The 286,169-nt window shown below is 38.5% G+C and overlaps 22 protein-coding genes and 1 long non-coding RNA gene across 45 annotated transcripts in view; 12 read left to right on the top strand and 11 right to left on the bottom strand.

Moving 5' to 3' along the window:
* eeig1b (estrogen-induced osteoclastogenesis regulator 1b) overlaps positions 1-33,699 on the bottom strand; it is a 44,747-nt gene extending 11,048 nt beyond the window's left edge. For both annotated transcript variants that reach the window (XM_057359997.1, XM_057360006.1), the window contains exons 1-3: positions 33,505-33,699; positions 33,256-33,312; positions 32,861-33,166 (exon numbers count right to left, since the gene is read on the bottom strand). In XM_057359997.1, coding sequence (XP_057215980.1) covers positions 32,861-33,006 — 146 coding nt within the window. In that variant the 5' untranslated portion in view covers positions 33,007-33,166; positions 33,256-33,312; positions 33,505-33,699. The remainder of the gene's footprint in view (positions 1-32,860; positions 33,167-33,255; positions 33,313-33,504) is intronic.
* Positions 18,566-26,331, top strand: LOC130569857 (sterile alpha motif domain-containing protein 3-like). Of its 2 annotated transcripts, XM_057359765.1 has the most exons (7): positions 18,566-18,984; positions 19,313-19,400; positions 19,641-19,698; positions 22,673-23,668; positions 23,843-23,995; positions 24,394-24,486; positions 24,862-26,331. In XM_057359765.1, exons 4-7 carry the CDS (start codon positions 22,691-22,693, stop codon positions 25,183-25,185), a joined length of 1,548 nt encoding a protein of 515 aa, XP_057215748.1. In that variant the 5' UTR covers positions 18,566-18,984; positions 19,313-19,400; positions 19,641-19,698; positions 22,673-22,690; the 3' UTR covers positions 25,186-26,331. The 2 variants fall into 2 exon arrangements, with proteins under 2 accessions (XP_057215748.1, XP_057215741.1); XM_057359758.1 differs by lacking the exon at positions 18,566-18,984 and having other exon boundaries at positions 19,116-19,400.
* Positions 33,700-40,668: 6,969 nt separating the features above from the next.
* LOC130569891 (uncharacterized) lies at positions 40,669-44,917 on the bottom strand. Of its 2 annotated transcripts, XM_057359790.1 has the most exons (9): positions 44,458-44,917; positions 44,021-44,099; positions 43,746-43,833; positions 43,492-43,645; positions 43,016-43,103; positions 42,744-42,831; positions 42,458-42,641; positions 41,770-41,845; positions 40,669-41,637 (listed from the first exon to the last, which is right to left on the bottom strand). In XM_057359790.1, exons 1-9 carry the CDS (start codon positions 44,579-44,581, stop codon positions 41,010-41,012), a joined length of 1,509 nt encoding a protein of 502 aa, XP_057215773.1. In that variant the 5' UTR covers positions 44,582-44,917; the 3' UTR covers positions 40,669-41,009. The 2 variants fall into 2 exon arrangements, with proteins under 2 accessions (XP_057215773.1, XP_057215781.1); XM_057359798.1 differs by lacking the exon at positions 40,669-41,637 and having other exon boundaries at positions 41,764-41,848.
* A 6,117-nt stretch (positions 44,918-51,034) lies between these two features.
* Positions 51,035-80,707, top strand: slc25a25b (solute carrier family 25 member 25b). The gene is given in 11 exon segments (XM_057359749.1): positions 51,035-51,672; positions 51,675-51,895; positions 73,161-73,287; positions 73,877-73,964; positions 74,913-75,024; positions 75,680-75,838; positions 76,297-76,449; positions 77,051-77,158; positions 77,406-77,573; positions 77,776-77,926; positions 78,148-80,707. Coding segments are annotated over 11 exon segments (1,566 nt in total). The 5' UTR covers positions 51,035-51,578; the 3' UTR covers positions 78,333-80,707.
* Positions 80,708-82,141: 1,434 nt separating this feature from the next.
* uap1l1 (UDP-N-acetylglucosamine pyrophosphorylase 1, like 1) lies at positions 82,142-86,450 on the top strand. 2 transcript variants are annotated; one of them, XM_057359775.1, is made up of 9 exons: positions 82,142-82,624; positions 82,693-82,897; positions 83,006-83,181; positions 84,387-84,559; positions 84,733-84,926; positions 85,094-85,234; positions 85,320-85,505; positions 85,768-85,834; positions 86,165-86,450. In XM_057359775.1, exons 1-9 carry the CDS (start codon positions 82,336-82,338, stop codon positions 86,252-86,254), a joined length of 1,521 nt encoding a protein of 506 aa, XP_057215758.1. In that variant the 5' UTR covers positions 82,142-82,335; the 3' UTR covers positions 86,255-86,450. The 2 variants fall into 2 exon arrangements, with proteins under 2 accessions (XP_057215758.1, XP_057215764.1); XM_057359781.1 differs by having other exon boundaries at positions 82,522-82,624; positions 82,704-82,897.
* A 181-nt stretch (positions 86,451-86,631) lies between these two features.
* zdhhc12b (zinc finger DHHC-type palmitoyltransferase 12b) lies at positions 86,632-90,307 on the top strand. The gene is made up of 5 exons (XM_057360045.1): positions 86,632-87,052; positions 87,326-87,465; positions 87,734-87,826; positions 87,916-88,082; positions 88,257-90,307. Exons 1-5 carry the CDS (start codon positions 86,956-86,958, stop codon positions 88,570-88,572), a joined length of 813 nt encoding a protein of 270 aa, XP_057216028.1. The 5' UTR covers positions 86,632-86,955; the 3' UTR covers positions 88,573-90,307.
* Positions 90,308-90,335: 28 nt separating this feature from the next.
* On the bottom strand, positions 90,336-105,430 carry pkn3 (protein kinase N3). 5 transcript variants are annotated; one of them, XR_008964892.1, is made up of 23 exons: positions 105,154-105,430; positions 103,437-103,713; positions 101,738-101,892; positions 100,216-100,345; positions 99,497-99,648; positions 97,995-98,211; positions 97,589-97,771; positions 97,316-97,425; positions 96,542-96,685; positions 95,254-95,329; positions 94,803-94,968; positions 94,511-94,604; positions 94,351-94,424; positions 93,807-93,876; positions 93,633-93,724; positions 93,263-93,439; positions 93,039-93,101; positions 92,868-92,944; positions 92,643-92,785; positions 92,341-92,448; positions 92,179-92,259; positions 91,315-91,809; positions 90,336-91,125 (listed from the first exon to the last, which is right to left on the bottom strand). XR_008964892.1 is itself a non-coding variant. In XM_057359648.1 (22 exons), the coding sequence occupies exons 1-22, from the start codon at positions 105,172-105,174 to the stop codon at positions 91,609-91,611; spliced, it is 2,811 nt and encodes a 936-aa protein (XP_057215631.1). In that variant the 5' UTR covers positions 105,175-105,430; the 3' UTR covers positions 90,336-91,608. The 5 variants fall into 5 exon arrangements, 3 of the variants coding, with proteins under 3 accessions (XP_057215631.1, XP_057215648.1, XP_057215656.1); XR_008964893.1 differs by having other exon boundaries at positions 90,336-91,054; XM_057359648.1 differs by having other exon boundaries at positions 90,336-91,809.
* A 1,443-nt stretch (positions 105,431-106,873) lies between these two features.
* iscub (iron-sulfur cluster assembly enzyme b) lies at positions 106,874-109,162 on the top strand. The gene is made up of 5 exons (XM_057360205.1): positions 106,874-107,007; positions 107,328-107,441; positions 107,881-107,991; positions 108,116-108,194; positions 108,312-109,162. Exons 1-5 carry the CDS (start codon positions 106,906-106,908, stop codon positions 108,404-108,406), a joined length of 501 nt encoding a protein of 166 aa, XP_057216188.1. The 5' UTR covers positions 106,874-106,905; the 3' UTR covers positions 108,407-109,162.
* tmem119b (transmembrane protein 119b) lies at positions 108,887-113,065 on the bottom strand. Its single transcript, XM_057360032.1, has 2 exons — positions 112,224-113,065; positions 108,887-111,114 (listed from the first exon to the last, which is right to left on the bottom strand). Exon 2 carries the CDS (start codon positions 111,097-111,099, stop codon positions 110,230-110,232), a length of 870 nt encoding a protein of 289 aa, XP_057216015.1. The 5' UTR covers positions 111,100-111,114; positions 112,224-113,065; the 3' UTR covers positions 108,887-110,229.
* Positions 113,066-123,244: 10,179 nt separating this feature from the next.
* coro1cb (coronin, actin binding protein, 1Cb) lies at positions 123,245-139,568 on the bottom strand. The gene is made up of 12 exons (XM_057359602.1): positions 138,421-139,568; positions 136,639-137,679; positions 130,288-130,487; positions 128,472-128,594; positions 128,257-128,386; positions 127,540-127,721; positions 127,331-127,450; positions 127,153-127,257; positions 126,902-127,047; positions 125,855-125,912; positions 125,084-125,326; positions 123,245-124,781 (listed from the first exon to the last, which is right to left on the bottom strand). Exons 1-12 carry the CDS (start codon positions 139,544-139,546, stop codon positions 124,662-124,664), a joined length of 3,594 nt encoding a protein of 1,197 aa, XP_057215585.1. The 5' UTR covers positions 139,547-139,568; the 3' UTR covers positions 123,245-124,661.
* A 2,579-nt stretch (positions 139,569-142,147) lies between these two features.
* ssh1b (slingshot protein phosphatase 1b) lies at positions 142,148-153,299 on the bottom strand. The gene is made up of 15 exons (XM_057359636.1): positions 152,216-153,299; positions 151,207-151,244; positions 151,012-151,112; positions 150,821-150,885; positions 150,596-150,717; positions 150,444-150,512; positions 149,654-149,719; positions 149,029-149,223; positions 148,484-148,577; positions 148,233-148,361; positions 147,877-147,923; positions 147,625-147,771; positions 147,245-147,445; positions 146,109-146,736; positions 142,148-145,933 (listed from the first exon to the last, which is right to left on the bottom strand). The coding sequence occupies exons 1-15, from the start codon at positions 152,285-152,287 to the stop codon at positions 144,941-144,943; spliced, it is 2,967 nt and encodes a 988-aa protein (XP_057215619.1). The 5' UTR covers positions 152,288-153,299; the 3' UTR covers positions 142,148-144,940.
* Positions 153,300-153,688: 389 nt separating this feature from the next.
* svopb (SV2 related protein b) lies at positions 153,689-162,394 on the bottom strand. Its single transcript, XM_057359740.1, has 16 exons — positions 162,248-162,394; positions 161,560-161,708; positions 159,381-159,466; positions 159,176-159,274; positions 158,537-158,608; positions 158,287-158,411; positions 157,637-157,700; positions 157,311-157,436; positions 157,044-157,172; positions 156,885-156,958; positions 156,714-156,790; positions 156,404-156,508; positions 156,164-156,275; positions 155,960-156,041; positions 155,782-155,871; positions 153,689-155,673 (listed from the first exon to the last, which is right to left on the bottom strand). The coding sequence occupies exons 1-16, from the start codon at positions 162,304-162,306 to the stop codon at positions 155,476-155,478; spliced, it is 1,647 nt and encodes a 548-aa protein (XP_057215723.1). The 5' UTR covers positions 162,307-162,394; the 3' UTR covers positions 153,689-155,475.
* Positions 162,395-162,424: 30 nt separating this feature from the next.
* ungb (uracil DNA glycosylase b) lies at positions 162,425-166,029 on the top strand. 5 transcript variants are annotated; one of them, XM_057360075.1, is made up of 7 exons: positions 162,425-162,494; positions 163,225-163,394; positions 163,489-163,584; positions 163,670-163,767; positions 164,176-164,264; positions 164,495-164,673; positions 164,772-165,120. In XM_057360075.1, exons 2-7 carry the CDS (start codon positions 163,245-163,247, stop codon positions 164,910-164,912), a joined length of 753 nt encoding a protein of 250 aa, XP_057216058.1. In that variant the 5' UTR covers positions 162,425-162,494; positions 163,225-163,244; the 3' UTR covers positions 164,913-165,120. The 5 variants fall into 5 exon arrangements, with proteins under 5 accessions (XP_057216058.1, XP_057216075.1, XP_057216049.1 ...); XM_057360066.1 differs by having other exon boundaries at positions 162,451-162,995; positions 164,772-165,121; XM_057360092.1 differs by having other exon boundaries at positions 162,450-163,394; positions 164,749-164,844.
* myo1hb (myosin IHb) lies at positions 165,986-181,986 on the top strand. 2 transcript variants are annotated; one of them, XM_057359622.1, is made up of 32 exons: positions 165,986-166,095; positions 171,780-171,941; positions 172,411-172,526; positions 172,673-172,871; positions 172,964-173,044; positions 173,133-173,312; positions 173,394-173,492; positions 173,563-173,676; positions 173,751-173,822; positions 174,261-174,380; positions 174,477-174,544; positions 174,906-175,011; positions 175,276-175,356; positions 175,449-175,540; positions 176,096-176,190; positions 176,275-176,321; positions 176,782-176,862; positions 177,102-177,207; positions 177,301-177,418; positions 177,685-177,798; positions 178,206-178,282; positions 178,419-178,487; positions 178,576-178,660; positions 178,941-179,103; positions 179,214-179,297; positions 179,394-179,487; positions 179,608-179,663; positions 179,963-180,098; positions 180,375-180,445; positions 180,585-180,682; positions 180,835-180,934; positions 181,093-181,986. In XM_057359622.1, the coding sequence occupies exons 1-32, from the start codon at positions 166,075-166,077 to the stop codon at positions 181,117-181,119; spliced, it is 3,132 nt and encodes a 1,043-aa protein (XP_057215605.1). In that variant the 5' UTR covers positions 165,986-166,074; the 3' UTR covers positions 181,120-181,986. The 2 variants fall into 2 exon arrangements, with proteins under 2 accessions (XP_057215605.1, XP_057215597.1); XM_057359614.1 differs by having other exon boundaries at positions 177,102-177,418.
* A 454-nt stretch (positions 181,987-182,440) lies between these two features.
* ppp6c (protein phosphatase 6, catalytic subunit) lies at positions 182,441-186,229 on the top strand. The gene is made up of 7 exons (XM_057360019.1): positions 182,441-182,554; positions 183,226-183,321; positions 183,438-183,503; positions 183,584-183,725; positions 183,860-183,939; positions 185,007-185,216; positions 185,411-186,229. The coding sequence occupies exons 1-7, from the start codon at positions 182,480-182,482 to the stop codon at positions 185,657-185,659; spliced, it is 918 nt and encodes a 305-aa protein (XP_057216002.1). The 5' UTR covers positions 182,441-182,479; the 3' UTR covers positions 185,660-186,229.
* Positions 186,230-186,448: 219 nt separating this feature from the next.
* Positions 186,449-217,109, top strand: scai (suppressor of cancer cell invasion). Of its 5 annotated transcripts, none has more exons than XM_057359703.1 (17): positions 186,449-186,708; positions 192,925-193,036; positions 204,590-204,685; positions 207,476-207,562; positions 207,661-207,759; positions 207,880-207,976; positions 208,280-208,378; positions 208,608-208,760; positions 209,889-210,029; positions 210,215-210,316; positions 212,089-212,167; positions 212,401-212,500; positions 212,635-212,716; positions 213,081-213,153; positions 213,405-213,578; positions 213,731-213,831; positions 214,218-217,109. In XM_057359703.1, exons 2-17 carry the CDS (start codon positions 192,930-192,932, stop codon positions 214,362-214,364), a joined length of 1,737 nt encoding a protein of 578 aa, XP_057215686.1. In that variant the 5' UTR covers positions 186,449-186,708; positions 192,925-192,929; the 3' UTR covers positions 214,365-217,109. The 5 variants fall into 5 exon arrangements, with proteins under 5 accessions (XP_057215686.1, XP_057215669.1, XP_057215703.1 ...); XM_057359686.1 differs by having other exon boundaries at positions 192,922-193,036; XM_057359720.1 differs by having other exon boundaries at positions 186,450-186,708; positions 192,922-193,036; positions 209,889-209,990.
* An 832-nt stretch (positions 217,110-217,941) lies between these two features.
* arpc5lb (actin related protein 2/3 complex, subunit 5-like, b) lies at positions 217,942-223,945 on the bottom strand. Its single transcript, XM_057360220.1, has 4 exons — positions 223,579-223,945; positions 219,122-219,194; positions 218,865-219,041; positions 217,942-218,610 (listed from the first exon to the last, which is right to left on the bottom strand). The coding sequence occupies exons 1-4, from the start codon at positions 223,716-223,718 to the stop codon at positions 218,548-218,550; spliced, it is 453 nt and encodes a 150-aa protein (XP_057216203.1). The 5' UTR covers positions 223,719-223,945; the 3' UTR covers positions 217,942-218,547.
* Positions 223,946-224,873: 928 nt separating this feature from the next.
* Positions 224,874-227,525, top strand: zmat5 (zinc finger, matrin-type 5). Its single transcript, XM_057360193.1, is given in 5 exon segments — positions 224,874-225,160; positions 225,245-225,307; positions 225,410-225,490; positions 225,645-225,756; positions 226,175-227,525. Coding segments are annotated over 5 exon segments (525 nt in total). The 5' UTR covers positions 224,874-225,033; the 3' UTR covers positions 226,317-227,525.
* Positions 227,526-227,688: 163 nt separating this feature from the next.
* cabp7b (calcium binding protein 7b) lies at positions 227,689-233,936 on the bottom strand. The gene is made up of 5 exons (XM_057360181.1): positions 232,866-233,936; positions 231,727-231,870; positions 231,470-231,582; positions 230,906-231,053; positions 227,689-230,438 (listed from the first exon to the last, which is right to left on the bottom strand). The coding sequence occupies exons 1-5, from the start codon at positions 232,972-232,974 to the stop codon at positions 230,311-230,313; spliced, it is 642 nt and encodes a 213-aa protein (XP_057216164.1). The 5' UTR covers positions 232,975-233,936; the 3' UTR covers positions 227,689-230,310.
* Positions 233,937-241,967: 8,031 nt separating this feature from the next.
* Positions 241,968-252,412, bottom strand: LOC130570108 (uncharacterized). 4 transcript variants are annotated; one of them, XR_008964926.1, is made up of 4 exons: positions 252,312-252,412; positions 248,398-248,695; positions 248,090-248,288; positions 241,968-242,513 (listed from the first exon to the last, which is right to left on the bottom strand). It is a non-coding gene; the product is annotated as an uncharacterized LOC130570108 (long non-coding RNA). The 4 variants fall into 4 exon arrangements; XR_008964924.1 differs by lacking the exon at positions 252,312-252,412 and having other exon boundaries at positions 248,398-248,464; positions 248,570-248,733; XR_008964923.1 differs by lacking the exon at positions 252,312-252,412 and having other exon boundaries at positions 248,398-248,733.
* A 1,003-nt stretch (positions 252,413-253,415) lies between these two features.
* tescb (tescalcin b) lies at positions 253,416-262,079 on the top strand. Of its 2 annotated transcripts, XM_057360165.1 has the most exons (9): positions 253,544-253,588; positions 254,154-254,223; positions 254,614-254,900; positions 255,263-255,343; positions 255,822-255,961; positions 256,319-256,384; positions 256,482-256,585; positions 258,275-258,322; positions 258,446-262,079. In XM_057360165.1, exons 3-9 carry the CDS (start codon positions 254,749-254,751, stop codon positions 258,521-258,523), a joined length of 669 nt encoding a protein of 222 aa, XP_057216148.1. In that variant the 5' UTR covers positions 253,544-253,588; positions 254,154-254,223; positions 254,614-254,748; the 3' UTR covers positions 258,524-262,079. The 2 variants fall into 2 exon arrangements, with proteins under 2 accessions (XP_057216156.1, XP_057216148.1); XM_057360173.1 differs by lacking the exon at positions 254,614-254,900 and having other exon boundaries at positions 253,416-253,588.
* A 983-nt stretch (positions 262,080-263,062) lies between these two features.
* Positions 263,063-267,126, bottom strand: m17 (IL-6 subfamily cytokine M17). Of its 2 annotated transcripts, none has more exons than XM_057360140.1 (3): positions 267,017-267,126; positions 264,639-264,796; positions 263,063-264,270 (listed from the first exon to the last, which is right to left on the bottom strand). In XM_057360140.1, exons 2-3 carry the CDS (start codon positions 264,741-264,743, stop codon positions 263,806-263,808), a joined length of 570 nt encoding a protein of 189 aa, XP_057216123.1. In that variant the 5' UTR covers positions 264,744-264,796; positions 267,017-267,126; the 3' UTR covers positions 263,063-263,805. The 2 variants fall into 2 exon arrangements, with proteins under 2 accessions (XP_057216123.1, XP_057216115.1); XM_057360132.1 differs by lacking the exon at positions 267,017-267,126 and adding an exon at positions 265,250-265,350.
* Positions 267,073-273,933, top strand: taok3b (TAO kinase 3b). Its single transcript, XM_057359949.1, has 8 exons — positions 267,073-267,480; positions 268,616-268,852; positions 269,322-269,450; positions 270,523-270,726; positions 270,990-271,229; positions 271,414-271,626; positions 271,846-272,028; positions 272,153-273,933. Exons 2-8 carry the CDS (start codon positions 268,667-268,669, stop codon positions 272,312-272,314), a joined length of 1,317 nt encoding a protein of 438 aa, XP_057215932.1. The 5' UTR covers positions 267,073-267,480; positions 268,616-268,666; the 3' UTR covers positions 272,315-273,933.
* Positions 273,934-286,169: the final 12,236 nt, after the last annotated feature.

Genomic DNA, 286,169 nt, shown 5'->3' with positions numbered 1-286,169 from the left:
TTTGATTTAGTAAAAATCATAAGCCAATTAATCTCAATACAGATGATGCTAATAAACCTGTATACGTGCTAACATCTTAAAATATGTTTTTAGGGATTTTAAGCATACAGTGTGTATGCACTAAAAATGACAAATATTGGATTGGATTGTATAACACAGCACCAGTAAAGGTATCGTCTGGTTAAACTGGATTGTCAGTTACTGGTTTCCAGAGAACAGTGACAATGTATTCAGTGAAATATTATGAAGAACAGACTCCCCCAAACAAATAACACAATGAATCTACAGATCAAATTAAGGCATGAACAAGAATAGTTCATCGGGTTGCACATTGTGAAAGTCCGGCCAGACCAATTTTGTGCAATCTACCGAACACAGAGACTAATCACATTTCAAAACAGGCCAGTGTTGCAAAGCAACGGGACTTTCAACAGAATGTTTAAGCCTACAGATCAGAATACAGACGTTGGTGAGCTTTAACTCCCAGACTGTGATCTGTCTCCTATTACTTTCTGTTTAACTTTCTATTGCCTCTCACTTTCACACACATTCTTAAGCATCTCATATTTAAAAAAAATATTCATAGTCTTTACTAGACCTATACCAGAAACATTCTGCATCCAGACTCTTAGACACATCTCTAGTCGTATCTATTCTGCCTCTAATATTAAGATTGTAATCACAGAACCAAACAGTGTTATGTCTGCCTTACTAGATATAAGCACTATAAGGTTTAATCGCCTCTTTCCACACTGTTATCCTTCATATCGCATGTTGTCCAAAGGCAGATTTGATGGCCTCCTCCTGTCCCTTATTTACCCTGGGCTTGTCGCCAAGGCATCTGTCCCTGATATCGGCCAGCATGCCAGGGAAATGAGTACGGATAACGGCACATCCATTACCAGAGCGTGACCCTGCTGCGTGAGCACCACACACACACCAACTGCCCAAGAGCCCACGCTAGACACAACTAGATATATTACGATAACAAAGACGGTTTTCAACACTTGCATCCCAGACTAAACTGCTAATGGTAAAAATTTTATCTGAACTTAAGTATATAAGGCATGTTGCATTTTTAACCCAAACTTTCCAAATTCACGGCACATAATAAATAGATCCATGTCGGAATCTATGGCCCTGGCTTGAAGTTCTAACAGAGCCTAATAAACATCCCAATGCTTTGTTCAACAGAGTGGGAAAGTGATTCCTTCCTGTTCTCCTAGCAACACCACTACTTCAACACCAAAGTTCTTCTGCAGCACCTGTCAGCTCACAGCTGGAGGATGAAGCATAAAGGTCCAGGCTATACTGGTGGTCTGAAGATCACAGGACATATTCATAAGTGTTTGAAGTAGATCTCTGTACTCTGTAATACAGCACGATGAATCAGAAACACTTTACTAGTTAAATGAATGTTTTACAGTCTTCATGATTGTAAAATATCCTGTTCCTCAAAGTTCTGTGCGTTGCCACAACAATTGCCACTGGCAGGCTACAAAACCGCAGTGACAAAGCACGACTGGAAAAACAACCCAGTTAAACCCGAGGCAGTATAATCCAGTTTCCGGGTAACCCTGGTAGGTATTTCTGTAGTTCAATTGATAGAGCGTTGCGCTAGCAACGCAAAGGTTGTGGGTTTGATTCCCAGGGAACACACATACTGTTAAAAAATGGATACCTTGAATGGACTTTGAATAAAAGCCTCCCCCAAAGTACTAGTAAAAATCCAAGTCCAAGAAATGGTTGCATGAAGAATGGCCAACAAAAAAAGGAATGGATAATGATAGCTATTGTATGTGTTATGGAGAAACTGACATATTCTCTAACACCGTGTCTACACCGGAAGTGACCGGCGCGACACGACAAAAGACATCAGAACCCACTATAAGTTTACATTTTGTCCACACTGGATGCGGCGCTGGTTGTCATGTCGCGTCGCACCTGTCGCGTCTGGTGTAGACACGGTGTAAGACTAAATATGGAAAAATGGTATTGTAAAGTAAAGTATTGGTCAAAATGGTTAAGAGACAGAAATAAGGATTTTACAAAGAAATAAACTACTGTGTAACAGTCCATCCATTGTTTCAGCTCATACAATTGTAATTGTCTATGAACTGCTAAACATTCACTTGGTGGTCTGGTCTCCCAAATGCATTAATGTAAATGACAGATTGGCTATGATGCTTACAACTGGTTATAGTGTCTTTAATATGCTTTCTTAAAAAAAATCAAAGAAATATTGATGGAAAAAACAATCAGTGTGCTTGTGTAAGAAGTCATAGGGTAGATAAGGTACAATATATTACAGTCAAATGAGTAAATGAAGACAGAACAAACAGACCCACACACAAACCCAGATATGCACTGTCTAAATGATGTTCTTAATACTTTCCAAAACACTGATAATCGACTGACGACGAATGACAAAGATCCACATTTATTAAAGTGATTGTTCACCCAAAAATGAAAATTATGTCATCATTTACCCACCCTCTTGTCATTTCAAACCTTTATGACTGTCTTTCTTCCGCAGAACACCAAAGAATATATTTTGAAGAAAGTTGGTAACCGAACAGCACTGGTCCCCATTCACTTCTATTTTATGGACACAGAACCAATGCAAGTGAATGTGGCCAGTTAACAACATTCTTCAAAATATCTTCTTTCGTGTTCTGCGGAAGAAAGAAAGTCATACAGGTTCATAATACAAGTCATAATTACCAAAAATCATAAATTACAAATTTGTTGTATAAATTGCAACTGTACAGTCAAGTCAACTTAATTGGAACTGACGCTCTGCTGTATTGAAACTGTATGTCACAAAGATCAGGTCTAGTACCTTTGAGACCCACAAGAGATGATCCCTGAGCTTTTACCACTGCTACTGCCTCTGAGGAAAACACTCAACCCTGTGTTAACACAGCAGCACAGTCCATGTCATGTCGATACTCTGCTACTTTCATCATCTGTATTTTCATATATGGGACATTACACTATGATTCGTTATTGATCTTATACTGTATTATCATGTTTGATAACCAACAGAATGTCATCATGAGACTTCATTTCACACCATGCCAAAACCATAACTGTAATCAAACGATAAGTTCATTACGGAGTAAACCCTCACAGACCTCATTACAGTGTAATAAAGAAAAGATCAGTCCTCTCTGGACTCACAGCTCAGTACCAAAACAATAATTACATCATCATCAGCTTGTTGTTGAAATCCCTGTTGTGACCATCAATGGTGTGTAATTGGTGGTGGCGGTCTGGTGTCACGTCTTTTGTTCGACTTCCTCTACAGACGTCGCTCTTTTAACCAACGCTTGTAATTCCTCTTTATTGTCTTCCTCTTTCTATAGGCTTACTTAAAGCAGATGAGGATGTTATGCTATCTTTAATATGAAATTACATTCAGAACGTCTGGATTGTGATCAATGGCATTAATAAGATATGAGATACACAGAATGCAGAGAAAGATATTTGAAAGAATGATTGTAACCAAACAGTTCTTGGCCACCATTGACTACCATAGTAGGAAAATTTGCATTATAAATTTCTTTGTTCTGTTGAACACAAAAGAAGATATTTTGAAGACTGTAGGAAAGAAAATAGTTCTGGGGCACTTTTGACTACCATTGTCGTTTTTCCTACCATGGTAGTCAATGGTGACCAAGAACTGTTAGGTTACAAGCACTCGTACAAAAATCTTTCTCGGTGTACAGCCGAACAAATACATTTATACAGATTTGGAACAACATGAGAGTGAGTAAATCATGACAGAATTTGTATTTTTGGGTGAACTGTCCCTTGAAGGCGCATGTGATTTGTAATAAGTGCAGAAAGAGCAAATGTGCATTATGTGATTGGAAAATACGTGAGCTGCAAAAGCAATGAAACCTTAAACTGATCTTTCAAATAAATGTCATTTCAAGATCCTGTTTCTTTTCATCTTGGTTTCTGTCTCTATTCCCTTTATGTATCACACACACTTTTTTTTACAGGTAGTGTTTTCACTGTTACGTAAGGCCCATCCCACAGGCGTAACTGTGAACATAGGTTTGTCGTGCCACTGCAGAGCCATTACAATAACAATGACCTCTGTTTCCTCTACATCTACCCATAAAGGAAACATGATTATACTAATACTCAATGACGTGGCATTCAATTCAAAGCCAACAATACACAAGAGCAAACACACCCTCTCTCCCCTTTTTCGTATCAATGTCAAACTTGTAAAAACTTCAAAGCATGCAAACAGGTGCAGGCAGGCTCTGAGTGAACGCTGGGTCACGACACGACGAGACAAGACTGAGGAAGTCCAAGACACCTGCATGTCAAGAGCAAGTGTTAATACAACACACTGTAAACAATAGCTCACAGCTTTTGTAGATACAGAGTTTATGCTGTTCAGAGGGTTTTTAAGAGACGATATGAATATTGAGTCCGGTTTTCCATTTGTCCCACCACACTTTCTCATCACAGACATCTGTGTAAAATCTGCAGTGAGTGAGTAGACATGCAGCAGATGCATTCTTCATCTGGTTTAAGGAGAACAGGAATGATGAAGGAGGGAATCAAGCTGAAAATATGAGTAATGTAGAAAACAAGGGTGCATGCACACGTACATCACATGTATTCATAAAAACATGCACACGCGCCTTCAGCGGGAAAGAAATAACAGAGCACATCACTGAAGGATGAGAACAATGTAACATGAACTGAAGGAAAACACTGGATGAAAACAACACGACCTACTTGAAGGAAATATAAATGTCAGGTGCGCTGAGGTAATGCAGTGGAGCCATATGCCTTTGGTATTCTTAGGGTGGGAACATGGCAAGGGAACAATGGATGTTATTTGGATTCACATGCAAGGTGTTGTGTAATGAAGCAACATTTGCGATTATTACCATAATTTCCTTTACATATTACAATTCTTTTCTGATTTAAATATTATAGAAACTAAATCTCAACAAATAGTTTTGCAGTTACATCATAAAACACAAGTCATTACAGTACCCTAATGGACTCCAAGTGACTGGTTAATGAGATTGAGATGCAATGAGCTGAAAAACGTTTTACAATCCCATGAAGGGTCAGTCTCCTTGTGTGCACGCAGGTCTCTTCATAAGCATCACCTTGCGTTCATTACCACCGCAACATTACCGCAACGTTCAAACAAGCATCTGTTTTAGTCAAGTGCCGCGTCTTGAAACGTGACCCTCTCAAGATCATCAACTCTAATGTATTGTTCACAGTTCTCTTTGACGTGTAGAAAAACGGAGAGAAATACATGTGGAAGCAGGAGCTGGAAATCTGTATTTCATCACTCTACAGAGTTCATTAACTCAGCGGCTCACATCTAGAGAATACTGATCTCCGAGTGTGAGGACAGTTATTGACACACTAATGTATCTAATTCATCAAGGTTCATTGTTTGAAATGAAGAAATGGAGAGATCTTATCAAAATACACTGTTTTGCATTAATTCTCAGGTTTAACACAAAGTTATCAATCTGTTTGTGAAAGATTATTGATTACTACAGAAATGAGTTTACTGTTCAATGGAAGTCTGTGGGGCAAGGCATTATTTTCTGTGGTAACTGGCTGCAAGTTTTGCCGATGCTTTCGATGAAAAGTTTTATTAAACCGTTTTTTTTAAAGCTGCAATACATAACTTTAGCTTCTAAATCCATCTAAAACCACCGCAGGTTACATTATTTGCGTAGGTTGACATCCGATGAGATTAAACTGATATCTCCTGCAAAACTGTGGCAAACCAACTTTTCAATCATTATTATAAGCTCACCATTGCATTTTTAATGTACTTGCTTAATAGCCGTTTTCGGTTTTTATCCAAAAAGTTACAGATTGCAGCTTTAAGAAAACAGTTTTTTGTGGTTGAAAAAGTTTTATTATGCTTTCAGCAGACACTCATATCTATACATTTTATCATTGTGTGTTTGACCTTTGCGCTGCTAACGCAATGCTCTATCAAATGAGATAGAGCTATCAAACCCAAACTTTTATACTTCCAAAGCATGTAGCAACATGTAAAATGTTAATTCCTTGGGGCCCTTTTTAAGGGTTTTTTGGGGCCCAATCCATCAATGCTTCGACATACAGAGTATCTCTGCTTGTTTATAACGGTGAGAGATGACAACCTCTTGGCGTGAACGCAGTACAAGCATTCCTGACGTTCCAACAAGGGCATCAATCTTCTCCTAGAGCAAATACTGCAATGCTAAGACCATTCCTCACAAAACACCGCTTGAGTGTTAGAACACACAGATGAAATGTTAACAAAAAGAGGTACTAATGATTTTTCAATGCATCTGATTAAAGTTCATTATTGATTCTGCCTTTTCTGCAGATTTGACTGCAGTCTAAATTCCAATAATCACTCTCAGGCCATCTGTTTACACAGACAGGTAATCCAGGTCTGTTATTAAGGTCATCCAGCAGTTCCACCCAAACATATGGATCTAAAACAGGGTCCCTATGTAGGATGTAGTGCATGACAGGGCTCGACATTAACGCTTGTCCGGGACAAGTGAATGTTTTGTATGGGCAAGTGAGAGAGAATTTTACTTGCTTGAAGTAACTTGAAAAAAAAAAAGAATAACAACAGTGCGACACACATGTAGAATATTAAGAATATGGGCATTAGACAGAGCTGTGTGTTTGTCGTGTTTGTGCTCGTTTGTGTGTGATAATAATCAATGACGCACCGCAATGAGTCCATGTAACTAGATGCGGACACGGAATCCTGTTATTTAAATATCATCTGGCTGTTCTGCGTGTCTGAGTGAATTATGTGCACAGTTTAACATTCAACACGGGTGATGGTCGAGGATTTATCTGCGTCTGCAATGTATGAGGATATGAACACATGAACTTCATCTCCAAAGTTGCTCCGAGAGTTTATTTTATTTTAAGTCAAAGTCATGAAATATATATACTTTTTATCTTTGGACAAGTAATTTTTGTACTCTGACAAGTGAATGACAAATTTACTTGTCCAAAGGACAACCCCATGACACTGCTTAATGTCAAGCTCTACATATCTACTAATTAAATCATATAAAGGTTTTCATTTCATTATGTAACAGTCAGAACGGATTAATTTGTCTAAACCAGTCAACAAATGAAGTGTTTCCTACACTGTGATTAGGTTTTACCGATAGTAAGGAAAAGAGGCCAAGATGAAGGTATTTGTTTAATGCAATCCATCCCTCAGAGACAGAACATCGTAATGACATCTTAGACCTCCTACAGGTCCAGGCAGTGGCACACAACTACCAGAAACTCCACTGTGAATGCTGTTGACATGCAATACAGTTTAAAGTGACAACCATAATTATAAACAATGTTAAACAAGTTCTAACTTCACATTTAAGCCCTTAGCCATACGAAAATGAGTATTAAAGGGATACTTCACCCAAAAACCTACTATGGGAGTCAATGGGGGGCAAGATCTGTTTGGATATAAGCATTCTTCCAAATATCTTTATCTGTGTTCATCAGAACAAAGATATTTATACAGATTTGGAAAAAATTCGAAGGTGAGTAAATGATGACAGAATGTTCATTTTTTGGGTGAAGTATCCCTTTAATCGAATTGCCTGAGGATACAAAGATTGAATAATACTAAGACTGACTGATGTGTCCTGAAAGCAAGGCGTAGGTGGAACTGAAATCCATCTCAAATTTGATAAATAATCCACATTCATCCATTCAAAGAGAAATCATTGAATGAATATTTGAGACTTAAGGAATTGTTTATCCAAAAAATAAACATTCCATTTATTTACTGTATATACCATTTATATATACTGTATGACTTTTTTCTTCTGCAGAACACAAAAGAAGATATTTTGAAGAACGCTGGTAACCAAACAACATTGGACACCATTGACTTCCACTGTATGGCACAAAACCACTGAAACATTTACATTTATTCATTTGGCAGACGCTTTAATCCAAAGCGATTTACAAGTAGGAGAGCATATAAACATTTTGTCAACACGCTAAACAGTACCGTTAGTTTACAAGGCCATGCTACTAGGAGGATTAAAGCTGGAGTAAGCAAAGGAGAGAATGAACAACAACAATTTTTTTTTAGACACAGTCAGACAGTTATTGGTTAGTCAAATAAATGCGGAACAGGTATGTTTTGAGCTGTTTTTTTGAAAGTTGTGAAGGATGCTGCAGTTCAGGAGGAGGCTGGTACTTCATTCCACCACCACCAGTGAGTAAAGGTTTTGCAAGCAATTTGGTGCCTTGCTGTGATGGAACAACCAGGCATCGCTCATTTTCAGACCAAAGATGACGGGAGGGGATGTAGACCTGGAGCAGTGAGTTAATGTAAATGGGCGAATTTGCCGTTATCGTTCTGAAGGCCAGTGTCAGAGATTTAAACTTGATGCGGGCGGCAACTGGCAGCCAGTGAAGTGAAATCAGGAGGGGTGTTACATGGGTTCTTTTAGGCTGATTGAAAACTAGACGTGCAGCTGCATTCTGGATCATTTGCAAGGGCTTGACTGCACTGGTTGGAAGGCCGGCCAGTAGAGAATTGCAGTAGTCCAGTCTTGATATGACCAGAGCTTGGACTAGCAGCTGAGAGGCATGCTCCGACAGGAACCTGATTTTCCTGATGTTGTAGAGCACATACTTGCAAGTTCGAGAGGTTGCTGCGATGTGGGAGGTGAATTTCAGCTGGTCGTCGAGCATCACCCCCAGGTTCCTCGCAGACTTGGTGGATGTTATAGTTGAGGATCTGAGCTGAATGGTAAGGTGGCGTTCAATTGATGGATACTGCCGGTATAACCAGGAGTTCGGTCTTGGAGAGGTTGAGTTGTAGGTGATGCTCTTTCATCCAAGAAGAGATGTCCAGAAGGCAGGCAGAGATACGGGCAGAGATGGTGGGGTCATCTTGTTGAAAAGAGAAATAAAGATGCGTGTCATCTGCATAAAAATGGTACGAGAACCTATGCGCCTTAATAATTGTACCTAGGGAGGTGGTATATATAGAAAAGAGGAGAGGAGCAAGAGCTGATCCCTGAGGAACTCCAGTTGTCAGCTGGTGAGATCTGGATGTCTCGCCTCTCCAGGATACCTTATAGGATCTGCCTGTGAGATAAGAGTCAAACCAGTTGAGTGCAGTTCCAGAGATGCCCAGTTTGGAGCAGTGTTAATTTCGTTGACGAAAACTATGACGAAAAGTATTCGTTAAAACGACATGTTTTCACTGACGAAAACGAGACGATAACTAAATAAAAATGAATGCATAATAACGAAAACTGTAATAAAAATATACTGACATTTTCGTCAACTAATAAAAACGAGACGAAAACATTGTTGTCCCACCTGGCGGACATCAATTTGCGCGCATGTGCTTATCTCATATAAACGGTAGAGAGAAGTCTCTGGGAGAAGGGGAAGCACAGACATACACTCACCTAAAGGATTATTAGGAACACCATACTAATACGGTGTTTGACCCCCTTTCGCCTTCAGAACTGCCTTAATTCTACGTGGCATTGATTCAACAAGGTGCTGAAAGCATTCTTTAGAAATGTTGGCCCATATTGATAGGATAGCATCTTGCAGTTGATGGAGATTTGTGGGATGCACATCCAGGGCACGAAGCTCCCGTTCCACCACATCCCAAAGATGTTCTATCGGGTTGAGATCTGGTGACTGTGGGGGCCATTCTAGTACAGTGAACTCATTGTCATGTTCAAGAAACCAATTTGAAATGATTCGAGCTTTGTGACATGGTGCATTATCCTGCTGGAAGTAGCCATTAGAGGATGGGTACATGGTGGTCATAAAGGGATGGACATGGTCAGAAACAATGCTCAGGTAGGCCGTGGCATTTAAACGATGCCCAATTGGCACTAAGGGGCCTAAAGTGTGCCAAGAAAACATCCCCCACACCATTACACCACCACCACCAGCCTGCACAGTGGTAACAAGGCATGATGGATCCATGTTCTCATTCTGTTTACGCCAAATTCTGACTCTACCATTTGAATGTCTCAACAGAAATCGAGACTCATCAGACCAGGCAACATTTTTCCAGTCTTCAACTGTCCAATTTTGGTGAGCTCGTGCAAATTGTAGCCTCTTTTTCCTATTTGTAGTGGAGATGAGTGGTACCCGGTGGGGTCTTCTGCTGTTGTAGCCCATCTGCCTCAAGGTTGTGCGTGTTGTGGCTTCACAAATGCTTTGCTGCATACCTCGGTTGTAACGAGTGGTTATTTCAGTCAAAGTTGCTCTTCTATCAGCTTGAATCAGTCGGCCCATTCTCCTCTGACCTCTAGCATCAACAAGGCATTTTCGCCCACAGGACTGCCGCATACTGGATGTTTTTCCCTTTTCACACCATTCTTTGTAAACCCTAGAAATGGTTGTGCGTGAAAATCCCAGTAACTGAGCAGATTGTGAAATACTCAGACCGGCCCGTCTGGCACCAACAACCATGCCACGCTCAAAATTGCTTAAATCACCTTTCTTTCCCATTCTGACATTCAGTTTGGAGTTCAGGAGATTGTCTTGACCAGGACCACACCCCTAAATGCATTGAAGCAACTGCCATGTGATTGGTTGATTAGATAATTGCATTAATGAGAAATTGAACAGGTGTTCCTAATAATCCTTTAGGTGAGTGTATATTCTGGGTCACCACGCGGTTTACAAGGCATCTTATTTTCCTTCACGATCGCCGGTAAAACGCCGCAAACTTGAAGCGCGACTGCAGGTGAGTCACCCCGAAACACATTACAAAGGAAGCTCAAATGTTTTTATATGCCTATGTTAACTTAACACGAGCTGCTGCATAACGTGAAATGCAACATAAAGTCAGCCAAAAGAAACCAGCGCTGTCCTCTACTGATTATAGAAGTGATGAAGTGAGTCAAACTGTACATTCGAACCAAATATGTAACATGTTTGCATGACTAAAGAAATGTAATACAATTTATATGAAAGCTATTTCTCATTCATTCCATTGCTGTCTCAAGCAAAGACAGTGCAGCTCTTTCTTAAAAGAGGCATGCCATGAGCCAATAGCCTTTGAGTGTGAGCCCTGTCAGAGCGTTTCATTGGTTGAATGAACTGAATGAACACGCCCTACTTAACGAGTAAATTGAGTCAAATGGGATTGAATGAACTGGAACATGTCGTTCATGGTCTAATATTCTGTGTTCCAACAATGCAAATCTAGTTACTGAACTTTTCTGAAAAATAAAGGTAATGACGTGGTTTAATTTCATTCTAAAGTGAAGTAAATTATGTCAAAACAGTTGAATCTTTGTATGGAACATTTAATTACACCAAGTAAATGATTTAAACCATTTAGATTTTAGTAGACTAAATATAATGTATATTTATTCAACTAAAATGTTTTTCATATTTCTAACTTCTAATTTTCATTTTTCATATATTACTAAAACTAGACTAAAACTACAATGATGGGGTTGACTAAAATGTGACTAAAACTAAATTGCATTTTCGTCAAAAGACTATGACTAAAACTAAATCAAAATTTGCTGTCAAAATTAACACTGGTTTGGAGAAAGAAGACAGCAGGATCTGGTGGTTCACAGTGTCAAATGCAACAGAGAGATCAAGCAGAATAAGGACAGATGACAAGGATTTAGCCCTTGCCTGCCGTAGGTTTTCGACGACAGACAGGAGAGCGGTCTCCGTAGAATGTTCTTTCTTGAAGCCGGATTGCTGACTGTCCAGAAGGTCGTACTAAGAGAGACAGGCAGAGAGTTGGTTAAATACTACCCTTTCGAGGGCCTTGGAAAGGAAAGGCAGGAGTGAGATTGGTCTGTTGTTGTTGACCCTTGAGGGGTCGAGTGTTGGTTTCTTGAGTAAAGGTGTTACCAGGGCTTGTTTAAATGAGGTGGGGACAGTACCAGTGGTGATGGAGGTGTTTATAATGTCTGTGAGTTGAGGCCGTAGAGACAGAAAGACCTGTAGGAGGTTGGAAGGGATCGGGTCGAGGGGACAGGTAGTAGGCCGGGTGCAAAGGAGAATTTTGGAGAATTTCCACCCGGAAAGTAATTTCCACCCATTTCTCAAAATATCTTAATTTGTGTTCCACAAATGAAAGGGTTATATACAGGTTTTGAATGAAGAAATTATGACAAAATTTTCATTTTTGCTTCTCGAGGATAAGACTGATATGAGTCACAATTGACCTAACATCTTGTTTAATGGTTGTGGTGACCATTTACTTTCACTACATGAAAAACAGCAGCTTAGAGAATCTACACAAATAACTTAATTTACATTCGACAGTAGGGCTGGGCGGAATGACGGAATATTCCGTTACCGCGGAATGAATTGTCAACCGTAAGAGATTTTTCTATTCCGTGTATTCCGCAGAATGTAAATAAGTAGGCGTGGTTAACTCGGCGCTCTGCAAATCGGGCGTCATGATGAAAAAAACATGTGAATTAATTCACCGATAACAAATTAACAAATCAAACATTTTTTTGACCTTCTTTCAGTCTGTAGTTTCGTGATCCGCTCCAGTCCGGCGATTCTCTCACCCGCAGTGCTCATGCAGTGGTGCAGCGATCTGCGCGTGCATAGAATAAAGCTCATTCTCAGGTATTTCAGAAGACAGGTTGCTTTGTAAAGCTGTTAATAGTTTTAATAAAGTTTAACTTTAGGCGAGCCAAGGCGAAACTTGCGTTATTACGCGCGATGATGCTCGCCACGTGAGCGCTGCCACTGGGAGACGCGTGTGGAGCTATGGTGTGGAGACACCAGACAGACACTCGCAGTGCGAAGACAAGCGCGAGAATAAACAAACCTAAAGACAGAGAGTTGCAACACACTAAAAGTTTGCATCTGATAAAGAGTGAAGCGCGATAAAGACCTACAGTACAAACTCCATGAACACCAGTTTATAACACCAGTCGTATACTGTGCTCTCATTGTTTGTGCATATATTCAAACTTCATTGTCATACTTGTTGGCTATCTTCCTACTGTATACATATGATATTGCTAGAAGATAAATTAATAATAAATCTCATTATCAGAACTTAATTTGATATCTTTATTACATTTTCACAACTTTTCTACATTTTAACTATATGGTGAGCATTTAAATGAACTGTAATATATAAATAAAGGAAATCAATCTAATACCTAATTTTTCTAAGATATAGAGTTAAAATAGTAGCTTGTTACCATGAAATATATCGTTACCGTGAAATAAAACTTTTCATTCCGTGAAATAGATTTTTGGTCATTCCGCCCACCCCTATTCCACAGCAAAGAAAAAGTCACAGAAGATTTAAAAAACATGCTGGTAGTCAGAGCTCTCTCATCCCTATTCTCCTGTCTGCTCTCCAGTGTCCTGTGTGCAAAAAGGATTTTTTTATTAACCCCAAAACCTAAAAACTTAAAGGCAGTTGACAGCTCTCATTAAAATCAGCCTTAGAGAAGATGATCGAGACAAGCACTCGCATGCTTCTTGCTTTCATCTTCTACATCTCTTTTAGAAGAATGACAGTCTTCTCTAAACAAGTTGAATATTTGATGCAGTGCCGCCCGCGGGATTGTGACGGTCCATTTTTGGTGTTACAAGAGCTGATTTTTGTCTGCACACCCACTCTACACAATGACCAGATACACAGAACAATGGAAGCAGATCTTCTGTATGTCTTCTAAACCTGACTGACCTTTTATATGAATATGCTCACATATACTTAACACTTACATAACCTGGTTCTTTTCCTCTCTGATAAGGTAGGCAAACAGCACCCCAAGGCCTCCTGACATTATCAGTGTTAGCTGATACGCTAGACTCCAACCGTACATGCATTTAACACATGTAAAATGACAAAATCATAACTACTGACTTGCATTTACTGTAAGTGCGTTTTGTGCTCTCAACTGCTCGTGTAGAGAATACAAAACACAAAGACAATATTAACAGACACATAGAGAGGACAACGCTGCGTGTACCAGTTGGCTTTAAAAAGCTTGACTAAAGAGTTCATCACAGCTATCAATAGCAAAACGATCTTAGTTCGAACAGAGTTGAAGTCCAAGATGGAAAGTCCTGGCCGTTTTATATTAATGTCAACAGCATTGCTCACTTCCCTGGCATGGATAAGATCCTCAGAGCAGAGCCATAAACACACAGAACAATTCTGATGAGAAAGCCAAATCATTCTTTATGAGCATGACATATTTCAAGAAACTGTTGCAAAAAAACATATGAACCACCAGACATTAAAAACAACAGCTTCACAAATATAAGACCAACTGAGGACATATTTTCAAAGACCAAGAGCTTAAAATTCATTTGATACGGCAGTCTTATAGGGCCAGATTTACTAAACAGAGCAAATTAGCATGGGAACAACATGCTTTTTTGGGTGTATATAATGGCACAAATACCAGTAAATTGATGAACGCAAACACATTACGTGATTTATTAAAATCCTCCCACAAATTTTGCGTCTGAAAGGGAAGACCCACGTCTTTACATAAATCCTGACAGTAATGCCAGAGGCGTTTGCAAATCTGGCCAATAATGTCTAGAAAAGCAGTTAATGTAAACCCAAGCAGTGTTAACCCCATAATATAGAAGCGCCAGTTGGGAGTTTTCTTCATTCAGCTGCTCCACCTTTGAATGTTAAGCATTCCTCATAAAGACGGGCAAGACCGGACTCTCCAATATTCGAAAAATAATATTTGTTATGTCGCCAGTGGTCTAATTACAGTAAATTACAAATCTGTTTACAAGAGTGCTGGGTATTCGAAAAGTAATACTTCAACCGAACCTGTAATCTATATACATAAATAAAGGTACATAATACTACGTCTTTGCAGACACATGTCTAACGCAGGACTTTTGGTGGGGGTTTGGAATAATGACTCAACGGTAAGGAGGATCTGAGCAGACCAACCCTGAAGACAAGCAGCCAATTTTATGCCTTAAAAAGAATTTGACCTTTGATCTCGAAAGCTTTCCAAGCCCGTTCCCGTGAATGTTCCTGGTGCAAAGACCAAACTGCGAGAGGCGCAGCAGATTTACCTCTCCCAGATCACAATCGAAGGGACGGACGTTGAATGTACCATCAAATGCATCTGACGTGGACAGCGACGGATTGAGGAACAAACAAGAGATAAAGCAAAACGATCTTAACGTGCAAAGGCAAAGACGCATCCATCTGTGGGGAAGAAAAAAGACAAGTCTAAACAGATGTAACAGAAACAGGGGGGGGGTCGCTTTAAAAAAGAAAAAAATGCTTTCTGATTGCAAAGTAGGGTGGAAAGTCACTCTTGTAATTCCTTCTCTTCAATGTTTAAATGAGCACTGAAAGCCAACCGAAACAGCAGTAATAAAGCACCGGCAGAACATTACAACCAGATTAATGTCAGTCATTATTCACCCGTGGTGGTTTCTCCTTTCCGTGGTAGGTACTCCACCATACAAATGCTTTGATTTGGGCTCAGTGCGAGTGATTTAGTATCCAGACGTGAACGCTGTTTTGACGGCGCAAGCATTCCAAAGTATGTGCTCATTTAAAATAACCCCGAACATTCATAAGACGCATGCACCAGCATTCCTCCCTAACTTCAAAAGCTATGTTGTGATCAAAAATTGGCTAAGCAGACTGATGTAAAGACACAAAACCAGTGAGGAATGCACAATAATAAAAATATAGCATCATTATCATGTATCATCCTGTTCTGGACTGTACATATTGTACGAGCTTTCCCTTAGGCTCAGAAAAACACAAAGCAGCTAGTTTGGTGTGGCTATATTTACATAATAGTAGGTTATACAATATCAAAGCTTGTAATTTAAATAAGCTTACTTTGTAAGAGGGGTGGACATACACCAGAGATAGTGTTCACTTGTGCTGATAGTATGGTTTTGTGTACACGGTTTTGAGTGTTTTCACAGAGGGTTTTAAAAGGAATGAAGATTTAAGAGCTGACGATAAAAATGAACTGGAGGGTCTTGAGAGATTGTTATTGTTTATTAAGCTGTCGTGAAGAATGGACAGTCTTGTGCACTACAGTTCCTGGATTATGATAAGAAAATAAGGAAAGGGAATGGAAGCAAGAGAGAGCGGGTACAACACACATTCCCGGCTATGCTCTGTCTGTGAAATCCTGAAACACATCCGACAGCTGAACTTTGACCCTCAGGAAACCTGCGTGTGCAAAAGCAATGAACACATGACACAGCTGTGAAAGAACAGAGAACATGTGACCACATACACTCAGAATGATCAGTAAAGATCTGTAACAATACATAATGGGGTCCAAAAGTCTAAAACCACTGTTATAAATTATATTATCAGCATAAAATAAAATAGTTGAATTAAAAAAATGACATTTTAGGGTTTTTTAATATTTGCAATGTCCCCCTTTTGCTTTAGCAGCCATGGTGTTTGTGCTAAACTCAATGATTCGCATTATGCTAGCATGCTTTGAGAGCACCTTGTACAGAAAGTAAGGAAATCTGACTCTGCTTACTCACTTTATGCATTTCCATTTCATTTTCAAATCCTTCTTTTTTGTTGGCTTTCATTTTATATTACATTTTAAATCCCAGACACCCCACAATAAAGTAGAGAAAATAAAAAGCGGTTTGCCTCAAAACAAACAATCTCCTCTGAAAAAAGGCGGCCATGTTTTCAAAAGTAAAGCATAAGATTTCTCTTTTCGTCTCTCCACCCGTTCTGTTCCCCCAGGACTTCATTTAACCTACTTGTGTGTGGAGCTCAATTCCAGATGGTGCTCATTTTTAATCGGCCTTCCCCTTTACGTCCCTGTTTCCCCACAATAAATTAATATACTGCACGAGAGAGATAGAACGAAAACATGAAAAGAGAAATAGGGATTTTTTGGATAGAGATTACAAGGACGATATCGGTCCTTGCATTCTGATCTATGTCCTACAGTAGACTTCTCACAGCGACCTTAAAGCAACATGTAAGGTTTAAGGGCATTGCTCAGGAGTATAACTGTGACAGATTCTGGACTCATGTCTTGCAGGGCTTGAACCAACAACCTTTTACTTTCTGCCTGCAAGGTTAACAACCACTTATTGAGAAGGAAGAATAATGATTTCAGTTCACTAGTGTAGGACATGCTAAAAGAAATCTGTGCTTATAGGGTTGAGCAGTATTAAAGTGTACACCAATGCAAAAAAAAGTCAAGCACAACAGATTTTCCTCTTTCACCACATGTGCTCACATGTGTGTGTGCATGTGACTTGTTTCTCCGTGAGCAATTCCATACAAATGTCAACATTCAGATGAAAAAAATCAAGTTTTTACTAAAGTTTGTTTCGTGTTTTAAAGGGTTTGTAGCCTGTTGCTATGTGGTTGGTAGTTGTTAGATGGCTATCTGGGTAGTTAGGTGGTTGCTTACGAACGAGCCCACCCCAACCTAAGCACGCACAAGAGTAAAACAAAATTAACCATCAGTTTATGTAATCCCTGTCAAACAGTAGCCGCCAAACAAAGCAAGGCAGACAAAGTCCAGTTGTGTGCCTTCAAGATGCCCCAATTGTTTACCTACATCTGTTTGGTTGACCGCAATCTGTTTCATGCAGTGTTCACAGGAGGCTGTTCAGTGTCTCAGTCCGTTCCTGCTGAGAGCAGGTGCACTCAAGTCTCAGCTGCTAATCTCATTGAGCAGTTGCAGCCCAATAATACAGTGACATGTGGAGGATGAGACCCTGGTCCCACTGTCTGTCTGTGCTGGATAAGCAGCAGGGCCACGGGCAGAGGCGGCAGCACATGCAAGGAACTCAACTAGCGACCTTATGGCTCACACACGGTCACCGAACTGCGCATGCCCTGTGCAACACCCTAGTGAATCTTTAAATCAATTGATATGCATGACTCAGTGTGTACATTCGAATATGTGTGATTCACCGTTCAAAGTCTATCAACGTGCATATTAGACCTACACACACAAACACAATCTGGATTAGAAAAGGTGTGGAAAAAACGTAGTGTTTGGCGATATTCTCTATAGTCAGATTGTTCTATCGCCGGCCTGTGGATCGCTGATACACGATAGTATCGAGGGGCAGGACAATTTACGCATTTATCTATGACAAGCTGGATTTTTGGACAAAAACCGAAGCTTACGTGGCTAGAAAATGCTCATGTGTGACTGAAATAGCCTTCTATCAGAGTTTAAGTTCAGTGCAGTTGGCAACATTGTTACTTCCCACCGCAACCTTTTAAACAAGAGAAAGTAAACTTGCTGTAAGTCAATATCATTCATCCAAATTCGTCATTGATGCCCACGTGCGCTGTTCTTACTTGATTGCCAAATGGGAACAACTCATGCGCTGGTTTTAAATCCTCATGCGCATTGCAATTCCTGCAAGGAAAAGCCCAAGCTGCACGCATCACAAGCTCTCTCACTGTAAACCCAGATTTTGATTCAACTCAAATGGATTGAGTTCATATTACTTAAATGTGTCTGATTTATTGACATTACTTGTTAATTCCGATTAAGATGAACTTTTTCATGTCCTTTCTTATTGTAATTGTGTTTTTAAGTCCAATCATTAGTTTCTACTCAAACAAACTGAGTTTGTATTACTTAACATGTGTCATTTCTTTACATTAATTATGAATTCAGAGTAAACTGTACTTTTTAAAGGCCTATCTTATTGTAATTATGTGTTTGAGCTCAAACAACTCAATATCATCAAGTTTTGCCTGTTACTAGTAGCAACGCATCGACGTCACCCATGCAACCGCCAAAAATCTAGTTTATACCAGTTTTGACAGAGTCGCATTGATGACTCTGTCTTTGTTCTGTTCCATCTCTGTTCTGTCTCAAAAGTTCAAAGAATTCAGCTGTTGAAATTTTCGACAACTGACGTTATAGCAAGCAAGTTGTTCGACCCAAGTTTGAAGCCTTCGGTGAATGAACTGAGTTCAGCCACAAAACGGTAAGTTGGAACCTGGCACTGGTTGCATGCCGTTTCAGTCCCGACTGCTAGCTGAGGTAACTTAGCTAGTATATCACGAAAGTGAGTACACCCCTCACATTTTTACAAATATTTTATTATATCTTTTGATGGGGACAACACTATAGAAATGAAACTTTGATATCTGTATATCAAAGTTTCATTTCTATAGTACTGTAGTTATTTAAAAAAAAAAACGAAAACGAAGGTTAGCAAGGTAGTTAACCAGCTCTGCCCCACACTCTCTAACGTATGTGTTCACTGGTAACGTTAGCTAGCGCCAGTAACGGAAATTGTATGTCGCTCCCAGACAGCTAACGTTAATGCAAGTTGAGCTGAGCCTGACACCTGAAGCAGCTACCTATCGTTAGCTCAGTCACGGACCAGCGAACGTCCGGGTAAGTTGTCGCAGATCTCAGATGCCTTGTAAAAGCGGATTATATTGTGTGACACCGAGTACGCGGAGTGTCCGGCGACCGTCCGCTTTGGGTACACTTCGAGTCCGCCGCGTTGCGGGTACGGTACTCGGTCACACAATAGACTGCTCGGAAGGCAATCTTCACGTCTACATGCTTTTAATGTGCCACCGAGCTGATATGTCCGCTCGACTCTGAACTATTTTACTCTGTTGCTTCCAGACAGCTAAAGTTGAGCTGAGACGGAGAAGCAGCTAGCCACACAACTGCAAACATCCTGGTAAGTTGGTGCACACTAGCTCACATTATTAGTTAGCTAATTAGCTTTAATTTCTTGATTTATTTATTTTTATTCTTTGTTAGTTGGCTATTTGTCCCACTCTTAGCTGTCATGCCTCTTCAAGTTTTTGTTATTTAAAGTTAGCCAATGTTAGCTTGTTGGCTATTGTGTTCAAGCCAATTTCAAATAGTTGTTTTCAGAAGCTTTACACTGTTAGCTAACGGTAATTTTTCCTTAGTTCATGTAACTTTAGCTAGCTGAAGATGGAGTGGAAGTGTAAATATTGTGGTTTTATTAGTGGGAAGAGGGCGCAGCTATTTAAACACTACAGGTTAAAACATGGAAGTTACACAAGGACAGTACCATTTCCTTGTTTGCACCAGGACTGTTTGTGCACATTCAAATCCTTAAACAGCCTTAAAGCACACATATCTCGTTTTCACTCTAAAACTCACGAGGAACAACTAGGAGAAAATGAAGCTGTCAAATTCTGCTGTCAGTTGTGTGAATTCATTGAGCCCTGCTCTGAAACTGAATTTTTCACCCACCTCCGAAGCAGACACTTGAAAGTTAACCAAAATGTTCAGTGTCCATATGCAGGCTGTAGATTTGAGAGCAGTGTGTATTCAACTTTCAATGCACATAAAAGTAAAGCACATAGAGATGACAACCTGAAGATGTTCAAGAAAGAAATAGTTACTGTTGATATAAGTGATGAAAACAAAGACAGTGATGTTGCAGATGAGCAAATGCCGACTGAAGACACAGGGGAGATAGATGATGTCAGTGAAGAAGCTTGTGAGATAGATCTTCATGATTTGGAAAAGCAGTTAGAGCACAACTTGGCTGCACTTTTTTTAAAGATGCAGACTATCCTCCACATACCTGAGCGCTCTGTACAGGAAGTTATCAAACAGCTTTGTGATATACATTATTTGTCAGAGCCACTTCTGCATCATAAGGTGAAGATGATTCTTAAGGAGTATGATTCCAAAATAGATGAGTCCATTGTGAAACAGGTGAGCAGTGCTGTTTCAGAGACCAACGTAATGACAACATTTTGCGGCAAAGTTGGTTCATTAGCAACCACAAAAAAGAGAGCATCGTATGTGTCTAAAAAATTTCCGCTGGTAATGCCTGTAGAGTATGTAGTTGACAAAGATAAGAAATCGGTTGTATATGTTCCCATACTACAAATGCTGCAGAAGTTGCTGAGCAGGACAGATGTGTTAGATAAAGCAATGTCTGAAGAAATACATGTTCCAAATGAATACAAAACTCATGTAGATGGTATATACTTCAGAGAAAATGGCCTTCTTACTAGTGATGAGTTCACAATTGCCATTGGGCTGTACATCGATGACTTTGAAGTCGCCAATCCGTTAGGAACATCGAAGAAGAAGCATAAGATGTGTGCTGTGTACTGGGTAATTGCCAATATGCCAGCAAAATATAGAGCATCACTCAACTCTATCCAACTTGCTCTTATGTGCAACACAACCACTGTAAAAGAATGCGGTTATGCTAAAGTGCTGGACCCACTTATACATGATCTGATGTCACTAGAAAATGATGGTGTTTACGTAGAGGCCTTAGGTGCAAGTGTGAAAGGAACTGTTTTGTATGTAGCTGCTGACAACCTAGGTGCTCATGCTCTGGCTGGATTCTACGAGAACTTTTCTGTTGATAAGTTCTGCAGATTCTGCATGGCAACTAGAAGTGACACTCAGGAACAAGAGGTGCGCTCTGGTGCCTTTGAGCTCAGAGACAAAGACAGGCATGACAGACAAGTGCAGGAAGTGATGGAAGACCCAGAACTGTGTAGAACATACGGTGTGAAAAAAGAGTGCCCTTTGACTGCAAAACTGGAGCACTTTCATGTTGTTAAAGGTTACCCTCCTGACCTCATGCATGATCTTCTGGAGGGCATAGTCCCCGTAGAGTTGTCTTTGTGCCTTTCAGATCTGATTTCCAAGGGATATTTTAATCTAGAAACACTGAATCAGGCTATCAGGTCCTTTACATACACCTTTACTGACAGAACTGACCAGCCACAGCCTATTACAAAAGGCTTCTCCACAAAAGGCACAATCGGGGGAAATGCACATGAGAACTGGTGCCTAATTAGGCTCCTTCCATTTCTTGTTGGTCAGTATGTTCCTCCGGCGGAAAAGGCATGGGAAGTTCTCATGCTTGTCAAAGACATTGTGGAGTTAGTAGTTGCCCCCAGGTTTACTGAAGAGACACTCTACTTCCTGGAGTGCAAGTTAGCAGAACACAGAGAACTACTGCAGTCTACATTCCCAGAGTTAAGATTACGACCAAAACACCACTACATTGAACATTACCCTCAACTTATTAAGGCATTTGGTCCACTGTGTGATGTCTGGACTATGCGCTTTGAGGGCAAGCACAAATTTTTCAAAAAGGTTATCCGTGATGCTCAGAACTACAGGAATGTAGCCCTTACACTTGCTGTGAAACACCAGAAAGCAGTCAGCTATCATTTGGACTCGAGCTCATTTTTCAAACCTTCAGTCGAGATGGAGAAGGTCACTACAGTCTCGGTATCATCTTTCCCTGATAACGTCCAGAGGGTACTCAGTCAGAAAATCCTCAAGCCAGCAGCAGTTCTTGTAGCATCATCCATATGTCTAGATGGAGTTACATACAAGGCAGATATGGTAGTCTCTGCTGGATCCTGCTCAGGTCTCCCTGAGTTTAGGCAGATCACACAGATTGTTGCAGTTCAAACAGAAATCATGTTTGTGTGCAGAGTAATGAGTGCATGGTACCATGAGCACCTTAGATCGTATGAAGTTTGCTACTCTGATGTAACCCCGCCCCTGTGTGTGGTTCCGCTGTCAGAGCTTAACGATGTTTACCCCCTTTCAGCATACAGAATAGGTGGGAAACTAATGGTGACTCTCAAACGTTATATTCTGTGCTGAACAATCTCTCTCTTTCTCCCCAGTTGGCGGTGCAACAGAGAATGCTTGTGAGAGTTATTTTCAGTGAAGCAGACATAAGGAAGGTGGAACTGACGACAAAGCCTGATACAGTTGACCTTTTAATTAGCTCCCTTAAAGATGTTTTTCAAATAAACTATGACTTCAGCTTACAGTTTAAAGATATCAACTTCGACAACGAACTGTGCAATCTAACAGAGATATCAGAGCTGCCTGAGCGACCAACCCTTAAAATTATTCCAGTGCTTTCTCTTGTGCCCGTCCCACGGTCAACATCAAGTGAAGAACTAAGCAACACACCCAGCCAGGCAGACACGGACATCCTCTCCAACTCCTCTGAGGAAAGAAAACGCCAGTGGCCAGAGGTATTTGATATGTATATACCGAAATTCTCTGTCGATGTGGAATATAGACTGCGTCAAGCAAACCTGCTCCATCTCAGGGATGGAACACACCTCATTCCATCAAAGGAGCTCAAGCACGACATCCTCGAGAGGCTGGCCGAGACCATATATGCCTTGAAAGCATATCCAACAAATGCAGAATTTGAAGCTGTTGCCTCAGCACTGGTGCGAGCACACCCATGTCTCAAAGAACAAGGATCAGTGTCCGGTTGGAGCGGTTGGAAAAACAGCTTGAAATTCAAGATGGGGAATTACCGAACAAAAATGCGTCAGCGGGGTCACCGTGATGTCACCGTGAACGGCGGTAAACATGGAAAGCAATCTTCTTGTGGAGACCCACCTAACAAGAGAATCAAGAAGCCAAAGAGAGGAGAAGTCAATTACTTACCAGATTATCCAGATGGACAGGATGACTCCAGCCTTGAAGATGCTCGACAGCTCATGGTGGACGAAATGAAAAAGAAAACCCCAAATGGAGCCCTCATCAAGCAGAAGATGGATCTGACATTCGCTCTTCGAAGGAATGAAGTTGTGAAGGACAAGCCTGCCATCACCCAGATATGTCAACGTTGGCCAGCTCTCTTTACTGAACACCAGGTAGGCCTATAGATTTGTCTCATATGCTGTATTCTATGAAGCCCCTTTGCTTCGTAGTATTCATCAAACTTGTATTAAAGAGTAATACATGCAGACTGGGTTGTTGCATAAAAAGATCACATCATGGTGTCAACTCATTTGAACATGAACATGTTTTGTTTTTACATGTTTCAGGTGTGTCTGGAGTTCAGCAGGGTGGTTGGTAAGAGCCTGAGACAGGAGTTCTACGAGGCCCTAGACCATCACAGTCCCAGGCTCATGGAAATCTTCAAGGCAAAGAGGGGCCTCACAGGGCAGGTCTTGGCTGACCTGATGCGACAAACAAAGGTTAATTGATTTTCAACTCTTGCTTGAAAGAACACACATGTGGTGTAAATAAATGTACTGGTAATGTGAGCTATCCTGTTGGTAGATGCTTTCTTCTCTTTAACTTTGAGTAGCCTATGTGTAATGGAGTTGAATTGGCCAAACTAACTCCTCAGAGTAATTACTTGCCACCCATTACATTAGTTTGCCAGGTTTTGCTAGTTGATCTGTAAATGAGGTATGAAAATAACTACCTGTATGCATAATGTCAAGAACACTGTGTGAGTTAACAGGTGAGGTCCAGTACGTAAATGGCTCTGCTGTGTATTATTGATTATGTGTGTGCACATAGAGTTCAGGGTAACATATGGACCCCATTTTAAGTGTGTGGTGTCCTCTTTGCTCCCTTAATCCACCAGGCTTCGGATGTGACAGAAGTCAGATGCCTTGTCCTCAGGGGGCTTCCTGTCATTCTTGGCGATGATCCATCCACCTTCGTCAAGGCCTGCTTTGTAAGCAACTTTGTTTTTTCTCTACCTCCCTTTACCTCCCCTCCCTTGCTCCCCCTGTTCTCTACCTCCCCTCCTCTCTCCCTACCATACATATTATTTTAAGGTGTGCATGTGTTAATAGTTTCTTTTTTATTGTTATTGTTGTTTGAAAAAACTTCTATGGAGGAGGCATACTCCAAAATTGTGACCTGTGTTCACCCCAGATCATTTGTGGATGCTTCTTGCACCTGTCCTGAGTGATTTTCTGTAGCGGTCGCTGCACTGGGAAGTGGGTGGACACTGGATAGGGCAGACATGAGGGCTGTGTACCTATAGAGGGTGTTTGTAGCACTATCTTGTCATGTTGATGTGATCGTGCCCTGTTCCTTTTTTCAGGACGTTGATGATGAGGAAGGTTTGTACAATGATGTGCCAGTGGGGATCCTCTGCCATGAACAGGAAAACATCACTCCACACACGCAGTCCCTTCACCACAATGCATCCTCAGTGGGAATCATCTTGGAGGGAAACATTGTGATGGATGTTGAGAGCCTGCCCCAGGCCATGTACATTGTCTTCGGACTTACCTATGCACTGCACCTCAACTACCCAAAGTACATGAAGAACACTTTTGATTTTTTTCAACAGGTACTTCTGAACTTAGGTAAGACAGATCTAAAACCTAAACTTCAAACACTCAAGAATCAACTTGCAATGTAAGATCCAGCATCTCCTCTTCCCAAGTCACAAATGGGTTTTTTTTATTAATTGGCAGTAAAAGTAAAGTAAAGTGAAGAGAGAGAGGGTAAGGAGAGAAGGACAGACTAAAAAAAATGTTACATGGGGATAGAGAAAGCATGGGGGGTCGTGAGGAGGGGAGACAGAGGGAGGAGGAGGGGGAAGTATGGGCTCTAGATGGGTATCTACTGTCAGTTTTATTTTTCACCCTTATTCTGTCTCACACATGCTTTATTATTTTATTATTTGAAGAGAAACATTTTTTGTTAATGATCGAGTTCACAATTGCCAAGATGGAGGAGTGGGGTAGAGAGAAGAGGGGTGGAAGAGAGAAAGGGAGGTAGAGGTGGAGGGGAGAGTATGGGCTCTCCATACAGGTATCTGCTCTGTTAATTTTTTCACCCTCCCGTTCTCTCTTCTTTCATTCTCACACACTTTTTTTCCCCCATGGACACATTTGTTATTTGTAAATGTTAAGATGCCAGTGTTCAGCAAGGCTGAGTTTTATCTTGCCAGTTTGTCAACCAAATTTGAAGAGTAAATGTTAAGTGTTGAAGTATAAATGTAAGATGCCAGTGTTCAGCAGGGCTGAGTTTTATCTTGCCAGTTTGTCAACCAAATTTGAAGAGGCGCAGTACAATATTGTAATGATTGGAGGTAAAGAGGAAGATATTTTTTTTCTTTTCATGCCATCACTGAGATAACGTCACACTAGAAGCCTATTAGGCCATGGCATTGTTTCCTTTGTTCCTGAAAAAAAGACATGTTCAATAAAAAAAATGGATCAGTGTAATGTTGCAGTTGTATGTATGTATTTTACACGGCTCTATTGATTGAAAGACATATTTTGAGTTTCAGTAACTAAAAAAGTTAAGTTGGGTCAGTTAGAATATACAATTTAGTCGAATTGGTAATGGAGTAATGCTTACTTAACAAGCTGAGTTAAATAAATGGGTGGGAATGATTGTTTAAACTAAGTATCTTCAGTTACTATAACTCGGTTATTAGTACATTCAACTTAAATGTTCTATTCCATTCCATTATGGGCTCAAGTACATTGAACGTAGTACACTTCACTTATTCAACTAATGCTTCATTACTTAAAAATTTTAAGGCAACGAGTTACCTTGATTTTTTTAAGTAGATTCAACTTATCCGGGTTTACAGTGCTCGTGCACGGAAAACTCAAACCCTGCACATTACAAACTCTCTGGTGCGAGGAAAAGCCAGAGCAGCGCGCATTACAAGCTCTCTTGTCCACGGAAAACTCAAACCCTGCACATTATAAACTCTCTCTGGCAGGAGGAAAAGCCTAAGCCACGTGCATTGCAAGAGCTCTCTTGCACGAAGAAATGCGCATTTGTAATATTAATGAAAAATTAACAAACTAAGGAATCAGCTATCACCGATATGTCTGAGTATCGTCGATACACGATAGTATCATCAATCGGAACAACCCTAAAACCACTCACTAGCCAATTGAGTTAAGCTTTTATCTTAACTAACTTACCCATTAAGGGTGTGCATGGGCGTAGGAATCTCTGAGGGTGTGTTTGTGTGTGCTGTAAACGTAATGCGCCACACAGGGTCTGTGTAAGGCGTATTAGTTGCCAGTTCCTTCAAAGGTTTAGTTTATTACTTAGTTGCTATGAAACCGAATGCAAACATGAATGCACATGCATGGGTTTCAACCAATGAAAAAAATTCATTTGTTTTCATATCATCACATTGTCCATTATAAAATTCTGCGTATCTGTTCCAGGGTGTAACGCTTCTAGTGGAATCTCAAGAATGAGGTTCTGCTCGATTTGCCAAAGCCAACATGGTCCCAATAAGACACAATGAGCAGTGAGAAACTAGATCAACTTTCTTTGTCTCATGTAATATAAGAAGGTCAATCAATCAGCATCAAGATCAAATACAAAACCAAGAAAAGGAACTTGATAAGGTTGTGCTTCAGCAAAATGGCCACTGTCAATAAATATAGAATTATGGATGTATAGACGGTTTCAAAGTGACAACATAATAAAACGTTACTGCGCATGCACACTTTCGTAGTCCGAACTTAATTTTTGGTACACATTAGGGCTGTGCGATTAATCGAAATCGAATCGCAATCGCGATGTGAGACATTGCGATTTGCTAATCGCAAGAAGCTGCGATGTGGACGCTATGTAAAAAAATGAAATGCGTCTGTTCCAAGCCCGCTTTGAGTGGCATTCTTGCTAACCAACTGAGTGAGCGCACCTCCGTTATGCCCAAATAGTACTGACCTTGCGAACTGCGTAAACGGTAGTCATAAAAACAGAAAGCGAGAGAGAGAGAGAGAGAGCGAGAGAGAGAGAGATTACTCGCGCGTCTCTGCCCTGCGTTGCACGTTTCCCACGTCTCGCGGAGGAACTGTTTAAACTTGACGCGCGGACACACAGGCTGTCATACTCGCGCGTCTCTGCCCCGTGCGGCGTGTCATCCGTGTCTCGCCGTTTAAATTTGACGCACATACAGCCTGTTATACTCGCGCGTCTCCATTATACTTGAGTCCGGCTCCACAATGTCTCCACAAGCGCATCTGGCAATATGGACGAGGCTTGACGCACGGGCGCACCCTGTGTCAACTCACGCCTGGCTCTGCATTTCAAACAAATGTAAATTCTATCTAACTGCTTTACTAATTTCACTTGGATTTCAGCAAATTTTCAACTTATTTTAAAAATCCCAAATAGGTCCAGGCCTACATAAAAATTAATAAATCAAACTGTGTAACCCATTTTAATAATTCACTGATACAATAAAACATTTTATGGATTTAAGGGTTATAATGGGCGTTGTATTTGTTTTAATGAAAACTCTAATAATGTACACTGGTATTTGGATTCTATTGGTGTGGTGTAATCTGGCAGTTGGCAACCTATAGAACAACAGTAATTCCTATATCAATAATACCCAAAACTGCAAATTGAATTTTGTAATGGTTTTAATGGAAACAATTAGAATTTCTCTAATGGTTTTGATTGTTTTTTTCAGCAGGGCAACCCATACTGTGCGGCACACTATTGACAATATAGAGTTGAAGCTTGATTTAGAAACATTAAATCGCAAATCAAATCGCAATCGCAATGTCTGTCAAAAAAAATCGCAATTAGATATTTTCCCCAAATCGCACAGCCCTAGTTTGAGGTTCTCTTTATTATTTAAAATAAAGTTGTTATCAAGAGGAAAACACTGAAGTTGGTTTATATTTTCAACCTGCTTTTCTCATAGAATTGAATACTGCGATAATACAGTTTACTGCGATGAAACCTTAATCAATTAATCGCAGCATGGAAATTTGATACCGGCACAAGCCTAAATGCAACAAATTGTTTATTTACCCAATTCATATACAATCAAATTCAACAAATAGTTTATTTAATACAATCATTATACAATTAAATATTAATATTGATATAAATTAATATTAATATAAATTGATGAAATATAAATAGTTATATAATTAGCCACTAGCTTGACCGATCAACAAACAGAGCGGAAGTTAACTTTGAGCCAGCCGCATACCTCCAATGCAATAACTAAATAAACAAAAAGAGTGTGAAACATGTATGTTGTTTGCATAATATTTGGTTTAAAAATATAATTTAACATAGTTGAAAAGGATTTTACAGACAAAACATTGTTGTATTGCATATCATACATCTAGTTATTTAGCAAGATCTTTGTATAGCGCATTTTTCTTCAATAGCGTGCAGTCCTACTTGCAACCCTCATCGGGTCACGACCCATGAGTTAAAAACCACAGCACCAGACTCACTCTCTAGAAAAGTATGCAGGTGCAGAAATAAACCTGCGTGAGCCAAAGGCAGGAGATCACGACACATGGCTGCTTGAGTATTTACTACCTGTCAAAAGCAGAGGAACAGAACAGGAACGCACAAATTAAATCCCTTTATTGTCACTCAACCATATACATAAGTGCAACAGTAGGTGAAAAACTTGGGTGCAGTTCCGACCAACATGGCAGTATGACAGAGAGCAGCATACCTACAAAATAGGGATGCACCGAATGTTCGGCCACCGAAAATGTTCGGCTGAAAATAGTAAAAAACGCAAGTTTGGTGTTCAGCCGAATTTGTGAAGTGGCCGAATAAATTTTAAATAAAGAGAGAGAGAGAGAGACGCGTGCGCTTTATTACTGCCGCAAACATTTTGGCATTGTGTGTGTGTGTGTGTGTGTGTGTGTGTGTGTGTGTGTGTGTGTGTGTGTGTGTGTGTGTGTGCGCGAGTGTGTGGAGCATTTTAAAGTGTCAGAGAAAGACACAGCACGGGACTTGCTGCACGGAAGTAAATTTCCGAATGAAAGCGTCTTTACCGGTCAGTAACTTTACTTCAGACAGAAGCGGGCTGTCTGACAGTAGCCCCGCTGCTCACGACATCCTTTGACAGTGGTCGAGTGCACACAGTTCCCCGTACTAAACAACTTGTCAAAGTATGTTCTGTGCACCTTCTGAGAGAACAGTCAGCTTTTGTGGGCGGAGTTTAGAGGAGAGACGTGAACTGAAATGGTTGTCAGTCAGCATCAGCCAGAATTGCTTGCATTGGATGGTTTTTTTCTCAAATCATTTTGCAATGTAGCCTATAATAATCCAACAGTTTTAGTTTATTCGTATTTTTAGCTTATAGGCCTAATGTGGAATGACACTTTTTAATGAAGTGTTTTGTTGTAGGGGTACAGAGTAACTTACATTACATTCTTTTAGCAGTCAGTTGTAGGCCTAATTAATATAGGGTATTCATGAAGGGAGAGGGCTCAATTTTTTGTTTGAATTTACTTTGTTTTGCTCAATTTTATATTAAGTTGTATTGTATTTTATTGAAAAGCAAGACAAATTAAAAAAACACATTTTGACTATTCAGTTTGTGCAATAGTGAAAAAAATGGCTTAATAAATAGAAGAAATGCAAAAGAGCATGTTCGGTGTTCGGTATTATTCGGCCTTCAGCCAAGTGTTTCACATCATGTTCGGCTTCGGCCAAGAATTTTCATTTCGGTGCATCCCTACTACAAAATGATCATTATTGTATCAATTTTAACACAAACAGACATCAACGACTTAGGGTCACATTCAGGTTTCCTTAGCAACCAGTGCATCCTCCACCACCATATACCACGATTAAAAACGACTCCAAAAAAAGAATGATTTGTTGCTTAGAAAACTAGAAAATAAGGTTTGGGTACTAGCTGAAAAACAATTTATAAAAATTAAACAAATTTATAGCAGCAATAATGGTTTAATGCATATCTTCATAGGGCAAGAATTTGATGTATTCCACACATTATGATTGTGAATGCCTAAATGGAATTTATAACTCCATGTGCCCGTCTCCTTGCAGGCCAACCATTAAAAAGCAGCCATATCAGCACTCCCCTCTCCCTTCAAGCTCCACTGCCCTCCGTTGTTCTCTCAACCCCATGAAAGCAATGAATTCTGTGTTCACGTCCTCGACCAACTCTGAGCTTTTATCACACTGCTGGATTTATTTCTTCCCGACCAGATGCAAATCTGCACCTTTGCAGAAAAAGCACCAGAACAAGTCTCAGTTCAGCTTAAAGATGCAAGATGTTCCTTTGTGATATTGATGCTCTACTGATGTTGGTAATAACACGGCTGATGTTGGTCTATCACCACTCATCTTACTCTTGTCAATCAAGCGCTCCATAAACTCGAGCTGCGCTGATAAAGAGCAGAGGAGAATGGAGAAACGTGAGAAAGAATTAGAGCGGGGAGGAGGGCAGAGGGAAACAGGACCAGGCTTAAGTCAGACAAACAGCTCTCTGTCTACACTATCACTGAAGCCTCTGTCCTGTTTTTCATTTTCTCCCTCACTCCTTCCATCCATTTGGCATTCCATTGCCAGTTTCTATATCACTTTATCTTGTTTTTTCATTTTCTCCAATGTATCCCACTTCCATCCAATCTGATCTCTCTCTCCGTTTCTATCAGTCCATCTGAGGAATAGTGATGTTGGGACATCATGCCATAACCCTGCTCTGCCTCCTCACAGTGCATACACAAGGCATTGTGCAGAATGAATGCAGAGGGCATCTCACTGCACCAGAGCGCTGAAACTCGCCGTGCCTGGCACCACCAGATATTCAGAGTGCCCACACAATATACCACCTCCAGTTATATGACACTAAAAACAACTTCAGAACACAAGTGATCTTCAAATAGACAGACATTTTTGGGCTCTGTGGGAGACATTGTATTGCCTTTTTTGTCCATTTACTGAGAGGGTAAAACCTTTATAGTTTCTTCGTTGTACTGAATCTGAAAACACTGGGTCGACGTGACGATTGATGATTTACTCAGTGTGCTTCTATGCACCGTCACTGTTCTAACTGAGTGTCTGTTGAGACACAGCCCACCTGTCTGTCTAACCTACAAAGGACTTAGGTATCTCTTTATAAACAGCTTTATGTTCGACATTGTTTATCTTCAACCACAGACTATGTGCAGACCAGTTTAGAACTACCCATGAATGAAAGATACTTTTCAATTTGACTCACAAAAATAAATCATTGTGGGATTTAAGCTTTACATGTTCTCATTAAAGGGATACTTCACCCAAAAATGAAAATTCTGTCATCATTTACTGTCAGATCTCATGCCCCACTGACTCCCATAGTATTTATTTTCCCTACTATGGCAGTAAATGGGGAATGAGATCTGATATTCTTCCAAATATTTCCCTGTGTGTTCAGCTGAACAAAGACATTTATACAGGTTTGGAACAATCTGAGGGTGAGTAAATGATGACAGAATTTTCATTTTTTTGGTGAAGTATCCCTTTAAAAGAGCAAACGCTTTACCTGGGTAAACAATGTAAGGAATGGCACAATGGTTTGACCCTGACCCTGAATAAATGTCTTTGCTTTTGAGGCGAGACCTGTTTAGGAGACCCCCCACCATGACCTGTGTGGTCTTCTAAGGTCATTTTTATGTACTCAAAATTGTTCAGAGCTGCAGGGTGGGCTGAGTAAAAAAGTGAATACTTAAAGTGATCATCCACAAATGAAATTCTGTCAAAAGAAAATATTTTGAAGAAAGTTGGTTACCGAACAGCACTGGCCCTCATTCATTTTTATTGTATAGACAAAAAACCAATGCAATTGAATGGGCGCCAGTTAAAAACATTCTTCAAAATATCTTCTTTTGTGTTCTGCGCAAGACAGAAAGTCATACAGGTTTGAATGATAAGAGGGTGAGTAAATGATTATAGAATTTTCATTTTTGGGTGAACTATCACTTTAAGCTTACTGCAAAGACATTCGGGGCAAGTCAGTACCGATATGGAACACATTACATCCTTAAATAAATAAGTCTGTTACTAGATAACAAGCCGGATAACAAGAGTTTATAACACACACATCATTTTTTCTATTCCACACATTGTAGGTGCTCTGCAGAGCATATTTTTGCAACCAATTGCAACTCCCTTGAAAGTAACCATGTTAACCACAGTTGCCAACAAAATAACGCTTAAACAAATGGTTATGGCTTATTACAAGTAACCAATTTCGCAGACCACACCATTTTGCACCATGATCATTTTTTCCACTGTAAATTTGATCAGTTACAACAACTACAAGTAAATCTTACCTGGATGAAGCAATGGAAAAGTCTCCACCATCCAATAATCTGATTTTGCAAAAGAGCATCCCGTTGACAAAGGGCACAGCCGTGAGCTCCTCCAGGGTAAAGTGTATCTGAAACTTGAACTTCTTCTTTTTCATTAAGAACGCCATTTTCTTTTGAGACTGGACTTTGGGTGTTTAAAGAAGACAGAGGTAGACAAATACAAGGAGATGGTTTCGTATTGTTTGTTAATCTGGTGCTTGGAAGTCCGTCTCGGTGTATGTGCTTTGGATCAGCATCTCTGAGAGGGCTGCCCTTGTCCAAAGGAACCTGCGGTATAAACAGTCACGAAAAATCAGACGTGGGGAGGCAGATCAGACTCAGGGCAAAGAAAACTTCAGAAAGATCGATAACTTTACCTTAAAACCAATGTGATGGCTCCCCAACGCAGCACCGTATGAAAGGTACAGTCTCTTCTGAAAGTAAACAGAGAGTTAGTTACCTCGAAGAAGTGCGCTATATCCAGGTGCGGGATGCAAGATGATATTTAATATGCTACAAGAGGTATTAATAATATGTATAACATGACGACCTTTTCTAAGCGAGCGTCATCTCCGTTGTCGAAACTGAATTCGTTTTGAATAGAGACAGTTGAATAGAGTACTTACGTCGATGAACAGTTTTCATGTGGCAGACAGGACTGAAATCAGTTAATAAAACGACTCCGATAATAACACATGAAACGAACATTAACTTAACCAGATGTTAATCCTATCGAAGTTACTAATGGAGTCGGACACAAACTGTTTGACGTTGAGTCAAAAGCAGACTGCAAGTGTCTCCCGTAACAGTTCTTCGGTGACCTGAACTCCAGTAAGCGCCGCCTCCACGGACGCGTGGATTTCGTAAGTAACTTACAGACAGCAAACTGCACGGAGCATTTTAATACGTGCCCTCGTCCACAAGAACAAAACAGTAATATTAAACTTTTTTCGGTTTAGACATATTGTTAAGTTTATCGTGATGCGGGCAAAGGTACCGCTTTAAAGTCATTTAAATCAAATGATTAAAACACATTTCCACGGGTGACTTAAAACGTGTTTCTTCCGAGAAAAATTAAAGCTGAATTTAGAAGTTGAAAGTTGATATTAACAAAACTTTGGTAAATCAGGGGCTGCTTGTTTGTAATCAAGTGATATAGCGCTATCTCGTGGCCATCATGCTAGTGGGCAGTGTGACGTATGTGGCCAGCCAATCACAAACTCACCGGACTGGCATAGTTGCCAAGTCCGCTTATAATACGCGACCTTGGGCTTCTTTTTCTGTCAAGTCGCGTTAAAAAATCAGTTGTTGCGGGTTTTTGGGCTTATTTTAAAAAATATGGTCGCTTGTTCTGAACCTGACAAGCAACTTTGTTTCTTTACATCTATGGTCGCTGTTTTGTTCAATCCATTAACACTGTCTGCTCGAAGGTAGGCTTTTTGTACTACATGCGGCAGAGCATAACATCACAGCACTGCGAGAGCTATTTGAAAGCATACAGAGACGTCTACTGTCGAATCACTCTCGCGGTACTATGATGTCACGCGCCGATTGGTCTGCGCGGCGCCGCAGGAGGTCACACACCTGATCGAAGCACGTACAACAACATAGAGAAGCCAAGAATGTTACAGTGGTCTCTTCACGTAATAATCGGCGCTCTTTGGGTAATCGGAGGTAAATATACTAAACAGATGAAATATTCACTTAAAGATAAAAAGCATTTTATAACCGGGCTACATCATTAAACATGTTAAAAGTGTAGATCTGCGCGTTTGGCTACACAGCGTTATTCAAGCCTAAGCACGTGTGAATAGCGTAATTTGTCCTCAAACACACCGTCTCCTTTCCCCTACCAACTAAACTAAATGTATTAAATCTGTCACGATTAGAATGAAATGTGAAAATGAACGAAACGTTAAGATCTGATCACGGTGCAGCAAAGGGGTAGGGTGGGATGACCCTATTTATTAGGCTATAAGGTAAACATCAAACATTTTTATTGTATTAAATAAATGTATTGATCATTGCGGAATATAATTTTAAAAAGTATACATCAAATGCATATAGTTCAGTTTTACTTTATTATAAATGTGTGGCTGTTACAGCTACGTTAAGTGGTCATTATATCTTCTCCTTTTCCATCTCTCCAGGCCTATACTGCTCACATCAGAGATTTGCAATTAATTTTTGTAAAATAATTTATGTTTGTGTTTTTCAAACAGGGTAGTGTCAGTTTAAAATGACCCAGGCTCGTTCATTAATAATAAATAATTGATAATAAATTACATTGATGATCATGAATAATGTTGGGCTTGTTTTGGGAGCTGCAGTTGCTTATTTGTCTTGCAAAAGTTGGCAACACTGCGGACTGGCTAGATGCTTTTAGGACCTGGGACGACCTGCATAGACTTGTTCTCATACTCATATGTGACAAACTTAATGCAACTGCAAGCTACATGCAACTTTACAGTCTGCAATAAATAAAGTCAGATTTGGGTTTGATACAAAATCCCAGCACTTGTGGCCGAACTGACTTTATCCGCTTGGAATGCAGTAGTAAACCCAAACATTCAAAGTCTTTTTAAAGCAACCATATCACCCTTTAGCCAAGACTGTTTGCCCACTGAAGCTAAACAGGGCCGAGCCTGATCAGTACCTGGATGGGAGACCTTCTGGGATTGCTAGGTTGCTGTTGATAGACGTGTTAGTCAGACCAGCAGAGTGCGCTCACCCTGTGGTCTGTATGGGTCCTAATCAGTAGCGAACCGTGACGTCTGAGCCTTGGCCCTCTGTGAACGCCCAATCCACACACTTAACCTTACTTTACCTTTCGGTGCTTTTCTATAGAAGTGCGCATACACCATTATATGGCGTTATTATAATGACAAATGTCGCGAGCGCATTATTACAAGGCGAGAGCGCATTCTTGTCATACGAGCGCGCGAATCTCTCCGCTCGCACGCCGATTTCCTTTGCTCGTGCACAAAACTGGACGCGCGCTTTCAATTATACGCTGCTCTCTTATGAATTTTCTCTCCTCTCGCTCAGTGAGCGTGTGCGCACTCAAAATGCGTGCCGTGCGTCCACGAATCCTTTGGTACTCTTGCTCTCGAGAGGTCCGCCTGTGTGTTCCAGGCATTATAGGCTGTCAAAAGTAGTCAACCAATCAGGGATAGGCTTCCACGGCGGGCCAATGAAAACGCGACCTCTTACATGGCATCTTATTGGTTGAAAGTGACTCGACGTTTTCAATGAAGCAAGATGGATCCACCACGTTCTCAGGTAACAATATTAATATATTTGATGCAACATTATTAGTCAAATGTGTATTAGAAATGAACGGGGCATTAGGATGCTTTGTAGGCTACATATAAACGTCAGTTTAACTACCATGTTATTCAGACAAAACAGGCCAACACCCTCAAGTTCATGTGGTCCTCATGCATGTCCTACACTAAACATAGTATTGTCAAAATAGTACTAAATTGATTACCGAACAATTTAGATTGGTGTCTTAAGTTAGCTTTATTCTAAAATAATATTTACTACAAGTAACGGTACATATCAAAACAATAATAGCACTGGAGCATTTGGAAATATCATATAATATTCTATACCTATTTGGTTATGCATTTAATGCATTTGCAGACAGACACTGTAAGTGCTCTGCATTCAGTGTTCCAGAAATTCAGGGCATAAAACTGAACTTCTATGCAATATACCAAACGCTCCCTTACCGTTCATTTATAATATACATTTGATTAATAATGTTGCATCAAATATATTAAAATTGTTACCTGAGAACGTGGTGGATCCAGAGGCGTATTAAGACCTCATGGTGCCCCCCCATCCACCCACCTACCCACACGCAAGAATCCACTCATTAAAAGATTTATATATTAAAAGATTTTATAAGAATGAAACTCAGCAATTTACAATATACTATTTTACAAGAATTACACATTAACATGACACTTTTGTAGAAAAGAACACGAAAAACAACTCTTCATCAAGTATTTTTAACAATTAGGCCTACTGTAGTTAAGAGGTCGCATTTTCATTGGCCCACCGTGGAAGCCTATCCCTGATTGGTTGACTACTTTTGACAGCCTATAATGCCTGGAACACACAGGAGGACCTCTCGAGAGCAAGAGTACCAAAGGATTCGTGGACGCACGGAACGCATTTTGAGTGCGCACACGGTCACTGAGCGAGAGGAGAGAAAATTCATAAGAGAGCAGCGTATAATTGAAAGCGCGCGTCCAGTTTTGTGCACGAGCAAAGGAAATCGGCGTGCGAGCGGACAGATTCGCGACCTCGTATTACAAGAATGCGCTCTCGCCTTGTAATAATGCGCTCGCGACATTTGTCATTATAATAACGCCATACCATTACACCATCACAATTACCACATGATACATTTTACAGTGCTAAAGTTATTTCAGACTTGGAACGCAACAAACCGAACAGCACAGCAAGACAGTTATCACCAAAATAACACGCAATACCAATACAAATCATCATTACACATATGCATTATGATCAGCGTGCCGCGTGTTCTCTTCAACGGAATAATGGACCGGGTTGCACACATGACAGACACTGCCTCCCAGTCTGATCATAAAACCAACACAGACTAACGTACACAATACCACTTTAAAAAGCGACTCCTCATGAGAGCGCTGTCAACGAAGAAAACCCACTCTAGCAAACAGTAAACAGAGATTCACCTGCAAATAAACTTTGATTATAATAAATCTTAATATTAAACTGGTAACGTTAAGTTAAAGTGAACTAAACGTATGAAACTGACCGAAGTAAATTTACAATTTACAGTATCTGATAAAATGTCACTGTTATGCAGAATAACAGCAAATATGCACGATATGTTAAATTTAAGACTTACCAGTCAAAAAACTCGTCTCAAATTAAGCTCACATCAGCAACCAGAATGAATTGAGGCACGGCGGCCTAATAAATCATAAATAACTTACAATTTGATTATCAAATTACTTGAGTCTTCCCCCTGTGTTTTGAACAACGTTTATCAGCTTTCCTCTTTTTTCCGAGACTTGATAACAAAGTTCATCCATTTTCAATAAGGTTTTCCGCGATTCTTCTTTTTGTTTGGCGCGCGGTTGGCGAACCTGCTCAAGTGGTACAAAACTTTACGAGATTACTGGTGAACAACCCCCCAAATGGCGGAAAGTTAGCAAAATATTTAGAAAGATGATATGATTGGTCAGTTTTACTGTCACTCAAAATTAATCTCTCCCATTGATTTACTGTAGTGTCAGCCTTGTATCGCAGGTCTCCACCGAGCTGCAGCATCCATCACAACTTTCTAAAAGCATTAACCAATTACTATCTGTTTTTATGTCTATTAAATAAAAATGATTTCATGTTGTTCATTTTCTCCCTTGCTTACTTCAGCTTTAATCCTCCTAGTAACATGGCCTGGTAAACTAGGCTATCAGCACTGTTTAGCATGTTGATACAATAATAAGTGTAGTTAAATGTGCTTTGGATAAAAAAGTTTGCTAAATGAATGAAAATGTAATGTAATGACAGGACAAGTCCTGTAACTGTTAGTCATGCAGCTGCGATCCTCTGGTAGGTAAATTGGGTTTGCTTTAGCCTATTAAGTTTTAAACGGATAAATACATATAAAAATGCTGACAGCTAAGTTTTGACTCATGCTAATATTAATATTATTATACCACTATTTGCATACCGTTTATTAAGTTGTGCTAAATACATTTTGTTAATATGTAATCTATGATATATAATAATAATATATGTCTACATTAAGTGTCACTCTCCCCATAAATGCCTGCCTTTAAACGATGTTTATTAGTTATTGTAGTCAAGAAGGTGAATTGTCCAGGAGAAAGGGCATCCAGTAGGCTAAAATAATGAATGATGGATGCAGATCATAAGGTGAGCGACATCCAGATTCTGCTCTGGTGCGAGGATTACGGTCAAAACAAATGTTTTGTAAACATTTTTTGCGTTTGTACCGGCTATTATGGCAACCTCTAACTGCACACATTAAGCGTGTACCTTTGGGTTCCATAATAAATATTAACTAGCCAGTCAAAAGACATTCGTCTCACTCGCAATACGACTGCCATTAGGTATAGTGGCTCACCGGAAGTCTAAATACAAACAGCTCAAAGATGGCGGCGCCCACATTTACACCAAAAATAAGGTGAATAGGCTATATTTACTTTTGTTAAACACCAAGCAGAGCAAAGGAAAACCAACTGAAATAAGACAATTAGACAATATTTATATATTAAATATAATGTTTATTTGAACTAGTTTAGCTTTAATATGAGCTACAGTATGTTGGCACTGATATTTCCATTTCTATATAGCATAAATGTTGTATGCTCCATTGATAAATACAGTGAAAAATAGTTATCTTTATCTATGTTTTATTATATAATAGAATGAATTGGAGATAAAATCATAGGCTTTTATCTAATTTATGATTATATAGGCTAAACATTACAAGATAAATGTCTGCAACAGAACTTCTCTTGTCTTTTAGTTGGTGATAATTAAAATCTCTTTGGTCGAAGAGTAACAGTATGCTTTAAATTTGTATTACTTTTATTACATTCTGAACTGGTTGATGTTTTGGTTGTTCTGAGGCATCCTAGTTATTTTGGCTTGAGAAAGCCCATTTATTTATTTAATTAAATGAACGATTGAGTAATTGACGTCTTCAAGAGTTTTAATGCTCTACCAAACTCGGCTCAGTCCTTCAAACCAGTCTGACATGCGTTGCACTGGTCAGAATTTTATACTCTATTAAATGAACATTGATTTACATTATCTGAGCAATAAATGCAGTAATACTTAATGCTGTCCACTAGAGGGGGCGACAGGATAATCTTATTCATTTTAAAATAGTAAATGCACACATTTTATTTGTACAGCCAGGAATAGGCTACATCTGTGTATGAAAACACTTCAAGCCGTACAACTACTTAAAAGTTCCCATTTGGGCTTTCTCAAGCCTACTTTAAAGTTTCTTCACAGAAAATAGTTTATATTCACAGGTTTATGTATTTAATGTTTGTCCAGCCTTATATTTAAACATATATCTGTCATGACCTCTATATTTTAAGCTGTACTAGGTATTGATAAATCACATTCTGTAGGAAAACATATTACATTAAAAAGGTAAGAATGAATGTGATGTGCGGATTAATTTGTTTTAAAAGCAGATAAAAAAATGAACATTTGCATTTGTGTCTAGTGCAGAGAATAAGGGTTACTTAAAAGGGCACGTGGTTAGTAATAACTACTTATGAACTAACATCAGCTTATGATCTGTTAATGCATCTTTATGTCATGACTTTTTACAGGTCCATGATTAGAAATGTACTATCCAATCCATTTCAAGTAAATAAAGGTAAAGATCAGGAACTGTGGTCTGTGTTTGGATGTAATGAAGCTATAGTAGTGTAGCTGAGGTTAGTCCTTTATTAGTTCTTGATTCCTCATCATTAGTTCATGTGGAAAGAGGAATTCATTCATATATTAGTACTTGATTACTTTATTAAGCCATGGGCCCTTATTGTGTTGTTAGCTATTTTTTATTTAATCTTGCATTCCTCTGTAACGGGTGCCTGTTTTCTATACATTTAATAAAATTACAATCCTCATTTTGGAGTTTTTAAAATGTTTACAATTTAATTAGTGGTTTTAAGTAGTATTCAATTTAGTAATTAATTAGTAGTCTTATACATTATTGTCCAATTTTTTTTGTTATAGAATAATACATACACGTACGTAAATGCCTAAACCTAACCCATACCCTTAAGAACCTAAACCTTACACTTAAGCTAACCTTAACCGTCTAAACCTTACCCTTAAGCTAACCTTAACCGTCTAAACCTTACTCTTAAGCTACTGTACCCTTAACCTCCAAGTACCTAAACCTTACCCATAAGCTAACCTTAACCCTTATGTGCCTAAATCTAACCCTTAAGAAAGTGAGAATCTAAAACTCTATATTACAGACTATTATATCTATATATGTAAAACGTGTATATATATTAAAAACGAGTATATATGTACTCTATAAATATATATTATATTTGTCTGATTATATTAATTAGACACTGGCACTATTAAGACTATCCGTTAGGTGTTTGGAGAGGATAGCAGTGCCTTCGCTGTTGGGATAATAACCATCTCCCCCAAACAGGTCAGGTCTCATTAAAAAATATTTCCAATTGTCAATAAATCCTAAATAATTTTGTGGGCACCACTTGCACATCCAATCATGCAGTGCCGATAATCTACTATATATTTCGTCACCCCAATAAGAGGGGAGGGGGCCAGAGCATATTACAGTGTCTGACATAGTTTTAGCGAGGTCACACACCTCTTTAATATTAATTTTGCTGATCTCCGACTGACGAAGTTGAACCTCATTAATGCCTAGTTGAATAATAATTCTGTTAAATCTACGCTTAGCATTAGCCAAGACAGTTAGTTTGTTTTTTATGTAAGACGCTCTGGCCCCCCGTATACAATTGACCAAGGTCCCTGGTGACTCTATTTGCACATGTTTCAAAGTAGAGTCACCTATTACCAGGGTGCTTACCACAGGCAATCCAACCTGTATATCGTTGACCGAGCTCGATCTGTCCGAAACTATTACAGGAACAGGAACAAAGCTCCTTTTTAACTTATGAGCATGTTCCTGTTCAGGTACGGGCTGGACTTCAGATGCAGATCTATAAATACATAAAATATTGTTAAGACCTGTGTCTACAAACATTCAAACACCAAGCAATTTGTCTGATAAATGACCACAGGTAAACATTACAAACATTTAAGCTAAAACCAAGAGGATTTGCAAAACTTACCGAGACTTATCTGAGGGAGAGACTTGTGGAGCACCTAAAGGAACTGAAGTTGATGGTTTTGGGGCGAGTGAAGAAGCTGCTGAGAACAAAGCACGGACAATAAATGTTGTTGCAGCCTTTAAGTACTTGTAAAAACACTCCTTAAAACAAATTGATACTTTAAAGGGATACTTCACCCAAAAATGAAATGTATGTCATCATTCACTCAGCGTCAAGTTGTTTCAAACCTGTATACTGTCTGGTTATAAGCATTCTTCCAAATATCTTTCTCTGTCCATCAGAACAAAGAAATTTATACATATTTGGAACAACTCGAAGGTGAGTAAATTACAGAATTTTCATTACTGGGTGAACTATCCCTTTAACGTCATTTTAAAGGAAGTAAAGCGTTAGGGTGTGTTAATAATTGGCATCAAAAAGTGCTGATTTCTCACATCGCCTAACTAGAAGCATCTCACACACATTTTCAGTCAATGTTTAAACTTCTAAACATAGAAAAAAAGTTCAGCCTTCATCCACCAATATTGTGATATTAAGACAGATGACCTGCATAGTGATGTAGCGAATAATCTATGAACGCTAACACGATAACAAATTTGCCAAAGAGTTGACAGTGAGTTCATTTCAAACACTAATCGGTAAGACAGTAAGACTAGATTTGAAGAACAACTGTAAATAACAAACTCACAGATTGTCTTCTCGTCAGAAGGCGGAGGAAAATAATCACTCCACTTAGGCACATCCAGCTTAAAATATTGCTGTGATGTTGAAGCGCTATCAAGCTTGATCTCAGTCCGCCTCGAAAAACGTGCAGACTGGACACGTAGCGGCCTTCTTGGTAGCCACATCTCAAATTTCTCTATACGCCTTTGCTGTAAATACAACCGACAGAGAATTAATACATGTGCCAAATTCAAGGTAAAAAATTAAGTTTCGTGTAGTGATTATGATGAGGGATCAGTTATAACTCTAACCTTTGAATTTTCACTAAAGCGATGTCTGCGAGGAGTATCAAGCAGAGGACGTGCACTTCGGGCAGAAGCAGGACCCTGAGATGAAGGTCTATAAATACAAAATATTGTAAAAACTGTATCTGCAATCATTAAAGGACAAAGCATAATGTTTATTTTAATAAACAAGACTAAACCTAAACAAATCTGTCTCCTAGCAGTTGTTTTTAAACCTAGTAACTGTTCATTAGACTTTCAACTGATTCTTTATGTTAACTGTGCATGTCATTTGTTACCCTGCAGTGATGGAGCTTGTGGTTTCCAGTGTTTGACAGCGAGGCTCAGAAGCTTTGCTGCCAGCTCTTCTGGTCATCCCATCTGGACCTGTAAATGAAAAGCACATCATAAGCATAACAGTACAACAAGAGTGAAGGAGCACAGCAGCATATTGTCAGATGTGTGAGAAAGACATGCCATGTCGACAACATTAAATAAATGAATGGGTACGTGACCTTAATAGGTTTACTCTACTATACAAGATACTGTAAGTGCAAATCATCATATTTATTCTACATTTGAGCAGATATGCTTACGTGAGCTTCTCAAGATATTTTTACAGGGTGCAGCCAAAGAGTTACAATAAAACAAAAACTTATTTGTAGGGCATTGTGTAATTGGGACGTTAAATTACTTCAGTGACAGACACTGTCCGATTAGCAACACAATCAAATAAATATATACACTTTATGGATGTAAATTGCTAATAACTTACAGACTTTCTTTACGATTTCCTGCACTGACTCGAGTGCAAGACCATCTTTGTTATTTGGGCGCATATAAGGATGGCCTGTTTTCCTCTGGCGCTTCAAACGGAGCTCAATCGAGCTCAACGCTTTTTGCCGAACAGAGAAAAGCTCAGTTGTTTCCTGTAAATACAACAGACAGAGAATTAATACATGTGCCAATTTCAATGTAAAAAGTAGTTTCATGTAGTGATTGTGAGGAGGGTTCAGTTATAACTCTAACCTTTGAAGTATCACTAATGTGACGCCTGCGAGGAGTATCAAGCAGAGGACGTGCACTCCGGGTGGATACAGGACCCTGAGATGAAGGTCTATAAATACATACAAAATATTGTTAAAACGGTTTCTGTAAGCATCCAAGGACAAAGCATTATTTATATTTTAATAAACAAGGCTAAACCTAAAAAATCTGTCTCTTAGGAGTTGTTTTTAAACCTAGTAACTGTTCATTAGACTTTCAACTGATTCTTTATGTTAACTGTGCATGTGTTTTGTTACCCTGTAGTGATGGAGCTGCTAGTCCCAGCCATAGGTTCAGAAGACTTGCGGTCAACTCTTCTGGTCATCCCAACTGGACCTTTAAGTGAAAAGCATAACAGTACAACAACACTGAAGGAGCACAGCAGCATATTGTCATATTTGTCAAAAATATGCAATGTCAACAACATTAAATAAATTAATGGCTATGTGAACTTAAAAAGGTTAACCTTAAATTACAAGATAAGCACAAACAATCATATTTACACTACATTTGAGCAGATATGCTTACGTGAGCTTCTCAAGATATTTTTACAGGGTGCAGCCAAAAACGTACGTTAGTTGTAGGGCTTTGTGTAATAGCGACATTAAATTACTTCAGTGACAGACACCATGCGATTAGCAACACAATCAAATAAATATATACACTTTGTGGATGTAAATTATAAATAACCTACAGATTTTCGTCGATGTCTCGAGCGCGGGATCCTTTCTGTCAGCCGCGCGCGCAAAATTATTGTTTGTTTTCCGTCCAGAGCGTCGCTGAACCGGTGAAGACGTTGTTGCAAGCAAGGATTGCATGAATGAACGCTTGGAAACAGCCAAAATACAAGACAAAACTCGATAAAGCACCTTGAGCTCTCGGTAGCAACAAACGACCAAACCGAGTGTGTTCACTAGCGTTGCACTCCAGCTTATGTAGCTCCGTTATGACGTAATAATTACGAATGTACGCGTCTTTAGATTTTATCTACTGCAAAAAAAGCTAAAAACACTATTTAAATGCTGTTTAAGCTTTGCATGAAATACCTTAATAAATCCTTTTCAATATATTTAAATGTTACACGTCCTGGCAGTATTTTTATATGCTGACATATTAAAAGTTTTACTTCACTCGTGTTAGATTTGTAGACTGTAGGCCTGAAAGAAACAAACAAGGTTGAGGCAATTTAACCCTTTCATGCATGAATTTATGACAGTCAGGATTGTGTGTGTTTATTGCTCTGAGCATTGGCGCCGATTTCTTTTTTCGCCAGTGGGTGCTCACGTCGCCAAAACCAAACCCCACCCCCACAGGCCCCAACCAAGCCATCTTTTACAAATGCCGCATATGATTCTTGCTCGTGTGTGGTAGATGGGAGTGGGGCACGCATGTCTTTTGCTTTACCACAGAGTTCGAAAAATACCTTGTTTTTGATAGCATTGTATGCTACCCAGGGAAATGTTTTTTTCCAGTTTTCTTGATATGTTCGAGACTGCTTCTGCCTCCTGCCTTTACTTCTGCTGCTGTCATTACTTGATGATGTCGTCGACGACAACGGCTGTTCACTTTAAGTATTAGCAACACTGCTACTTACTGAAGAGATAGGGTCAATTAAAGTTTTCCTTTTAATCACGAACCTGTCCATTTGATAATTGACATTATCCCAACGATTAACAATGCCCACTGCTGTTTGCAAGGCCAACCACTCCATCTGAATTACGACTCGTAAGATCAACCAATCAGAGAGACACCCTATTTTTAAAAGCATTTTGATTGGTTAAAATTGATTGAGAAACAAATGCCGTTTTTCCGTGGGTGCTCGGCAATTTCCGTGGGTGCTCGAGCCCCGGAGCACCCACAGGATCGGCGCCTATGGCTCTGAGGGAATGTAAAACAAGATTTGAGGAATTTTTGTTACTTTTAAAATGATTAAAATTCTATTTATTCAGTTAAAATGTATTTCTGCAGTGCTTTCTATGGTACTACAAAATAAATACATATTAGTGCATGATTAATACATTACAGAATAAATGTTTGTGTTTATATAATATATGTGTGTGTTGTGTATCTATATGTATACATACACACACGTGTATACATAACAAATATTTCCATAAATATATCTACATTTATATTTAAATATAATCTATATTTTGTAAAACTACAAAAAGTATTACATATATTTCTCAAATATATATTTGTATGTTACAGTATTTATATATATATATGCACACACACACACTAACTGAAAATGGGGGGAACGGAGTGCAGGAAATTAATTTCAAAGGGGGACTGAATCCACCTCAAAATGTAGAGGATTTACATATTTTTTTCCATTAAATTACTTCAGTGACAGACACCATGCGATTAGCAACACAATCAAATAAATATATACACTTTGTGGATGTAAATTATAAATAACCTACAGATTTTCGTCGATGTCTCGAGCGCGGGATCCTTTCTGTCAGCCGCGCGCGCAAAATTATTGTTTGTTTTCCGTCCAGAGCGTCGCTGAACCCGTGAAGACGTTGTTGCAAGCAAGGATTGCATGAATGAACGCTTGGAAACAGCCAAAATACAAGACAAAACTCGATAAAGCACCTTGAGCTCTCGGTAGCAACAAACGACCAAACCGAGTGTGTTCACTAGCGTTGCACTCCAGCTTATGTAGCTCCGTTATGACGTAATAATTACGAATGTACGCGTCTTTAGATTTTATCTACTGCAAAAAAAGCTAAAAACACTATTTAAATGCTGTTTAAGCTTTGCATGAAATACCTTAATAAATCCTTTTCAATATATTTAAATGTTACACGTCCTGGCAGTATTTTTATATGCTGACATATTAAAAGTTTTACTTCACTCGTGTTAGATTTGTAGACTGTAGGCCTGAAAGAAACAAAAAAGGTTGAGGCAATTTAACCCTTTCATGCATGAATTTATGACAGTCAGGATTGTGTGTGTTTATTGCTCTGAGGGAATGGATTTTTTTACTTTATTTTTTTTTTACTATTAAAATTCTATTTATTCAGTTAAAATGTATTTCTGCAGTGCTTTCTATGGTGCTACAAAATAAATACATATTAGTACACGATTAATAGATTACAAAATAAATGTTTGTGTTTATATAATATAAGTGTGTGTTGTGTATGTACATGTATACATACACACACGTGTATACATAACAAATATTTCCATAAATATATCTACATTTATATTTAAATATAATCTATATTTTGTAAAACTACAAAAAGTATTACATATATTTCTCAAATATACTGTATATTTGTATGTTGCAGTATTTATATATATGCACACACACACACACACTGAAAATGGGGGGAACGCAGGGGGACGGAGTGCAGGAAATTAATTTCAAAAGGGGACTGAATCCACCTCAAAATGTAGAGGTTTACATATTTTTTTCACAAAATAGCCCCTATTAGTGATGTCCCATTTCAGAGGTCGTATCCTTTAAAGGCTGTTGTCCAAGAGGGACAGCCTTAGGGCATGGGGAAGAGCCCTGAATGGAACGCTGGGTGTCACTTCTGTGTCCATTCAGACTGCAGTCGTGCCCTATGTGCTGACCTTGCACGTGAGTAACTTAAATCTTGACAGTTAACAATAGGATTATTCAGTTCAAAGTGTATATATACATACAGATGTGCTTCTTCGTTGTTAAGTGCTGATTTCGTTTAGCAACACCACATTTTTATAGCTCTTGGATCTGCACTATTCCCTATAAAGGAAACAAAATAAGAGTGCACCTTTATTTGTTGGTTGTGCTGGAGTTAGTCAGAAATGTGCATGTGGTGCACAATTGGTCCATATTTTATGATCATTTAGATTGGTGCAGGATGACCTACTTTTGTAGGCCAACCAGGAAGATGGTGCCACACTGGTTCCCTCGACCAAAAGCCTATAGATTTTTTCCCATAGACTTTTGGAAGATGGCAAAAAATAAGCTATTGTTTAAGATACCTACAAGTTTTGGCTACTAAAATAACTTTTACAAATTACACAACATTAATTATTTTTGAAGCCTAAATACAATCGCCAGCAGTAAAAAGCAAACATAAGGCTATACGGTTGCTCGACATAAACATCACCACCTCCTGATAAGTAATTACTCCATGAATGAATCTCCATCCACGTTTTTAGAGATTTGTGCCAAGGTTGCAAATGTGAGATTTTTACGTGTGATGGCGTTTAATGTCGCCGCCAAAAAATGAAGTCGCTTTTAACAACTTGTTAGCAATCGCCGTTTTTAAGACAAAATAAAGCTTTAAAGGGATACTTCACCCAAAAATGAAAATTCTGTCATCATTTACTCACCTTCGAGTTGTTCCAAATCTGTATAAATTTCTTTGTTCTGATGAAAACAGAGAAAGATATTTGTAAGAATGCTTATAACCAGACAGATTTTGCCCCCATTGACTACCATAGTAGGAAAAATGACTTTTTGTCAAAAGAAGACATTTTGAAGAATGTCGGACAGAGAACAGTTCTGGGGAACTTTTGACAACCGTTATATTTTTTCCTAAATGGCAAAATCTGTCTAGTTATAAGCCTTCTTCCAAATATCTTTCTCTGCTTAATAGCATTCAACGGAAATGACTTACAGCCACAAAACTTACTGTACTGTGGTCATGTGTGTGTACTCTATGAAGCACACCTTTTAGATTTTTGATATTTATTATAATAAACCGTCAAATTAAATGTAAATATTCCTATGTGTTTCACTACTGTATGGACTCATACACAAAAATACCATTTTTAAAGCTCAATAGCATTCAAAGGGAATGACTTACAGCCACAAAACTTACTGTACTGTGTTCATGTGTGTGTACTCTATGAAGCACACCTTTTAGATTTTTGATATTTATCATAATAAACCGTCAAATTATATGTAAATATTCCTATGTGTTTCACTACTGTATGGACTCATACACAAAAATACCATTTTTAAAGCTCAATAGCATTTAAAGGGAATGACTTACAGCCACAAAACTTACTGTACTGTGTTCATGTGTGTGTACTCTATGAAGCACACCTTTTAGATTTTTGATATTTATCATAATAAACCGTCAAATTATATGTAAATATTCCTATGTGTTTCACTACTGTATGGACTCATACACAAAAATACCATTTTTAAAGCTCAATAGCATTTAAAGGGAATGACTTACAGCCACAAAACTTACTGTACTGTGTTCATGTGTGTGTACTCTATGAAGCACACCTTTTAGATTTTTGATATTTATCATAATAAACCGTCAAATTATATGTAAATATTCCTATGTGTTTCACTACTGTATGGACTCATACACAAAAATACCATTTTTAAAGCTCAATAGCATTTAAAGGGAATGACTTACAGCCACAAAACTTACTGTACTGTGTTCATGTGTGTGTACTCTATGAAGCACACCTTTTAGATTTTTGATATTTATCATAATAAACCGTCAAATTATATGTAAATATTCCTATGTGTTTCACTACTGTATGGACTCATACACAAAAATACCATTTTTAAAGCTCAATAGCATTTAAAGGGAATGACTTACAGCCACAAAACTTACTGTACTGTGTTCATGTGTGTGTACTCTATGAAGCACACCTTTTAGATTTTTGATATTTATCATAATAAACCGTCAAATTATATGTAAATATTCCTATGTGTTTCACTACTGTATGGACTCATACACAAAAATACCATTTTTAAAGCTCAATAGCATTTAAAGGGAATGACTTACAGCCACAAAACTTACTGTACTGTGTTCATGTGTGTGTACTCTATGAAGCACACCTTTTAGATTTTTGATATTTATCATAATAAACCGTCAAATTATATGTAAATATTCCTATGTGTTTCACTACTGTATGGACTCATACACAAAAATACCATTTTTAAAGCTCAATAGCATTTAAAGGGAATGACTTACAGCCACAAAACTTACTGTACTGTGTTCATGTGTGTGTACTCTATGAAGCACACCTTTTAGATTTTTGATATTTATCATAATAAACCGTCAAATTATATGTAAATATTCCTATGTGTTTCACTACTGTATGGACTCATACACAAAAATACCATTTTTAAAGCTCAATAGCATTCAAAGGGAATGACTTACAGCCACAAAACTTACTGTATGAACACAGTACAGTAAGTTTTGTGGCTGTAAGTCATTCCCTTTGAATGCTATTATTGAATTATTGAATGCTATGCGTCCGAAATCGCCTACTTCCATACTATATAGTAGGCGAAAATGAGTAAGAGTCATGAATAGTATGTCCGAAACCTCAGTATGCAAAAAAATAGTAGGCGAAAAACAGTAGGCGAGAAATACCCGGATGGTCTACTACTTCCGCCGATATTCGTGAGTGTGGATCGGATGGACACTTTTCTATCCCATGATGCCACGGGAGCTGAGCAATGGTCAAATTTCAAAAGTAAATCAAATAAATATAGCGGAAAACTTCAAGGCGGACTTCCGTTTCTAATGTAAGTGCCAATAAATGAATTTCTCATGACTAAATTATGTTTTTATCAACACTCACGTGTAGGATGTTGTTAATACGTCATAGGTCAAAGAGCATACGGGTCACATGACCATAAAACATGGCGGACGCAGTATGTCCTAAACAAACGGTTTCTTTGTTTCTCCTATTCTCCTCAGCCAATTTGCTCGGTGTATTGCCACACAGGGGAGCGTGTCCCAGCGAGTGTCTCGACATGTGCACGTGGGAAAGTAACCTCAATGCATACCCTCTATTGGCGGCATTTTTTAATGGGGCTCGGAATGCATTACGAGTCTCATTATAGCACAGTCCAGTATTGTACTGTACAGAAGACCAATCAGATAAAAGGGGCGTTTCATCGCCGACCACATGAAGCCATATTTGTAAATGTCATTTTCTGTTTAGTAAACGGACAAAACAACAAGTCCTCTTATTTGTTTTTACAGTTGGCACTTTGGGTACAATTTTTTTTTCTCCACAAAATCAAAGGTTTTTAGTATTATGAGAAACATTTAGTAAATTGACCCTCAACTACAGTGTATGTTTAAACGTTTTCTCGATCTGGAGCAATGTTTTGTGTGGTGTCCCATTCCTCCCGAAGTGCCCTTTGGATGGCGATATATACCTTGTGCAACGCACCGTGTGTGTATTAAAAGGAGTAGGTCCGAAATATAATCCGGATTGGCCAGTGAATGTGTCCATCACACATTCTAAGACCCTCCCCTTTTCGTGGCTCCTCCTCTTTCATTCCAGTCAGTACTCACTTCCTGTGTAACACGAGGCTCCGCCCGGTCTACCGGCATTTTCGTTGCGTCAGCTGTCATTTAGACCGCCAATTCGAATCGGATTACCTTAAAACATCACACATTTCAAAGGATTTATTTTCACAACGCGAAAAGATCGATTTTTATATAGGATAACGGTGACTTTGTTGTGCTTTTTTGACACGAGAGAAACATAATGGCGCCGAGGCATCAGCGGGACAGCTCATCACTCTGACCCGGGAGCTCGCGATACCCGGCTTTTAGCGATCAGTTTTAAACCTTAATCCGCTACATATCACACATAAGTAAATAGGCTCGAGGGAAGAGTTAACTCCCTAATCATTTGGAGCTAGTTTATCGTAATACGCATCTGTCCAACATCTTGACTGAAATCGATAGTCGCCGAGTGGCATCGCGTGACAAACCCCGTCCAAGATCAGACTCTACGTAAGTTACGTTCCTTCAGACGATTGCGCAAATTCGCTCGCTTGACGCGTTTAGCTGTTTTCAGAAGTCTGGAGTGTGTGATATGCATCAGCGAGGGTCGCTTGTCTCTCCGTTGCTCAGTGGTGTTTTCTGTCAGTGCCGCTCTGAGTTTCAGGGCTCTGATCCTGGAGGTGGTGGCCGGACTCATCACATCCCGCAACATCGCACTCCGAGCACGCCCACGACGAGTCCTGCGACTCCCCGCATCAATGCACGGTCTGTGGGGGTCCCGATCAGGAGCACAGGCTGAAAGTGCTTTTCCAGATCCTGGATGTCAACGGAGACGGAGGCATCTGTGTCAACGACCTGACCATAGGGCTGAAAAAGCTGGGCGTTCATCGCACTGAACATGAACTCATGGCGAGTTTTTTCAATGTAACGTTATCCAATAAAACCATGCGGATGCCATCACATGCATCCTAATGGATTTAATGTTTAATGGAAATGATTTTAATGGAAACTATTAGCAAGTAGATCACAATAGATGGGTCACAATACAATATATTGCTATGTATTTCGATACAATACACATTTGCGATATATTGCAATACTTAAAATAGAAAATGTAAAAAGTAGAGCTAGAAATACAACATGCTGTACACCACCTGGGGTTTTCTGTAAGGATAAGTGTAAAAACATCCCTTACCTCTGCAGAGTGGCCATGATGTGCGATGCATGGACCTTTAGATCAGAAGTTTGGGTTCTCAAACTGTGGATTGCGCCCCTCAAGTGGGTAGCACAGGGGAATAAGGTGGGTCACGCAAGTCACTTGGCTGTTGTGGTGCATTACAGTTAAAACAATGAACATGGGCAGTATAAAACCCCTGGTTCATCCGTGCTGTAAATGTGCTGGTGTCACATCCTTGAAAGCACAATAAATGTCATTGTTACTTTTCTTAATAAACTTCTTGTCTAATGCACTGCAGTAGCCAAGTGACTTGTGTCATGACTTGCGAAGCCTACGAACAGCATTATTTTATATAACTCATTACTCCATGACTTATTTTGAAAACCAAAGCACACTCACACATCAGCTCTGAGAGCTCGAAGCGTTCTTATATTTTTCACCATGATCGCTTCCACTTACTTTTGGCCGTATGTATATGACATGATTTAAAAAAGAAACTAGAAACCTAGAAACTATAATGGGCTGTGGGACTGTAGGGTTCTATCGGTGTGTTGTTAGCTGGCAGATGGGAACCAACTGAACACCATTGAATCTTACTGGAATATGTTTAAAAACACTACATAAACACATTTTGTAGTGGTTTTACTGGTAAAACAGCTGATGGCTCATAATTGTATGTGTAATAGACACCAATAGCATTACATGTTTTTTTTTTCTCATGCATATAGGCACTAACAGGTCGTTATAATGAGATTATTGGTCAGACCCCACACAGAGTAGGAAGGTGCTTTTTCCAATGGTATGGGTTTACATAACAGAAAACCAAACTAACCAATTGTGTTTATTGTTAATAATAGAACTGCCTTATAAAACATAGTTAGGACGTAGTTAGAATTAATTCATATGGCTCTTACTTTCACAGCTGTTGCACTAGGTAAGGAAAACCTAAATACCTAACACCCTCACTGAACCAGCTGATTTGCGTGACATTTGCCTTAACACAATGCCACAAAAGACGTCTGTGCTTTCCTTTTATTCCCTTGTGTGAAAAGGATTGACATTTTCCTCAAAGAGATTACTATTGTATTCTCTAATGGGTACACACCACAATATTGTGATGCTTTTTCCTGTATAATGCCTATTGTTTTAAAGCAGATGTTTTTGTTTTTAATGAGATAAAGGCAGGTATGGTTAGACAGAGGAAAACTACTATTAACATGTGGAAAGTTTTGCATCATTAAAGGGGGGATTTAACGCTGTTTCATGCATTCTGACTTCTTTACAATGTTAAACGTGCTGGCTTCTCATGCTTAACATGGTCAACTTGTCAAAAAGCAAGTTGGACGTATTACTTAGTGTTTCTGTGCTCTATACACTCCCCCAAGGTTCTTATAGGTTTCGGGAAGTTTTTTTCGAACATGAAAAACCATTACGTAACAACTTTTCTTAGTCCCTTATTGGGCAATTCTACCGGAAAAGCACGCCCATGGCAAGACGAAAGAAATAGACCACCCGCGACGCGTCAACTGACGAGCGATAGGAAGACCCGCTTACCATCAAGATTGGCTGTGCTGTGGGCCTGCAGCTGCAGCTCGTTACTCTTGAGATAGTGAGAGAAGTTGAGGTGTGTTTGTTTGTTCAGGGCATTTGATGGATGTTAAAGGGATACTTTGCTACCACATCAAAATTTCCCCATGTTTTACTCACCCTCAAGGCATCCTAACTGAAAATGGTTTTCTTCTTGAAGAATAATGCAGTCGGAGTTATAATATCACTTATCATTTTACTTCCAAGCAGTAGAATGGGTGTGAATGGGTGTCGACTTTTTGAAGCTCCAAATAGTGCATCCATCGATCAAAGAACTGTCTTCTGAAGCGAATCGATGCGTTTGTTTAAGAGAAATATCCATATTGACAGAGATATTAACATTGATGTCTAGCTTCAGTCATCTCTCGAATGCGTGTGAACCAGAGGCTTGTTTTTCCGGCAAATGACGGTGACTAGGGTTGGGTATCAAAAATCAATTCCAATTTGGAATCGGAATCGAAAGGCTAGGAATCGGATTAAAATTTGAAATCTTCTCATCAATTCCTGTGTGCATATATTCAGAAAACAACACGCGTTGCGTGATCTGCTGATATCTCAATAAAAGCCCTTATGAAAATTAACTATATTTTTACTATAGTAAGCATAGTTTAACTATAGTATTTGCATTAAAAAGTACAGGAACCACAAATTGACCATAGTTTCATTATAGTTACAGTTTAACCATGATGTAGGTCAACTATGGTAATACAAATTGTAATAGATCAGAAAAATCATGGTTTTATGTGTATATATTCACAACACGGTGCTCATAAATATATGTATTGTTTGCAAACAAGTCAATAAGCAGGCTAAATGACCATACAGGTTGATATCTAAATGTTTTACTTCAACTGTGGAATCGAAACTGGTAATCGATAAGAATCGAAATCGATAAGCAGAATCGGAATCGATAAAATTCAAACGATTCCCAACCCTAACAGTGACGAAAGCTCCCGCCAGAGTAGACGCTATCCAATTGGAACAAAACGAAAAATGCAGCGTTCGCCACCTGAATTTACGACACGGACTAATCTAAATAATTTAACAGAATGACTCATTAGAGAATGTCGCATCATTGTTGAAGGTATGAATCTTAACTCTTAAGCAGATGAGACAACGACAGGAAAATGCTTAGACATACAAGAAGAGAATGCAGAGCGACAAATAAAATGGACAGATAAGAAGATGCTGTTAGGGAATTAACAAAGCAACAAGAAGCAGCATGTTAAGGAACATCGGTTGTGATCTGTGTGCACAGACAGTAATTAAAGCTCTGTATAGATTTTGAGTCTTGTGTTGTGAAAGTACACAGTATAGGTTAAACTTAATTTATACTTTTGTGAAGGGAGCCACTACTCATCTTTAATACGTTACTCCAGATAAATTTGTTGAGAGCAGCATGTTTAAAGAATGTCATGCATATCAGCGAATACCTCATTGGTTAACATGGAATGTGGCCTGCATCTGTAGCCAAATAATCACTAGACCTTCTGTCATTCATGAATTACCACACGATAGCTTTCAGTCCCCCTCTCTTTTTCTTTGAGAAGGGGAAGGTTGATTAAAGGACAACTTTTATTAGGGATGTAACGATTCATCGTGAGCCGGTTGAAATCGATTATAGTGTGTGACGATTCAAATCGGTTGAAGTGTGAACTGAATCACAATAAATCTTTTGAACAGCAGGGGCCGCTATTTTCACTGCAAACCTAAACGTGGACATGCTGATATTTCTTAAATGCAAAAAAATCCAAGAAAAGCGCAGACAGCAGAGATGGAAACTCGAGTCCGCGACTTGAGTCGCATAAACAGAGACTTGCGACTTGACTTGGACTCGTGGACAGCTGACTCGAGACTTGACTTGGACTAGTGACTCATGAGACTCGTAAAAAACGCAAGTCATTTTGGTAGAACATTTCATTAACATTCTTCCTTTACTTCCCCACATGACAGCATCATGTAACACATTTGTCTATTAATTCCCAATCCATTATGTTCTGCAGCAAATGTCACAACGATTCATCTCTAAACACACAAAGTCAGCATTATTATGTACACGCGCGACGCATCTGGAGGACGCGTGTTCATCGTATAGTTATATAAATGACAAAATGTAGCCAAGTCTTACTTTAGTAGCTTCTGTCCAGACCATTTAAGTACAGCAGATATTATAATGGATGATTAACTTTAAATAGTTTACATCAGTATTAATTTTGTTGACGAAAACTATAACGAAAATATTCGTTAACGACATGTTTTCACTGACGATAACAAAATAAAAATGAATGCGTGATACCGAAAACAGTATAAAAAAATACGGACATTTTCGTTAACTCGAAAATATTCTTGGCGGACATCAGCTTGCGCGCGCATGTGCTGCTTATCTCATATAAGCGGTAGAGAGAAGTCTCTGGGTGAAGAGAAAGCACTGACACGTGTATTCTGCGTCTCCACGCGGTTAACAGTGCGTCTTATTTTCCTTCACAATCGCCGGTAAAGCACCACAAACTTGAAGCGCGACTGCAGGCGAGTCACCCTGAAACTCATTACAAAGGCAAGCACGAACATTTTATATGCCAATGTTAACTTATCCGCTAATGCCAGCTGCTGCATAACGTGAAATGCAATATAAAGTAACAGTTAAGCCAAAAGAAGTGATGAAGTAAGTCGTATTGTACTTTGTATATTAAAAGATTGAATGACATGCTAAAGATCAAAGCAAGTATGAATTGATTGAAAAATGATTGATGAAATGTAAGACAGTTTCTGTAATATGTCTTTTTGAAAGATATTTCTCATTCAGTCTCAAGCAAAGAGTGCAGCTCTGTTCTTCAAAGAGGCATGCCATGAGCCAATAGCGCTTCAGTGTGAGCCCTGTCAGAGTGTTTCATTGGTTGAATGTACTTAATGAATACACCCTACTGAACGAGTCATTTAAGTCAAATGAGATTGAATGAACTAGTACATGTGTTCATGGTCTAATATTCTCTGTGTTGCAACAATGCATATCCAGTAGTTACTGAACTTTTCTGAAAAATAAAGGTAATGACGTGGTTTAATTTCATTCTAAGGTCAAGTAAATGATGTAAAAACAGTTCAATCTTTGTTTGGAACATTTAATTACACATCGTGCAATTCATTACATTACTTAATTTAGCCTAGATTACAGCAAAATGGTTCATATTAGTACATCATTCTTGCGCATAAAATGTATTTTGATTTTGCACCGGTAAATGTGGCGCAAAGACCTAGTCAAAAGAAGAAAACACAGGCTATCACACCAGCATCACCACTGGTTCGACGCACTGGTTTGAATACCCAAGACATTCTGTAGAGTTAATTAATATTTCAAAACTGATTTCGCTTCATACACTGTGAATTACAATAACTGAGAAAACTATTCCTAAAAATAGAACAGAGACTTGAGATGTGACTTGGACTCCACTTCAGAGACTTAAGACTTGACTTGGACTCCACTTTAAAGACTTGAGACTTGACATAGACTCGACCGCAATGACTTGAGACTTGACTTGGACCTCCGAGACTTGTGAACATGTCTGACAGACAGTATTAGTTTGTTTATATTAAAGAGACCTTTTCTATTATTAATTTGTTTTAAAATTGCAGTTTAGTTTTTGTTATATGAAATAAAACATAATTTTACTGTACAAAGAAACGTGAAGCATTTAAGAAATAATGCAAGGGAAGTTTGTAAAAATAAATTGCGAGTAAATCATGAAAAAATCGCATCGTGAGATCAGAATCGTGAATCGCATCGCATCGTGAGCTGAGTGAATCGTTACATCCCTAACTTTTATCCTTTTCAAGTAGCTTTATGGTAGTGCCTCACAGATTGAGCGGATGTTGATGGTTCATTCACCAGCTTATAATAAAAACAGGTTCTGCAGACCACACAAATTTGGTGTTAGTAGTCAGATGTTAGTAGCGCCTTGAATTTATAGTTACTAGGTTTCTTTACATTTTTTGGACAGTGGTTGTCTCGCTGGCTATACAAATTCTGCATGTCAAGAATTCCTTTGTTTGAAAACTAACAAAACCACTTCATAAAACAAAGTTCATCAGTAGTAGGCCAGCTGAGATTTGTTAGCAGTGCTCAGACAGCCCAGCATTGTAACAGACAGTGTTAATAAATGTTTAATCATGAAGGTAAAGACTTAACAGCGCAACCAGTGAACCATAACAACATTTGCTACTTGAGTTGCAGAGGGCAAAAATAACTTACTGGCACTTTAATGCACAAGGATGGATTACCCTGGTGGATACCTAAGATTTATTTGCAAACGCAAATACAGTGAAGGAAATAATTATTTGATCCCCTGCTGATTTTGTAAGTTTGCCTGCTTACAAAGTAATGAAAGGTGTATAATTTTTATGGTAGGTTTATTTTAACTGAGAGAAACTGAATATCAACCAAAAAAATCAGGGGGAAAAATGATATAAAGTTTATACATTGATTTGCATTTCAGTCAGTGAAATAAGTATTTGATCCCCTACCAACCAGCAATCATTCTGGCTCCACAGATTGGTTATGTGCCTATATGGACCACAGATTAGTTCTGTCACTTTAGGTACGTACTCCTAAATCAGCTTGTTATGTATATAAAAGATGCCTGCCAACAGAATCTGTATCTTCCATCTCAACCTCTCCACCACCATGGTCCAGACCAAATAGTAGGGATGCACCAAAACGAAAAATCTTGGCCGAAGCCGAACATGATGTGAAACACTTGGCCGAAGGCCGAATAATACCAAACATGGTTTTTTGCATTTCTTCTATTTATTAAGCCATTTTTTTCACTATTGCACAAACTGAATAGTCAAAATGTGCTTTTTATAATTTGTCTTGCTTTTCAATAAAATACAATACAACTTAATATAAAATTGAGCAAAACAAAGTAAATTCAAACAAAAAATTGAGCCCTCTCCCTTCATGAATAACCTATATTAATTAGGCCTATAACTGACTGCTAAAAGAATGTAATGTAAGTTACTCTGTACCCCTACAACAAAACAGTCTGTAATGTGTCATTCCACATTAGGCCTATAAGATAAAAATATGAATAAACTAAAACTGTTGGATTATTATACAGTGAGGGAAATAAGTATTTGATCCCCTGCTGATTTTGTAAGTTTGCCTACTTACAAACAAATGAAGGGTCTATAATTTTTATGGTGGGTTTATTTTAACTGATAGACACAGAATATTAAAAAAATCAGGGGAAAAAAATGTTATATAAAGGTTATAAATTGATTTGCATTTCAGTCAGTGAAATAAGTATTTGATCCCCAAGCAAAACATAACTTTGTACTTTGTGGAGAAACCCTTGTTGGCAAGCACAGAGGTCAGACATTTCTGATAGTTGGTCACCAGGTTTGCACATGTGTCCGGATACATTTAGTCCACTCCTCTGTCAATCTTTAAGGTTTCTTGGCTGTCGCTCAGCAAATTGGAGTTTTAGCCTCCTTCACAGAGGTTCTATAGGACTAGGGTCTAGAGACTGGCTAGGACATTTAATGTGCTTCTCCTTAAGCCACTATTTGGTTGTCTTGGCAATATGTTTTGCGTCTTTGTCATGTTAAAGGCTCATCCATGACCCATCTTCAGTGACCTAGTTAAGGGGAGGAGGTTCTCGTCCAAGATTTTACGGTACATGGGCCCGTCCCTCAGCCCCTCAATGCGGTGAAGTCATCCTGTATACCTGTAGCAGAGAAAAAGCCCTAAAGCAGAATGTTTCCAACACTGTGCTTCTCTGTAGACAATGATGTTCTTGGGCTCATAGTCAGCATTTCTCTCCCTCCAAACACAGGAGTCCATTTTGGTCTCACAGCAGTGCCAGCACTTTCGCCAAAGCCTTTTCTGAATCATTTTTATGTTCATTGTCAAACTTAAGACGAGCCAGGCGGGCCTTCTTGGGCAGGAGGACCTTGCGGGTGCTTCAGGATTTCAGTCTACTGTGGCATAGCGTGTTAACAATGTGTTACCAATGTTTTGCTTGCTAACTGTGTTCCCAACTGTCTTGAAATCATTAACAGGCTTCTTCCGTGTAGTTCTGGGCTGATCTTTAACATTTATCATGATCATCTTTACCCCATTGGGGAAATATTGCAGGGAGCTCCAGAACAAGGGCATTTGATAGTTATTTTGTATATCTTCTATTTCCAAATAATCACACCAACAGTTGTCTACTTCTCACCAAGCTTCTGTCTGTAGCCTATACAAGGTTTGTGCAGGTCTCCAATCTTGTCGCTGACATCCTTTAAAACCTATTTGGTCTGGACCATGATGTTGGAGAGGTTGAACTGGAAGATACAGATTCTGTTGGCAGGCATCTTTTATATACATAACAAGCTGATTTAGGAGTACTTTCTTAAAGTGACAGGACTAATCTGTGGTCCATATAGGCACATAACCAATCTGTGAAGCCAGAATTCTTGTTAGTTGGTAGGGGATCAAATACTTATTTCACTGACTGAAATGCAAATCAATTTATAACCTTTATATAACATTTTTTTCCCCTGATTTTTTTTATATTCTGTGTCTATCAGTTAAAATAAACCCACCATAAAAATTATAGACCCTTCATTTGTTTGTAAGTAGGCAAACTTACAAAATCAGCAGGGGATCAAATACTTATTTCCCTCACTGTAGGCTATATTGCAAAATGATTTGAGAAAAAAAAATTCTGACTGATGCTGACTGACAACCATTTCAGTTCACGTCTCTCCTCCAAACTCCGCCCACAAAAGCTGACCGTTCTCGTAGAAGGTGCACTCGTAGCCAGGATGCACAGAACATACTTTGACAAGTTGTTTAGTACAGGGAACTGTGTGCACTCGACCACTGTATGATGTCAAAGAATGTCGCGAGCGGCGGGGCTACTGTCAGACAGCCCGCTTCCGTCTGAAGTAAAGTTACCGACCAGTAAAGACGCTTTCATTCGGAAATTTACTTCCGTGCGGCAAGTCCCGTGCTGTGTCTTTCTCTGACACTTTAAAATGCTCCACACACACACGCACTGCCAAAATGTTTGCGGCAGTAATAAATCGCACGCGTCTCTCTATCTCTATCTGCGCTGGTTGCTGCTTGATCGTATCACGAGTCATGTTCGGTAAAATTTATTCGGCCACTTCACATATTCGGCCGAACACCGAACTTGCGTTTTTTGCTATATTCGGTCGAACATTTTCGGTGGCCGAACATTCGGTGCATCCATACCAAATAGGTTTTAAAGGATGTCAGGGACAAGATTGTAGACCTGCACAAACCTGGAATAGGCTACAGACAGAATCTTAGTGAGAAGGAGACAACTGTTGGTGTGATTATTTGGACATAGAAGAAATACAAAATAACTATCAATTGCCCTTGGTCTGGAGCTCCCTGCAGGATTTCCCCAATGGGGTAAAGATGATCATGAGAAAGGTTAAAGATCAGTCCAGAACTACAAGCTTGTTAATGATTTCAAGAAAGTTGGGACCACAGTTAGCAAGTAAACCATTGGTAACACGCTATGCCGCAATAAATTGAAATCCTGAAGAACCCGCAAGGTCCTCCTGCCCAATAAGACCCATCTGGCTCGTCTAAAGTTTGACAATGAACATCAAGATGATTCAGAAATGGTTTGGAGAAAGTGCCGTGAGACCAAAATTGACTCCTGTTTTTGGAGGGAGAGAAATGCTGACTATGACCCCAAGAAAAACCATCCCTACAGAGAAGCACAGTGTTGGAAACATTATGCTTTAGGGCTTTTCCTCTGCTACGGGTACAGGATGACTTCACCGCATTGAGGGGCTGAGGGACGGGCCCATGTACCCGTAAAATCTTAGACGAGAACCTTCTCCCCTTAACTAGATCACCGAAGATGGGTCGTGGATGTGCCTTTAACATGACAAAGATCCCAAACATATTGCCAAGACAACCAAAGAGTTGTTTAAGGAGAAGCACATTAAATGTCCAAGCCAGTCTCTACACCCTAGTCCTATAGAACATCTGTAGAGGAGGCAAAAACTCCAATTTGCTAAGCGACAGCCAAGAAACCTTAAAGATTGACAGAGGAATGGACTAAAATGCATCCTGACACATGTGCAAACCTGGTGACCAACTATCAGAAATGTCTAACCTCTGTGCTTGCCAACAATGGTTTCTCCACAAAGTACAAAGTTATGTTTTGCTTGGGGATCAAATACTTATTTCACTGACTGAAATGCAAATAAATTTATAACCTTTATATAACACCTTTTCCCCTGTTTTTTTTTATTCTGTCTCTCAGTTAAAATAAACCTACCATAAAAATGATAGACCCTTCATTTCTTTTTAAGCAGGCAAACTTACAAAATCAGCAGGGGATCAAATAATTATTTCCCTCACTGTACATGCATATAAAGCACTGGGACTAGCTTCTTACTGGTGCTGAGAGTGTCTACTGATACTGCATAGAGACAGAACAATCGGATGTTAAAGAGCTGCAGGTCTTCATGTATTGTTTTCGTTATCTTAAAGGGATAGTTCACCCCAAAATTAAAATTCTGTCATGATTTACTCGCCCTCAAGTTATGACGAACACAAAGATATTTGGAAGAATGTTAGCAACTGAGATTTCTGGGGCACCACTGACTACCATAGTAGAAATAATTCTATTTTTTGGTAATATTTTAAATAATTTAGGAAAACAAACCATTCTGGGCCACCTTTGACAACCGTTTTAATTGTAGTCAATGATGTCCCAGAAATCTCAGTTGCTAACATTCTTCCAAATATCTTATTTTGCTTTCAACAGAACAAAGAAATCTATACAGTTTTGAAACAGATTTCCATCTCTTTAACAAGAAGGTTTCCCAAGCGCAAGGAGATATTCGCATGTATCTTCACTAGGGATGCACCGATACCAGTATCGGTATCGGCCCCATACCAAGCTCATGTACTCGTACTCATACTCGTAATGACACACCGATACCAAAGACCGATACCTCACGTGACATACATAGAGCCCTAGGATTTCCGCAATGCGGAAAACGTGAACGGAATCGAGGAATCCAGGCATTTCCCAACAAGAAATTAGCGCTGAACAGCTAACGGCTAACGTAACAGTTAACGAAATATTCAGATAGGCTACTGTTTAAATATGTATTCTGCTTGTTTTGGGTTACCGTGTGTGAAAGAGTGGTGCGGTTGCGTGTACTGAACGCATTGCAGTTGTGGAGCTTTCAGCGCCAGCGTTTCACTGCACGAGGACACGAGCACATAAACAAACACCATTTGCGGCGATCCGTCAAAATAAAAGTCCGGTTAACTTAAACAAATGCTCTTTGCGGCGTCCCGTCAAAATAAAAGTCCGGTTGACTTGAACAAGTTATAATACACTCACATTTGACCACACCACCCCCCTTAATTTTTTTATAATTTGACCACAGAGTATATTGTTTACTTTAGTAAACTGAAGTAAATGTGCTAGTAAAATAGTGCTACTTATCATAAAAAATAGAACTTGATTAACAAATAGTACTTGAATTTAAGTACACCTAAAAACAAAAGAAAAAAAGAAAATGTACCTGTAAGATACTGGTTTATTAACATTATTGTACATTATACAGGCATCGGTTATAGGTATCGGCGAATACCAGAAAAAAATATCGGTACTCGTACTCGGTCTTGAAAAAATGGTATCGGTGCATCCCTAATTTTCACAATAAGGCGGATCAAAGTATTAGTGTTCTATTCTATCAGTATCTTGTTGCAAAGGACAGCTTTCCTAGGAATTCTTTCTCTTCTGTAATCACTTGATTCTTTGATAATTAGAAAAGAACAAACAGACTTGTTTACTTTCTCCTGTGCAATAGGAGATACTTAAAGTAGAAAACAGATACTTTGATCTTTCTCATCTGAATACATGGAATATTTCCTTGTGTGCTATAGTTTAGGAGTATGTAGGAAAGGTTTTTAAAATACTTAAAATAGAGCTTATGTGAATCTGTCTGTTACATTGAGTGGTTTCCTATCTAGTGACCAAAGGGTGTGTCTTCTCATGAAACTGACAAAGAACCCACTCGCAGACAGCAAATAACAAAAAACAAGATTTTATCAAAGCAGAAAACCCACGATGGGGAAAAACCTGACAACAGAATAACTCTTAACTGTTAAAACAAAAACTTACCACAAGGGGGCAAAAACAGGAGAAACAAAATAAAACTCACTATACTTTGCAGGTTCAGGACAAGAATGCACAGACCTAAACACCAGTGAGATATCAGAACGAACCATCACAGGACAGCAAACACAGGGGCATTAAATAGGGGAACAAACGAGGGATAATGACAATGTGCAGGTGTGGGGAACACTAATGGGAAGATAGACGGGAAACGAGGGGCAGGGCTGAGACTGTGACAGGAGAGCACATGGCACAAGGCAAACAAAGCAAAGACCATGTGCTTCCACACATAACACAACAAGCACAAATACGTTTATAGGAGTGGGTAAATAATTTGGGGACCTGTTTGTTTTCAAGAGTACAAGGGCCCCCTGGAGAACAGGGAAAGCATTGCTGTGTTTGGGCAATTTTTTATATTCTCTTATATGGATGAAATAGGAGTAATTCCTCAAATTAACCTCAAATTTCGGAGACTGGAGAATCTTAGAATTCCGGACGCGGAATCCTGTTATTTACATTAAATACGCCATCTAACGTTAACGTTAGCTGTTCTATGTGTCTGAGTGAATGAGGTGCACAGTTTAACATACTAAACGAGTGATGGTCGTGGTTTGTCTGTGTCTAAACTCTGAGGATATAAACACATGAACTTCATCTCCAGAATTGCTACAAGAGTTTATTTTACGAGCTTTTTACTGTTGAGTGAAGCTATCATCAAAACACTGAAAAAATACTGCAGTTTACTGTAGTATTTGCTAAAGGAAATTGTAGTACCCTTGTAGTAAATTTATAAAATGTAGTAAACACTGTAGTATACTATAGTAAGGTTCAAAAACACTTTAGTAACTTAGAAAAATAAAACAAATTTAAGTAAACTAAAAATTATATGGCCCTAATTTATCCATATGTATGTAACATTAATGTCATTTTAAGTTATCTACCGACACTAGGTAAAACGCTTATAAGCAAACTTGACCAATCAGGATCCGAAACAATTATATTGACACAAGTAATATTTGTACTCTGGCAAGTGAATGACAATGCTTAATGTCAAGCCCTGAAAGAAATCTTCTAGATTCTAGAAACTGACAGGGAGGATGAATATTATGGATGATTTGTACAAACTGTTATAAATGGAATTAAATGCATGGAAACACCCTTGAGACATTACCTGGGAGATCCTGATGATGACAGAACGTCCTATAAAAAACACAGAAATAATCAGTCAGCAGAATTTCCTCATTGCTGGGTGGGTTAGAGATCACTCCATCGAATGGCTGTATTTCATCCTCTGATTGGCCACCTGTATTTTCTGAAAGCAGGGGCAACCAGTGTGGAACGTTCTGATTGGCCGAGGCACAGCTGCAGTGAGGTTGCAGCTTTTTTCTGTGCATCACTTTTTCCCGGCTATGGATGTAGCTAACCTGCAGCAGCTTGTAGGCACCAACAACCAGGAACATTTAAACATCCCTGATTAATTCTAAGGATTCTGGAATTCAGTAGTTAAGTTGGCTTTTTGTCTTGATTTTGAGCTTCTGTGTAGCTACTTAAAAAGTGAATGACTTCGTTCTGAAGAGTGACTGCTGCATGTTTTTTTTATTTTCACTCTCATTGTGGTTTGAAGTTGGTAGAGGATGGCTTTGAAACTCTTGAGAGCAGGTTTACTGAGACTCTTTTTCTGATGGCGCTTCAAAGTTTTCACGTGATCACCGGTTACTGTGGGAACAGTGTCGGATATGCCTGAGAGCTGAGGAAACTGTGTGCTTGTGTCCTCATCTGCCCTCATCGTCCCAGGAATCCAGGCCTAAGCAGTTTCTCTCTTGCACACACAGAAACATTCTTATCATTTTTATGAATTTTAGTTCTTACGAAGATCAGCATAATACAGACACTTGCACACCAAAGCTAGAAGTTGCAATGATCAAAGACACAAACTCGTAAATTTACAAGCGCAAATAGCCTTGAAGCGTCTTGATGGAGTTGCTGACGAAAATGTGGTTCTCACTGTCCCAGTGGATTCTGGGAGTCACAACGTGTGAGCGTGGTACCACTATGCCGCCAGATGAACTTCAGGAACAACGTGTAGAAGGTACCGCAATAAAGGAAGGACAGAAGGAACAAGCTATACAAGTAGATTCAGCCGGTCAAGACGGAAGCAAAGGCACAGCATCCACAAAGAAAACAACGGTGCTGATTATGGTGGCGCCCCCTAAGGAACTCCAGCAGGTATTGCAGAGAGAATCAAATGCAAATCGAACAAAATTTAGAGGTTTTCTCATGCGTCTTGGAACATCAAAGTAAAGTGTCTAGACATAATTTTAACAGATCCTGATGTTGAAATGATTGAATTCAATTGAATTCAATTTTATTTATATAGCGCTTTTCACAATGTTCATTGTTCCAAAGCAGCTTTACAGGCTGTTAAATGCAGAGGTCACATTTCGGGTATGGGTCACCATATCTGACTAATAGGTCACTTCACTTTTTACTTTCACTTCACTTTCACTTTATAGAACAAGCAAGATTATTCTAGTAAATAATATCTAATAAATGCAGTCTCCCGGTGGTTTATTTAGCATATTTTGCATTAAGTGAATGCTTGGCTGAAAAGATGTATCTTTAATCTAGATTTAAATTGGGAGCATGTGTCTGACCCTCGAATAGTATCGGGAAGGCTATTCCAGAGTTTAGGTGCTACGTATGAGAAAGCTCTACCCCCTTTGGTGGATTTTTGGTGGAACCGTTTAAGGCTTTATAAGTGATTAAAAGAACTTTAAAGTCAATACGATACTTAATGGGTAACCAGTGAAGGGTTGATAACATTGGGGTTATGTGATCGTATTTTCTGGACCTGGTTAGAACTCTGGCAGCTGCATTCTGAACTAACTGTAGTTTGCTTGTTGATGATGCAGGACAACCACTAAGCAGTGCATTACAGTAGTCAAGTCTTGAGGTCACAAATGCATGAATAATCTTCTCTGCATCAGCAACACATAAAATATTTCGCAATTTGGCAACATTTCTAAGGTGGAAGTTAGGCTGTTTTTGTGACATTTGAGATGTGATTTTTAAATGACAGGTTGCTGTCTAATATAACGCCTAGGTCTTTAACTGTATTTGTTGAAGTAACAGTGCAGCCTTCAATTTGCAGGTTATAATCCGAAATATTCTGCTCACGTGTCTTTGGTCCGATAAGTAATATTTCAGTTTTATTAGAATTTAAAAGAAGGAAATTACAAGTCATCCAATGTTTTATATCTTCGATGCACTCTGCCAATTTGGATAGCTGGAAGGAATCATCTGGTCTTGATGAGATATATAGCTGAGTATCATCTGCATAACAGTGGAAGCTAATTCCATTTTTTCTAATAATGTTTCCAAGGGGCAGCATGTATATGGAGAATAGCAAGGGTCCTAAAACCTATCCCTGAGGTAATCCATAATTTACTTGCGTTAGATTTGATGATTCCTCATTTAAATGGACAAATCGATGTCTGTCTGATAAGTAAGATCTGAACCATTGTAGTGCCTGTCCCTGAATACTGTTATAATTGTGTAAGCGATCTAGAAGTATTTTATGGTCTACACTACAGTATCGAACGCAGCACTAAGGTCAAGCAGGACTAGGAGTGAGATGTTACCTTTATCTGATGCTATAAGCAAGTCATTTGTAATTTTAACGAGCGCAGTTTCAGTATTATGATGCGGTCTAAAGCCTAGTTTCCTAGTTCATTGGGGTCTAAGTTTGGTTTCTTGATAAGAGGCTTAATGACGGCCAGTTTAAAGGGTCCTGGGACATGGCCTAGATTAATTGAAGAGTTGATAATGTTACAAATGGGCTCAATTGCAACGGGTAATAACTCTTTTAATAATTTAGTTGGTATGGGGTCTAATAAGCAAGTTGTAGGTTTAGATGTTGCAATAAGTTTAATTAAATCTTACTGTTTTATAGGTGAGAAACACTGTAGCTTTTCTTTTGGGGTGATGGTTGGTACTAATTCATAGGACAGACTTGGAGGTTGAGTTTTTACTATTTTGTCCCGTATGTTTTTGATTGTCTCTGTAAACAATTTAATGAATTCATTGCTACCAAGTAGGGCTGGGCAGAATGACGGAATATTCCGTTACCGTGGAATAAAATGCCAACCGTAAGAGATTTTTCTATTCCGTGTATTCCGCGGAATGTAAATAAGTAGGCGTGGTTAACTCGGCGCACTGCAAATTAGGCGCTATTCTGAAAAAAACTAATGAATTAATCCACCCGTAACAAATGAACGTATCAAACATTCTTTTGACCTTCTTTCAGTCTGTAGTTTAGTGATCCGCTCCAGTCCGGCGCTTCTCTCAACCGCAGAGCTCGTGCAGGGATCTGAGCCAGCATTTAAAAAAGCTCATTCTCAACACGTATTTCAGAAGTCATGTTGTGTTGAAATGCGTGATGATGCCTGCGATCACTTTGATGTGACACGCTTCTACCTCCAGTTTTGGGAGATGCGTGAGGAGTCACCAGAGACTCGCAGCGAAAAATCAAGCCCGAGAATAAACAAACCTAAAGACAGAGAGTCACAACACACTAAAATTGCTCATCTAATAGAGAGTGAAGAGCGATAAAGACTTACAGTACAGATCCCATGAACACCAGTTTATAACACTAGTCATATACTGTACTCTCATTGTTTGTGCATATTCATACTTTATTGTTATATATGTTCTCTATCTTCCTACTGTATACATATGATATAGCCAGAAGATAAATATGAATAAATAATAGATCTGATTATAAGAAATTCATTTGATATCTTTAGTACATTTTCATAACTTGCCTACATTTTAACTATGGTGAGCATTTAAATGAACTGTAATAAATAAATTAGTTAAATAAATCTAAGAAAAATGAGGTATAAAATATTGAATTATAATGGGAGATTGTTTCATGAAATATATCGTTACCGTGAAATAAAATTACTGATTCCGTGAAATAGATTTTTGGCCATTCCGCCCACCTCTACTACCAAGGTGCGGCGGAATAACCAGGTCAGGTGATGTCTGTTTATTTGTTAATTTAGCAACTGTACTAAATAAAGACCTTGGATTGTTTTTGTTAGTTTCTATGAGGTTACGGAGGTGCTCAGCCTTTGCTGCTTTTAGTGCCTTTTTATAACAATTTGCACTCTCTTTCCAAGCAATTTTAAAGACCTCTAATTAAGTTTGTTTCCATTTGAGCTCCAGTTTACGTATTTCTCTTTTAAGGGAGCGAGTGGTGCTATTGTACCATGGTGCTAAGTTTATCTCATTAATCTTTTTTGACTTCATAGGTGCGACAGCTTCTAATGTATTAGAGAAAATAGTGCCCAATTTGCTGGTCGTGTCATCGAGCGATTCTGTATTTATTGGTATAGTTATTAAAGGAGTCAGATCTGGCAAGCTCTTTGTGAAACGATCTTTAGTGGTCGAGGTAATTGTTCTACCCTGTCGATAACGAGTTAAACGGCTGATTTCTGCAGTGCGCAGTGTACATGTTATAAGATGGTGATCGGTGACATCGTCGCTTTTAGGTATAATATCTATATTGGTTAGATCGGCTCCGTAAGATATAATCAAGTCTAGTGTATGATTAAATCAATGAATGGGTCCATTGATGTGTTGTGTTACTCCCAAAGAATGTAGTAGCTCTGTAAACGCCACTGCTAATGCATCGTTAGCACTATCTACATGGGTATTAAAATCTCTGACAATTAGTACTTTATCAACGTTAACCAATAGGTCCGATAAGAAGTCCGCAAACTCTTTCAGAAAATCAGTGTAGGGACCAGTGGGTCTATACACAGTAGCCAATGTAAAAGAAAGCAATGGTTTTTTACTTTCGTTTGGAACAATTATGTTCAACGCAAGCACTTCAAATGATTTAAATCTATGCTCTGTTCTCTGAGTTACAGTAAGAAAGTCTCTAAAGATTGTTGCGACACCACCACCTCGACCAACCGGACGTGGCTCATGCATATAACAGTAGCTTGGTGGGGTACAATCATTTAGACCGTAATAATCATTTGGTTTAAGCCAGGTTTCGGTAAGGCAAAGTATATCAAAACTGTTGTCTGTGATCATTTCATTTACAATAACTGCCTTTGAATTTAGTCATCTAATATTAAGTAGGCCGAACTTTATGAGTTGGTTTTGGTCGTTTATTACATTGTCCTCAGGTTTAATCACGATCAGATTTTTTCTCTGAGTTCTGCCTAAATTATTATTTTGTAGTATTATTCGGGGGACAGATACGGTCTCTATGCATTTGGAAGCAGTAATATTTATAACAGTTGAGTTGGAGGAACACAGACTATGGTTAACGTTTTGATTTACCGGTGGGAGACGTAGTCAAACGGTGCGTAGCGTCTTTGAGATGTTGTTAGACAGAAGATCCGCTCCGATGCTGCTGAGGTGCAGGACGTCGGGGCGGAAGAGCAGAACAGATCAAAATTATTAACAAAGAGCAGCTCCTGTTCAATTTTCATTCCCTCGTCGGTAGGTAGGAAGCGGCCCTGATACGATGATCCTCGCCATGGGCGATGCGTTGCGTACAGTCTCTATCAGACTCCTGAAGTCCCTCTTCAGGATCTCCGACAGCCGCATCCTGACATCGTTCACCCCCGCGTGCAGCACGACAGCTCCAACATTAGCGTCGTCCTTCAGGATTGCAGGTACCTGCGCAGAGACATCTAGAACACGGGCGCCAGGAAAACAACGAGTGCGCACCTTACCACCTTAGCACCTCACCTGAATCACGAGGTTTACTTTTTGTGGTAACCACTAAAAAAATTCTGCATTGTTTCATTTTATGATTCTAAAGGTACGTACAGACCGGGACGTTAATCGCACGCGCTTATTGCCAGCGTTTTTCGAGACGTTTTTCGGAGTTCATACCCAAACGATTTTTACTGGCGATGAGCCGAGGGAAAATGCAAATTCACTCCCTGACATAGATGGCGCTTAATGAAAAACAGAAACACCCTGGTACACAAGGTGGTGCTGCGCAACTTTATGCATTCTGACACTCACTTGTCACACAGAAGAAGAATTCATCTCGGTTCCTCTTCGTTCAATGTCATGGGAAGGCCAGTTTTTAACGCGCCGCGTCAAACCAAAAAACGTGCCCGAGGTGTTAAAAAAAAAGACGCTTTTACACCTGCTGTTTTCCGGTGTGCACATTCACATTGGCGCCCTTTGTTTAGTCACGACGTGTTAAAAGTCGACGATAAAAGTGCGCGATTATCGTCCCGGTGTGGACGGGCCCTAAATCTGGGGCGATTTAACACATTTTTTGAAAATCTGAGTTTATTTTATTGTTGTTTTTCTAGAGTACAAAACATTTTATACAAAGTATTTACTTTTTATTTATAGTGTTACAAGATCATAGTTTTAGTCTTATTGAACCAATAACTGCTGCTAGGCAATATGATGTGAACCTATGACACTGCAGTGTGCAGTACAAGCCTTGAAATAGGAGGGATTTATGTTCACTGTAATCCCATGTGTGAGAAACACCTGCATTACAATACGGAGAGCTTCATGAAGTGAGCTGCGTACACTTTGGATGTCTAATTCTTTGCGCATTGAGTTTTCTTTATTTTTGTATTATTAGTATTCAGTTTTGAACATGTTGTGCGTGTGTCTTTACATGCCAGTGCCTATTTTAGAACAGACAGAATTTGAGTATTTCGAGTCAGATAGTTTACCAGCGCAATTAAAGTCTCTTTTCAAGCTGAGTTTATTTCTTCCATCGAACGAGTTCACCTCATACAGAAAATGGCGAAAGGTATGTCATTTGTATTGTGTTTTACAATTAAAATATTTCCCGGCTTGCCTTCTGTTTGCTTTTGGTTGATTCTAAGCCAGTTTGGTGTCTATATAATACATTTAAATTTAGGCTTATTTTCAGATACAGATTTTTGCATGCGGTGAGGGGTTTTGCGTCCTCTCCGTTCATGTCCAGCCTTAATTCATAATGGAATAAATGAATTTAATCTAGATTGTATGACTACTGCTGGTGAACATCATACTCAATTTCATGACACAAGAGCTAACAATACTGTTTTAAAGCCAAGTTTGAAAGGAGAGTAGTTTACTGAAACCAACTGACTCTCTTTTACTTTCATTTGTCAGATCTTGGTAAGAAGATTCCTTATGTAATCTGGGTTTTTGCTTGTGTCTGACAGTCCTATAAACATCACTTGGGATTTGACATACAGCACAGCCAGTACAAAGCAGGTTAAAGATAGCCGTCTTATTTGCACTTAATCCGGACACTGTGAAGGCTCAACAGACAAGACAAGTTGGTCATGACAGTGGAAACAAAATTTTGGGTTCAAGGTCATTCTGTGTCATTGACAATAAAGTGTTTTATATTTTAGAATGAAAATATCAGAAGCAATCTGTTGTGTGATCACCGTTACGTGTAGTGAATGTTAAAGGTAGAGTTCACCCTAAAATGTATGCGTCATCATTTACTCACCCTCAAGTTGTTCCAACACTGTATGAAAATCTTTGTTCCGTTGAACACAAAAGAAGATATTTTGAAGAATGTGGAAACTAAAGAGTTCTGGGGCACCATTGACTACCATAGTATTTTTCCATACTGTGGGAATCAATAGTGCCCCAGAACTGTTTGCCTACATTCTTCCAAATATCTTTCTTTGTGTTCAGCAGAACAACGAAATTTACATGGGTTTGAAACGACTTGAGGATGGGTAAATGATTTTTGGGTAAACTGTCCATTTAAAAGTGGGTCATATTTTATACTCGCTTGTTATTGATTCATTATGTGGTAGGGTGTTCACTGTTTTTCAGATTGTGATTAAAAATAGTGTAGAGAACACCTTATGAGTTATGCACATCATGAGAACCTGGTTAAGCAGGTTTCAGGCCTATTTGCAATATCTAAACCAAAATATCCTTTGTTTCTCATCTGCAAGTTAATGATTAACTCTTCTTTTCCATCTCTATCCATTACCTACAGTGGTTCAGAGAGCTTGTATACTAATGTCAAACATGTTCAGAATGGGCCATATAAACTCTGATGCACACGAGAAGGTTCATTGTCCTTTCAATACTCTCTACTGCAAACAAAGAACATATGTCTGCCTATAGTGTCCATTAGCTCAACACCCTGAAAAACACATGCTCACTGACCTAAAACAAAACGATGTTTTGATGTGAATTCCTCTAATGTATTGTGCTTGTGTACGTGTTTTAGAAAATTGTCAAGGCTGGAGACAAGGACCTCGATGGTCAGTTAGACTTTGAGGAGTTTGTGCACTATCTGAGAGACCATGAGAAGAAACTGAGGCTGGTCTTCAAGAGTCTGGATAAAAAGAACGACGGTCAGAACTGTAGACTTTGTGACATATTACATATTTAAACTAAAATATAATTTTTTGTGTATTAAAAATACATTCTTATGCAGATTCAGTTTAAATAGCAGGTGAACTCAAAAATCGTCTTGCTTGTGATGAAACTATTTTACATCGTTTTATTATTCAGTTTTAACGTTGTATGGTTTTAAGGCGGCTTTACATAAAAAAGCAAAACAGAAAACCGGAAATAATCCAATTTATAGAATACATACTGATAAGACTACATACAGTGAAGAATTCAATACAATTCATGGTAGTATTGAAAGAATTTGAAACTTGAATATGAAAGGAATATGACATTTGATATATTGTATATTTATTATATATATTGGAATGTTATATATGATATACGAGGAATGTGATATTTGTCAGGTATATTTTTATCCATATGACGATGGGAATTCTGCAATTTGTTGCTGCGTCATCTGTTTTTGGCTATCAGCATGTCACTCACAAATAGTGATTAACAAGTTCAATAAAAGCGCATCTGCCACAAAAGTATGAATGTGCAGAGATTTTGTTCTTCAATGGATACTTAAATAGTTTTTCTCTGTAGGTCACATAGATTCCCAGGAGATCATGCAGTCATTAAGAGACCTTGGGGTACATATATCTGAAGAACAGGCTGAGAAGATCCTCAAGAGGTAAATTATCAATCACTTTGCCACTCAGAAATAATCCAGACTTGATCTGCACTGTTGAGGTGGCCTAGAGGCATGAGCACTTACCTTCAATAGGCCTTTACATTGAATTCACTGTATTGTCTGTATTCATCACACTTGCTCAGAGCCATTCTGTGGACATTTTTAACATTGTTCGATCAAAGTCAAATTATAAACGTCAACATTTTATACACTAACTTATGACATGTGTCAGGATCATTTGTTCAAAAGTGTGACTCAGGGTAATATGTCATAACTCCGTCTTAAAAGTCCTGTGCTCTGTGTGTGTTTGCAACTGTATGTGTGAATGTCTTTCGTTACACAGTTTCTATTTCTGCTCTTTATCACTCTTTCCTTCTTGTGATCCAACCCCCCACTCTCTCTCTCTCTCTCTCTCTGCTCATCTTATCAGAATAAGGAGGGGTCATATATGGGCCCCTATAATGTAGTAAGTAGTGGTCTCCTGCCTGCACGTTTGGCTTGCTTTGCATTTGGGTTTCATCTGCAGAGTCCTCCGTTCCGTTTTATTTTGCTTTGTGAAGGTTTTTCCTTTTGTTTAAAAGGAGATGCTGTTAAAATATGTCAATCAATTACATATTTAAAAAATATACATATTTTTACTTAAGAAAGAACAGAAAAATATTGAGGACAGTATAATTCGTTAAAAAACTTTTAAACTGTAATACATAGAACTGTAATGTTTTTTTGCATGTGAATTATCCTAAAAAAACATATTCTTAAAAGCTTGTCTGTGCAGTATTGTTAGAAGACTTGATGTGCAAGTCTTATATTGCAGTTTCTTATCTAAGTTTATAAAATTCAGAAACATGAGCTAGCCTTATCATTTTAAATAAGCAGCCTCTACCACAGTCAAAACATTGCCTGTAAGACATTTTATTTAGTTCTGGTGTCTGTTTTTTCTCTACTCAGTATGGATAAAAATGGCACAATGACGATTGACTGGAATGAATGGAGAGATTACCACCTTCTTCACCCTGCTGAAAACATTCCTGAAATCATCCTCTACTGGAAACACTCCACGGTAAAACAACACCTTACAGCTTTCCAGTTGAAAGTGTCAAAGGATCCAGACTTGTTGTCTTTGTAGGTGATTATGGTGCTTTGTATAGCTGTGCAATAAGTAAAAGGTTCTAACTCTGTATCTTAGAAAATCGTCTCTATTGACCTCATAGGAAGACAGGTTCTAAACATACTATATCTCTAAAGCTGGACAATCTATTTCCTTTTAAATGGTCTTTAGTTTCACTGTCATTCAGTTCCACTAAGTTAAATTTGTCTCCTCACACCTGAAATACCCTGGATGGGACAAAGAGTCATCCAGTCTGATCCTGTTAAACAGATCAACGGTTTGTTGACGTCATTGATGTAATGGCCTTTTAACATAGTTTCACAGGATCCTTCCTGAGACGTCTCATAGATTTTTCTGGTACCTGTATTTAGGTGAACAGACAAAGTCATTTGGGACAGGACTGCCTGTTTGGGGCACCTGCATGAAGATTTTATTTGCATATTTTTGCATATTCCAATTCCAAAAATTACACAATTCAGCTTTAACCAAACCTAGTCTTTATGTTTCTGCATTATACTGATGACAGGTATAACTCATTTTTTTTCAGGAATTGTGCTGGAGTTATTCGTGTATTCTAATACTGCATTATGTAATTTTCTCCATTTAGATATTTGACGTGGGTGAAAGTATGATAGTCCCTGATGAGTTTACGGCGGAGGAGAAGAAAACAGGCATGTGGTGGCGACACCTGGTAGCAGGAGGCGTGGCAGGAGCTGTCTCTCGGACCTGTACCGCACCTCTGGACCGCCTGAAAGTTCTCATGCAGGTATGAGACGGAGTTAACTGTATAGCACAGTAAAGAACACGGTATTTTGAGCATTTTTTAAAGCTAGCTTCACTGACATAGTGACGACCCACTGAGGTTTTCAACACCAGTTTCAAAGCACTGCATTGGTTACATAAGAACCATGAATTAATCATTGCGTAATGAGAATCGCATTGCCATAGAGGTCAACGGCCAGGTGGCCTGAGGTTTTAGGTTTAAACCCCAGTAGAGATGCTACATGAAGTGTTAGTGAGCTCCCCTGTCACCACTGCTGCTCTTGGGAGACTACAGGAGGCACTATAGTGCATGATGTTCCGGTCTTTGGATGACCTTGCAAGTTGCATTTAGATTTCATAAAATTCATGTGCTGAATGTGAAAACACCGATTGTTTGGGAAGAGGATACTAAAATCATTTATTGGAGAATGAAATGTATAACAGCTGAAATGGTGTTGGCAGGTTCATTCGTCACGGAGCAACACCATGGGAATCTTTGGAGGATTCACCCACATGATCCGTGAGGGTGGATTTCGATCGCTATGGAGAGGGAACGGTCTCAATGTATTGAAGATAGCACCCGAATCTGCAATCAAGTTCATGGCGTATGAGCAGGTAGCATGCTCTTATATTTACTTAAAGGGATAGTTCACCCAAAAATAATTTACTCACCTTCTAGTTGTTCCAAATCTGTATAAATGTATTTGTTCTGATGAACAAAGATATTTGGAAGAATGCTTATAACCAAACAGTTCTTGGACCCCAAAAATTACTTATAATTTCTTTGTTCTGTAAGAAAAGCAAACAGTTCTGGGCACTTTTGACCACCATTGTCATTTTTCCTACTATAGTAGTCAATGGGGGTCCAAGAACTGTTTGGTTACAAGCATTCATCCAAATATCTTTCTCTGTGTCAACCAAACAAAGAAATATATACATGTTTGGAACAACTAGAGAGTGAGTAATTCATGACAGAATTTTCATTTTTGGGTGAACTGTCCCTTAAAGCTTTTCCTATTTTAGAGATGTTTAGAACTTAATATACTGAGAGAAAAATGCCAAACAATATGCACAATTATTAGCATGCTAAATGCTGAACAGCCACGTTAACAGATAAACAGCAGAAGTAAGATGACTTTGGGTCAAGTACTGAAAATGAAATTGGTTGTGCTCCCTTTGACATCACCAACCTAAGACTCTGCTGTTTGTTTCTCAGATCAAACGTCTGATTGGCATTAATCAGGAGACATTGGGGATCTTGGAGAGGTTGGTTGCTGGGTCTCTGGCTGGAGCTATTGCTCAGAGTAGCATCTACCCAATGGAGGTAAAAACAAAACCTTTCATTCTGTGGTTTACATAATAATTATTCATCTCAAGCTTTCCCCAGACTACACTCACACTCTTTGTTATGTCTATAAGGTACAATTATTATTTATAAACTATATTCCAGACATGCTTAATAACCACCTGCCATTTCTGAAATTAAAGTAATATTAATAGGATTTTGATGATAGCTTTCTAGATCAAACCACGTTTTATTAAGATATTCATTTGTTTGTTTTTTCTTGAAGGTTTTAAAAACCCGACTTGCCCTGGGAAGGACGGGTCAGTACAATGGTATCGTGGACAGTGCTAAACACATATTTAAGAAGGAGGGCGTGGCAGCTTTCTACAAAGGTTATATTCCCAATATGCTGGGTATCATCCCGTATGCTGGAATAGACCTGGCAGTTTATGAGGTAAACTACTGCACAATAATACAAATGTAAATGTCATGCTAAACAAGACTACAAGTTTTTCATTTTCACTTGTCAAGACATGAAAAGTGTAAGAAACATATTACATTAGGCATCTGTCATTATTTAAGCAAAGTGAGGTTGTTTTTAGCCGTAAATATGCGTGTTGTTAAATTGAGTTAAATGTAACACTCTCTGTTTGTAGACGCTCAAGAACTCGTGGCTGCAGAAGTTTGCCACAGACAGTGCTGATCCGGGTGTGTTTGTGCTGCTAGCGTGTGGTACAATGTCTAGTACTTGTGGACAGTTAGCAAGCTACCCATTAGCCTTAGTGAGGACACGTATGCAAGCTCAAGGTAAGTCGCTAAACTCTCTCTGAAGTTGTTTGACCGCTTAGCTTCAGAAAATCTGGCAAGAGAAGATTACCTCACTGTTTACTGTACTGATTTTGCTTTGTTATGAAATATTATTAACTTGTTAAATTGGATTTATTTGTTACTACACGCTCAGATATTTACTCAATAAACTGTGATATTGGTCATTTTTCCCTTATGTTTTCTTACTTTGTATTTTACAGCGTCAGTGGAAGGCGGCCCTCAGATGACAATGAGCGGTCTCTTCAGACACATTGTACGGACAGAGGGCGCTATTGGACTCTATAGAGGCTTGGCACCAAACTTTATGAAGGTCATACCTGCCGTCAGTATAAGCTACGTGGTGTATGAGAACTTAAAAATCAACCTCGGTGTTCAGTCCCGGTGAGAGGAATCTAAGGACTGTTCATAATAGTTTTGGTTTTACTCTTTCATTTTCATTTGGACTAGAAAAATAAGTTGTCCAGAAGGGCCGGTTTGCACTCAGGAGGAAGTGAAACATCAGTTGGCCAAAAAAGAGCCTGCATGATGGAATAAGGAGACCCAAGGTTTTACTTTCATCTCATCAGTGAATAACTAGAATATTGAATAACAGAAACATATTAAAGGCATAGCTCATCTAAACATGAAAGTTATGCCATCACATACTCAACCTTACTTCATGTTGTTCCAATTCTGAATGACCTTTTGTCTTCAGTGGAACACCAGAGACCAAGAATATGCAAGACCTCTTTAAAATAAATTAGTTATAAAATTATTCAGAGATCTCATAAAAGCTTTAGAGTAAAGAAAACTGGAGATAAAATGGCTGCATCCATCAGTTAATTTATTTCAGTGACGTAACTGGAATTTCATGCACTAAAAAGGCTTGACCTGGTCTTAATAATCCAGATCTGATCTCTTTGGCTAATATAAATATCATTCCACTGGATGGCAGTGTTCAATATCAGCAGGATAAACTTCTGTTCAGACAGTTATAAGATCACACAAATTTAACATTTTGCTCACAGAATTAGATTTTTTATTAGCTGGAAAACCTAATGTCTCGCATATTGAAATAAGTAACGTGTGCATCAAAAGGAGGATGTAAGGGACAAATAACCTCATTTTAATCATCTATGTTTAAATAATCTAATGGTCCAAAAAGAACATTGTTTAGCTTTTTTAATTTTAATTTATTTTTCTATATTGTTTATTTATTTTCATTCATAAGGTTGCTGTATGTACATGTACGCAGTCCTCATGGTGATTGACAACTAATGTGGTGTTAACTCTTTACCATGATTGCCTAAAGTTAGGTTGTTTGGACAAGTTCAAATTAGATTTTCTTCTCATTTTAAGTTGCCTGGTTTTGCAAATTCATCACCAGACTACTACTGTGTAAATATCCCATATTTCCAACCAGTGTTAGTTTGCAATAATAACACTCTTATTTCAATTCACTTAGTCAAGGAATGTATTTAAGCACTTTATTTTAGTGAAATAAATAACCAGACTTGAATTTTCTTTAGCAGGATTTACAATGGAATGGTGGTGGAATGATTGTATTCAGTAGTTGTAGTGTTTGTGATTTAGGTTGACCATCTTTTTTAGCATTTGCGTTTCATTTTTGGATCACTTTAGTGCTAAAATGCTTCAGATTTAAAAACACTACAAATGCACTTGTTCTTGGCCTTGACAAGGCACCAAGATGCGCATTTACATCAACAAAGCAAAACTGCTTTTGCATGTCAAGACCTAAAACCCACTAGTTTGAGGGGTTGTCGCCCTTTGTAATTCTACAAGACCTTAGTATTAATATAGTTGCCTTATTTATGAATAAAGCTGCGTTTAGACTCTGAGGGAAAATGAAAAATGACGACTGAAATATTTTTCTAAAGATTTGATTCTCAGGGAGACTTTGTGGTCTCGGAAACTCCTGTGCAGTTTTGCATTAAAGATGAGCAAATGGCTGTTATTTTTTTCCGGTGAGCTCTGAAACGTGCTCCATAGTGTATTTAACTTGTGCGGACAGTTTCAGTTTGTGCACACATAAAAACAGTTTGCGTTGTCTCAGTTATTAGAAGAGAACAGTTTAAATCCATGAAAAATCGCTAGGGCAGTCACTTCGCTTCTGTGTGCTGATGGTGGTTGAACTAAACTCGGCTGTGGCTCTACTCCCTCTGAATCAATTCAGTCTTTGTACCGCATGTATGTGTTATGTCTAAATATGCACAGATTGCACTGCAGAGTCTTAATGGGGCTTTTAAAGCTGTGTTGCTTGCCCTAAAATGGATGGATGTAGCTTTTTGTCAATGTTGTGTTTTGCATTTTGCACATTTTCTCCACTTTTTCTCATAGGAGAAGTTTGTGTGGTCATCCTGAAACTAAAGGCTTTAGATTTGTATGCGATTGTGGCGTTTTACACAATCAATGAATGCCCCTCTCTGAGACTACCTGAATCTATAGCCTTGTTGTTCTGCTGTTCAGAAGCCACGTTGTGGCTTTCTGTGAGTTGAAATGCACAGCGTTTGCCACACATTTATCTTAATGTACTGTTCCTGGAGTTCCCTGAGTAAATATGTTGAAAATATATCTAAACATATCTAGATGTGATGACACATCGGCAACGTTTTAGTGGATGTTGAAAAGTGCAAAAACAATGCAAAAATGTTTACTGGACAATAAAAGAAACCGATATATGTTGTCGAATGGATACATTGAATGTAGAGTGAAAATATTTATGTTTGTAAGGTGACTTTAATAAAGTTATTCTTGATTCTGTTTTTGGGTGTTTTTTCTTCCAGTGTTGTGAATATTATTATTGACTAATTAATGTACCTGACAGGTCAAATTATGCTTTTATGAGGATATATATTGTACGTGTAAGTGTTGAATAAAGGTCAGCCATTGTTAGGAAGATTACAGTTTATATTACTTTAAGCACTTTGTAAGCACTTTAAAGTATAAATGCTTTAAGGGAGAGTTCACCCAAAAATAAACATATTGTCATTCACTCTCATGTCTTTCAAAATAATTTTCTTTAGTCTGTGGAACACAAAAGAAGATATTCTGCTAAAAATGTCTTTAGAGGTTTTGTGTCCTTACAATAGAAGTCAATGGAAGCCAATGTTCGATTACCAACGTCCAATAAAGTATCATTTGTGTTCTGCAGAAGAGTCATACAGGTTTGAAATGACATACGGGTGAGTAAATATTAGTTTTTTTATTTGTGAAGTAGATCTTTTTTAACCTTAAAATTATATAAAGAGCTTTAAGTGTACTTGCATGACACACTCAAAAACAACAGCAAGACAATAACATTACAGTGTAAAAATATATTTAAAATGTAAAGAATATAAAGAGATAATTGTGCAGAATAAATATATTCTGTGAATATACATATTTACAGATGTGCAAGGGTAATAGTTTTTCATAGATGTCATACATTTACAGCTATTCACCTTCATAAAAAGTGACTTAAAATTACAGTTAATGCAAAAATGAAAATTGGGTCATCATTTACTCACCCTCTTGTCATTTCAAACCTGTATGACTTTCTTTCTTTCACAGAACACAAAAGAAGACATTTTGATGAAAGTTGGTATTCGAACACCACTGGCCCCCATTTACTTCTATTGTTTGGATACAAAACCATTGCAAGTGAATTGGGGCCAGTTAACAGCATTCTTTAATCTTCTTTTGTGTTCTGCAGAAGAAAGAAAGTCATACAGGTTTGAAATGACAAGAGGGTGAGTAAATGATGACAGAAGTTTAATTTTGGGGTGAACTCTCACTTTAAGTTAATATACTAACCGATTATAAACCATAAATTAGAAATAGCTATAATCTAGTTTCAGTGGTAATTCATGAATCGATATGAATACTTTTTGAAGGACATTTATGACATGAGCTCATCGGGACTTTTTTTTACTTTAGAAGTCTGATCCAACATTTTCTGTTTGTAAAGAGGGAAAGAGAAGTACTCAGATGACCAGCGCGAGACTGATCACATGACAGCGGGTAACAGTGAGGAAGTCATTCATCCGCAGCTCTGCAGTAAATACGGGGCGTGTCTCAAAACCTAGTGAGATACCTACTGTAGACAGCTTTTTTGGCCTGGGATAATTTTACTCTGTATGCCAGCGTGTTCCAAATGCAGTCTAGGTAGACAGCTCACTAGGTTTGGAAACACAGCCACTGTGTGCCGAAGGGGAGTTCCGAAATGACTCCTGTAAACTAAATAACATTCATTGACAGTAGTTCTCTGTCATCTCACCCATTTCATTCCGCTGCAGCGGTACAATATGTGTATTTTACAATCTGTACTTTGAAAACACATCTAGATTGATCTGAGTCGTGTTGGGGTTTGTTATCACATCATTAATGTGTTACTGTTCCAGTAGAGAAAAATGATATCGTTCGAGGAAGCTAAAGCGAGGTTGGAAAGTGCAGGACAGAGTCATGTGTTACAGTTTTGGGCAGAAATTTCTGCAGATGACAGGAGTGCGCTACTGGAGGAAATATGTCAGCTCGAGCCGAAGGAGTTACTCGAGCACTGCCGAGCTGCTGTAGCGGCTGCGAGCCGACACTCGAGTGCTGATGTTCGGCTGGACGCGCGGATGGAGCCCGTTGCTCCGGAGTTCATTGGAAGTGTGCGTAAAAGTGACAAAGAAACACTGCAGATGTGGAATGACGAAGGTACAGCGGCAACAAATGATTTTTGCACATAGTCTAAAAGTACAAAGTACTTTTTATTTTATTTTCAGGGTTGTTGCAGATTTCACAGAACAGAGTGGCTGTTTTGCTGTTAGCTGGTGGTCAGGGGACGAGACTTGGGGTGTCATATCCCAAAGGAATGTACAATGTTGGGCTTCCTAGTGGAAAAACACTGTACCAGATCCAGGCTGAGCTTATTCAGAAGGTGCAAGAGCTGGCCAATGAGAAGCATGGCTGTTTGTGTACAGTTCCCTGGTAGGTCTTTTCATTTACAGTTCCTTCATCAACAACTTCTACGTTACAAAAAGAAAATGACAGAAACACATACACACATGTGCTCTTACTGTTTTCATGACGTAACAGGTACATAATGACCAGCGAGTTCACCCTGGGACCCACAGAGAAGTTCTTTAAAGATAATGCCTACTTTGGCCTTTGTCCATCCAACATGGTCATGTTTGAGCAGAGGATGATACCAGCCGTAGGTTTTGATGGGAAGATCATTCTGGAGAAGAAAAACAAAATAGCAATGGCACCAGGTTAGAAGTTATTAGGTTATAAGTTTAGACAGAACTAAATTAATTGTCACAGTTTTCAAATAATTAAAGTGATAGTTCGCCCAAATATGAAAACTGTGTCATCATTTACTCATCCTTTTGTCACTTCAAACCTGTACGATTGTTTCTTTAGCAAAACACAAAAGAAGATATTTTTAAGAATGTTGGTACCGGCACCCATTCACTTGCATTGGTTTTGCGTTCATACAATAGAAGTGAAAGGGTGCCTCAGCTGTTCGGTTACCAAATTTCTTCAATATACTGTATCTTCTTTTGTGTTCTGCAGAAGGAAGAAAGTCATACAGGTTTGAAATGACAAGAGTGTGAGTTAATGATGACAGCATTTTCATCTTTTGGGTGAACTATCACTTTTTATCGGCCCTTAATCATATTTGATAGGTGTAGTGCACTTAACAACAGCTGTAGCAAGGATGTTTTGCATAATTTATATTTTAAAGTCACCATGAAATGAAACAGGAAAATTCTAAGTGTTTTACACAGTGTTTCAATGATTATTATAAATGATTTATCCATGCACACCATTATTTTTTTTTAAATTAATTTGCACTTGTAATCTTTAACCAAAAGCATTAAGCTCCTCTCAACAACAACTCCACATGACGTCAGCAACAAAAAAGAGGTAGGACTATGCTGACTGTCCAGTGGCCAGGCATTTTGACCCCCCCTCCAGGCCCAACATACAACAAACCAATCAAAAAGGGAAGGGCAAAATTTCAGAAGCCGTTTCACTCGGATATACGTCACGATACGGAAAAGAAGTAAATCACAACTTCCGTTTCATGGTGACTTTAAGTAGGGCTGTCGCGATTCATTGCATCCAGAATAAAAGGTTGTGTTTACATAATATATGTCAGTGTATTGTGCATATTAATTTTGTATATATAAAAACATTCACATACATGCAAATATTGAAGAAAAATTGAAAATATAAAAATGTATAAACATTTACATATCATTTTTTAATTATTGGTAAATACTGTATAAATAAATACATCTAAATATTTCCTATGTTTTTGTGTTTATAGATACAAAATTATTATGCACAGCACACAGACATATATTATGTAAACACAAAATTAGGGCTGTCAAATGATTAATCGCCATTAATCGCATCCAGAATAAACGTTTAAGTAATAAGACTGACTTATTCTTCATGTGCTCTTCAGATGGAAATGGTGGCCTCTATCGCGCCCTAGTGGACAACAAGATTCTAGAGGACATGGAGAGAAGGGGGGTGGAGTATCTTCATGTGTACTGTGTGGACAACATCTTGGTGAAGCTGGCAGATCCGTTCTTTATAGGCTTCTGTGTAAATAAAAGAGCAGACTGTGGTGCCAAGGTGAAAAAATGCCCTCATCTTTATTTAAGCCCATTATTTTTAGGTCACTCAAAAGCTTATCCATACCCATAGTTTTACATCAAATAATACAGAAAGAGTTCATCCTTGAAATATGGATTAGATAGTGTTGTGTCTAGATTGAGTTGCTTTGTTTGTCTTTTTTTTCTTATCAGGTGGTGAATAAAGCTTATCCTGCAGAGCCTGTTGGAGTGGTGTGTCGTGTGGATGGTCTGTATCAGGTAATAGAGTACAGTGAGATCCAACCAGAGACTGCAGAGCTGCGAGACCCTAGAGGAGAGCTTCTGTTCAGTGCTGGAAACATCTGTAACCACTTCTTCACCAGAGGCTTCTTACAGGAAGTAACAACGTATGTCAGCAACATACTTTTTACACATTATACATAATATAGTACATTGGCTTTTTCTTCGTGAGTAAGGGCTGCTTTCTATTAAATTATAGTATTCATGTATTAACAATTACTGTTAGCACACAGTCATTTGGACCTTTACAATAATAATAATTTTTTTCTCTTAGAAATTTTGAGGGGCAGCTAAAGCAGCATGTGGCTATTAAGAAAGTGCCATTTGTGGATGGAGAGGGGAACCTGGTGAAACCCACCAAACCCAACGGCATCAAAATGGAGAAATTTGTCTTTGACGTCTTTCAGTTCTCAAAGTGAATTTTATAGCCATTTTCATTTCGGCGCTGAGACAAGTTTGGGTATTGCCATTGCTCTTACTGCTCTTCTCTTTTCATGCAGGAAATTTGTCGCATTTGAGGTGTTGAGAGAGGATGAATTTTCACCCCTGAAAAATGCTGATGGGGCACCTCTAGACACACCAACTACAGCCCGCCGGTCCTTGTTATCACAACACTACCGCTGGGTTTTGGCAGCTGGTGGGAACTTTACGGATGAGCAGGATAAATCCATCGCCTCAAAACACAGGTAGTGAAACACTATTAAAAGTCAGATAGGGTATGTTGCCTATTTCACAACAATAGCTAGATTTCTAGTTCACTACACAATATCTCTAGAAATTTGTAATATTCTTTACCTTTAGATTATGAATCTAATACTTTTCGACTGGTTAGCCTCAAAAGAAGATATCCTACCATGCAGAAAATGATACGTTGTGAGGAAGTTCTTAAGGATGGACAACAGGGGGCAGAGTTTGTGCTGACCGACTTATATTTCTGTTTTTTAACAGTATGGCACAGAACGAAGAGCCCCCAGCAATCTGTGAAATCTCTCCTCTGGTATCATACTTTGGTGAGGTAAGTAGTCGACACATGATGTTTTCTTGCCAATAATATTCAGAGTGTTTGCTTCTTATTGAATTTGATGATTAGAATAAAAGAGCCGGTTGCTCAGGTTTTTACACAAAAGCGTAATATCAAAGTTTTGGGGAGAATCATGCATAGAGAAATTGATTGAACAAAATAAGGCACAACTGTCCCCAAAACAGTTGGGACAGTTTAAAATGATAATAAATTGTTCCTGCTTCTGGAGACCCCCCCCTCTCTCTCTCTGACCATCTCTTGCTGTCCTTTGTCGTACCCTTACTGAGACATGGGGATATACTGTCACTCTTTCGTGTTTTACAGGGTCTGGAGAAGCTGCTGAAACAGAAAAACCTGAAGTCTCCATTTTATCTTGATGTGAATGAAGCCAAGAATCTTTTGCAGACCACGTAGTGTTTCACATAATCATGTTATGCTCCAGCATGTTAAAGGAAGTCAAAGGGATGTTTACAAATCTGTTGTTAATCCATCAAAAAACACACAAAATATTGTTTTTATATCTGAATTACTGTAACTCGTGATGAAAGAAATGACTTTTGTACCATTGTGGAAAATAATACATGCACAATAAATCACTTTTTGATTTCTATCACTTTTTGTACACGTCCTAAATTTTATCACACCTTACAATAGCAATAATATCAAATATGATCTTAAAATTCAAATAATGTGTGGCGTCTTACAGTGTTTGGCTTTACGTTTGCGTTCCAGAGGAGAGGTCACGTGACCGCAGCTGACCAATAGGAAACGTGACATGTATCCTACTCCTGTCTGACCAGCGAACGGAATCAACAAGCTTATTATTAGAGCGCAAGAAACGCCGCAAGTCCAGCGCTTGGCTTGCATAACACTGCTATACACTGGATGTGCAGCTTACGAATGTGCATGCTAGGCTAAAAAATAAAATTTCGTCAAAATGGTTCTTGTTGTGGAATTTGCTGTAGGATGCGTATCACTGACAGCTGGAATGTAACGGGGGTTCTTATGAGCTGGCTAACCTAGCTAGCTGCCTATAGAAATCCGCCAGCGTGAGAATAACATGCATTCGGGCAAACGGCAGATGCGCGCTTAGATGTTTATTGAAGTATGCTAGGATGTTTAAAAATGTGTTCGGATCAGGATTTCTGGTGAGGACAGCTCATGTCATCTTGACATGGATCATAACGTTGATTCTCTTCCTTCACGACACCGGTAAGTGCTCATATTACCTCCTGATCAGACCTGACTTCATGTAGACGTGTAACTGTATAGCGAGAGAGTAGCTGTAATGTACATAATACTGCCTCCCACCTGTACCATAACTGAGTGCTTTAATTTCAGTCCTACACCCACAGATTTGAACTATTTTAATCTGGTGCACACTCTTTTCTATTTGTGTATACTATAGTCTGTTATTCTTTACTATTTATGCTCTGTTATACTCCATCCCATTATATTTTATTGTCTTATGTTGCTTCCACGCAGACCTCCGCAAACAAGAGGAGACTGGGGAGCTCACACTGCCAGTTCTGTTTGTCCTGCTGGTCCTGGTGTCTGTGTTGCTGTACTTTGCAGTTTCACTCATGGATCCTGGTTTTGTACTGTCTGATGACTGTGATTTGCAGGTCAGTTCATAGAGACATCTATATGCTGTACATGCCATGCGCCCTGAAGGGTCATCATTTATTTGCCCTTTTGTCTTGGTTTTGTTTGGTTACCAACATTCTTCAAAATATCTTCTTTTGTGTTCCGCTTAAGAAAGAAAGTCACACAGGTTTAAAATGACATGAGGGTGAGTAAATGATGACAGAATTTTCATTTTTGGGTGAACTATTCCTTAAAGATGGCATCTATAAAGACTAAATAGACTCAATAAAAAATGCTGTATTTCAGTTCACACTTGGCATCACAGAGGAGACACAGGACATGATTCCTCAGGCCACTAAATCCTTACGACTGCGGCGCTGTGGACACTGCCTGGTACAGGTGCGTCATTCCTAATATGGTTGAGATGCACATTTATCATATATTTGTAAGAATAAACTTGAATTGATGAAATATGTTGATTGTTCTAGCAACCCATGAGATCTAAACACTGCCAGACCTGCCAGCACTGCGTGCGGCGTTATGATCATCACTGCCCCTGGATAGAGAACTGCATTGGGGAGAGAAACCATCGCTGGTTTGTGCTTTATCTGGCTGTCCAGCTTGTGGTCTTATTGTGGGGATTGTACATGGCCTGGTAAGTAAGGTTATATATTATGTAGATTTGCTTGGCAAGACTCATTAAGTATCTGCTTAAAGGGATAGTTCACCATAAAGGAAAAAATATGTCTCTCTCAGTGGTTATATGCAATGGAGTCCAATGTTGTTTGGTTAGCAACGGTCTTTAAATGGACTCTCTTCTGCTGTACAGGTCAGGCTTTAGTCATGCCCCCACCTGGCAGCTATGGTTAAGGACCAATGGTGTGCTTCTGGGAGCCGCAGCGGTAGTGGCCGTGCTGTCTTTGACCGTGCTTCTCCTCTTGGGGTCTCACCTGTACCTGGTATCTCTAAATACCACCACGTGGGAGTTCATGTCTCGTCATAGAATCTCTTACCTCAAGAATTGTGGCACAGACGAGAACCCTTTTGACCGCGGGACCCTGCGCAACCTGTGGGGCTTCTTCTGCGTGTGGAAACCTGTGGTTTGGGAGCATGTGTATTTCAAGCAAGGCAATGAACCCATTTAATTCACAATTCTACCTGGAAGTCATAGCTACAGTAACAGGTAACTTGTTCAGTGGTTCGGTGGAAACTGAATTTGCCGTACTCCTTCCTTTAAGTTCCATTTTGAAAGTGATATATTCTTCAAGTGCATGAACTTTGTAGTTGCAGTGTGTGATCAGTTTTTTTGTTAGGTACGTTGGAATGATGAGCGTTTTTATAACCAGTGTTTTTATGTGGATACTTTGCCCTGATACAGTAGTACTTTGAAAGTTTGTCTGTGCTGATTTTGCACATTTTAATAGCAAAAGAAGAACAAAAAGCACAAGATCACAGCAGCGTTTTAGAGCTGTAATGTGGTTTATTATTAATGCAATACGGTGAGATGACTTCAGCCAGTCGTTTTACAGAATTTTCTGCTCCATCTGATTATATTTTATTTACAAAGTTTTTCTCACTCATTAATGTTAGAATAAAGCTGTTGGACAAACTGAATATCAATATATAGTTTGTTAGCATACCTCTTTTATGATGCCTAACATGACATGAGCAGATGGTATCATAATTGTTACCGTAATTCAGCAATGATTGCGCAAACATTTCATGTTAAAGCTGCAATCTGTAACTTTTGAAACATAAAATTGTACCATGGCAAAATCACACCCAAAAGCTCAAATTAGAAATCATTATTATGTGCTTACTTTTGGGAATTGGGTTAAGGCAGAGCCATTGAGAGAGAGAGTTGCGTCAACTCCATTGACTCCAATGGAACAATTTTTTCACAGCAATGGCGGTTCATGGAGGCTCTCAATAGTTCCCGGAAGTTACTAGTAACGCATGGCGCTGCGGCTAAACAGACCGATTGTGACGAAATTGAACCCATTTAAAGACGCAAGTCATTTAATGAATAAAAAAATGTATGAAATTTAAAGAGAAAACGTAACAACACTGATTTTAGTATTTGATTAATAACAGATTTGTGTTTATTTTGAATAAAAAAACATTACAGATTGCAGCTTTAATGTACTAGAAATGCCTCTGGTGGTATACTGTATACATATTTTTACAGAACTTTCTATTATGCTAGATGCCCCCTTTGAAGATTTTAGACAGGGTAATGCGAAGTTGTTTATATAGCACTTTATATATTAGTGAACTTTCAATGTGCTAGTAATGTTATTTTATACAAAAGTATCTATTGTACAAATTTGCACAAAAAATTATTGTATAAAAACTATTGTAGTATCTCACTTGTACAAAGGACATCATCATCTCAATTTCACTCACTGAACAGATGACACTACACCCAGAGAAATCAACACATTAAACAAATATGGAACATAATCAGTGCAGTAATGTTCAACATTACATTTTTATAAACAGGGTCTTTCCTATTACACATGAGCCTCTTTAAGACGCAAGTGCATTTGAATTAACATTCCTACGACTGTTAGATTCCAGTTTGTATTGCCAGTGCATAAAGCTGTTTTGTTGGTTCAGTACAATACAGTCCATTCTTTTTGTTAAAATGTCCTCATTGCAATATATGAACACGAAAAGCAATAATTATTTTTTGCTTTGTAGTTTTCTCAATGTCTTTGAATCGCTTCCATAAATTTTGCACTTCAGTGTTGTACGTATCAGCATTATTGCTGAAATTTTATGGATGATTTGCGCCGTTTTTATCAATATTGTTATGCAATATTTTTTGAAGATGTAATATTTTGTAACTTCAGTACTCAATAAACTGAACAAATGTGGTCACATTGTATTTTATTTTTTAAAAATACATTCATAACCTTCATTTACATTGACTTATATTTATTTTGTCCTTCATACAATTCATAGAAATGGCAAGTTTATTTAAATATTTTAGTGTCATTTTTGTTCACAGTGTAACTTACCAGCAGTAAACCACATTGACATACTCAGTGAATCAATGATGGTCTGATGTAGTCAAAAGAAAATACAGACAAACATTAAAGAATGAACAACTTGAATATACAGCTCTGAATCACCTAGTATTCATGATTACCATTATGTTTATCTTAGCAAGTCAAAGTGCTAACTGTATCATGCCAAGAATATGATTAGCCTAATTCAATTGGTCTTGAACCGTATGTACATGTGTACAGAGGAGATATACAGAAATACAGGACAAGTTGCCATTTGCAGCTGACCAAGACATCTTTTAAGAACAATTAAGTGTTGGATTTGGGAAGAGACAAGCAACATTTATCTGGGGCACCAATCCTAAATCAAATCCCGATTAGGGACAACCAGAGATGAACATTTTCAGTCACATGAAACTGTGATGGTTTAACATGAACATACATGACATACACAAAGCATAGAAATGTTCGCTCCGATAGTTGCAGTGTAGAATTTAAGGAGCTTACGATTCTCCAGCTGCGTTGATTGCTCAGATCAGCACTACATCAGAAATCCTTAAAAACTGAGCTAGAAGAGTTTGTCCCCCGCTTGATCTCAGCCTGATGCATTCTTCATCTGTTCAGTAACAGTGCAAGTATATTTTGGCATTAAAGTTCAGTGTAACAGGAAGACTTTCTTTTGAACAGCTGGACAAACCACAAATAAACAACTGATGACTATAAACATCACAAAGAAAGTATCGCAGACGACAAACAGTACAAGTTCCAAAAAAGCAAAAACAACTTTTTGCACATTTAACTGTACTTATGAAAACACAGAAAACAGGGACAGCGATGGGCAGTTAAAAGCTTGTTAGCAGAACTGAGCTTACTCACAGTGGTGACTGAACCTTCTCGTTTACCGAGACGGTCGCAGTGCTCCGGTCGTGCGGTTTTCCTTCATTTTAAAGACCAGCTGGTCTCTGGACTGTCTTTGGAGCTCAAGCACACAACAGCAGCCATGTTACACGAAAAGCACACAGCAGCCTTTTAAGGGTGACATGGAGCCAGCTTTACTTGACTTGACTCCATAACTGTAGAGTGAAGGGAGGGAAATTGGATAGAGAAGGAACGAGGGGCGAGATTGAGATTTGATATGGCACGACTCCTTCAAGTGTGATCGAGCGGAAGTCAGTGCAGCGCGGAAAAGTCAAAGTCTGCGAAGAACTCCTGCTGCTCAGCGGTGAGGAAGAACGGAGTCTGTGGAGGAGTAAGGACTGGCTTCAGGCGTGTGAACTCTTCGTCGAAGTTACTGACGTCTCCTGGGCTTTTAATTGGCGGAAGGAAGGGAGGTTTGACTCTTTTGGCCAATAAAGCCTCCCAGTCTATGCCCTGGTGGATGCAAAAGAGAGCAGTGCTTATGAAAAGGGAAGTCTTTAAGTGTCGGTTCACCCAGATGAAAATTCTGTCATCGTGTTTTCAGCTTATTGTTCCAAACCTGTTTGACTGTCTGTCTTCGGGCTTGTCAGGCCCGGTTTGACATCAGTGATGTCAATCATGATTAATGCATTCTCTTTTTTTGTAACCAATCATGGTGCAGCACATTCAAATCAGACAAATGAGATTTGAAAGCCATTGTGGAAGGGAATCATTTAGACGACTATACATGTTCATTTACAGGAAACACGAGGATAAGCAAATGACGACACATTTTCGGGTGAACTATCCCTTTAAATACTTTGTGAAGTTAATCGTGGTTACCTGGAAGAATCTGTGTCTCTTCACTTCATTAGCATCTTGCTCTCCTGCCCCTATTCTTCTTTCAGGGTTCTTCTGCAGCAACTAGCGTGAGATGACACGATGTGTCAGATCTCATAAGAACCACAGTTTCGTTACATTTTACAGCGAGAGATGAGGTATTACCTTCTGGATAATGGAGACTGACTCAGGGGAAAGAAATCTCGGGTAGCGCACTTCATCATTCACGATGCTGTCAAACACCTCTTCTTCATCATCACCAGGGAATGGGGACTGGTGGAAACAAAGGAAGACAAATATAATGCATAAAAAAAATGCACTGATTAATCCAACAGTACGTTCTATTACACAATAATGAACAGTTACAGCGAGTTTATTCCCTCATTATAATTTGAAAACATGCAAACTGAGTGTACACTGTATAGTATGTTAGAGTCAGGTGTACTGTTTTAAGTTTCAATACTGACCTCTCCCACTAACATCTCATAGATAAGCACGCCCAGACCCCACCAGTCCACAGCACGGGTGTAGGTGCTGTCTGTCAAAACCTCTGGAGCCAAGAACTCTGGTGTGCCACAAAAGGTTGATGTACGATCGCCATGTCCCATACCTGAGTGGGGGAAAAACTCACTGCATAAATATCACAAAATGAGGTGAAATATGCTTACAAAATCAAAACAAAAATCATGTACCTTCTTTGCAAAGCCCAAAATCTGCGATTCTCACAAAGCCATCAGAATCCATCAACAGATTGTCTAGCTTTAGATCTCTAACAGGGAGGACAAAACTCATACATAAGATGACATGTATTATTTCTATAAAAAACAGGGATTTTAGTTGAAGTTGGGTAATCGTGTATGTACCGATATACAATTTTGTTCTGATGCAGAAACTCCAGGCCCAGTAATACACAAGCAGCATAAAACCTGAAAGTGAAAGCCTCAGTTTATTATAGTCACAGCCAGTGCAATGTGTTAATGCTAAAAATATACATTCAGTGGGTAAACATCTCATGTGAGTGAATGCTTATGTAATACTTATGTAAACACTCCAATTAAAGAGACAGTGGCTGTGTTTGTGTGTGTACCTGGCCTGTCGCTCAGAGAAGATGTTGTTATGTATGTGGGTCATCAGGTCTCCTCCAGATGAATACTCCATCACGAAGCACACATGGTCAGGTGTCTGGAAGCACCCATACAGGTTCACCAGGAATGGATGACGAGACACGTTGATGGTCTCGAAAATTCGCTTTTCACACATTAAACTGTAAAGAATGAAGTCAAAACACAGTACCCATTAAAGGATATCTATGTTAAACTGCTCAGTTCCGGCTGCTCAAAATCTACAGGTTTATTTCAGACTTAAAAAGTGGTTTAGGTCATATAATGCAAAAGAACGAAAACATCTCATCCTGCTACGTTCAACACACAGTAAGACATTGAAATGCAGAACATCACCTGTCCACTTCATCCCGGGTCACCACATCTCCTTTCTTCAGGGCTTTGATGGCATAAAGTTTGCCAGTCCTCTTGAACTCAGCCAGCAGGACCTTATATGAGATACAGCAATGACATTGAGACGACTGCACCATCCAGAATCTGATTACAGTAAAGGACAACTGCAGGACTTACCTTTCCAAAGTGCCCTCTTCCTAAAACGGAAATGCAGTTAAATTCCTCCATCTGCATCCCCTCTTTCCTCCTGTGAAACAGGATATAGGATATATACACAACAGACAGTGTGAAAAAGAGCAAAGAGAGGAGGGAGAGTTGCATCCTACCTACTGTATGATACAGGAATGTATGCAAATGACAAAGTAAAAAACACAAGATCAGAGTGATATTACTATGCAGTAAAATATATATATTTGAAGAGTTTGGTTCCAAAATGAGATAACTCCGTTTTTAGAATTTTTCAAAAATCATGTTTTTCTTATTGTGCATTCAAATTAATTTTAAACAAACTGCAGTTGGTTTGTTTTCATTTAAGCCATAACAACTCAAAAAATACAGCGAACTAACACAATAAAAACATAACATAATAAAAAACCTTATTTTTGAAAAAACATTTAAACAGAGTTATCTCATTTTGGAACCAAACTCTTCATTTTTTTTATCATTGATGCTTGTCTTAAAAAGCTCTACTGATACATGTCTAACCAACAGAATGACTTACCGAGGTGTCGGCTGGGGAGCAGGCCTGCCTTTGACAACATGGTGATCCTCTGAGAGGCTGCCTTTGGCAGGAGTCTAGTAAATACATTCAGAAACACATCATTACACCTTTAGCTTGACCAAAGCAATAGAAAAATACAGGATGCAAGATGTTTCTGTACCGCAGAAAGTGATGTGTCAGTGGTGGGCAAGTGGATGCGTGGTGGCTTGGCAGGACGCTCCTCACTGAAGTTGAGTTTAACCACTGCTGAGTCTCTGTGATGAACAGCCAAAACACTCAGATTTTAGATTTGAGAAATTCTTAGGCTTTTCATGTTATTACCGCTGCCAATTTTTTAAATGCACATTTACATATAAAAAGAGAATGACTTAATTTAACAAATCTGAAACTATTAAGCTATTATTAAAAATGTATCCAGACTAATATCTGTGGGACACGTGTATATGTCTCACCCAGAAGGAGGCGTGGATGCAGATGGAGGGGACATGGGCTCAGAGCCGGGCAGCGGCGGGCTCAAAGCGGTGACATTACTGTTGCAGGGGGGTAGCACGCTCATCATCAGACGTCCCCACGTGGCAAAGTTCATATTCATCTGAGCTGCCCGCAGAAAATTCTTCCCTGAGAACGACATTAAATCAGCTACAGTTAATTGTCATTACTCAGAAGCATCTTTGTTAAGAGCTGCACTTACAGTATAACACAGCATTGTCTAAACTCATTGTTAACTCCATTTTGTGGCAATTAAATGATTTGGTGTTACTGACTCAGGGCAACCACATATTTGAAAACAATCCAGTGATTAGAAGAACAATCAATCATATATAATTCATGAGTCAGGAATTACATCAGTCCTACAAACCCTTTAGAAAGAGAATACAGGAGAAAATGTGAGGTCAAGCACACCTTTTTCTTTGGGGAAAATTCGTTTCTGTCTCTGTAGTTTAGGATGCCGCTCGATGACGGGGTTGATGAATCTCACCTGCGATCAAACAGCACGATAAACAGCTGACTAGATTTAATACATCAGGTTTCTATGAAACAAAAACCAACACAACCTATACACCACTTTGCAAGCACATCCGGTTTCAGTTTTTATTCTTTTTTATCTTACATAATTGAATCTTAGAATTCTATACTTGTTTAACATTTTAAATCAGTTCTAAATATTCTGTTGGTTGTATTTTGTTCAAACGTGTAGTTAGGGCTGTCACGATTATGAAATTTGACTGACGATTAATTGTCTGATAAATCATTGCGATTATGACGATTAATTGTCTGTTTTAGGGCTTTGGCGATTATGACGATTAATTGTCTGTTTTTGAGCTTTGACATTTAATTCTCATACATTTTTGATTCAGCGATTGAAACGACCATATTGTTCTGAATACAAGACTATGTTTTTTTATTGGAAATACATCGAAAAAAATTGGGTCATCATATATTTAAGGTTTAGGCTTTTACCTGTCAATAATACAACCGCCAAATACTTGTAAATTAAGTAAATTGATCAGGTGTGAATTGAAGCCACCATTAAAATACTATCAGTCATAGAAAAGCTTCTAGTCTGTTTTTTTCTCACTTGCAAGACTACAATAAAAGTTCATTTCTATGTTAATGAAATTTTGGTAGACTGGTTTTCACACTGAGATTTGCTTAAATAATATTAAATTGTACTGCAGGTAATTTGTATGTTTTTTTTTTTTTTTAAGTGATTGTGTTGTGGTGGTACATTTTACAAGTATTACCATGCTTTAGTAACCATATATACACTAAAATATGCAATATGCAGATGCACTACAGCTCCCCCTAGTGTCTTCTATAGAGATGTGCGATAATTGCGATGATCTGAAACCATCGCGATGAGGTCAAACAATCGCGATGAGACAATTATTTAATAATCGTGACAGCCCTAGCGATGCGTCTGTACACCCCCATTCAACGGCATACAGAGCATATATAACGTTATCTCTGTTCCAGACATCTCAGTTAGCCTACTAATCATCATGAAGTTCTCTTTTGCGTCTTGTATATGTTTTTATACTGNATTATTTAATAATCGTGACAGCCCTACGTGTAGTGTTAAAGAACTGAAAGAGGAAGTTCTTCTGGACCAGCGTTGTTTACGTCATCCATGGTTCTGTGTTGTGACTTGCTTTGACTCAAGGATGAAGGTGTACAGGTGCTCTCTCACCTCTGTGAACAAAGTGCCCTGTGGCTCCAAGTAAAGGCACATGCCGTGCCGCTGGTTGTCTAGGAAATCTTCTAAACGCAGGAACTTCACGGCACACAGGGATCTCCAGTCTCGCCAGTACACCGCAATCTCCAGCTCTCGAGACTGCAGGGGCCAAAGATCATGTGAGGGGAGAAACATTCGTTTTAGTCCCCTAATACCTCAGAGTGGTCTTAACATTATTTTTACATTATATGGTGACTGACAAAGTAAAAACTGGCACACGCATTTCATGTTTATAGGCAGTCAAAAGAATCACGGGTGCAGAGCTACTCATACTAGAGAGCCAAAAGTTGACGATTACAGACAGAAAGCAACGGTAAACACTTTACTATTAAGAAAGAAGACTGTGACAAGTGCTGCCGTTATAAAAAACAAACTACTGGTCATGCTAAATCCACTGTGAGGGAGATGGAGACTGACTCGGCCAGTATTCAGGCCACATGCCCAAAGGGTGAGCAAAAGATTACAGTAATGTTGAGGGATTTAGATGTGGATTACTATGGAGGCGGCTGATTGAGCTCTGGAGAGTAAAGCCATGTTAATGAAGGTGGGGAAAAGCCTTTAGCCAAAGGCATTCATGGGCACTTTCTGTAAAACAGATGTGGTGGTTACTGTTGCTCGGGCTGATTGACAGCTACAAATGGCACATTTTAAAAGCTCTCCAGCTCCAACATGGAACTTGAAAACCTTAAATGACCAAATACGACTATGAAATAAGCAGAGGGTACTGACCCGCTCGAGTTCGATGCTGAAGCACTGATCCCAGGCCTCCTTACTCAGCAGCCGCCAATGTGTTCGACCAACTATCTTATTATCCACTTTTAATACGGCGCTGATCTCATCTGGGGGGAAAAAAAGAGTCAATCAAAAAGAACAATACATTAAATACTGTTCATTTTAGAAATAAAGCACCTATCAATCTCAGATGTTCAAATTATTTAAAAATGCATTTATATTTTACACTAAAATTCATTCATTCATGTATTATAAGACTGCAAGACTCACAGGAGAGCTCATCAGTCTTAGGGGTTTTGCCGTTGGTGCTGCGGGTGGAGAGGCCGGTCCTCATCCGAAGCGATTTGGACTCAGATGGACTCCCAGGGGCCGAAGCCATTCCGCTCACCCGACAGCGGCCCGGTACCGACTCCAGCAGGTCCTGACAACCCATCAGTCTGACCTCCAAACGCCCTAGAAACACAATACACACAGGTCATTCACAAACTAGTGGACATTTACAAAATAATTACATCTACAATCAGAATCACACACTACACATACACAAGCAGTATAAAACTGGCATCACTTCACTACTTATTTATAAATGTCTGAAGTGTCCATTGAGACTTTCCAATCACACATCTTAACATCAAAACATTTCTTGCAATCCTAATCATTTCAACGGTGTTAATACCAGTCAGGCTGGCCGGTTTAAAGAGCGAAGAAGATGCCGAAGACGAAGAGCGCAGGCGATCTCTTTGCAGCCCTACGACAGGCGAGGACCCCACTGTCAGCTCCTCTTTAATGGCAGCTCGCTTGGGATGGTCGTGTGAAAGTTCTCCGAGCCTCTGCTCCAGGGACAAGCGCAACAAGTCCAGTTTCTGAGAGGACTCCTGCAAACGGGCCTGAGCCTGAACACAAGAAGAGATGCACAAAACAATGATATCCAAATTCAATTGCATTCCATTCCGTTCTGTCTGTTAGCACTTAAAATTCAAAAACTGCACAAGATCTCTACCAGCCCACCACAACAAATAAACCCCCATCATAATAGACATCACATGCATTGTCTATACTACAACCTGCCCGCTTCATAATGAATTCATATATAATATTGACTCTCATTGTATTCTGATATGCCATAAGCAGCCATTGCAAACTAAGGCAGCGCTTTTAAATTACCCAATAAATCTGATATGTGGAGTGATCTGATGGTCAAGAAACAGGAGACTAGAACCAAGAAGTCTCGTATTCAAAATCTGGATGAACAAACATTTTACAGTCAATAAACACATTAAAGAGAATGATTAATTGCAATTATTATGCGATTTAACTCGCATGATTAACCTGTCCTGTACAGTGCTATTAGCAAAACATACACTTCTGGTTGCCCATGTTTGGCTACAAGGAGGTATATGGTGTACTGTACACACTTATTACACATCCAGGATCTACTTGTGGCTTTATGGGCGGGCTGGACAAAGTCAAATCTTTTTTACAAGCTAGTTTGAGCAACCTACCCAACAAGAAAAATCCATTTCACCATCCATCCATGAGTCTTACTGAGAAATCATGTACTACTTAAAGATCACATTGTTCTCCAAACAACATTCTCTACAAAATATAATCACGTCCACGTTTATCTTCAGGGAAATAGCACTAGCATTGATTCATGTCTAAGATTTTTGCATTTGCTTTGCATATGGTTTCATTCAGTATGTTTGCACAGATAAGTCACCTCTTAAAATGCGAAGTTTGACAGAATGAGGAGCGTTCTAATCTGACTGTTGCGAATGAAGTATAATGTCACAGTTGAGCCGAGCGGAGTTAGCTTGCAGCGAACCCGTACAGCATATTAATGATCTCATATTTCAAGAGGTTAAGAAGAACAGAAGGCATTTACACACAAGCCTAAAGGTGCAATAGCAAAAAAGGAACAAAATAATTCTATAGATGATTCATGTTAAACTATAGTAAAATAATGAAAAACAAAGCAATTAAAATGACTAAACAAACTGCGATTATATCTCAGACTGAATGAGTACTCTGTAAGTTCCTGACATTCAATACGTCCCAAAGTCTTAAACTTCCCTCTAAATCTGAACATCCTAATTCACTGTTCCATCTCAATGCATCTCTCATCTTTGTTTGTTTGCTTTTGAATAGCCTTGACTTCAGACACGCGTAGTAACTCACTTCGCCAAGTGCACGTCGGTCCTGCACTTTGCGTACGCCGAGCTGCTTGACCACATTTTTCGCACCTTCCGCCACAGCTGCCTCGATCCTTAAATGATGCCTAAGCTCCTCCACCCGCAGCTCAAGGGGACTTATTGTCTCAGAGGGGCGACCTGCACAAAAACAAATCAACCTCCGTGTCTTTGACTTGAAGTCTACATTATCATGGTAAATACATAGCACGAACAAACAAAAAAACTCACAAACGTATGAATGCTATGACCCACAACTCACACTTCGGGTTTTAAAGGAATAGTTCACCCAAAGATTTTAATTCTGTCATCATTTACTCACCCTCAGACTGTTCCAAACCCCATACATTTCTTTGGTCTGCTGAACACAAAGGAAGATATTTGGAAGAATGTAAGTAACTAAACAGATCTCATCCCCCATTGTCTCCCATAGTATTTATTTTCCCGACTATAACAGAAAATGGGGGATGAGATCTGTTTGGTTACTGACATTCTTCCAAATATCTTTCTCTGTGTTCAGCAGAACAAAGAAATGTATACAGGTATGGAACAATCTGAGGGTGAGTAAATGATGACAGAATTTTCATTTTTGGGTGAACTATCCCTATAAGGGACATAATGATTTCCAAGATTCTCATGTAAACACTTTTATAATAATCATGATTCCTACTTGTTCTCCTTTCTCACAGGCTAAAAACGCTTGCTCACCCTCTGGCTGTGCGGTCTCTCGCTCTCCTTCTCTGGCCTGGGTGACTTTGACAATCTGCATGCGGAGCAGCTCGATTTTCGTCTTGCTATCCTGCAGCATCTGCTGGGCTGTGGATAACATCTTCCGATCCTGCGGAGTGAAAACAGGTGATAAGTGAGATATCTACATATTGCATTCAAAGCTAAACTTAAAAAGACAAAGACAGAAACTGGCATTCAAAGACATTGATATTAATAAATAGGCCATATAAACAGCTCCCCCCAACAGGTCACCAATTTATCAGTGTTTATTAGCCTGTGCTGCTGTACATTTCATAAAAACCAAGCAGGTGTGACCACACCCCACCACACAAACACAAACAATGCAGACTATGCCATTTCTCTCCAGAGCTTTTATGAGCCGTATCATTACAGTCACAGAAGTGCCAGAGCGCATATATCCCGATACATTATGTAAATGAGAGAGATTGCGACATCCAAGCGGCACGGCTCTCGTAGAGACTTCAGAAGTAAACAATCCTGCAAACGTGTGACCTGCAGAAAAAGGACAGAATAAACGGTACCGTCCATAGCGCTCTCCCCCTCTCAATGCAGCTTAAAAGCTCATCCGTCATGTTTCGTGAACTTTCAGGTGGCTGTATGACATCCCCTTGTTCCTCCTTGACCCCCATCAGACGCTTCCCCCTGACACGTTTCTCCTTCCGTCCTCAGACCTGCTCATGCCGTTAGTTCCAGTAAAGCAGACACGGAGCACCACGTTTCGTCCCGATCTAGGATCAGCATCCGAGAAGCAGTTCCATTCCTCATTATTATCGTTCTGCTGTCCTTGCATTCCACTCGCCGCTCCCCTCCCTCTCTCACATTTGTTCTTTCTCTACGGTGTTCACAGATCTCTTTCCACAGGAGTTAGCTACCTCTGTGCAACTGCTGCTGCTTCTGTTTTGCCCTGCCTGGCCGGCCCAAACCTGAATTCTTCTGCATTGGCTGACGCAAAGTCACATGGGCTGCTGCTGTCGCCAGGCCCAGCACAGGAGAAACTGAATCAGTACCAGCGAGCGCTTCCTCTTCAAACCACACAATCGGAAAGCGGTGATGCTTGAGTGCATTTGTCTGTAAGTGTCTCAAGTAGGTGTGTGTGCGTAAGATCAAGGCTCAGTACTCAAGCTGTCTGGACCCAACACAGACATAAATCACCGAGCCGCCAGCACAACGTGTTCTCAGGCAGACACAGCAGCATTATCAATGCTCTGAATGATAGAAACGCACATGCTCGGAGAATAAGTGGCAAATACAATCACAGCTAGCTAGAGGTCATGGACCATTACTCTAAAAGGGACATAAAGAATGCGAGTCACGCAAGACAATGGGGGGAGGAGAAGGTGGAGACTTGGGACCTTCTTTGTGGCTGCGTTATTATCCCTCATAGTCATTTGGCAGCAACCCAAACTGCCTGGTAGAAGACGCGTTAATCATCGTTAATATGCAAAAGATGACAAAATAGGGTCGCAGGGGAGCTTCTTACCTTCACAGAACTGTAAGCATAAGTATGAATGATGTTTTCAGCCCCTTGTTTCACTTTGAGCTCCATGGTAAGCTGCTTTTTCAAGGTACGGACATGACTGCCCAGGGGTGATGTGACCTCTTCCCAGTGGCATGGGTCTGGAGAGGTGGCATCATCTGGACCGAGCAAGAAGAATATGAAACATCGTGGCAATACAATGATTTTAAATATGATTCAGAAACATAAAAATCTATCATAATAAAAATGACTGTATTCTCTACCTTGCACAGAATAATTTTAACATAGGAATTAATTCTTTTTGCAATTTATTACATTTTCTGCGGAAAACCTCATTACTGTAACATGATATGTTGTAATTAAAATATTCTGAAAAAATAATTGAATGCCCTACAAGATATTTTCAAAAAAAGTTGACAGAAAATGTAAAATAAAAATGAAATAATTGTGGGGAAAAAAGAAGTATCCACAATTGATGTTCTCATCCTCTGTAACACTGTTAAAGGACTGCTTGCGCAAACACAGCTCTTTACATTAAGCTTGATTTTGTTTCAAGTAACACATTTGCCTGTATCTTCCAAATGGCTAGCAGGTTAAGATTTCTTTATATTTCTATAGTTAAAAGTGAAATATTCTCTTGTTGTACTGTGTAAACAACAATATTGTTGTTATCAGCATGTTATCATTACCGTTACAGGTAGTTTTACACATTTAAAAAATGTTACATTTATATTTTTCTGTAAAATTATACTACATTAGTGTCCAATTATGTATGATGAGTAAAATTGCTTAGGCATCATAGCTACTCTTTTTTTTTAGCAAAACATGCTTTGGTATTGACATTTTTAGACTGTTACAGTAATGACATTTTTTAAGGTCTTGTTTCGAAAAAAAAAAAATCAAAAGTGTTTAAGTTTTGAAATCATTGCCTAAAAAGGAAATTTGTTGATGCAAGTATCTTTAAAAAAAATCAAGCTTGACATCTTGGAAAATATTATACTTGCACTATAAAATGAGCAAGACACAGGCCCGGTTTCACAGACAGGGTTTAGCTTAAACCCGGACTAGCCCTTAGTTAAATTAGGATATATAAGATATTTTTATATAAAAATGCCCTAGTAAAAAACATTACTGGTGTGCATCTTGAGACAAAACAATGGCGCTGACATACTTAAAGATGTTTTAAGGCGAGCTATTTTCAGTTAAGACTGCTCAAACATTCATTTTAGTCTGGGATTAGCCTTAAACCTTGTCTGTGAAACCGGGCAACAATGTTATAAAAAGTTAAACTTGGGATTTCCAAAGGTTATTTTCTTCCACCACTTCATCTTTTGTAGTTTTGGTTCCTAGCCACGCTTGCTCACTGGGGGAATACTAACTGATTAACAAATACAATAATAATCTTGACGTTCCGTGGGTGCAACTATTTGTATGGGGTCATGTACCGACCCCAGTAGTATATACATTCTGTCTAAAAATGTAGAAATACATTTTTAGACAGAAAGGAAAGAAAAATAATACCTAAAAAATGAATATGATGATAATAACTGAATGAGTGATAATTTTATACCTTCGAAGTATTGAAAAAGGAGGTCAAATTATCAATCAGTTGAAATCTTAAAATATATTAACACCAGACTTAATATTAATTATCAACACAATAAAAACTATGATCTCATGACTAGATCATGTCAAGTCTCACCTGTCACAGTCTCTTTCTGTGTGGCCATAGCACGTGCATTTAGTTCCTGGAGCTCCCAATGGAGCTGCTCCAGCTTGCGGCTGGAAGCTCTAAGCTGACCATCAACATCAGCTGCGTTCTTGCGGTTGGTCACTGCCCGTCGCAGTCTCTCAGCCGCCTCCTTGATCTTCAATTCCCGCTGGATCTCCTGACGGAGAAGGGCAATTGCATCCTCCACACGCTGCTGAAACTCAGGGTCCATGAGATCACCATCTGCCAGACCCCGCAGACAGCTGCTCTGTGGTGTTTGAGTGCAGAGAAATTAAGAATGAATTAAATGTAAAAAATAAAATGCATATACAGGCCACAACATGCTACAAGTTTTCGACTGCATGTCAGCGTGATGACAACTATACGACACATCGATCAGTTAAACTAAGACAAGAAAACTCTAATAATCACTAATCAAATAAGCAAACTGAACATCATTGTTTGCATGGATAAAAACCAGGCTGCTTATTATGCGCATGCCACTGATGTCATCTGAAACACACATAGCAACTGGAGCCATAAACGCAGATAAAGACATGTGGAAAATAAGGCTATAAATACAGTGGTTTGGCAAAGATAAATGAGGGAGAAAAAAGGAAAAATACATTTGTTGCACATTTAGCAGAGAAACATTGACAGAGAGGTAACAATGGCTATATTCTTCTCAAACTGATATTCACTCAATCACACATAGAGGGCGCTGTTTTACCATTTTTCCACATTTTTAAACCAATAAGAAAAAGTCTGAAACTAAAATCTAATCAATTTCTCCATATATAAATATTTTACGCCATATGATTAAAAGTAACAGTAGTAACAAACCTTCTGTTAGAGTTGCACTTATACACCCGTTAAAACTTTTCAATCATTTAGGTTAAAAAAGAACAGAGACTGTCATTCACCACTGTCACATCATCAACCCAGCAGTAACCTGTTCTAGCTTACATCACAAAACATGTAACGTTAAAGGTTTAGACTTTTAGACAATTGTATGTACCACTCTCAAAAGAAAATGTTACACATCACTTTAGTTAAGTTAAAGGGATACTTCACCCAAATATGAAAATTCTGTCATAATTTACTCACCTTCAAGTGTGAGTTTTTCCAAATCTGTATAAATGTCTTTGTTCTGATGAACACAGAGAAAGATATTTGGAAGAATGTTTATAACCAAACAGATCTTGCCCCCATTGACTCCCATAGAAGGAAAATTACTTTATCTTTTTTTTGTTCTGTTGAACACAAAAGAAGACATTTTGAAGAATGTAGGACAACAAACAGTTCTGGGGCACTTTTGACTTCCATTGATTTGGATCAACTCGAAGGTGAGTAAATGATGATTGAATTTTCATTTTTGGGTTTAGTATCCCTTTAAGTCACTCTCAAGCTTATAGTGAGGAACAAGAGAAAGCCAAACTTGTCAAACTCGTTCAACCTGAAAACCTTAAAGCGATATTTAATTAAGGCCAGGACTATTTAAATGACTTGAAAATACTATCTTGTAAATTATCCATTGATTTTTGCGTCTTACAGATCAACTGAAACTGTTACAAACAGCTAAACAGAACTCACCCATAGCAATGTAAACGAGCAAAAAACAACATTCACAAAATTTTGACTTTATAACAAAACTATTCATAACTACATCAGTTAGGCTTGAGTAAAAAATGTCTATTTTGTTTTATACCTGTAGCGTCACACCCGACATCGTGCACTGCTGTCCGTCAAGTGACGTCCCGACTAACCGATTCCTCGCTCGCGCTGTCTGCTCTGGCTCAAGCGGCGCCCGATTGAGTGACACTAGAAATCATATCCAGATCTCCAACGGAATCTGAGAACACCGTTCAAAAGGGGAAAAGGTTGTATGTCCTTCTGTTACACAGAAAAATGGAGGAGAATACAAGTGTCCAACTGTCAGCTGGGTGGCTAGACGGCTCTCGAGTTACCGGTAGTTTTTATGGAAGTTTTTCTTTGCCTTTCCCATTTCCTGAGGTTTGAAAAAGCTTTCGCCGCCTCCCTTTTCAATGATTGGCCAACCGTGCTGTCAGTCACAAGCGTAGCATCTGACGTAATTCCAATAGCGTAAATTATAAAAAATTATTTAACATCCAATAATAATGACATAGCAAAGGTTCTTTGAGACAAATAATTACAGAAAATGTACCAGCAAAGTGTATTGTTATCTTATCTGTCAAAATTAGCAAGAATAATAATGACAAACGTTTATGACAAATCTATTGATACAAATTAGACACTAAAGATAGATACTCTACGTCCTCTAAGTGCTAAAATGACAGAGCAGCAAACAGCGGGGATCATTCACAGTAGCGCAAGTATAAGAAAACATTCATGTCAAGAAATTATAGGGTACATCATGTGTACTGACGTCTTTAGATTAGATTGCCCTGGTGAATGGTAAGGTTGTTGCATTTGGAGCCGTCTCCCCATCTCACCTGCAACCCACAGCACTTAGTAATAATCTAATTGTTATGGCTGCTTTTATGTATGGCTTTTTAATGTGCCCTTTTGTATGCTTATAAATGCTTCAAAGCGTACATGAAAGCTGTTCTGGTTTGGAAGGATCACTGATGACAATATTTCTCTTGTTGATGCACCTGTAGTTGGTATGCAAGACTAATACTTAAAATGGTGCTCATACAACTTTATTTATTTTTACATTCTTTCATGTTAATGTAAAAGAATGTAAATATAAAATAGCATATTCCCCTAGGAAGGGGAATTATTTGAAAGGCCTGCCAATTTACTAAAACATTATTAATATATTTCTAATATTCTTATATTTCATAAATATAATACAAGACGGCTTTGAAAATAGAATAATATTTTTTTTGTTTTGGTGTCAGGGCTTACAAAGCAGTTGTTACTCTGCAAAGAGAAGTTCTGTGTTCTCACTGCGAGGCTCACAGTCACGGAGTTCCTCAAAGCAAGAATCTATTTCCTCTAAAGAGTCTGATGAAAGTCTATCTCTTGATCTTTTTCACTTTCACAAATTTGAATCACTTGTTTAATCTTTTAATAGACATTAAATCTCACAATTCACCTGATAGTTTCTCTTCTTATACCTTATCATTGCCAACTTCTGAATCAGAAATTTGGGTTTTACAGAATTCTCTGATGACATGGTGTATTAACCTCATCACCTCGGCTGAAGTGTGACCTACCAGAATGATGAAGTCACACTGTAGGTTTGAGAAACATTTCTTTTTACAGAACCTTCCAACATATCAACAAAATATGAGATGATTTCGGTAAATTGAGACAGTGATCTCAATGTCAATTTGTTCGAGTTGAACCCACTATATATATGACTATTTCTTGTGAAAGTCTCATTACGCCCTCTCGCGGTGTTTATTAAAATCTACCCGAGTCTGGCAATATTAAATCTGAGTTCAAGTGCGTCACACCCATTACTTTTATCATGGCGGCCACACTGTTGAATAAGTGCGTGTCTCCGTTAAGTCTGATCAACAGATTGCTTTGCGTCCCCCAGTGGAGGATGCGATGTGGTTATCACGAAAAGGTAAGTTGCCGTTTACATCGTTATGACAATCGGGTTGTAAAGTTTTCCCATCCAGCTTATATGTTATTGATTTACACCAAAATGATGTCATTGCTTTTATAGAGTCAGTAAATGTGCTCGATCGTTTTTATACACAATTTCAATGGTTTTATAAGCTTTGATTTGTTATTGGAAGCTGTTAATGTATCAAAAAGAAGATTACCGCCCACTGTCATTGTATTACATCATATTTAATAGGCTACTTATTTGTATATACAACTACATAATATGACGCATCTTACTTGTATTTTAAAAGAAATAACTTAAGTTCTATGTTATAGGTGGTGGATCACTATGAGAACCCAAGAAATGTAGGATCTATGGACAAAAATGCTAAGAATGTGGGCACGGGTTTGGTTGGTGCACCCGCATGTGGTGATGTGATGAAACTGCAGGTTAGATTGCGTACCCTTTATTTGTTCTTTGGAATAATCACTGTTATATAAAACCATAATAACAAAAGCAACTCGTATAACAATTTTCGATAAAGCATCCAGCCATTCCTTACTCTTTTCATTTCTTTTCTCACAGATGAATCACAAATTAATCACTGAGTGATTCGTGTATGCTCTTAATGCTCTTTAATAGGGGTTAATCCTCAAATTGGATTGAACTCTTTAGCAGCATGAAGTGCATATAGTAGATCTTTAAAAAAACGTTTATCCCCAAATAGTTTTTTTTTGCAGTCTGTAAAACATATATTATTTTCCAAGACATCTTGTATAGTACAGGCGATCGCAGGGTCAGTTTAGTGTTCAATCACAAATGAGGTAATGAGGGTCATTATAACCTATACAAGTCATATATTTATTCATGTGCCTTTTTATCTACTAGATTGAGGTGGATAAAGATGGAAAGATTGTGAACGCCAAGTTTAAAACCTTTGGCTGTGGCTCTGCTATTGCATCCAGTTCTTTGGCCACTGAGTGGATAAAAGGCAAATCTGTAAGCAAAAATGATCACATCACACAACACATATTGTATTGTAAGAGCTTGATTATGGCTAATATGTTTCTAATTAATGCTGGTATTAAATATAAAGGTCTTTTAACATGCTTGTTTTTTATAGATTGATGAGGCATTGAAGATTAAAAACACTGAGATTGCTCAAGAGCTTAGCCTTCCACCAGTTAAACTGCATTGCTCAAGTAAGATTTCATTTGAAACCCTATATTTTTATATTAATAAAAATACAAATCACATTTAAAGATGGTTAAAATCTTCTTGTTTCCTGACTGAGTTGTTGATGATCTTGTGCTTTGAAGTGCTGGCAGAGGATGCTATAAAAGCAGCTTTGGCAGACTACCATCTGAAACAGGAAGGTGAAGAGGGCAAGAAGATAGTAGCAGCCAACAACTAGGGGTCGCTGTTGGACCTCTCTACAAGTTTAGACCAAAGCTTTTCAAACCTTGAACTGTAGCCTATCTTTTAAACGCACACTTTTAAGGGATAGTTCACCCAAAAATGAAAATTATGTCATCCTTTATTCACTCTGATCAAAACTATTTCAAACCGGTTTAAAATTCTTTGTTCTGTTGAACTTAAACGAAGATATCTGGAAGAATGTTAGCAATTTTCGGTTCTGGGATGTCATCCACATAGTAGAAAGAAAATATTGTGTATTTTTTTGTTCTGTTGAACACAAAATTCGATATTCTGAAGAATTTAGGAAAACAAACAGTTCTGGGGCATCTTTAACTACAATTGAATTCTTCCTAGTATGGTAGTCAATGGTGTTCCGAAACTGAAAATTGCAAACATTCTTCAAAATGTCTTTCTCTGTGTTCATCAGAACAAAGTAATTTATACCGGTATGAAATTACATGAGAGTGAGTAAATGATGACGGAATTTTCATTTTTGGGTGAACTATCCCTTTAAAATCACTTACTAAACGTCTGCTAAAGTCTGTATTTGCATTGAAGTTTTTATAGGTAAGTTTGCAGATGTGATGATGAGGGAAAGTGTTTAACACTTGCTATTTAGATTCACACAAACCTGTAATGTTGTGTATTAAGGAAAGGAAAATGTGGTTCAGATGCTGATTATATGTTTGGCTATTAGTTAATGCTTCTTAAACCTTCCATATTTACAAAAATAAAGCATATGCACACCTCAGGCATGTGATTGAGCATTGATTAATACTGCACACTTATGAGAGAAGGGAAGTAAGCACTTTTAGAAACGTATTTAGCACTGTTTTGTTTTGAGACATTTCTCAATGTCTTCCTTTGTGTTTCAAAAATGAATCATATAGAGGTTTCGACTGATAAATAATGACAGAATTTTTAGTTTTGGGTGAACTTTACCTTCAATAGTAACTTATACTGTCTAAATGTTTCAGATTCAAATCTGTCCAAATGTCATACATATGTTATTACCGTCCACATATTTGCAATGTACATAATTTTCATTATAGGCTATGTTTAGAATATTAAGAATACAGCAAAGTATCCCCAACACCAAAATCTATGTTGAGACTAGCTGACCTCAGACTAAACGATTTGAAAGGTGGCTTAACACTTGGTGGCCTTGAAACGCTGAAGCTGAATTATGTTTCTGGACCTTGAAAGGAAATATTTAGAGCCAGAATATGTAAACAATAACCTGACTCATGCAGAAGCATTCATACACCAGGACACATATCCTTAATAGGAGTAGCAAGTTTGCTTTCTTTATTTTTTGGATATGTGCTTGCGCCACACTTCAAAGTCAAGTGTCAGATTTAAGCAGACAGAAAATATCATTGGCTGTAATTGTCTAGATTAAATCTGGTTTGTGAATACACTTTTCACTGGATGGAAACTTTTATTCACCAAAAAACAGCACTCAGATATCAAAATATAAAATAAAATGAAGTGTAATATAAAAATAGCATAAAATACTCAAAATGCAATTTTACAGTCTTGCCTTACAGGCATCCGTTTATACAGCAATTATCCCTTACACAAAAGCAAATGAATAAAAATAGCTATTTAAAATAGTTTTTGACATTTACAGTATATGTCGTCATAGTGAAGTCATAATTTTAACAAACATTTCCTTCAAATAAGATGCCTTCAATACAACAGAAATTTTCTTTAGGAATGCAACTGTGAGAGTTTCAAGTCTTACGACGTATCCAAGAAACAAACTTTCTTTGTGTTTATGTCTAAATGTTCCCTTAAACCTTTTAAAACGTCACACTAAAATGCTGTTTTCTCTTCACTGATAACTGATGTGCCTGAATTAACAACATCCTGTTTGTTCATGTCCTCTCGGATGTCAGGCTCAGATGAATGTTTGCTCTCTTCAGGGGGCCCGGAATCAGACGGGTCACTCTTTTCCATGTCAGAAACATTAACACTGTCCTGGGACTTACTGGGGTTGCTGTTTTCCAAAGAATCCTCAACAACAGACTGACACGTAGGCTTGTCCTCTAGCAAGCCAGAACTCTCCTTCTGACTCATGTCACAACTTCCCACATCATCTGTAGATTTTTGATTCTCCACCGTTTTATTCTTCTCTCTCCATGGTGTCTTAACCGGAGTCCGTAAGTTCTTGGTAGCCAACATGATGTCCTCCTGAAGCTTCTTGGCTGTATTCAGTGGCTCCTCACTAGGGCTGGTGTTGACGTTCTCTGGAACTTCATTGAAGAAGCGAGCTCCTCCGGTCTTGTCTCTCTCATCGACGTACATCTTGGAAGGGAAAGCGGAAGGGTAGTACGCACTGACTTTACGTCTGCGGCTTAGGATCGCAGCTGAGCAGATGATGGTAAAAACGAGAAGAAGCAATGTGGTAATGACAACAACGAGAAGTAGGTTCTCTTGAAAGAAGTCCACCACTTGATTTATAAAAGGCTTGTTTTGTTTTTCTCCATCGAGGGAGGTGGACAGAACAGACATATTTAGGTAAGAGGAAATGCTGGGTGTGGGGAGCAGCTCTGTGCTCCCAGATTCCCATTGCCCACTGCTTTCCAAAGAGTCATTGAAAATGACAGGGGTGGATTCAGTGATGCTTCCGTTTAGCAGGATGATGGACAAGCCAATGAGGAGGCAGATAGATGAGTGCTCCATTCTATGCCTAAATGCCTGTGGTGGTTAAAAAAAGTGAAGTACATTAAATCACTACTACTGTATATTATATCTATACATGAGGAATTCTGGAGGAATCGTTCACCCAAAAATGAAAACTTATTTACTCACCCTCTTGTCATTTCATACCTGTATGACTTTCTTCTACAGAACACAAAATAAGATATTTTGAAGAATGTTGGTAACCAAACAACGGCGGTACCTATTCACTTCTATTGTATGGACACAAAACCAATGCAAGTCGATGGGTACAGCCGTTATTTCTTCGAAATATCTTCTTACATACAGGTTTGAAATGACATGTGGCATGGTGAACTATCACTAACACACAGGTTATTGTATTAAAGTTCTCAGCCACTGCAACCACACGTAAGTTCAATGACTACTGGCTAAAGAATTTCCAGTTTAGTAACATCAAACTAGGTTGTACAGTATATGAGCATCTTTCACCAGCTCAACCAGTTTCCCCGAATGTCCCTACAGTTCATACAGTATTAAATAAAGGACAATTTTACTTTTGTTGAAGGGAAGTTTTCACAAAAGACAGCTGCTGAACCTACATCGGCTCCTCAAGCATTCAAGGAGAAATTATGGCGATTCATTTCTTTAAACAAAGATATTTCCACTGTGTAACCAGAGGTCTATGTGCCATCTGTGCTTTCGCTGACAATCATAATCATCACTGGGCAAGTAGCACACAATGGAAATAGAATCAGGCTCATGTGGTGCCTCATTCTCCAACACACACATATAGCATGAATATTTGTCCTCATCATAGTAGTCTCATGCCTGCATCAAAGCATTTCTCACAAAAGTCCCATCCTCAGCACATAAACTTCCTTTTATGTAAATCTCAGTAGCTTTAAAGTATATACAGTAAGACTGACCTTGCCAAAATCAACTGTGAGAGAGGGGAAGTATTCTTTGTGACTGAACTTTTCAACAGTTCACACAAATCCTTTGTTAGTTAGTAAGTCACATCTTGACCTTATAAAGCCGTGCATTCCTTTGAGTTAACTCATCTGTCTATCATTACATAGGCAGAAACTGCAATACTAAAACAGAAAACAGGCAACAGAGAAGTAGAAATCTGAATCCATACTTACGTTCTCCAAGAGCTGAGGTTCTAAAGCATGCCTCACTTAAAAAACCTACAGAAGACCAGAGAGAGAAAAAAGCTTCAGCTCATTCCTCTTCTCCAGCTGGATGTTCTGTTGTTACAGGCTGCATGATGAAGAACACTTGGATTGGTGTGGGGGAAAAACTTCTTTTTTCCCCTCCTCCTTCTCTTACTCTGCCCTAGAAAGAGAGACTGGGCCATTTCCAGACACACTGTTCTTGTTAAACTTTGGAAAGGCTGTTGGGGGGGGGGCAGCTGAGTTTTCCCCCCGCATTTGCACTGGAAAAGTTCAGGCCACCAGATGTAAGCACAACTAGAAGTGTTCTAACTTTTGTGACTTTATTTACACAAGGTGAGACTCTTAAGAATACGCTCCCATACTTGTGTCTGTTAAATACACTGATGGGCTCTTGTGAAATACTTTGGTTTTGATTCTTTATGGCTAATATTTGTCAGACAGAGACATATGCGTCCCTGTTTCTTGAGCCAATTGAATTCAATCAAGATCTTAGCAACCAGAGATCCTGTCTGCCACCCAAAAAAAGGGCATAGCAAGGATGAAAAGGGGCAACATGTGGTCTTTAAACAGAAGCAAGCAGGTCCCAGAGGAGGAGGTTTATGTTTCCTGTGTTCACATGATTTATGGGGGAGAGGGGACATGTGCCGTGAGTGACTTTTGAAACAAAGGAAAAGGTGTTCAGAGTAAAACTACAGCAATATAGTGAACTGAAACTAAACAATAAGACTAAATGATTTAAAACGCATATATTTACAAGAAAGCTCTGATGTTTTTCTGCAGGAATATATAGCTGCATGGACCTCTTAGTTCACCAAGCTCTTCTTGAGGCATTTTGGAGTTATAATGATTTGTCAAGACATATACTGTACAAGATAGTAAAAACAGATGGTTTAAGAGCATCTAGATTAATCTTTAGAGAGTTAAAGCCAAAGGATGTAGTATATCTTCTTCATGTCATTTGTTCCATTGTTGATAACAACTTATAATGTATATTAAGCCAAGTAAGACATTTGCAAATGCTTTATAGACCACTTTGGAAGACGTTAACAATGTTGGTGTCAGGGTTCTGGTAGACGGAGAGCACACCACGGAGGTAGATAAGAAAAAGGAGTTTATTTAAAAAAAACAGGTAAGTATCCAAAAACAGGTAAGTATCCAAAAACAGGTAGGTATACTTATCGGGGTTGAGAATTGCTTTGAAGACAACAAGACTGAACAGGGAAGAACAAAAAGGTGCAAACTTAAATAGAGTCCTGATGATGTGATGCAGGTGTGGACTAATCAAAAATGGTGGATGTGTGGTGCATGCTGGGAAATTGAGTTCAAAACTCCGGGGAGAGGGAACGGGTGAAGCGAGCTGGCGGTGACGACATGGGGGGCGTGGCCGGTGGTGCTGAAACCGTTACAGTACCCCCCCTCCATGGTCCGTTCCAGCGGACCTACCAGGGTGACGGGGTCGACCTCGAAGTCGAGGACCCGGACGTTCAGGATGGGTTTGGTGGAACTCTCGTAGGAGTGCTGGGTCCAGAATGTCAATCCGTGGTACCCAGGATTGTTCTTCAGGTCCGTAGCCCTCCCAGTTGATGAGGTACTCGAGGTGACCTCCCCTTCTCCTGGAGTCCATGATCTCCTCTACTCTGAAGATCTGTTGGGCGGCGTCCAGAGGTGGTGGAGGAGGAGGCAGATCTGTGGTTACAGCAGGGTCTGTAGAGGAAACAGAAACAGGAGTAATAAAGGGTTTGAGAAGGGAAACGTGAAAGGAGGGGGAGATCCGGTAATGTTTGGGCAGCTGGAGGCGGAAGGTGACGGGATTGATCTGTCGAGTGATGAGGAATGGTCCGATGTATTTGGGACTCAGCTTCCGGCAGGGTTGTCGCAGGCGTAAGTCCCTTGTGGACAACCAGACCCGTTGTCCTGGAGCATACTGGGGGTTTTGGGATCTTCGGGCGTCCGCATGGAGCTTCTGCCTGCGGATAGCCTGCTGGAGGTGGTGGTGAGCTGAGTCCCAGACCCTCTCGCTCTCCCGAAACCAGTGATCGACAGCTGGCACCGATGAGGGTTCTCCAGACCAGGGGAACAGGGGAGGTTGATATCCTAGGATACACTGAAACGGGGTGAGACCGGTTGAGGTCTGTCGAAGGGAGTTTTGGGCGTACTCCGCCCAGGGTAGGAAACGGTGCCAGCTGTGTTGGTGAGTATGGCAGTATGATCTCAGGTACCTCCCGATGTCCTGTATCTTCCGCTCAGCCTGGCCGTTCGCCTGAGGGTGATATCCGGAGGTCAAGCTCACCGAGATGTTCAGTATTCCGAAGAAGGCCTTCCAGACCCGGGAGATGAATTGGGGACCCCTGTCTGACACAACGTCTTCAGGAAGCCCGTAATTGCGAAACACATGGGTAAACAGGGCCTCAGCCGTCTCTAGTGCAGTGGGGAGCTGAGTGAGGGGAATCAACTTGCATGCTTTGGAGAACCTATCCACTGCCACCAGGATACAGGTGAATGTGTCAGACAGGGGCAGGTCGGTGATAAAGTCCACTGCGAGGTGAGACCACGGTCGTTGGGGTATGGGCAATGGGAGTAGTTTTCCCTCCGGCAGGCGACGTGGTGTCTTTGCGATGGCGCAGACTGAGCATCCTTTGACGAATCGGGCGATGTCCTGAGTCATCCCAGGCCACCAGTATCGGGCGGAGATGAGCGAGAGGGTGCGCTGTCTGCCTGGGTGTCCTGATCCCGGAACAGAATGAGCAGAGTCCACGAGGGTAGTGCGGAGCTCGGATGGCACAAAGATCCTACCCTCGGGACCTCCCGGCGGAGTAGGGTGTTGGAGTTCAGCGATGTCCCGGTCGAGGGCCCACTGGATGGGGCAGACGAACAGGGCTGGAGGAAGCACTGGTTCAGGTTCGGTTAAATCTGGGGTGACGTAGTGTTGTCTGGAGAGAGCATCAGCTTTGCCATTTTGCGAGCCAGGTCGGTAAGTCACTTTGAAGTCGAACCGTGAGAAGAAGAGTGCCCAACGGGCCTGACGAGAATTCAGCCTCCGGGCCTCTTTGAGGTACTCCAGGTTACGGTGATCGGTGATCACGGTGAAGGGATAGTTCGCGCCCTCCAGCCAGTGTCGCCATTCTTCCAGAGCCAGTTTGATGGCTAGGAGCTCTTTATTCCCGATGTCGTAGTTTAACTCCGCCGGGGATAGCTTGCGGGAGAAGTAGGCACATGGATGGAGTCTAGGAGGCTTCCCCTGCCGCTGAGAGAGCACCGCTCCTACCCCGGTCGAAGAGGCATCCACTTCCACGAGAAAAGGCAGGTCTGGGTCGGGTAGAAGTAGGGTAGGAGCAGTACAGAAGGCTTGCTTCATCTGGTCAAAAGCTTTGAGAGCTTCGGGATTCCAGGACAGGGATCTCGAGCCTTTTCCAGTCATGGCGGTGAGGGGAGCTGCAATAGAGCTGAATCCAGCGATGAAGCGCCGGTAGAAATTAGCAAATCCTAAAAACCGCTGCATCTCCCTCACCGTATGGGGTTGTGACCAGTTCTGGACCGCCTCCACCTTCCCCTGATCCATGGTAACTTGGTTGAAAGAGATGATATAACCCAGAAATTGTATGGTGGATTGGTGAAACTGGCATTTCTCGAGTTTCAGGTATAGTTTATGTTGGCGTAGGCGTTGGAGGACGATGGAGACATGGGTAACGTGAGCGGGTCGAGAGCGGGAGTAAATAAGTATATCGTCGAGGTAAATTATAACGAATTTCCCCAGCAGGTCCCGGAAGATCTCATTCATAAAGCTCTGGAACACTGCTGGGGCGTTCACCAAGCCGAAGGGCATGACCTTATATTCGTAATGACCGTTGGGAGTCACAAAGGCCGTTTTCCATTCGTCACCTGGGCGAATCCGAATCAGGTTGTAGGCGCTTCTTAGATCCAGCTTGGTGAACAATGTGGCATGGCGTAACTGTTCCAGGGCGGCAGGTATCAGGGGAAGAGGATAGGCGAAGCGCTTGGTGTGACGATTGAGAACCCGATAGTCTATGCAGGGACGAAGACCTCCATCCTTTTTCCCTACGAAGAAGAAGCTTGACGCGGCAGGGGAGACAGACGGTCGGATGAAACCTTGCTGTAATGCCTCCTCGATATACTCCTCCATGGCCTTCTGCTCCGGGATGGACAAGGAATAGATCTTTCCTTTGGGCATTGTGGCCCCAGGCAGCAGCTCAATGGCGCAGTCCCATGGCCGGTGAGGAGGCAGCTCCGTAGCCCTCAGCTTGGAGAAGACGTCCTGGAACGACCGATAATCTACGGGAACCTCCCCGGAGTTGAGGACCTCAGGACTCTCGACGGTAGTGGCTAGGATGGGTAGTACCGGTTTTAGGAAAGTTTCCTCCTTGATCGGGACCCTGGTGTTGGCGGGGCGACCCGCCCATCCGGATATGATGCCAGTGCGCCAGTCCACGATAGGTTGACGTTCCATCAGCCAGGGTCGTCCCAGGACGATATCGGAGGTGGACCCCTCCAGTACCCAGAAGGAGATCTTCTCCGTATGCCTGGGAGAGATGTGAAGGGTGATGGGTGGGGAATGGTGTGTGATCCGACCTCGGCCCAGCGGTTTTCCTAGGATGTCTTGCACAAACATGGTCCTCTCGTTCCTTAGGCGCGGGAAGCCCAACTGAGTAAGAAGATTCAGAGAAATGAAGTTCCCGGCGGCTCCAGAGTCAATCAGGGCGTGGACTGGAACAGAGAAGTTAGGTGCAATAATGACCACTTGGGTAAGAGCAAGGTGAGGTAAGGAGGCCGGTGTATGGATAGAACTCACCGCTGGTCGAGCCGGACGGACGGGGCAGACGGCTAGGCGATGACCTGACCCTCCACAGTACAGACAAAGGTTAAGGTTCCGCCTCCGTGTACGTTCCTCAGGACATAGTCGAAAACGATCCACATCCATGGGTTCTGGGTCTGAAGGAGTCCGGGAAGCAGAGGTCGTAACCCGTGGAGGAAATGTACCGGGTGATGACGGCGAACAGGCTGACAGACGTTGGGCGATACTAATGGATCGTTGTATGAGAGCCTCCAGACCGACCGAGTCATCGTAGATGGCCATGTGTAATCGGATCGAGTTCTGTAGCCCTTGGCGGTAGACCGAGACAAGCGCCGGCTCATTCCATCCACTGGTCGCCGCAAGGGTGCGGAACTGGAGGGCATAATCCGCCACTGAAAGGCGTCCTTGTCGAAGCCTCAGCAGTAGATCGTGCACCGAAAGGTAATCCATTGCTTGGCCAAAGACCCCTTTAAAGTGCTCAAGAAAAGACTTCAGATTAGTGGTAAGTGGTCCTCCGGCCTGCCAAATCCCGTATGCCCAGTTCAGGGCCTTACCGCTCAGGAGGGAGATGATGAAGGCTACCTTGGATTTGTCCGTGGAGAATTGACCGGGGTGCAACTGTATGTAGAGCTCACATTGGAGACAGAACCCGCTACACTCCTCCACGGAGCCAGTATATCGGTTGGGTAGGGCCATGGGACTAGACGCCGATGGTGGGTTAGACGGAAGGAGTGCAGGTGCGGGTTGGTTCCGGAGTAGGGTGACCAGTTCAGAGAGGGGATCAGAGGGAGCTGGAGGTGAAGGACCGGGAGAAGTCTGTGGTGTGGTCATGGTGTGTGGTTCAGTCTACTGTCAGGGTTCTGGTAGACGGAGAGCACACCACGGAGGTAGATAAGAAAAAGGAGTTTATTTCAAAAACAGGAATATCCAAAAACAGGTAAGTATTTCAAAAACAGGAATATCCAAAAACAGGTAAGTATTTCAAAAACAGGAATATCCAAAAACAGGTAAGTATTTCAAAAACAGGAATATCCAAAAACAGGTAAGTATTTCAAAAACAGGTAAGTATACTTATCGGGGTAAAGAATTGCAGTGAAGACAACAAGACTGAACAGGGAAGAACAAAAAGGTGCAAACTTAAATAGAATCCTGATGATGTGATGCAGGTGTGGACTAATCAAAAATGGTGGATGTGCGGTGCATGCTGGGAAACTGAGTTCAGAACTCCGGGGAGAGGGAACGGGTGAAGCGAGCTGGCGGTGACGACATGGGGGGCATGGCCGGTGGTGCTGAAACCGTTACAGTTGGTCCAGAAGAACTTGTTTCAGTTTTGTAAAACTACACAAACGTTAAATCAAAATCTGTAAGATTTTATTATATATGCAATATTATTATAAAATAATAATATTAAATAAATAAAACAGAAAGCGGAAGTGCTTCTGGACCAGTGTTTACATCCTGCGAAGTGGTCTATATACTGTATATTATATTATATATGACACTGAACTTCTAGCTGTAGTTCCCTTTCTGTCGGTCTTTGAACTTGAGAACCTATCATCTCTGATTGTACTTTTAAAAGGCCAGTTAACTTGGCGAATGGCATGGCATGCCAGTCTCCGCCCCGTGCATACAGTATAAAAGGAAGATGGCGTGCCCATTCATTCACCTTTTGTTCTTCGGAACCTGCGAGCCGTTAAATGCTGAGCGTTATCTCTCTGATCTCCCTACTGGACTTTCTACGACGCAGAGCAGCGGACTCATCCTCTTGTGGGGGGGGGGGCGGAGGGTGCTTTAGCACCTGCCTCTTTGGCCCGTAATGCCGAAAGTGCCTGTTTGTCAAGGCAAAAATATATATATTTTTTGTAATTAAAAGGCCATTTTGTGAAGCCCAGCTCAATCTAACTATTAGTAAAATTAATGAATAGTAATTTAACCCTAAATAAATGACTCACGTGATGACCTTTCACCTGATGACCTCATCTGGGAGGACTCCTCACGTTCAGACGCCTTCAATAGATTAGCGCATTTCCAGGATCTACATACTGTTCGCGGCTGCCGGGTAAGTGGTGTTTTCAGGGGAGCGGTGTGCTTGTTTACTTTTTAGTGTATTTATTATTATTATAACTAAGTAGTAGTATTTCACAAGAGCGCCGCGAAGAGAGCATGCGGCTGTTGTGTGTGTAGCCTGCTCTGAAATGACGTGACGTTAGCTGCAGCTAATGTTACTTCTACACACATCAATATAAACAAAGGTGCTTGTTCACTTCTTGAATCGATGTTTGCTGTTTGGGGGAGAAAAGTTTCACGGGCATCGAGGGATCAGGTCTTTTTATATTGTTTGACTAAAACTATTAACACTTTGAAGTATTATTATTATTTACAGTATCACTGTAACACTGGTCAAACAGGCTTAGGCCATGTTCAGACATTACTTCTTTTTTAACAAGAAAAAGTTGACAAAGGCGCTTTTTTATTAAAAAAATACAAATATCAGCAGAACGCCATGACTTCGGAGGCAGCCCAGAGAAACAGATAGAGTCTAACAGAAGTCTATTTGAATTAGAAACAGAGTTCGTCTTGCAATAACTAATCACATATTTAAAAACTGCATTACTTATTTCTTGCTAGAAATGCAATCAGAAGTTGCTGAAAGTGAAAATTAAACTTACATTTATACAAAACTATCCTCCAACGGGCGTTTCGATATTTTTTAGAGCTTGAGCCTTCTCGACCAATCACGTTCCTCGCATGTTGTTATGGAAACGACAGGTCTCTATCATTGGTTTGCTGTGAAAAGGGAGCTTGACGTAGGGCGTTTTTTTTTCAGAAAAGTTGAACTTTTTTTCAACCTTGAAAGACGCTCTGAGCTGCAGAAAGAGATGTCGGCGCTGGCGTTTGAAAAAGCGCTCAGCACTTTTTTGTAAAACACGGTATATTACATAGGATTATAATGTAAAACAGACGCTAGCAGCTTCGAAAAAGAAGTCAAGTCTGAACATGGCCTTATTCTGATTTTCTCATCCTCAGACTTATACTTATCAACGCTTTTTTTATTATCATTATCAGAATTATATTTTTAATATGACAAAACAATTTTTTCTACAACATCCCCAGCAGCCCCCTCAACATTAGCTAAGATATTTGGAAGAGTGTCAGTAACTAGACAGATCTCATCCCCCATTGACTCCCATAGTATTTATTTTCCCTATGCCATGGCAGTAAGTGGGGGATGAGATCTGTTTGGTTACTGACATTCTTCCAAATATCTTTTGTTGTGTTCAACAGAACAAAAACATTTACACAGGTTTGGAATAATCTTAGGGTGAGTAAATGATGAAAGAAATTTCATTTTTGGGTGAACTATACCTTTAAGGTTTTTGGACAACTTTATTCACTTAAGTTTCTAATCCCAGCATCATGGCATTTGCTGCTTTATCAATTACAGAAGCATCCGTATTTATATCATGTACACGGCAAGGAATGCATCGCTATATACAGTATTGCTGTATTGATGTTTTGAGCACAGCCATATTTAAAGCCTTGTTCCATGTGCCCCTTTTATACTTTGAGCACCTGCCCCTTTAAAGGTCTCTGGACGGCCCTGACGGGCATGCAGTGTCGGGTCATTAGACGGCCCCCACCTGGAGTGGCATATCAACTGCCTAGAGTTGCTGGCCGCTTTGCTTGCTCTGAAGAGGTTCCTTCCCCTCATTCAGGGCAAGCATGTGCTGTTCCGCTTGGACAGCACGGCTGCCATGGCGTACATCAACTGCCAGGGTGGCATTCGCTCACGGCAGATTTCACAACTCGCCCAACGCCTCCTCTGGAGTCAGCAGCTGGTGGAATCCCTGCGGGCCACTCATATCCCGGGCAACCTCAACCAGACAGCCGATGCGCTCTCTTGGCAGGTCACGCTACACGGAGAGTGGCGACTCCATCCCCGTTCTGTCCAGCTTATTTGGGAGCAGTTCGGGCAGGCACAGGTGGACCTGTTCGCCTCCCTGGACACCTCCCATTGCCTGCGTTGGTACTCCCTGACCGAGGCCCCCTCGGCATGGATGCCATAGTGCACAGCTGGCCGTGGGACAAGCAGAAGTATGCCTTCCCCCCAGTGAGCCAGGTCCTGTGCAAGGTCAGGGAAGAGGAGCGTCAAGTCCTGTTAGTTGCGCCCTATTGGCCCAACCAGAGCCTCTCAGAGCTGACGCTTCTTACGATGACTCCCTCCTGGCCGATTCCCCTGATGAAGGACCTTCTTTCTCAGGGGAAGGGCACGGTCTGGCACCCGAGACCAGACCTCTGGAACCTCCACATCTGGCTCCTGGATGGGACGAGGAGATCCTAAGTGACCTGCCTCCGGCAGTCATGAGCACGATCACTCAGGCCAGAGCTCCAGCCACTGGGCAACTGTATGCCTATAAATGGCACCTCTTCTCATCCTGGTATTTTGTTCTAGGTTGAACAACTCCCACATTGTTCTAGGACCCGGCTCCCACGTTGTTCTAGGACCCGTCCTGGCTACGTGCCCAGTTGTTCTAGGACCCGGTGGCACCTCTTCTCGTCCTGGTATTTTGTTCTAGGTTGAACAACTCCCACGTTGTTCTAGGACCCGACTCCCACGTTGTTCTAGGACCCAGCCTGGCTACGTGCCCAAAGTTCCCACCACTCCCTTCAGGGACCAGGTGGTGAACTTGCAGGCGCTCCCCCCTGTGGAGGAAGACCCAACCCTGCCGTGTTGTGTCCAGTACGCGCCCTGCGCCTCTACTTGGACCACATGCAGAGCTTCAGAAGCTCTGAGCAGCTCTTTGTCTGTTTTGGAGGACAGCAGAAGGGGAGAGCTGTCTCCAAACAGAGATTGGTGCACTGGATCGTGGACGCCATCACTCTGGTGTACCGGTTCCAAGATCTCCTGTGCCCTATGGGCTGTGAGAGCTCACTCCACCCGGGGTGTAGCCCCCTCGTGGGCACTGGCTCAGGGCGCCTCTCTGGCAGACATCTGCAGAGCTGCGGGTTTGGCTACACCCAACAATTGTAGTTTCCACAACCTTTGTGTAGAGCCGGTGTCTACCCACGTCTTGCAGTAAGACCGGCGGCCGGCTGGTCCTTCATCAGGTAAGTCAGTGCACTATTCCAGTTTCCCTACTTCCCCCACCGGGCGAAGTACAAGCATCCCATCCATCACTAAGCACCTCTCTGGTTTACGAGCTGGGCGGAGCGGCCCCTATTCCAAGCCCAGTATAGGTAGAGTTACCCTCACGAGGTGAACCCCTATACCTGAGCTAGTGCTCCACACCTAGTGACTCCCCCGTTGGGTTGTCCCGTCTGACGTTTCCTCACTCTTGGTTCCCCTGCTGGTGAACCTGTGACCTCCCCTGGTTGGGACCCCGCACTACTACTCCCATGAGACCTCCCCAGTGGTGAGACCGTGTAGGTATTCCACGTATTATCTCCCTACGGCAGATGTGGTCTCCGTAGCGTCCCCCCCTCAGGCGATGGGGTAGCGCTTCCCAGTGTTCCTTACGGTGCTGGGCGGCTATCTCGTCTCTAGAGTAGGAAGGCCACCGCCTGTACGGCTGTTGGTAAGAGCCTCTCGTCGTTGACTCACTCGAACTGATCCCTTACTACACCACTGGAGGGTTACAATTCGCGGTAATGCTCACTTGTGACTCGCCCAGGCCAGTCAGTGTCGCTCCACTGGAAGTCATGAAGCGGCTCAGTGCTGTGGCGTTTCGTATAGGGACCCCATTCTGTCTCGACACAACGTCGAGAGACCGACAGAAAGGGAATGCCTCGGTTACGGATGTAACCTCTGTTCCCTGATGGAGGGAACGAGACGTTTTGCCGAATGGGGTCCGCTGCAGCGACCGAGAATGCCTCTCAGGTTCCTCAGCCCAAAAGGTGAATGAATGGGAACACCATCCACACCATTCCTTTTATACCCGTATTCACGGGGTGGAGACTGGCATGCCATTCCCAATTGCCAAGTTCATTGGCCTTTTAAAAGTACAATCAGAGATGATAGGTTCTCAAGTTCAAACCCCATTCTGTCTCGACACAACGTCATACATCCGTAACCGAGACGTTTTTTATTTAATATATGACCCTATATATTTTTTTCCTTTTTACTTGGTCCCAAACATCTCTTTAAAATATTAAAATTCTTCAAACACCAGACGTCTCAAGTATGAATGACCAGATTTATTGTAGTCAACCTTTTTATTTTTAGGTGAAATTTGGAATGCATGCACAAGACTGTTCAGGACACAGATAAGTGCTCGGATTCATGGACATCGCCTCCCCCCCTGCAGTGATCGACTGAGGAAGTCTGTCTAAAACCAGAAACACACAAAGAGGCACCAATACATTTACAGTACATGTACATCAGAAGAGCTCCCCGGTAGCCACTGCCTCTTAAAGCCAAGTCCACATATCAGAGCACGTCAGTCCATTATTCTGTAACATGATGTGACTATTGAAATGCTGGGGCAAACTGGAGAATACAGATCATGAAAAAGTCTTTCTGAATCAAAACAACAGCAAAACCATTTTCATGCAAATGCTGAATGTTGAGCATCCAAGATTTGACTTCAAAGTGGTGGATTTCCTGAGGTGCGACAGTAATTTTATGACTACTGTCAAGTTGAAACAGTTGTACTGTAGGTGTGTGAGCATAATGCATGAATAATGCATTTCGAGCAATACGTGCCAACCATGTATCAAAGTCAGGTTTATGTTCTCATGGTTGCAACATTATGTTATTGCTTTTTGATATATTGTTTTCATTGAATGTGGTTTCTTTTGAAAAACCCTGTTGTTGGATGCTTAATAATTATTGAGATGGATCTAAAAACAGGCAATAAAGCTGCATGTGCTTAATACTCCAGTTATGATCACTACATGGGACTGAACCTCTTTTAAAATCCTACATGTCAAGTGAGCAGCTCATTGCTACTTTAGTTTGTTTGCTATGTGTGTTTTACTCTTAAGCACTCCAAATGTTTGAATGGTAATGAACGTTTCTTCGCTTAATAATATACGTATCTATGATTAGTTTCTGAAGTATCAATGACCTTTACAATCACTTCAAAATCACATCAACACAGGTCAAACTGCCTTTTTTTGCTGATGTCTCACTTTGAATCGTATGACATGAAAATCCTTGTTTTTCAATAAGCCGCTCCATCTACGACTGGAAAAACATACAAAAGTAGAAATAAATGTGGCAGCACAACAAAAGGAAAGAGAAATACTGATGTGTATATACAACGACACTCTGTAACATACCGGTTAATATCTGAATACTTATGGATACCGTGTTACAATAACATAAAAAGTAAGAAAATCTTTAACAAAATGTAAAACATCAGTTAAAACCAGTGAGCACTCATCGCCACAAATTTCCTGTTGCTAGGCGAATGCTTGGGGGAGACTTGACAGAAAGTAAAAGTCCATCTTGGAATGTTGCTTGAGGTTGTGAGAAACACCAAGCGGAATGATCGAGTCAAATTGAGAATTTTGGCAGTGACTGACCCCCCTGCCCAACTGAATCTCACTCTCTCCGTATTGACGCAATAATGGCCCGGACCATCACCAGTGTCTTAGATTGCCACTTTGGACACCTGCTCTTCCAGTTTGGTGATTCTTCTGTCCTGCAGTGTGACCAGATCTCTAAGGGACTTGACTTCTCGAAGAAGCTCCTCTAACTTTACTTCGTTCTTCTACAGACACAAAAGAAAGCACAAAATAAACTCACTGCAGTTTCTGAATGTGTCCTTTGTCCTTATCAGATGCTGATAACGTACAGAGCATTTGCAATTTGAATAAACCTATACTACTGCAGATGTTATAAAGCAACACATTATAGGATAAATACGAAAATAAGGCCTCTAAAGAAAAAGTGATACGCATTTTATGTTTTCGAGATAAAAACATTGGCCAACGTGTTCACAATAAAACACCTTCACTTTTACAATTTATCAATTGAGGAACGGAAACCCATGCTTTAAATCATCAGCCTTACTCTGGTGATCTGGGGGGATGCGGGCTTCGGAGGAATAGGTGGTTCCTCCACCTTTTTGGGCGCCTTGTTATCCAGCACGTTTTTCTTGACTACTTTGAGGTCACGGTTCTTGCCCGGAAAGTAGCCGTGTTTGAGGGAGATCAGGATCGGATCACCATTCTTGCCTTCAAACCACTCCTCCGCCTCTAGTGCGGGGTCTGGACCCGCTGTGTCTGGATACAGGTCATCCTGGAAGAGGTCTGACTGCCAAGAACAAAGGAGACAAGAAATGCTCATTATGTTGCATGGCTAATAAGACACAAAATAAATACAACAGAGAAGTATGATAAAACTGCACTTTATATTTTAGACACTGTGACTCTGACATATTTGGAATCATATTCAAAATAATTACATCCTTCCCACAAAGTGTATGTATTGTCATATCTACATTTCTGCATTTGCTAGATGCTTTTATCCAAAGCGACTTAACAGTGCGTTCAATCTACACAAATTTTGGTTGCACTTTTTATTTGACCGTAAGTGTAAGAACCTAAGTTTAGGGCTAGGGGTAGGTTCAGGGTGAGTACCTAGTTATTATGTATGTACATGGGAAACAGGACTGTAAAATAAAGTGCTACCCATCTTTTTTATCAGTGTAACTTTTGCATTGTTAATGCAACATTTCGTTAATTCAGCTACAGGAGCATATTGAATGCTGTTAAACATCTTTGTTACTGACTGCAGTTTAGAATATTTTTAGGAATAAAACCAAAAAGAAACCAAAAATACCTTTCTAGGAACGGTCATGATAATTGGCTCACATTTTCTCTCATGAAGTTTATAAAACCTGAGAAGAAACAGACAGGTGTTATTGTAATGATGACAAGCTTTCATAACAACAGCATATCCAAAAATCCCAAAAACACAAAGTGAAAGAGAAAAAGCTGACAAAGAAAAAAGCTTTTAGGATCTTAAGCTGGACATATTTCAAATTGCTACTATTTTTTTTCTTAAAACAATTTATTTGCAAGGAACAACTCAAAACTGAGTTATTCGCATGTGCTTCTGTGACAACGTATTTACATCATGTCATGTTTTTTTTGTTTACAATGTGGACATTTTGGGACTTTTTTTACAAAACAAAAAGGTTCTAGCTATAAAGTCAAATGGAATGCAACAATTTTGAAGCTTAATATCTCAAAACTGTTCAGAATGCAGATAGATCCTTGTAATTCCAAGGCAACAAATACTTTTTTAAATGCCAGACATGGCATACAATATCCATACAATAGAAGTCAATGGGGACCAATGGTTTTGACGATTATCAACATATTTCAAAATATCTTTTCTTGTGTTTTGCAGAAGAAAGAAAATCATACAGGTTTAAAATGACAACATATTGAGTAAATGATGACAGAATTTTCATTTTGAAGGTGAACTGTTCCTTTAATCTATACATATCAATATCAATAATCATTAAATACCAGATTTAAGCATTTAAGACAGCATTGACACTAAAACTAATGAACCTTGCAATGATCATTCATTTTCAAATGACCTTCAATGACATTTAGAACCACAGCAAGCCCTGATCACTGCTACATTACACTGCCACCCACAGCACATAACAGACTAAAGGCTCCCCCTACTGTACGAAATAAACCTAGCAGCATGAGTACAGCATCCGTCATGATACATCACTCAGAACCATAATCACGACAGAGCTGATATAATATGGCAGGTAACAGATTCATCTGGATGGGATCACTTACAGTACAACAATGTAAAATCCTTTAAAAATATATAAAATAAAGAAACACACGTAGAGGTGCATACCTGGCTATCTCACACTTGTTGACATCTAAACCTCTTTTAGGCATATAGCCCATGCCTCTCTGAGGCTCCTTGCTGGAAAACGTATTGAGGTAGTGCACATACGGTGCCTCGTCCGTAATCTCAAAGTAACGGATGCTGCTGTCACCCTGGAACAGAAAACAGGTTTTGTTGTTTTCAAGTTTTGCTGCTCTAAATTCATAGGATGGACGGATGGATGTTGCATGTGTCAAAAAACAAAAAAGCAAGCTGACCTTTCCACACAGGTAGACAACATTAGTGTCAGGGTCATAGAAGGGCAGCAGCACTCCATTACTGGTGTCCATTTCATGCACAGATATCGGCTCCTCCATGTTTTTCTGAAAAGGACATATGTCAAAATATTTCATGACACACCGTTTAAAAAAATTGATTTTGATATGTTTGACTTACTGGATTCCATAACGCCAGCTGTCGTTCACTCATTCGACTGAAACCAGTGGTGAAGATGTTTCCATCAGCCAGAAAAATGGCCCTCATTGGCCGCGCCCCCTCGTGGGCCTTCTCCTTCTCCTGTTATCATCGATGTCAGTGAGACAGTTAACCACTAAATAAAAAGATCAACCTACAAGGCCTCAGTATAATGAGATGTGTTCACTCACTGCGATGATCTTCCCTTTGCGCGGATCAATAACGCGCACTTTCTTGTCCTTGCAAGCTGTACAAATGAGGCTGCCACTGCGACTCCAGCAGACGCTGAAGATCACGTCGGGATGCATGTCCTCCAAGTTGATCAGGGCTTCTCCAGTGCCCACGTTCCAAATGATGATGAGATTATCACATCCTGATGGAGGAGGGAAGACAAAAGTGGTTCTTTGATTGTTCAGCCACACACTAAAACAGATGCATGTGGGTGAGGATTTTGTGAACTGGTTTATCAAAATTCTATTGAAGAATGCATTTTTTACATTATATTGTGCAAGTAGCTAAATGTTAGTCTCTTTATCAATCCTTTATGTAATATGAAGATTTTTCTCTATATACTGTATATTTCTTTTATCTAATATAAATGATTACATTGATGTAAGGCTTGATGATAAAGAGAATGGGCATAAGAATGTTAAATATCTTTGTAAGTAGCCCATAAATGAAAAACAAAATCCAATTTTTAATTTAAATCAATAAATATTCAATAAATGCATGAAGTATTGTTTAAATGTTTTTTATATTATATTAAAATGTTCATGTCAAGGAATATTGACCATTATGATCGAGACCATTATGGACATAGATATTTATATGAATACTGAGAATTCAAAAATGTTACATTGTAATCTGAAATCTAAAATACCAAAGAAAAACATTTTCAGCACCCTTACCTGCACTTAACACAACATTTCGGGCTGTCGGATGCCATGTCACAATCCCCACCCTCTTGGAGTGACCCTCCAACACCACGACTGGCTCAGAGAGAGCTGAGGTGAGGCCATTCTCTGGGATCTGCCACACCTGTGTGACAAATGTGGCAAAATGTACTCTTCCAGATTCCTGAACAGGGTTTCTATGAAAGTATAAGTAAAGGAGCTGAGCATACCATTACTGTACAATCTTCAGAACCACTGGCAACGACGTGATCATTGTGTGGACACCAGTCGATGTCCAACACTGGGCCTGTGTGACCGCAAACAGTGGGATAAGCCTTATCAATACGACCCGTCTGCAAACAAGAAGCAGTGACAGACAGCATGAATTTATATGAATTCTTGTTCTGACCAAGCATAACAAGTAATAAGTTCTTCAACCACCACTTTGAAAGATAACTAAATGGTGGCATCATTCATACAAACAATTTAGTTTTCTCAAGCATTTTAAAAGCATAAAAATGACTAAATTATTTTAAACACAAGATTTCCAGGAAAAAAAAAACATGCACTCTTCTCACTGAATCAATTCTACACTAACTTATATTCAGGGCTGGGAAGGTTACTTTTAAAATGTATTTCACTACAGAATACAAAATACATGCTTTAAAAAGTAATTTGTAAAATATTTCGTTAGATTACACAAGTTCTGTAACTTAATTGAAATACTTTAGAATACTTTGGAATACTGATAAGGTACGTAACACAAAGGGACCACCAAACAGAGGACTTGGTTTTCCTCTGCATATTATTTTAAACAACATCAGTTTTCCACAATATATCTTAAAGCAAAAAGGCAGAAAATCTTAGAAAAAATAAAAGGAAAAACTGCTTAAACTCAAGAAGGAAACACAATGCATTAAGAGCTGGGGTGTGTAAACTTTGTTGAATTGGAGGCTAAATTGTACTTATTTTGTCTTCTGGGAAACATGTGGCTATTACTCTTGTTGGATTCTCTTTCTATCTGGATTTATTATTACAGCTCTACTTTTGGAATATACTCCTTGCCGTGCGCTTGGTACACACCATCCTGTGACAAATGCATTGTGTTTCATGGAAACTTGTTTCCGTCACTAAATTCAGAAGTTATGAAATCAGAATTGAATGAAAAACTCACATCTGCGAGATCTCGCAAGTTTATTTCATGCAATTCTGACTTTATAACAATTCAGATTTTTTTTTCACAAACTCAAAATTCTGAGAAAAAAAGTCTGTGTTTTTTCTCTCATTGGACATTATAGTCTGCAATTGCGAGTGTATATCACAATTCTAAGAATATAAATCAGATTTGTGAGTTATAAACTCTGCAATTGTGAGAACTGTGAGATAAAAAGTCGCAATTACCTAAACAAATCACTTAAACAAGGGACTCACAAACAACTATCACAAAACATGAAAAGAGTCGTTGATCATTCAGGTAACCACAGACATTAAGATTCAAGGGTATGTACATTTTCAAATTTGTATAAATTCACTCAGTTTGTGTTATGGAGTACATGTAAACTTCTATTGCATGAAATAGCTTATTCAGAACAGTACTAAATAAAATGAATATGCAATTTCTATGAACCCAGATTTATATATATATATATATATATATATATACTGTATATATATATTTTTTTTTTTTTTATTCCAATTTTGCATATTCTGCAAGGGGCATGAAACGAAACGAGCAGAACTGTAGTTTAGGATGCTTTTGCAGATTGTCAGAGAATCACAGACTGCTGTGTACATTAATTGCCCGTTACAGTTAATATATGGTTTAAATGAAATAAATACCATTAAAATTCAAGTAATCACTTTGGTAATCTAAAATACTTTTCAGATGTAGCTGTAATTTTATTACCACCATTTAAAAAGTAACTGTAATGAAAAACAGTTACTCAAATTTTGTATTTTAAGTATGTAAAATATTTAACTCCCCAGCCCTGCTTATATTATTTGGAACAAATGTTCTAAGATGTTGTAATTGGAGTTATGGCTTACCTTTTGCAGAGGGAGCACAAGAAAAGCTCCACCTCCACTAGCTTCCACAATAATCGCAACAAATTTGGGGTTTACTGCACAAAAGGCACTGTCCCAGGTAACTCGTGAAACCCTAATGTCATCATAGCACTGATCATTCTTCACCGCCTGGCCAAACACATGACGGAATTTACTCTGCCGTACCACTCGTCTGATCATTTCTACAGAAGAGGAGAGAATGTTTGTGATTATGTTATGTTCTTTTTTAAAATTAGGGTGCATAATAAAGTATGTATTGAAACCAGTAAGTAAATAGCCCTGTGTATTATTAACTTTGATGACTTTTGGTAACTGTGATATTAACCAGGATTACTGATATCATGTTAATGGGTCAGTTGTGGACTAATGGTTAGAGAGTCGGACTCGTGACCAGAAGGTTGCCGGTTCCATTCTCAGGGCCGGCAGGTAACGACTGAGGTGCCCTTGAGCAAGGCACGTTACCCCTACTTGCTCCCCGGGCGCTGCAGTGATAGCTGCCCACTGCTCCGGGTGTACGTGTGTTCACGACTTGCTGTGCGTGTGTTCACTACTCTCTGGATGGGTTAAATGCAGAGGTCACATTTCGGGTATGGGTCACCATACCTGACAAATAGGTCACTTTCACTTAATAATACACACATTATAATATTGTAAATAACCTTGCGAAAGTAACCATTAAATAAGGATGATTACTGATATTGTGTATGCATAATGTAATAATGCTTTTAAACAATTTATGGCTTTTGGTTGACAAGTGTTTATTTCAGTTTCACTAATGTACATTGTATCGAGAAAAATGGCAGTATTACCATGCATTATAATACCATATATTTGTCATGTAGTTGTTCATTTATTTCTTTATCTATCTATTTCTTTTTCATTTCTTATTTTTTATTTCTTTACTATAGTTACCCCTGCCTGATTGCATAAAGCTGCTTTGCAACAATGCAAAACTGTAAAAAGCGCTATATAAATAAAATTTAATTCAATTCAATTATTTGTAAAATTATTATAATAGTGATAGAACACAAATATTATCTAACGATATTTATCTATATTTAGGGACATTTATAGATAGTATATAATTATATTTAAACATTCAGAAAGTTAATAAAAGGTCTATGGTACATTCCTAATGGCAGATAAATGAATGCATTTTCAATGCTTTTTTCATTTTAGTATTAATATTGACAGTACCATATTAGGGCAAGATGGGCTGTGAACTGGAAACATTTTTCCATTTTACTCTGCATGCATTACCACATCAAGACGAGGAGAAAAAAATTCAAATGCAGTTATACTTGTGTGAGCCAAGAAGGCTAGACTCCTTCAGCAACAAAAATACATTTTTGATCGTGTCAAATAAACCTGCATGTACATAAAGTATATTAATATTAAGTATATTTTGGAAATAAAACAACCTATACCTGTAACCTGACTGTTAAAAAATAACACTTTACAAGGTTAAGGTTTATAAGGTTGTAATCGTTAAAATTAGTAATTGTAGTAAATAACATGAACTAACAATAGTTTTTCAGCATTCATTAATCCATATTAATGTTAGTACAATTATTTATGTTATTTCATGTTGCATAAACTAATGCTAACAATCACAACATTTGATTTAAACATATAGTCTATTTGTAAATGCTGAATTATCATGAAATAAACTGTGTACAAGGATTGTTTGTTAATGCATTAATTACTTGTTAACAGCTAGAACCTTATAAAGATTCCACAAACAAGACAAACAATCAATTATAGAGAGCATGACTTTGTTCCTTACAGCACAAAATCTTACAAGCATCTTAGCTACTACTTAGAAAGCATCTTCGAGTGCACTGTAATGGCCAAAAATGTTGCACACGCCTAGCCCATGAGAGCTGCTCCTGCTGATGATGCACGAATATGCAGTGTAGGTAGACCGGTTTTGAAATACCGAATCTTATAAATTACTGATTATTTATAATATATACGCTAATGCAACTGATATATTAATTCATGTGGGTAATTATACATTAGTAATCAACGGTTATTAGCTGCCTTTATTAATACATTATGTGCACTATCAGGTGGTATCTCAGACCGTTATTGCTAAGATAATATGATGCTTTTTGTGTCTAAATAAAAATAAAAATAAACAATGTTTGCGTGAATGAAATGTGGTCATTATAAAGAAGTCACGGATGTGGTGTTGGAAATAGGTCAGATGTATGGCCGTGTGTGTTTGCTTTCTAATGGCCGAGCTGCGTTATTGATGGTAAGCATCCCGGCGAAAAATAAAAACCACTACAAATCAGCTAAAACATAAATAAAGGAAAAAGAATATAAAATAAAGGTTAGGGAAATAACAGAATGAAAAAATAAAAGATTCGCTTATAGTGCGAGAGTGAAAAACATGACATAGCCTAATCGATAGATAGGCAGGCTTCTGCTGGTGTGAGAAAAAGAGCTAACCGCTAGCTGAATAAATGAATGAAAAACATGGGAAAACGCATTTTACGAATACATTTTTGTAATGCAGCTTGTTTTCAACTCAACATGTTTTTGCATGCACTGAATGACCAAATGCGAGGTGCTCCTTTGATTTACATGTGAGCTACGTACCCGGCACAGGTCATGATGGTCAACTTTCAATTAATATCTCAGCGTTTCTGCTCATCTCGCACGTATGCATGCCGATCAACCACCGTATCTGTTTTCACACGTCCGAAAATAATGCAATACGAACGAAAAGCCCTGCAAACGCTCATGCACGGGCGCAAGTTTTGCGGATAGGTATTAGCGGTTTCCAGAGCTTGTATAAATCAGTGATGCTTGCTAAAATCGAGCTAGCATTCCGGCAGAGGCTATTGCACCACTGACCTGCCGTGCATGAATATGACAAAATGCGAAATGCTCACCTTTATCAGTACCGCGCCTCTCAAAGCATTAAATTCAAAGCATTAATTTATTTTCTCACAGATTCAGTTGTGCTGGTGACTCTCAGTGAATTGCGGCTAGCCACAATAGCTTCCCTCCTCTCCTTTATTCTGAATGAACGGGAGAAAACGCCCTTGTTCTCCTCTCCCCTCCCCTCCTCCTAATGTCCTCCTACATGGACATCACTGTGTGTGAATGAGCAGTGGTACAAATTGTACCACACTCACCGACAGGTATTTTAAATGTGTAAGCACATTTGAAATAAAAATACAAGACTGTGCCTTATATCATACAGTATGTACAAACACTGTGAATAATGATCACACGCATCTGATCAGCTGATAAGGTTATGGAAGTCTAATAATAATGTTAAGAGTGAAAAAGGATGACGTCGTGTCCAGTCTAAACAGTTGGATTATGTTACAAAGTGCAGTGTGCCATAAAATCAAATTTAAAGTCTTATTTTCAGCTTCTGGTTACTTCTAAACAAAAAGCGTTTTAGTGGATCATGATCTGTCACCAGCACTCCTGAAAGGGACAGTTCACCCAAAAATGAAAATTCGTTCATCATTTACTCACGTCAGATTGTTCCAAACCGGGGGGATGAGATCTGTTTGGTTATTGACATTTTTCCAAATATCTTTCCTTTGTGTTCAGCAGTACACAATTTACATGTTTGGAACAACCTGAGGGTGAGTAAATGATTTTTGGGTGAACTGTCCATTAAAGGGGTCATATGGCGCGAATACATGTTTTTCTGTGTCTTTTGTGTGTTATTAGTTGCCCATGCATTAGACACTTAAAATTGCAAAAATTAAAGTGTTGGAACCAAAAATGCATTCTATCTAAAAGCAAATGCTCACCCAGACCTGCCTGAAACACCTCGTGTAACCAAACCCCCACAAATCTACGTCAGTTCCTGGTATGATTTGACTAAGACCGCCCAAAAGTATATGCAAGTGAGGTGGGCGTACCTGTCAGTACAATTACTTTCCAAATATGGTAACAGAAAAGAATAGTGGTACTTCACAATGCCATCAGTAAGAGGCGTTACATTTCCGTCACATGCTTGCAGTATTCGACCAAACACTACGCACTGGTTAACTGGCCAATCATAGCACACCTCACTTTTCAGAGTGATGAGCTTTGTTCAAAATCCGTGCGTTTCAGAGAGGCGGGGCAAAGAGGAGATACAAACATGCACGGTATGTGGAAAATACAGCGTTTTTGAACCTTAAATCGTGTATACACATACGCCCTTTTCACAATGACGTCACTTAACTTCCGCCTTTTTGCAAAGCAGTGTATCATAACATCCGTCTTGCAACAAACAAGAAGAAGAAGAAGAAGAAGAACTTCCGTTTTGCCGTGGCGCTGGAATTTAACAACAGTGAGAAAAAAAACTGACAGAACACGTATTCAAGTACTTATCCTAGCACCTTCGCTAACACAAAAACAAAACAAAACACTTACCTTCATAATCAAACAGGTACTGTTCAACGAAGAATTTGTATCCTTTCTCTAGCTTTGATCTTGTCGTTAGCGAAAATTTGTCTGCAAGACGTTGTACATCATCTAGACGTATTTGTGGCAGATGTGCAAGCCACTTGGTAAACTCCATTCTGAGGCGCGAGCGGAAGTAACTTCTTCTTCTTGAGTTTTACTGGCGGTTGGCAAATCAGCTTATAGGTGCATTACCGCCACCTTATGAACTGGAGTGCTAGCGGAAGTAATGATACACTGCTTCGCGGCAGAACGGAAGATGCGTGACGTCATGTGAATTACGACGTCTTGCATTACATCTAAAACAAATAATAATATTCGTTTTAGCCGTGTCATATGACCCCTTTAAACAGAAAAGAAAATTAAAATATTTGATAAAACATGTCAGTCAAATTGAGTTGTCCATACAAAACAGCATGTTGTGGTGTCGTGTCATGATACTGTAATGATGTCAGATAATTGTAAACCAATGATTATTTAATTGTAACCAATGTACAGAGGGGTACTGTATCTGACACTACACTAAAAAAATCTTCAAGCTGAAAAAATGTTCAAGTTGCCAAATTTATATTCGTTAAACAAAGACAATGTTTGTATATGTAGAACTTTCAGATTTTGCTTCAAGTTCTGAAATATTTTTACTTTAAATGTGGCTTTAAATTGTAATTTTTCTAGTACTACAAATGCTTTGAAAGTTATATACAGCATTACTATAGATTATAGATTATTATAGATAGAACTAATTTGGTTCCCCAGTGAACCATTTACAAAGGTTCTTATAGAAGAACCATTTTTTTATTTTCCATGATCTGAAGAACCTTTTCTGTTGTAAAAAAAACGTTTGTGAAGTATAGAAAGGTTCTTTGGGTGCTAACCAGGGCTGGATTGGTAATCGGGCATACCGGGCATTTTCCCAGTGGGCCGATGTACTTTTTGGGCCGAAACGGACGCATGGGCCGGAGAGATGGACGGATTAGAAGCGTGAATCGGGCGCGTATGCACGGAACACGAATGCAATTGCGAATCGGACATGTATGCAGGAAAGGCAATGACAGCCCCCCCCCCCATCGATACAAATGGTGGAGGGCCGAAGCTGGTCAAAAATGCCAGGGCCAATTTAACGTCCTAGTCCAGCCCTGGTGCTAACAGTTCTTTATAACCATTTAGCCATTGTTTTTGATGGCATTGTGAAGCACCACTATTCTGAATGATAGTAACCTCAAAACTTTATACCTTTAAATGAATTTAAAATGTTTTCTTTTTTGAAAAACACATAAAATAACACTTAATTTGAATTACAACTCTCCTAATGCAGTCTCAAGCAAAGCATGCAATTCTATTGTAACACAACACAAAAGTTAAAAAGTTATAGTTCACTCAAAAATGAAAAATCTGTCATCATTTACTCACCCTCTTGTCATTTCAAACCTGCATGACTTTTTTCTGCAGAACACAAAAGAAGATATTTTGAAGAATAACTGAACATCAGTGGTACCCATTCACCTCTATAGACACAAAACCAGTGCAAGTTTACGGGTACCGCTGTTGTTTGGTTACCAACATTCTTCAAAATATCTTCTTTTGTGTTCTGCAGAAGTAAAAAAGTCATACAGGTTTGAAATGACAAGAGTGTGAGTGAATGATGACAGAATTTTCATTTTTGGGTGAACTATCAGTTTTAGTAAATTAGACAGGGAGGGAGCAAATTCCTTTTTTAGTGTAAGGTATTTCAAAGTACTACTGTATTAGGTGTTTAGAAAATATAGTTATGCCAGCGACAAGACACTGGAGATGACTAGATCTCTGTTTTGAGTTTTAACCTAAACTCCAGACATATTTTATCAAGATTCTCCTAAACTCTGTCACTATACTGAATGTTCCTGTAATCAGCTTGAACATCTGCCTTACCTCTCTTTGGCGAGGATCTTCTTTCTATTTTATTTGGAGCTTTTTTGACATCAAAGGCTGTCTTCATCTGCGATACTTTTAGACTCTGACTTCCCACTGTAACATCTGGTCTGGCTTCCATGATGTTTGTCCTGCTGTGGCGTATCACTTTCTCCTGGATTTTGTTGGTGTCTCTGATGAGTTCAGCGACGGGCCTGAATCTGGAGAGTTCATCTTCTTCTGACCCAGAAGAATCGCTACTTGACATTCTGCAGGCAAGATGAGAATGTCTGTTTGGCATCATGGTAGGTGTAGATTCATCTTCATCCATAATGTCCATGTAGTTTTCAGAGTCAGGTTGACCACATTTCGAGGAATAGTCCATGTTTCCACTGATCTTTTCCACGTCAGTTTCAGCAAAAGGATTCCGAGGCTTTTTTGGCACGGGAGGTGGCGGGCCCTTGATTTTTGCTTTTCTTTCTAATAACGGTCTCAGCTGAGACATACTCAGATCTTTCAGTTCATCTTCACGAGGGTCTTCACCAGTTGCTGTCAAATTGTCAAAATCATTTGAAACCAATTCATCGTAAAAGACTACACAGTGTCTTGGAACATTAGTCTCTATGGACATGCAGTAAGGTAACATATCCAAACATGACGGATGCCTATTAAAATCCTCAAATGATTCCAATGCTGCCTGCCTTCTGCCCATTTTGATATTCTTGAGCAGTAGGTCTGAGTATTCGCGTGGCTCATCTACGGAATGAGAAGCAGACCCCTTGCGGCCTTTTTTAAAGGGATTTTTTGGTTTCTTTGGAACAGGTGGTGGTGGTCCTTTCGTCTTTTTGTCTGCCTGAGGGTTTGCGGATAATATGTCGGGAATCATACTTTGTTTCTCAGCGTGAGGAACGTACAAATGGGAGATGTCAGATGATTTCTTTGCCCTCTGATCGGGAAAGGTATGAATCTGAAGTGGCGGTGTGATCACGGCAGTGAAATGCAGAGGTTCTTTTTCCTTTTGCAAAGAAGCTTTCGCAGCGTTTCCATCACCAACATCTAAATCTGAGTGAGAGAAAGAATTGAAACTCTTTATGTCAATTGTATACAAACAGGTACATGATTCCTTCACTTTGGCATTAAATGAAGCATTCTGTGTATTTGTGTCATCCAGACACATGTAGGTCTTTGGATCGCAGACTCTTTTTCCCAGATGCCCTTTATGACCTAAGCAAATGACCTCAGTGTCACTTATCTGTTTGTCTGGAATATCTTTTTGAATTTGACTTCTTTCACCTGATAACTCAAGTGAAGGTGAAGCATTACTTATTCCGTTCAGATGATTTTCTGTGGATGGTGACAGAACAGCTGTATGATACTAGCCGTCTCTTTTCACACACTGTGAGTGGGCTCCAAACACAACCGTTTTAGCTGGGTGAGGTGCATTGCTAACCAGGACTTTTTTAGCCCTGGATTCAAATAAACTCTCAGATGACATGGCTGTTGAGCGTTTTTCCATTACATTAAATGCCCCTTTGTCAACGGTTTGCTTCTCAGTGTGAAACAAAACCTTAGGCAGCTCAGACAAAGTATTGCTGTGCTTCAAATCTGGATGGAATGTGCGTAATACCTCTTGTTAAAAGTCTTCCTCAATTCTCAATAAGACCGGAGCTACGTCTGCATTTGTGGGTTCCGTATCAATCTCAGTGTCAGATGAGTCAAATGGTGTCACTTTGCATTTTAATAAACAGTTCTCCTGAACCAATCGAGTTTCATCAACAGGAATATTCAAGAGTTTGTTCTTACCTTCACTTTGGCTGCATTCACGACTAATAGACTCATGTCCTCTCAGCATTGGCAATGATGCATGGATAGTCCGGTTTCTTTGGTCGTTTTCAAAGCTTCCTTTGTGTGTTGTTGTAAAATTACTATACGCCTCTGTGGCACCGTTAGGCTCTTTCAAAACACATGTTGACATATCAGTCACGCTGGGTGATACTGAACTGATATTTCTGTCCCTCTGGAAACCTAAATCCTGCCTACTGGAGCGCCGACACCGTATCTGACCTGTTACGCTGTCAGTGGTTGAATGTGAGTGAAGTCCAGTGATTGACGGACAATCGGTGGTCACCGTCTCCAAGTGCAAAGAATCATCTGTTTTCAAGTACTCAAGTCTGTCCGTGTTGCTTTCTTTTTGTTGAACTCTTCCAGTCCAACCCTGGTCACAAATGATTTGATCAAACTCATACGATGTTTGGGAATTTTTCAAACGTTCATCTTTATCTTCTTCCTGGAATGACTTACTTTCAAGTAACTCAGCATTCTCTAATTGTTCCTTTGAGTGTTTTTCCAAAGATGTTCGTTTTATTCCCATATCATCCATCATTTTCTCTTTTGCTCCTGTGTCATATGTTGTCCATGTCTCATTCTTCTCAACACACTTAACTACCTCCGTCGAATTCCCTGGACGAGGACCTTCTAACATCTCTCGAGAACCTCTAGGATGAGTTTTGTTAGTCATTCCTTTCATTTTGCAAGCGTGTTGCTGGTCCACAGCACTAGATATGCCCTCCCTGTCCGTAGCAGTTGTGTAGTTTATGAGCGTTTCTAATTCTAAGGCACATGGACCTCCTGCCAGGCTCAGTTGAGGATTTGGTGTCCCGGCATTCTGCGAAACATTTGTGTCGTAACTCCAGCTGATCTTTTTTCCTCCCTGGTTAAGCAGGGGCTCACCATTGTCATTAGGTCGTGTTGGTTCGTGACCTGGACAGTCCTTCAGTGGAGAGGTGTCTGAGTTACTAAATATCTGATGGGCTCTAGATCCAGAGCTGTTGAAATGTTCCTCCTCCTGGTTTAAGATCATCTCACAGTCATTGAAAGCATCGGACAGGGCTTCTTCTTTTTCAATCCCCTTGTCCTGTTTCTGTCCCATTACCTCTGTGAGAACACATATTACAACTCATGAGTATATGAACAGACCATGAATCTTTATCTGAAACAAGCTCCCTCCCATCTCAATCTCCCTCTTGTTCCTATCTCATCGCTCCTTTTTTTGGAATGTTGCAATGCCTAAAATTAAATGACTCTCGATGTGGCCAGTGAGTCACAGAACCAAAATGGGAACTTGACAACTGGCAGAGCAGATCAGTTACCAGGTGCCAAGGTCACATTTGACATGAAAGGGGAAACCCCACTGACTCCAAACTTATCCTTTGGCTCTTGTGTCAGAACAGCAACATTGGGTCATCTTTTGACAAGAGATCCTCCCCAAAAATGGTAACATTGTTACTTGAGGTACTACCTGTATGTCTGGGTATTCTAACTTTGATATGTATATTCATACATTTGGCAGATGCTATCCAAATCAGCCAATGATGCGTTCAATGAATTATCATTGTGTTATAGGGATCAGACCCATGACTTCAGGATATCTAGTTCTTCCAGTTAGGTATAGCTCACCCAAAAATGAAAATTCTATCATCATTTACTCACCATCAAATTGTCCAAACCTGTATAAATTTCTTTGTTCTACTGAACACAAATAATGATATTTTGAAGAATGTCAGTAACCAAACAGATCTCATCCTCCATTGACTCCAATAGTATTTATTTTTTCCCAACTCTGGCAGTAAATGTTTGGTTATTGACATTCTTCGAAATATCTTAATTTGTGTTCAGCAGAACAAAGAAATTAATATAGATTTGGAACAACCTGAGGGTGAGTAAATTATGAGATTTTTGGGTGACTTATCCCTTAAAGCTACATCGGCTGTTTACATTTACATTTAGTCATTTAGCAGACGCTTTTATCCAAAGCGATTTAAAAATGAGGTAAACAATAGAAGCAGCAATAATCTTTACATAATCTAGATAGATTAGTGTTTTAAAGTGGTCAGTTTTCATAAAATATACACACCTACCAATTTGGTTCCATTCCTTTCTAACACAAAAGTAGTTTTGGTCAGACGTTTATTTAAATAAATACTAAAGATGTTCTATCAGCAACACTCTGCACTCTCTGACCTCCAGACTCCCAGAGTTATTTATCAGTGACCTTCTGAAACCTCCATTGGCATGTCTGAATGGTTTGAGAGTAAGAAGCAACGCATGATGCCCAGCTGACTGTAGTGTCTCGTGGGAAGATGTGCCTAATATAGCCTAACATAAGGATAAGTTATAAATAGGTCCTGGAGGATTCCTTCCCTCACATGCTGTCATCACAACCAGTAAGCACTTAACCTTATGGAAGCTCACATTAGTTACTTACATTACTTAAATCACTATACATTATCATTTTATATAATCTTATTTGACTCACATGCCATTTAGCATGATAGGGTATTTTAAAGGGGTCAGTGCTCATTGCTTATTATTTAATCGATTGCATTCATTTTGCCCGACCGCTTCTGGATGAATTGCATGCTTATATTATAGTTGTCATTGCACAGGCACCATGCAGTAAATCTAATAGGTTATTTTGAGGTTGATGGCCTCAGTTTACAATATTCCAAGCAGCTGGGAAGGGTCATCCATAAAACCAGCCTCTCGATGTTTATCTCAACAACTGCCCTCTCTCAACAGTTTGTCTCAACTTCCTAAATTGGGACCTTTGACAACAGTCTGAATATAGATTTGAATAGCTTCTTAACAGACTATTCCAGTTGTCAGCACGGCAATAAATAAATAAAAGCCTTTGGTAGTATTTAGGTCTAGTTTTCCAATAAAAGTCTGTACATCCTTGTAACAAGGTGCATGTCTTTTTTTAAAAGAAATTTAGTTTATTTGTAACCAAAAAACGAATATTTGTTCATTTTGAAATTATATTTAATGTATCATTTTAACCCAGTTGCAAATTGTTTTTTAGTTGTAATTTATGTATTACACATGAGCCTTACTTTTATTAGATTTATGCTTGAGGTAAGACTTAATGTCTTGTGTAATTTTACTACTAAAGTGAATATATCTCGTTTAAGAAAGTTAAACTTGATTGAATTTTTTTACTGGAAACAGCAACAAAAACATGTTTTACTCATTAAAAATAATAATAAAAAACATATATAAATAAATAAATAAATACATTTAGCATAACTTACAAATATCAAGACATGCAGCTGTAACTATATGTCTATAGAAAATAATAGAAAACGCCAGTCTTACCATGTTGATGTATTCCTAGAAAATAAAACAAACGTAACAATGATGCCGATATTTGGTTTGCACTAAAAACAAAAGTTTCTGTCTTTTTAACTCCAGCCTTAGCTTTTGAGCTCCTGCCGAAATCCTTTCTGGTCTTGTGACATTAGAATCACATTTGTCTAATTCAATAACAGTTCAATGTGCAACATTCAAAGATCAGGCCAAACAATTTACCATTGCTTTCATTTGGTAAAATATGGCAGCGAAGTACCTTAGAACGCATTGACATTAAGTACATAGTACTTACACATGGGTTTTATTTTAACAGTTTCCCCTTACTAATTGCCACTCAACTCAATGCTATAAATAAATAAATTACTCATCCATTTCTGATGCAGACAATAAACAATTTATTTCTATACTTAACTGTACAGTACATTATTACAAAAACAAAGTGCAGCGGAACTTAAAATGGTCCAAATGAAGTGCAGTATATAAAGAATGTATGTTCCAGGTCACTTAAAAGCTGTTTAGGCAGGGCTAATGACAATCTTCCAGTTGATGTTATTGTCAGCTTAGTGTGTTCAAACATGTCAAAAGATGAAAACAAATAAATGACTTTGGTCTCCTCTATTAAAATAGGAAATGTAGTATCAAAACGAAAAGACAAATATTCATTTGTTTAAAATTATCTTTAGAGACCAGACCATAGCCCGGTGAAGAAAAAACGATCAGTTTTACAAAAAATCATTAGACAACTGATTGCAAATGGCAACAGTTAAGGCACTTGCATGTTTAAACAAAACAATATCTAGAACTCAAATCAGCAGCAGTAGCTGGGACGAGGTACGACTAGCCATGAGCAAAAAGCAGAACATCAACTTTACTTACTTTGCGGCTATCTTTCTTGGCGAAAAGAATATTGTTAATATTTAAAATAATGGAAAAAAGAAATAAAAAAGACAATACCAAAAGGCCAATTTCACATTAGCAATTTAAAATAGGTATTATTACTTTTAAACTAAATATCATTAGGAGGGCCTAACCCCCCCAAAAAAAGTTTCACTCACATTTTTCTCAAGGTGCTTCTCTTTCACCTCTCATTTCTTTCTCAATGAGAATGAAAAGCTACTTTTCACATTATTCAGTAAAATAAAAATGATTCTCACTTATACTTATTGCACAGGCCACTTTGCATATTGTAAATCTTTCAAATAAAAAAATAAATAAAACCTTGGTAGACAATACAGTTCAATAACAAACAGACATACACATACTATAAAACTCATAAAAAGGCTCAATGAATAATTAAACATGAATCAAAACTGTATCTTCCAGGACACAAATAATACAATTTATGCTAATAAATCGATAAGCTCTGATAAATCTCTACGCCCCCAATAATATAAGATAACACTGCTTGGGCTTGTAAACACTGAATATACAGCATTATGAGTAACCTTGATGTTATTTTTTATAGCAACTTTGCAGACACTTTTAAATGATTTTAGTGACATATTTTAACATCCTCTGGTCAACTAGATGACTGTCGAACTAATGTGTTGCTGCTAAAGCCTTTTCACAGGTTGCAATTTGTACAATAAACAGCTTAAGTTTCTTTACATTACAAGTGCTATGTGCTAATAGTATTTCAGATCTTGTTTTCATAAACACCAGAACGGAAGCAAAATAGAGAGTTCTAAGACAAATAACCAAACACATTAATTTTGCATTTTTGACTGGAGATACTCAATAATTATGCGGCTTAGTTGATAATCTTTTGCACATTTTTAAAATTATTAACAATTTTAATAGCTAAATTGGTATTCTACCGCGTGCAATGTCGCAAATGGAACATAGGCAGGCATTCAATGGAGTGACGCCAATCCGACCCGGAACTGAAATTAGAACGACAGACGACTTGTTCCTGTGATTCAGAGTCGACTCATTTTTTCCCAGGCCAATAACTTATTCGTTCACTTTCGGCTTTACAACTTGGCATACTGCTTACATTCACACACAGCAACATTACACACTGCAGGAAATGGAATTTTAATTTTGTTAAGGATCATCAAACTCTTTAAGGATCATTGTTGGTAACAACATAAGGATTAACTGGTCTTTATTGAAACGTGTCCCAGACTCCCAGAAAAGTTACAAAAGCTGTCCTTGGGGTGGTGCCTTTAAAAAAAGTACACTTTTACACCTGAAGAGTGTATATTAGTACCTCAATATTGGTACCAAATATATATATATTTAAACATCTGTATCTAAATGGTAAATATTAGGAACTTTTAAAGGGTACCATCCCAGTGACAACTTTTGTACCTTCTTTCTGAAAGTGTAGTGCACCCTTATCTGAATCAGCTAAAATTGTTTCTTTTTCTATCACATTTTTCTACTTCTTTTCTAATTGGTTCTAAAACAATAAGCTAAAAGTTACTGGCAAATAAACTGGGCAGTCAAATGTATACTTATTGACATCTTTGATATTCCAACCTAAGTGACAAAAAATATTTAAGGATTCATTCACCCCAAAATTAACATTTTGTCATCATTTACTCACGCTTAAGTCATTCCACATCTGTATAAATTTGTATAACACAAAAAAGATATAAAAAAAGTGGTTAACTAAACAGTTCTGGGGCACCATACCAAAGTAGAATTTTTTTCTTAGTCGTAGTCAATAGTGTCAACAAAAATATCAACAAAAATGATGACACAATTTTCATTTTTTGGATGAACTATCCCTTTAAATTGGACAAATGTAAATCATGGAGATCAAACACATATCTGAACAAACAACCCAACACAAATTGATTAGAGGTGTTAGGAAAATAAAGATGTTGTTAGGTGTGGATTACGTCATTAACAGATGGGTAATCTGTCTATTAAAACCTTCCCTCGCTTTAGCAAGACAAAGCAAAGCATTATTAACAAAGCCGTGAACGAAGGTCCAAGCCTGATCATGCTTCTTTAATATACATCTTAGTCAAAGCACAGACAGACACATGAGAAATGCAGTGCAGTTATGTAAAGGGCTTCTGGAAGAAGGTCCAACCCTGGCCTGATTGTTCTCATGAGTCGTCTTGCAGCATGGGCCTCCATCGTAGCTCTCAATGGCTTTAAGGCTTTTCCAGTGTGTCACGGCACCATTCACTGAGAAAGCGGTTCTGACATCTTTGAGAAGTCAGCTTTTCAAGCTCTGCAATACACTTGGAGACAGCGAGAGCATGGGAGAGCAAGAGGGTTGCCCGCAATCTCGCTCATTGTCAACGGCGACTGTGGCACAGAGGTCCTCTGTGGAGATGGCCAAATCATCTAGCTTAGCCAGTGAGTTAGACCTTTTGAGTTGAGAGGGCACAGTGAGCCCAGCGAGCCGCACACGGGTCTCGATCTCTTGGGCTCGCTGACGTACCAAGCCCGGCTGCCCTTCCTGTATGCTCTGTAGACTGTCGCTGCTGGAGCTCCGCGTCAGGGCCAAACTCTGCGGGGAGGAGCGTGGTGTGAAAGTCTGCTGTAGTTCACTAGATCCACAGCGCTGAGCAGAGTACATGTCGGGGACGGTACCCTCATCTACTTCCATGTCCTCTGCGGCAGTGTCCTGTACACTTAAGTCCATCTGTTCTGACATAGGCCCAGACAGTTGCTCCAGTCTGTGGTGCACCAGCGTGGATGTCTGCAGAAGGATCGGTGTCTCTGTGAGCTCCGCCGTAGGCCTCTCAGCGCCCAGACTGAGACTTAGAAGGGTAAGCTCTGCAGTAGGGCTGTTGCAGCCCTTGCTCCCAGTCTCTTCCATTTTTTGCCTTTCCATGTCCTCGGTCTCCAAGGAACAACGCAAATCCTGAGGAAGGTCTTTGTTGCTCATAGGCAAAGGCAGTTGCTTACGGTAAGTTTTCAAGCTCACCACCGCAGAAGCTCTGGCCCAGTTGGAGCAACGAGTACACTGGCAGTGCCTGCTGCACACGTGATGCCGAGGGGCAGGCACCTTATTGATGGAGGCGGTACGGAATAGCTTTCCTCCAGGGGCCTGGATGGAGATACTGGGCAGGCCAGCGTGACGTGGCAGGTTAAGGCGATGGGTGCGACGTTCACAGCGGCGGCCGCCAGGCAGGCGCAGGCAGTCTCGGCACGACTGATATGAGGGCTTCACTTTGAAGGGGTTTCCAATGCTAGCACTGTCCTAAACCGATGGATACACACAGGCAGGGAGAATGCATGGTTAGGTTCTTTTTAAAGGTGTAAGAGTACGGGATGCTTTAGAGAAAGAAAAGCGTTTAGGATGGATTCACAGAAAAGAGCTCTTTGAGCTATATAAGCCAGGAGAGCTGCCACTACAGCTAAGACGTCATACTCACGTCAAAGCCAGAAGGGCAGCTGCGTTTCCCAGCCAGCCTGTTGCTGTTGTTGGCGTTCTCGTTGTTAAAGCGGTTCAAGTTAGCCAGGCCATCGTCTTCCCTCGGCGTCTCCTCACCACGAGCTAAGGCTGCCATCTCCGCTTCCTCCTTTTGTGCTTCCTCCTCGTCTTCCTCCTCCACCGTGCTAAACTCCAGCCGCAAGCGCATGTCCTCCAGAGGCTCCAGGCGGCTGCAGGTCTGAGCTGCTGTGCACTCCCCGGGAAGGGCCAGGTGGGCCAAGGGGAAGCCTTCGTCATCCAACAACGCATCCCTCTCGACATCCTCGATTTCAATAAAGACCCGTTCCATTCCTAAAAGCGGAGGACCTCGGACTGGCGTAGAGGGCTCGCTGTCCAGAGCAGTGTCCGAGAGCCGGCGGAAGTAGTAGTTGTAATTGAGATGGTCTGTCGGCTCGTCTCCACAGCAGGGTGAGGCACTCGCTCCTCCGTGACACCAAGCGGCGTCCTCCTGATCAGGGCACAGTGACGAAAATTGAGGAGTCTGGTCGCCACTGCCACCTGAAGCCTGGAGGCCCTCCAATGAATACTCGTCACCCTCCGGTTTCCAAAGTTTGTTGTGTCGCTGATTGCTGGAATGACAAGAAATAAAAGTAATGGATGTTAGCATACTTGGTCACCGGCATGTATTTTGTTCTGTTTAAAACAATAATTAATTTGTTTTAATCAATTAATAATTCATTTCCCCCTCATGTAATTCCAAACCTATATAACTTTCATCTGCAAAACTCAAAAGAAGATATTTTGAAGAACGTTGGTAACCAAACAACACTGGACCCCATTGATATTTCTCAAAATATCTTTTTTGCTCCACAGAAAAAAAGAGTCACATTCAGATTTGAATAAATAAATGATTTCCATGATTGCCGATTTTGGGTGAACTATACCTTTAACTAAGTAGTTGGTCAATTAGCATCACCATGTTTACAAAACAAGTATGGAAATATTTTTTTCACATCCTAATGTTTAACAAGTTACTTTAAAATGTCAAAAAACAAGATGATTTGCAAAAAAAGCATCTGTAACATGAATAAATGTAAATGCCAAAGTGAATGAATGATGAATGATGGCTTTTCCCACCTTGCATCTAAAATCCCCTCGTATTCAGCCAATTGTTTCATAAAAGCTGGATTTGGTTGTGCTATACTCCTCTTCTGTTTGACGAAATTGTAAGCCTTCTCAAGCGACCATCCGTTCTCCTTCATGGCATATGCAATAACAGTGGATGCTGACCGACTCACTCCCATCTTGCAGTGTACGAGGCATTTAGAGTTGTTTTTCCTATATACAAAAGACATAAAGGGCATCCATAACAGTCTTGGTAAAAAAAAAAAACTAAAGGTGTACGCAGCTTTGTATTATTAGGAAATAAGGGTAGCTAAAACTGCAATGGGCCTGTGCATACAAAGATCCATAACAGGAACACAGTTTTTTCCAAAACCTTTGAAAAATAAACTCACTTGGCTTTAACTATGAAGTTGTAGGTTTCGTTCCAGTGCGCCAGCAGATCCGTGGTCTCGTCGTCATAAACGCGGATGTTATGATAACAAAAGGTACCTGGGAAAAAGTTGTCAATCTCTCTTGTGACATTAAGGATATACCCAACCCTGCATAAAAACAAACTGATGTTAGACTGCAGTGCTGATCGGTGTTAAATACAAATATAATCTTAGCTCAGTGTACACCCGGTAGCTATATATCTCGACACTGACCCGGAGTCATGGAGCTCCTCCAAATTGGATGCGTTCCATTCTGAACCCTGAAATGAACAAGATGTACGACAATCATTGCTTTACAGCCTTTAAGCTCCAGTCAATAGCAATGTTTTATTCGTTGTAAACATACATTAGTGGATTGATCCAGAATAGTTTGAGAAAGGATTGCAAAGCATTAGTAAAGGCTGTTTTTTCTCAACCTCTGTCATTAAAGAAATCTTCATATACAGTATTTACTACTTTCTTACGCTTTCTTATTTGCTGCGTCTTTTGTTAAACAAACGTTAAAGAAATGTTGACAAAACTTTCAACATGAATAACAAACATGCCATGTGATGACTTGGAGACTTTACCAGGTACAGATGGTCGAATATGAGTGTAGCCTTGTCCATCTGGCCCAGAATAAGAAGCATCTCATTGTCAATAAACTCTTTATACTCCCTGAGGTTGCAGCTCATATGTTGCTCCAGCTCATTTCGGATCTACAGAAGTGAAAGCATGAAGTTTAATGCTCCTTCCCAAGCCATTTCAACACAACTAGAGTTGAGATGATGAATTTATGTAAACCAGGGCTTAAAAACTTTGAGTATTACATCACATGTACCTCTTTGGAAGTAATATTTTCCAGGTCCTGAAACATCATTATGTTTCGGAGTTTGGCTTTGATCATACACTCTGTTCTTTCTCTCTCAGTTGGCCTTTGAATGATATGAAACATTTTTTTAAAGGGATAGTTCATCCAAAAAATGATAATTATGTCATCATTTACTCACCCTCAGGTTGTTCCAAACCTGTATACATTTCTTTGTTCAGCTCAACACAAAGGAAGATATTTGGAAGAATGTCAGTAACCAAACAGATTCCATCCCAAAAAATAAATACTATGGGAGTCAATGGGGGATGAGAACTGTTTGGTTCCTGACATTCTTCCAAATATCTTCCTTTGCGTTTAGCAGAACAAAGAAATCTATACAGGTTTGGAACAACTTGAGGGTGAGTAAATGATGACAGAATTTTCATTCTATCCCTTTAACATATGTTAAATGACTTCTGCCATGTTAGAGACTTTAGGTCTATATAAGAAAATAATCAAGGTCATATAATCTTTCTTATTCTTTTACTTTAGTGACAAAGTGACTCATCACTCACTGATCAGAGAACATGACTGGCGAATCAGGCCTCGTGGTCTCCAGATCTTCCATAGCATTCCACTCATTGATACAGCTCTGATCTGAGGAGATGCAGCTCTCGTAATAGCCCACCCAGGTAAGGGCCATTCCCTCTGGGAAATAGTTGTATCTGCGGGACACCTCACATGCTTTGTGCAGAACCTGAAGTGCAGACCTGTCATACAAGCCCATTTATTTGATTTTAAATACATAACAAATACAAATGATTTAAATGTACAGTGGGCGAGAATAAACACACTATGGCCCTGTTTCACAGACAAGGCTTAGCTTAAGCCAGGACTAGACCTTAATGAAATTAGGATATGTAAGGCACTTTTATAAAAATGCCTTAGAAAAAAAATTACTGGTTTGCATCTTGAGAAAAAACAACGGCACTGGCATATTTTAAGATACAGTATGTCAGGGCAAGTTATTTTCAGTTAAGACAGGTCAAACATTCATTTTAGTCTGGGACTAGTCTTAAGCCTTGTCTGTGAAACCGGGCATATATGAGATGGTGTCGGGAGCTTAAATCTGAATATCAACATTTTCTTCCTCTACGAAATTGCAAATTATTAAAAAAGGGTTTTAAAAAGTCAACATACCACATGGCCTGGACTGACACAGGTTTAAACACATGCAGTCTTCCTGCGGTGCTCACACTGAAACCTCTGGGAGAAAAGAGAAAGCAGTTATGGAATGTAAATTATGAGCTATGCCAATATTGGTGTTTATATAGAAATGCATACACAGGCCACAGGACAATACTGCTTTCCTGGGGTGGTCAATGGAACAATTTTACACCACAAGCCAGTGGAAAATTCTCTCTGCACAGCGTGACTTTTACGTCTGCCAGCAGCCCCCCCAGGTCACATGTACAGTGACCATAAATATGTTATTTCATACTAAACCTGTAGAAGTCATTCTCTGTACGCATAACATTAAGGACACATTACTTGGTCATTTTATATGTGGCACCCATTAACAGGTTGACAGATGGCATATCCAGTGGCAGGTGATGTAAGATAGAGTTCAAAGTTCAACAAGCACCTTTAACCTATAGTATTACTAAAGCTGGTGTTGGACAGTATTTAAAGGGTCACATCATCAAGTGGAATCTTTTCAGATTATTTGAGTTTATTGTACAATGAAAACACACTGTAACCTTCTGTGATCAAAACTTTCTACACAGTGGGGAAAAATGCAAAAACAGCTCCACAACTGACCCCATCTGCACACATGACCATCTCCATTTACACTTTCACAATCCCTATTTTTCCTAACTTGGCCTGTCAAGACACACTGAGGAAATAAGGATGAAGCCTGATGGACACTACTAAACATCAGCAGAAGGAATCTTTTGCTGCCTCACAGGGAGTGAACCAGTATATTTACCCATCTCCATCCAAGTGGATCTTGGTATCACTCCAGAGTGGAAGAGTCATTCCAATAGAGCAACTTTTACTACAACAAAAACACATATATGTTGGTCAGTAAGTGTCATTAAGAATCCATAAAGTTAGTTATACACTGTATCATGTTTCTACCTGTCCTTATCTGTGAAATCCATCCCAAGCAATATGTTCTCTTCAGTGTCTTGACGGCCATTTGTATAGACAACCACCATGTACCGCACATGGTCCGTCCACCCACTTTCTAACCTAACAACCTGTTGATGGAGACCATCTACGTTAAATGCATGTACAATGAAAGCAGTAGACTTATACTGACCCGCTCGATCAGCAGAATGAGCCAAACTGTATGTCACTTACCAGTCGAATTCTGTCCTCAGAACGAAGGGTGTTTATCATTGCTTGTAGATGCTGTGGTAGATCACCTTTAAACACACAGACAAAAAAAGAAGCTTTGTACCGTAACAATATTTCGGACAATGGTTTCATGAAAAATTGCATGAAACTATAACAGAAGTTATTTGATATCCAGTAGTGCCATGGTGGCTTACCAGCATTTTTGTGATGGGTTGGTGATCTGGGCCCTTGTGTACTGCTGCCCTGCTGTAAAAACAGTGCTGCCCCTTTTACCATGAAGAAACTTTCACTTAAGCTGAAACAGGCCACACAAACAAATAAAACACGCTAAAATGAATTGTAACCATAAACGTATTAGTATATTAATAAAACCCAAAAGGATCACTGACCTTAAATTTGCCTTTCGATCATCCTCACTGCCCAAATCCTGACAAAAAATAAGCATTGCATTAAAAGAGTTCCTGGTACAACAGCCCTGAAATTATGTTCATATAACTAAATCTTAATAACCCTGGTTTACACAAAACAAGATTTTTGATGTACCTTGTATTTTCAACCTGCTGTTAAATCAGGTCATGTCTTTTAGTAGTACAGTATGCATAAAGCAAAAATAGCTAGTATGGATTAAGGATGCTTTAAAATGAAACGCCTTAGGGGTGGATATTAATGTCAGCTTATACAATTGTAGTCTAGCAAGTGGCTTGTTTCTATGATAAGCAAGCTCAACGAATCTGGGGGGAGACGTGACAATATTCTGGGGCCCATGATTGGTCACCAGGCATCTGTTGTATGACATCACTGCAGTGTACTGTGTGTGAGGGCTGTCAATGCTCAGTTGGTCAGAAGTACCCATACTGTGGTTCAACCATTTACATTTATTAATTTACCCAAAACGATTGCATTCAAGTAAACATTGTATCACTGTGCTATTTTGTGGTGTGGCTGAAAATAAATGACTGTCGACGGTTTCATTACACAGCACGTCATTTATTATTACAATAATTGTGATTTTAGCGACCAACACACCCACCGAAGGAAAGGAATATTTTACAAGAAACGCAAATGTATTTCACGGTCATCTGACAGTTTTAACGTTACAGCCATTCTTTAATTCTAGTACGGTGTGGTTGTTTGGCCGAGTTTTAATCCCCATCTCACGCGCGCGCTCATACAGACACACTCGCTCACACACTGCCTGAAAACAGCCTCACACTGATGTCAAAACTTCATTGACACAGCAGGTTGTACTCAGTTGCAAATGACAAAACTATGACATGTGAGCACAGTGAGAAAGGCGATGCGTGTGAGGAATGTTCCTCGAGCAGCAGGTCCGGCTAACATTAGCTCTTTAAGCGCTATTTACACATGCATTTTCTCCGCCGGACAGCCTCCGCTCACCTCCCCCGCGTTCGTGCTGGCTGATGATGCGGCGCTGGGTGTCGGTGAGCGCTGAAGAGTCACCAGAGCCATGGCTGGGGTAAACAGTCCAGGGAAACCTCACAGGAGCCGGTGTAACGGCGTTCCGGTCCGAGCAGGAGACGCCGAGATATCTTGTCGTGCGTACGCCCGCCGGTGACGGGGTTAATGCATTCAGAGGCGCATTAAATCTTTTTAGCGCCCGCTTTCACCGCAGCGATAAACCCATCATCGGCTTTGTCATCATCTCAGCGTTTCTGCAAATTCTCATTCACGCCAACGATGGCGATAAATAACAGCCGCGCTCCGTCCCTCCCGGCTGGACTGTTAATTTCGCGGCCAGGCGTTGTAAAACTGGTTTCGGAACCGCCGTCCGTGGTTGGTGTAGTTGTGTGATCGTCTGCGTTAGATACGGGCTCGTGAGCCAACCGCGTGAAGGTGACTTGCACTTCTCCCTGACAACAGCGCATCCTATGCAGACTCAACACCCATCATCCACACACTACAGCGTGATGATGTCAAGACTATGAGTTTGCGCTGACATTTCAAAACCAACCCTGTTGAAACAAACAATTGGTAACCGTCACAGAAATTCTAATGGATTTAGTGGACATTTTATTGGTTTTAATGGAACTATAATGGTCTCTAATGTGTTGGCTTCTATTGGTGGGACGTTGGCGGATGGGAACCAATAAAGTAGAACATTGAATATTGTGGCCAAAACACACAGGCATTTTGTAATGGGGTTTAATAGTAAACAGCTGCTGATGGTTCATAATGATATTTGGACACCAATTGATTTGTAGGCCTATTACTCTATTATTCTACTCCTATATCCTTAAAAAAACCATTGGCTTTGTGGTAGGCTATACGAGACCTGTTTTTACTGCACTTATGCTTTTTGTTGTCCTATGTTGTTCCAATTGCTTCTATTGTTTACCTCATTTGTAAGTCGCTTTGGATAAAAGCATCTGCTAAATCACTAAATGTAAATGTATTATTTTTCGGCAGGTTTTTTGGCTAGATCTTTGGAGTTTAACCTTTCTTCTTTAGAAGATAACTTTGTATTGCCACAGTACAATATTACAGATGTATCTAATTATTAAAAAATGTATATAAAATAATATATCCATATATGTATATATATATATATATTATGTGCATGTATACTTGCATTTGTGTATATAATCCAAACTGAACCGGTTCTATTTAACCATTTTATACAACAACGAAAGCATCACAAAAACTAGTGCTGTCAATCGATTAAAAAATTAATCGGATTAATCACACATTTTTCTGTGATTAATCACGATTAATCGCACATAACAATAATATTTTAAAATATACTTTTACATTTTAATAATTTCACATTTCATCTTCAAATTGATGTAGAAACAACATATTTCTTTAACAGCCTCATTTTATCATTGAAAGAAAACATGTTGATATTAGTACTGTAACTGATGTCTCTATTACATGGACTATTTTAACATTAATTATAGCCATTCAACAATATAATTGAGAGCTATCATGAAATATACAGAAATTGAAGGAAGTTCTCAAACACTTTACAGTCTTTAATGCTAAATTATAAATTAAATGCAGAAGAATTATCATTAAAGCTACAAAATCACATTGATTTCTTCTTTTATTTTGTTCTTTGATTAACGTTAGTGACAGGAGTCACAGCAGCAGGTTTAAGAACGCGGCCCCTTTAAGAGCTGTCTCAGTACGCAGATCTGACCGTCACCGCACTCCCATTTTCACAACTCTTTGCATTCATTTAAGATTTTATTTTACACTTTGAAGTCTGTGCTTAAGAAAATGCTCGACAAAACGGGCTTTCTGACATAATCTTGTATGGTTTTATCCATTCAAGCACGAAAGAGAACTTAACACGGATGCGCTGTCTGACAGAGATTCACCGACGCAGCCTTCAGCCCGTGACTGTTTACACCAGACTGGACCTCGCGTTGCGTTTTGCCGCGTCCCACAGTTTAGAAGCTGTCTTCATTGAACGCGTCAAAGCAACTGTTTAAAATCGCGCTTAAGTGGTTTAAAAGCCTGTACACGAATAAGAGCGTGATTACATAATGTAACGCTAGACAAAGAATGTCAAAACAAACGGATGCTGCGTTAATTGCGTTAAATATTTTCCACGCGTTAATTTGAAAAAAGTAATCGCATGCGTTAACGCGTTAATGTTGACAGCCCTACAAAAAACCTTATATTTTTTATTTTATTTTGTTCTTTGACCTTCTTTAACCTTTCTGACAGGAGTCACAGCACCACGTTAAAGAACGCGGCCCATTTAAGAGCTGCCGCGCTAAGCAGATGCGCTTCCTATTTTCACTACTCTTTGCATTCATTTAAGACTTTATTTAACTCGTTGAAAACGGTGCTTGCGAAAATAGCCTACTAGACAAAATGTGCTTTCTGGCATAATCTTGTGTGTTTTTGTTTTTACAAGCACAAAAGAGAAGTTAATACAGGTGCGCTGTCTGACAGATTCTGACGCAGCCTTTAGCCCATGTGTACCCTACCAGACGGGACCGCTGTCGCGTTGCGGTGAGCCGTGTTCCACAGCCAGAAGCTGTCAATCTGGACGTGTCAACAGGGATGGATTACTGACCGGCTCAATGGGTCCAGTGCCGAGGGGGCCGTGCGCTTCAAGGTTGCGCCGTCCAGTTTGGTACAGAAACAACAAGGAAAACAAATGTTTATCTATGTTTAATATATGGGTCGCATAGCTAGGCCTCTGTGGATACCGCCGAATTGGGACACAGCCAGCCAATGATGCAGTGCACCGTGACCGGATGTGAACGTAATGTTGTAACGGACACGTTTCGTTCATCTTCACATTTCATTTGCCTCGTCTATTAATTGTATATAGCGGTACGAGTTATTTCTCAGCGTGAGAAATACAAGGTGTGGCGTGTGAACAGGATGAAATGCGTGAGACTTGAGAGCCCTGCCTTTACATGAATAAGAGGGTGATTATATAATGTAACGCTAGACAATGACGTTGCGTTAACACGTTAATCTGAAAAAATTAATTGCATGCGTTAACGTTGGCAACCCTAATTTAAATAAACACATCTAAAAATTGTAATCCGTGTATACAACATATAACACATATCAATGCCGCACTGTTTATTTACTTTTACATACAAAATCATGACACTCCCTATAGTTTGAATTTACACCATCATTAAATGACATTGCACACCCTCACTTCGCTGTTATTGACACATGTTGCTGGAGGAGTCGGCAGAGCCTTGCGGTCTCTCCATTTTCTCTTGTTCTATCATAGTTGGAGTTGATTCCTGTAGGCTCTGTCCTGTGGTCTCTATAGGCAAAACCCAGCATGCTGCTGCGCCCAGCAAACAACATATCAAATACACAGACAGAGTCAAATAAACGGAATATTTCAGAAGGACCTGGAGGGGGACAGAAACAAACATGCACAGGACAAACGTTAAATACAGGGTTTAGAATATTGGATCAGCAAGGTTTTTTTGGAACAGTTAAGGGAATGATCTACCTACTTGAGCAACGAAGGGTGTGAATAGAGCTCCTATACGAGCCATGCCACTGCTTGTACCAATACCAATAGCCCTTGTTGCTGTAGGGAAAACCTGAGGATGGCAAAAAGAAGTTGCATTTAAAAGAATATTACAGATGGGTGTCTGAAGTACACTAAGCTGCTGTGCAATAAATCCTCACCTCAGGTGTATAAACATATGCAATCTGCCAACCCGATGATATACAGGCTCGAGCAATGAATATGAAGATTGTGAGAACAGTCCTGGAAATAATAACGCAAAGAACAAACATGTTTTGTGTCACTTACAATGCCTTAAAATAGCGTTCGTGACTAAATTAAGTGGTGCTCTAATCTAAACTGACGTTGAACTGTAATGAACTGACCTTTGTGTGCAGGCGTACAGTGGCAAAATACACAGAGAGAATATTACAAAGCAAAGTGCCATGCTTTTTTTCCGGCCAACCCGATCAATGATCCAGAGGGACACCAGAAGACCTATGCTGACATACATCAGACAGTTGTGTATTAGTACACTGGATACAGTCTATAACCTATAAAACACTGTTTGCATGAAGGTTAATAAACTAACAAAATAGGCACACATTAGTCTAGCTATACATCACCTGGGAATTCTGCTAATGTGGTCCACAGAAGGTCCGTGTAATCATGAAAAGTTAAATATTTGCACCCCAAACTGCAACGAGGCTCCAGGCCAGAGCTGTCAGTCACTGGAATCAAAGAAGGAAGAAGGTTTTTTTAACAAACATGGAATTTCACACATGGAAGTAGTGAATTAGCATAGGGTGAGCTGTACCTTAAGACAAAACACCTCTTTAAACAATATAATAAGCAATGTCTGTACAATTTAAATTGTAGTGAAGTAAAAAATATATTTTTTATGTTTTGTAGACAAATTAAATTAAAACCACATACCACTACATACAGATCCTGCCTGGAATAGCTCAGTGGTCAGCAGCACAAGACCATAGTATGAAAACGCATTGCAAAACCTGTGTACATAAAACAAATATAGGTGGTTATCTACTGTAAGTTTTCACATGGATTTGACCAATTAAAATTGTAAAACAATCTGCAGAGACTCACCAGATAAACCAGATGAGAAGTGTTGTCCTGCTGTATTCTGGAATAAAGAGATCTCTGATTCTACCCCGATCATCCTGAAACACAAATACACAAATCTTATCCCCAAAACAAGAACAATTCTGTTAATAATCATTGGAAATAGAAAATTTACTAATTTACCTGTCTGTTGGCTATAAGTCTTCCTTTAGGCAAACACCTGCCATTGGCTGCAGCTATTTTCTTCAGAGTGTTCAGGGCCTTATCCTCTCTGCCTCTCAGCACATCAAATCTAGCACTCTCTGGTAAGCACTACAAGTTCACAGAATTCACATACAGATTCAGCATCAAGTTCTCAACTTTAGTTAGTAAATCAGCCTTCTCTCTGATCATTTGAAATGACATTAAAATTGTCAATAAAAACGTAAACACTGCTACACTCATACGTACACAGCAGGAGGCAGCAAAAACAAGGAGAGGCAGTGTGGACAGAACAAGCAACCACTTCCAGCCTAATGTGGGCATGACCAGCATAGCCAGTAGCACTTCAAACACAGCACCCAGGGCCCAGAAAGACTACAGGACATGATTTTGGTTAATTATGTGATCAACCATTATCTAGACGTATTATATGTCACAATAAGTAAAAGACAGGCAAAACAATTAAGTTAATTTAACATATGCTTGTCTGTATCAATCAGCAAACTCAATATGGTATATTTTATTATTTCAATTCTGGAAAATGTGGGCAGTAAAATAAATATGCTTTGGATTACCCCTAACAGGATTATGGAGCTCCCTCTGTATTTCACCGGGAGGAATTCTGTATATAATGTCACTCTGTTGGGGAGGGCATTAAGAAAAACATTAAAACACTTGGCACAAAGCTTGCACTGTACAATTAATCTAAAAATGTAATAATATCAATAATAAAAACATTTTAAAAGGAGGAGACTATCGCTTGACACATGATCAGTACCAAACCAGAGACGCACAATGGCCTCCATCTGTAGTACCAGTAAACATGCATCTACTTTGAGTGTGAAACTCCAAACATCTACAAATCATATAGGAAATAGGAAAAACAACACAACATGATTATAAAACAACATGACTGGGAAGGTTCTCCTCAGTAACATGATGTAGTAGCGAGCAAATGTAACACTTCACATGTTTATTGGTCCCTGAGGGAAATACGGAAGTGTACATATTGTTTGTTTTAAGACACAATGATGGAAAGCCATGATCACAACATTTTGGTACTGATGAGTGCTTAACCACGTTCTCTCACTCAATGAAACATCCAGAACTACATTTAACCCAACCACAAATTATTTGTTACATCCAGCATAAATGTTGCACACATATGAGCGCTAAAACAACACATCACACTTTGTTTATTCATTGAAGAGATGGAAAAACTCACGACTGAGGGGCTCCTCCCAGGCCAAATCCCACAAGACCTCGCAAGACTAAGATCCAGCCATAAACAGGTGCAAAAGCACTGAGAAGCCCATAGTACAGTGTCCACAGCATGCAGAGTATTAAACACTGACAACACATGTAGAACAACATTAGAACAACACTGACTGGCTGCTTTAAGTCTTTAGTTAAACAATGAACATCTGTATTGACAATACTGATTTAATCAGTTAACCTTCTAGATTTAAACGTACCACTTTTCTGCCATATTTGTCTGAAATGTTCCCCCAAAGGGAGGAGCTGACCATCATTCCAATGAACACTACCTAACAGGAACCCAGAAAAACATCATTAGTGATTCAAGACTCAAGATTCAAATACTGTAGTCCAACAGCGTTAACACACTAATGTAAAAAATCCCTTACAGAAAAGACACACGAAATTCACATGTGCAAAAAACACATGTGATCACATGTGAAATGTGTGTTTTTGGAACATTTTGGTGTGAATTCCATGTGAATTCCCAAGTGAAACCCATGGGATAACATGTAAAAACCCATGGGATAACATATGCGACTTGTCTCCACATGTGATCACATGTTCTTCACGTCACCACATGTTGCACATGTCATCCCATGGATTTTTACATGTTATCCCATGGGTTTCACGTTGGAATTCACACCAAAATGTTCCAAAAACACACATTTCACATGTGATCACACGTGTTTTTTTGCACATGTTAAACACATGTTGTATACATGTGATCACATGCGAAAAACATGTAAAAAACATGTGAAATTCATGTGTCTTTTCTGTAAGGGATATCTTGCATTACCTATTTACTTTTCCTAAAGGATTAGTTAAATTATCAGTGTACAGGAATGAATACTGACCGCTGTTATAAATGCCACTTTCCAGCTAGGAAGCATCCATTCACAGCGCAACTGAGGAGCTACAATACTAAGGAGCATCATTTCCATGGCATCGGCCATCTGAACACAGAAATAACATACATGTCAGAGTTTTAATGAATTGTCAATAGTATTTTCAGTAATTTGGAATGAATTGAAAAATAAATGGAATTTAAGATGTTCTTACCCACGCAACTCCAGTAATTAGGGACAGCTTCCATTGGAATTTTCCAAAACCAATAGCCTCAACTGCATCTTCAACACTGAAGGTTTCTGAAAGAGGAAAAAGAGTGCGAACAATGAAGAGAGACTGTATACAATTTATAAAGCTTAAAATACATTCCTTTTTCTAAAAAAACTGACCCGTGAAACAAAGAAAATGAGTTTGAGCTGTTTGTGCACTTATGTGCTAGTCCCTCTTCTGAAGAATGTGAAATTGTTTTCTGAGGAACTATCTGATATCCTGATGTTCCTGTGTCACAAGTATTAAATCGGTCAGGCAATAGATTACGTTCGAAAAAACTTTATTTTAGGTTGTCGGCGATTATAACATTTGAATGTAATAATAATTCATATTAATTTAGTTTATAATAAGCTAAAAATTATTGTGTCAGGCTGTATAGACAAAACAGTGACACAAGAAGTATGCCTACCCATGAAATCAGTAGTTTTGTAGCTCTTTGAAGTCTCTTCTCTTACACGCAACGGTTCTCCAAAGCGAGGACGAAATTCAGCAGATACAGACGTTTGAACACAAATGCTAACAGTAGGATGACTCCTCCAGCCACTTTGGCGGTTGCGTTTTGGTAGCATTTCACATCTTTATTTACAAAACGGTTTGAGGCGAGTACGACCATACATGAGGTTGCGATAGTGAAATCCGCTGGCAGAGATGTTGTTGTGCTCTTTAAACTGTACCGTAGACATTTTGGCGGTGCTTTTAGTGAGCTGGATTGATTGATGTATGAGCACCGAAAATGGACTGACCAAACTGATGTGTGTTCGGACTTTATTAAGAGCTGCGTACAACGATCGGATTATGACATCAAAGTTCCGCGAGACTGCTGCTCCGACTGCTTTTGAATCGCTCTCGCGGTACTTCATACGATGATCGGCCTCCAAAGCGGCGCATGTAATACAGAGCGGAAGTGCTTGCAATTTAAACCTGGCGCTGTTCCATATACGGAACATCTGAGTTTACTGTTTGTTTTGCACATGGATTATAATATAATCAAGACAAACTATATATCGTTGGAAAGGTCCAGGACTCTAGAATACATATTCCATCACTGTTTTATAAAATAAATTATGTAGGAGGAGTAATCTATTTATAAACGACGAGAGTGCCCTTCAAAAAATGTAAGTCCTGCTAATTGATGCTTTTCCACCAGCGGAACAATTACATTTACTTCACTATTTGGTATGTGTATTCGTATCTTATCATGACAAACTATCGTTGGAAAGCTCTAAGTCTCTGGAATACATATTTCATCAGTGTTTCATAAAATAATTTATGTAGGAAGAGTAATTCATTCATAAAAACAACTGATTCATAAATGACTGTGCATCAAAATATTTTCATATATAGTTTCATACGTATTTCATGTTTTTTATTTGCATTTTGTTCACATGTCCCTGTCCATTTGTTTCCCCCCCATTTTTTCTGTTTATTAGAAAAGTAAAAAAAACTACGTTTTTATTGTGGTGTCAACTGTTAGATCAAACCAAGCATTGGTAAACCCAGGTGGCCCCTAGTGGATTTTAATGGTAGAGCAGCTAAAACATCCATAAAATGGTCAGATTTCAAGATAAAAGGTCAAACTTGATACAACTTGATGTGACTTGGAACTTTGACATATATAATTTTTAGGCTGATACATAATTTTATTAAACAGTAACAGTGCCCAAAGACTTTTTATGTTATCTTTCCTAGGTTGTTTTCATATTTTGTTGCACCTGTATACTTCTGGCAAGAACTATCTCGCAATCATTGCAAAAGTACTTGCCTTGATCGAATTCAAACAATGGAAAAATATAATACTTCATCTTTTTGTTGCAAAATATTAAAATGCACTGCAAGAAAAGTGTGCAGGTGGGCAGACAAAAACAATGTTGTGTAAATGAACAGTCAATTGTCAAAATGCCTGAACAACTTTAGCACTAGAGCTACAAACACAAGTTAGACACAGTGTATGTGCTTTATTAATTTTTTTGAGTTTTTTGAGTTGCTACTTTGGAAAACATTTAACCACACTTGCTGCTGGCAAAATCATAGTGCTTATCACGGGATTTTAAGCCCTTTCAAAAATAATAATAATAATTCCGGAACAAACAGAACTCTCAAAAACTATAAAACTGTAGCTAACCTGAGATTTCTGAGATTCTGATGTTTTTGTCCCCCAAGTCAAATTGCTCCAGATTATTGCAAACTTCTTGATCAATGGACTCATTTTCACCTGGCTTCTCATCCTGAATGGTAAGGATGCTTTTGTCATCTGTCTGAAATGTCACAAAACTAAACACACAACACACCAAAACATTGAGTAAATTTTATGCTTTAGCCTTTATACCTTATAGTTTAGCCAACTATTCTCATAACAGACTGAATTTAGAAGTACATTTACATTTAGTCATTTAGCAGACACTTTTATCCTAAGCGACTTACAGAGAGTTCAGGGAGCAATAAAGCGATATGTCATACAGGAGCAATAATACAATAGGTGCCAAGTAGCTGATTTTGTACAGTTAAAAATCGAATGGTTACAAAACTGCCTCTGAAATGCTGTGACAGTGTTACACAAAATGGGGAAATAGAAGCCAAAGCATTTTATTGACTTTTTAAAACTATAATGATTAATTATATGTAGTCAGTATTTAAGACTACATAGGCCTTGTGGGTTATAAGCTTAGCTGACCTGTTTTGGACATTTTAGGCAAAGCTAAAATGTTAAAATATCATGCTGACTAAAAGTTCTCAATTATCACGCAGCCCAGATATAAAATGTTACAACATTGCTTACCAATAAACACACAAAACATGTCTAGAAATATTACCTTATATCTGTATCTTTCCACCGCTTGTAACTCACTTGCGATCTCCTCAATCCACTCATGTTACTTTGCTATTTTGGTATCGCTGTCCACAACAATGCATGGGTTATAGAACAGGTTAGACCAGCGTGCAACTCTGATTACATGAAAACAACCTCAGGGCTAGTAAACTGGAGGAGCGGGCTTGGCTTTATGCAGTGACACAATACTCCAGGGTGCAATTCTCAAGACATCATACCATGCCTAAACAGTAAGTCAATTATATAAAGAGAAAAACCCAGAGTAACATGATGTTATATCTTTACTAAAATTCTGTTTATTGTTTAAAATATGTTGCTTCTCACAAATTAAACCTTTGAATTGAAGAATAAAAGAATGAAAATAGATTTGTGTAAGCCACAGACATACTGGTATAGGGACTGGGTGAATATAGCTTGTTTCTGTGAATGTGTTTTTTGTTGTTGTCTTTTTGAAAATGACGATGTTAATGTGTAAACTGCTTTTAAACTTTTTGAGCCATTCAGACAAAGATTGAATGTTTTGTTATATGTAATTCAACATGGTGATACAGACATCATTCGAGTTACTGTAATGGTTTAGAAGGCACAGTTGAAGTTTCAGTTTCAGTTTTGCAATGAATGGTGAAGCAAAGCTTCATTTGCATGGCACGACAGCATAACGGTGATGCAGCAGTAGTTGTGACCAGTGCACAGTACATTTCAACTTGTCCTACTTTTAAACATGTCAAAAGGTAGGTTAAAGTTTTGAATAAGTTTTTATTTATTTATTTGATTGTTTCAGGTTACAATATGTGAAAAAACCCTGACAAAATGTCAATATATTTAATCTTCTCACATTTCCTGGGTCCTCCTAATGTGCCAAACCTATAGTATAGTCCCATTGTGAAGAGCATTCTAATAACTCTACTGCATGCTTTTCCAATTATTTCTTCCTTTTAAATAATACAATGTCATGCAAAGATCATGTTAGTGAGGAGAACATGCAGCTCAGCGTGGAGCAACTACAACGGATAGAGCAGAATAGGCGCACCGCTCTGGAAAGACTGGCTATCCGAAATGTTCCTGTACTTGTCGGTGAATGCTGGCGGAGAGAAATTGGGACAGAATTTACTAAACCTTACTTCACAAAGGTAAATGATGCTCGGTATGATGAGGCATTATGAAAAAGAAGAACTGAAGTTAAGATGCTAATGATGCTAAACCTGTTCCTGTTTTGTTTTTCAGCTCATGTCATTTGTTACAATGGAGAGGAAATGCTTTACGGTCTATCCCAGCCCTGAGCAGGTGTTTATGTGGACAACTTTGTGTGCAATTGAAGATGTAAGTTCCTTAATACAGTAAAAAGGAAGATGTAAAGAGATCCATTACTACAATACAACTTGTTTCAATATGTGTGTGTTTACAGGTAAAAGTGGTTATTCTTGGGCAAGACCCCTATCACCACCTAGGTCAGGCCCATGGTTTAGCCTTTAGTGTGCTGAAACCTAAACCCCCTCCTCCTAGGTAGGAACTGTAACATTCAGTAATATCTGTACCTGTTCATTAGACGTTGTTTAGTATTTTAGTATTTTCTGATTAGGTTTGTTTTTTAATATCCACACACGCACACACACTTGCATATATGGTTCATGAGGACTCTCCATAGATGTAATGACTTTTATACTATGCAAACTGTATAGTCTATCCCATAACCTGACCCCTAAACTTAGCCATCAGAGAAAACTTTTGGCAGTTTTTAATAAAATAAAAATCCCCATTCATAACATATGTCAATGTACATTTTATTTATCATGTATGTTTTGTTTAGCTGCATTTTGCCCCAAGCCCTAGGTAATTTATCCTTTCTTACACTTCTAGATAATGAGAACATAAGCTCTTATGTTTGTTGACTTTTTTGCTCACTGATTTCAGTTTGGAAAACATATTTATGGAGCTGACAGAAGATATTGTAGGCTTTCTGCGCCCGGGTCATGGAGACCTCACAGAATGGGCGAAACAGGGTCAGTAACCAACAGATCAGGTTTAATGTGCATCATGGTGTTAGATAAACAGAAAATAGCCATTATGGTGTCCAGCATGTTGAGCATGGCACTACCAGGGCAAAACCAGTGTCATAGGTTCAGTTTCCAGGAAATGCCTGCACTAAAAAATTTACTGTATCTAGTTCTGTGTTTATTTTGTGTGTGTTTAATGTGGGTGAATCATGCTTGGATTTTCTTTCCACCGTCAGGTGTTCTGCTACTGAATTCTGTGTTGACAGTGAGGTCTCATCAGCCCACGTCCCATGAGGGTCAAGGCTGGGAACTCTTCACAGATGCTGTGATCCAGTGGCTCAGCAGCAATCTCGACAGCCTGGTCTTTCTACTGTGGGGCTCATATGCTCAGAGAAAAGGAAGAGTGATTGACAGAGTAAGTTGATTTATGAAATTTAACTGTACTGTATTTGGTCAGGAATAATTATGAGTTTGATACAGTAATTTTCAGGAAATGTGACTGGCTATTTTCAGAAACGTCATCACGTCCTTGAGACTTCACATCCATCACCGTACTCGGCACATTTGGGCTTCTTTGGATGCAGACACTTCTCTAAAACAAATATGTTCTTAACAAAATCTGGAAAAAAACCAATTGATTGGACTGCCTTCTGATAAAGCATCCCTTTTTTATAAGCCTCGTCACTGCTCATGAACATGAAATATTTTGTATAACTCTCTGCAAAATACGAGTAAAAAACAGTAATATTCCCGCAGCTGGGGGGCCAGAAAAAAATTACATAAAATTACATGTTTTTCTTGTTATTTTATACCCAACATGTAAATTTGCAGTCTATTTTTGTAGTTTGACATTTTACTGCATTTATAAATATGCGAAAATGCTGTAAAATAAAACAGTAAAATTATGTAAAAATCTTTTTTACAGTGTGTGGAGTTATAAAAATGTGTGTTTTATGACAGCTCATGCAGAATTAAAGTCTGTGTTTACGTAATACATGTCTATTTACTGTGCATAGTTTTTTTTAAAACACACACATACATGTATATATTTAAGAAATATAGAAAAAATAAACATTTGTATATAATTTAAATTATAAATAAATATGTACATGTAAATATCTCCTAAATATATATACAAGTATGTGTTTTTATAAATACAAAATTAATATGCACAGTGTACAGACATATATTATGTAAACACAAACTATTATTTTAGATGCAACTGATAATAAATATTACATTTAATAATAACAAATATTTAAAAATAATAATAATTAATAATTGTAAAAAGTCATTTTAAAGTCATACTAAAGTTAGTCATAAAGTTATAAAGTATTAAAGTACTGTGTACTGTGCAAACAATCCAAACCAAATAATAAAATAATTCAAATTTCCTTTCAAGTAATGCTGAAAAAGCGGGTCATTCTGATGTAGAGTTGGGCAGATCCAACCTTCCAGAATTCCACAATTTTAATTTACTAAACCATACCCATTTTTATTTAGCTACTAGATTCAGTTGCTACAAAAAATTACAAGGTATATATTTAGACTGTCTGCCTTGAGCATTCGGGAATGAGGGCAGTTTAAAAAAAAAAATAGGACACTATGAAAACCCACGCAGAGCGTGTTTCATAGTGGTATGTCCATAAATCCAGGTGATGCAGCCATAATAAGCAGTGTCCCACTTCAAATTCATCTCGGACCGCTGCTGGGCACTGTTCAAACACCTCTCTGCACTGCTGGCACTGCCCCATTCTCTCCCGGGACTGCTAAAGAAACAAAACCGGACGTGAATTTGCTCTTCTTTTTATCAAACATGTACCCCATGCACACTAAGGTAAGATCTCTCAATTGCTCATAGAAATGCTTGTGCTCTAGGCTGCAGCATATTTCATGACACTGGACTGTTGACCTTAACCTATTTTATGCTTTTTTAGGTTTAAACTTAAATTTGAGATAATTCGAATTGAAGTGAAACTTCTTAACATTATAGGACGTTAAATATTATTGCTGTAGTGTATATTTTACAGTCTCAGAGACAGAATCTTTGACAACTATAGTTATTTTTAATTTGAATGTTCTTGTATTGCAAGACAGCACCTGTTTCCCCACTACTGTATGTCTACTGGCACTCCCAAGTTAAAAATAAGGACAAAGGTGGATGAAGGGACAATAATTATGGCTATGAATATTAACATGGCCATATGTGCTGCTGTCGAATTCCTGACCTCTTGAGCTTTACTTTGATGTCATAGATATTTTTAAACCCTAATGTCATGTAAGGGGTTCCTTTTTGCGTTGCGATTCCATTTTTTGTTAGCACATTTATACCAACTTAAAGGTAGCAGAATGTCAAATCAATATAATAATTGATAGTTAACTGCATCTACTGAGCTGTTTTGTACCTATTCCAACAATAATCTAAAAGAATAACATCTGATTAAGTAATCAGACAAAGACTGACCTTAGAATCAATTTTATGATGACTACTACTAAGGTCAGTGAATAAAGTTTCATAGATATTTTCTGCTTTGAATTAAGAATATGTATTGATTGCATGCATTGTCATGGCTCTGCTTTATTTAGTCATGTTTTTCTTGGTCCTGTAGCAGAGCCATGGCAAAGCCTTTGGTTATGTGTGGAGAGAAACATAGTATTGTCCTTTTGACAATAATATACGTTCTCTCCAGTGTCTAGTCATTGGCCCCGCCCCTCTCGTTTCTTGTATTGCTTTCCTCTCGTGTCTTATGTTCCACACCTGCCCTCGCTCGTTATCCCTCGTTTGTCTTTCCTATATATACCCTCATGTTTCTTTGTCCTGTGCTCGTGGATTGTACCGCGTTCTGTATGTACCTTGTACCGCGTTCTGTATGTACCTTGTACCGCGTTCTGTATGTACCTTGTACCGCGTTCTGTATGTACCTTGTACCTTGTACCTTGTACCTTGTACCTTGTACCTTGTACCTTGTACCTTGTACCTGTTCTCTTGCTGTTACCCGTGGTCCTGTTCATCGCCCTGTTCGTGTATTGTGAGTTTTGTTTTATTCTGCCTTGTTTTCATTTAAGACGTTTGGTCGTGTACCTTAGTTTAGTTTCTGCTGTGCTTGTTTTACGTTTTGTCCCCCTCGAGGGAAGTCTTTTGTTTTATGTATATTTCTTAGTTCCGTTTTCCCCATTGAGGGTGTTTGTTTTGCGTTTTTTGTTAATGAAGTCTTGTTGTGTTAACCCCTTCACTGCCTGCCTGCAATTGGGTTCTTTCCACGCCAGTTCATGACATGCATAATGCATCTGATTGGCTTGGGGCTAGTTCACCCAAAAATAAAAGTCTGTCATTATTTATTCAACCCCATGTTCTGTATATGACTCTTTGGTCTGTGGAACACAAAAGAAGATATTTTGAGAAATGTCTCAGTGGTTTTGTGTCTGTACAATGGAAGGCAATAGGGGCCAGTATTGTTTCATGACCAACATTCTACAAAACAAAATATATTTTTTGTGTTCTGCAGAAGAAACAAAGTCACACAGGTTTGGAATGACATGAGGGTGAATAAATGATGAAAGAATTTTCAGTTTTGGGTGAACTGTCCCTTTAAAGCAGAAACATGTTGTGAGGGGGTCATGTCAGACGGATGATGATATGGGTGGGAAAGGTCACAATGATAAAGGCAGACACAGACATGTTCTTGAAGGAATACTTGAAATGTTTAATGGGAAATCCTGTTTATTTGAAATTCACACAAAAGGGCAAAGTTTAGGACGACACAGCGTTTTGTAAGTTGATACCTACTCAGTGTCACCGTTTAATAAATCATGTATCATTCTTTGGGAAAATAACCTTTCCACATATCACATGATTTCTTAATAATGATATTGCTCAACATGCTAAGACCCGCATGTAAAAATGACCAAAGTAGGTTGAGACTTAAATGCATAATTCCTCGCCCCTACAACACCTGACGAAGGCTACTTACACACTATCACAGTCATGAGCTAAAAATCGACTGACTCGGGTTCCATCCGCACCATGACCGACTGTCCCAGCAGTCTAAGTGATTGTGCATACATAAAATGGAAGCTAATTTACACCGAATGGGCTACATGCCACGTGTTGGTGAGTGGGTTGTAATTAGCAGAAAATGGATCCACCTAATCAAAGATCAGTAACTGGACTCCAACATTGTAATTTCGTGCAGAAGAAAACTGGGAGGGGGAGATGGGTACTAGCTCGAGTTTCCAGAGCCTTGTGTTACACATGGTGGGGCAGCGGCCACTAAGGAGAGCCGATGAATGAGATCTTCTCCTGCTGCCCTTGCATGAATCATTCAGCATCTTGGAGCAACCCATGAACTGAGCTCATTATAGTGCTGCTCAACCTAACTTGAACTGAAATTATCGCATAAAGAGCTAGAAACATGTGATACAGAGAGAAAGATGAAGAATATTGACTAATGGAAAGAAAATCAATGTAGATCTGTCTTCTGCCGGTCTGAGTTTCCCATCATGACGGGTAAACAGGGCACTGAAGGCCTATTACACTGCTAGGCTGTGGACAAATACGTTAAAGTTCCTCTCTTTTGACAAGAGAAATGGATGTTGAGCTGACTGAGGTAATTGATTGTTTTGTATACTAGTGTTTGTCTGTGAAAAATGCTAGTTTCATCCTCATAGCTGTACAAATATATTCTCTCCTACTCAATATTTTATAGTGACTTGTTGCATATACATTTTTAGATTGGCTCAGTTAATGTTCTGTAAATAAAAAAGCCCTTTTTACAGTGATTATAATCTATCCTCTCGCCTTTTGTCAGCTTTATCTAAAGATTAATTAATTAGATTAATTGCTAATATTTGTGATGCAAAGAAAGATTTTTTTACTTATTAATACGTAAAATGCTTAAATTAATATTTCTCGTCATGTTAAATGAATTGATTCATCTGTGTTGATAAAAACATTAATACTGAGAAATAAAAGTAAATATAATTGAGTAAAATAAATGCGTTTTTTAAATAAAATAAAAAATCATTTTTATGCAAATGTATTCATAACCTACTGTAAGTGAGAAAACCAAAGTGAATGTTCAAAACAATATTGTATATTTTACAAATTCCTAACAATTTTTAAAAATAAAAAAATAAAAAATAAATAATAGGTGCGAAAAAATACACGTTTTGTGTAGATGGTGTTGTGGCAGAATGTGGGTCACTGACTGTTTCTTTCTGAAGTCTCAAGCCATATTGTGAGCTGAGCACTGGGATCCTGTGACATATTGGAATTTTGGGACAATAGACTAGCCTCTCAGATGATGGTCAGTTAGACAGATAGACTTTCCTTCTGCTTTAAAATCAGACTTAATGTCTAGATGTGTCACTCTGAAATGCAGCAGGCTGTATCTGATAACACTAACACCAACCAGGAAAATTAACTCTAATGGAAATTAACCTTTTGTTTCTTTGGTTTAGATCAGTTTGATTGTGGGCTGAAAAAAATCAGTAGACCTACAGTACCTACTTATAAGAATAAAATATTTGGATGGTGTAGAAAAAAAGAAAGAAAGAAAGAAAGAAAGAAAGAAAGTGACAGAGTGCTAGATATGTTGCATTTCCTCTTTGCTAGCTGATTGAAAAGTCTAAAGTGCATGTCGTACCAGCTTTACCTGCTCTTTTTCTTGTAGTACACAATTGACTTGACTGTCACATCAGTACATTTTTAGTCATTGAATTCTCAAATTACCACTTGTTGAATTTAACGTTTTGTTTTTATCCTTGTTGCAACAAATTAGACATGCTTTATCTTGTGATTTCAAACATTATATGTGTGTGTGTGATGGTCAGATGCTCTCTTTAACACCATCACACACGATCCATAGAAGTAAACAGCATCAGAAACATCAGACAAGAACATTTAGTTTTTGAATGTCCATGACCTTGGCCCAAATTCCATCCCATGACAGGAACACAGAGGAATCATGTAATCTAGGATACAAATAGATTTGCCCTCAGGTTTAAGGGAACCAAAAAGATAGGACCAGCCGTCACTTTGCTGAGCTCAGGATGCAAGACAATAAATCTGTAATGATTTCTGTTTCAGGCAGATGTTTCTTGTCACACACATACATACAGACCCCCTACTTCCTTAGCAAACCTTTTATTAATGACTTCCTATGGTGGAAGTGGTGAGTGTGATATGACATTGTTTCCGGTTGTACTTGAAATAATCACAGATGCTCTTTACAAAACTGAATAAAATCACACAGGGTGCTCATAGCAGTAGACAGGGAAACAATTACTGCACTGAAGGTAAGAGCTACTAATGTTACTTTATCTGCATCACTGTAATCTTTCTCATGTGAGGTGGGGTCAAAATATCAGAAAACATGGAATAACTGGGATTTATTGATTTATCTTTCATTTTTATAAAACAGAACGTTTTGGAATTTTAAAAACAGAAAATGTTATAAGTAATATTTAAGATTCTGCACAATTTTTATGTTATTAAGCAAACTTTTTTTCAATGTCCCTATTGTATACTAACACCATGTCTACACTGCACACAACAGGTGTGACGTGACATGACAACCTGCTTGTTCTTAATCGGTTTGTTGCGTTGCACCACATCCAGTGTGGACAAAATAAAAAAATATAATGGGTTCCAATGCGTTTCTAGTGTCTTTTGCCGTGTCGCGTCAAGTCGAGCCGGTCGTAGACATGGTGTAAGAAATGAACATTTTTAATGACTTTTAATTTAAAGTTATATTTGCTAAGAATATAATTTTTAGACAGAAACTGTAAAATTAGATGACATTTCCGATTAATGTTGTAATGACCACATGGATTTCTTTCCATAATTGACTTCTCCAAGACTGTATAAAAATGGTTTATGCATTGGTAGAACAATCCTCATTATTATGGATTATTATTACAAAATCTGAATTTATATTTCAACTTCATTATGTAGAGGCATGGTATCTAATGACTACATTAGAGGGTAATTTTCAATATTTATTGATAATATTTATTTTCTGTACCATATGTACCCTACATTCAGATCATCCTTCAGTTTACACTTGTATATTAAGTTTAGGTTACCTTTTCCAAATATAATTTTTTAAAGAGTGTAAAAATAGAAGTTTATCAACACACAAAACCGACATCCTTCCTGGTTGTCGAAGATCAGGGAGGACCCAACCGTGTTTAGTGTTGATTGATGAAAGTCCCTTTTGATAGACACTGCAAAATTTGGAAACCATTTTAGATTAGATAAGAAACGTTCAGCACTGAAAGTTCATGCTTGATTTATGGCATATTGTTGCCAGAATATGTTCAATGGCATGTGAATGTGGAATGCTACTGAATGGGGGTAATAAATAAAACCAGAGTGAAGAGATCCAGTGATGTTGGTGCTACAGTAAACTACACTACAGTATGTTTGTGAGAGTACATATTTGTGTTTGTATTAATTTGATTCATAATATTCCTATTAATAACTCATATTCCTTACTTTTTCATTTCTGTGATGAACAGAGTTTAGAGGAGCGCTGCCAGCGGATCCTTCAGGACATGGAGGGCTCTCTCACAGCCCGGGACCGGGTGGGCATTCAGGACTTTGTGCTGTTGGACACTTACACCAGTGAGACTGCATTCATAGACAACCTCAGAAAACGCTTCAATGAGAACCTTATATATGTGAGTGCAACACCCTATCCTATCATATGACCTTCTAGAATAGACTTCAGGTAAAGGCTTATGCCGGCAATGCAGTGTCTAGTATCACTATTGCTTTCATTATTGACAGAAAATAATGGGGAATTTCATGCTGAACGCAGCTCATTCAACACAGACAGGGCTGCGACATGAAAATGTTCTTCATTTATTTATTTTGAAGGATTGGAAACTTACTTCACTGATGATTCAGCAGTGAGTGTTATACATACGGTAGTTCAGTCTATATGAGGTTATTTAGGGCACCTCACAAGGGTAAACTTTCAACAGGTGTAAGATACTGCTGACACAACATTACTGCCTTGAAATATTTCCTTTACCTTGAAGAAACTTTGAAGGTTGAATTAATCAGACTTGCTTTGTTTTATTTGTAACTCTGGCGATATTGAGACAAGCGTCATTATTAATGCCTGAAATGTTTTTTTTCTATTAGACCTACATCGGAACCCTGTTGGTATCAGTAAATCCATATAAGGAGTTGGGTATTTATACCAAGAAACAAATGGACATTTACATGGGTGTCAACTTTTTTGAGCTGCCTCCTCACATGTAAGTTTGCTTACATACGGTTGCTTTTGTCATTGACTTCTTGCATTGGGTGTATTACACTGTGGCTTTAATAAACTAATAAAGTTAATATAATGTTTGATTTAAACACACACCTAATTTGAATGATCATTTTTCTGGCCTCTCAGATTTGCTCTTGCAGACAATGTTTATCGGACCATGATAAGTGAAACAAACAACCACTTCATCCTCATCTCTGGTGAAAGTGGTGCTGGTAAAACCGAGGCCTCTAAGAAAGTTCTTCAGTTCTATGCGGGGAGCTGTCCCAGCACCAGTCTGCTGGAAGGTGTGAGAGATCGACTCCTGCTTTCCAATCCAGTGCTTGAGGTCAGTTGAATACAGTGGAAAATTCTGAACGTATCACTATATAAAGTAAAAAAAAGAACGTATTGTAGATGTTCAGTCATTTATCTCTACAGGCATTCGGAAATGCCAAAACTCTGAAAAATTACAACTCAAGTCGTTTTGGAAAATATATGGACATACAGTTTGACCATCAGGTGAAGGAATTACAAGTGTATTTAAAAGTAGAGCTAGTTGTTGTAAAGCTTCTAATTTTTTATTAAAAATCCAATATGTTTTGTATAGGGAGCAGCAGTCGGCGGCCACATCTTAAGCTATTTACTTGAGAAGTCAAGAGTGGTCCACCAAAATCATGGCGAGAGGAACTTTCACATCTTTTATCAGTTGATTGAGGGAGGGGAGGATGAGCTTCTTCGGTGGCTTGGCTTGGAACGAAATTGTCAAAACTACCGTTATCTTATTCAGGTAAAAAAACACCAGTTATACTTTCCATTCGCCCACATTTTCATACATAAAAAAGAAGAAATTCATCGATTTTCTGGACAGGGGGAATGTGCCAAAGTGAGCTCCATCAATGACAAGAGTGACTGGAAAACTGTACAGAAAGCTCTTACCATCATTGAGTTCAGTGAAAAGGATATAGAGGTGAGATATTGATTGATCAAACGCATAAAGTTATAATTTAAGCAAACTAACACTTTTTGTTTTTCCTCAGCATCTGTTTGCAATCATTGCCAGTGTCCTTCATCTTGGCAATGTCCCCTTTGAGGCCAATGCTATGAGTTATGCCAGAATAAACAGCAGTGCAGAAATACACTGGCTGTCAAAGGTATGCTTCACTGCAAGTGTTAGGATATTAGGATATTTCTTCTTTCCTTCTTACTCCTTTCCTCTTCTCTTTAGCTATTAGGCATTCCTTCCAACATGTTACTGGAGGGTTTAACTCACAGAAAGATTGAAGCCTATGCAGAGGAGGTGAGGATTCAGAGCTTTTTTCTATTACCTAATTATTTGATTACTTGCGAGAAACTATTCTTGAGGTGTTTCTGTTTATATAAATAAAATCATTTACTATGACCCAAATACAAGGGTATATTTTTAGCATTAGTTTAATTTTCAGTTAGATTTTAGTTTTATTCATATTTATTAATATTAATATTTAGCCTTTATTTAAATATTTTTTATATGTTGCTTTACAATAAGTTGAATTTGTTTTTATTTCAGTTTTGTTTAGTTTTTATTTATTTACAGTTAATAATTTTAGTGCTGACTCAACATGAACTTATTTCAATGCTGAGGAAAATTTACTATATTTTAGTTTGTTTTTCAAATAATATTTATACTGTATAACTCTGGTTATGCTTTTACATATGAAATAGTCAGTAAAGTCTCATTAAATATTTCTGTTCACAGGTTTTAAGCCCTTTCACTGTTGAACATGCAAAATATGCCAGGAATGCACTAGCCAAAGCCATCTATGGCCGGACATTCTCATGGCTTGTTAACAAGATTAATGAATCATTGGTAAACAAGGTAGAAATGTCTATTTTTTTCATAATATTTTTTTAAAGATACATTATTTAATTGATGAATTAGTAGATGATCAATCTGTTGTTATTATTGATGCAGGACTCAACCAGAAAGACTGTGATTGGACTGCTTGACATCTATGGATTTGAAGTTTTCGATGTAAACAGGTAACAGTAAAGGACAACACTTTAGAATCTGATTTGTTGTAAAGCTTTTTTCACACAGAATGCCCTAGTCAATTTTTAAAAAGGGGTTAATTAGTTCACAAAAAAACGATTGAGTAACATTTGTGTTAGAACAAGCCCTCTAGACACTTCTTAACAAATAAACGGGCCATCTACATTAGACAGAAACACAGTATATTGCTAGTAGTTTTTCTTTTGCCAGTTAATTGTTATGCATTTGTAAAATATATACTGTATGTTGTTGTACTGTATGGATACACAGATTTTTTCATATATGTACCAAACAGTGTTACAATAATACAATTTGTCATGATTTGATAATAACAAGTGCTCTTCTTCACAGTTTTGAACAGTTTTGCATAAACTACTGCAATGAAAAACTTCAGCAGCTTTTTATAGAGCTCACCCTCAAATCAGAGCAGGAGGAATATGAGATGGAGGGAATCGAGGTGACCATCAACACACTCTTACCTTCAGATAGCCTGCTTAAAGTCTTATAGCAGTCTCAATCTATAGATCTAGTGTAGTTTTAAAAATGTCAGGTTTTGCCTTATTTTCATTTAAACATACTTTTAAAACAATCACTGGTGAAATCTTTTAAAAATGTTATTCTTTACTGCCCAAATGAAACCCCATCTAGTGATCAGATCTCGGCTTCTATGCTTTGCCATATTTTTATTATCGTGCGTTTTGCCCCCCCTGACCTATTTTAGTGGGAGGCAGTGCCATACTTCAACAATAAGATCATCTGTGACCTTGTGGAGGAGAAGCATAGAGGCATCATATCAGTCCTGGTTAGTTAAAATGAATCATGCTGACACATAATAAAGCCAAATGCCCGGTCAAGCCATACACAGTTTTAATATCACATATCCCATAATTTAAGGATGAAGAATGCCTGCGTCCTGGAGAGGCCACAGATTTTACATTCCTGGAGAAGCTGGAGGGGAAGATGTCTGGTCATCCTCATTTTGTAACGTGAGTAATGTGCAATACTCCACATTAAACCATTTTAAACCATTGCGGAACTTTGACGATTGTTGTCATTTAGACTTTTCTGTGGACATTTTATATGAAAAGTATAATCCTCCCCACAATCCCATACTGTAGCTTACACTTTCAAATAGTAGAAATAAACATATATTGCAAACTAGGATTTTTATTGCATTAAAGGGATAGTTCAGCCAAAAATGAAAATTCTGTCATCATTTACTCACCCTCAGATTGTTCTAAACCTGTAGAAACAGATCTCATCTCCATTTACTGCCATAGTAGGGAAAATAAATACTATGGCAGTCAATGGAGGATGAGATCTGTTTGGTTACTGACATTCTTCTAAATATCTTTCTTTGTGTTTAGCAGAACAAAGAAATTTATACAGGTTTGGAACAATCTGAGGGTGAATAAATGATGACAGAATTTTCATTTTTGGGTGAACTATCCCTTTAACATGAGAGATTTAAGTTTCAGAATGCATTTGCAAAGAATTTTAGTTATGTTTTATTCATATTCATTGTCTCTGTAACTCTACAGACACAAACTGGCTGACCAGAAAACACGCAAGACCCTGGAACGAGGGGATTTTCGTCTTTTGCACTATGCTGGAGAAGTTACTTATTCAGTTGTTGGTAAGTTATTCAATACTAACTTTTACGATACATAATACAGAATACAGATTCCTTAGCCTGTTCTGTATGATTTCCCCTGTTCAGGATTTCTTGACAAAAATAATGATCTTCTGTATAGAAACATTAAAGAGGTAAGAACCCCCCTCAACCATGAACATTCTCTTTTTATTTGCACATCAGGACTGAGAACAGTTATGCATAATAATTTACAACTGTTGGTATTTGTTGTATATGCAGTATATAGACTAAATACATGTTAAGTATGTAAAATATATTACTGTCATGAAAAAACTGGAAACATGAGACCAATTTAATTTGTCATATTCAGCTAAAATGGCATTGGCAGTTGTTTTACATTTAGGCAAACACTCGAATAGAGTTTTAACATATCAATGTATTGCGCCACAAAAAGGAAGGTTGTGGGTTCGATCCCAGGATACACGGCACACATAGTGATAAAAGACGTGTAATGACTAAAATGTCCTGTAAATGTGTAAAAACTGTAAACAATTTAATTAGTCATATTAGTGGGTAGAGTGAAACGTGCTTGGACCCCAATAATTGCCGCTTGCGACTTTATTTTGTATTTAGGTTGTGCGACAGTCTAAGAACACTATAATCCAGCATTGCTTCCCGGCTATAGAACCTGATGGCAAGAAAAGACCTGAGACGGTACAGTGAAAGAAGTTAACATTTTAATCATAAAATCATTTCAGGCTTCATAGCTTTCATAGCTTCAAGAAAATCTGCAAACTGTTTATATAGGTTCTCATTGAAAATGAGGGAGCCACTTATTATTGTCAATAAGTAAAATATAAATATTTTCTTTTGTACTTTAACAGCATTCATGATATACAGGCACTTTATGCAGACTTTACAGATTGTATAGACTTGTCATCTTCTCATAACAGGTGGCCACCCAGTTTAAGAGCAGCCTTGCAGGCCTCACTGAAATCCTCATGTCTAAAGAGCCGTGGTACGTACGGTGCCTGAAACCCAACCACTGCAAGCAGCCAGGTAAGCCTTTCACTTCACACCTCTGGTTGGCGGTTTTGTCTGCTGAATGTTTTACAAGAGCCAGTGACCTTTCTCTCACTCACCTTTTCTCAGGTCTCTTCGATGATGTCATGGTGAGACATCAAGTCAAGTACCTGGGGTTAATGGAGCACCTGAGAGTAAGACGTGCTGGATTTGCTTATAGGAGAAGATACAAAGTGTTCCTGAAAAGGTGTGTTTGTGTGTTCCACAGTAGAACGCTAATACCAAGGTCTTGGGTTTGTGTACAGTAAATGAACTCCAACTCAAATTTAGGACAGAAGTGTTAGAGTTGTTTTAATGTCCTTGGTAGACCCTCAATGACCTCATTAAACTTACAGATGGCCTAAGCCCTTGTTAAATGAAACTATCTTTGGCCATACTGTTTCATTGGGCACTCATATTCTGAACACTTGTTATCTCTCACCTCTGTACAAACCTCCATGTTGATCTTTGTAGATATAAGGCTCTATGTCCAGACACATGGCCACACTGGAAGGGGACACCAGCAGAAGGAGTGCAGCGACTTATCAAGCATCTTGGCTACAAACCAGACGAGTACAAGATGGGAAGGTAACTACAGTATATACTGTACTGCTTAAATCAGTGGTTCTCAAACTTTTTCGTTGTAAGGCCCCCTTTGTGTTAAGTGCATCGCTTTGCGGCCCCCCATATAAAGACGTATAATCTTAAACTTAGAATTTTAATTAAACCAAAAACATTCAGTTATACAATGCTGGAACCTCAATTCTTTTGGTTGGTGGTGTGATTTTTCTGATGTTTGATTGCATAAAATCTATGATAAATTTCTATATTTCATAAAATGCCACAAAATCTGTGGCCCCCTGGATCCATCTTGGGACCCCCCCAGGGGGCCACGGCCCCCAGTTTGAGAACCACTGGCTTAAATAGAACGACATGTGCTGATGCTTCCTGCATTAAACTACATGCTGTTTTCTTTCCCCGTCTATCTCTTAAAGAACCAAAATCTTCATTCGCCACCCCAGGACTCTTTTTGCCACTGAAGATGCATTTGAGGTCTGCAAGCATGAACTGGGTAAGACTCAGAGTCAGACCTGGTCAAAAATTGTAAAGTGTATAGAGATTAACTAGACGATGGATAGAATTGGGCTAGAATTGGCAATTAAGTCAATTATATGGACGTTTCACTGCCTTCAAATTTTTTGTTACAGCCACAAGGATTCAGGCAAAATACAAAGGCTACAGGGGGAGAGAAGAGTATCAGAGGCAAAGAGAAGCAGGTATTCGGACCTTTCTTGTTTAAAACACTAGAGTGACTAAATTAAACCTTCAACAATGCAGTGCATCACTTTTAATTTATTTTTACAGCTACCAAGATTGAGACGTGTTGGCGGGGCCTGCAGGCCAGAAAAGAGAGGGAAAGAAGAGCCTGGGCTGTCAAAGTCATCAAGAAGTAAGAAAATGACCTTGTCAGATCTGTCACTGCATTTGTTTTTCAAGTACATATAACTATTTAGGAAGGCATACTTTTGTACAGGCAGTGAAATTATGTGACAATTCAATGTTAAAGTGATTAGTGAACCTGTAACTGGTCATGCATAACCATTGAATATTTTGTTTTCTCACAATTTGTTACTTAGTACGTATATGACAAACATCATTTTGTTTGATGATTCGAAGAATGTATACATATTTATAAGAATGTTTTTATAACATTTCCTCTCTTTTAATAGGTTTATTAAGGGCTTCATGAACAGGAATCAGCCTGTCAGCATGGACAACTCTGAATATCTGGCATTTGTCCGACAGAGCTACCTCACTCGACTCAAAGAGAATCTGCCAAAATCAGTATTCGACAAAAGCACTTGGCTGACTCCTCCACCCATAATGCAAGAGGTTGTCACATCCATTGAAACACTGTTGCGTGTAACACATTAATATCTTTTTTATAAGCAGAGATTCATATGATTTCACCGTAATGAAGATATACATTGTCGATTGTGCAGGCCTCTGTGCACTTGCATAAGTTACACACACGTCTCCTTGTGTGGAAGTATGTTCGAGGGATCACCGCGCAGCGAAAGACGCAGGTTCCGCAGTCTTTTCCCCCTCTCAGTTATCTAAACACTTATTTTGATGTTGTATTATCTGTCTACAACCTAGTTACAGTTCCATTTTATTTTCAGCTGCAAATTAAAGCACTGACCAGTGACTTATTCAAAGGCAAAAAAGAAAACTACCCTCTGAGCGTATGCCAACCCTTTGCTGACACAAGGATAAGTAAGATGTTATGTGTTTGATATTAAACTGCTTAGTACATTTCTTTTAGAAGATCAGTCTTATGAATGTTATAGCCAATGTATCACTTTGATGACCGCTTTGTTTGATTTTTGTCTTTAGGTGAACAGGACATAAGCATCAAAGTTTTACAGATGATTTGTCCAGAAGGCATTAAGGCATGTAAAACTAACAACATCTGTAAATCCTCCATGATCACTTACATTTCTTTAAAATATCCTTTAAATCAACACCCTGTAGAGTACAGACAGAAAGGTCCAGGTATTTGACTCCAGATATGACACTGAAGTTATTAACTGCTCCAAGAATGCTTTCTGTCTTTTACATAATGATGGTTTGTAGTTCTTTCTAAGTTCTGTATTCAGCAAACATGTAGTGCCCATTATTAAACGATTACCAAAATTTCAGTCAGACTGATGTTTGATAATCGACATTATTGTCATCTCCCCCTGTACAGTACAGTGTTCCAGTGATTAAGTATGACAGGAATGGCTTTCAGCCACGTTTCAGACAGCTGATCTTCACTCAGGCTGCTGCGTATCTGGTTGAGGATGCCAAAGTCAAACAGAGGGTGAATTACAGCTCACTAAAAGGTCATTTCAGAATGCAAAATTATTCAGTCTCTGATTCTGTTTTTTTGACACATGCTTATATGTTGAACTGTGTGTAACTACTGGTCTTATTAACGCTGTTAGCAATAATTGTGTAGAGACATGGCATAGTTCTTCATTTAATATTGTGCTTTTATTTTGGACCAGACAAAAAGGCCTCATTACTAAATTAGGCAATATGTTGAATCCATTTCCATATTATATCGAATCACATGCTTGTTTACATAATATGTCTATAAGCACAAATTGTTTTTACAGGGGTGTCTGTCAGCAATTTAAGTGACAACTTCCTGATTCTTCATGTTGCATGTGAAGACACAAAGCAAAAAGTAGGTGATTTTTTCAATTTAAATAAAAGTATTGCAATTTTTTAAGTCTTTATGGAGGCATTATGATTGTAAAGTATTTTATGTCTTTTTCTGTTTTTTTTCAATATGTATACTTTTGTATTGGTTATTCTGTTTTAAGGGGGACCTGGTCTTGCAGTGCAACTATCTTTTTGAGGCATTGACAAAAATGTGTGTAGTGACAAAAAACAACAACCTTGTCAAAGTTGTCCAAGGAAGGTGAGATGCTGTTTTTGCAAATGATCTTTTTCTAATAATGAAAAACATGATGGAACTAATAGTGTTTAATATGTGCTAGTGCCAAATGTAAATAATGTATACTGTATAAGAAGAGTGTTTTATATTTGCACTACTTGTTTTACATTTTGTAGTGTGAGGTTTGATATCCAGCCTGGTAAAGAGGGGTTTGTTGATTTCAAGAGCAGCAGTGAATTCATGGTCTACAGAGCCAAGAATGGACACTTGATGGTGGTGGGTATACCAACATATAATATATAAACAAAAAATAATTATAGTGTTAAACATACAGTGTAATCTTATGTACCATTATCTTACCATTTATGTAGGCTATGTAAAAAAAATACATACAATTTCAATAAAAATGTTTTGTTTACATTTTTCTGTTGCAGGAATCGGCAGGGACAAAATCTCGATGACCTTTGAATTGTTTTCTTAATGTTTACTAATTACCCCAAGATAAACCTACACTATAGAGTATTAACATTTGAATCACCACTCCAAGTCATCAAAATCATAAATATCACTTTAAGTTTTCCCTTTGAGGAGAAAAGGAAAACAGCATGGGATATTACATTAGTGTTTTTTAATTTGTATAATGTCTTCAGTATATCGCAAGGTTTATTGTGTACTTTAAGCATGTACTGCACATTGTATTTTTTATGTCATGTTTTTTCATAAAAATCCATAATCTTATGATCAATTACTATGAATAGTATCATACACATGAATTTAGATTGTCTTGCTTGCTCTTTGTGCAAATCATAAATAGATATTTTACCAACAGAAAATACCCCCCAATAAAATGTTGTATTTGTTCATTTTCTTTGTGCCTTCTATAAAGAAGATAATAATTCAGAAAAAAGTGAACATAAATTTCTCTGATTTTTGAAATATGTCAGTTTTGTTTGGGCATTCTATCCTTCTTTGATTGCTGCCAAAACCTAACAATATACTTATAGCATGCCTCCTACTTTGCACTGAAAAAACATAGTTAGAGATGGCTATGTATGTCTGGGAAACGTAAGCAAAACATTATATGTGCAAAACTGTAAAGAAAGAAAGAAAGAAAAACAAAGAAAGATCAGCTCTGTGGTGTTAAAGCACACATTAACCACATGTCCCTTTAAACCAAGATGTAGACCTATCGCAACTGACTTGTTTTTAATGATGATGCAGTGCACAAATTTTAATGTAATATGATTTGTGTTTGCTTCTGCAAATTCACTTCTGCCATTTTACAAACTATTTGTATGCAGTGTCACAATTAAATAAAAAGTGGTAGACTGATGACTAGAATTTGGTACACATTTGTTTCTTCTGTTTCCTCTACGGGGTATAAAAATTAAATTGAACATTGGAAACTTTTGACAGTAAAATAATATGTGATAAAGAGTTTTCTGAGTAGGCCTACAAGGTGGTTCATGCGGCATAACATCAGTTTGAAAATGTAGACTTATGTTGCTCCCTTGTGGCGAATGAAAAAGAATATGGAGATAATTCAGGAACTTTTAAAAATGTTTTCTTCCTACTCTATACAGTGTGCTGACTAAATATTATTTTAAAACCTTTGAAAAATAGTTTTCTATCTGTACTAATTTACCAGGCTGTTACAAAACAAAATCTTGTAGAACTTAGTAACTAGTACAAAAATAAAAACTGCAAGTGACACTCAGGATTGCAGCAAAGCGCGCTGATTGGCGGGTCTTGATGTCAATCATTACTTCACTGCATGACGTAGCATCCTCTTGATTTCTTCTGTCGACTGTTGTTCTTAAAATGGCGCCTTTGGACCTGGATAAGTATGTTGAAATTGCGAGACAGTGCAAGTATCTACCAGAGAACGATTTAAAGGTAACCGTTACCAGTGGCGTTATTTTCTTCCAGGGCATTTCACATGTTTATTATTAGTTTTATAAAGTCTTGTGGGTCGTGGTAAAGACTGGTAAAATAGGACAGTGTGTCAGTGCAGTGCAGTCACTGCGCACCAACCAGTAACGTTAGCCAGTTACATTAGCTTGTGTTCCGGAGATTTATTTTGTTTGTATTATCAGACAACCACAAAATCTAATACCAAAATAGTAGTTAGGTGTGGTAACTACTATATATAGCAAAGTAGTTCTGGTGGACCAATGGGTTAACGTTACCTAACCTATGCTGTTAATGCTACCCAATGAGCTAAATATGAATTGTTTGAAACGCCCATCTGCTTCGTTAGTCATCATTTAGCCTATCTCTCGATTCATTTTACTTGTGATATTTGTGTCGTAATAAGGTGTTTTTTAATCTTGACGGAAACATATTCCTATCCATCGGCACCTTTGATTCAAACTAGTAAGGTTAGCCCTTTTGAATAATGCTGCATTGGTGCTCATATTATGATTGAAAACTTACAGTTTTAAAAGATCTGTTTTGCTTTCTTTTCTTTATGCCTTTATATGATCTTAGTCACGTGTGATATGCTGTTGTTATGACTAGTTTGTGATGTTGAATTCTGCTGTCTTCTCTTTTCATTGTTTTGACAGAGATTGTGTGACTATGTATGTGACCTGCTACTTGAGGAATCAAATGTACAGCCAGTATCCACTCCAGTCACTGTATGTGGGGACATTCATGGACAGGTGCGAGCAGACCCTATTAGAGCATCTCTTGTTGTATACTGTACATGTTGACTTGTGATGCACTTTTTTACAATGTGTGACAATGTTTCTTGACATAAACCTTTCTTTGTCTTTAGTTTTATGACCTTTGTGAACTCTTCAGAACTGGAGGCCAAGTACCAGACACAAACTACATTTTCATGGTATTGTATCCATAAAGAAAACTACAGTGTTGTTGTTATTTTTGACAGGATACTCAAAGAAAATTTTGTTTTTTCTCTAGGGTGACTTTGTTGACCGAGGTTACTACAGCTTAGAAACATTCACATATTTGCTAGCACTTAAAGCCAAATGGCCTGACCGCATCACACTGTTGCGTGGCAATCACGAGAGCAGGCAGATCACTCAAGTCTATGGCTTTTATGGTGAGAGACTGCAGAAACTTAATGCATGGCCGTGGGAGTGAATTTATTGTTCATTGCAGATTGAATACACTTGATTATATGTGGTATTTGATTATTTGCCTTATAACTGTACTCTCATTCTCTTCTGTCTGTAGATGAGTGCCAAACTAAATATGGAAATGCAAATGCCTGGCGATACTGCACTAAAGTTTTTGACATGCTGACTGTTGCTGCTGTAAGTTGCCTTTGACAATTTGGATTTTCTGGGAAGGGAGTGAGGTTATTATTTTTTTGAATATGTGTTAAAGATCGTATATTACAGGCAGTTTCTGCCAATCTCATATTTATCTTGAGTGCCTATACAGTAGTACGTTGTATCTTTGAAGAGTATTTAGTTTGATCAAATTTATAAAAGAGAGATACAGCTGTATGATTATATCCGGAAAAACACGAGCCACTAGAGGTGGGACTAGTGGGGAGAGTGGGATGGAACTACAGCACGAGCAAGCAACACATCATAACATCATCCCTTCATGTTTTGTACATTATGCACGTACACGCCGATTGCCAACAAAACACAGACGTATGACTTCGTTTGACTTACCGCGTGCAGTTCATGTACGGCATCTTTTAGCACTGGGACCGCGCCATCAATCAGTTTAAAACGATCTCCAAATCCAGAGTTAGATCAGCCGTTAATATAACATCCATCACTGAAATGCCGTGAACAAACAGACACACCTAAACTTCACTACCGCAAGAGTAACGAGCTGCAGCAAAGCCCATCTTGATGGTAAGCGGGTCTTGCTTGTGGGTGGGCTCTTTCTTTCGCCTTGCCGTGCTTTTCCGGGAAAACGGCCAATAAAAGGAATAGGATCCCTGTGACGACGCGGGGATCCAGAATTATAAAAAACTTTCCGAAAACAAGTTGTAGTGCTGGGGGAGTGTATCAAGTACAGAAATACTACGTCATACATTGTTTTTTAACAAGTTGACCATGTTAAGCATGAGAAGCCAGCACGTTTAACATGTAAACGTGTAAAGAAGTCAGAATGCATGACATAGCATGATAGCTGATGTTTAAATTAAAAGAGAAATGTATGCGTGTTAATTCGACATGCACTGAAAATGTCAAGGCGACAGTTTAGTGGCGCTTCTGTGTTATTCATGGTGTACATTGTAAACAACATGAATCAGGCATTGAACTAAAGTCCAATGTGACCATAGATTTTTCTGTGTTCATAACAGCATTCCCTTTAAATGTTCTGCTGTACTTATTATGATGATATGCTTTCTTCTCAGTTGATAGATGAGCAAATTCTTTGTGTTCATGGTGGCCTTTCACCTGACATCAAAACTCTAGACCAGATCCGCACTATCGAGCGTAATCAGGAAATCCCTCACAAGGGAGCATTTTGTGATCTTGTCTGGTCTGACCCAGAGGATGTAGATACATGGGCTATCAGTCCAAGAGGTGCTGGCTGGTTGTTTGGTGCCAAGGTTACCAATGAGGTAAATGTTTTAAAGTATTTCTAGGTTTCTGCTTTACTAGTCTGGTTGAGTAACTTCTGAGTTTATTTGATTTTTTTTACTTAAAATCCTGCTGCATAAGCAGCATTCTCTAAGCAAGACAGTGGCAAATCTTAGTGCAGTAGATTTTCATTTACCTCTTGATGCAGAATCAGATTTTTCTTTTTCCTTTACAGTTTGTTCATATCAACAACTTGAAGCTGATTTGCCGTGCACATCAGCTGGTTCACGAGGGCTACAAATTCATGTTTGATGAGAAGCTAGTGACCGTCTGGTCAGCTCCAAACTACTGCTACCGCTGCGGTAACATTGCCTCCATCATGGTCTTCAAAGATGTGAACACAAGGGAACCCAAGTTATTCCGGGCTGTTCCTGACTCCGAAAGGGTTATACCACCAAGAACAACAACACCCTACTTCCTCTGAAATCTTCATTGCACCCTACACATTGTTCCGTAAAAATCTCTTTTATTATCTTTATTTTCTCTGTATTTTCTTTTTTTGAACAAATATTTTTGTAAAGATTGAAGTAATCTCCCCAACGACAGTAATATATGGTTATGTTTAAGTTGATCATTATTTGGTCAGTATAATTTAGTTCACGTGAGAATGACCGTAATCAAGTGAACATCCTTGTGCTGTTTTCAAAGCCGCTCTTCTTACAGGGCTTAAAATATAGACCTACAGCCATTGACTGTACAATGAGAAACTATGTAGTAACACTTTGCCAGATCAGACAAAAGCGGCAATTGTATTATTCTGAGGACCGATCGGAAAAACTGAAATTTTCCAGACAGTGTTTTTCTTTTTAATATTTCTCAAATGGGTGATGACCAGGCGACAGGACATGGAAGGCTGTGATTGTTTTGTACATTAATATAATTGTATTGATTTAATCATCTTTTTCTCAGAATTGTTGTATTTTATTATTGTAGAAAACGGCAACCCATTGACCAACTAAATGTTTAAAATAAACTCCTTTATTATTAAGTTAAATATCTGGTGTCGTGTCCAAATGAGTGCGTGAATTAAATATAACATGTTTATGCGTATTACAAAAGTAGTACTTCAATCTAACACCGTAGAGGGCGCACTTAACCTTAAAATATAATATGGCGTTAGCCCCTCCTCTACGTGCACGTTTAACGTGACTGACACCACAGTCAACCAATGGAATGTATCAACGTCACGAACAGACCGCCGGAATCTGACAAGCAGTTTAGTTTGAGAGGGTTGCCACAACACAGTCAATGGAAATTCGGCTGGGTAGACTGAACCGTCGACCACAGCTGATGCCGTATGGCAGATACACCCTGCTCTACCCCGGGAGGGTGATTTGAATGAGCTGGATGTAAATGACGGTGCGCCACTGCATTGGATGTCGGTGTGAGATTTGTAGGCGTGAGCTACCTGGAAGAGGTTTTCCTGAGGAGCTGACACCGAAGATATCTGCACTGAATTACATTAGCGCTCAGGTTGGGTCTCAAAGCTATCAGTGACTGTTTGACAGATGCACTTTGCTCTGCGTAATGTGACGGGTCTTCATTAGATACCACGCTGTGTGCAGCAGTTAAAAGACCAAGCTAAAGTGAAGTCAGTCGGTCAGACAGACACTGTTAGTCAAATATGTTGTTTTTCCATAGATATCTTGAGTCAAAGTGCAACATTTTTTCCTTTTCGTAAAGTACATAATATCTTCTACGCTTCGTGCGTGTAAAAAATAACAGCAGCATCGATAGCAGAGGAGCACGAGCGTAATTTATGTTGCCAGGAAACCGCAGCCACAGCATCTATTAAAGCCACAGTTTTGTTAACTCTGATGGTCATTTTGAGGACAAAAACGCTGAGTTACACTCGCTGCTGATCACCGAGCAGTTGGAGCCAATCCGAGCGTACCAAAATCATGTTAACACAGCTCTGTCGCTTTTGTCTGCCGCCTCTATTACCGTTACACCATCCAACCTACGGTTGACAGAGTCACAGAGTTGTCGTGTTTTACCGCATCCCGATCCTAGAGAGACAGCCTTCGGGCGAGAGGTAAGACGTTGTGTATTAGACAGGTGGATGCACTTGAGTGAATGCATTGAGATATGCTGGATGGCTTAATGTTGAAGTGTCAGTTCCGACCGTATTGCTTTCACTGTTTATATTGTTCACACTGGTAATTGATGTAAAACAAAAACGATCGAGGTTCAGCGGTCAGTCTGTGTGTTCTTGTTCAATGAACGGAACGAGCGCTTTACGCAGAGATCTACGCTGCCTAGCGGTTTACGTTAACGCTGCCTTATTTTGCACATTTCTTTGTTTATTGTCCACCCAAGCATCGAGCTGGAAGCGATATTGTGAATGGAACCGGAGCCAATAAGCCTCCATGTATTATTATTGAATGAAGACGGTAGAGAAATCATTGGCTGTCGCAGGAATTATGTGCAGCCTGTGTTCATTCCGTCCTGCAACGGCCAGGTTTTGCGAAGCATTGCTTGTCGATTTATTGTTCGTGCATCTGCCTTGCGTGCATAATGTAACTGTACGGGCACGTGTGGATGCTTATTACCAGCGTATAGGAAGCTTCTCATGGCCGTAATACGAATATGCTTAAACGAACTGTGAAAATAGAACAATTTTTTAATTATTTGGAAAACAATTGCAAAAAGATTTTTATTGCCGTTTTCTCAGAATCAGAATCACACACCACCGTGATCTGTGAAAAGAGCCACCGGGTTGCCTAGCTGTTATGACGTCATGCAGACAAGCTTGTTATGGAAGAATGAGCTCGTAAAAGAGAATCACCGTATGTCAGTGCATACAGTTATTTATTTATTTTTCGTAAGAAAATATACGATGATGTAAATTGACTACATTTCCAGTATATTTGTTCCATTGTTGCCTGTTTGTTTTATTTCTGTAACTGGCACCAACATTTTGGATGGATGGGCTGTGTCTGGAATCTGGATTAAATAAAACTTGTCCATAAGACTGTATGCTGGTTGTACAAGTAAACACCCCGAGAAGCGTATAGTGGAACCTATTGCTTGCTCCGTCTGTTGTATAATGGATAATATAGGACACATATTATCTGCACTTCTCATTTCTCTTGGATTTTTATAATGTTGGAAGTTCTTAGACTTTTTAAAACACACTGTCATTCTTGTGTCTATTCCTAATGCACTTTTATTGTCCTCTGAGTTTAGAAGTCTCACTGTGACAATATTTTGTCAACGTGAGGAGCCTTGTAGGTTTCTTAATGTTTCTGTAGATGCATTAGTCGGCACATGCATTTATAAGAAAGACTGTGTTGCAGATACAAATATATTAGTTTTCATAATTCATGTAATGTCCAATCTTTTGTAGTAGTGTGAAAATTGGCTTGTTTCTTCATGATTGGAAGCTGATCTTTTAACATCATAGGAGGCCTTCTTTTGACATGATCGCATGGTTGCTATATTTTTAGTTCTCATAAAAATGTATTTTGTGAGGTTGAAAAAAGAACTGGAGAAAAGTGATAATAGGATATTGATTTAGCATTGACTTTCAGTTCCACATTCAGGCTACATGTTGGTCATACATATACACACGCTGCCTCATCCTGCAGTTCCTTTGCTGCAGATGCATAGCTCATGCATTTTTATGGAACGAGAAGATATGTGGGTCAAGCACACATCTCTGAACTGAAGCCTTTTACCACTGCTGGCTTTAGAGAAAAGAATGCATGTTTTGCCTCATGATGAGACAAGGAGATCCCACTCTGTCTTTGACCACATTTTCTTTCTATCAATGCTCACATGCCTTCCATTCATTTCTTTAGTTTAGGTCGCTGAATGGCAGTTAGTGGGTTAAGTGGACATGGTTGAGTAAGATCACACATTCACACATGACTTATGACTTAACGCTGTACTCTGTTCAGCCCCTAATATGTCTATGTGTGTGTGTATAACCTGTTAATTTCAATTACAACCAGAAAATAGAGCGCTTTCGAGCTCCATGTCAATATTGATCTGGGGATTGATCCACAACACTCATTTTGATATACTTACTTATAGTCAATGGGTGCCAGCCAATGTGATATGGATGCAGTGTTGCCTATGTTTCATATCACTGAGGCATAATAATAAAAATATACTGTATAAACCCAGAGTGCTCCATTAACAATCACTAAAATACTATAGTAGATAAATAATAGATACACTAAAAAAGTTTTTTTTTCTGTGCCAGGAGTATTCAAGATTCTCTTAAATTTATGTGATTCTAAAAAAACTGTAATAAATGCATTAACATTCAGGGAAAAAGTGATCTCAATGTGCATACAAATAGTGGTCTTGGAGAGCAGTGCTATTTTTTATTAAGGTTTTGGATATTACTCTTTAGTTTTTACAGTTTCCACATTTTAGAGCAATAGTAAACTTATAAAAACTGTAGATTAACACAAATGCAAATATCAGAATGATTTTATGATAAACAAAAAATACAAAGTAAATATCTTCGCATCTTCCACATTGTCACCCTTTGCCTAAATGTACTCCTGGCGTTTGATCAACCAGCTTCTTGAGATTTCAGCCTGCATGAGATGCTTTTTAATAGTTTTCCGTATGTTCCATAGGAGTTCTGCATTGGCTGCTTTTTTCTTTATTTATTTACAATTCTAATTAAAACTTTGTCTTGTAATGAAATAAATTAATATGTTGGCACAATTATATTAAACTTTTGAGTAGTGTGAAAATCCAAGTTGTTCCTTTTTTTAAGAGATACATGCTTATACTCATAACATACTGCTGTTTACTCATTCGTTTTCTTAAATTAAGTCTTTAATTTAGTTAATAAGTGTGTTGATTTGTAACAACACAAAACACATTAAGGTCAGTACTTTCTGTTGAAATGTTTAATCTTACCAAACTAAACTGTAATTAAAGCATTAAGCTTTTTTATTTGAACCTGTGCTATTAAGATTTTAATATTCAATTACAATAACTTTTTTCTCTATTTTAAATGAAACCATAGTCAATTGAATAAGAAAAATCAGGATAAGATAATTTATTAAATGACATTACATTCATTTAATAATTTAACTTTGATCTTTTAATACTAAACAGAAGTAAAACATCCGAGGTGTAAGAATTGAAAATTATATTCCTGTATTTTCTCTCAGCACATCTGTGTTTGAATTGAGAAATGCTGCAGAGTGAATGAATGGCAGTCCCTTGTGAAACACTGCATACACTCAGGCAGCTTTTCCATTCAACACATGACTGTTTGGCATGCAGACACTGTGTAGCGGCATACTACGAGATGCAGAACCTTGCTCATAGAAACATCAGATTATATAATGCAGCGCATATGGTGAATAACTGAGAACAGTGTCAATGTATAGCATATTACAGAAATAACCCTTTAAGATTTAAAATCTATGAAACGGAAAAAATATCTTATTTCATCACCAATTTGACCTTGAGTTAAATACTTACACGCTAATGGCTGTTGCACCTACATTTTTTTATAATAATTAAAATAATAAAATATTATATTTTGATAAAGTCTTGTTTTACTGACATAATTCTCTGAATTTATTGAGAGCACTTCATAGGTGGGCTGAATTGGTCCACACATGTACCACGGTAGACCATCTGGAAGCTGAGCGGGGTGATGGGCATGCCCAGGTCCTTTCCATATAGGCCACCTTGTACTGACAGGCGAATGTTTGTCTTACTGGCCACTGGGCCTGACTACATACATGCGCTCTCTCTCTCTCTCACCCTCTCCCTCCTCTCTCTTCTCTCTCTCTTCTCTCTCTCCTCTCCCTCTCTCTCTCTCTCTCTCTCTCTCTCTCTCTCCTCTCTCTCTCTCTCTCTCTCTCTCTCTCTCATTTCTCTCTTCTCTCTCTCTCTCTTCTCTTCTTCTTCTCTCTTCTCTCTCTTTTCTCTCCCTCCTCTTCTTCTCTCTCTCTTCTCCTCTCTTCTCTATCTCTCTCTCTCTCTCTTCTCTCTCTCTCTCTCTCTCTCTCTCTCTCTCTCTCTCTCACGGACACGCATGCACGCACACACACAAGCTGACATTATGTACATTTTCAGGCATTAAATGATGTTTTTTCCTGGAGTGCCGTCCAATGTCAGCAAAATACATCATACATTAGTCTGCTTTATTGGTGGGAACATGCCCTTAGTTCACCACTGGTCTATACACACAAAAACAAAGTTACAACTTTACATGCCGTTTTATTAAAACAATTGATTATCTAACCAAGACAAAAAATAGCTTTTTATTCTTTCTTACACCAGCTGATCTGGTTTGACATCTGATCTAAGATGTAAGCACTACCTGCCACATACGGTGGCTCTCTTCTCTGTGCCATTTACCCCATCCCCAATCCACCCCCACATTTCCCCCAGCACACACACATTACTACTAGCCAAAAGAAAGGCACATGTCCTCACTATGACACATCTACACCACACCGGTTTTATCTCCTGCCACCACAGAGAGACCATGTGTGGTGTTGTTTGGTTTGGCTGACACCATACAGTCTCGCACAAACACACAAGCCATACTCGCAACGTATGTAAATACTACAGAAATTGTGACGTGATGTAATAATTTACTATTTACATTTTGCACAAACCATAAAAACATTGTTTTTAGGTAGGGATGGCCTTTAGCATTCTCATTATCTAGCCAGATAAGAGCATTAGGTGATGGCATGTGTAGCAAGCAGTTGGCAGGGCCTCTTCTTTAGTGGTTTTATTTGTTAAGTAAATTAAATCAACATTAAATCAATATGAACTCTCCTAATACATTATTATTCTAAGGAATTGCGTTTGTCTTCAAAATATTTTGTGAAAATCTAATGTTCTGCTCTCTGCCACTGAAATGATTTTCCTTTTGGTTGACATCACCAACCGCCTCATGGTCATAGATGGCAATGACTCACTGTCATATTGGCAAACAAAACATATATCTGTATTCATCTTCATGAAGCTATTAGACACATAATAAATCAGTTTGAATACCTTAGTGAAACTCTGTTTCAACCCTAACCAACGCAGATTTCCCAGAGTGTGTCAGTTGGTTGGAGGTGGAATTAGTCAGTTTTCGTCAAAGCTGATTCAACATCTGCCCACGTCACTGATGCAGATTCCTGTACCCACAATATGTCAGTTCTGTGTCGTCTTGTTCAACTGTGATTCATAAAGCTTGCCTCCCTCACTGATGTCTGCCCGAGCAGCATGCTAGCGCTAATGACTCCATTTTGCGCAATCTGTTTTAAATCAAAGTCCGTTTACGGAAGTCGTGCCACTCGGCGGCCATGTTTGCAGCGCCTCTGGGCAAACGCTGAACGGCAGATATTTCTAAAATCTCTGGCAAAAATCATGTTTAAACAGCATATTTCAGATCAGTAATTAAACATGACATGAACTGTATCATAACTTTGGTTTGCTAAGCTTAATTTGCGCAAAAACAATCACCTTTTTCGATGTCGCCTCATCTACTGCGCCTATGCACAGGCTGGCAAGCGCCTCACGAGAGCCCCGCCCCAAAGAATCGTCAGTCTTTACTGATTGACCATTGGTTCGTTTGACTGGAAGGCTGGACTTCCTTCGCTAGAGCATTGCATTCCTCGCCATTCATTGTTACGGCAGTGGCGCATCTTGTTAATATTAATATCTTTGTTTAAATTCACTTTTCTGTTTTGTTTCCAGCAGCTGCCATGACAGGGTTGGGAGCAGAGGATGACATTCCTCTCTGTGAGAGGAAAACAGTCACAGACTTCTGCTATCTTCTGGACAAGTCTAAACAACTTTTCAATGGCTTAAGGTCAGTCTCTTCTCTTAGTCGGAGTGTTTTGTTGTTTGTTTGTGGACCTGTTTGCCTTCCAGATTGCTGTCTGGCTCCAATAGTGCTGTGACCTTATGTCAACTTACTTTGCTCACTCTCTCTCTCTCCCTCTGCATTATGGGTGTGACCTAATGCTACATGCAAAGCATCAATGACTAGTTGGTGGGTTGCCACTATAAGTTGAGTAGTTGACTAATTGGTTTGAAAGAAGTCTTGAATAATTAATAGACAGTACATTGATCTGTTCGTCTATCTATGTGTAGCTATGGGTCTACACAGTTCTGTCCAAGTGCCAAGTGCAAACTAAAGCATCACTGCTAAAAATGTAAGAAAAAATTTCATTTTCACTAATGGGCAAGTCAGTAGTTGGATAAAGAGCCGACCATCATGACCCTTTCCTATGGATTGCTGTCTCTATGTATGTAAATAAGCAGGATTAGCAGTGCTTACATCTCATCTGTGCTGTGCTTCATGTACGTGTCGGCGTTCAACCATATAGGGAGCTGAGAGCCCTTTATATTTTCCGCCGTCTGCTTGAAGTGAGCTGATCTGAATGAATCTTCAGTGCTGCTCTTCCACCACCTCATATCTGCCAGCGTTTGTCTCTGCATTACACACACTGTTAAAAAAAAGAATCACGTCACTCCGTGTTTATCACCATTTCTCAGTGGCCAGTAGGTTGCGTTTGAGTTAATCAGTCATTTTTAGCCAAGACTATTTATAGGACAAGTATGTCAGTAGCTGTGGGCTCTATCTCCCTCTCTTTTAGTCTATCTCACTCCTCTCTTTTTCTCTTTCTTCCTTCATTACTTCACCATCTGTATGCCTTTCCTCTCCTTTTATCTTGTCTTATCCAGGACGTTTTGCAGTGTGTATATGTTTGTCGCAGGTATATTTAATATGTAACCAGGGATTTAATATGTAAACTTGGGATTTAATGTAAGCTTGTTGTGGATATATCTTATTATATAGTAATACAACCAACGAGTAGGCTGTAGCCTATTAATAAAGTTCCATACCTTATAATTCCATTGAATTTTTGTATACGTTCGGTTTTTAGTGTGCACCCTAAAAATGGTTGTTAAAAAACCCCTAATCCATACAAACAGAATACAAAAACATATATTTATTTATTTATTTAACCTTTATTTAACCAGGAAGTCTCATTGAGATTTAAAATCTCTTTTACAAGAGAGACCTGGCCAAGGTAGCAGCCATACAGTAAGACACATTTAAAATACAACAAGTACACATTACAACAATATTTAGACAATATCCTTTCAACAAAACCAATCGCAAGCTTCCAATACCACTCTCTTTATGATGTCTTTCAATTCACCAATAGACACACATTTATCTAATTTTAGATCTTTTTGCAAATTATTCCATGCCCAGGGTGCATAATATGAAAAATCAGTTTGCCCCAGTTCTGTACAAACTCGAGGTATGTTAAAAAGCAAACACTTGGAAGAGCGTAGCTGGTAATTGCCAGAACAAAGACAAAGAAGAGTACAGAGATAAGCTGCAAGTTTACCTAACATTGCTTTATTGATAAAAATGTACCAGTGCTGTTTTCCACGTATAGCTAATGATGTCCAAACACACCATATCATATAAAATGCAATGATGAGTACGGATTTTGCATTTGTAATAAAACGTAGTGAAGCATGGTATACCGAATCAAGGCTTGTTAAGATGGAAGAGGCCGCATGCATATATAATATATCACCATAATCAAGCACTGTTAGGAAAGTAGCTTCTACAAGTTTCTTTTTGGCATTAAAAGTAAAATTAGATTTATTTCTAAAATAAAAGCCAAGTTTCAGTTTGAGCTTCCTGATTAGATTAGCAATATGTACATTGAACAAAAGCGTACCATCAATCCAAATGCCCAAGTACTTGTAAAAAGGTACTCTTTCAATAATCTTTCCATCAGATGTAAAAATACTAAGATTATCAAGTACTTGTGCCTGACCTTTTGAAAAAACCATAACCTTTGTTTTCTGTGAATTTAAAACTAATTTAAAACTAACCAGATCATCTTCCAGTAACTGAAATGCAATTTGAAGCTCTTTCACCGCCTGTATTATAGATGGAGCAAGTGTATAAATAATCATATCATCAGAATAAAAATGTTTTTTGCTTGAATGTCCTTACCCAAATCATTTATATAAATAGAAAAAAATAGGTCCCGAAATGGAACCCTGGAGGACCCCTTTAGATATATCAATAAAATCAGATTTGAGATCCTCCACATGAACACACTGAGTCCGATCTACCAAATAATTTCTAAACCATTTCAATGTCCCCGGTCCGAAACCAGCACTGCTAAGTTTGTTTAGCAGTAATTCATGATTTACTGAATGCCTTAGACAGATCCACAAATAAGGCAGCGCAGTGCTGTTTTTCATCCAGGGCACCAATAATATAATTTAACACTACCGTAGCAGTGTTGATAAATGTTATTATCAAATAAAAACAGTTTTAACTGCAGATTTACCTGAGATTCAAGAATCTCGACCAAAATTGAAAGTTTGGAGATGGGACGATAGTTGTTCATGTCTGAGGGATAACCACCTTTAAATAATGGAAGAACATAAGCAGCTTTCCAAATTTTAGGCAAAGAATTCGATAAAGAACTTAGATTAACAATATGAGTAACTGGCTCAGCAATAACATCCGCTGCCACCTTTAAAAGATAAGGGTCCAAGTTATCTGGGCCTACAGATGTTTTGCTATCAATGCCTTTCAACGCTTTACAAATTTGATTTACTAAGACAGGTTTAAAAACAAAAACATCCATCATTTATACTATGGTATAAATCATGCAAAAAAGCTTGCTCCTCAAAATTTTTGAAATATCTTTTAAAAATAAAGTGGGGTTTTACCTTAGGGATTTTTGTATCCCGGACACAGGCAGTTACACAATGATCACTGATATCATTACAGAAAATGCCAGTTGAAGTAAATTTATGAGCAGCATTCGTTATGATTAGATCCAGTAAGGTAGATTTATATTGCACTTTAGGATTTAGCCTTGTTGGTGCATTAATGAGTTGCGTAAGGCTTAAGGAGTCACACAATTCTTTAAAACAAACTGAGGTCCCAGAGAGCCAGTCCCAATTTAAATCACCCATAAGGATGAACTCAGAAGAGTCATTTAACTCATGTAAAATATCTGAAAAAGCTTTGAGCGCATCTCTTGTAGCGGACAGAGGTCTATAACAGCCAACCAGAGTGATATTAGAGACTTTCGAAACACCCACTTTGATGGCCAAAACCTCAAACTGTTTAGCTCTAGTAATTGACAAAGTTACAGAGCTAACAAATTTAGATTTAACATAAATGGCCACCACACCCCCTTTGCCCACTCGATCAGTTCTGTAGACTTTATAGCCATCAATATAAATTAAATCATCAGTGATTGATTTCTTAAGCCAGGTTTCAGAAAGAACAATTATATCAGCGTTTGTCGTATTTACCCAAATCTTAATCATATCCAGTTTAGGAACCAAACTTCTAACATTTAAATGTATAAACCCAAGACCTGTTCTACCTTTAAAATCTGAGGGAGTGGGTAAGCAATGCATAGATGTAATAGGCCCAGGATTTGGCTGAACATTTCCAGATAACATCAATAAGAGAATTATCATACATCGTAATTTTAGGTTAAAGGCAATGATTTATCATGACCCCCATCCCCGGCAAACTGAAAAAAAGAGTCCTCTGTGCCGATAAAATAGTCATTTAACACCATAAGATTTTGAAGCTACAAAATCTCATTTACATATACTTGAAAATAAAAAAATGTTCAGTTTATGAAGCAGATTGATTGACTGATGATATAGCTCTAGAATTTTCGTTGGTGAAGTCGAGAGTTGTCTGAAATGTAACCCGGGTTCACTTTTTTTTGTGACCATTTAATTAATTTGATCCCTGGTTGCAAAAAATAAGCAACAGGAATATATATAAAAAACACATGATGCCAGCTTATATACTGATGTGTTAAAATTTGTGTAAATCAAGTAACCATATGGATTTTAGACTGAACAATTGACATGGGGAGATCTTATAGATCCGAGCCAAACTCAGTCACACTGCCACACCCACAGTCCACAGTTTTAACAATAAATATGCCACTGGGCCTGGAAAAACCCAGCAGCAAAATTGAAACCTTAATTCAAAGAATTGAAATCATACACCAGCGTAGATGGATTCCTGAATGGTCCTAAGCCTCAGCAAATCAGAAAACATGTATGGTGGCAGTCCAATGACAACTAATAAAATCTACTACAATTTTATCATCAAAATATCCTGGGCTGATTGTTCTCAAGAAAGTCCTCACCTTCAAGCCTCAACCGAATGTCTAACAGCTCTGATAGTCCATGTGCTATTCAGCCAGAAAAAGATGTACACCAGCAGGTAGATTCCAAGCAAGCCAAAGTAAAAGAAAATCCGAGTTCTATGGCAATCCAAATGACATCCAATAAATGTATCTCTTACAAAAATCCCAGATTGAAAGTGGTGATGTTTTTCTTGAGAGAACCACTCATTCAAACTTAAATGAGGCACTTTGTCCTTTTTTAGGAGTTATACTCCAGCAGATGGATTCAGGGCAGGCCAAGTCCTTTGTGAATTTCTGATAATTAATATTTGTAAATAAAAAAAACTACTGACAACATACAAACAACAAATTTAATGTAACAATTATGCTCTCATCATAAACAGAAAACAAATTTACTTAATAAATTAGCCTTTCCATGCCATTCATACCAGAACTACTTTTTAAATAATTTCCCAATTAGAACGTTGTTCATTACAAAACATGACCCTGCTTGTGAAAACCCAGCAAAAGTCTTTTTACTGTTTTCTACATAAAATCATCCAACAGAATATTTTGTGAAAATATAATAACAATATCTTCAATATTGACGTAATATTGACATTTTAAAGATCGAAATCTTAGTGAAATTAATGCTTGAAATTATTCTTTGATGCTTGTTATCTAATAATTAATTTGATTATGAGACATAAACCTGGGTTTTCACAGGGTCACAAATGTTTACAAGCTGATCAATAATGCTAAATGTAGATAAAAACATTATGGTTCATAAAATATCACAAATCTGGTTGAAAGGTTGGAGACATATAGCAAACCATAAACAGACTGACAGATACACATACTTTAAAAGTTCTGCATTTTGTTTACCGTTGTGTGTCCATTTACCTCGTCTGCGTGTCTGCACTACTGTTGTTAAAATAAGCATGTGTCTGCTGCTCTTCATGCAGTGCGTCTTTGGTGGGAGAGAAGGAGCGCGATCAGAGCGGTAAGGGATAAAATGAAGCACGTTTGGTGGCTTGGCGCTAGATAAATATATTAGAGGATATGGCCTCTCAGTTGGTAATACCTATAATTTCAAAATCAAGTGCAGGTGGTAGATCCTTTTCCTATCTAGCGCCTAAACTTTGGAATAGTCTTCCCTGCACTGTCCGGGAGGCAGACACACTCTGTCAGTTTAAATCTAGACTAAAGACGCATCTTTTTAATCTTGCATACACTACTCTTCCATAATATAAATCCTCTGAGGGCTTAGGCTGCATTAGTTAGATCAACCGGAACCAAAAACACAACTGATGTACTTGTTGCATCAAAGAGTGCAGAACAATACTCTACTCTCAGCCAGTCTTGTCTCATTGTTCCAAGGTTACCACAGCGAGCAGGATGCAGTTCATGGCCTGACCTGATGGTTGAGTGGAGAATGGGAAGTGGCGACCTGACAAGAGCTGAGATGATAGAGCTGGATAAAGAAGGATGCGGTTACCTGACATGTCTTCACCACAAAATTTCAAATGCTATTAGATTATTAATGATAATCTTAAACTATAATTTATTTTATTAGTAAGTTTATTTATTTTATTTAGCCTTGTTGTGCAAGCTCTCTGGAGCTTGTGCAGAGGCAGCAGCTTTTGCCAGAGGGGAACTGGAATCCCCTGGTTGGGCCTGGGTTCTCCTGAGTTTTTTTTTCTCGATTAGAGTTTTGGGTTCCTCGCCACCGTTTGCATACTGTTTTTGCACTATTTGCCTGGCCGGGGGGGCTGCTTTAGAATTTTAAAGTTTTACTTAATTAATATTGCATATAGGAATTTATAGTCTGTTATATTTGACCTGTGCTTCTCTCTCCTTTATCTTAAATGTGTGCTCTCACTGAGTGTGTGTGTGCGTACTTGTCTGTGTACGTACGTGTGTGTGTGTGTGCGTGTGTGTGTGTCTCTATGTCTATGTGTGTTAGTACATGTGCATATTGTGTGTGTGGAGTGTTTTGTATGTGGGTATGTCTGTCTTCTGTGTTTTCAACTTTTTCTTGTTTTTGCAGGTACAACTTTAATTATTTTGCTTATAGTCAATATGTCTCATGTACAGCTGCTTTGTAACAATGAAAATTGTAAAAAGCGCTATATAAATAAAGTTGAGTTGAGGATATAGCGGCAAAAGATCAATTACATAAATGTTCCTGAGAGTGCGTATGATGTGATTCTCCGTTGTGTAGATGCGCGGCTCAAATGTTGGTCCGCCAATTGAGGATGACTGCCAGAAGAACCATTTTTGGTTCCACAAAGAACCATTCTGTCAAAGGTTCTTTAAAGAACCATCTGTTTCTTACTTTTTTATAATCTGAAGAGCCTTTTTTCGCCACAAAGAAACTTTTGTGAAACCGAAAGATTCTTCAGATGTTAAAGGTTCTTTATGGACCCTTTTTTTAAGAGTGTATAGATAAGAAGACACTTTGTTACATGAGTTTTATATCCTAATCATAACATGAATTTTATATCCCAATCATAGCATGTGTCCAAAATACAGCATCAACTTGCCGAACTAGATGCTTGCTGTTAGGCCACACCTCTATGCCCTGTTTCTCCATGCTAATTAGGCTGTCTAACCAGTAGCGTCCTACTTCTGTATTTGACGCTTAGCAACACCCAGATGAGTTGAGTAATGAAACAGCTATTATTAATTGGACTCATTTCCTTAGCTGACACTTCCCTTACTTGATTGCTCTCAGCATATCTGGTATTTCTATATTGAACAAGCTTGGATTGGATTAAGTGACTTGTAAATTGTTATACAGTATGTGCATGTTTAAATCAACATGCATTGTTTATATTAGAAGTCGAATGTGTTTCAAGATCTAGGTTACTGACACAATTTAAATGGGTCCTATTTTGCCTATTTTTCAAAGTCTATGAAGTTTATGTGCTGAACAATAGGTGTTCATGTTTTGATTAAAAAAATGCTTTATATGTTACATATTTCAGCTGTGTTTTACACCGTAGGGCTCTAGACTAATTTTCCCCAGTGTGACCCACTTTCTCAGTTGGTCGCACCAACTTACAATTTGGTCGCACCCTTTTTTATAGTAATCATAATGACCTTGGATAATGACCTCAGTTGATGAATCGTTCTGTTAATTTGTCACTCTGTCTTTTAAAATAATCAGTTATAGACCGCTTCATATTTGCGGTTTAACACTTGCGAGCCCAATAAATCCAAAATAAATGCAAAGAAACTTTGTATTTGTTATTTATACAGTTGTTATTATTTAGTTTTATATTCAAGTCATATATTGGCTATGAAATTATCTGACACAAATATAACCTGTCACTATTCACAATTCTCATTTATTGCCCTCTTTGAAAAAGCTGTCACAGGCCACAGGCCTTCTTTACTTTTACCACATAAAATTAAATTAAATTAGCTAGCTCAAAACTCAAAAGTAACTCAGAACTAAATTATTATATATGTACTTTACTACACATTGTCATAAATAAACTTTAAATACTAAATCTCGCAAACCACTCTTGTTAAATGGTCTAAGCACGCTTGTGTTCTGATGTGTTTTGAGTGACTGAATTGATTGGTTCAGACATTGTGTCTCGTTAGTTGAGTGTTTGACATATTTGAACCGATTCATTTTGTTGAAACAACTCATGAGTCATTACGTCGCAAATCGGACATTAGTGGACATTGACGCGCTGTTTGTTTTTCACAGCTGTTAGGACATCGCAAAAGATAGAAGTTAACACGGAAAACACTTCATTGGATAGGATTTTTCCTTTATGTCAGCTGCATGTGCTGAACACTTGTCAGGGAAGAAAAGGCAACATGTTTTTGAGCACATTCACACTCAGCTGTAATTCATGTAAAAATATTATCCGAATGACAAAAATTTGTTTCACGCACTCGCACCAATGCAACCCTGTGAAATTTTACCTCCCACGTTATAAAAAAAAGATCGCATTTGCGAGCATTTTGGTCGCAGTCTAGAGCCCTGCACCGTCATCTTGATTCTCAGAAAACAGGCTGTTAAAGGTTGAGTGGTTGATTTGGAAAGGTGCTAATTTTATCCTGCTAGCACTGAAATTATAATCCCACCCTCTTTGCGATTCGCCGCCAAAGCCACGCCTCCTCCAAACACATGACGGTATTTCGTAAATCCACGTAACGAATTGCAAACTAAATCCATTAAATTCTTCTCGAAGTATGTACATATCTGTCCAAATGAAGCGAGCAACCATGGTATCGTCTTTCAGACCCTTTGCCTGCTGGAGCTGTCTCCATCGTGTAAAAGATGAACCGATGTTAATTCGAGTTTTTCCTCTTTCATGATCCAGATGTTTTTTCGTCACTGCTTTTTCAAAAACTGACTTTCGTTTTGTAGATTTACTTGTTGTCGGTTCAGCAGGAAAGTTTGATTGTTGCTGATTGTCCGCCATTCTCTCTACATTGACACAGCGGACGTGAGCGCGCTGATGACGTATGATCTCTGCGTGAACAGAGTGCGCAGTGGTATGCAAAATACCTTAGCTGAAAATGTACACATGACCAGTCACAGCGTTCGGCCAGGATGTTTTGATTGGGCGAACGTTTTTTGGTCCTACGCCTTTCACAGACAATATACAATTATAAAAATATTATTTGACCAATATACTTCTTGAATTCTATCAGGATGTAAAGAGATTTCCAACCAACATGACAAAATCTGGACAGGATCACCCATCCTGCCTTAGCACCGGGTTCTATGAAGTCCCTCCTTCCAAAACACTCTGATTGGTCATGCTGAGTCAGTCTTTTGTGATTGGTCCACCGATTAGTGTGTGTGTTGAGGTGTCCCAACCATTACCCTATCTGTGTTCCAGGGGCAGGGTCATGATGACAAAAAGTTTCTTGTAGTTCCAATGAGTCATTCATTGTAGTCTTTAAAAGTGAATTCTGTTAAAGTTAATATCTTCATTTTCTGTGTATTTTGAGCGTTGCGGCAGTTGTTGTTTATGCTCAAACAGTGGCTATGGCATTTATACATTTTCAGTACGACTTGAGTGTCTAAGTAAATTTGAGTCAAATATAGCAATATGTTATTCAGAAACTCTATGATACGAATGCTTACTCTGTGTATTGCTACAAGACATTCCCAGGTTAAACAGACATTGTAACCCTGTCCTGAAATATCCATTAACATAATTTAATAATCAAAACATTAACACACAAGCGGTCTCAGCTATAGTAAACAGCAGTAATGTCGCTCAGCTACACCACACCTGACCTCATCTGCAAACACATCACCCTTTCTTCATCCTCCCCTGCCTCCCCTCACATCCAGGCTTGTCCCTGGTTGTGCTCAGCCAGTGAATAAGTCTTGAGTATTAATGCTGTCAGTGAGGATGGGAAATTAATGGTGCATAGAGTGAAATTAAAGCCTTAGCTAATGGTGGCACCTATCTGCTTCCTGACCTTGTCTCTCATAGTCCACAAGGGCACCAGGTTGAACCATAAATCTCGATAATCTTACAGTGTGTGTGTGTGTGTGTGTGTGTGAGAGAGAGAATGATGAATGCTTGTTATGAATGGAGCTGCAGTATGTGTGCGTGTGCATGTCCGTGTCCGGGTTTAACTGTAAACTGCATGAATGAAAAGATTATGTCAAGGTTATGTCTCGACTTGATTATTTTTAAAGCAAAATAAATCCCTTTTTCTAAATAAATAACCTTTTAAAGGATCATAAAGGCCAAAGCGTCTTAATTGTAATCATGTGTGTGCGTGCTTCTAAATAAGGACCTTTGCATGTACCTGCTGCATTCACAACCCCTCTCTTCCTTCCCCAATCCCTGCTTCTGTTGTCATAGCAACCCTCTGATGATGACAATAGGGCCTAGCATTTTTTGGGGGGGGAGAGTACAGGTGGGAGAGAGAGAGAGAGAGAGAGAGAGGGAAAGGGCTGTCGCGATTGGTCGATATAATCGACGGCGTCGACGCTGATAATTAGTCGACATCAATATTTTGGATCGACCGGTTGTTTTATATTATTTTACCTTCTAAATTTCGGAACCGATTCCAGTCTTTGTCCGTCAGAAAAAACACCTAATAACTGCACCAGACCACTAGACCACACATTTAGCGACTCTTAAGTCATGACTGGATATCCTGCTGAACCATCAAGTCTGTCGATCTATTTACTGATATAGATGGGCAAGCTTGGAGTTATATTCCCGTTTTGTCAAATGCAAGGCAACCAATATGTTCACTTTTCCTTGTTTTTTTTCAAGGTTATGCGCTTTTTGTTCATGCATGCAACAAAGGTTAAATATTTAGGAAAATAAGAGTTAACTGAGAAGTAAGAAAATATTTATCTTTATATTAATGCACACTTGCGAGCTGTGTTAGGAGCGATTTGTGATTTTTGTTGCATTTATTTTGCAGTTCCAGCATGCACAAATATACTGATTAATTATATTTCATTTAGACACCGCTGTGTTCCGTTGTAATTTGTATTGAGGCTTCATTCATTTTCACTAAACAGCTCAAACTAGCTTTTAATTATTTTCTTTTGACTATTTATATTTAGCTTAAAATGGCTGTTGTCCTTTTTTAAAAATCAAAAGACTCATTTATCAATAAATTACAAAAGGTATATATTTTTCTGTAAAACGTCTATCTTTGTAATTTAACAATGAAAAATTATTCATTTAGAATAATCGTTTATTCGATAAATTAGTCGATATAAAAATAGTCGTTAGTGGCAGCCCTAGAAAACACCACTTCTCCTGCTGATTGCCATAGCTCATCAAATTCCTTCACATCACAGGCACAATGACTCACCACAGCCCTGCCCGACTCTCCCCCACACTTTCTGACTCCATCTCTATCATTGATCTTTTTTCCATGTCGTCTCTCTATTGTCATGATGATTCTAATGAAGTGCATGACAACCGTGTCCAGATGTATTTTCGGAGGTCTCATCTGCTGTTGTCCACATGATGTCTCCAGCCCTATAATAGTCATGTTAGAGGGCTTGAAATGGCTTTCCTAATGTGGGTACAGTATTATGGTGAACACACAGTGTATGCTGTGAACTTGGCTTTTTGGTCCTAATAGAATTTTCCTCAGAAGTTTGCTCCTCAATCTGTTTTGAGTACCAGTCAATGAAGAAAATCTATTAATAAGCTATGAATGTTTTTCTTGTTTGTTTGTACACACAGGGATCTGCCGCAGTATGGACACAAGCAGTGGCAGTCTTATTTCGGCCGAACATTTGATGTGTATACCAAGCTGTGGAAGTTTCAGCAGCAGCACAGGTCAGCCCTGTGAAAAGATCTATTTCTGAAAGACTTCTTTGGCTTAAAAACATACAAGACTTAGCTTAACAGGTTTAACAGTTCCTTTAAAGGTCCAGTGTGTCATTTTTCGGAGGATCTATAGGGAGGCTCAGAGATGACGTATTTTTGTATGCAAAACCCGGAAGCGAGTTAGCATTTTAGGACTTCCGGTTCCATCGCTCCAAAGTCTGTTTTTTTAAATGGGTTTTTGGTAAATCGCCCAAAATAAGGTCTGTGGTAAACAAAACCTCTAAATATTTTCACGTTTTATTCTATGACATAAAACACACCAATTATATCCCACTTGGGATTTTTTTAAAGACTTATTGTGTCTTAAAAACGGCAGTTGCTAACAAGTTGCTAAAAGTGACTACTTCCATTGGCGGGGACGTTAGACATTATAGAGCATATAAAGCTCACAAATAATGCAACATGGGCACAGATCTCTTAAAACATATGCAGATTCATTCACGGAGTAATTACTTACCAGGGAACACATTTTTTATAGAGTTTGAAAGAGTTGTATGAGCCTTGGTGGTGGTGATGTTGATATTGAGCGATCTTTAAGTGTAGTCTTATTATAGTCTCGTGTTAGCTTTTTACTTCTACCTATTGTATTTCAGCTTCAAAAGTAGCAAATGTGGTGTTGATTTGTAAAGATTATCTTTGATAGACAAAAGTGTAAACATCATAAACCTTTGTTAATCACAGAGCTTATTTTTTGCGATCTTCCAAAAGTCTATGGAAAAAATGCATAGGCTTTCGGTCGAGGGAACCAGCACGGGCGCTTACTTCCGGGTTAGCCTACAAAAATACGTCATCTCTGAGGTACTGGATTGACAGAAATGCAATAAAGTATACATAACTATGTGTTCAGAGGTGTAGAGACCTTGAATGAAGGGTTTTGTTTTTATTACCTTAGAATGAGCTATTTCTATCTACTGGCGCTTTCCCACTGCAGAGTACTGCAAGGTACGGCTCACTTTTGGGGGCGATTCCACTGGGTACAGTACCTAGTACCTGATACTTTTTTTAGTACCACCTCGGTTGAGGTTCCAAGCGTACTGTACTGACACAAAATTGTGACGTGTTTACACACAGATCACTGATTGGACAGAGAGAATCATTACCAGCGTCATTGGATTTGCAACACAAGAATATGCATTTTAATACGTAATATTGGCATTTCGTTATATGCTTTGTGACTGTATATATAGAGATTGACACCCTTAACGCAATGCTAAATGCAAGATTTGCTTACCCTCGTGCGCCATCGAGCAAACCAAATGATCGTTGTCTGCTCGGTATTTTTAGCACTATTTTGTTTTCTCCCATCCGCCATCGATATGCTCCATTACAGGGTTTTTCCTGCATAGAGAAATTGGAGGCGGCCGCCTCCGTCAAATGTTGTGCAGCCCCAAACAGACACTCGACAAAATTATGTCGGGTGTCTTCACAAGAAGTGCATTTAACAGACTGTCATTTGTAACTGCAGTTGCGGCATAACGTTTCGTTATCAGCATAATGAGGCGCTAAAAGGAGTTGCAGAACAAGAGCTAGCTGTGTTTCACGGCTGTTTTTTTGTATTTAATTTCTTGAAATTTCTTAAATTAACTTGACGTACATCATTGTTGTGTCTATAGCTGTGCAGTTGGATCGTTGAATCAGCGTATACTGTACACAGCGAGTTCGCCAGCATGAACGAACATTGCGTTCAGAACGATTCGCACACAAATGACTCATTTGAACCAATTCATTATATAAGAGATCATTGAATCATTTAAAGTGAACCACAGAGAAAGCAAGATGTGAATGAGCTTTGCTCATTTTGTAAGACTGGTTAATTCAGTTGGCTTTTGTGGGCTAAAAAGTTAGTTGAAAATGTTTGATAAAAAACATTTCTGTTTGGTTGAATAAAAGTAATGTTTTATATATATATATAATGTGCTTATTTTTGTTTTTTATTTTTAATAAATTTGCAAAGCTGTCAAAAATCAGTTTTTTGTTTTGTCATTATTGTGCATGGAGTGTAGATTAATGTAAAAAAATAATCATTTAAAGTAGTTTAAGATAAGGCAGCAGCATAACAAAATGTGAATAAAATGAAGGGGGATGAATACTTTTGCAAGCCACTGTAACTTAATAATTGTCATTTTCATCTAATTTTATTAGAACTTAGAACACTAATATGTCAAAGTCACTTTGGTTAAGCCACTTAAACGTACGGTAGGCCTTCATGTGTGTGTACAAGATCATGATGGCACCACCTCCGCCTCATTTTGAGCCAAGCAAAACCCTGCATTACTCCTGTGTTATGCATTTGTTTGTGTTGCGTTTACGACAATGCTATGGCAGTAGAGGTGGCACAACTATGAAGATAAGTTTATAATCCCACCCACTTTGAAGCGGTACTAAACTGCAGTGGATAAGCAAACTGACCCGAAGTGAAGTGAGCTGTACCGAGCCGAGTCGTACTAAACCTGACGGTACCATGCAGTGGAAAAGCGTCATAAATACAGCGCGGGTCCCCTCGCATGGAATTTGCCTTGTTGTTTCTACAGTAGCCCTAAAAGGACAAACTACTCTTCAGAGCGCGATACGTAAATACATGATCTCCTCTGACAAAGGAGCAAAAACGTGATGACATCTTATGCCTGTGTCAGCCACCATAGTGCTTTGAGTGAGCCATTGGTTACAATTTATTTTAATGTTGTAATCAACGTTACTGACGGATAATCTCTTACCTGTGTTTATGTTACTGGAGAGTAGACAAGTCCTGGACAACCGGTATGGTCTCAAAAGGTGGCAGATCGGTGAGGTTGCCTCAAAAATTGGCCAGCTGTACTATCATTACTAGTAAGACATTCTTTTGACAACTCTACTGGACTCAAATGCAGTCTCGGAGGCATGTGAAGGATATTTTACACATTTTTTTCAACTTTGTCCTCCTTTAGCCTCCGAACTTCGGAAACAAGCTACCTAAATGAAGCCTTTTCTTTCTATTCGGCCATTCGTCAGCGATCATATTATCACCAGGTCAACAAAGAAGACAGGTGAAGGGAATCTACAAAGAAGTGCAATGAACTTATTCATGCTTTTTTGATTCATTTGATTATGATGTTGTGTAAAGTTCTTTAAATAATCTACTGTCTGTGTTGTTCTTTGCTGGGCAGGCCAGAGCTGGTGGTTAAGAAGCTGAGGTATTACGCTCGCTTTATCGTTGTTTGTCTGTTGCTCAACAAAATGGACCTGGTTAAAGCGTTAGTCAAGGTAAGTCATGGACAGTAATAGATATTCAGTCAAACAGAGATTCTCATCTCAAAGATGCTTTGTTGGAATTAAATTCATGCATCATGAGTTCTGATCTTTGGCTTCGTTTCAAGTAAAATTAGACACCGTCAGCTATTACTCCTACACATTTTGTGGAAGTGTATGGATTCATTTTTGTTTATCGTAAAATCTAAACCCTATATTGACCGCTATACACTATTTTTGAAAAACTAAACTGTACGGCCAATACTATGTGTGTCTAAAACATTGATCATTGTTTTCTGTGTGTGTGTCTTTCTGCAGGAGCTTTCTGATGAGATTGAAGACTACACCCAGCGTTTCAACACCGAGGACCAGCTGGAGTGGAACCTGGTGCTGCAGGAGGTTGCTGCTTTTGTGGAGGTGTATTTTTACTTTGCATTAGTACCATCAGTATTCCAGGATTAAAGTCGACATGACATGAGTTTAATTTTCTTACTGTGACATATTCAGGATGAAACCGGATATTCAGTGACAATAATGTAGATTATAAAAATACAGTGTGACCATTTCTATATTAAGATTGGGTTGAGTGTATTCTATGTGGTGTTTATGGCTATTTTTCTTTACAGTTGTTTTTTTACATTCATAGGCAGATCCACTTATGATTCTTAATGAGGACAATGGCGTAGTGGTCATATCCAATCGTCTGCAGGAAGGGGGCGTGCCCTCACTTGAACAGGGCATGGTGGTTGGCCAGCTCAGCTTGGCAGATGTGCTCATCATTGGCAACTGTAACAATCAGGTGGGCGAGCAGTTACATCTCTGTTCTAAAACACCTAGCAGGCTCAGCAAGTTACGTAACGCCAATTTCAAGCAGCGCTTTTTTATGTAAATGAATATACTTACAATATCATGTGGGTTACACCTCACATGTTATTTTTGCTTCATTTTTTAGTATGTCTACACGTCCTTAAAGGGATAGTTCACCCAAAAATATGCTGTTTATTTACTCGCCCCAGGTTATCCGAGATGAAGATGACATTTTTTTCTTGAGTAGAATAATAAAAAAATTGTTTGGTAAATCCGCAGCCCTCTGTGCTTCAAATAATGGATGTATATGGGGTCCACCTAAAGCACATAATTCCAACAAAAGCGGCTCCTGGTGACATATTGATGTCTTGTGAAGTGAATCGATCGATGTTTGCAATAAACTGAACGTCACTTTTAATAATATTAGCGGTACTGTACAGCCTGTGCCACACGTCCTGATCGCGATCTTCTACTTTTAGTATTTGGTGGGGGATGGCATACCATCTGCAGAAAGGGAGCGATGAGCGACTGTCGCAGAAATGAAGTATGCGCAGTATCAAACACTCCCTTTCTGCAGGTGGCACTAAAAGCACCAGAAGCGTGTGGCAGAGGCTGTACAGTACTGCTAATATTATTAAAAATGAAGTTCAGTTTATTGCAAATATCGATCGATTCACTTCACAAGACATCAATATGTCACCAGGAGCCGCTTTAGTTGGAATTATGTGCTTTAGGAACTCTTAGAAAGGTGGACCCCATATACATCCATTATTTGAAGAATGTAGGGAAGCAAACAGTTCTGGGCCACTTTTGACTACCATTGTAATTTTTCCTACTGTGGTAGTCAATGGTGGCCAAGAACTGTTTGCTCAGTTTATTGCATTCTTTCAAATAACTTTCTCTGTGTTCATCAGAACAAAGAAATTTATACAGACTTGGAACAACTCGAGGGTGAGTAAATGATGACCGAATTTTTGTTTTTGGGTGAACGTTTTTCCCTTTAAATCAGAATTAGGCATATACCTCACGACATTTTGTTTGATTTATGCTTACAGTTACAACCGAGTGTATTAGTAAAATTTGTGGTTTACGACAAAAAAGCTTGCCATTTCTTTCTCAGGTGAAGTTCAGTGAGCTGACCATCGATATGTTTCGGATGCTTCAAACCCTTGAGAGGGAACCTGTGAACTTGGCCACACAAAGCTCCAAACCAGGGACACTTGTAAGAGAAGACTCTTACACTCTCCCTGTCACTCTCTATGTTGAGTGTTTCTGAGTATTTTCACCCTTCCACCCTCGCGGTTCCAGTATTTCACCTTTATTAGCCTCTCTCTCTCTTCTCTTTCTTACTCCGCCTCCTCTCCGAGACTCTCCATCCCTCTCTCACTCATTTATCTCTCTGTGTCTCTTTATCCCTCTCTCACTCATTTATCTCTCTCATTATAGGAGCCCAATGAAAAGCCGGCCAAGCGAGAGAATCCTCATAAATATCTCCTGTACAAACCAACCTTCAGCCAGCTTTATACTTTCCTGTCTGCCTCCTTCAAGGTTTGGCTGATGTCATTACCTATTTTTAGCACCTGTCAATTTCCTTCCCGCTTTAATACTAGCACAGAGACCTTGAAGATGCAAACATGATGTTTAAGCTCGATGACCTCATGAAATGATGATTTTTAGTCCAATCAGATGCTTTTTCTAATATAACTCGCTGCTGCCTAGGAAGTAGATTCATGGCTGTGATGTAGCTAAGGCTTACTGCTTATTTTAACGTATTAAATACAATAACACAATACAGAAAACTGGCTTTGTCAAGTGGTTTCGTGTGGTCATTACGTAAGACACAGTGCCTCAGTATGATTCATTACATTACATTTCTGCATTTGGCAGCCCCTCTTATCCAGTGCGACTTGAAGTGCATTCAACGTATACATTAATTGAAACTAGAGAACGCATGTGGTATGTTAGGGTCTGAATGACAACTCATTTCTGTAATGCGTGTGTGTGTGTGTGTGTGTGTGTGTGCATGGCATAGCATGCAACCGGGGTGTTAACGTGTTACTATCTACTCTGCCTGTTGGTCTGTTGGAGCGTAGCACCTCATGAATGTGAGGAAAACCCACACGCCGTGACTCAGAGCATTACGCTTGCTACATAGCATTTCAATTTTAGCCCGCAGACACTCTTATTTTTAGCCTCTTCCTTCTTGCTTCTTGTTTTTTTATCTTTTTTTGAAGAAATATTGTCAAATTATTGTTAGAAGCCTTTGTCTTGACTGCTTGTTGAACCATTTCCTATCATTTGCTATGTTTTCCAATGTTTTATGTATTCTGTGGCCCAAAGTACCCCATCAACGCCAAACCAGAAATGTATTTAACTAATGTTTTGTTTAATAATATCATGTAGTACTATGATTAATATTATTAAAATTACTATTATTTACATAATAAGTTTTAGTTTTAAACTTAAAAAAATATTTTGTGGGTGATAAACAGACTTATCAAGTAGCTTCTTATTGGCATTCTTAAAGGGATAGCTCATAAAAAAAATACAATTTTGTCGTCATTTATTCACCTTCAAGTTTTTCGCAACTTGTTTTGACTCTTTCTTCACAAAAAATGATTTAAGAAATTTTGCAATTCTTTTTTTTTTGTCCAAACAATGTAAGTCCATGGAGGCCAATGTTGTTTGGTTACCAACATTCTTCAAAATATCTTCTTTTGTGTTGTACAGAAAAAGAAAGTCATTCAGGTTAAGAATGACATGAAGGTAAGTAAATAATGGAAATATTTTCATTTTTTTGGGTGAACTATTCCTTTTAAGCTTGTTTGTCTTTCACAAGTTATAACAAAACTGCCGGAAATTGTAGAATCACTCCCATTCCAAGATAAATCTAATAGTGAATTTGTTTATAAATTACATTCAAGATGGGGTATTTATGGCTGAAGGTAGCAATAAACTAGAGGTTTTAACAAAGCAAATCCCTTCGAGTACCCCCTCAAACCTTCTAATGTGACCTCCCCTGTTTAGGAATCACTAAGCTACTATGTGTTTGTCCCTACGTGCAAAGATGAAAACTGCTTTAAATGTTGTTTCTTTAATGTTGCTTGAACTGTATTATTAGCGCTTAGGCGGTTATTGAGATGTTCTGACTGTGTAGCACTTAGCGTGTCACTGAACATAACAATTAAGCTCTCTGTGACACTGCTTTGGCTTTTGTAGTATTGTGAATGATCTGATTTAATTAACTGATTCAATGGATGGATTTTTATGTTCTGCTCATCGAGGGTTTGCTTTTCTCGCGCTGATTCATTCATTGATAGGAGCTGCCAGCCAATAGCGTGCTGCTGGTGTATCTATCCGCCACCGGAGTTTTCCCTGCTGGACGCTCAGACTGTGAAGGTACGCTGAGATGTATTAGACGTTTTATCTGACATTGCTGGCTGGGGTAGAATGCTTTTCTTTTAATATTACTATTCGCCACAATACCAAAAAGGTCATTTGGGAGACCAAAAAGGGGCGGGGCTAATGGCACTCACAGAAGTTATGTTGTTAAAATGAACTTTTATAGTTCTAATTTAGTTTGATCGAAAAACGTCTTTATTATATCACATCTTGCATGTATTCATCCACAGGACCTTATGACTGCGGAGGCGTCCTGACCAATACAAACCGAGATGTGGTGAACGGTGAGATGGTGCAGAAGAGGAATCAGGCACAAAAGGAGATGCACTGGTGAGCCTACACTTCATCCATCACAGTCATCTGCTCTGTGGTAGACAACATAAAGACTAACATGAGCTTAGCCCGTGTTTCAACATTCAGTTGTTTTTAACGCGTGTGCATGCGTGCACAAACGTGTTTTTCAGCCTCCACCCAGGAGACCTATACCCGTTTACTAGGAAACCTCTGTTTGTCATTGTAGACTCATCCAACAGCACAGCTTATAAGGTGAGTGTCATGTCTCTCTCTTTTTCTGTTCTTGTCACATGCTTACATTTCTTTCATCATTTCACCATTCTGTGACATCATGAGGCATTCCATTATTCAAGAGATTATTCTATAAACAAGACGGTTCTGTAAGAATAGTAAGCAGTAAATAAAAACAGCACTGTTATGGATTTTCGTTTCTGCTCGTAGACTGTTTTGATCAGACTTTGTTTAAAGTTTTTGTCCCTGGACTGATTTGTTGTTTTGCAAGATGCTTTGTTCAGTAAAAGAGCTCCCCCTTGTGTACATTTGTAAAATGTTCATCATTTAAAATGGTTTATTTGATGTGTAGTGTTTGTCATGACTTGCTGCTGTGTTTAAACAGAATTTCTCCAATCTCTTTGGTCAACCACTGGTATGCCTGCTTTCTCCGACAGTATATCCGAAGAGCATGCAAGGTCTGCTTTCAATATTTTATTGATTCTTTGACAACCATTTAACAGAAGACAAATTACAATTTTCATTTTTTTCTATTTTAAGCAAGATTTATTTATAAAAAATAATTATAAATATCTTTTTTAAATAACGAACGATTTAAAATTTGGTTTGAAAAACATTTGTTTTTATATATACGGTTTGTATTATTTACTGTTTATAATTGTTTAAAATTGCTACAATTGCTAAAATTAAAACTGTTACTCGCCTACAGACCAATCTCAGCGTGGGAGTTTGTTTACTCTCTTCCTCTACAACCCCCTCATGGGCTTCCTGTCTGTCTGTGGGCTGACCAGCATGCGCAATGGATTGTGGGAAAAGGCCCAGGAACTCCTGCGGAAGGTTTTCCATGACATCGGCCAGATGATCACCAGTTCGCGAGTCATAGGTAGGACCAGTACCAGCACCCCTAGACAAAAACACTCTGATCTGTTTGTCTTTTTTAATGCTTTCATGATTTTTCAAATCCAAATGTTAAGTAAATGTTTGGACCAGTGGACCAACAGCTAGCGTTCTGTTCTCCTGTTGGCTGCTTTTCAGATCAAGCCTATCTGCAGTTTTATGGAGACGAGTTTCTGCGTCTGCTGATGATCCGTTTCGTGTTCTGCTGCACCACGCTGAGACTACACAAGATCTTCCAGGTGAGGACGAACAGAGCATGTTAATATAATAAACAGAATGCAGAATTTTTTTTTCAAAAAGAGTTTGTTCAAAGATTTTTTTTGATAGTTCAAATAGATCCAAAAATAGTAATTCTCATGTGTTTTGCTCCATTCTGTTGCGCTCTGTACTATAAATGCAAAAAGAAATGTTGAACATGTTGAGATCTACATATCGCTGTTGTCCTTCCAAAACCTCAGATGTCCAAATTCACAGTTTTTTAGGAAATGGAAAAAAAACACAGTACAAATCTCCTATATAGCAATCAATTCTGGTTCATATTTGTGACCAAAAACAAAATGTATTTATCGTTGCTGTCTGGATTGTTGTTGGATTAGGAAGCTATTTCTGTGTGTGTGTCCTACAGGAAGCGAGGAGTTTTCCAGAATCGTACCCCCCGCTGCCTAAACAGGAGATGGTGGAGAGTAGCCTTCTACAGAAACATGTGCTGGACCTGGCAGCCATGTTGGACGTGCAAAACCTTTTCTCTGATGGCATGCTGGATAACTATTGACCACATGGTGGCACCTCGGCTAACTTACGCACACACACGCGCTCATGCCCTCACACACACAAACACAGTCGTACTGTAGGTAGTTTCTTCTGAATAAACTTACTGGGTGTTTAACCTACTCTCTAAACATTTAGATCTAGATAGTTTAAGAACTATTCAAGAGAAATGTTTCATCCTTGTGGGCAGATATTTACAGTTTGTCGTGTTCATATGTATTTTTAGATTTTAAGAAACTACACACACCCAGAGCGTCGCTCCCAACACACAAGAGAACACATTGATTTCAATACATGCATGTACTGTGTGAGTGCAAGCACACGGACGTTCAGACCTGCTGAGGGCAGCTATCACAGTTTCTGAAGGTCAAGCACAAGGTACAAAGGGTCATTGTGGACAATTATATATTGAGATAAAAGAAACATTACAGGAAGTAGAGGAAAACATGTTTATGTTAAACCATGTAATTCAAGGGAGATGGCTGAGATGAGCCTAAAGCATTTGCAAAATGCATTTGTTGGAGTAGGAAAATTCATTTTCCTTCTCAACACTTTGCCTCTGCAACGTTTACACAACTTTTCCATAGGGAGCGTGCTGCATGTTTGCATTTTTGTTTTTGCTCCCATGTTTAGATGTTTTTTATGCTTCTTGCCTTGTTTTGTTTGTTTTCGTTCGTTTTTTCGTCTCGTGGACTTTGGCCTGGTCCACTTTTGGGACGTTTCGGTCATCTGCCGAACGCTACGTCACGAACAGGATCTCCGTCGCCTCTTTTTACAGAGAGATTCTTTTTAGCATGCTTCGGTAGTGTGGTAAGCCCATACTTACATAGCTGATGTACTAACCTAATGTCTTATTCCATGTGCAGTGGACACCAATAGCCGACAAAGTTCTCTTTTATGTCACAGAGACGTACAGGCTAATACTGTGTAAAAAATTGTGTATATACATATATATATATATATATATATACATATATATATATGTATAGTTCTACAAGAAGTTAATGTGATGCAGAGAAGTGTGTCTGTCTGGGTTGTTCGTTGTGGCAGATCTGTGAAAAGATGACCCCTGCATGTGACAGGGGCAGTGTTCTTGTGTCTAATTCGTGAATGGACCATGCCACTGTCTCATCTGCGCACTCGACCCCCCCCCCGCTACTCGGATGACATTCCAAGACTCGCTGGCAGAAGAGCTTCTCCTTTACAATCCATCCATGTCAAGGACAAGTAGACTCCATCGGTCTAATAAGAAGTGTTTTGTTGGTTTCATTACATCACGATGATAATTATGATAATGGTTACAATAATAGCCTTGCACTTTACTTGCACTATTTAAGTTTGATTCCGATGTTATTTATTGTGCTGTTGGCAAGAGGCATGTCTGATCATTCCATTATGTCACTTGTTTGAGTGGCATATAGCTTTCTCTGTATTGAAAAAATGGCACACATTCTGGCTTTGAAATAGTTGTCACGGTTTACCAACTCTTCCCTCAACGTTCGATCATGGCCAGTCAAATGGGACCAGAAGATTTTTGCATGCAGAGAGCACAAGGTCCCATGAACTATTCTAGTACCCCCTCACCTGTCGTCCGGTACCTCAACCCTTGTCGTTGAATCTCATTTTTATTTTTGCATGTTATGCCCAAAACTTGTTAGCTTGTGATGCGAATATAGCTGCTTCCACTGATGTCTTTTTGAAATAATACCCTATTTTAGAAAAAGCGAGACGTTTGCTCATGTTTGCGAACAAATCACTGCCAAACAGAATCAACCCTAATATGGAATTTCCACTGCCCGAATTATGCAGACAAACGTGTTGTCCGCAATCTCGCAGTCACAATTACCTTTTTTATTATGCTGTTTTTTGTTTGCCAAAAGCGAGAAGGCTCGATGGAGACGAGCAGGGAAACAGAAGGTGACTGTCACTGTTTCCTCTCTGTCTTGTCTTCTGACCTTGACCGGTTGACCATTGAATGTTTTTGCCTTGTTTTATTTCATTTGTGTTAGTATGTAAGTTGATTTAATGTCTCGACTTCCTAACATTCTATAAATTAGCTCTGTAAATTCTTGTCGAGGCGGTCCGTGTATAGTGGGCTAAGAGCAACGGGGTAATGACAGATTATAAGCACTTATGCATGAAATGTAACAAACATCTAACAAACTTAGATTTAAAAAATGCAATACCCCTTTTTGATATGGGAAAATCATTTTATCAGAGTGTTTTCTTATAAAGAGACAATAGTCAATCGTGCGAGACATTTCCGTAATAGATTCATTAGCAAGGCATTAGTGGTCAAAATCCCCTCTGCTCTGTTTTAATGCCACAGTTGAACGCTTTAATAGCCATGATTTAAAGCAACCTAAGGATATGAATTTGTGTATTTGTTTTCTTTTGTAATCCTGGTTTGTGGGGCCAGATCCAAGGTGTAGTACGGGTGATTTCTACCAGTTCCTACTGTTGTGGGAGGGAACATTTTCAAAAGTGATGTAATGGTCAGAATACTCTTTCTTTATAAGTTAAGGGGTTCTAGAGTTGCTAGTTGAACATACTTGCATTGTCCAGTTGTCATGTGTTTTTAATCAATTAACTGTTTTGTCTTATATGTTGCCAAATTATATTTGATGTTTGTTGTTAAATGCAGAAAAAAAGAACAAAGAAAAAATGTGATGATACCAAAACATGCAAGCTTTTTGTTTTTAAGAATGCTATTTAAGAATATTAAAATGTTTTTGACTGTTTTGCTTAACTTGTGTGCTTTGTTTATTCTACTTTCTTTTTTTTTACTAGATATTAAAGTGATACTCCACCCAAAAATGAAAATTCTGTCATGAATTACTCGTCCTTGAGTTGTTCCAAACCTGTATAAATGTATATTTGTATAAAGATATTTGAAAGAACGTTAGCAACTGAGATTTCTGACTACCATAGTAGTAAAAAATTATTGTATATTTGTTGTTCTGTTATACACAAAAGAAGATATTTTCAAGAATTTAGGACAACAAACCATTCTGGGGCACCCTTGACTACCATTTTTTGACTATACCAGAAATCTCTATTGCTTACATTCTTCTAAATAACTGTGTTCAACTGAACAAATACATTTATACAGGTTTGGACTTGAGGTTGATCAAGTCCTAATTTTCATTTTTGAGTGGAGTATCCCTTTAAAAACTAATTTTATTATATAATCACATAAAAAACAGACTGGATGTTTATAGATGAGCTGTCATTATAAATGAATATGGCTCCTGGACCTGCAGTGAGATTACAGCACACTGTGTCTTGAATAGTGTCCCAGAGGCACCGGTTTTGGCACAATCCAAGTTATCAGTGGCACATCATTCAGAAAGCCTTGAAAACCCTTTTTATCTGCAGTTACCTGATATGTTTTATCTTAATTAGTCTGCCCTTCCTGTTTCTGTAGGTGACCATCCAAATAAAGCCATCATACATGTGAGACATATCCATATGGTACATTATCACATCATTACTATAAGTTAAAACATGCCAAATTCATACTGTCCATAAATAATAATAGAATCAGACTGAAAATAAACACCGACATACAAGAACACAAAGGAGATCCAATAACTTTATTGCAGCAGGCACTTTACAATGATCCCCACTATATTCCTTCGGTGTACATCACTGGCTTTACTATTAAACCTCTGCACAAACAAAAGAGCGTGGGACCAAAGATGTGAAATAAAATAAAACATAGAATTAAATCTAAATGTCTGAAACAGCTTGGAAAACACCTCAAATCAGATCAGTCTTAAAGATGGACTAACTCGCTTTAGCGGCTTAAACTCACCTAATGGTATGTGCAGAATCCTGTATCACCATAAAACTCAAAGCATGTCCACTGGGATGGTTTCTTGTCTCCAGCATATATTCTGTATTCTTAATTATTGTTTTTACACAAAACCATGTCTAATTTTTCATTCCAATATATCATAGAACAATTTATGATATATTAGCATAATAAAGTGAACCTTCACACAAGATTTTTTTTCAGTTTGAACAAGTGCTTCTGTTTCTCTACTGTTTAAAGTTTCTATTCTTTTCTTCGTCAGGACACAGTAGCATCAAAAACGATGTTTTCTTTCCTCTGATTGAGAGGCAAGCTTGCCTTAAGTCCTTGGTGTCTTTTAGTGGCATTGTTTTCAGGTCTGGTCAGGTAGTCATACAGTCTTCCTGGCTGTCATTACTCTAACAATAGATCCTTGTCCTCCAATGGCAAATGCCTGTTATAGAAGATAGACAGTTTTTCCACATTAGAATTACATTATTAATTGTACATGGCATTTTTGTGGGATGTTTTGATGAATGTCGGTAAGCAAACAACATCGGTCCCCATTGACTTTTACTGTATAGACACAAAACCACAGAGACATTTCTCAAAATATCTTCTTTTGTGTTACACAGAAGAAAGGAAGTCATAAAGGTTTTGGATGACATGAGGGTGAATAAATGATGACAGATTTTTTTCTATCTTCACCTTTTCATGCCACTGTAGCAATATGGCACTGCTATTATCTGTTGGCTTCTCAAAACCCCTGTAGATGTACTTCATGAGAAGATCGACTCCATTCTTGTCGAGCGATTTAACAGCTGACTCTATATCACTGCTTCTAAATGATGTCAGCACCCTTAAAACCACAGTCTGAGCTCTTTCCTGAGAGAGAAAGATATGATGAAGACAACATATTCCATGTATTTCTTTGTTCTATAAATAAACGATTATTGAAAGTGCACCTTTATTGCAGGGTTCTTGCTGTTGATTGGAGGATTCCTAAGAGCAACGTGAAGGGCCGCCATCATGTCCCCTGTGCATTATAACTGGTTAAGGAATAGTCAGGTCATCAACTTATATGCAAGATATACCACTTCTCATGCTGAGACGAGACAAAAGCTCTAAGGAACCAGAATGATTGATCATTACATATGCTACAGTTGTTTGCTGATGTATTCTTAAACACTTAACCAAGACACACTACATTAATGTTAAAAGACAATGACCAACCCATCTATCCTTGATTTAACATCACCCTCCCTATTAGAATAGTAACACTGGTCTCAACTCCTAAGTATGGAAATTTTAGATAAGGATGCACCGACATGTAAACTTTGGCCGATAAAGATAACCGTTAATCCTTTAACATTGGAAGCCGATAACCCATATATTGGCCGATATACCTAAATATTAATATAAAATTCCCTAAGACTGAAACAAAAGGCAAAACGTGGACAAACATTCACTGCAGAAATCAAGGTAACCATTAGTTCTCTTTTTTCCCCTGAAAATCATGTACCAAGCCTACCTTACACTAGTTAACGATTCTTTAACCTTCAAACTTTCCTGGTATATTTATTATTTAATAAACAAAGATGTTCTTCCAAAACAACCCAGAAAAAAATTCTTAACAGCCACAAGTCTAACAGGTCTCAAGACAGAAAGCATTCAGACAGCAGCCTGATTCAAACAATATGCTTTTGTTCCTATAATTTACACATTCATAAATACTGTACCCACATCAACAATGTTTTGCTAATAGCATTAAGTGAATGATCATGACAGAAAGATAAGATAGCATTGTACAGTATTTTAACTGTGAGCAGCGTCAGCTGAAGATGTTTAACCAGAGGAAAGATTTATGATTTATCGGCTATAATATATCGGCCTAAATTTTATTATCAGCAGATACCAATTACATTCAAAATGACCATTTATCGGCCGATAGCGAAATGGCCGACAATTGATCATACATCTCTAATTTTAGACACTGTGACCTAATTATAAAAAAATAGAAGGACCCTACATAGAAGCAAAACACAGAAAACACAAGACACGCTTGTGGTCCAGAATATAACTTCTTGTCCCTGGTTGTTCTTTTTCCATGCTATGTTGAGGATGTTCTATACTTATATTTGGGCTAGACTATCCAACATTTAAATTAGTTTCTTAAATAAAGCTTTATTATACCAAACTGTTGAGAGTTGTCGTGAGAGAAAAGAACTCGCTTTACGCTTCTTGTTTACAAGACATAAGTTAAAGTAAAATTGGATGGAAGGAGTTTGTGCTGATACTTATTTACACATTGTTTATGACATTGAACATTTTATAAGATGGAAGTCGATATGCTTTGAACTAGGGATGTAATAATAACCGGTTTTATGATAAACCACGGTAAGACGTCCAACGGTTAGTAATATCATGTCATATTTTAGTTATCATTAAACTGTACCAACTTATCGTTACTAACGGTTAATACTGTCTAGCGTCAGCCAAAGTTAGCAACAGTATAACAGAGGTGCATTATGGCCAGGAGTCTACCGTTTGTTTATTTATCATGAAAACTATAACATTTGAGACCCGCGATCGCGGTGATCTTCTGTCCGGTCTTAAATGCTGACTTGTACAGTCATATATCACTAAACACCATACAACTATAGGCTATACAAACTATACGCAAAGCCTTGCCATCACATCTGGGAAATTAGTCCGTAAATTTGAGTAAAATCACGTTACGTAACGTTACGTGTCTAACCAAATTCACAGAAGGCCCCAACTAAGTCAACTACGCAAGCTGCTATCCACCACGATAATTCCTGGTATTTGTTGCGATAACGATAAAAATGACAATATATCCATAACACCATCCACTGCTGTTTTTTGCGTCAAGTGATAGTAGCTGCATGTAGTCTAGACCCTCAGAAAAACAAATATTATCAAAAAGTAAAACTTACCCCAAATCAAACAGCTCCTAAAATATACCTGCAGTATTTTTGTAAATATAAAATATAATAGTGAGATTCGACTTCAAAAGGTTGTAGTAAAGAAAAGTTAAATGAACTAAAGCTCAATAAACACATCATGTCATACCTAAAACTGTATATATTCTATTGTTGGGTGGAAACGATCGATCGCATCACGATGTCAATCACTCTCTCTTGAACTGTGTGAACCTTCTCTTCTCACAGCAATATACACTGAATCTGTCTATGACTCGCGCTACAGAAAGAGAACGGAAAAATGCGGATAAAAGAAATCTAAATTAAATAATCCATGCTTTTATACACTCATAAACGTATTTAAAATAACGTAATACAAACTCGCATTTTGTACTGTATGTAAACAGGCAGCAGTGCTGTGCACACTGTGTCGCTATGAAAGCACATGTGGGCGCGAGCTGCGCACGGAACGCTCCGTTCATCCTGTATATAACAGGCAAGAAATCGTATTAAACAATTTGCGCACGCGCGCAATACTTTTAGCCAAAATAAATGTTGTGGTGTAACGTATTATGACTATTAACGAATACTTAACAAACTAATTAAATAAAACGAAAGTGAAACTAAACATTAACTCGGACGCATCTACAGTGCCAACCTAAACGAGATTTGGAGCTTTTAGTGCAAACTCTTTCTCAGCTTCACGTCCGCCCTCCGCTATACCCGTTTTCGCTTCACATATGAGCTGTGAATGGGTCTCACAAAGAAATACGTCATCAACTAGAATTTATCGTTTATATCGCGGTTAGACTAATTCCTATCGTGTGGGGAATTTCTACCGGAATATCGCAAACGATATAATATCGCCCATCCCTAGCGTTTACTTTCAAGTCTTCAATGCGGCCCGCCCGTTTCTCCAGCCGCCCTCAAAACCAGGGTAGAAAATAGCCTATTAATTATTGATTTTGATGTTTTCGATTGTAACAACCACGCGAACGTCATAAGTAGACATCAGACAATAGTATAAAACAATATAAACGGCCAGTTCACTGCACCTTTAAAGCTCGATTCAACTCTTTAAAACTTTTTGGACATTTCCAGCACATTGTTAAAGAAAAAAAAAAACACAATAATACTGATAACCGTGATAATTTTGTTGACTATAATAGCGATGTGAAATTTTCATACAGTTACGTTTCTGCTTTGAATAGACCTGTCTGAGATACTCTCACATTTGCATTACCATGTAAAGGAATACCTGGGGAATTTATTCAGTACATATAGCATTATAAATGAAAACAAGAGTGGTGACACCAAAATGTACAAATGTCACACATTTACTACTTTTAATAAAGCATTTAAATAGTGTATAATACACATATAGCCATATGAGAACTGTGCATGGACTTCTTTTGCTTAAAAACATCAACAACTCTACTGGGACCAAGTGTTTCCTGAGGGACCTCTTGTTTTTCTAAGCGAGGCTCAGCGCTCTATAATAATACCTTGCAAGCTCAAGCTTTTTACATTCTTCCCTACTGCAAATAACGTGCTCATGAAATCAAATACTGCTGCCCACCAAAGTCCTGACACTAAAAGCTCCCAAAGCTTGTAAACGGGGTTAAGACTAAATGACAAATACAGAAACACACAGCAAGTGTGAAAGCAGTTGATTTCACCAAGCATACTGTAGACACAGACATAGTTGTTGCGTGCGGGGATGAAATGCATGTATTATATTCTACATATATGACTATTGACTGTGAAGATTGACAGTCTACTGGGTTTGTCCGCTCAACCAAATCCACCCAAGATACCATCAGCAGGAACTTACTAAATCAGGTATGAAAAAGGAAGCATAAAGCCCAATGCAAAGCAGAGATCTCTGGGCACAATGAGGGAGCAAGTTCAGAGTCGACCAGCATCGGATATGGAAGTCAAATTTCTTTATATAGAATACTGTGGGTAACAACCTTAACTAAACAATCATATTATTGCCTGCAACACAACCCAAAAGTGAATAAGTTTGTTACATTTCACATAAGAATATAGCGAACACTGGAGATAGTAAACAAATACAATCTTCACAGATACAATAACGCCATTGTACGTAAGTTACATGAGATAAATGGAACTGGAAAACTGTGAGAAAATAATGCAAATTAACTACCAGACATCTAATGTTGAGCGCAATCGAGAACAACTTGTATGCTACTTTAATTAAGATCAAACACATTTCACCGCACCCTAAAATCATGTGGTGCAACAGGTATTTCTATGCAAGATCCCGTTTCATTTGAATAAACACAGACCCAATACAGTTAACTTTGCTTTGGGAAAGCATTACGTAAAATGCAGTGTCGCTGCAGCACTAAAAACACCGAACTCTCTAGTAGCCCACTGTACTGAACGGGGCGCGCTCATGTCACAGGTCCACGTTCACGTCCCGACAACATTTACACACTCACAGTAAAGGATATTGCCTGATAAGGTTGTCGACCTCCGCCGCATCGGGTCCCTGTTGATCGGCTGCCTCGTCGTGATCGTCCACGAATTTATTCTCGTCGAATTCATCAATGTCTACCTTTCTGAAGCGCGAAGAAAGCGTGTTCTTGGCCATCGGGGCCACAGTGTCACCTCGCTCAGCAGTCCTCTCTGCTGTTTACGTTACAGTGCACGCGCTCTGATGGCAAATGTCAGTCTGTGGTTATAATCGGCGTCACGGCCAACACATCGAAATGCTTTCAAAGATGGACGAGTAGATAGTCAAATCAGCGTTTTGTGTTTGTGTTATGCCACCACATGAGCCGTGTCGGTGTACCGAGAGTCAGAACCGCATATTTAATGTTAAAGGTGTGATAGTTGTGGAAACCTTGAGCACGACTGCCACCTGCTGTGTGGGAGTACGTATAGGATGTATAATATAAATATATAAAAAATCTTTTAAGATTAATACTACATGTTCACATTAACCACCAGAAGAAAGGCTCTTTTATCAAATCCAAATGTTGAGAATTTGTATTTAAGTTAAAAAGAAAATTGATCTTTCCACACAACCAAGTATAAATATTTCACTCAGTATTTCAGAAGGAAAACATTTTATTTTAAAAGCATGGAATAAGAAATGGCAGAGGTTGGGACTCATGTCAAACAGGTCGGCACTATTACAAGATTCAAAGAACCATAAAGAATATTAAAGTGATTCGTAACTTAGTTAAGCAGAAGAGAATTATTTTTACACGTCTATGAACGGGTCATTCAAATATAAACCATACCTTACGCATTATAGGGAAGCATAACACAGGTTTATGTGATGCATGTTCAATGGAGGAGACCGTATAGCATGTCCTGCATATGAAAGAGAAAGGAGGAGTCTTAAGAAAGAATTACAATCATCAGGGTGTCAGGAATTTACACTAACCAGATTATTAAATGACGGTCCAAATTCAGGAATACGATTTATTAGGAGTAGTGGGTTATACACTGCTCCGGGTGTACGTGTGTTCACCACTTGCTGTGCGTGTGTTCACTACTCTCTGGATGGGTTAAATGCAGAGGTCACATTTCGGGTATGGGTCACCATATCTGACTAATAGGTCACTTTCACATATAATAGGATTTAGGAGTGCATAGATCATTATCTTCACAATCCATCACAGTAGGTGGCGGTATGCCCCTCTTAAATTGGTTCGCAACCCGCCATAAAATCCAACGAAGAAGATAGTTCCACACGTGGTAGTGATTTGTTTTTCCACTGGAGGGCGCTCTTCGTTGTTGCATTCTGCGCCTGCGCCTTCCACATGTTTTCGTCGCCATGTTGAAACGCTGTAGCGTGAATGAATTCGAGGACGTATTATAAAATACATGTTCACACTTTTCTTTCAAGGTTTAGCTTAAATCACACAATACGTGTAGTCAACACGTTGTAGAAAACAATGGGGAAGCGGTATTACTGCGACTACTGCGATCGCAGCTTTCAGGACAACATGCACAACAGAAAGAAGCACCTGAACGGCGTCCAACACCACCGAGCAAAGAAAGCCTGGTTTGACAACTTCAGAGGTAATTGCATATCGTTTACATGCAAACAAATGCACTGAGCTATACTTTTGAGACCAAAAAAACGCCTTTTAAATTTATTTTCAGACGCTGCTGCAATCCTAAAAGAAGAGCGGGCAAAGGAACCATGCAGAAAGTTTCTCCAAACAGGTAGAAGTTCGAGAAGAAATGTCTTTATTGTTTTTTAAAATGTTTTTTTATTTTGTTTTAGTGGCTGACTCAACCGGTTTACTTGTACTTCTTTGGTTATAGGGCAGTGTGTATTTGGTATAAACTGTCGTTTTTCACACATGTCCGAGAGGCACATGAATATGTTGGAGCAAAAGATTGATGGTGAGGTGATTTTCTTCTGATGCCTTTTGGGTAGATCATTGATTCCGTTTTTTTAACTGTATAGATCTGTTTAACAGGCATGTCTAGTGCTGATGGCTGTACACCAACACATACAATTTATTAAACCGAGCACATGTTGGCAATTTCCTATTAGATGAACGGCGACAGAAGGAATTTACTGAGCAAGATGGATCATCATCTGAACGCGGCCTTGATGAATGGCTCTCCAGAAGAAAGAAGAAACAGGCTGCGTTGACATCAGGAAGGTACTTGATGTGAAATATTATAAAAAAAACAATTTCAAATGGCTAGATGTTTTTGTTCAGGATGTCAAGAAACCTAGCAGATTTTAGTTAATTTGACTATGTTTGTTAACAGATGTAATTCTTCGAATAAATCTTACAGTTCATATCTAATAGGAAATGATTGTTACTTATGTTTTTGTTTTGTTTGAATGTGCCGTCTTCGTGAATGATGAATCACAGCTGCTCAGGTGCAAGTCTGCATCCTTGATATCAAAATGCATGAAAAATCTTGTTTTAGAGGTCACCCTGATAGAAATGAAAATGAGATTGCCTGCAGCTGCCTCATTTGCATAATTACCTGCATATAGACCCCAATGGTCAAGAATGCACATATGCTCTTGAGTTAAGCACTGTAACTCGCGTTACTTTTTTATTTCAGTATTTAGAAGATGGACGAAGAAGAGTGCCTTGAAAACATTGAGATACCGCCGTACCTTCTGTCTATTCCAGATCTTCCTCCATCTCTCCATCCCCCACCAACTGGTGGTTGGAAAGTGAGCTTGCAGAATGAATGGGGTTGATATAGAATGTATAAAAATCATTTTATATTGTGTATTAATAACAAAAATGTGTTCAAATCCCAGTGACCATGCTGCTGTTTTTATATACAATTTGTAAATAATGGTGCCATATTTGCATCAAATAGTATAGTAAAACCATTTGAGATTTATTTATTCAGATTTTATTTTGTGCAATTAATAGCGTAACATGTACTAATGGTCCTTTATTTGCAACGCCACTGGCATGATGCAATATTTTAATAGAAAGTAGTTTACATAATAGGTTCTTTCATTTGCAAGGTGTCAAGAAGTTTTCACCGTGTTCTCAGGATAAATGTTAGACTATAGGGAGAACTAGTGTTGGCATCTGCATTCCGTGCCAGTGGTTTATATTGAAATTCAGACTAGAGAAGCTTTTTCAATTTACTCCTGATAGCTTGTTTCAGAGATGTTCCCCTTGTCTGCACTGATGAATGTTACACTTGACCAGGATGCGTTACATTTACAGGCTTGGTGATGAAAGGCTATCGGCTTTGTGTAGGAGCAGAGGCAGCGTAATTGAGATGTCTAAAAGTTTTGCGTCTCCTTGAGCTAGTTTAGATGAGTTTGGTAACTTAAAACCAGCATTAACACCCATGTGTTAGCGCTGCACAGCTCCGAAGACGTGGATGTGAAATATCACAGTATATACACATCCTGTCATTATAGGCATACTTTACTCTGACGTTCATAGATTTGCAGATTCATCTTTTGTGCTGTTGAAGTTTGAATAAATGCAGCTGGAGATGCATATTTTATTGCAGTTAACACTGTAGTTGTGTTTGTAGTATCAGTTATGCATCACACATTGACCTCATTTTACACTCAAATATAGACAGATTGAATTAGTAGAAATGTACTAAAGAAAGCGCAAATAAGGACCACCACTGTTTTAATTCAGTTGCTCACATGGTACAGTTAAATGTAATTCTCAGCACATTTTGGCACATCATAGATTCAAGATGATACATCGACATTGATGCAATATAAAATGACATATATCAGTTAAATATCTTACTGTTACATCAGTACATTAATATAATTATGTGAACTAACTCCCAACATATATCAGTCATTATGTAATTGGATATGTGCTGTATTACCCCATGTGGATTATGATGAATTTATAGTAAAGAAATATTGAAAAATACAGGTAAACAAAATAAAGCATATATTTCATATAATCTTAAGAGTCTTACTCTCTTATGCTTTTTAAAAAATATTGCCATGTTAAATGATATTACTTCTAGCAGTGTGTATAAACAGCTTTCACAAATACACAGTAGATCACATGCCTACACTTTGGAAATTGACAGAATGATATGTTTTTGATGTCCTGAAATCAGTACCTCTTATTTGTGTGTATATCGTAACTTTAAATCACAGTAAATTGTCGTCAAATAAGAATCAATTGCATATTTTGGGATCGAAAGCCAACATGTCAGAAATTTACAAAGACATGCAACTGCAACGAAATAACATATCCTTACAATTCTGGTATATTTTTCAGACAGGCTCTCTCATGTCATTATTACTTCACTGGTCTGTTCCGTGTGTACTATGAACAGCTAGAACAATTTCATAGATGCCTTGAGTTAGTTGACTACCCCGTGTAGACATCAAAAAATTCTGTCATCATTACTCACCCTTTTGTCATTTCAAACCTTTATGAGTTGCTTTCTTCTGCAGAACAGCAAAGAAGATATTTTGAATAATGTTGTTAACTGGCCCCCATTCACTTGCATTGGTTTTGTGTCCATACAGTAGAAGTGAATGGGGACCAGTGCTGTTCGGTTACCAACGTTCTTCAAAATATCTTATTTTGTGTTCTGCGGAAGAAAGTCATACGGGTTTGAAAAGACAAGAGGGTGAACAAATGATGACAGAATTTTTATTTTTGGGTGAACTATCACTTTAAGTTGCATTTTGGTTTATTTTACTTTACTTATTTTCACCCTCCCTATACAAATGCAGATCTCCTGCCATTACAGTCATCTTATGCAGATGCAGAACGATCTAAAGTTATGGTTAGTGCTTAGTTATACCTTTTCAAATGATATAGAAATGTTAATGAACACAACTTACTAGTTATGCATCATTAATGATATTGCACAAACACTTCCGTGTTATCTACTAAGAAAGTGCACAGACTTTGAAATCCTGACCATAGAGACACAGAACAATACCAACATATTGTTTAGGCACTGAGATTGCTGACAGATGCATAAATTACAGATAGACGCTGGATGCATACATTTCACAGTATGCATAAGCCCAATATTGCTTGTTACCGTTAGCTCGCACCAAACTTAAAGCTATAAAGTTACTTTGAAGAATGCTGAAGACCCTTTCTTTTGCTCATGTTCACTGGTTCATTCCCTGTGTGTTATGCTGGAAAAGTTTAAAACTCAGTCTTTAGATGTTAAATGACATAATTTGAAAACAAATAAAGAATTTGATACTACACAGATCACAACCATACCATACAGATCACCCCAGTACAGTGAAAACCACAAGCTGTTAAATGATGATAATATTAATACAGACGGATTATTCATTAACAACATTGATGTTGTCAAAACGCTAGGAAACATTTCATGCAAATATGTCATTACGTAAGAACACAGTTATTTTGCAGTATATCTTCACACAAACATTTAGTCTCACTTGGCACATATAGTACGAATATCTTGTAATATTCATACGTGACGATGCTTTTTTTGCACACAACCAGTACACAAATGACAGATCTGTCATAATCCTGAGAGTTAAGACTGGAAGAATACTTTTTGCAAGTTAAACTCTCATTGCACAGGTAAGATTCATTAAACCTGCGGTCACACTAGACTTTTCGCTCCATTGAGTTCCATTCATACGCATGCGAATGCGTCAGACATAGATATTTTGCATTTCGCTTCGTAATTTAAAAAATTTAAAAGATGAAGGAAATTGCTCCCGCCCATTTTAGCAGAACCTTCCGAACAATTTTCTCATGCTCAAAATCTAGTGTGACCCCGGCATAACACTTTGGATTGTCACCAATTATATATCTTATATTTTCCATTAGTTTCTATTAGTGAATCAGTAAATTTCTAATACATTCATTTACATTTTCACATTACATTTGGTTTTACTCATCCTACACTCTTAAAAATAAAGGTGCTTCACGATGCCATATGAGAACCTTTTTTGTCTAGTTGGTTCCATAAAAAACGTTTAACATCTGAAGAACCTTTCTGTTTCACAAAAGGTTCTTTGTGGTGAAAAAAGGTTCTTGAGATTATAAAAGAAAGAGATGGTTCTTTGACTGAATAGTTTTTTGTGAAACCAAAAATGGTTCTTCTATGGCATCTCTGTGAAGAACATTTTAAGCACATTCATTTTTAAGAGTGTAAAATCTGCTGATGACTTAGTCATAGGCAAATTTGTTTAACCATTTCAACTAATCATTGTTACTATTCGTTTCTGTTTGGGACTATGGTAAAACTATGTCTAGAAAACTATGTATAGTACATGATCAGATGACATTAAACATTACAAACAAATGGGGACATACCTTAGTCAATGTCACACAAATGCCCTGACATGGCATTCATACAAATATGGATATAAGATTACAGCCATACAATACAATACTTTGTATTATGTTCGGTGTTATAACAGATGCATTTTATTACTACACGGTAACATGACCTGATAGGAAACATTTAATATTATACAGCACAATGATAATTATCAGTGTTGCTCTTGATTTATTTCTACACAAAAATTACATTTGAATTAAATAGTTTTGGGCTTTTGGGACATTGTTCTTCCGCCTGCTAAGAACAGTCTGATTTTACCTTCAGTTTATAGTGAAATGAGAATGCAGCCTTTGGTGTTATTTTTAAACTGGGATCATTAGAAACTGAATTTAGTGGTTTTTTTTGCATTTTTACCCGTTGCCAGTCATTTGTTGTGTTAGAAACAGAAGTGATCACTTCATCCCTCTTCGAAGCATCTGATTGGCTGCGATGAGCATGACGCTGATGATAAATGCGATAGCAAAGGCACAAATCAAGCTTTTGCGCACACACGTGTGCTTGACTTGTTGCATGGGGCTTGCTTTGGGGACAATAAAAAAAAGAGAGAAAAATGTTATCATGGCAATATTGGATTTGTCCCAAAAGACATGACATTTCTTAAGAAGGACAAATGTCACAAGCCTTAACTTTCACTGAGCTCCAATACAAACATAAACTGCAATACATAAATAAATACATAAAATCTAAAATAAGGTTTGCAATTGCAAATTTATGAGCTCCTTTCCCCATGACCTTATCAACAAAAGCTAAAAATAGATTGTTTCCCTGCAATATTGGCTTATTTGTCTCTATGTGTTTAATAGAACTGACAAGCAATTTAGATTGACGAGGTACGGGCACTTCACAATGACACGGAAAGGAGCGTGCGAACACAAACAACCAATAATGCATTATGTCTGTCATATTTTTGTTTATTGAATTGTTATCGCTTGTTGGTTTTATGGCTTATTGTTAGTGTGTCGGAATTGTTGGTGTATGAATGCTTACTGTCAATATCTACTTGGCACTCGGGGCTGTTTAAGTGACTCTCCTCTGTCATGATAATGTTCTCGATGTCTTTCATTGTCAAATGGTCACAGAACGTATCGTACAAGAGTCTCTTCAGATCATCCACAGTCAGCTTTTGCATGTCACACTAATGCAACAAATAAGAAAATTCATTCAGAGCGATAAACCGACAATGAAAAGGTCATTAGTAGAACAAGGTTCAAAGTGAAAAGTTTCCCAGTAAATGACAGCTATTATTGATCAGAGGCTGATGCACAGATGGGTTATACTAAATAGCAGATTTATGCTTTATATTGGAATATTGCTTTATAATGGACTGAAACAGACCTTTCAACATTCATTTTAATTCAATGCTATTACTATGCCACAAATGTCAGTAAGTTAATTGCAGAGTGTGAATAATGTATGAATAATCTTCTCTTGTCCACTAGCAATCAAAGGGAGTCATAAAACATTGAGATGAAGTAAAGATGACGCCTGCCAGAACTAATTATTGAGACTTTGGGGAAAGCCTTTCAGATAAATTCAAGAAAAACAACACACCTTCCAGAAAATGGAGTCAAACTCGGCTCCATGGAACCTATCAGGCATACCAGCAGAAGACAGTTTTGGTCCGAGAAGTGTTACAAACTCCTCGAAATCAACTTGACCGTCACCTGCAAAATATAATGATATAATCTTTAATCTTATTCTGTCCTTTGTTAACGAATTCACTTGTATCACAATTTTATAAATTGGCTGAGACGTAAACGTGTGTGCTTGTGTGTCCAACAACAGATTATATGTAAGCGCTTTTATACCATCCGTGTCCAGTCTTTGAATGATCACTTCCAGCTCCACCTCGTTTGGCATGTAACCAAGAGACCGCATGGCAATTCCCAGCTCCTGTTTAGATATGAATCCATTCCCATCACGGTCGAACACCTTAAAGGCTTCGCGGATCTCTGCAGATGTGCCAGATACATTGTAGATATAAACAGCTAAAATGACAGTTTTTTTGTCTGACAAAAGGTACAAAAGATGTCACTGGGATACCCTTTGGCCATAAAGAGTGAATATTAGAACATCAAAGGCCTACATATTGGCATCAAATGTATAAACAGTATATCAGTGCCTAAATAGTCTGTATAAGGACCTTTTAAAGGTTACTAGTAACAGCTTTTTTAACAGTATATGTATGATATTTAATAGTTATAATAATAATACAAAATTAATTGTAACAGAATTAGAAAGTTGGTGATGTGTTCTGTTTTAATTATTCATAAATACTCTGCACAGGAAAAAAAGGCAAACATTAGTTTAGGCCTCTGTCTTTCTCTGTCTGTATGGAGCTTGGCCTGTGTTTTACAAGCATGTAAACAATGGGTGGTTGTACCCAGAAATTGAAACACACAACTGAAAAGATATACATGTCTGATGTATAAACTGCACTTTTAATGTATTTAGCCTTTTTACATGCTACCGAATAAGTTTGTAAAATTGTCTACGCTGCTTTCATTAAAAATATTTTACAATTGGACTAAATAGCCACTTGTCATGGTTGAAGTTAATATAACAGACAACAGACCACAGATATTTGCGCCTGTATTTGTCTTTGGATATATTCGAGATGATAGCAATTTTCGTGTGGCCACGGAACGCCCACCCTCACCGTTCGTAATCCAATTGCGCTTTGAACTCCACTAAACATTGTGCTCACTGTGCTGTAGTACAACGCCAAATTCAATGCAATATACACATATCTTAAAACATATCTCGTCCCAGACCAGTGTACAGATAACAAAAACAATTTCAGACATCACTTTCTTCATTTGTAAATCTTGACAGGAGAGGCTGCTGTAGGGATCTCTCCATGGTGCTGGAATTTACATTTTCAGTGCTGAAAGCACTATCGCAACAGATAACGCAGCTTCATAACTCAACATGAAATATCACTCACCCTCCACTTCATCCTCTGGGAGGCTGATGGGAGTCCGGTAAGAGAGGAGATCTGGAATTGAGCAAAGTCCCCTGTACATAAACCTGGAAGTCACGGCACGAACGGGCATTTCTGCGACGGCAAACCAGCCTTTGGATCCTGATCTTCATATAGCACCGCTGTAGTTCGGCCACTGCAACTTTACTACAGAGCGCTCGTTGGAAGCTCAAAGCAAACTGTTGTTTGATTCACCCTCATCGTCTGTTTTTTTTCAATCCAGGTACGATTAGTCACTCTGCACACTCATGCAAAAACGATCATCCGGCAGATTGCAGACTGCTTTGCATCAGGTTCGTTAACTATTGCTGTATAGGATCCCACGAATTCAGTCACGAATGGTACATGAATGTTACACATTCAAGTATTTGCATTCAAATGTAGCTAGCCGAAACTGTCCCCACATCTTCAGCTGGATTTGAAGGATAAATGGAGAGCATCAACGCCTCTTCGAAAACAACGTGGTGTCGTCTCTCCTTGAGATACGGTGGTTCCATCAGCTTGTCTTAGTCAGGTGTAACGGGTATAAAGGTTCACAGTCTTAGTCAGGTGTAACGGGTATAAAGGTTCACAAAAGCAATATCCACAGAGACGACCGTTCGAGTGAGTCTAAGAAACCGACTACTGTCACATTATACAGATGCGCATTACCTCCTCCCGGGCTTCAGCTCCCTTACGCTCTTATGCAATCCTACAGGTAGTCGAGCGGTCTCGAGTTAAAGAAATCAAAATATGGCACATGCCAGTCACCTGGATTTTGAGCAGCATGATTTTATTCATTTTAGTCCAGTTGGTATGCAAGAAAAAAATAAGGTATGGTATGTTCTCTAATAAATGACGAGTATTACAATAATTACAGAACGACAAATAACGCGTTGTTTTACTAAAAATGGCCGCGTATGTTAACTGATTTGAAGAAATTCGATGTGCTGAACAAGAATCCAAGAAATCTCGGGTGCGCTGTGTCCTCTATGAGGTCTCATCTCCGAATGCGCGCCTGATGTCTGACTTCCTTTTATCCAAAGTCACCCGTGTGCCGTGAGCGCGCTCCAAGGACCGATTTTATACAGAATTGCTGCTATTATAATTGCTTCTAAAGCTTTTGTCTTTATCTTCGCTTACAACCCGTTGAGCATATACTGTAGATCTCAACAAGTGGCGTATGTTTATTTTTAGAATTGGCAAGACAGTGATCCCCTTACAAAAATGAATTTCGCGTTTTTTACATGTGATTCAAAGGGTTTCACATCCTGTAAGAATTTTCATTTACAAGAAAACTTTCACGTTTGTTTTTGCAAATGTGATATTCATCTGGCTTTTCTGTAAAAGCTGATAAAAGTATTTTTTGCATTCTTTCTTTAGGTCCAGCTTTGTCCTAAACAGAAATCCTGCATAATTCATCTTTCCTGTGTCAAAGTGAATACGTTGTTATGCATGTGTACTCTCTTGAGGACAGGCAGCAGCTCATTATTCTGGTCCAAAATGGGCTTCCCTGTTGAAGCTTTCAGCTTGTGGTCTTGGACTCCTTGACAGCTTGTCTCAGCACTGGTCTCTCTCTACTGCATCTGAATCTTTTCCCACGTCTCTCAAGTGTCCATTTGAAAACTGTCATCAATGAAAGTGGTTAACATTCATTTGAGGAGAGGTTCTACCTGGTTCTCTGGTTCTTCAAGCCTCTAGTTTAATTAGTCCATTGCCATTTAGCAGACACTTTTAATCCAATATGACATAAAGTACACTAATTCCAGATCAATTTTAGATCATTAATCCTAGAATGGCTTGAGTTTAGGGACCTTGCCCAAGGCCGAAATAAAAGCGAGTTGGTTGGTCTCTGGTGGTGGAGTATTTTCTAAATGTTCAAAGAAACCAATGCATGTTGAGTTTCGTTAGCAGAGCTATTTTATTCTTTGTGTAACTCCTAGTAGAGATGCACGTATTGATTTAGCTTAATTACCTGTGATGTGCTTTGTTTTTTTAATTCACAGCCTCTTTGAAATCTACCAAGTTCTATCAGACTTTAATTAGTCGATCAATCTGTACTCTTGCTAAAACTATAGCAAACAGGAATTAGCAAAAAATTAACTCCTTCATAACCTCTCTTTGAGTATGCTTATGATGCAGCAAAAATCAGCTCACATAGATGAAAAATGAGTTACTCGTGGCCTATACCTAAGTTTTGCTTACATCAGGCGAAACTGACGTTGGTCAAACAAACCAGAACCATATTTCACACCATGGAAAATGTAATTTGTTAAACCAAACAAGAGAGGTGCTTCAAAAACTCACAAATGCAACCTGTTACCATTTACTGTCCCAAATGCTATCGGGAATATTGATTGATTCTGTAATTGCCTAGAGGGGCATTTACACGGATGACTGTTCATTGGCGCTTTTTCTTTTTTGATAGAAATTCACATGCGTTGAGAATTTAATCAGTTTATCAAAACAACAGACTGCTTATTAAGCAGAATCTCTCCCTGAGCCCCTTTGATAAAATGGACTAATTTGCAACAGCATTGTATTATACAGTACATGTGATATCTATGTCACGTTTGAATGATCTTTATGGTCCTGGGCTCTATTAAAGGACTTAAAAAACCATTAACAGGGTTTATCATTTAGGTTCAATTTTGAAATTATTCTTGTATAAGTTAACCACAGTGGTCACCTTGAAACTTTCACTCAGAGATAGAGAATAAGTATGATGTGGAAATAGTTTTTCTCACTTCTACCTTCTATTCTGGTCTAAATATTTTGAAGGTTTATATGTATTGCTAAATTAAATTCCCATCTCGCAAATGGGTCCAATAAGGCATATTTGCAAGGGATTTATGATTTAGATATGTCATGTAGAGGGCAATGACTCATTTCAGCCAGTAATGATTTGAGTTATATCAAACAAAGGCGACTCAGATAAATTAACCCATTAAAGAGGCTCCACGAGGGTTGATAATGTGAAATTTGTTCTAATAATTTAAGCTCTCTGGTAGTTTGACCTGATTCTTCAGCTTTGTGTCTGCCTCTGGCTTAAATAGTAATACTTTCCTGAAAGAAATATAAATACTTAAAGTGATAGTTCACCCAAAAATAAAAAATATTTATTCACCCTATTGTCATTTCAAACCTGTATGACTTTCTTTCTTCCGCAGAACAAAAAAGAAGATATTTTGAAGAATGTTGTTAACTGGCACCCATTCACTTGCATTGGTTTTGTGTCCATACAATAGAAGTGAATGGGTGACGGCGCTGTTCGGTTACCAACTTTCATCAAAATATCTTCTTTTGTGTTCTGCGGAAGAAAGTCATACAGGTTTGAAAAGACAAGAGGGTGAGTAAATGATGACAGAATTTCCATTTTTGGGTGAACTATCGCTTTAAGACAAGCACATAACACAAACTTATGTAATTATTTATTTTCAACCTGTTCTGTGGACACACTGTAACTGCTCCAGTATTTCATTAATAACTCTTGTTACCTCCTTATTAAGGTAATAGTCTCTGTTCATACATTTCGATGAAGCATTAATGATCAGGTCATATCCTAAATATGTAGATTCTGTCTCCCATGACGTAAGGTGCTTTATTCAAGAATGTATTTTGCATTAGGATTCTTGTGAATGCATAAACCTACCAATCTAATGTACCCAGCAATGCCTCACAGGAGAATAGAACTATGACATAATGCAAATAGTTTTGCAATCATTCATAGCATGAAATACAATTTTATTCAAATCGCTTGACGTCTGTTTATCTTCAGGATATTTTGAATTTGAAAATAACATTTTACACAAGGTTAATCAGGTCAAACTTTAATCACTTTCTTTTTTTGTGTTCAGCTCAGCACAACCACTAGCAACCAGAGAGTCCCTGTTATTGCAAGTGTAAAAAAACCAGAGATGCCATAGAAGAACAATTTTGGTTCCATTTATTGAAAGGTTCTCATAAGAACTATTTATTTTTATATTTTTTAATCTAAATAACCTTTTAAGAACATTTAAAGACCATTTAAATGACATTTTGTGAAATAAAAAGCTTAATAATAAGCAAAGCACCTTTGCACCTCTTTTATCTTTACAGTTAAAATGCTCAGTGACACTAATTTAGAATGGATAAGATATTATAAAACAGAACCAAATCTCAAACTCAGCAACCATCTGCTATTTTAATTCCTCAGTGAGCATTTCATATTTCCCTATACTACAGCATTAAGTAAACCATGAGAAGATAAAGTTGGATGCTGAAATTGTTTTGACACCATTATGAGCACTGCTGCCTCATTGCAGAAATCACAGCTTGGATGTCGCCCTTGAACGTCCTTGTTTACTGTCGGCTCTGTGTTTTACTCACTTGAGCTCTTGGGTCCTATACAGGACTCCCACAGTCACTAAATGTCCTCATCATACAATTAGAACACTTCAACTGTTACAATAATTCATTTAGAGCCGCTCTGCAATGGTGGGGTTGGTGTAGAGTTTGCATGAAGCTGATCAGATAAGGTTGGCTTTGACTCTTAATCGTTCTCATCTAATATCTCGGCACATCTGGTGTAATGACTTACTGCTGGCATCATACTTTTACTTCATTATTGTCCTCTCAGTTACATGTGGACAGAGGCGGATACAGAAAGTAGATGATAGGTGGGCCTGTAAAATTGTGGGTGGGCCGGAATAATTCGCATCACCCTTTCAACCGAAGTAATTTTTAAGAAAAATTGATGGACCGGTGTTCTGTCCCACGGTATCAAATGCAATTCAATAAACTTCGCTCTACAAATGAAAAGGCATCACTGTGCAGTTGATTTAACACGGTCCCACGGCTTTGCGATGCATGGGTTGTGACGTTGGCAGTTTTTTTTTTACCACCGGTGGTTTGGGAAATATATATTATTTCTATAATTATATAATTATATTTGCGTGTAGCAACTACACAATGAGTGGAAGAGAAATGTGGACCTTATTTAAATACTTGAAATTGTTAGTTAAATACTTGAAATTGAAATATGATAGGAAATAAATGAGGATGAAACATCCGTCCATGTTTAATGCGCAAATCTATCAGTGAAACGGCACACTACAGCATATAAAACATTTAAATAAAATCAGTAAACAATGAAAACTTAAATGATTAAAGTTAAATATTAAATAAAAAAGCTCTTGTTGCAGTGACAACTTCAGTCAGTCGCGTATTAACCCAATTCCATTTGAAACAAACTGTTTAAACATACATTGGCTTTCCTATTCAGATTGCCATAAAACGTTACTTTTTCCTACTCGTTGGTGGAAAATTTACATGTTGACTGATGATTAAAATGTGTACAGCTGCAATAAATGCGTGTTCAGAAGATGTGCACAGGAGCACAAATGAATAGATGTCTCTCCGCAAAACCTGCGCGCGGTCCGACACTAAGCAAGCGGGTCATAGCCAGGTTTGATTTTATGTAACTGTTAATTTCACAACAAGATCCATTGCAGAACCCGCAGAATAACCTGGGTTTTGCCGTGCAGGCCCGCGCTCGAACGCACCAATGGAAAATATTTTAAATGAAACCATCTACAACTGAAAGGCTACAAATAGCAATCCTGATCACAACTATCATTTTTATTACACTTATATTTGTCACAGTGACGTGCACTACCGCCGGTGGCAGCTCACCACCGTCATGGTACTTGCGGTAGGGTTGTCACGGTACCATAAACATGTCTTACGATACTATAGCAGCTGAAGTATTTCGATACCAAGTAGTATCACGATGCTGTGCCATATAATTCAAATCTATACAAAAAAACAACAACACAGATTTAGATTACACATTTTGTATTTACAATAGAAAACTGTATTATACTTTGCACTAGAATATGTTGTTGTATTAACTGTAGTAATTGGATAAATTGTAGCAAATACATAGCAAATACATTTACATTTAGTCATTTGTAAATACTATGAATACTGTAGTATACTTAAATATTTACTATGATAAGACTCAAAAACATTAGTATCTATGAGTTTTAGTAGTTTACTGTAGTAAATACTAAAGTACACTAGATCATTTTTCACGTAGGAACTCATTCAAATGTTGGACAAATTTAATTGATACAGCAGTCTTTATAAAGGGAAATATTAGGCTTACTTTAAACGCAGAACTAAAACGGACTGTAGGTGGCGTCAATTTTCCACTGAGTTAGTGAATCATTTAACCAACTCGTTCAAATCGCCAATTTGAATCATTAATTCGTCCAAGACATTCAAAACACACATTCATTTTGGAGATAAACACCGCAAAAAGGCAGATGTAAGTGTTCAAATAAATATTAATGCGCATATGCAACATTAACTACGGTACTACGATACTACCGTTTCAAAAATAGAGAGGCATCGCAGGAATTTTGAAGCTTTAGCATCGCGATGCTACCGTAGCACCGGTACACCGTGCAACCCTATTTTTTGGTGGTAAGGTTGTCACGGCCACCGTCACAACCCTATATGCGCCACAAGTCAGCGCGATTTACTAGACACGTTTGTTACAGCTAGGCCTGTCGGAGGCGTTTCCAAATTTTATAAAGGTCTCTTGTGAAAGTAAACTCGATGTGCACCTCAGGAAAATGTCTGGATGCTTTACAAAATATGGCATAATTATTGTGGACGATTTTGATTTACTATTTCGGAGGCTGAGTGAGAATATCAGCGGAAGCTGAAGCACAAACTGCCATTAGCAGTGGACTCATTGGTTGTTGCTGTGTGCATTTAACCTTAATCTCCAGGTACCTCAGTGTGTGTTTCTTCAGCGTCATTGTCTAGATGTGTTTTTTTGAAAAACTGCCGTTTAGCCATGTTTACATGATCCTTTTCACAATGACGTCACTTAACTTCCGCCTTTTTGCAAAGCAGTGTATCATAACATCCGTCTTGCAACAAACAAGAAGAAGAAGAAGAAGAAGAACTTCCGTTTTGCCGTCGCGCTGGAATTTAACAACAGTGAGAAAAAAACTGACAGAACACGTATTCAAGTACTTATCCTAGCACCTTCGCTAACACAAAAAGAAAACAAAACACTTACCTTCATAATCAAACAGGTACTGTTCAACGAAGAATTTGTATCCTTTCTCTAGCTTTGATCTTGTCGTTAGCGAAAATTTGTCTGCAAGACATTGTACATCATCTAGACGTATTTGTGGCAGATGTGCAAGCCACTTGGTAAACTCCATTCTGAGGCGCTAGCGGAAGTAACTTCTTCTTCTTGAGTTTTACTGGCGGTTGGCAGATCAGCTTATAGGTGCATTACCGCCACCTTATGAACTGGAGTTCTAGCGGAAGTAATGATACACTGCTTCGCGGCAGAACGGAAGATGTGTGACGTCATGTGACAAGGGCGTATTGGCGCGCAGCGTAACGGCCGTGCCGTAACGTAACTGACTTTACGTGAGCACATTCTTAATAATATTTGGATATTATTATTAATAAACAAACAATTCAAATGTTTTTATTTAATTTATACAATTCAAATTTAGAATTAAGCTTAAAATTAATATTTAATAATATAAAAAATAAATTTCTTGGCTCTGACTGGGTGGGCCAGCTGTCAATCTGGGTGTAGTCAATCCCACCCGTAGCTCCGCCCCTGCATGGTCTAACCAATCTTTAACACTGAGTCGATAATTTATTTAGTTTGATTTAAAAAAAAGTGTTATTTTCAAAATATTTTTACTGATTTGGGAATACATCTTACTCTAATTTCCTCAATAGCTATATAGAAATGAATATATAGAAGTTATTTAATTCATTTCACAGTTCATTGTTAGGTAGATTTGGAGTTTGTTTTTTATTACTTCTTTTTTTATTTCTACCCAGCTAATGTCTAGTTGGTTAATAACTTGTTAGAAATAAATGTAAGCTTTATTTACAATAAAAACTCTATGATCGAACTTGCTGTGTATGAGTCTTTCTTCTGTAGAACACAAAAGAAGATATTTTGAGAAGGGTAGGGTAACAAAATGACAAATTTTCTGTTAGTAAATGTTTGTTTTGTAATATGTGATATTGATCTGCACTAAAAAACAGCTTTATGTAAATGTATGTACTAAAACTGAATTTAAAATCAATGAAACCCAAATACATTAGTATACGCAACAAAACTGAAATTATGATATAGATCAGATAGAAACAGCCCATCAAGGTAACTAGTGTGCAGGTTATTTTTACATTCATGTGCTTGTGGAACGAACAATGTTATAATAAATCTGCAATGAATAAGCAACTGGTTGTTTATATGGTGTATGTAGATTCAGTATGCTCAGTGTGGCATTTGTGATATATGACACAGTGTCCTCCACAAATGAACCAAGCAATTCTCTCATCCTGCTCTCTTCTGGCGTCCTATCGGGACAGCATGACATACCTTGCTCTAAAAGCTCTCACTGCCTCTCAGTTCAATTAATGTTAAAATTGAACTGTTCGAAAGCTCTACCAGCCAGGCACAGCACGTACCACACTGGACATCAATGAAGACATCTTGTTTTCCAACATCTTTTGTGTGTGTGTGTGTTCACATGATAATAAAATAATAACCTCCAATCTCTTGGATGTATGTGCATGTGTGTACACATGCAAGACATTTTGACCTGTAAACATTGAAGGCCGACAGACTAGAGATACTCGGAATCACACAATAATTGTATCAGCCTCCTTCCATTTCGTCCTATCTGTCTGCTAATAGCAATTAAGGGAAGTGACTGCCGATTTGTGCAGAGAGATACTGTTTTACATGGAAAGGACAACTGAAGTTTGACCCTGTAACTGATTATTTGAGACAATATGACAAATGGAGAAGTGTAATTCTTGAGTGTTCAACTTCACGTACATTACATGTAGCATTTATGGATCCTGAACAAGTCAGTGCAACACTGATATTTATATTGATAAATCATTGTTATCCATATACTATGTACAAAAAAGCTTGATAAGAATTTTAAGCTGATCAGAAACACAAATAATACATATTTATTGCATTTAAAGGAGCAAATGTTGTAAATTTGATATATTTCAATAATATAAATATATAAGTTTTATGGATTGCAAAATTATAAGATACAAATATAGAAGTATAAATACAAAATCACTGTAGTTTAATTGATCACTAAAACTTAACTGTGTTTAGAAATCAAACTTCTTAAAACCCGCCTGACAAACTTTAAATTGAGTTATACAATTAACATTATAATTGTATATCTTTCTAAAAAGGATACTAATGAAAACACATCAGCAAATTGAAGTTTTGGAAGCAGCTCTAAATACTTGTTGTTGTCCCATCTAGACATTTAACTCTGTGTCCATACTTGTCTTTGCACTTAACTAAAGTTGATGTGCACTACCACAGGAAAAATAAGGACATAAAATCAAATTACATTCCAAAAATTTCAGGAAAAGCCGCTCCTGTGGATCTTTAATTCTGCATGTTTTTTCTTGCACAGACATCATTCGCACAAATCCTCTATTTGGCTCTGTACTCCAGAGTAAGGAGGAAATTTACATTCTGCACACGTTTCTAAGGTTTTCCAAATCTGATGGCAGTTTCTACCAAGTATCTTGTGTAGTGAAAGTGGTGATGTCTTTGCTCACCTATGGGAATTAAAGAAAAGAATGTTACTTTAAAAAAAAATCCCTGACCGCATCACCATAACCCCAGGCTAGAAAAATGTAAAAATACATAAATTGTTAAACAACTGAGCATATTTACAATTTTTTTTATTGTATGTCCAAAACGTGTTTAGAGGAATAGAAAACAAACTTGCTCTTTTTTTTGCCCTGACGTTATCCAGTTTTCATGCATCTAGCTGTGGTTTTACAGTATTTCTTCAAATTGAGATTTTGATATGGCCTCCGTGGCTTATAAAGAATAAACCCATTATAGTAAACGTAGTAAATGTAAATTTCTGCATGTATTTAAATAATGTATTTATTTATGTACTTGGATAGGATGCCTGCTGGATCGACTGATCCGCTAAAAAACATCACCAATGTTGTGTGTGACACCAATGTGACAGTTTTGTAGCTAAAATTGGCTGAATGAATGCTGGAAATATTGCTTTCTGTATGTACTGCCTCCACATGCTTCAATACACTTTCCCTTTCAGACAGACTCAATTACCTTCCTTTAAAAGGATTCTGTGTGACTCTGTCGACAGATTAGGTCATGTAAAATTGATAAACCGTTTTAACGGAATGCTTGTTATATTTATGTCAGCATCTTTATCCGCAGGTCACCCTCACAAGGTGACTTCTATCCCACCCTATTTGATTTAGAATTAATATGCACCAATGCATTTTTTATAAATGCGTTGAGGTTCAATATTGAATCATGTACTCGTGCACACATACATCGCAAAAATGCTTTCCTGTGGCTCAGTGGTTAGAGCATGGCACTATCAATGCCAAGGTCATGGGTTCGATCCCAGAGGATTGCACGTAGTCAGAAACAAATGTATAATACAATGCAATGTAAATTGCTTTGGATAAAAGCGTCTGCCAAATGCGTAAATGTAATAAACAAGTCTGTTTGTCAATACCCTCTCCTCAGGTTAAAAACATATTCAGAAATGTTTTCGTGAATTTTAATGAATCAATTTAATGTCTCTTTGCTTGGTAAATGTGATTATGGTAATACTTCATGCACTTTCCAGGGAATATAAAACCAACACACATAAGCAAAAATATTTGTAATAGAAATTGAAATGCAGAAAAGGGACAAAGTTAACAACACAAACAATTTCCAAACTCCTTCCTGTTGTAAGGTCATACACCTAATTGAATACATTTCACCATTGTGTTTTAGATGCTTTATACGCACAAAGCCAACCTAAAACCTTGACCTAAGGGATAGAAAACAATGCCTTCTTGTCTGCCCAGAAGAAAATTGCACTCCAGTCCTCCATAATGTGGCCTTACAATTTTCACCAATAACCCATTGTCCTCTAGGATCCTCTATATGCTCACTATTGTCTGAATAGACTCGTCCCATCCTTCTCAGCTACAAGTCTATACAGTATGACCATTATTGTTTCCCACAAGGTTACCCTGAGGACATACCTCATAGCTTATTTACAAGGAGCCAGATTGAGCTCTTCGGCTTGTTACACTGTTTAAGCAATTACACTTCTACCAACAGCAACCTTAAACTGCTCATTGTAATTTCTCCTGGTTATTTCATACTTATAATGGACACGCGGAGCATTTCATTGAGGTGTCTATATTGATATTTTATGGTATGTGATCTTGAATTTATTTAAGAGAAGGATAGGACGGACTCCCTAATGACCGCATTGATTCATTTTTCTTGTGATGTTTTGTCTTTCCTTTTTTATTGTGTGTCCTTCCCAGTCTGACCGCATCTAAATAAGGTTGATATTTCCTTTTGCTTATATTTGTGTATTTTGAGGTTTAGAAAACAATTGCCAAAACTGCTCACAACACACTGAATTTGTAAGTACATTTAAAACGTACTTCCTTTGTGTGTCATTCATGGGCGCATGAACTCGGATCGTGAACATCTTGAACCAACACGTCGATTAATCTTTACTTCTATTTATTGGAGCTATTCTGTCAACATTATCTCTTATCCAACTTCCTTATTTCATTCATCATTTAAAGAGGTCATTTGGGAAAACAGATCAGCTGCCACGGAGGCATCATAAACCAAACCTCTCATTCCCTGAAAGATCTTCAACATTGAACCAATCCACTTTTATTGCCTCTTTAAACGTACTAATGAATTCCCCAAGGTTAAATGTAGGGCCCAGAAGTCCAGTCGGCCTCTCCAACCACAGACAATGCCGACTCCAGACGCATGAGTCCTAACCATCCAAAAAATCAGGCTAAATGTGATTTTCTTTATAAAACAGGCATTTGTTAGGGATTACCACCAGAGAGCCGCCCGAGGATGCTTCTTCTGTATGCAAGTCACAAATGCTTGATTCATGGCATGCAGGAACAGAGCAGATGAACTCTCTGGCATAGAATGAAAAGAGGGGGAGATTAATATGGCAATCCCTAGGAAAGACCACTTTGTGAGAGGTGTTTCAAGAGCCCCCATACATCTAATTCAGGAAGCTACTGTGGCGCAATTAATCTTTTTGCCGCCATAAAACAACTTCACGCTTTAATTGGTGGAATGAAGTGCGCTAAATGTTTGTCAGGTTGAGAGGTGTAATGCTCCGCTAGCTGCAAGCAACTTAATGTGTTTGTCTTGTAGTCATAAATATGTGAGAGGGTTGAAAACACGTTAGTGAGGCAAATACCGTTTAACTGCTGTCTGATGCCTGCACACACACACACACACACACACACGTCTGGTTTATTATCTCCGTGGGGACAGTCCATAGGCGTAATGGTTTTTATACTGTACAAACTGTATATTTTATCCCCTACCCCTAACCCAACCCCTAAACCTAAAGATCATAGAAAACCTTTTGCATTTTTAGATTTTTAAAAATTATCGTTCTGTACAATTTATAAGCTTTTGTGCCCCGTGGGGACCTCAATTTTGGTCCCCTCAGTGACACGGGTCCCCATGAGTTGGTGTGTATTCAGGTTTAGGTCCCCACTAACATATAAAAACCAAGTCCACACACACGCACACACACACGCGCACACACACACTTTGTGTTTTGTGAACTAGCATCTTTTCCCCAAATTCCTTGGTTTCTTTTAACACCACACTCGCTGGGTTGGTGTCACCTCAGTGTTGGTGTCACGACTCAACCAGTTAGGTTTTGGAAATTAACCTGCTGGGTTTTTTTAAACCCACTGTTGGGTCAAATTTAAACATTTTTTTGGTTAATTTTAACTCAACGGTTTGGTTCGTCTCTTTTTAACCCAACGCTGGGTAGAAATTAACCCATCATTTTTTTGGTCTACTTAGTGCCATCTTGCTGCAGCTCTATATTCAGTCACATCATTGGTTATGATTGATACTATACTGCTTCTCCTATCTAGTGCAATCTTTGGTCTTAAAATGAAATCTGGAGTGTTCTTGTCCCCTGTGGCATGCTAATAGAATTTACACAGGAGCTCCTGTCTAAAAGTCTGCTTAATACAAAAATGTGTGACATCCCCTTATCTCAAGCCTGGATTTGACCTTTAGTGTAGCACAAATTCTTTAAAATTGAAAAATGTCACAGAAAAAACACGCTGCACTATAAAAAATTTTTGTCAGATAACCTACAAATGTGTGTCATACAGTAACATAGAGTTTATGTCTTAAGGGTCATATCAGGAAGAAATTGTAGTTTCTTAATGTAACAACAGATTGTACACAGCCTGATCATACACAGCATTTGGGGTTAAATTCTTGCTTTCTTCTTCCGCAATCCTATTCTCAAAATTAATCCAATGCAAACTTCCCTTCCATAGAAACTCCCCAAAATGCACCATAAACATCATTATTATAGCATTGCTTTCTCGCCACAGTATATTCACTTAGGAAATGCTGTCATGTGTTTTATATGTGACCCCGAATCACAAAACCAGTCTTAAGTAGCACGAGAACATTTGTAGTAATAGTCAAAAATACATTGTATGGGTCAAAATTATCGCTTTTTCTTTTATGCCAAAAGTAAAGTAAAGATCATGTTCCATGAAGATATTTTTTAAATGTACTTTTTTTTATTGTGAGTGGCCTATATGTGTTTCAAAATAGCACTGCCCTTTGTAACATCTACAAAAAAAAAAATTTAAAACAAATTTTTATACAGCACAATAACAGCTGCATTTTTAACCTGTGACATTGTATTTGTGTTTCAGGTAATTGAATCATTAGTGTCCTAATTCAGTGAATCAGCGCCCAAATTTGTGCTCACAATACACAGATTCATAAAGAGCTAGAGAGTCGGATGAGATGCAACCTTAAAATGTATTTGGTTGCAAATTGTTAATGATGCCATCATGTCCCCAGGATAACTGAATACATTAGTACCGAGTTGCTCTCATTTTCAGTCTACTCACTTCCAAATTATGCCCTTTGTCTTTGTAAATTCTTTAACTTTCCCCCTCTTATTCCAAATTGTCTAATCCTACCTGAAGTGTATTATTTATAATGTGAAGTCCTCTGTGAAATTGCTATGCAATCACATCTCTTCTGCTTGGTACACAATGTAACTTAATGGCAATTTCTCTACTCCTATCTTAATGAATATGACACCACAAGTATATTCAGATAGAAACAGATGGCATCACTTGGCAAACAATGTTTTATACAGTATAACATTGTCCCACAGTACATGATGAATACTGACTTCTGCAAAATCCCAAGAGGTTCTGAGCTGTACTATGGCACAGTTGTTTGTTTTTTTACCCCAGACTGCAGAAGTCTTTGCTAAAAGTAAACCGTATACAGAGTGCTTTAAATATTTATCTTGTTTCAGCCTCGAAATCTGACTATGATCTCCTGCTTAGTTAGAATGATAATGGTGAGATTTCCAACGACTTTCTTGGAAACAAAAATGTTTTAATATCTTTTTTGTAGGGCTGTCAAACGATTAATCGCTATTAATCGCATCCAGAAATCCAGAAAAGTTTGTTTACATAATATTTGTCTGTGTACAGTGCATCATAATTTTGTATTTATAAACACATTCACATACATGCATATATTTAAGAAAAATATAAAATACAAAAATGAAGAAACATTTATATATAATTTAAATTATTGGTAAATATAAATAAATGTAAATATTTCCTATACATACAGTATATACACTGTAGTAGTAGTCTTTCCTTTTAAAATCTTGCAAATGCATTTACACAACTGAGGACAAGTTTCTTATCTGATATCAACCAGGTTTGATCATTGCTCACATATAAAGAGTTTAGACACTGTGTTGATAGCAAAAAAACATGTTAACCGAGCCTCTTCTGTTTTGAAATGTACCATTAATTGAATTGTAACAATGCCAACCAAACTATACCTTCTGGAATCCGTGACATAAACCAAAGTTTGCTTAGCAGTATGAGATTTATGCTGTTCGCTCTTGTGCATACACACAAAGGCTTATGTGACTGCTTAGAGAGACTGGATGTGATCAGGACTAATGGAGTTTTACAGAAACGGAGGAGATACTGTTGGATATGATGACCTGATAATGTCTGTGATTCCTACTGTCAAATTAAATATTTTTAATCACCTGTGTGGACTTTGTTACCTCTTTGCTGTAGGTGAAGATGCTGCAGATGGTATGAGGGAATATACGTAGGCTGATCAGTAAGACCCTCTCATGAGCTTTGGAATATTATGTTGTTTACTGAGGGAGCGGGCGGTCTTCTCGAGGTGTAATAGGTTTCTTTTTTTTTCGACTGCGGCTTTGGTATAAGGCTCAAGGACATGATGTCCACTCCTATCTGCTAAAAGGTGACATAACTGACAATGAAAGAAGGCAGCCCTGCTTCCTGAATAATAACAAATCTGTGTGTGTTAGCTATAAAACAGTTCACATTTTTTGATTTCACACACCTGATACGAGTTGACAGATCAAACAACCGGGGTCATCGTGCATCTTCTGTTTATACAATGCCCCCACCTGTCAAAATGTAAATGTTATCGACAAAATGACACAATTTTATGCCTCCGATGCACTTTAATGGTGATTTAATTGAAGATTGGTGCTGTTAATTAATGCACTTACATGAGAACAAGCGGAGACGCTGGCTGTTTGGCATGCAGAAGAGTGGTTGCGAGAGAAGAATCTGACAGAGTGTCAGAGAGCTGCCTCGAGCTCTCAGACAACAGCTGCTCTGAATGAGAGGGCGTCCTGGGGGTACCGAGACGCAGACAATGACTCTCTCTCCGCTGGTGGGGGGGGCAGAGCGTGAGGTGCATCAAAAGTTGGCCGAGAGCCAGGATTTGCACTGGAATTATTCTGTCTGTTTTCCCTGTGGTCTCCAAACTAACATCAACATCTTGCTGCTTATCTTTGACTTACGTGACTGCTTGCATGACGGCGTGTCAATTATGATGGAAATAAATTGACGGCTCTTGGGAACATAATTGTTGTGTGCAACCAAATACTATGGTGGTTGATTTATTGGATGCACTTAACAAATTATTTCTATTCCATTTCACCTGAAGTAAAGATCCCCCCAAAAAAGAAGGACTGGTTTTGTAAATAACGTCTTATGTTATTGAATTAATGCAGAAGCAAATTTGCATTGAATGACCACTTTAGAAATATAATCCTCAGATATAGGCAATGAAGGCAAATCCAGGTTACTGGGCCTGCACCTACATGAGATGTTAAATTGATATCTGGTCTCTATAGGTTCATAAAAAGGTGTTTTCGTAAAAATAGCTGGTATGAACCCTGTTGCACCAGCCAGATATTCTCCATTGGCCTCATAATAATCCTCTGTACAGATGGACACGCTACATCACTGTACTCTCCTGTCCGCTGATAGAAAGTGTGTCAAGACTGTTCTGGTGCATTACGGCTGTTGTTGCATTACAGATGCTGCACACCACTGGTGATGGCAGAGGACTTACTTTAACGTGGACTTAAATTCACTATAAACTAAAGTGCTTTTAATGGAAGAGTTTAGATAAGTAAACATTAGGATTAATTATAAATTAATTACATTTAAAAACATCCAAAAGAAACACCATGAATATGAACTAAAGTATGCTTTTAATACACTATCTCTGTATTAAATAAGGTATTTAGTTACCACTTGAAATACACTTGAATACAGTATATAAAAGATGGGTCCAAGTGCAGGCTACTGTACTTCAAGTGGTAAATACTTTCTGTTTAATACATAAATAGTTCATTAAAAGCACATATTAGTTCATATTCATGGTGTGTCAAAATAGTTGAGTGCACTTAGATGTTCTTAAAGAGTACATTCCTCGAGATCATAAAAAATACATTTCATGAAGTGTTTAATTTTGCCGTGTTTGAATGTAAGCAATCTGCCAAGTTGTAAATCCGAAGGTGAACGAATAACAAAGTTATTAGCTTATAAAAAAGGTAATCGACTCTGAATCACGCGAACAAGCCATGACCTGTCCGAATCTTTAACCACAATGTACCTACGTCACTAGAAAAATCCCCGCCTACTGACTGCGAAAACTTAACTCTCTCCTCCCCAAACACTGTACTAGCTCGTTCGTGACGTGTGCATCATGTCTAAGAGAAGCTGTGTTCTATGTAGTGAAACTAAGTCAGTCTTATTTTCACTACCAAAGGAAGAACTTCTGAGGAAAAAATGGTTACTATTTATTTTTCAAACGACACCAAAGGAGTATAAACCGAACGTTTTACTTTGCGCGCGTCATTTTACCGAAGATTGCTTCATCAATCTTGGCGCCTTTACTGCAGGATACATTAAACGTCTTTCCTTAAAAGATGTTGCAATACCAACTTTATTTGGACCTGTAAGCTCCACCGAATCACAACCTGTAAGTGTGACTCTTTATTTTTGTCTTTACTTAAAATTAAATTTGTGTGACGTTATCTCATGTCTGTGTTTAGCTAACGTTACCGTTATTTTTGGGGTTGTTACTGTTTGTTTACCTAACGTTAGCTATAAACTCGTTGCGCTAATGTAAGTGTTCAACCATATTAACTCGCAAAGTCTTTATTTCAAGAACTGCGTGGTGTACTATAGTTATAATAACATCTGAAGATACGAACACCGTACACTGTATGCCGTGATAACTAACTGTTACAAGAGAAGTGTCTAAAACAGTCCTTTTTCTTACTGGCATCTGTATAAGGATTAAAGAATGATTCGTCAGACTCGGGCTCGAACTGGTAAGGTAAAATCGACGCCATCTCTCTCTATACACTGTTAATATCCAACCACCTGCAAACCGTAATACAGCAGTAATGATAGGCGGTCCATTTGCGACACATGCTGAACGCGTTTGACCAATCACAGCAGACTAGACCATTTGACCAATCACAGCAGACTAGACCATCTGACCAATCACAGCAGACTACACTATCTGACCAATCAGATCAGACTACGCTGGCGGAAAGGCGGAGATTACACAGATGAATCGCGGAACGAATCATTTGAGAGTCAGTCAAGAAGTAAGGTAATAAAAACTGCTTATTATTACGAAATAATAGTATTTTTACATCATGTATGTACATAAACTTGTTGTCGGACACTCCATAAACCAAAATAAGCCCTTAAAAATATTGAGGAATGTACTCTTTAAGATTAAGAAGTACTAGAGAATAACTTTTAGTATATTAAGTACAAAATTAGTGCGTGAAAATAGAGTACTTATGGAAGTGCACTTTTTTCACATGGGAAAGACAGGAGATTTTCACTAAAACATTCTGCGACTCAAGTGAACTGCTGATGTCAGAGCAAATGGTCCTCTTATTAAATGAATGGCCTATAACAAGGAGGTAACAGTATTTATCCTCCCTTCACACATGGAGATCTGAACTTCATTAATTGTATACCAAGCAAAATAAAGAACTTAATTTCAAAATTGTTCACAGATATATTACCCTTGTAATTTATTCGTGAGCAGGTTTTCTGAACATGTTTCTTCTTTGTGTTCGTTTTGTAATATTGAAGGAGAATCTATTTTAACTTTGTATTATCATTGCCTATTTGCCAAGTCTTTTGGTCAGAAGTTACCATCTTAATACTCTTTTGCTGTAACAAGATGATAGAAATGACAGAATCTATTATTTCAGATTTTCATTATAAGGACATTAATCTTGAACACACTGTTTTATTGCTTTGTCTTCTGGGTAAATTTCATCTACACAAAACCAGAACCATTCATTGTAATCCCAATCTTAGAATTTTTTCTTTTAATATAAAGTCTCTTTTCTATTAATTTAAGAACATATCAAAACCTTTAAATTCAAAGTCTTCTAAAACATTTAACATGCTCCGAGTCTGTTGTAAGGTTTCTTTAAGTTTAATTATATATATTTTCTTTATTATTATTTTATGTTTATATATTTTATTGATTTTTGTAGCTTTTGTAACCTTTTTTGATGTCCGTTTGCCCCCGTTTTGTTGTCTCAATTAAAAAAGAACTTCATTAATTGAGGGTCAGACTTTCTTTTTTTAATTAAACTCTGTTTATGCTTGCAAGTTGCACAAAATATATAAAAAATGTGTTTTCAAGGGATTTTTACCAGCTTTTCAAAGTGTCACATTTTCTATTATGGATACAGGAATATTTTCCCAACAAGCAAGATATTTTAAAAGTAAGGTTTTTTCCTTATAGACACACTGATACACTCTCATTGTCAGGATACATTTACACTTGCCACTAAAAGCTTAGGCTGTTTGGCCAATGAAGCACAACACAATACATTTATGCAACAGCAATGTGGCATACAGAATTATCACACCATTATTTAGCCAACAAATGTAATTAAAAACATTTCTAACCTTTGAACTTTAGCTATTTTTTCCAACTTGAGTGACAATACCAGTCCCCGGGGAAATGTGGGTTCCACGACAACATCCTGCAGCGGTTCATTAACATGAGCTTTACCGCCACCTTGTGGTAGATACAGTTTAAAGCAAGAAATACCTGTGACACTTGTATGGTTGTCTGCTTTCACTTTTCATTTTTTAGCTGAAGTAGGCTATAATTTAATTTTAGCCCATTGAGTAAATGATATAAAGAATAAATGAAATGAATGAAAGCCATAAAGCTGTAGTTTTGTGGACAAAGAAGGTTATTTTTTAAAACTGGGCTCATGACAGTAAAGGTTTTGGTAATTAATTATTTTTTTACATTTTTTATGTAGAGTGTTTTAACTACGGTTTTTTTTTTATTGTGCAGCTACCCGAGTTACGTTTCTTCAAAAATAGTGACCTTGAAGTCTGTGCATGGAAATAAAGAATTACACAGAATACAGAATAACACAGAATTAAAATTGTATCTGTACTTCACATTTTAATTGCATAAGTTATTGCTTGATAGTTATTGCTGATTCCTGGTAATTTATTCAATTGATTTCTTATCCTTTACGTCCTCAAGTATTTGATCAAATTTATAGAAATATGTCTCCATTACTGCACGTGGCTATAAATGAACGATAAAATGAAATAAAGAAGTCCTAAATGAAAAAAGTTACTTTTCCCATATGAGGACTTCAGTTTATAAATTGGTCAAAGAGATTTTTTATCTGAGTGACAAAACGATGCTTTGCTCTTATCTTCTCAAATCATCAAAGGTCTTTTGTGGCCTTCTTAGAAACATCCGTGTCTCATTTCTGTTTTCGAGAATGGGTGTTGTTGTAGTGCATGTATTATAAATGAATGTGGCTCCCGTTTTAAATATCCATTATTCGGTATTTGTTAAGTAAACATGATATTTGACATTTTAACTGCTATTAACTGGCTGTGGTCAACCTTCAGAAACTGGAATAACAATGTAGTCGGCAGGTGTTTGAACGACATTTCAGCGGGGATGTTGTTCGGCGCTAGGACCCAGGGGAGCTGTCCTTAACCTCCCCAAGGCACAATGCAATTTGCATGCATTTGTTGAGCAAGGCAAACACGGGTGTATGAGTGAAACCTAACCACCGGAAGATCTGGTAGGAACAGACTATACTGTGCAAGAAGCGCTTATTGGTGCGCGTCTATTATCGTGATGGGAAGCTTTCAATCACTGCCGTTTGACCATCATTATCGAACTCTGTCAAAGAAGACAGGCTGTGAGTATAACTATTAGCAACAATTAATTACATCGAAACGTCTAACGTTGTTAATGTCACATTATTTGTAGGCTACTGTAATGCTTGACAGTTGGGGCACTGTATGACACAGGAAACGTATGCGAACAAAAACAGACCCTGTGTGCAGCGTTTTCTTAACAACTTTAGGTTCTTTTCAATATTGTGTTGAAAGTTAATAGTTCGATACATTTACATACAGTAGCCTACGTGTTTAAATACATTTGTGTTAGAAATTATATGCAATACACGACACAGATGCACATAGAAAGTATACAGAATATTTACCATTGCTGATGTTAACAAAGACTGCCAAGACGATCTGCCTTAAAGTTATAGATGCTTAATTTTATGCAGCTGTCCCACATGCTCAAAATATCTATAATTAACCCGAGGACTCACATCATTCATAATTCAGTTAAGAATCAATCAAACAACAAAACAGGATAAAATTACAACCTATGTGTCATCTTGGAAATTTGCTCATCGATAGCGCATTTAGCATATCTGTTTGTTGAAAGTCTCCATTCTTACCCTCTTGTCCTAGTTTCACTGGAGCAGATCGGAATCCTCCACAATCGTTTCAAACAGCTCAGTCTAAACGAGGAAACACTACGGTAATCTCACAGTGTTGTCTATACTGTAGGCATTTGTTTGGCAAGTCACTCTGCAGATATGTTTCAGAGGACTTACATAGAATGACTTGTTTACAACAACCAAATCAAACCTGTTGTGCTGGTATTAGAAAGTTGCTGTGCTACTTATTTTCTTGGCCTTTGGATGCTTTGGCTGGTTACTGTAACCAGGTTACATAACATAGTTTACATTATATACTACAGGTGCTGGTCATATAATTAGAATATCATCAAAAAGTTGATTTATTTCACTAATTCCATTCAAAAAGTGAAACTTGTATATTATATTAATTCATTACACACAGACTGATATATTTCATGCTTCCTGCTGCTGACCAACTTTATGGAGATGCAGATTTCATTTTCCAACAGGACTTGGCACCTGCACACAGTGCCAAAGCTACCAGTACCTGGTTTAAGGACCATGGTATCCCTGTTCTTAATTGTCCAGCAAACTCGCCTGACCTTAACCCCATAGAAAATCTATGGGGTATTGTGAAGAGGAAGATGCGATATGCCAGACCCAACAATGCAGAAGAGCTGAAGGCCACGATCAGAGCAACCTGGGCTCTCATAACACCTGAGCAGTGCCACAGACTGATCGACTCCATGCCACGCCGCATTGCTGCAGTAATTCAGGCAAAAGGAGCCCCAACTAAGTATTGAGTGCTGTACATGCTCATACTTTTCATGTTCATACTTTTCAGTTGGCCAAGATTTCTAAAAATCCTTTCTTTGTATTGGTCTTAAGTAATATTCTAATTTTCTGAGATACTGAATTTGGGATTTTCATTAGTTGTCAGTTATAATCATCAAATTAAAAGAAATAAACATTTGAAATATATCGGTCTGTGTGTAATGAATGAATATAATATACAAGTCTCACTTTTTGAATGGAATTAGTGAAATAAATCAACTTTTTGATGATATTCTAATTATATGACCAGCACCTGTATATATGAACACAAACTATAATGCCTGCCCATTACATTTCATTTATCCATTGTGTTTTCATTTAAAGGAGAGATGACTTTAATAAAGTACAAGACCTGAAAGACAACCCAATTCGTTCCCAGATTGTAGAGGCCTTCTTCGATAGAAGGTTTGTAATAGTCAACAATTGTCTTTTTTTGTACTAATGCTGAAAAAATATTGTGTGAAGCATAACATATTTTCTCCTGTTTAAATAATTATCTTGAATTTTATGAGAAAATGTTTTAAGTCTGGATATAAATGTCGTAGTGTCTTTCTTACACAAGGATATGAAACTAAACCTTTTGATAAAGGAAGATTTTTTAAATGTGGGGTTGTTGCTGTACTGTATATGGCTTGCATTATTGTGGCTTATAATTGCTGACTTTGTTTTAAGCATTTTTTGCTAATATTTTAAGATATTGTTCATATTTGATATGTTTACTTATTAATGACAGTTTTGTGCATTATTTGGCTGTATTTCATGTTAGGATTTGTTACATATAGGTCCTTTCCACAGACAAGGCTTAAATCTAGTCCCAGACTACAATGCAAGTAATAATTTATTCTATATAAATTAATATTAAATATTTATTCAATCTTCACAGAAACTTCCAGAAGGATGGGGTCGGATCAATGGAGGAAATTGGTTTTGAGGAATTCCTGACTGTCATGTCGTACTTCAGAGCACCAGCCCTTCACACTACAGAAGAGCAGAGAGAAGAAATAAGGAGGGCGAAACTACGCTGTAAGAACATATCGTAACACATGAATGAGCACAAATGATATTCAAAACATTCTCTTGAAACCAGAATCCTTATTACTGTTGGGAAGCATGGGGATTAAGGGATCAGTTAAAGGCGGGGTAACCGATTTCCAAATTACGCTTCAGACAACTGAGTCGGGCCGAGTACCAAAACAACCTTGTAGCCAATCAGCAGTAAGGTGCACAGGACAGACATTAGCCGAGTGCTGACGAAAGCGAAAGATGGGGGTAGGGGTGTGTTTGTTTTGGTGATTTGAACATCAACAACGGCTAAGAGAAATCGGACACCCCGCCTTTAACAAGGACATGACATAATACTGTTAATTGTCTTTTTGGTAGTCCTGTTTAATATGCATGACACAGACAATGATGGAACCATAACACTGGAAGAGTACAGACATGTAGGTAGCTGCTCTAATTTGTTCAATCAAATTCCGTTTAAATAATAGATGCTTAAAATGACTGTGATTCATGATTAGCTGTGTTTTCTCTTACTAGGTAGTAGAAGAATTACTTTCTCGTAGTGGATCACTTGGAAAAGAGACAGCCAAGGGCATTGCAGATGCTGCAATGCTGGAGGTTGCCAGCATCTCAGTAGGTCACATGGTATGTTATTCAGAAGCTCTATATTCAACACTGTGAAGAATACATCAGACAGTCAGTGTATCTTATAGGATTGATATATGCATTGATCCGCCAATCAATATCTATTTCTCTCACACATTTTTGTGTCTTGCTGGGTACTTTTCATTGACCTATATAGATTCATAGTTATTGAAATTTTCTTTCTTCTAGCTCTACAACAAATCTTAATCTTTTAAATTTTATCGCGTTTTTTAGTACACATAGAAAGCTGTAATCGCTTTTTAGATGCAGTTATTTTATATATTATACCCAAGTCCTTGCCCTGTCCCAAAACTGTTGGCATTTTGAAGGGATACTCCATCCCAAAATTAAAATTCTGTTATTCCAATCCTGTCAATTTCTTTGTTCCATTGAACACAAAGAAAGATATTTAGAAACATTTTAGCAACTGACAGTTCTGGGACATCATTGACTACCATAGTAGGAAAAATTTCCTTTCCTAAATTCTTCAAAACATCTAATTTTGTGTTGAACAGAACAAGAATACTTTTTCCTACTGTTGTAGTCAGTGATGTTCCAGAAATGTTAGTTGCTAACATTTCTCCAAATATCTTTCTTTGTGTTCATCAAAACAAAGAAATTTATACAGGTTTGGAACAACTTGAGGGTGAGTAAATGATAACAGAATATTTAATTTTGGGTGGAGTATCCCTTTAAGATTTAAAAACATTATTGTCAGGGTGTTTTAACCTGTTACCTGGGGCTTTCCGTATATGGAACATCTGATTTTACGGTTTGTTTTGCATTTGAATTCTAATATAATTATGACAAACTATATATCGTTGGAAAGGTCTAAGCCTCTAGAATACATTTTTCATCACTGTTTTATAAAATAAATTATGTAGGAGTAATCCATTTATAAATGTCGAGAGTGTGCTTCAAAAATTGTTTCCGCCTGCCAGGTGCCTGCTTTTACTTCAATATTTTGCATGTGAATTCTTATTTTATCATGGCACAATGAACATAATTTGTCATTATTGGCATGATGTACATAATTTTTAATAATTCATAAATTCTTACTATTCTTACCACTATTTGAAAATTCTTTGGATAATTGTTGAACAGTGCAATTTTTTTCTAATATTCAATTAATTTCATGTTCATATTTACATACGTTTCATGTTTTTTCATTATGTTGTTCCCCTTTCTGTCTAAATTTTCATTGTCTCGTCATGTGAAGAATTAAAAAATTTTTGAAAAAGAAGAATCTTAATGTCTGTTGTGGTGTCCAATGTCAGACCAAAAGCAAAGTGGGCCCCTATTGGATCATTGTGGTACTGCGGCTAAAACACTCAAAGAAGACACTCAATTTGGTCTATCAAGCTCAAACTTCATAAAAAAATTTTTTAGGCTGAAACACATAGATTTTATATGTTTTTTTAATAATATCTAAACATAATATTTTTATAGTTTGTTATAGCAATAAACATAAACTACAATAACTTTTTTTTGTAAAAAAAAATCAGGAATAATCTTCGAAGTGTCATTTTAGTTCCAACAGTGCATGTTCATGTGCAAGCTAAAAAAGGGCTGCGCCAGGTATTAGGTTAAAAATGTAGCCTTCAAAAATATAAACCAATAGCCAAACCGGTACACACACAGCTCTTGTTTATTTATCTGTGTGTGTGTTTGTTTGTTTGTTTGTTCTAGGCACCTGATGAGTTTTATGAAGGAATCACATTTGAGGATTTTTTGAAGGTTAGTTTCTATTTTTTACTCAAGCGAGATGGGCATTACATTACTTTTTGGCATCGTTGTACACTGTAAAGCTCATGAGCCTTACATAATGTTACATGCATTTACACTTTATGTTTTTAACAGATCCTTAAAGAACTTGAAATTGAGACAAGAATGAACATTCGCTTCTTAAACATGGACACAACCGTGCTGTGCAAATAATGACATGATGCTGCAGGCCCAGTTGGTAACTGGACCTCTCTTTGCACTTAATTAGATGAGAGCAGTTGTTTGTGTAGATTTTTATTTATTATTAGAGAACTGAGAATGTGCATTTTAAAGACAATCTGCAATAACAAAAATGATCTTGACATTAGAAACTCACTTGACTTTTGGTGTTTTGTTACAGTTAGTACAGTAAGTTATAAATCTAGACTTTAATTTATTTTACTTAATTGTTTTTGGAACAAATAAATTATATTTATTCTCTTAAATTCTATTTATTCTAACTGCATGTTTAATGTTTATAAATGTGCAAATTCTGCTTCTGTATATTTTCACATATGTGACCCTGGATCACAAAACCAGTCTTAAGTAGCACGGGAACATTTTTAGTAAAAGACAAAAATACATTGTGTGGGTCAAAATTATCGATTTTTCTTTTATGCCAAAAATCATTAGGATATTAAGTAAAGATCATGTTCCATGAAGATATTTTGTAAATTTCCTACCTTAAATATATAAAAACTTTATTTTTGTGAGTGGATGGTCTGCCACAGTGCCCCTGATTAACAACTTCAAAGGCAATTTTCTCAATATTTTGATTTTTTGCGCTCTCAGATTCCAGAGTTTTAAACGGTTGTATCTCAGCCAGATATTGTCCTATTGTAACAACTCGTATATCTATAGAAAGTTTATTTATTCAGATTTCAGATTATGTAAAAATCTCAATTTCGAAAAATTGACCCATAAGACTGGTTTTGTTGTCCAGGGTCACATATTTATTTTTCCGTATGTTAAAATTTTGTACTTTATATAAAGATTGTACTTCAGATGTCTTAGGGTGTGTTCATATATGCCATTTGTTCGATTGAAACGAACACTAGTGCGATTGCTCTGTTAGTGCGGTTTATTTGTGTAAGTGTGAACGCTGCCACCCAAACCCTGGTGCGCACCAAGCGGACCGAGACCGCAGAAAAGATGGGTCTCGGTCCACTTTCAAACGAACTCTGGCACGGTTCGATTGAAATATGAACGCAACACGGACCAAAGGCATCGAACCTAACCAAAAACAAGAAGTGTTAACAATTGAACGACCCGGAAATCAAGTGATTTGGTAATATAAAAGGAGTGATTATTACATATGTGCGTGCGCATGTAACGGAGGAATCTCTGGCACCGCTTTGACTGCTTAAAAAACTTAATGAGGTCTTCGCGAGTTACCGGCTTGCTAAAAATACCCTCGTATGCACTGAACATGTGTAACCCATGCAGCACTGTGCACACAGCATTGTTTTGGATGCCCGGTAAGTTCTGTTTTAAAATATAAATCATAAAAGCTGTCCAATTATGTTGCGACTTTACACGTAAGCTTTTAGGTTTGATATCTTTAGGTTCGCTGTTAAAATTACAGTCTGAACGCTTAGCGAACCAGAGACTCCAGACCTAAAGAACCAAAAGAACCGAACTAGAAATATGAACGCACCCTTAATTTAAAAATCGCAGTTACTCCCATAAACCAGCAGGTGCCACTAATGTCATTATTTTGGTTGGGTATAGCACTACTCGGGTATGAACAGGTACTTACATAACCAAGAAGCATGTTACAATAGCATGTAAGCTTAAAAAACATTGCATTTCAAACCATACAAAATATGACAATATATAATACATATATATTGTGTAATGCATAATATAGCATAGGATTGGGTAAGACAATAACAGCAATATCCGTAATTAGTGTATAGCCTACCAAAGACCTTTAAACAATAACAACAACAAAAATAACAAAAGCAATAATTAATTTATGAGTTATGCTTTGTACTGAGAGATTGTAGAGCACAGTCAAATTCATGTTAAAGTGTAGGAATATGGTTTGCATAGTGCAGTGGTTCTCAGACTTTTCAGATAAAGTACCAATAAAATTACCGCCATAGAATTTGACCGCCATAGAAAATCACATGAATAAACACTCAAATTAATAGCTGTGAATCTTTATCTTTACACCTGGTCCTCCAATTCTAATGTATTATTAATAATAAAAAACACTTTTTTATTTATTGGCTGTTTTCAAACTAAAGAACATGTTTTTTTTCCCATGTTTTTCAAGTTAGTCAGAAGTATTTATAGACACAAAACACATTTCTGGGCACTGTAAACTAGGGTTGCACGGTGTACCGGTGCTACGGTAGCATCGCGATGCTAAAGCTTCAAAATACCGGCGATGCCTCTCTATTTTTGAAACGGTAGTATCGTAGTTAATGTTGCATATGCGCATTATATTTATTTGAACACTTACATCTGCCTCGGTGTTTATCTCCAAAATGAATGTGTGTTTTGAATGTCTCGGACGAGTTAATGATTCAAATTGGCGATTTGAACGAGTTGGTTAAATGATTCACTAACTCAGTGGAAAATTGACGCCACCTACTGGCCGTTTTAGTTCTGCGTTTAAAGTAAGCCTAATATTTCCCTTTATAAAGACTGCTGTATCAATTAAATTTGTCCAACATTTGAATTAGTTCCTACGTGAAAAATGATCTAGTGTACTTTAGTATTTTCTACAGTAAACTACTAAAACTCATAGATACTAGTGTTTTTGAGTCTTATCAGAGTAAATATTTAAGTATACTACAGTATTTATAGTATTTACAAATGACTAAATGTAAATGTATTTGCTATAATTTATCCAATTACTACAGTTAATACAACAACATATTCTAGTGCAAAGTATAATACAGTTTACTATAGTAAATACAAATGTTTCATGTAAATCTGTGTTTTTTGTATAGATTTGAATTATATGGCACAGCATCGTGATACTACTTGGTATCGAGATACTTCAGCTGGTATAGTATCGTAAGACATGTTTATGGTACCGTGACAACCCTACTGTAAACAGGGCTCTATATTTACTTATATGGGGGATTTATTAACTTTGTGGGAACTGGCAGAAAGACTAAACCTATATTAAAGGCAAACAATGTGGAAAGAATATTTAACAGAAGATAAATTAGATGTAGAGACTCACACGTTACTGCAGCGGCTCTTGTCAAAGCTTTCATTGATTTAACCGCGAGTAGATGCAGACGCATATTGAATTAGAGCTTTACAGCCATGACAAGTTTTACACAACGGTTCAATTGCAGAAATACATAAGAAGCTTAATTTACACGTAGGCCTAGCCTAGCTCATCGGAAGAGAGTGAAAGACGCACAAGCGCATGTCTGCTCCCGCTCTGTGTTTGAGCTGCCTGTCACGCGCCTGAGTTACGTCATCGACCAATGATTGCAAAATTGCACATGAGATGTATTCCGTATTTATCCATCATGTATTAAACATTTGAAATTGTATTTAAAACACGTAATGTAAATTAAGATATGTTCTTTTTAATTTCCTGTCGTGTAGTGAATTGAGAGCACTTTTTATTGCAAAAATGAACCTAGCATTTCCTCTGTCACAAAATTATGAAATTGATGTCTCTTCTGGTAATGGCGGTAAATGTTTTACATGCAAACTGCATCTACCACAATAAATCATGCATCTTGCAATACTGAAATTTTTTGGTGTTTTTTTTTTCAAGAAAAACTCGGAGCATTTCTCAGATCGCTTTAGTATTTGACGGGAAAAAGAAAATGATCACTTTCATATTTCGTGTGAAAGTGTCATGTGAGGTTGCCAAAACAAGACAGGAAGGTGGTTATCACACAAGCACCTAGGCTATGTGTATGGTTTGATTGGGGGTCTCCCCCACCACAACCTACATGAAAGGCTCCACGACCCACTACCTCGTTTTTTATTTCACGAAAATTGTGTTTCATAAAATGTGCCACTCCCTTCAATTGCTTGTAAGCAGTGCACCGCTACAAAATCCCCATCTGTGTTTCTACAGAAATTAATACAATACCTTTTCAGACATTAGAAAGATTGATGCAGTGCATCACATGTACAGTATAATGTGGGGATTTTTGCTAAGAAAACCGAATGCCACTTAAAACGAAGGAGTTGTCAGAAGTTTATGCACCTTGTGTAGTTTAAGTTAAAATAAATTAGCAAACATTTTTAAACATATTTTTGATACGCGTTCTTTAATTGAATTTCTATTTAATATTACAGCTTTAGTTTGCTGCTAAAGCAATGATGCTATTTTCGTGCCACTGGTTTTCCTGATGAAACGTTGCCATGCAGAACTCATTACTTGACCTACAATGAATCTCTCTACTTCCATTTCCACAAAAGCGTGTGACTAGGACAAAGTGCTTGAGATGGCATATTTCCACAGCATTATTTAACGAGTAATATATTTAACAAATTCATTATTGTTACTGTGTATCATGTAATGTTGTTACATTGATTTTCTTGTACTGTAGTGCATAACATCACTATGATATTACTGTGTGTGGTTTGATTTTGTTTTGTTTATCAGCTTGATTTAAGGTGTCAGCAGTTTACTATAGAAAAAATTTAAGAACTGGTTTTAAATGTCTAAGTTTGCAACTTTGCATTTATAAAAAAAGCAAAGTATCTTCACAAAGATACTTGTAAACGTTAAAGTCTTTATTATGAAAGGAAGAGCTTGAGATTCGTTCACAAACACACATGGGCAGTAACACATTCATACCTTGTGACAGGGGAGACGGCTAGTCAGTTTTTTTCCTTTATGCATGTGGTGAAATGAATGCGTCATTATGGGCTGATATCACCGTCTCTTGCACTTCCTGTCTTCTAAAATGGTCTCGACACAAGGCTATGTCTCAGACGGTACTTAACTAGGGTACTCGGATCTTGCCAGGAGTTAGCAATGACCATAAAAGCCAATATGGCTAACGTTTTACATCACAGTCGATTTCTTTGTTATCAAAACAAATGCCTGTGACAACATACATGACCTCACAGAGAATTTTACTAAGAAATTGAACTGGTTTTAACCTTTCTAGGCAAAAGGGGGCAAAACGTGTGGTCAGGTATAGGTTTGATGACATCTTATATATATATACAGTATATATATGTAACAAACTATAACTGAATAACATACTGTAGGTACTAAGGACCTACAGTAAACCAGTTGAAGACCACCAGATAAGATGATCCAAATTATTGCAACACTTATCAGTTTACATAATGTTATCTTTCCCTACATACAAGGATAAGACAATTAAGACAGAAATAAATTATCTAAATAAATACTGTATATCAACATAAACCATTAACTCATTTACACATCTCTACAGGAATGTATGTGCAAAAATAAATAGTAATAAGTTACAGACATCATTTTCCAGTCCCTAGTTGAGTGATGGTATTTCTGTCCTTCTCCTGCACTTTTTACCCCTAAGAGACTTCAGTTCGTGAAATGCTTGACTAAGGAACTCCTGTAGCCGCGAAAGGACAATGCATCCATAGGCCTTCTGCTGGAAAGTATTTTGCGCGGGGGGAATTCCGGTTGGTCTTTCAGCTGGCTCAGGAATAGGTATATTTGGCTTCAGAACTTGGAGAAGACAGTTTACAATCGGAGAAATGCGGTCAACATGTGCAATCATATGCTTAAGTCCTTCGGCCACAGGGTTGGTTGGAGGTTCGAAGTCTTTCTGTTGCTCCACTACTGTCTTTAGGTGAGGAAGGAATTCTTTTAGGCGGGTATAAACACTGGAGATGCGCTCGGATATGCTCTGACCAGAGATGGTCGATACTGGAACGTTGACCATTTTCATATCGCAGATCAGGTCCGTAGAATCCCCGTTACTGGCTTTCTGGATGAGAACACAGGTCAAGACAAGACATTAGGCAAAGCAATGTTGGTTATACTTGAAGAACAAGTATGCACATTTTATTTCTATTTGTGTACAGAATATACTGCCAAATTTATGTTTACAGCTGTCACGTACCCACAGACTCCCACCCACAATCGAAAAACACCAGTTTGTCAATGAGAGTCATCACCAACCCATTTCAAGTGTAAACCACCAAAGCACTTCACCATATTAGGCTTATCTTGTCAGAGCATCTACCAATGTACCAATCACAACCAAACATAGAGGAATTCATTGACTCCGAATGTCGTCTATGTAGTTCCTCATTCAAAAACCTCAGTCAACAAGTATACCTAGACAGAACTTACATATGTTTTTAAAAGTTGTGCAGTGGTCACGTTCATAAACTTCGTAAGCTTTAGACTCCTGTGAAGATGCTGGCTGCAGCTTTGATTCTCGCATCTTGCTTGCATGGTTGGTTGCGTTGAGTGAACAGCAGATAGGAAGAGGACAACAAGGATTATTCCTGAAAAAGCAAATAACAAACAAAACAAAATCAGACATTAAACTTACCAAAAATCAACTTAACTATTATATAGAAATATTTTATAGTGCTCCTTTTCACAGATGGCGGAGTTTCACATTCTAATTGTCTATCACTTTCTGAGACAATGTTAACAAGATGCACAATAATATAAAATTACAGGCAGGCATCTTAAAGTATGGCTGAAACTAGTCTTCAGGAAGATATTGAGCATCCAGGTTTCCTAGACTAAGCACCAATCATATGCACTGCAAGCTCTCAGTGCACTAGAAGTGCACAAATATGACATCAGTTGCAAAACACGTTATTTTCACAAACAAATATATATTGTAAATGGGTTCCTAATTGAATCGCAACCACCACAATATTCTATTTTTACCACTAAGCATGACCGTAAGCATGTGGTTTTGTGCGCAATGTGGTTGTTGTACTTACTGAGTTTTACTTGTGATCTCTGAGGTAGCCTGATCATGTTCCTAACATGCCAACTCATTCTCCGTTCACAGACAAGTTTTCAAACTGGTCATGATCACAACTCTGAAAAAGTTTTTAAAGTCTGAAACCACACATTTGTCATTGAAGGAAATGACGTGGACAGCTTTCTGAGGCAACAAGATTTCCCAGAATTTTTTTTCTCTTTGCGTCTTGAAATCACATGTACATGTGTAATGTTCTCTCCTTTAGTTGCCACCCAAATTTCATTTTGATGCGTTTCCTCCGGCAACACAGGTCTGTGTGGGCTTAGCAGTTTGTTTAATTGTCATTGTGTCACTGTTCAATTTGCTTATGAGTAAAATGCCAATTAAATACATGTGATTAAATACATTTGAAATAGACATAAAAAAGATTTGTATGTTGCATGATGATCAACAATATTTCTGTATGTGATGTGTCTATCTATGGAGATATTTAGTGCATACATAGTGCATACATATTTCCTGACAAGTTTAACATTTTGGTCATTGGTTGTTGTTTAGTCAGTAATATTGAGAATTCCACAGACAAAATTTTGAATGGGAACGGCGGTCCAGCACAGCTCTCTGAACTCTGTGCCTGTTGGTTCAACAGGAAGCTGTCTTGTAATAGGAAGGTAGTTTCTCAACATAAGATTTTCAGTATATCTGTTGACGCAAAAGCACAAATTTGGAAATTTCAACCTAGTGTGCTCAATCCAGAAAGAAAGGAGACAAAGAACTGTTTTTAATTTAGATCAATTTTGCATGATGCAACTGTATTTTTATTTAATTACAGTACATGTAGAATTACTTAACAGAACTAAAACACTCCTATGATGTTAACAGTGCGCTAAGCTTTATTTTGTCCCCTCATGACTCACGAGGGAAATCCCAGAGTCAAAATTTTCAAACATGCACAAACTTACTATAGTTACTATAGATAAGACACAGCTGATTTAACAGCCACATCTGTAAAAACACAAGACTTGTGTCTGTTCAAGCTTAAGTTTAATGCTGATGTGGTAAGGTGGTGCCACTGGGAAAATCAGTGTCTTCTCAGCAAAACATATACGGCACTTCAGTAACTGGTACTTTCCACAATTCGTACCTAAAGCATGACAGTATACAAGTATGCAGATGTCTTTTAATGCAAATTGTGGTCACTTTCTCTGATGTGGGTGTCACATCCAAGTTTGAGACCAGATTAAGAGGGCCCTTTCCTTTTGCCAAGTATTGGAATTTCAGTCAAATCTTTAAAATTCAGCAGCATTAGTGCATGTAAGCATCTGACAAGTCTGCTCCTTGGGCAAACAGATAACAGGCACTTTCTTTTAACCTGTAAACCACAGGAAATGCTTTACTAGAATCTAAGGAAACCCCCAGGTCTCCTTTATGTATTTCTCATAATCGTAAATACCTCTTTAGAAGTCTAACCTCACTTCAAACTAAATTCATGTGCAATCTGACACTGTTGCAAATGAGAATGACGACAATTGCCATTAAACAGACAAACACAGACGTGAACAGATGATTGATTAGATTGCCAATATTGCAACTAATAAAAGGTCTCAAGGTGATTTTAAATGATTTAAAATAAGACAACAAACAAGTAAACAACGAAAATATAGATTTCTTAGTGCTTGGTTATTTTATGACGAATATGGTAAGTTTATTCATTGTAGTTAAGTTTTTGTAGCGTAACAAGCGCGCGCACACGATTGCCCATGGTAGGCATTGCGTAACTTACTCTATCCCACCGGATCCGTTTGCTTCCTCCTCCTCCTTCTCAGGAAGTGCAGCCGCTTGTAGTCTGAAGAAGAGAGACTCCGGACTCTCGCAGTACCGACCATCTCCGCGACATCCATCTCGATGCCCTGCCCGTTTCTGCAGGGACATATGAACGACATAACCAAGTAGCAGATGAACGGCGAAAACGATGCGCTGGAAGCACGCTGTGTGCGGGCAGCAGGGAGAAGCAGCGGCATCGTCCTCAGCATCAGCAGCAGCAGGGCGCTCGGTTAGCGCCCACCCCCACTCGCTTCGTCTTTTCCTCCCCCCCTGCAGAAGCATGCTTGCGTGAGGGATGAGGCTGGAGACAGGGACATCAGGCCAGAGCTGCGGCCTTCTTCTTATCGCAAGAGCCGGGCTCGTCATCATCGCAGCAGCAGCAGCATCCGCCAACGCTTTGCCATCATCACACCAGCATCTTTGGTAGGCAGCCTATCTCTCGTCTTCTCCGCTCGGTTTTTGCATAAGAAACGCAGGCCTGCCATGGTCATCCACTCAACCTCACATCAGTAGCCATGGCAACCACATCCTGTTAATAAGCGCCTTTTCATCTCCCCCCGTGTCTTTCTGTCTCCGGAGCGCAGGCTTATTTTCTACTACTTGGGACCATTACAAAGATATATCGCGTAATTGTTATTATACTGTAGGTGAGGAATTGTGATTGAGAGGTCTTTCATTAAATTGTACATAATGTACGGTGCTTCTCCCTCTCTATATATATCTTGCCAGTAGACTTTAGCAAAGCAGTAAATAAATCAAATAAATGCTACAATGAGAAGAGAAAACAGACGACAATGACAACATATATAAATATTCAATATACAGTTTTTAAATATTACATACGTATTGGCCTATTCCCTTGAGGTTAAAATGAATGGCTATTTACATTCTTGTGTTTGATTGTGACGTTATAATATATATATATATATATATATATATATATATAAAATTTATTACAGTTTATTCTATAGCAGTGGTTTTGCTTCAGCGCAACACAAAAGCAAGCAAAAAATGTTCTCAGAAGCAACCATTGGGGTGTTCTCATATTACCATGGTCCAGCATTACAAGACATTACAGACTTATTGTCAGTTTTACAATAACACAAGCATATTATATGAGTATTAGCCACAAAAAACATCATACTGTATGTACAATCTGTAACTCTACACTATACTGTATATACAGTATATAATCCATAGCAATATCCTATTTTATATATCCTCTCATATAAAAGTTGAAGGCTTATTTTGCTCTTCTCTTAGCTACACAAAGGGCTAATTTGCATTTTTATTATTATTTTGAATTTCTCTGCTGTCATCGCTATAACCTGAAACCACTGACCCAAGTTGAAAGCTATATGGTGTTTCCTATAGGAGATGAGAGCTCACTGTTAAAGGCCAACTCCTTTAGTGATAAGACCCAACCAACTTATTATGCTTTGGAAAAAAACAACAATTCCAATTAAATTAAAACAAATGACAGAATTTGTACTGTGTATGAGGGTGTTTGTTTTGACTTTCAACTTACCTGACCTTTGACCCTCAACACACTGTGCAGGTCAGTGAGCAGATCCAGGAGCATGAGCAGGAAGCTGTGTGGCGCGAGCAGATGTCAGGGTACAAGCGCATGCGGCGGCAGCACCAGAAGCAGCTGATCGCCCTGGAGAACAGGCTAAAGGCCGAGATGGATGAGCACAAGCTCCGGCTGCAGAAGGAAGTAGAGACCCAGGCTAATAACACCTATATTGAACTAGAGCGGCTGGCCAAGAAGCAAGCTGTACAAATGGACAAGGAGGTGTGTGGTTGTGTACCAAATGTACATAAAGTATGCACAAATAAGTGACATTTCATACTTGTGAAGAACATATTCTTATTCACATGTTTGGCTGTTCAAAAAAGTTACGTTTTTCACACCAGACTCAGCAAAGTCTGTGCAAACCATTTCTACTGTATATGGCCTTTGTGCACAAGGCATTGTTTCGCTCAAATAGAAAGGGACACTCCCAAACAATTGCAACAAAGTTAAAATTCTCTGGATTGTCATTTTGTATGACATCATTAAGATTTGAAAAATGAATGAAATCGCTAAACCCATTAATTATAAGGGGGTTTCCACAGAGTTTTGGCTGTATGGTAAAGTTTACATATAATCAGCTGACCACAGTGAACTTTTGGTGACACTCATCCTCCCCTGGAATCGAGATGATGAATCTGTCTGAATGAATGTCTGGTGTACTCAAATGTTATTTTATTTTCTTCAAAAGATAAAAAACACAGCAGCAGAGGAGAAGAGAATCCAGCAACAGATCTTGGTCCAGCAGAAGAAGGAACTGACCACCTTCTTGGACACACAGAAAAAGGAGTACAGACTATGCAGAGAAAGGATGAAAGAGGTGAGCAGGGCCATTGCATTTTATATACGGCAACAACTCCTTTCCCAGGCCCAATGATTAAGCTGTAGAGGATCTTAGGAATCACAGGGACTGGGATCATGTTTACATATTACCTGTAATACACTGTAAAAAGTAATACCTTAGATCTACTCAATACAATTATGGCAACAGATTACAAGCAATTTGTTTAATTAAATACAACTTATTAGAAATGAGTCAATTTCAATCAATTTTATTGCTTAAAAGTTACACAATAAAATTGCTTAAATGCAAATTGTGACATAATAAAATTGTCTTAAGGTTCCAAGGTCTACTTAATTAAATATTAATAACAAATAATCAAAAAGAATAATTAAACTTTAAATATTATTCAGAGAAGGTAGAATTTACCTAAAAATGATCAGACACAAAAGGTTCTTAGGTGAATTTATCTTGGTCAAAACTTTTGGAAGAAAAAGTCAGAAACACAGACATTAAATGAAAGAAGCAAAACACACATATAACTCCGTAAATAAGAATAATAACAAATCAATTCCTTCCCTTCTAACACTGTGGCCTAACCAGATGATACAAGAAGCCATGACATTTAAAAAAGCGATTTCGCCGAAGCGGCTAGTAATTCGGCTTTAAACAGCACGGAAAACATATACCCAGCTAACAAAAGTTTGTTATAAGAACTTTCCTTAGAGGTTTTCATGCTTTTGAAAACGTTTTAAAAACATTCAGTGTTCAGTGTTTAAGAACGTCCCTAGCTAACAAAAGTCACCATCATAGTGATCAGTGTTTTGTTGAGTTGGGCTCTTGACCCTCGACTTTCATAGTTTTTTTTTTTAGCATGCTGTGTCTGTGTGCTTTTAAAGTACATTCCTTATGGCAATGCAGTGAGTAACTAATCGAGTGTTGATTGGGGATCATTAAAATCATATAAATCATAAAAAAGACTAGCTGGGCATCATGTATAGTGTAGTCAATTTCCTGTTGTGTCACACACCACCAAGAGGGGCCTACCCATACCACAGTTTGAAACCGAAGGGTTCTTCCCATTTACATTAACTTTTCTTTTTTACAACAGGAAATGAATGACGACTTTGATACGCCAAAAGAGGAGAAACAGGAGCGCTTGTCACGACATAAGGAAACAATGCAGCACTCCCAGGCAGAGGAGGAGGCCCAGCTGCTGAACCAGCAAAGACTGGTTTACGAAAGAAGCTGTCGTGCTTTAAAAAGACGAAGCCTGATTAAGAAGCATGAATTTGAGCAAGAGCAAATGCGGGAGGCAAGGAATAATTTGAGTCACCACAAACAATTTCTCAAAGAATTGTTCAATTTGTGTGAATTCATTTAGACATTTGATCACAGTGTTAATCACATAACAAAATCAAAACATGTCAAAACATGAAATAAGGTATATGCATAAAGAGTGAAGTTCAGTAAACATATCAATGTAAATCAATTAACTCTAAAGTGTATCTAATGAATTGTTGTTTGTCACAGACTATTGAACTATTACTCATGCAGAATTTGGATTTTGTGTTAAAGGAGCTTAACAAGAAAAAGACACAAAAAGAAATGGAGCATGCCTTGATGATCAGGCAGGACGAATCCACCCAGGAGCTGGAAAGTCGGCAGTTACAAACCTTACAAAGGCTACGCTTTGAGCTTATGCGCCAACAACATCAAACAGAGCTGGAAAACCAGGAGGAGTACAACAACCGACGCCAGAGGGAGCTACACAGGAAACATGCTCTGGAACGCCGACAGCAGCCCAGGAACCTTAAGGTAGACTTTAGTCACGTAATAGAGCAGAAATGATGGGTACAACCAACTATCAGAGGAATAGTCAAGGAAATTCTTCCACCAGAATGTTTCACAGACTGTCAGGTTATAGTGTCAGATTAACAGCTGTGAAGCAGTAGTATTTAATAAAGGGTAACCCTTTCCTGTATTTATGACTCTCTTCTAGACATTGGAGATGCAGATCAAAAAGCAATTCCAAGATACCTGTAAGGTGCAAAACAAGCAGTACAAAGCTCTGAGGAACCATCAGCTGGAGGTCTCTCCAAAAAGTGACCACAAAGCCCTTTTGAAGTCTCTGAAGGAGGAGCAGACCCGCAAGCTCGCACAGCTGGCAGAACAATATGAGCAAAGCATTAATGAGATGATGGCCTCCCAGTTGGTAAGAACCGCAAAGACAAAAGTGGTGGAGTGCTGTAAATGTGCCATAAAGAAATGATGTTGTTCCATTGAATTATTTTGAATTTCCCTAACCTTAAAAAGAAGCTTTTACTTTGGAAAAAGTGTTCGACTGCTATTGAGGAGGAGAAATTGATCAGCATTATGGACTGTTAACCTCTTCAGTATTTTGGGTAATAATTTTAGTATGTGATTCTCACAGTTACATTTAGACCAAGAGCAAGAGGCCGAATGCCAGGCTTTAAGGCATCAGCTACATCAGGAGATGGAGCTCCTGGATGCCTACCAGAACAAAACTAAGGCGCAGATGGAGGAACAACATGAGCGTGAGATGCAGAAGTTGGAACAGAAAGCATCCTTGCGTCGGGCTCACTTGGAACAGAAGGTGGGCTGTTTTGAAGATTAACCAGTTAAATTCGTAGGAATGCGCAAGCTTGGTGTCATTCATGCATCACCGTGGTAAAATACAAATTCAGGCTTTTGGTTGTATGTTTTGATTCTCCTTACAGATTGAAGAAGAGCTGGCCTCGCTTCATAAGGAACGGACTGAGAAAATTAAGCATTTATTTGAGCGTCAAGAGCGAGAACTAGACATGTTTGATTTGGAAAGCTCTCGGCTTGGATTCGGAAGCTTGGCCTCGTTTGACTTTCCCAAGGAGGAGGGCAGATGATCCCACAGAGGTTAAAGGGACTCTTCAACACAGACGTCTCTGGACATGTTGTGCCTGCACTGTCCCCGATTGTTGGATTTACCGAGACCACCCAAACAGTGACCATGCTGTATCAATATCTTTTAACTCATATCGGCTGTGAGAACTTCACTGAGAGAAGAAACTAAACAGCCACAGACACGGAGTGGTTTAGCGGTGCATCACTAAGCTCATGAACCAAGAAGGACAAACTGACCTTTTCTCCATGCCATTGTCCCACTTTTGGTATTCAATTAGTAATTCAGGATATTTTAGTACAAGTAAGCACTTTGATATGTTAAGTACGATCCCATCATGTGAGGTGGATATGAAGTACGAAATGCCTTTGGTGTCATCAAAGGACATTACGACTGTAGAATGTGTCCTGCGTCTTCACCGTGGCTATTAGCTGTTTTGTATGTATCACAGAGAATGTGAAAACCGCTGACGAAAACTTTACGCAGAAACAGATTTTGAAGTGTCTGATTTTAAAATATGGTGAATACATGAAGAGCATTTAATTACTTTCATATTGTGAAACCCACGCGTTATTTCTTTTATAATAGAAAAAGAGAAAAAACAAAAAATGTATTCATTGTTCAGTATCCTCAATTAATTGGCATTAGTTTATCAGGATGTGGATTTATTACATTGAATCGGTTCTGTCACAGTTACTGGTATTATTGCATGCACTTTAAAAGACAAATTCAGGTTGTGAAGTGGAGCATGAATCTGTCAGAGATTTTAGCCGTGTACAAATAAAAGTGGTCATAGCAGTTTTGTTTTCATGGCTATTGATACTGAACATAAGCTTTATCTTTGATATACATAAATACCCGCCAAATTGCCAAATGCCTTTAAGTTATGTTGATGAATGTTTTTGTTTTCCTTATTTTGCACAATCTGTTGAATTGTGGTTCATTCAATGTGGACTTATCACTGCTCTTGTACAGGGAAAATGTTGCAATTTGTGTTGTACGAAATTTTATAAAAATATTTGTATATGACAACCTAAATAGGGTTTACATATGATGTATTGATCAATCATTGCCAACAACAAATCTATGAGACTCTTATTGAGTGAAGGCAGTGGAATGCAAACTTATTTTTGTAAGTAAAACTGAAAGAATAGATGGGTTAACTTATATTCTCGTGCATCATTTGACAGCTGACATGTTTGGTGAAGCTTTAACGCCAACACCTCTGTGTAACAGTTCATGGCTTGCTGCCATTTAAGGGAGACTCCACTCTGACAACTACTAGAAGGGGTTCCGTTGATTTTTAATTCATAAAACCATGTACTTTGTAGGCAGATTTGTGGTGTGTAATAAAAGATTATTTGGGCCTGACCAACTACTATCTTTGATAAACCCTGACCCTCATTACAGTATTCACAAGTGTCTCATAATGTTTTATTAGTGATAATCGGAATGAGAATGCAAAGTGGTTTCTTGTTACTTGTCATTTAGGGTCAAACGAACCCAACTCAAACGAAGCCATTGTTAAAACTGCCATTGCACAAATGAAATGATGTTTTAATAAATAAACACAGTGAAGTTTTGATTGGCCAATGGCATGCTGGGGAATATTCACAATTAAGTGCTTACTATTCAACATTGATCATGCACTTTAATAAGTGAAAAAATGTTTTTGATAAATATTTTTGCAAAAAATATTGTGCAATCTAAAGCTGTATCCTTTCCAACTTATACTTTGAGAAGCTGGCTCCATATTCTGCTCCAGAAGCCATTTACTCACATCATTTGCATGTATCATTTGGTCAAATACACGATTACTTTTAGACAGTTGTAATGTTAAACCTATGATAAAAATAGGAACCGGCTGCTCTGTATAGTAGGCTATATAGGTTATAAAAGATATTGTGTATATATTGTTTTTACAAATTAAAACAAACAACTTTGGTGTGTTTACAAGTGAAGACCACTAAATCCTATTTATTATTGTAAAGACTTTGGAAAGTATTATGGACAGTAGTTTTACCTGACACAAATGTCTTTTGACTCTTTTTGATGAAGTATGGAAATGTTCACATGTTACAACCCAACCCAAGCGAACAATTAACTGCTACTTCGAGCGTATTTGTAAAGTAACCTATTAAACGAAACTAACTTCAAACAATTCTACGTTTCCGATTGCAGTTTTGCGCAATAACAAATAATGTTCTTTGCAGTTCCCCTCAGCGACCAAAAGATGGTGACATTTCTTAGAGAAACAAAACGCCAGTACGGGCTTTTATTTTCTCTACCTGGTTTAACTTGTAGCAGATTAAAATGGAAATGCTAATGAAACCTGAATGTGCATGCAGTCCTAATATACACCAAACAAAAAGGATGTACGTGCGCTTGGGTTTTCAAACATGGATGGAAATATGCATTTGTACGATTCAAACCCAAGAGTATTTCAGTGTTAACTCAAATCCCATTGTTGTTTTTTGTTAACAACATAAACAAACGTTACCGCGCATGCGCACTTTTGTGCCCCCAACTGAACTTCTGGTACACATTCACAAACAATAGAGTGCCAGGAGATTATTTCTGATAACAATCAAAAGAAACCGAGAAGAATCGTTACTTGGCTAAACTCGTCTCTCCAACATTTTGAATTTAGACTGCGATACCAAGCTCAACCGCTAGATGTCAATGTACCACACGGTTTGTTTAAACGCGACCGAACTACAAGACCCATTAAACAAATTGTTCATTTAATAAAATGATATTCTAACATGCATCTTTGTAAAGGATCTGCAACAACTCTATTCCGCAGCAAAGACAAGGAAGTAAATGATGACGGAGGTTTTGCGGCCTAGTTGGACGCTGTCCCACGTTGGTCAGGTACGATTGCTACATTAAGAATGAAAAATGTTGCATACACAATAATGAAGTTGTTAACTCATGAAAGCGCTAAATGTTCATTAGAGAAAATAAACCGAACCAAGGACTGGTTTACTTTAGTATGGCTAAAAATAAATAAACTGTGATGAAAAGGTTCTTGTGCAGTTACACTAACCGCCCACGCGAGAGAGAAAATGCACTTTTTCAATGACATAAAATGTCAACGTTATTTGTTTATCGTTTTAAAAAAGACTTTATAATATTACACATATTTGTAATATCAAATATCCATGAGCCATCATTAGTTAATCTCATTAACATTGCAACTGTTCACTTACAATATTTTTTTTCTTAAATGTAATTTTGTCATCATGCAGCAAAACACTTACTGTGTATGACAAGAACCTGAATTTTGCTAGCACGTTTAAAGATCAGCTAAAAATATGCACTGCTCAATACAGCACTCAACTAAATTATGCCATGTCTATAAAAGGTAAACAGCTTTTGCTGAACTAAGATTGCAGCTGTTTGTTCACTCCTTATGGTTGTTGTGGATGCTAGCAGATGACACCGTCAGAAATAAATGTAGCCTTGCCAGCGAAAAGGAGGAGGTCAGAGGTGGAGTCATGTTTCAGGCGATATTTGATGCAGGGCTACTAAGTGTTCAGAACCTTTTATGGCAAAGGACTATTAAAGATCATGCTGATATAATATGTAAGTCTTTAAAATAAATAATAATACATAATAATAATTAATGCATAAATAAATACAACTAGTAGTACACTAGAAAATGTACACCGAAAAGATTGCTCAATTGAACTATTGGGTTCAATTGCATTTTACAAAAAATATTTTTAATGTTCACAAAGCAATGTTCATGAGGCAGAATAATCAATGAGAGGAGAATAGTTACATAATTTAACAAATAAAATCAAACATGAAACTAATTACACCGAGTCCTAATTTGCTGTAGATGTTTATGTTTAATGACATGAAATCCGTCTGAGAATTTTTAGTACAGAGTGAGTGATGAGTGGTTTCATAGCTCTGGTTTGTGGCAATAAATTATTCCTGTGGGGAAGCTCTGATGAACTGCTGATCTCAAAGTATGAAAAGCAGTGATAAACATAGCAGGTGTGAAGCTGTCGACCTCACCCGAATTTGTGTATAAAAATTTAAGAGTCTATGAAGCCAAGCTGGCTAACTGGATGCTTCTCCAATTATTTTTGACATGTGTCTGGCTGGTATTTCTTTTATGCCAGACATGGTTTATTAGAGTACATACTGATCCAAGTTATTTTAACTTCAGGTCTTAATATGTTATCCATAAGACACACAAACACAAACTTTGATATTTGTAAAATGTATTATTATTGTTATTATCATTATAATTCTTCTTATTATTTTTTATTTTTGGGTGGCATTATAAGAATTAAACAAGGATTTAACTCACCCTAGTACCCTTTTGAGGCTCATGCGTCACAGACATTTGTCATTTAGATCACTGACATGCAAGCTAGTATATAAATAGTATGTGTTTCTGTAGATTGTTTGGCTTGGAGCAGAGTATGCTACTGCCCTAGGGAGATCCCCAAGGTTGGCAACATTCGCAGGATGGTGCAAATAGGATACCAAACAAGTTTGGTTCTTCTGTTAAGAACTGTTTTGCCACAGGATTTTGAATCATTAAGGAAATAGCTTTAAAAGCGGTAAAGAGCTGAATGCATGGGATGACAAATTAATTCAAAAAGCAATTAGTGTGCATGCATGAGAAACTACACTATTTAAATTATATTTTAGAAATATTTCATATATGTAGTCTTTTGTGCATAAATGCTGATGCTTAATGCTATACTGTGTTGATTAGTATGGTACATGGATGTACATTTTTTAACAGCGGCATCAGTGTAAATTATTATCATTTTGTCCTATTTTTGTATTAATATCTTCTGTAATTCTCAAAGTTAGTGTGTTCAAGTAATTCTCAGAATGCTGCTATGCAGTTTCTCCCAATAATATTCTTCATAATATGTGTAGCCTTTATGTTTTCTTCACCTGTCATTTTTTTTTCATTTTGTTTTAAAAACAGTTCCACACTCTAATATTGCATTGTACCACCTTTGCTCAGATTACAATATGCATTTGCTGTGTTTGTTGTGCATTCATTTTTTTGGCCAGAATCTTTGGCATATCCATATATCAGGACTCTGTTGTGGCAAATGTGTAAATGATTCCTAATGCCCCATAAAGCACTCTTTCACAATTTGAGCCCACTCAATCATGACATCCTAAAATATGCCTGCAACAATCCATTGATCCAGAGACGTGTGTCCAGTGGGCACTACAGTATGCATGATGGGCTGGGGTTTCTGGACCCCACAGGCCCCACCATAAAACAGGGTATCTTATTGTTTCACACACTAGCAGCTCCTGAAAAGTGAATCATTCAAAGTGGTTTTATCAACAGCATTGTCTATTTCACTGAAATGAACTGACACAAATAAAATATTCACTTACGAATTGTATATCATTGTAACACAACCGGTACAATTAAAGCAGATTTATATGATTACAGCATGAATTTCAAACGATTTTTCACAGAAAGTTGTTTCAAGAACTACAGTTTTTTTTTATTTATTCCATCCGTCACCGATTCCTTTCTTTATCTCCATAACGAAATCACAAATGGCCACACTGTGATTCATTTTTTTACAGATTACTAAAATATTGATGTCGGAGATTCTGTGAGCCTGGAGACTGTAATGTACACTGTGAGTTTATAAATGTTTCGTTTAAATGTGTGATATGAATCAACAGTGCTCATAAACGACTGTTTTAATAATATCCTCCATTGAAATGAGAGGAGGCTCTGACCCGGAAACAGTATTCCTTACGTCACGACTTAATGAATTTGTACCTATTAGGCCACACAGCCTTTTACACTACTGTCCAATCTTCATGTTTCCTAGCAAATTGAAGTGATTAATTTGGATTAACCACATTAACAAGTGTCTTTCTTGTGGCCACATGGTTATTTAGACCCAATCCTGTAAATTCTCATCACAATGTGTATCTGTGGAAACACTCTTACTATCACTGTTACAGGTAGCTGTGAGTTCTAGTGTCAATTTTTCTGATGTTGTGTTTTAGTGATCTCCAATCCTGATCATTCCATTTTGTTCTTTATTATTTGTGCTGAGTTTACAATTGACCACTACCCTTCTAGCTTTCATAATTGTGTTGGACAGTTCTTAACCCACTTCCAGTGATTTCAATCTCTTTATTTGTATTTTGCAACTTTGTTGCTTATTGTAATGTATGTCATAATAATACCACTTATATTGTAATTTTCCTTTTTTTATGGCTGTTTTCCCTGTTTCTATACAATTTTTTTTACTAAACGTTTTTGCTGTAAACTTGTTTGCATGCAAAATTGTGAAAAGTCCTATAGAAATAAATTTGAATCAAGTAATTTTCTGTGTTTTATGCTTGCCAACAGTTTGCCATTTCTGAAATGTAGCATCTTTTCTACAACTACAGAATGTGTCATGATTGTTTAAGAAATAAAAAGCACTGCATGAGTTAGTTATAAATCTTGCAATTGAGCCCATTCATAATATTATCAACTCGTCAATTCATCTAGGCCATGTCCCAGGACCCTTTAAGCTGGCCGTCATTAAGCCTGTTATCAAGAAACCAAACTTAGACCCCAATGAACTAGGAAACTATAGACCGATTTCAAATCTCCCTTACCTGTCTAAAATACTAGAAAAAGTAGTGTCCGCTCAGTTATGCTCTTTCTTACAAAATAATGACATCCGCTTTAGACCGCATCATAATACTGAAACTGCGCTCGTTAAAATTACAAACGACCTGTTTATAGCATCAGATAAAGGTAACATCTCACTCCTAGTCCTGCTTGACCTTAGTGCTGCATTCAATACTGTAGACCATAAAATACTTCTAGATCGCTTACACAATTATACCGGTATTCAGGGACAGGCACTACAATGGTGCAGATCTTACTTATCAGACAGACATCAATTTGTCCATTTAAATGGGGAATCATCAAATCTAATGCAATTAAATTATGGATTACCTCAGGGATCCGTTTTAGTACCCTTTCTATTCTCCATATACATGCTGCCCCTTGGAAACATTATTAGAAAACATGGAATTAGCTTCCACTGTTATGCAGATGATACTCAGCTATATATCTCATCAAGACCAGATGATTCCTTCCAGCTATCCAAATTAGCAGAGTGCATCGAAGATATAAAACATTGGATGACTTGTAATTTCCTTCTTTTAAATTCTAATAAAACAGAAATATTACTTATCGGACCAAAGACACGTGAGCAGAATATTTCGGATTATAACCTGCAAGTTGAAGGCACTGTTACTCCAACAAATACAGTTAAAGACCTAGGTGTTATATTAGACAGCAACCTGTCATTTAAAAATCACATCTCAAATGTCACAAAAACAGCCTTCTTCCACCTTAGAAATGTTGCCAAGTTACGAAATATTTTAAGTGTTGCTGACGCAGAGAAGTTTATTCATGCATTTGTGACCTCAAGACTTGACTACTGTAATACACTGCTTAGTGGTTGTCCTGCATCATCAATAAACAAACTACAGATAGTTCAGAATGCAGCTTCCAGAGTTCTAACCAGGTCCAGAAAATAAAAGCACATAACCCCGATGTTATCAACCCTTCACTGGCATTAAGTATCGTATTGACTTTAAAGTTCTTTTAATCACTTATAAAGCCTTAAACGGTTTAGCCCCTACCTACATAACAGAGCTTCTACCACACTACAACCCATCACGCTCTCTAAGATCTCAAAACTTCAGACTTTTCTCCTGTAAAGCTGCTTTGGAACAATGCACATTGTGAAAAGCGCTATATAAATAAAATTGAATTGAATTGAATAGAATAGAATAGTTAAAAGAACATTTGCCAGCTGAGACATATTAAAGGGATAGTTCACCCAAAAATAAAAACTCTTGTCATTTAGGGATGTCATCGTTTATTCACTCTCATGTTATTTAAAACTGCAAATGACTCTTTCTTCTGTGAAATTCAAAAGAAGATATTTTAGGAAATGTCTCAGTGGCTTTGTATCGCTGGTTACTCCCATAAACGTGGTGCTATGAATGGTGGAAGACCGCCAGAGACGGTCAGTACATGGTGAAAGAATCACGTCTCGCACATACATCGAGAATCCCGTATTAAATTCAGTCACACGTGACCTTGACCTATGATGCGTCGGAAGCTATATAAACCCCCGACTCAACCCCAGGGGTCAAGCGCACAGTTTCAACCTGCTTGGAAAAGGATACCAAAGCGCTCCGCCCATCTGCGAAAGCAAGTCCCTGCGAAGAGGCAGTGACTGAGGTGGGACGGTCGTCAGAGTCAACAGAAGACTGAACCAAGGCATCCCCGGCCAGCAGGGGGCCACTAGAATTAGCCTGCACCGTGTCTCCTGTACTCGCCTCAACACTGACCAAAGGAGTGGATAGTGGGAAAGGCATAGAGAAGGAGGTTCGGCCATTCGTGGGCCAGAGCATCCTGGCCTAGTGAGCCCTGCTCCTTTTGTGCTGAGAACCACAGCGGGCAATGTGTTGACACCCTGCTGGCAAAGAGGTCTATGGCCGCTGTCCCGTAGATTTCCCATAGTGAATCCACAACCCCCTCGTGTAAACGCCACTCCCCCGGCCTCAGCACTGAGCGGGAGAGTGAATCCGCCACATTGTTGCAGCGTCCGGGAATGTGTGCTGCCCTGACTGACAGGAAATGCTTGCTCGCCCATGTCAGAAGCAGCTTTGTCACTCAGAGACAAGGTAGGGACCTCATGCCTCCCTGGCGATTTATTAGAAATACCACCGTGGTATTGTCCGTCTTCACTAGAATGTTCGTCCCTGCAAGTTTGTGTGCAAAAAGAGTGAAGAAGACTGCCCAAAGCTCCAGAAGATTGATATGCAACGCCCGGAGCTTGGGGTTCCAGTTGCCCCGCACACCACGATGTTGCCAAAGTCACCTCTCTGATGAAACCCTGCTGTCCTCCATAGCCTCAGAGCGGCAGAACAATCGTTCGTGATGCGAACCAACGTGTGAATTGGTGACAGGCTCTTGGCTATCAACCAATGTTGAAGAGGCCGGAGACGCAACAGGCCTAAATGAATAACTGATGAGGCTGCCGTGAGAAGGCCGGCCAGCCGTAGGAAGCTGATATAGGGAAACTTGCAGTGAACCTGGAACCTTGCCAAGATCTTCTGCAGTACCTGCTTTCTGACATCTGTCAGAGTGGCCTTCATTGACCTGGAGTCCAGATCCACCCTGAGGAAACACATTGACTGGCATGGAATTAGACAGCTTTTCTGTAGGTTTACCCTCAAGCCTAGAGCGGCGACATGGTGTAACATGCGCTGCGTGTTGTTGACAGCTCGCTGAGGCGGTCTGGTGCACAACAGCCAATTGTCCAAATACGGAAGGATCAATATGCCCTCCCGTTGGAGAGGTTCTAGTGCAGCCTGAACAACTCGAGTGAAAACTAGAGGAGAAAGGGAGACTCTGAACTGGTATGTCATGCCCTGAAACGTGAAGTGAAGAAACCTTCTGTGATGAGGAGCGATGGGAACATGGAAATACGCATCTTTTAGGTCCACCAGAGTGAACCACATTTTGGGCTCATTGCATAATGGACATCTACCATCTGCAACATGCGAAAGGGAAGGTGCTTGAGTTACTTGTTTAGCCGTCTGAGGTCCAGAATGGCCCTGAAGCTCCCGTCTTTCTTCCGGACAGGAAAATACTTTGTGAAACCCCCTGAGTTGAGTATGGGGATCTACCGGCTCTATCGCATCCTTCCTCAACAGATTTTGTATCTCCTCTGAAAGGGCCAGGGCCAGGGCCTGGTGAGGGTCCCGGACCACCGTGGAACACACCCGAGTGCTCACTGGGGGTCTGTGACGGAACTGAAGACAATAACTCTTCTCGAGCGTGTCGCATGTAGGACGCAGTACGTCCTACATGCTGTGATCTGGACTCTGCCGCCCTTCTCTCGAGGGCTTCCTGAGCAGCTGGGCCGAAAACCTGGCCAGGCACTAAGGGTAACCGACAGAGACTGTTGCGATATGCCTCTGGCAGCTTAGACTGAGCCAGCCATACCTGGCGTCTAGTCTGTGTTATCAGACGGAGAGCCTTCCCACTGGAGAAGGCAACTGACCCCAGAGCCTGCAGAGAAGCATCAAGCAACTCAAGAGAAGTATTGTCTGATGCTGTTGTGGCCCTCGTAGAATGGAGTACAAGCAACAAATGAGCCATTGAGTTCCCCACACGAGTCAATCCTGACACCGTGTTAAATGTGCGCACCAACAGATCGTCAGTACGCCAGCACTCTGGATTGGGGCAGAGGAGCTCCTGCTTCAGAGCCTCGTCCGGGGACACCACCACGGAGGATATGTACGACTCCACAGGAAGCATACTACCGAGTCCTCTCTCCTGGGCCTCCGCCATTCCTGCCAATGTTCGTGCTACATGGTCGGGCCTGGAAGACGGAGCTGCGCGAAAAGCAGAAAACACCACATCAGTAAAGTCAGGACAACTGGGTATCTGGAAATCCCCAGGCTGAACAACTGGACGCCACAGGAGGTTCAAAGGGCCCAGCACAGGGGAGGGTAGGTCCAAATTAAATTTAGCAAGAGCCATCTTGATAGTCTCCTGCAGTGAAGATACAGCTGAAGAGCCAGCGGCGTGAAGGCCTGAGCCCTCATCGCTATAAGAATACTAAGACTGCCATGACGAAGCCTCCTCTGTAGGTGTAAATTCATCCTGCTCTTCTGCAAGTAATGAGTCTGATGCGGCTATAGAGAGCACATCTAGTTCCTTCCTAGAACTCTCAGCTGGTGGCCTAGACTCAGGTGATGAGGGAATGGGGCCACATGTTGCCATTCCCCCATGGACATCGCTACTGGCAGAAGGAAATTATTTGGTCAACAAAGCCTGAATACCATGTACAGCATTAGATCACTCCGCCACCTGATGGGATAGAGATGTAGCAGGAATATGTCTCTTCCTCGGGGGTCCTATAGTCTTGCTAGCTGGACGCTTGCTACCAGCCTGAACCTTGGTTCTGGTTGGTGCAGAAAAATTTTGAGCTTCAGGATCAAACGTCGTTAATCTCTGTTGCCTAGCATCTAAGGACAACAGATTACAATCAGGGCAAGGATCAATTAAGGCCTTCCTCAGATGTTCCACGCCTAAGCAGACGGGACATTCCATATGTGCATCCCAGAGGTCCATAGAGCCTGAACATGTGGAGCATGAGGCAGCCATGATGTTCAGAACTTCAGAAAAAAAAAAAACCCTGGTCAACCAATGGGTCAAATGAACTGAATCCCAGCAAGGGAGTGAAGTTACGTAGTTAACACTGCAACTTGCACACAATAAACAATGCCCTGTTACCAATGGGCACAAAAGAAAACATCCAATGTAGGTAAAGAACCCTGTTAAACCAATGAGTTCCAATGAAATACTCACCAATTCGAATAATCCAATATAAATTGCAAACGCAACTCGATGCCGTTAATATGCAGTTTAAATGCTCGAAACACAGCTATTGCGGGGCAAATGCCAACCAATAAAGCTATGCACGCTCGAACGAGATCCTCTGTGAGAATGACAAAAGAGACCGACATTGACGTAGTCGGGGGTTTATATAGCTTCCGACGCGTCATCGGTCAAGGTCACATGTGAATGAATTTAATACGGGATTCTCGATGTATGTGCGAGATGCGATTCTTCCACCTTGTACTGACCCTCTCTGGCGGTCTGGAACAATGAAATAGAACCATATGTTATTGTTATTGTTAGGCAAATGTTATTGGGGTGTTTTTCAAAATATTTGGAACGACATGAGGGTGAGTAAATGATGAAAGGGGGTTGTGTAATTCATGACAGAATTTTATAATTTTAACTTCCCTCTCCCTTTAAGTAAGCTCTTTATTATTCCCCATTTGTTCTCTTTCTGTTGTATTTATTGGATTACATTCATTTTATAATTCACAAATATTAACAAATGTAGACATTTTAATACATGGTCACATCTGATTTCTTCACTGCTGGACAGAGAAACTGTAATTCTAGTCTGCAGTACACATTCATGTCACAAGGGGGCCACAAAACAAGCATATTTGGCAAGCATCCACATTTTTAGTTCTGTATGCAAATTATATTTTTGGTCATTCCTACATTCAAACCACGCGTACAGTGGTCATCCACTAGTTCTATAACCTAAAGAAGATTTTACTGGAAACCATTATATATTTGTGGAAGTAGGAAGTGTGCCTGTTTTTATTTAAAGTTAAACTAATGTTTCCAAATGCTTATGCCGAAAGCATAAATGTTTCCCAAGCGCATGGTTTTGATGCTCTTATTAGTATGTACCCCGTGGATCATAAAACTGTCTGTCAGATTCCAACAGCTGAGGACTATGTGAGTGAACTAGATAAATCTCCTTTAGTGTTAAACCCTAAAAGGTAATGTCTTGGTACTTTAGCCTGAAGTAGCATCAGGTCATTGCATATAATATAATGACCTACACCTGTTTTTTAGATTGGGACCTACTAGGAATTTCTCCCAACAGCTGACAATTTAGTTAGTCTCCACAGCTCTCATGCAACAGGTTCTACCGTCACTAGAAAAAGTCCAAAATAAACCAACTTGTTTGGGTTTAGGATTTCAGGTGACTTTGCCACAGTTGTCAGCATATGGCCGTAGTCAAAATATCATGGAATGTAATATAGGTGGATTATTTTGATCATTGTTGTCAGTTTGTACATCGTTCATTTCAGCACTTAACAGAACTCGCAACATAAACAATGTATGTATTTAAAAAAGCTGAAACAAGCCTGATGTTGTTATTTAAAGGGTGATTTAATGTTTCTCTGTTTCTCTTCTCCAACTTTTGTCAGAAAGGTGGCCTATAGTAAATCAACACACAAATGCTTTATAGAGAAAACAAACAATAAATATGTTACCCTGCCTGTGTATGTTTATGAGATTTGAGCCTGGTTATCATAGGGTCACATGTGAAATAACAGACACAAAGGGGTGTGTTACTTCAGTATTTGTATGAAGCAGACTTACCAACTGGGTCATGTAAAAAAGGCATGACTGTTCTGGGAAAGTATAAACTGCTTTAAGAGTAAACCTCATTAGATTAATATACAGTGTACAAGTTTGGGTGGTCATTTTTTAACATGTAAAATACTAAAAAAAACAGATTCATTCATTCATTCTTTCATTTTTACAGTGTAGCCATTTTTGTATTTCTGTTGATAAAGTCTAGACACCAGTCAATGGTGCATCCACCTGCTTTCTGAAGAGTGTCCTGAGATATCTGAAAAGTGTTTGGAAGGTTTCATCAATGTGTCTTACCATTTTTGCGAAGTTTCCTTATATTGGTAATTCACTTTCATTGGCACAGTCCTTGTGTGTTGACAAACAGCAGCAACACACTCCAGAGGTTATCAAAAGCCTAAAATGAACCACAAAAAATGATTCTGTGCATGGACCAAATAATTTTGATGAAACAAATAAATAAAACAACTTTTTTACTCATTTCATTATTCATTATTTTTAATATGATTTAATATTAAGTTATTATATTGTGTAGGACTGCATTAGGTTAGTTGACAGTTGGACAAATAACATAGACCGAACATGTGTCCTATGTTGTGACAGCAAAATTTAAAGAATAATTAATAATGGTTAATAATGAATTTCTTGCTAATAATCTTTAATAATATACAAATAGTATAAATTGCTTGCTCATCCTGCACTACTGACGACAGACTCATTCAAGTTTATATAGCGCTTTTTACAATGTTGCATTCAAAGCAGCTTTACTGGGGAAAAAAACACAAAATTAAGTGCAAAGAGGACAAACAGACAGGAATACAGTACAGGGCATGGTATT

Source organism: Triplophysa rosa, linkage group LG2, assembly GCF_024868665.1.
Source record: "Triplophysa rosa linkage group LG2, Trosa_1v2, whole genome shotgun sequence".
Lineage (NCBI taxonomy): Eukaryota > Metazoa > Chordata > Actinopteri > Cypriniformes > Nemacheilidae > Triplophysa > Triplophysa rosa.
Note: the sequence above shows the minus strand (reverse complement) of the source record. Positions and strands in the feature narration are given on the sequence as shown.

Coding starts and splice junctions, on each gene's coding strand:
- LOC130569857 (XM_057359765.1), top strand. CDS start 22,691: ATGCTTGTGAGAGTTATTTTCAGTGAAGCAGACATAAGGAAGGTGGAA. Junction 23,669..23,842: donor CTCTCTTTACTGAACACCAG/GTAGGCCTATAG, acceptor TACATGTTTCAG/GTGTGTCTGGAGTTCAGCAG. Junction 23,996..24,393: donor ACCTGATGCGACAAACAAAG/GTTAATTGATTT, acceptor TTAATCCACCAG/GCTTCGGATGTGACAGAAGT.
- LOC130569891 (XM_057359790.1), bottom strand. CDS start 44,581: ATGCAATCCTTGCTTGCAACAACGTCTTCACCGGTTCAGCGACGCTCT. Junction 44,100..44,457: donor CGAGACATCGACGAAAATCT/GTAGGTTATTTA, acceptor TTTCACTTAAAG/GTCCAGTTGGGATGACCAGA. Junction 43,646..43,745: donor ACATTAGTGATACTTCAAAG/GTTAGAGTTATA, acceptor TTGTATTTACAG/GAAACAACTGAGCTTTTCTC.
- uap1l1 (XM_057359775.1), top strand. CDS start 82,336: ATGATATCGTTCGAGGAAGCTAAAGCGAGGTTGGAAAGTGCAGGACAG. Junction 82,898..83,005: donor TGTTTGTGTACAGTTCCCTG/GTAGGTCTTTTC, acceptor ATGACGTAACAG/GTACATAATGACCAGCGAGT. Junction 85,235..85,319: donor GACGTCTTTCAGTTCTCAAA/GTGAATTTTATA, acceptor CTTTTCATGCAG/GAAATTTGTCGCATTTGAGG.
- zdhhc12b (XM_057360045.1), top strand. CDS start 86,956: ATGTTTAAAAATGTGTTCGGATCAGGATTTCTGGTGAGGACAGCTCAT. Junction 87,053..87,325: donor TCTCTTCCTTCACGACACCG/GTAAGTGCTCAT, acceptor GCTTCCACGCAG/ACCTCCGCAAACAAGAGGAG. Junction 87,827..87,915: donor GTGGACACTGCCTGGTACAG/GTGCGTCATTCC, acceptor TGATTGTTCTAG/CAACCCATGAGATCTAAACA.
- pkn3 (XM_057359648.1), bottom strand. CDS start 105,174: ATGTCGGGTGTGACGCTACAG. Junction 94,605..94,802: donor GCATCCACGCCTCCTTCTGG/GTGAGACATATA, acceptor TGTTCATCACAG/AGACTCAGCAGTGGTTAAAC. Junction 94,425..94,510: donor CTGACACATCACTTTCTGCG/GTACAGAAACAT, acceptor TGTATTTACTAG/ACTCCTGCCAAAGGCAGCCT.
- iscub (XM_057360205.1), top strand. CDS start 106,906: ATGGCGGCCACACTGTTGAATAAGTGCGTGTCTCCGTTAAGTCTGATC. Junction 107,992..108,115: donor AGTGGATAAAAGGCAAATCT/GTAAGCAAAAAT, acceptor TGTTTTTTATAG/ATTGATGAGGCATTGAAGAT. Junction 108,195..108,311: donor AGTTAAACTGCATTGCTCAA/GTAAGATTTCAT, acceptor TGTGCTTTGAAG/TGCTGGCAGAGGATGCTATA.
- tmem119b (XM_057360032.1), bottom strand. CDS start 111,099: ATGGAGCACTCATCTATCTGCCTCCTCATTGGCTTGTCCATCATCCTG.
- coro1cb (XM_057359602.1), bottom strand. CDS start 139,546: ATGGGACAGAAACAGGACAAGGGGATTGAAAAAGAAGAAGCCCTGTCC. Junction 130,488..136,638: donor AAGATCCTCGCCAAAGAGAG/GTAAGGCAGATG, acceptor CCTCTTCTGTAG/AAATGATCAGACGAGTGGTA. Junction 128,595..130,287: donor TTGTGCTCCCTCTGCAAAAG/GTAAGCCATAAC, acceptor TCTTGTTTGCAG/ACGGGTCGTATTGATAAGGC.
- ssh1b (XM_057359636.1), bottom strand. CDS start 152,287: ATGGCTCTGGTGACTCTTCAGCGCTCACCGACACCCAGCGCCGCATCA. Junction 148,578..149,028: donor CCAGTCATGTTCTCTGATCA/GTGAGTGATGAG, acceptor TATCATTCAAAG/GCCAACTGAGAGAGAAAGAA. Junction 146,737..147,244: donor GAGGGGATTTTAGATGCAAG/GTGGGAAAAGCC, acceptor TTGTCATTCCAG/CAATCAGCGACACAACAAAC.
- svopb (XM_057359740.1), bottom strand. CDS start 162,306: ATGAGTGGATTGAGGAGATCGCAAGTGAGTTACAAGCGGTGGAAAGAT. Junction 158,412..158,536: donor ACAAATATGGCAGAAAAGTG/GTACGTTTAAAT, acceptor ATGTGTTGTCAG/TGTTTAATACTCTGCATGCT. Junction 156,042..156,163: donor CTGTACGCCTGCACACAAAG/GTCAGTTCATTA, acceptor TATTATTTCCAG/GACTGTTCTCACAATCTTCA.
- ungb (XM_057360058.1), top strand. CDS start 163,212: ATGTCATGCAAAGATCATGTTAGTGAGGAGAACATGCAGCTCAGCGTG. Junction 163,395..163,488: donor CTAAACCTTACTTCACAAAG/GTAAATGATGCT, acceptor TTTGTTTTTCAG/CTCATGTCATTTGTTACAAT. Junction 164,674..164,771: donor AAGGAAGAGTGATTGACAGA/GTAAGTTGATTT, acceptor GGCTATTTTCAG/AAACGTCATCACGTCCTTGA.
- myo1hb (XM_057359614.1), top strand. CDS start 166,075: ATGTACCCCATGCACACTAAG. Junction 176,322..176,781: donor TGTATAGAAACATTAAAGAG/GTAAGAACCCCC, acceptor TTTTGTATTTAG/GTTGTGCGACAGTCTAAGAA. Junction 180,683..180,834: donor GTCAAAGTTGTCCAAGGAAG/GTGAGATGCTGT, acceptor TACATTTTGTAG/TGTGAGGTTTGATATCCAGC.
- ppp6c (XM_057360019.1), top strand. CDS start 182,480: ATGGCGCCTTTGGACCTGGATAAGTATGTTGAAATTGCGAGACAGTGC. Junction 182,555..183,225: donor TACCAGAGAACGATTTAAAG/GTAACCGTTACC, acceptor TTGTTTTGACAG/AGATTGTGTGACTATGTATG. Junction 183,504..183,583: donor ACACAAACTACATTTTCATG/GTATTGTATCCA, acceptor TTTTTTCTCTAG/GGTGACTTTGTTGACCGAGG.
- scai (XM_057359703.1), top strand. CDS start 192,930: ATGACAGGGTTGGGAGCAGAGGATGACATTCCTCTCTGTGAGAGGAAA. Junction 207,760..207,879: donor CAGGTCAACAAAGAAGACAG/GTGAAGGGAATC, acceptor TTTGCTGGGCAG/GCCAGAGCTGGTGGTTAAGA. Junction 213,579..213,730: donor CACCAGTTCGCGAGTCATAG/GTAGGACCAGTA, acceptor GCTGCTTTTCAG/ATCAAGCCTATCTGCAGTTT.
- arpc5lb (XM_057360220.1), bottom strand. CDS start 223,718: ATGGCCAAGAACACGCTTTCTTCGCGCTTCAGAAAGGTAGACATTGAT. Junction 219,042..219,121: donor GCAAGAACCCTGCAATAAAG/GTGCACTTTCAA, acceptor TTTCTCTCTCAG/GAAAGAGCTCAGACTGTGGT. Junction 218,611..218,864: donor TGCTACAGTGGCATGAAAAG/GTGAAGATAGAA, acceptor CTTCTATAACAG/GCATTTGCCATTGGAGGACA.
- cabp7b (XM_057360181.1), bottom strand. CDS start 232,974: ATGCCCGTTCGTGCCGTGACTTCCAGGTTTATGTACAGGGGACTTTGC. Junction 231,871..232,865: donor CCCAGAGGATGAAGTGGAGG/GTGAGTGATATT, acceptor GCACATCTGCAG/AGATCCGCGAAGCCTTTAAG. Junction 230,439..230,905: donor GTGCCAAGTAGATATTGACA/GTAAGCATTCAT, acceptor TTGTCCCCAAAG/CAAGCCCCATGCAACAAGTC.
- tescb (XM_057360165.1), top strand. CDS start 254,749: ATGCGATATGCCAGACCCAACAATGCAGAAGAGCTGAAGGCCACGATC. Junction 255,344..255,821: donor GAGGCCTTCTTCGATAGAAG/GTTTGTAATAGT, acceptor CAATCTTCACAG/AAACTTCCAGAAGGATGGGG. Junction 256,385..256,481: donor GGAAGAGTACAGACATGTAG/GTAGCTGCTCTA, acceptor CTTACTAGGTAG/TAGAAGAATTACTTTCTCGT.
- m17 (XM_057360132.1), bottom strand. CDS start 265,307: ATGAGTTGGCATGTTAGGAACATGATCAGGCTACCTCAGAGATCACAA. Junction 264,797..265,249: donor GAGATCACAAGTAAAACTCA/GTAAGTACAACA, acceptor TTGCTTTTTCAG/GAATAATCCTTGTTGTCCTC. Junction 264,271..264,638: donor CACAACTTTTAAAAACATAT/GTAAGTTCTGTC, acceptor GTTCTCATCCAG/AAAGCCAGTAACGGGGATTC.
- taok3b (XM_057359949.1), top strand. CDS start 268,667: ATGTCAGGGTACAAGCGCATGCGGCGGCAGCACCAGAAGCAGCTGATC. Junction 271,230..271,413: donor AGCAGCCCAGGAACCTTAAG/GTAGACTTTAGT, acceptor ACTCTCTTCTAG/ACATTGGAGATGCAGATCAA. Junction 272,029..272,152: donor GGGCTCACTTGGAACAGAAG/GTGGGCTGTTTT, acceptor TTCTCCTTACAG/ATTGAAGAAGAGCTGGCCTC.